This window comes from Magallana gigas, chromosome 4 (genome assembly GCF_963853765.1).
Source record: "Magallana gigas chromosome 4, xbMagGiga1.1, whole genome shotgun sequence".
Lineage (NCBI taxonomy): Eukaryota > Metazoa > Mollusca > Bivalvia > Ostreida > Ostreidae > Magallana > Magallana gigas.
The window spans coordinates 32499060-32752442 of NC_088856.1; the positions used below are offsets into that span (position 1 = coordinate 32499060).

Below are 253383 nucleotides of genomic sequence, written 5' to 3' on the forward strand. Positions count from 1 at the left end.
GTATCATTACATATATCGTTACAAGATATTAAACTTTGTATTTATTGGAACAATTCTTGAGAGAGTTGAATTTTTCTGGTTATTTGCTATAAATACGGTAACATGACCCCCCCCCCCATTAATTTGCATACATTTAACAGTTATAAAATTACTGACTATCCATAGGTTTTATACAGAGAATTATTAAAAAAATTATTATTCTTATATAAACTTTTGTTATTTTTTTTCTACATGAACACTGTAGATTTAACCATTGCAATGTTGTAAAAACCGTATCTGATACATCAAACCGCCGTAACAATCACAACTTTACGGAAGCTGGGGTATCACGGAATTGGAGATACTGAGACTTTGAGATATTCAGGTCGAGATAAACATATTGGGGATACTGATACTTTGAGATATTCAGGTCGAGATATTGGAGATACTAAGACTCTGAGATATTCAGGCTGAGATACATATCAAAGAAACACTACTTGAGACTTGAAATTAACAACTGAAGTCCAAGCGTCCACTGTAGTCAAGACGAAGTCGTAAATCTATTAAGTCTCATGGAAAGATCTATGATGAAGAAAATTTATATAAAACCATTAATTAAGAACTATTTCAATTTACTTTAATATATTTTACGGCCATTAAATTCAAATATTGATTAGTTTGAGATTAATAAGCATGCATTAATTTTGTCGTAAGGTCTTTTGTGAAACGCAACCCTGGAATGGCCTTTACTTACATAAAGATTGTACCATCACAGTATAACATATACTGCGTCACTAAAATGTAAATGAACAATTCTAATAGCACATGTCTTTATTGAAAACTACCTCTAAAATGGCTTCATAACAAACGGAAAAATATTCTATATATATATAATCAAAATATGATATGTCTTAAAATGTGAGGCAATGATTTAAATAACAACATGGTGATATGACACTTAAATATCAAATAGCACATTCTACATTAATTTTACAAAGCAGAATTTTACATAAATAGCTAGTCCCTACAAAACCTACAAGATATTTCATTGCTGCATTCCCTGCAGATATAAAAACACAAAACAAAACTGGATGATTGGAAGAAATTATTTAGTCAGAACATATCTATAGTTAATTTTCAGTCCATGGCTGTTGATGAAACTTTTTTCACAGATTACAAATTTCAATAAGGTTAAAAGTCATCATGAATTTAATTTAAGGTTTGAAAAATTCAATAACTTTTTATTAGAGATAAAGTTACTTAAATAAAATTCATTTTGACATTTGTAGGTATTGTACCAATAAGTAGACACACAATAACAAAATGTATTTGTGATGAATATGCTTTATGCAAATAGACATGCAGTCCATTCTCTAAAGAAATCAATAACATATATAATTGTAGAATACAAAAAAAAATGACTGTAAACTTGAAATGTAAAATTGAATAAAAATTTGTATTGTACAAAATATTGCTAAAAATGAAACCACAAAGTGTCTCTTTCACTTGTTTTCTGTCAGGTTTGATTTATAATGGCTCTATATTTCTGATGACTCCCTGTTTACTGTAATTTTGTCTCGTATTGCATGGTTTTTAACAGGAGCGTCACGCATCACCGAAGTCTTTGGTGTTTCCATCACAGCTGGCGGTTGAATGTTGGAATAAAATGCGGCGTTTGCTCTCTCTGGTGTTTCGGAGGAGTACATGGTGCGTTGTCCCCCAGACATCAGCGGTCGGACTGGTTTGGATGGGGACAAGAAAGGAGGGTCATCATTAGGATGTCGCCGTAACTGTTGAGCTGCATTAAAGGAAATCTCCTGAAGAGCTGGAAAGTTAAAAACATTATTCATTAAACTTTTTTCTTTTAGTCTGTAAAAATGCGTTTGGTAATAGTGAACATTGACAAATTGTTTTTTAATTCATATGAGTTTCTATAGAGAACAGTTTCTTCATTGTCTGGCCTACCTGGATCAGGTGCAGATGGAAGCTGGCCATCTTTGGAGTCCTTGGTGGTCACCCTGACTATGGTTTTACGGGTGATCTGTGGGTTCTGCTCTCCGGGCGGGGGGTCGGTAGGGTCTCTCTTGCTGTCCGTCCAAATAGTCTGGTTGACCTGTGCCCCCGTTTTTTTATCCACTGCAGACCGAACTATGGTGCCCCCTGGTGGTGGCACTTGTGGATCGTCTAGCACTGTCCCTACCGGCACTATGGAGCTGTTGTTGATGTTTGCTCTCCCTAACTGATTTGATGGCATTTGATGATAATTATGCTGAGGGGTGTGGTAAGAATCTTGCCCTGGGGTGGAGGTATAGCCGGGCAGCCCAGGGTAGGACATGTCTGCCACTGGAATGTAGTTACCATGAGGGTCGATTATGTACGTCTGTCCGTTAGTCTGATACTGATGGGGGTTACAGAATATTGCATTACCATATGCATCATAACCCAGTAAAACCATTTCATTTATTTGATTCTGATAGTCCTGTTGAGGGGGGTAGAAATGTTGCATCACTGATTCATCTGTGGCAAACACAGGGGCCAGCGCCTCTGGAGGCAGGGGACCATTCTCTTGCTTAGAGTGACCATGTGGCATAGAATCAAATGAGGTGTTTGGCATGGAGTCGTCTGTTGTGTGTTCCTGGTTGTCCCCCTTGCCTCTACTGGAATCTCTGTGAACTCCAACATATTTCTTCTTTCGCTTCTTCCTTTTGGATCCTGGTGATTCATCGGTTCTGGATCTCAGGGAACTGACCGATGCTCGGATGGCTGGATTGGTCCTGAGCAGTGGATTGGTGATTTTATCTGGCTCTCCCACCTCACTCTGCTGGTCGATACCTGTGTATTTGGCCCTATCTATTGTCCCCGTTTCCTCAGGCATGCCATTTGCTCTCCGTGATGTTCTAGGTGTACTCTCAGAAGCGGGGCCTTCCCCAGGACCCAGAGGTTTTTTGGTGCTCGTTTCTGACTCGGAACTCTTGAGTTCTTTCATACTCTGTCTTCGAGACAGCTCTCGTCTGAGTTCATGCAAGATTCCTCCCCCTGCTGGTTTATCATCCTCAAACACATCATCCACATTTGTCTCTTTTTTGGCATTTGCTCTATTTTCATGCTCCTCTTGGTTGGCATAGCCATTATTGTAATTACCTTTTCCGGAGCCACTAGATGCTAAAGGACGGCGGCCCCTGGGTGGTTCCTCTGTATTTCTGGTCCGTCTTCTGCCACGTTGTGGTGAAGATGACAAGACCTGCACACCTGGCTCCTGTTTGAGTGATGCCTGACTGTCACTCTCCCAGGTCTTTGGGACAGAGGGCAGTGGGGGAGCTACAGGAGGGGTAACAGGTTTGACTTTACGACCCATGGTTGGAGTGTTTGTCAAACTCGCCCACATGTTCTGATTGTCCCAGTTTTTGGACGCAAAGGACTGCTCTGATTCGCCCACAGAATCCACATATCCTGTGGAGCCTCCATTCATACTGTGGAAGATATTTTCTGATTTACCAGACACACTAAATCCGCCTCCTCCTCTGTAGCTTTGCATGGACTTCTTCTCCAGGAACTTCAACTTTCCTTGTTTGTAGAACCAGCACATTATGATGCAGAACACAATCAGTGCAAACAAACCTATCACAATCCCTATGATGGCCCCTGTGGGCAGTTTGGAGGTCCCCTCCGATACCTCTGGAGCAGATGGATCCCCTGTCAATCAAAACATAGTATGTCAATCAACTTGGACAGATTCTGATTTTTTCCATGGTAAATTTTCTTTTGGTTTAGAGAATTAGACACTGGTGAGAATGAATCTTTTGCAGATACATTTACCATAATATAAAATGTTTAATTCTCATTCAACGTTAATGGTTACTGGGTATTCATTCTGTGGTGTACCTCTTTTGTAAAAGTTTTGTCTAGTTTTAGTTTAGTGCTTGTACAACATTATCAAATCACTACAAAAACTTACGGAATGTAGAAATTCTTAGGTTAAACGTGTTGTGGGGCTGGAAAAGATCAGAAGCCTGGGTCAGCTGTACTGTGATATCCGAGTTCCTGACCTCAATAATCCCTGTGTTTTCCTGGTCTCCTAGGCAACGGAAACTTTTCTGCATAATTAGAAATTGCAATCAGTTAAAGCAAAATAATTCAATTAATTGGATGAAAGTAAATACATGTGTCTAATTCACTACATGTTGATGCGCCATGTAGTTAAATACTTTTTTTAATCTTTTAAATGCTTTCATCTTCCTATTCAAATGCCTGCTAAGTTCAACAAAATAAACAAGGACATACAATGGGGGCTCCAGATGGTGTCGATCCCTCATAGATGGTCAAGGAGAAGGCACAGTCCTTGATGGTGGCCGTCCACTCCACTTTGATGTAATAGTAGGAGTCTGTGTATCCAGAGCGTAGGTACGTGGTACAGACCCGGGGAGGATTAGGGGTGGAGATTGGGGAACGGGCGGCCAGGTTTATTATATTGTCATAAATAATGATGGTCTGCCCGCATGTACTAGGACCATCCATGTAGTCTGAAATGAAATGTGACGGTTTTATTGTTAAAGAGCAGACAGAAATCCTACGAGTCTGCATCTAGGATGTTGTGAGCTTCAGGCAGTTTGAATATGGTGAACATCAGCACTAATTTGGTCACAGTTCATGCTATCTTTATGTAAACATATACATGCATTTGGAAAAATATATTGACAGTACTTGAATGCTTTTAGTCTATCAGATATTGTTACATGTCACCATACAAAAGTTATAAAGATTACAAATCTACTGGTAATATAATCAATTTGTTATCAATGATCATGGTAAATTCATATTTCAAATAAGGATAAAATATATAGACAATTTAGTGTATAGTTTTGGTATAATTTGAAAATAAGATATACATACATTCTCTGACAATTCCATCTGCCAAATTCAGGCAGAGTGTCAGGATGATCAGGCAGTATAGCTTCATCATCAGCTCAGTAACCTGAATACAAAGGAAGGCACTTTTATGAAGTTATTGTTAATATAAAAAAAAACACAAAAATTTCATTAATATTTAGTTTGCGTTAATTTCAAAAAGCCGTTTTTAAAGCAGTTTAGGTAGCCATATTTCCGATAACAAAAATATGCGTTTGAGTAGCAATAAACTGATAAACACTAAAACAGTGATAGGTATATATAGACAATCTGGTAACAAGGAGTAATTAGTCAACTTATGTACATCTAAAATTACCTTTACTAATTAAGGATCCTTCATATTCAAAACAATATCTAAGATCTCGCATAAAACGGTAGAACTGTATATAATTACATTCAAACGTTTTGTTTGGACGCCATGTTCTTTGAATGTGTCAACAACGGGTTTTACCTGAGTTGACCTACTTTACGTGAGTAGAGTAAGGTAGATATAGGCGATATATTTTCTGTCACGATATCCTTTCGGCATAATACTTTACATGAAACGACGACGTATCAGTCCTGTGTGAAATAAATCTTATCGACTATTTATATTTCTCACAGGTAAAAATTGTTAAAATGGCGTCCAGGTATACACAGGAAATAAGGTAGTAATATTTTTTCGAACAATATAATATCTATAGTAGTGTTTCATTGTTATCATCAAGTTAACCTTGTATAACTTTCAATTCGTAGTAACAATTTTAAAGTTACAGCTGATCAATTAGCTTTGAAATTGTTCTTGAACTATAAATTACTCTGATTCATAAAAATACCGTGATTTTTTGTATTTCTGTATGGTTTTTTTTTTTGTAGGAACCAAAAGTAAGATTTCAAAATGTTGAGTGGCCTTTTTTTCACTGTTTTAATCTGCCTGAGAATCCATGTATCGCTCCAACAGTCCTCATTTAGTGGCCAAAACCCACAGGCAAAGGTGTTTGAATGTAAGTAATTGCCGTTATTTAGGTACCTATAAAATTTACCAATTTTAGCAGTAAATACAGGTAATTAGACAATGGGAAATCAAGGAGCTATAGATGAACCTAACTACTACAGTTAAATCCAACTATACTGAACACTGTATAAATGAAAATTGTAATACAGTATATACTATTCTTGCAAACTAATTCCAGCTATATATTATATGTGAAAAAAGGTTGTGATAATCCTAGATTTGTAACAAAATTAAACTAATGGATACTATGCTACAGTTCAAAACTTCATCCCAATTTGATTATATATTTTATATAATAATAGAATTTTATTTACCGGTATATTCTAAACAATATTAATTGAGATTTGAAATCCTGTTCAATGAGCCATTGTATAACATTGCACTCTTTGCTGCAGACTACATGGACAGTCATGCCGAGTGTGGAAAGACTTTTGAGCTAGGTCTGACCCCGGCCACTGTGTATGGTAAGGGCGCGGTTCAGACCAGCGACAGTCCCCTCAGCTGTACCATCATCCTCTCTACCGACGGGATCAGGGAGCATCGCCGATTCAGCATCGAACTAGTCACAGGGTTCATCAATTCACAGGGGGTCAGTTTCTACATCTATGATGGGCAGTGGACCCAGGACTCAGGAGCACAGACTCTGGTAAGGCATTTCCTGTCATCAATGTCAAATATTCAAACTAATTATATCTGCTGTATTCTCAAAATCATCCTCACAATGTAAGGAGTCCTAAGTCCAACCTTGGCTGTTGCATTGTCTTATAGCAACAATGGAATTAGGACCCGTGATATCGAGAGGATGTCTCAAAATCAGAGTTAATGGATTTTTGTTGTTGACGGTAATTAATGCCTTTTTTTTCTCCCCATCAGGCCTCCTTTAGTTACTTTAACAACCCCCCTACCAACATGCAGCGACTGATTACGTCTGGAGGGTTCGTTACCTTCTCCCTGACACGAGATAGTCCTAACTTGTTTGGATACGGCTTTGTAATCCAGGTTACACCTATCCCAGGTAACAATTATGAATAATAAGATTGCAAATATGGATTTGTGGTTACTAAATTATTTTAATATTTAGTAAATACTTAATTTAATAATTAATTATTTTATTTTATTAAGTAAATACAGAACACTTGCATATGCAAAGTTACATTAACAAAGTTTTATATCATGTATATAAATGGCATACATTGATTTAAGTTTATTTTTTTTATTGAACATCAGCTGACATTTCGAATCCCAACAACTGTGACCAGGGAGCGGGCTATGGCTGTGAGAGCTATCACTACAACCCCGTCATCACCAAAACCGAGGTCATTTACATCGTGGCGGGCATCTTTGGGGTGGCTTTGGTCATTATTGTACCCGCTGTCATTATCTACTGCTATGTGCGTCAGCGAGGGCTGACCAGGAGATGGCAGGAGCGGCGACTCAAGGATGGCGCCCCAAATACTGCCGCGATGTCCCTCAATGGCAGCATGCGCTCTGTTCCAGTCAGCAGCCGTGCTTGGCAATCCGACATCTCCAAACAGCCATTCGCCTCCATCAAAAAATCTCCCGCGTCTTCTCGTCGATGGTCCAGACCACCCACTGATGATGACGAAAGTGTTTTTGATGGTACGTCTGTTTCTTTGTCCTACACATACATATCTAGTTTAAGTATTTTAAGATTGATAATCATGTCTTGAAACAACTCTTAATTTGTAAAGTAACGAGTTTTACCGGATACAGTTGTTTCATTGATATTATTATTGGACATCAATTTTAGTGGATTTTTTAATAAATTAATTTTGATAATAAAGGATTTTCAAAATTTGTTCAAAATGCCAAACAGATGCAAAATTTTGTCATTTTACTCTCTTGGATTTTGAAATATATTCCTCAACAAAATCCACAAAGACTGCTATGGTTGTCAACAAATCATGTTGAATCCAATTAAAATTAATTTGAGGGATACAAAGAAATAAAGGATTAAATCTATCATCCTTTTTTTTCCCCAAAATTTTATATTCTCAAATTAATTTTTTATCACTTTATGTATGAATATATATTAAGATGAAGAGGTATAAAAGCTCATGGTCTTTTATCTCAGATTATCCAAGAAAACCTCCTCCCCCTCCTCCTCCTTATGAAGAGTATGACCAATACAGAGTGGCCAGGAATGGGAGGGACTACCCATCTAGACGGCGAGATGGCTATGAACGAGATCGCTATGACCGAGATCGAGATGGCTATGATCGAGATCGAGACAGGAGGTACCGAGAGAGGAAGCATAGTGGTAGCAGTTACAACACATCAGGCAACTACAGTGATGAGAAGAATGATTCCTTTGTTCAAGCTGATGATGATCACCCTCAAGAGAATTTTGTGGAGAGGATCATCGAACCAAGGGTTCATCCAAAATCTGCAGGGAAAATCACCAGGAAGAAAGAAGATGACGAGGATAGTTATGATTCAATTGGAAATTTGAAGTCTACTAAAAAAAAACTGAAAAAGACAAACAGTGAGACACAGTGCAACAGGGAATCAGACAGTGAGGCCAGTCCCGAGACTGAAAGCGAAGCTCCGAGTACTGAGGAAGAGGACGTAGTATCCTCTCAATCAGAGGAAGAGGGGCAGGATCCCAGGACCTCACTGTATGCTCAGCCTGATAAAGCTCGCAAAAAAGGCAAGAAAAAGAACAAAACCACAGCAGATAAACCGGTGGCCGTACAACCACCGCCTGCCGCCGCGAGCCTTCCACAACCAGTTCTTGGAGTGCCATTTCAAGCCAGGCCGGGGATGGTCTTGCAAAGACCTCCTCTCCAGGGCTATCCCATGATGCCCCCTAACCAGCCTATAAACCCCGCCCTAAGGTTTATGCCACCAGTGGGTCAGATAGTCAGGCCAGCCTATCCAGTTCCAAACCAGTTGAACCCGGCGGGTCAGATCCATCCTCCCAATCCTGCAGCGAGATTCCCAATGACCGCAATGACAGACCAGCGAACTGCAGTACCAATACAAAATCTACCTGTATCCAAACCCCGATCGGTGGGCCAGCAATTAAACAATTCTGGGGAGGCTCCTAAATATTCCTATCTGGTTAACCGAGGTTACGATACTGGTAGAACGTCTCCGGTCAGTTCCACCACAAGTTACAGTCAGCAGAGCTATGTTCTGGATGACTCCGCTGTAAACATAGACCTTGGCAGTGGTGTTGATTTTATGAAACGAACCACTGATGTTTAATTAACTTTGTGCTTAGACTGCAAAAATAGTATGACTGTAAAGTTAATATGTTCTCTACTGTGCGATGCTTATTATGCAAACCAAATCAAAGTGAATTTAAAGCATTTTTTTCAACTTGTCTTTTTATTTGTGACAATATTTTGATATTTCATTTAAATACGATGAGTGAATATTTTGGGCAAAATGGAATAAGATGAAAGACTAACCATTGCTAGCATGTACTGATTAAATGAGTATAATGCAGGTGTCAGTCCTCTATACAGACAAGAGGGTTTGCTATAGCTACATTTTGTAGTTTCCCTTGATTTAAGTGGCTTTTTGGAAAAAGGTTTTAATATTATCTGTATAAAACTAATTCAAACTATGATTTGAATGAAATTGTTCCGTTGTTATTTATTCAAGTTATATAGATATCAGTTATCAAGTTTTAAAAATTACTTGATAATGCTTGGAAATTCCCCAACACTGTACAGTCAAATTAAAAATATTAAGCATTACAGTTATTTTATTTTGTGAAGCAATATTTATGTTTACAGGTACAAAGTACTTTTGTAGATGACATGCTTAGTTTTATTGTCGTATCATAATTTTATATTTTTATGCTGAGTCTGACACATTTCTACTTTCATTTATTTGTGCATTGTATATATATATCTTAATTTTCACAAAATTATAGATATCAAGTGTACATTTCAAATGAAGAAAGAATTCAGGACATTTATTATACACACCAATCTTTATCATTCCATTTTGTAACTTTTGATTGACTCATATTCAGAATAATTTTTTGAACATATATAATTTTAATCTACCATTATTATGTTTCTCTTGTCATTATGTGTACTTGCTTGACATTGTTCATTTTTTACCAATATGAAATAACGAATAAATATATTTGTAGAAAATTCTCATAATAGATCTATATCCTACAAGTGTTAATTACATTGTTGTGGTATCTACATACCTGTAAAAGTAATTAATTGGGGTGGGGGTTTGAAGGTGGAAAATTCAAACTTATCTAATATAAAGTTTCAATTTCCAATACCAAGGTATGCCAAGATCATATTGCCATACCGGAGACTTTAAGATTGAGTCTTCAAAGCCTAAATTATGTTAAATCAATGTACCTGTGCTATCTACATTACTGGTAGACACAATCTCGTGGGATCTATCATCATCTTTCAAATAGTCCACAGAAATACAAACACTATTCAGTGATACTTTAATCACAAATAGGTCACTATATGTACCACACAGGTCATTCAGACTGGTTCATTTAGGACCAAAGCAAATTGCACTTAAAATGGAGTCTCAAACTATTGGCCCTATCTAATCCATTTGATTCCAGAAGTTGATGCTTGCCAAAATTACTGTACCTACAACCAGTCTTTAATAGTCTGATCTTTTTGTGAGTAATTTTTTCACAATCCTGTTAAAAATACTTCATAGATAAACAACAAAGGGAAATATGGAAAAATAATCATCTTTATGGAAATATTTGTGCAAAATACAGTGTATCAAAATATAAATCACAACAGGGATGCATAATTGGTGTGCAGAAACCTCGTCACTTTTTTTTGTAGTCCACCCACTTGAAGAAGTCACACCTGGCTTCTGGATTCGTACTGTGACCCTCCCCCCGGGCACACACAAAGAACTGCTTCCCTTTATTGGGCCCCGGCTTTTTCACTGTCCTTAACACACAGGGTTCCTGGTGTCCCTTACACAGAGGAGGGGGAGGGGGACCTTGGAGGAGGTTTTTCCAGGCACTTGCTGTGTTACTTTTCACAGTGATGGTACTCTCAACTTTTACACTCATCTCAGAGCTGTGATTCTCTCCCTTTGTTTCAGAGGACACTTCCTCCATTTTAATATCAACAACTTCCTTTTTTGTACTTGTCTTTAGGAAAAATCCTTTTAGACTACCCTGCCTGGAATCACTTGAATCAGATTTCTTTTTCTTTGCTGCATTTCCAATTTTGTCTCCATTACTTGGTCTCTTTAAAGTCACTTTTTCTGTCTTATCATTTTTTGTATTTTTGATATGGTTTTGATCTGCTGTGTCCTGACTGGTTTTTATTTCAATACTACTTTCAATAGTCTTCTCTCGCTTCATAAAAAAGGAAGAAAGTTTAATTTGTTTTCCACAGAACTCTGGCATATGTTTCGTGCACAGAGGAGGACATTTTTCGGCCGGAATAAACTCTGCAATATACTCTGCTTTGACTGGACAGTGGTCTGAGCCCTCTACATCTGCCAATATCTCGCAGTCCTTGAGATCACTTTGAGCCAATTCAACGTTTGTAAAGATATAATCCAGACGTCGCCCATAGTTGGTTTCTCTAGCCGAGGTCAAAGTGCACCAGTTGGTATAGGCCCCCGTCTGGTCTGGATAGAAGTACCTGAATGAGTCCACAAACAGTCCCCCCCTCACAGAGCTTGTGGTGCCAGCAAAATCCTCCTTATTCTCCACAGCAGCAATGCTGGGGTCCCGGTCCGTGTCCCACACAAACTGGTTCACCCACACCCGGCTCGGAGTCGTAACCGTCCCCTACAAAGTACGTATCCCAGTTACTAAGTTATACCCAGTATTAACCACAAAGTGTACAAAATTTTGATGATTGTAAAAGATTTTATTTACAATAAGTTTTAATAAGAATCCAAATTTGTGTTTGTGTTTATTCAGATTAATCTTATTTTCAAAAGTTGTCTAAAACACCATTGACTTACTACTTCATCTTCTTCACTGCGATCAATGCTCTTGTGCTTGACATTCATGTCTCCAAGTACAATAACATTACTGAAAACAGAATACAAAAACATTTCATAAATATACAGTGTATATAAAAACATTAAAGATATAGTAGTACAATGTAAATGCTGAGCATTATGAGGCTTAAGACAGGATAGTTTTTAACGGTTTAGCCAAATGCTGAAATAACTAAATTTATGTTTTATAGAATTTGCGAAACATGATTAAAGAAATGCCCCTTGAAGTCTTCTTGTACCACACATGCTGTGGTAGGCGTTGTCTGTTGTTCTCTTACCAGCCACTCTGTAGAAGAGCCTCGGCCCTGGTCTGGAGTAGAGCGAAAAAGCGCAGCTTGTAGAGCAGCCTGTCCTCTCTATCTGGGTCAACGCGCGGACAGTACACATTGATGATGGCTAACTCAGCTTCCACTCCATCATGTTTCCTAAATAATCAAATAATTAGAAATCCTCCTGCTGATGCCAAATATACTTGTTATGAAATGTTGCATTTAAAATCTTATCCGAAGAACAAATGGCATTTTTAATATGAAAAAAAATATTAATTGTTTACACATATGTTTTATAAATCTGGAAATAACATCAATCAAAAGTACAGGAACTTCAGTACTGTAGCCAAAACTTTCATGTGAACTATGATGACCTTTTTTCACCTGATTTTGTGTTTTGTAATGACTGCCCTCCCCTCTGCATCGAGAGCCTCCAATTCATCACTGGAGAACTCGCTCACATCTCCGTAGTGACCCACTTTTCCTTCAAGTTTTGGGTTAAGTTCTTTATACAGACCCTCTTCTGCCTCTACAGGGGTTGCTGAAGCTTTGCAAAATGTTGCAACGCCTACAACGATAGCAGAGGAACTGAATCATATGTTAAATTGTCTGTACATGTATGAACAAACACATCATAGATGCAATAAAAAATTGGATATTATAGATCATTCTAGCTTTTCAAAAGCAATTTTATTCTATTCCAGAAAATCCTGATTAGCAGTCACATGAAATGAATGAAATAGTAATTAAAATGTTATTATAAAAAAAATTGACTGCAGATTGTGTATGTTTTAATTATTTGACATGACATGAACTCTGTAATATGTGTATAAAGGACTTGAATAAACAAAATTATTTTTTGCACCAGAACTTCTGGGAAAACATAACTTCTTCAAACTCACCAGAGTAGCCACTTCGTTTCTTTGAAAAAGAGAAGTAAGAATTGTAGCCTTCAACTATGGCTGTGGGTTCATCTAACATGTCTCCTGTAATTTTAGAAATAATTTAAGGGCTCATAATTTTAAATTTATGTTATGTTCTTAAACCAAACATAATTTTCATAATAATAACATAATAAACATAATAATGTTTCATAATTAATTTACTCTATCGCCATAAATGTGTATTCATACATGCATTCATTTTAGTAAGGAATACTTTAAAACAAATACCAATGCAATTTGGTGTCAACTTTGATTAAATAATTTACATAATAGTACGTTTAGCCCAGTAATTGAGAAAACCCAGACAATCAAAATCAACCATAATGTAGTTTTTTTATGGAAAAATTATCACTGCGATTTTTATCATGACAACGCAAAATTTTCAATGTACAGTTTATTAATCTTCTTAAGTAAGAATTTTCTGGTTTTCACCTTGATTGGGAGGGAGGTTCAGCTCTGGTGTAGTACCAGAACAACATTAATAAATCTGACTGATCATCAGTTCAACTAACTTGTGACTTTGGTTTCCTGGAGACATATAACGTCAGCATCCAAAGAATCAAATAGTTCACTAAGTTTAATTTTACTGGCACGGATCCCATTTATATTCCAGGTTAGTATCTTCATTTTGATCAGCTGTTGGTATCATAAATGTATTGAGTCCACCAAAGAGTCAGAATGTTGATCCCACACTGGCCACATGGATGCCCACCGATCGGAAGCTAAAAGGTAGAAGCGATGAAAAAAATAATTATTATATGTAAATCTGTTGCATTCAGCCAGATCATATGTGATGACTCCAGCAAACTCAATTTTTAAAAGAATCAACACTTTGTGACTATGTTTACCCTTTTCCTCGGGTTTTCTTCTATAAAATAAATTGTACAATAAATGTTTCACATTCCTCGAAATATTAGCAGAAAAATAGCCAATACCACAAAGGGATAAAATAACATTATGTCATATATAACTCAGTCATGATAAAACCTCAAAATTTGTTAAAATACACCATGATTTAAAAAGTTACGAAAAAAGTTGAATAATCTCATGACAACTTACTAAAACTTTCCCGCCATTTTGGTTCGCAGTTCGAAAACGAAACTTGAATTACTTGTAAATCTACTCAGGATTGAGAGCAATAAAATTGGATTTTTAAGGTAAGGTAAATTTGAAAAAAAATAAAATTCGATAAGTCTGATATTTTGTAGATTATGTATGCTCAAACTCAATTGTGTTTTCATTGTCATTAAGACGAAGACCAGAACGAAATTTAAAAATAAGCTCTGCTTGTCGAAAATTCCGGACATTAGAAAAAAAAATTAAAATCCAAAATCCCCTACTTTCGTTTTGTAAAATAGTATTTCATTGAAAAAAAATATATTTTGTTGTAATAATTCCAAGTTTATAATCGGTATTATTATCTTAATTTTAGCATAACATAGACAAACAGAATGGAGGAGATTCAGAATTTAACAGACAAGGAGCTAGCAGAACAGCTGAGGGGGTATGGAGCAAATCCTGGTCCTATTCTCGGTATGGATGCTATCACACAATGTTGACTTTCAATATCATTCTATATTTTATAATTTGTGTACTCTTTCGTCGGCTGAATCCAAAAGTTAATAAATTTACACTTGTATAATTATTTTGATGAAGTGACAAGTGCTTGCGCTTTAAATCGCATCAATTGGCATGACAGAACGTTTTAATTTTGATTTAATTTATGTTATATTATTATAGTAATTTCATCTTAATATCTTTTCTTGATTAAAGATTGGAATAAATTCAATAACTACAGCATTTATTCGCATAAAAATTGGTTTGGACAGTTTATGAAATGCTCCATTTCGAACAATTTATTGTTATTTATGAAGCTATTTCATCTTAATTTCTTTTCTTGATGATTGGAATAAATTCAATAGTTACAGCATTTGTTCTCTTAAAAACAGGTTTAATGGAGCAATTTATAAACTATCCTACCCAGTTTATACCCGTGTGAAGTCCAGATTGGTTTGAATACCAGCACCTGATAGCTTAGTTGGTACAGCACCTGACAAGAAATTCAGGGTGCCCAGGTTCAAATCCCTGTCTGCTCCGTCATTATTTCTCCCATCCTGTTACACTTGTATATATTCTATAGCTATTGAATTCATTCCAATGATAAATTCTACTTCATTAAAGTTAACAAATGTACATGACCCAGTACTTTTGTTCCTATTACATTGTTTGTGACTGTATGTTAGTGATATTTAAAAGGATGATAATTAGGGGACACTGTATACTTTAGAGTATAGATGAATATTGTCGTTGCTTCTTATTTCTTTAAAGCTTCCACAAGAAGTGTATATGAGAAGAGATTATTGAAACTTAGAGAAGGGGTTGCTGCAGTGGATAAGCTTCATAAACCTCGTACGAAGTACAGTAAGTGATGTTTATACCCCCATTCTGAAGGAGAGGAGGTATACTGTTTTAACCTTGTGTGTCTGTCTGCTTGGTCTGTCGAACTGTAACTTTCTCTTGCATTTTTCTCAGCAACTGTAAATTGCAGATGCTTGAAATTTTAATAGTGTCTTTGTTAAGGTATGCCATATGTTGGGATTTATTTTTTAACTTCCTGTTAAATGTCAACTTTGCTTATTTTGTATGCCGGTATTCACATCAGGTTGGGGTATCACTATTGAGCATTGACTCATAGTTATCTTGTTTCAATAAGTATTTAGTTGTGATCACTCTGTCTCTTTTACTGAAATTTATATTAAATTTGTTACTGTTTCAGCTGAGGTTCCAGATGATGAAGAGAGATCGTAAGTTAATTTCATGAGGTCATTCAGTTAGGTGTTTCACAGTTATCACATTAGTACAAGCCCATAGATAGAGTGCCAATCATTGTTGACTAGTCTTTGTGGTCCAATTTATCAATGAGGATTTAGTCTTTGTGTTCAGAGATATTGAAAATCTGTAATATTTTCCAATGACACATTTACAGCCCACCACCTAAACCTCGGTCTCCAAGAGTTAGGAAACGTGTTGTCAAGAAGGTGGAAGTGGAACCTGAGGAAGTGGATGATGTAGACAACAGGTAAGATACTTGCACCCATATATATTAATGATGGAACTTACTTATTGTGATTATTCAATGAATTGATTGTTTCTCATCAAGTTATATCTGCCCTACCACATTTTAAATGAAAAATGCGCATCTGCTAAATAATAAATTATGTATACCCCAGAACAGAGAAGTAATTTTTTGTAGCAGAGTTATTACTGTTTTTTTCAGTATTCAGCTTTAACTCTTGTAACTGTGTTTTTAAAGAGATGTATTAATCACTTATTGAGCGATGTATTTATTTTAGTGCTGCATCTGATTTAACGGACAACGAGCCTAGCCAGACATCAATGACAGACCCCGAGCCGTCCGCCAAGTCGTCAGGGGGCGTGGCTATGTATGTCAAGGTCGTCATTCTCCTGATTGTCCTGTTCTTTGTATACCTGGTTTACATCAACATGGAGCCATCGTCTGGGAATCGAGTGCCAAAGATCAAAGGGGATTAAAGAACTGAGTTTGAAATCTGTTGATTAATCTTTAATGCTATGAAGATTTGGGCCAAGACATCAAAATCTGTTAATGAATTTTAATAGATTTCACAAATGACAACACAAATATGAAGGCTTATTTTTACATTGTTTGTTTACTAAAATATTTTCTGTAGTGCAATGTATTATTATGGTTTTTGCCAAGTGTGCTCTATTTGTGTTTAGCGTATTGGAATGTTAGTACATGTAATAAGTCACAGCTATAGTCTGTCTCAAGATATATGTTCAGCAATATGGATGATCTATAATAAAAATACACATACCTTAACCTAAGAAAGAAGTGCAATTGAAATTGATGAAAGGGAAAATTTCCAAGATATCTTAGTTGACACATTGTCACTTTTTACTCGGAAAAGTTATCAGGACCGAAAACAGATTTTTTACAGAGATTTATAATTATAATGAAAAATGTTTACATCTTTTCTCCATATGGAAGTCGCTTGGAATACCTCAAACAATTTTGATTTATCATATGGGTACTTCAATATCTGTTACAATGCAGAATTCCCATATACTGTTTATTTTTAGACGTTTCTTGAAACCTGACAATTTTAAGCTAGAAGGGAAATTTCAAAGGAGAAAATGTTTTTATTTTTTCATACTACATGTACTGAATGAACCCTGAGGTATTTATAAATATCTAATAATTTAAAAAATGTGCTGCATAAATATCGTGGGACAGACTATAGTTATGGTAACATCAGTTTACGTGTTTCATTGATAAGTACTAATTAGCTGATAGAAATGTTAGTCTTGATCCTCATTTGCTTATTTGCAATTGAAATTAATTGTTATTAGTTATAACAAACAAACCCTGTAAAATTAAAATATCATTTTATGGTGAGATTAATACTGATAAAATATACCCAGTAAATGTCAGTGTATATTGAATATTGCTTTACTTCTGTCGTGATGAACAAATAACTCATATTATACCAATTATGAAATAAACCAAGGTAACTTTAATAAGAAGGGTTTTTTTTTTTGGCGTACAGTTCTATTCTTTATGAATCTAAATAAATAAGAGGAGATCTTTTTACTTGAACTGTCATACTTCAAGATGTATGTTAATCTATTAAAATTTTGTATTTATTATGAACAGTTGATATATTTGAAGTATTTTTTATAATGATTAAAACAAGTATATTTTGAATAATCTGAAGCAGGCTACTGATATACTGATCCTTACTATGATTTCTGTAACGAAATTCATGTTAAAAGCATTTTGATATCACTAGAATAGAACTTATTGATTATTGTACGTTAATTTGAATATCATACAACTTGATCTACTGGAAAAATTAGATCACCAAAAAAGTGTTTTAAAAAATGATACTTTTTAATATGGTTGGTTATATAGACCATGTATATTTTGCTTGCCATTGACAGAAATCAAACATTATTTTTCTCATCTTGTTAGATTACAAAGCACAATGTATCAATATTTATTCATATGTACATGTACTAGTATTTATGTTATGAGTTTCTGATCATGGCCATATGATGGGTTTTGCTTTGTCAATTCATGAATCTTTGGGATAAGTATAATTTATGTTTTTTCAAATTTTGGAAAAATAATTGTCAAGCATTATGCATAATAAAAAGTAAAGTCATTCTCTTTGTTTAATGATACCCACTTAGAAGAAATAATGTAAAATTTTCCTGCATTGATGACTACCAAGAAAGCCCCGTTGAAGCAACAAAGATAATATTTATTTGTTTGTATTTTATAACGTTAAAGTTTTTAACATCAACCTTGTAATTTTCAACTTTAATCTTGGAATTTCCAACGTTAAAGTTGATTTTTCAAACTCGTAATACGGATACACCGTGATGCAATATTATTTCATAAATTTGCGCTCATAGCTTGCAATGTGTAGATTGGACAAAATGCAAAATATGACGAAAAAAATCTCATCATTTTTAAAAACAAAATTCAAGATAATGAACGTATCCATTGCACCATTCGTTTGGCGTTCACACACAGGACCCCCAAAAATACTGAAGGACATGTGCGTGACTCGGTAAAAAATTGCTCAAGATATTATGGGAGAGATGATTTCCGTGGAAGCATTGTCCCATGATGCGGAATCATTCAAGATCTTCACCAAAAGTGCATTAACTAAGGCGGTATGGGCCACTTTAATGCTAGTATGTCAAATTAATTATCAAATGTAATCACTGATTGAAATCAGAGACATGAGTAACCAGGGACATACATGTATATATTTAGTATATATGTCCCTGGAATAACATGTTATTTACGTCTTTTGAAATTTCAAAATACTGTTATTTGATTTGAGACATAAATAACATGCTTTAAATCATCCACAGAGATCTCTCTAAGTGTCCCTAAAGTAACCACTATTATCACGGGGGATTCGATTTCTATTACTGATTACTTTACGCTGCCGCCAGTGCAAATTCTGGACGGGGGGGGGGGGGCTTTTCCTCTCGATCATCTACACGTAGATCCCGCCGCCTAAATTAGCGCTTGTCATAAATGTGAACCTCTTGAGTTTATCTAGTTTGTGTTATTCCAACGCTGCGCACTACCAAAAGAAAATAATAAGAATAGATACAAGAAAAGACATCTAAACTTGACATGTCAGTTTTATTTGAATCGGGCTCGAGTATCAAAAATTCTACACGCGGGACCATCGTAAAAACTGAGGATCTTGCAGTCGGAGAATAGAACCCTGCTAAATTCTGTCGTAAGTATGGAGTCATTAGAAACAACATTCGTGTCATTAACAATGGCCATTGAATAGGTTATAGTTTGGGATGGTTTTATACTTGATAAAGTGTTTTTTGAGGCAAAAAATGCACAGAACGTGTTCATTCTAAGTGTGTAACACACACACACGTCCTTCAATCCAGCATTTAAATATATTTGTTGAATAAATGCGGAAATAAAGAAGCAACACTGCAATTTGTTTTATTACATATTACAAATATTTATATTTGTTTACTATTTAAATTGATTATCTCCCTTCACAGATATATAAATAGTCATGGTCTAACGTTATGCCTACAAAAGATATTGTTCTACTGCAGTATTTTGTGTACCATGTTTTATAGGCTAGTGCCAGATGGGTTTGAAATGTATATTGCGTAGGGCTGAAATTATTTATATTAATTATTATAAGTTGATTAGGATAAAAATTTGCATCAATCTGGAGTTGATTTCACTTGTACAATAAATTTTTGATTTAACACTGAAATGACACTGAGGTCTTTAATATTAAAAATAGAATTGCAGATATTAAAAATGTCAAAATTGTGAATGAAAGAAATCGACTCGATTTGGGGATAGAAAACTTTCAACTCGTTGAATAAAAATTGTTTTACCATTACAAATTATGAGAGAACGTATGCTCGAGAACGAAGTCAAGCTGTACTTGTAGTTAGATTTTACTCTGATTGCAGTAAATGACATGCCTCCCAGGAAAAGATCAGTGAATGTAGAGGGCAGTCCAAAAGTATATTTTGACATTGATGATGTTTCCTGGAGGATTAAGTCTGAGGTTGTAGATGAGGCTGAACCAACCGGAGTTCCATGTAGTCCTGGAAAATCCCCATACTCTCTCAGGAACTCTCCAAGACTCCCACAGATTGTACCATCGGAAGAAGAGGTAACTGGTTATAAACTTGTAAAACTTGTAAAAAAGCCTTGGATTTTTGTATAAACAAGATTTTAAAAAGAAAATTTAAAGTAGAATTCCTCTAATCTAAAGTCTGTACATCTGACATTGAAAAAGGTCAAAACAGGAGAATCATTAGATAGCATTCTTGGTACCTTACATTGTATCTGTATGTGAGGGAATTATTTTGTTCAGGCATTGGAGAGTTCCGATGGAGACTTCCTGTCATCTTCCGATGAGTACCAGCCAGAATCTGATGGTGACCAGTCGGAAAGTGATCCCGGGGACCAGTGGGGTATTGTTCCCGGGGACCAGTGGCGTATTGTTCCCGGGGACGAGTCGGATATTGATCCTGAAGTTGAGTGGGATGAGACGGATGACAGCGAGTTGGAGTGGACAGATGTCAAAACTGAACCGGGCAGTGGACTGGTAAATATGAAAAACAAAGTTGTCTCAGTAGCCTTAATTTTATATGTAGATTTATAGTCAACACATATATTAAAAAAGTAGTTTTCTTTTAGGGTGTCAGATACTGTGATTTGATTAATAATGGTAATGTTTGGGATTTATGGATTTTAAAAATATTCAAATTTCAAGGATCATAGATTTGAGATAAATCCTTACAAATAAGATTGTTTTTCATGTTTTTTACTTGATGAGCATTTGATTTTGACAACATATTTCCACAGTACTGTACTGGTGTTCAATGAATATATTCATGAAACCACAGAAGAAGAAAATTGACTTTAGTAATAAATTGACTTTAATTAATCTGAAAGGGTCTTTATTCTGTCTAGCAGTATAATTACATACAGTTGATTTGCTGTAAATTATCTAATCATTAGTGAAAATGTAAGTAACCTTTTTAATTATAGGTTCGTTGTGAAAGCGAGGACAGAATAATCTACCCAAGAGTGTCAAGAAAATCCCTTGAATCTCAGAAGGAGAAGGTACGATAACTTCTTTCTTTACTTTTATTTGTCTCGATTAATTGCCACAAAACAGTTGTTTATTTCATTTGGTAAATAAAGATAATAATGTAGTCAGTGTACATGTATATCAATTCAATAATCCCAGTGATTCAAAAACGGTACAAATGGAGTGCAACTGTCGTTGAATAATCATACCAAATGGACCAAATCAGCCTGTTCAGTGCCTGGTTCTTTTGTTACAGGTATCAAGAAATCGTCGAACCAATGAAGTATCATCTCGTCAAATGTCCCTGAGGTCATCAGGCTTGAGAACCAGGTCAAATAAGGTCAGGTCGATCAAAGCAAGTGAAAAAGACTCACAACTAAGATTAACCTTTGTGAAAGCAGAGTTATTTCTCATGGATTAATTAATTTGTTCACTTCATTGTTTACTCCATATTTATCAACCAAATTTAATCCCCATGAAATTGCATGTAGTTAAGAACGCAGTGACAATGAAGTTTAAAAATAGTTCTATCTGAAATTTTCACTTTCATGTTATATCACCTTAATTTTTAAAAAAGTATCTAATTAATATTACAATAAAATTTAATTTTTTTTTGGAGAGGGTACTTCTAGGGAATGAAAACATGTATATATTGATCTTCTGTTGGTTTTTTTGCAATTTATGTATCTCATTTATAGGTATATACAGCAAAGTTGATGCATTCAAGAGAGAAGTCATCCAAAAACAGAAAAGCAAGATTTCAGGTAAATGCTTTTTAAAATTCAGTGGGTTTTTTGCTTTGCAATCATTGGTCTACAATATGATGCACGACCAATATCTTAATGCTATTATATAAAGTCAAACTTCATTCACAAATTGACTGTGACAAGTTAATGGACTCTACGAATTTAAGGTCAGTAAGTCAAAGGTCACTTAGATGGATTATATATCAAACACATTTTTCATGATTTTATTTTGCAAAACTGAGCAAATACTGTCACTCCACACAAAAATAAATGTTTAAAAAGAATGAATTACTAAATATGAATAGAAACTACATGTATTTGGTAACCGAAATTGGATCAAATGCAACTTACAGATTAAACAAATCTATTATTTTATTTTAGTGTTAAAGAATGTTTTAGAGAATATTTGGATCACAAAATTACATTATACATTTTAGGTTGCAGTTCAATCTATTTTACATTAATGGGCATATCACTCATTCTGCAAATACCGGTAAACATTGTGGAATTAGGTTCTTCAATGTGCAGTTTAAAGAGGTTCCTTGATATTTCTTTATTTTTACATTTACAGAGTAAGCATCAGAATCAAAACACAACTATACAACATGAAGAAAATGATCAAAGAAAGAGTAAATGGGATGAGAATGCCACACAAATGTTAGATGAAATGTCAGAGTCCTCTATGGGGGACCATGATGTGGATGAGATGGAGGATAACCCCAGCAAGGAACACCACAGATCTGAGAAGGGTATGGGACCAAACCAAGGTAGAAGGACAGCCGATTCCTCTGATGTTCTGGGCCAGCAGCACAGTGAAGATCCTTGGGAAGAAGATGGAGAACTGGAGGAAAGCGGCCCTGAGCAACCTCAGGAGAACAACATGGAGAAACTACCTAAGAGACGATCAAAGGCATCACCTGCCATAGAATTGTTGTCATACAGTGGAAAGATCTCCATTCTTGTGCGCAAAACATTAACCAGGCATGAAAGAAAGACCTGGTGTCTGTTTTGTGGCAGAAAGGTGTTCCAGCTGACTCTCCATCTACAGTGCAAACACCCTAAGGAGAGAGAGGTTGTAGAGATGAAAAAGTACGGTATAAACACAAAGCTTAGGAAAAAAAGATTACAGGCCATCTTTGACAAGGGTCTGTGTCGACACAATGACAAGATTATTGAGGCAGGCAAGGGGACCCTGATCCCTCTGAGGCGCCCCCTCAACACAGAGGGTCTGACAGTAGACCAGTTCTGTCAAGGGTGCTATGTCTTTGTGGATAAGAATTTTGTGGAGACTCATAAAATGTCCTGTAGAGGGCAGAATGTGGAGACCATGGATAAGCAGGTAGAATGGGTTTTGTTTTTTTTTACAGTAAAAGTGGTTATTTACGCATGGGGGAAATTTACATTAATTACGCAGTAAGCCTAAAATACCTTTACTCGTATGGTAAAAAAAAATTAACTTTAGAGTAGTACTGGTAAAGAACACATCCACGTATTTTATACCCATGTATAGTGTTTGACCATAGAAAACGGGTACTAGACCACCAGTGTAAAAAAACACTTTTACGATATTATGTATAGAGCTCTGTAATGAAATGAAATATCAATATGTAGCAATATCATATGTAGACCATGTAACTTTGTGTTGAAACAAAATATCAATGTGTTACAATATTCAGTACATTGGGGTGTAACTTGTTACAGGGAAATGAGAAATCTGATGTGGAGGAAGAACCACGTCGGAACTTTTTGAGCATCACTGATGACATGATAAACACTTTACGGGAAAAGCTCAAGCAAATCTCGAAGAATGGACAGATAAAGGTCATAGAGGATAAACAGCGCAATGGTGGTATAATCTGTGCCTATTGTCATATCACCCCCTGCCACTTCTCACGACACATAGAGAGGAAACACTCGAGAGAGCCGATGGTAAAGGAAGTTCTCGGTCACCCCATTGGTTCCCAAGAGAGAAAGACAGGGTGGACGAAACTGAGGAACACTTGCCATTTCTTCCACAATAAGTCTGTGCTGGAGGCAGGGTCCGGGGAGCTGGTGATTGGCTACGTACAAGCCAATCAGAGCAAGGACCCCAGTCTGCTGGATGTTTGTGACAGCTGCTATGGACTATTTTGGTGTCTGCAGTCTCATATCAGAAGATGTCAGAAACAACTGCTCGCTCAGGTAAGGATACAATCTTTTTTTCTTCTTCAAAATCATCTTGGTATTGGTGATTCTGTAATCAGCCATTATGTTAAAGAAAGATGTTTCAATATTTTTTAAAACTGATTATGTATGGCTGTTGCTGTTTGGCTCCATTTCTCACTCTGATGTGAATATTTACTGTAGGCCAAGAAAAAAACTTGTGAGTGTATGTTAGTCAGATCTGCAGACACAGAGAATTCTAAAGATGGATCCCCTTCTAACCAAGCAGACGACACAGATGGAACTGATGGACCAACCAAGACGGGCGACTCAGGTGCTGGAATTCAATGGCAGAAGAGATCAGATGGAAAAAAGAAATATCGCAAGATCAACTGTTGTGTGTACTGTCAAACTCCTCAATACAAGATGTCCAAGCACTATGTGGAGAAGCATGGGGCGAAGGAAGAAGTTCAGAAAGCTATGAAGTATCCCAAACGGTCCAGAGGAAGAAGAGACATCTTCTCCATGTTGATATTAAAAGGCAACAATGAACACAACAAGAGAGTCCTACAGCGAGGACAGGGAACATTGATACCTCCCAGGAAACTCCAGGAAGAGCCAGACCAGACTACGGAAGAGAACCTCTTTTCATATTGCTCTCTGTGTTTCGCTCGAGTACATAGTGTTAGTATGTGGGCCCACATGAAAAGACATCGAATGTCAGAGCAAAAAACACCTCAGGTAAACAAGAAACAATAGTCATTTAAGTATTTGCCCTTCGACCTGTGAATTTTAAAGGGAAATTCTTATATTCTGATGACCCAAGACTTTTTCTTGATTCATTTTAGTTCAACATACATTTAATTACAGTATTGATGCTGTTTAGGAATTGCACAAAGTTAATATTTGTTTCACTTCCATATACCTGTATATGCAAATATGTGCTGGCTCTTCGTAGGAAACAAAAACAAATGAAGAGGGTGACAGATTGGGACAACATAGCAGATGGCTAAGCCTTGGGGAGAAGGATGGATGTATTGAGTCTAGAAGAATCAGAGGAATGGACAATGTCACTGAAGGAAGCAGTCAAATCAACCCCCACCCACAGGATATTGACAACCAGGGGATGACAGAGAACTCAACTTCTGAAGCAGATCATCCAAACCTGGAGAGAGAAGAGAGAGTTGAAAACAGACAGGAAGCATGCAATGGAGAGGAAAAAAACAACAAAATGGAACCCAGCAACATGGAGGAAGCAAGCAACACAGAAGGAGCATGCAAGAGTAGCCAAGGTGATCAGTCAGCCGTTGGATGTGAGATGGAGGGGGAAAGATGTTCTGTCTCGCAGCCAGTTGAACAGGATGGAGACAGGCCTGAATTTGAGTGCATTGGAAGGGAAACATCAGATGAAAGGAAGGCAGAAGTGCAGCCTACCATTATAACAGTATGTTGAGTTGGTTACATGCATAAAACCATTATTACACTAACAGCATTAACTCAGTATTATTTTAAAGTGACTTTTAGTGTTGCAGGGATTGACTGCTACATATATGTGCTTTCATTTTACACTGGTCTCCTGGTTTCTTTGGTTTTTGCATGTTGATTATTGGAGATTTTTTCCTGTTAGGTTAAAAGAGGCAGCAAGGAAGTACTATCCTCCATGAAATACAGTGCAGACATTTCCATTTTGTTGTCCACCGTCCAGTCGTTCTGTCCGTACTGTCAGAAGTCCAGCATCAACATGATCAAACATTTACAGCTCCGACACGCCACAGAGAGAGACGTACAGGAGGCCATCAGGATGCCCATAGAGTTTGAGGCAGGGAAAAAGCTGTGGGCCGACCTAATTAAGAGGGGGAACAGGGAACACAATGACAGAGTGATGCAGGCGGGGGCGGGGGATTTGATCCCCCTAAGGCGAATCCATCGGGCAGCCACCCTCAAGGACTACAACTTCTGCTTCAACTGTTATCTGTTCATCAAGAAAATCAACCACATGCACAAGTACTTCTGCAAGAACTCCCGACAGACTTTTGAGGATATTGAGGAGGAGACCCTGGTATGTTACATGTTGCAGTGCAGTTACTGGTAAAAAGTTTCCAATATCTTAATGTGATTATGTATGTTCTATGTATTCAGTAAAGGTACTAAGTATTTGTTTTTAGTCAAATATGGGAATACATGTGTAGATAACTTACTACATTTTGTATATTCAGAGGAAATCTGCAGTTGACAGCAGGCACAACTGCTTCTGTAAAGCAGCAGCAAAGGCTGAAGAAGCGGGAAATTCCACTGATAAAGGACGGAGAAAAAACACTAGTCCTGCAAAGTTCCATATCAAGTCTGATAGTGCAATAAATTTTGATCAATTCAAAAACATGGAGAAGATGAAGGTCAGCAAAAGCCAGTGTTGTCTGTACTGCCAGAAGTTGTTGGTACGAATGGCTGTCCACTTGACATTGGCCCACTCGGATCAGCGGGAGGTACAGGAGGCTCTGCGTCATCCCAAGAAATCTCCGGAGCGGCGTCGGTTGTTCCTTGTCTTGCTAAGGAGGGGTAACTACAAACACAACAAACGAATCTCCCACCTGGGCAGCGGTTTCATGATCCCGGTGTCGCTGCATCGACAGAGATTCGGTGACCATGGGAAGTATACACATTGTGAAGTGTGTCTTGGGCTGTTCTCCACAAGGGGTCTGAAAAAACACATGGAGAGCCATCACAATGAACCGGCCATTACAGAGAGTACTCAGGTAAGTTATAAACGAGATAGTGGAAATGATAGAATAACAGAAATATCCTGAAATTCTATAGCATACCGGATTAACTGAAGTATTCTGGCACTACAGTACCGATACATATAAAAATGACAGCAAGTAGATTTTGTCTACATCTATACAAAAGAGAAATCTAATATTAAAAATAATGGAATAAGTATAATCCTTTTTCACTAAAGTAGGTAAAATTAGTTTTTTATTCGACTATGTGTACATGTATTTGACAATTGACTAAAATATTCAATAATTTTTCCTCAAAATTCCTAAGAATGGGTGTTAACAAAGAAGTTTATTTTCAATTTTCTCATTTTTAACAAAAAACCTTGTTCTAAAATTTGAGTGAAAGTGTTCAATACATATGTACAGTGTTCTGACCTCTATTGTTTCAACCATTTGAAAATACTGAAACGATCTTTACCACACAGGGTCTTTTCAATAAAGAAGGAAGTCAGAAGTCAAAACTACTCCCTCCAAGATCAGCCAGCAGAAAAGTAAGACTTATTATAAACTGCTCTGTTGCATTCATCCACATTTTTCATGTATCATTTGAACTTTGATTAAAATAGTTACTTAATTATAGAATCACTTTCATGTGGCATTCCAATTTTGTTGTTAAAAATTGTTGTTGATAAATATTATAGATGCATTGGTATGTGTGATGGCTTTTAGCAAGCTATGCCATAGTTAACTTGACACTAATTTTTCCTTAGGTTAAAGACTTAATACATAATGAGGCCAGTGGAGAGATGCCAGATGAGATTGCGGAATCCTCAGATGAGGAATGGGACAGGGCAGAGTTCCGACGATTACAGCGAGCCAAACACCGGCGACTCCAGAAACGGAAACTCTCACAAAGAGAAGACCAGTCAGATGATAGAGCAGGGCAAGACAATGCCGCAGAAGATGTGGCTACAAAACAGGACACGGCATCAACCAAACAGGGCCCCACAAAGGGTTAGTCCCATATTTATATCCCCTACCTACACCAAAAAAGTTCCTTTTCTAGTTTTATTCAAGAGTTCTGGTCACAATTTGAGCTGAAAAATTTATCTTTTAAATCTTGACCATGAATTAAGTCTGGACAGTTATTTCAGGCAACTTTGCTATGTAATTTTTTGATAAAAAAAAAAATGTTGGAGATGACTTGTAAATCTTTTGTTTATTTTAGAAAAGAAAAGAAAGGTGGCAAGGAAGGGTGTCAAACTTTGGAGTGATGAGGAGATGGCGGCCATTGACAGCTTCTTCAGTAAACACATCGAGGATCTCAGGGTTCCTGGCAAGGAACAGTGCGAGGCTGCCAAGCAGAAGTTTCCCGAGGCTCTGAAGAGGCGGGACTGGAAAGGCATCAAGTTCTGTGTGTACAACAAAATTCAGACCAAGAAAAAACAAGGTATAACTTATACCGCTTTATTATATGTGAGAACTTAGAAAAGATTTTATACTATTTTGTAAATGATTTAAAAGAAAAGAGAAATCGTGATTCAGCTTGATTCTGACTACTATATTAATACAAACATCTTTGCTAACTTTTGGTGTTATTCTGCCTTCACCATTTTTCAAAACATAGAGAGGAGCAGATCATCAGTTTTGACCTTCCGACAAAATAGAACTCTTCTGTAGAGAAGATAAAAACTATCTCAAGAGATTTTTTACCTATACATGTATTCTTTTTCTTATATGGATGAAATTTTATGTTGTTCAAAAAACTTTTGATACAGAGAGGAGGGAGAAGGGGGATGAGAAGAGCTCAGATAAGTGTCCCTGGACCCAGCCTGAGGTGTGTGCGGTGGAGAAACACATGCAGTCCTTCATCAATGACCTGGTCACGCCAGGCAAGCTGGACTGTTTACAGGTGAAGCGCAGGTGTGGGGCGGTACTCAGGGGCCGCTCCTGGAAACAGATCAAGTTCTACGTGTACAACCGCATCCTGAAGCGACGCAGGATGCAGAGTACTGAATGAGGGTCTGATAGACAACTCATTGTAAAAACTTGCAATTGTAAGAATTTTTGAACAGGAATTTTTCTTTTTTTACATGAGGAACATGTAGTTTTTATTTGTTGTTGTTTATGAAGACAGATGTATTTGTATTTTAATTACCAAAGACTCAGGAAAGTTTTGCCCATTGAAGTGTTCAGTTATTTGCCATTTCCTTTTTTCATTTTACATACATGTATATAAAACGCATTCAATTATTGGTGTCTCACTATGTGTTTAATTTTTTCTCATTTTTAACATATTTTTCTAGACTTGCCATCATTTTAAACATATTTTTCTAGACTTGCCATCATTTTTAACATATTTTGCGAGACTTGCCATAAACGCAATAGGATTTCATCCTGAGATTGTGAAGATTTTATATACAGTATGTATCACATCATGGTGTATTGAATGACAAATTGCATGTGATACAGTATCTTTTGGTTTGATATAATAAATTCAAATATTGTCAGTTCTTCTTGTCCAGCAGTTCCTTGAGCATCTGTTCACACATCATCAAGTATCGGGGGACATGGAAACATCCTGAAAAATATCAAAAATATTTTCAAAACACAACATGTCATGTATGTATTATACTTCATATTATCTCACAAAGGGCGTGCCTTGGGACCTTGGCATGCCATTCCATAAAGAATAAATGTCAGGACTCTGTTGGCGTCCATTACCTTTCCATGGTCCACCCTTGAAATCCATGCTGACAGAACCATCTTTTCTCAGATATCCAAACCACTCACCATTTTCCTCATCAACAAACTGCAAAAAAACATCAAAGGATTGTACAAAAGAAAATGTGATCGATATTAACCCCCCTTTTAAAAAATTATAAACAGAAATTGACTTTTACATGTGAGTAGCTGTAGTCAAATATTTGAGCGAATCTGTCTAGATGCCTCTTGTCCTTAGTTTCCTTGTACGCCATGAGGAAGGCGATCAGAGCCTCGTTATGGGCCCACCAAAGCTTCATGTCCCACTCCAACTGTACGGGGCTCCATCCGTCTGCGTCCAGGAAGTAGTACAGACCGCCATGTTGCTTGTCCCAGCCGTACTCAAACGGTCGCTCCATGAAGCTCTGGATGGCCGTCTGCTTCAGCGCCTGGTCCCCCGACCGTGTGGCGTGACGTAACAGGAACCAGCCAGCCTCGATCGAGTGGCCTGGAGAAATAAAGAACTGCTTTGTTAGTATCTTCAAGACTTCCGGCTAGATAGTACTTTACCAAGCATTTAGCTGGCCTTTCTATTATCACATCTGTACCTGGTAACATCAGCCGCCCTGCGCTCCCACCCATCTCCTTGCCGTCGTTAGTGGTCGTCTCCAGAATCACCGTCCCTTCTCTCTGAAAAAACAATAATATTGAGAGGTAACAAAAATAAATACATCAAAAATAACATTCACTAAAACCCAGCTAACACTGAATGAATAGTTTGCAAGTCCATTATGCATTTCACCTGGACGTGCTTCATGGCGTCTTTGATGGCCCAGTCTGTCAGATCGTCGTAGTTGAGGCTAGGGTCCATGGTCTTCAGCTGTTCGATGACACAGAGGGTCATCATAGGGATGGCCAGCGAGCTGATTGGTCGGTGTCCTGGCAACTTGTCGATACCCAGACCCTCTCCGTGCGACTGTATCCAACCAGTTATTTTCTCCATCATCGTTATGGCCTCTTTCTACCAAGAACAGACAACAACCAGACATTGTATTGTATTGTATTTTTGAATGTCATTTACATTTCCTTTAAATAAGAACAAGTGCTATAAGTGTACCTTATATTTCTCGACTCCCGTCGCTCTTCCTACTTCCGACATTGCCATCAGATAGAAGCACTCGGAGAAAAGACTTCTCTGGATTTTGATTGCCTTCCCATCTCTTGTGACCACCAAGGAACATTTGTACGTGTTGGGATCCCTGACATTCTGCATCAAAAACTCAGCTCCTGCAACGAACAAACGATTATCTCGCCAGTCAGACGACTTCTTATTGTTGACCACCATGGTCAAAATGCTGGTATGTCTTACCTTTGACGGCTTCTTGGAGCAAGTCCTCATCCCTGAATCTTTCGACATCATTGTACAAACGAGCATACATCCAAACCTTTATAAAATACAATAGAAACAATTTCAAATACTGAATAGCGGGTTATATTGGTAATGTTATAATTTTGGTGATTATGAATTAAAACTATGGAAATTGCAAATAATTATATTCAATGGAAATTATACCAAATATCTTAGAATCGTCAAAATTTTTCTGCAATATCGCTTTACGGTATATAAATTTAAAAATGAACAATGACTCCTAATACTCATAGTACAACGAACATTATTTGGTGATAAAAACACTTAAAGATAGGCATTAACTGCGTTTGTGCCCTATTGGTGGTAGCAATCTCGTACCTGTCTTGCTTGCAACCAAACGTGCTTTATTTCATCATACACTTTTCCATCTTTGCTGAGACAGTTGAAAAAACCACTACAATAAACATTCAACAAACAAAATGTTATTTTGAACACTAGAATAAAAAAAAACAAGAATGCTCCCCCTCCCAAAGGCCCTGCCCCGTACCCACATTCCGGGTCCCTGGAGTGCTGCCTCCAGAACTTCACGGTCCTGTCCAGGTCCGCCCTGATTCTGTCGTAGAATTCCTGGAGGCGACTCTCGCTCATTCTGTCACACGGTTGTGGAGCGTTCCCGTACAGCGTCAGGTAATCCAGGTGTAGGAGATCCCGTGCTGCCACAGGTAATCTCGTTGAGATGCCGGTGTAATCTTGTCAATTAATTCTACAAATTTTCAAGTGTTGTTTGTGTTATCTCTGACAACAAACAGAGAGTCGATTGGCTGTCATACTCTGGACAGTGAGATATAAACCTTGTGAACTAGGTGTAGGAGAATCTCCAAAAAGACCACAATTTTTTTTTGGGGGGGGGGGGGGGTAGGGATGGTATTCGGCGCGGGGTTGAGAATGGGGGAGCGTAGAATATATTATTGTTTCAACGATAAAACTTTCACATATTATACCTAAAAGAATGATGATAAATATTTATTTTAATGCGGATGGTCCTACTTTTTTTTACCATTACTCAAATGTAGGATTATTCAAACTTCTATTTGTTTATTATGATATATTCTTTATATAATGCGTGACGTCAATCAAGGGAATGTGATCAAATGTGTACTGGCTCTTCAATCTATGTAACGTATGGATCAAACATGCGATATTTTGCCGTGGATACCCTCATTGTTTATAAAAAAAGATTAGACTCGAAGTCAATGCCGTCCTTATTTTCAATCATGGTATCAATTAGTTATCAAAAATGCTCCACCAGAGGAATTTTCAAAATTTCGATTATTACATGTATATATGGTATTGTCCAATCTTGAATTTTACATTGAAGTCCGCTGAGGCTGTGGGTAGCGTATGCTTAATAATTTATTTAAAAATAAAATGCTTTCTTTGCATGGTGATTAAGGCGGTAAATGAAGGTAAGCATAAGAAATTTATCATACTTAGTGGATGTATATATTTAAACAATGAATTGCTTTCTTTGGTGATTCATGCGGCATTTGAAGGTGGCGACATTGCAGAAAAAATACATAATCCGCGTTAGCTTCCTCTACACGCATGAATCATCAAAGAAAGCGTTTAACTTTTATTGTTTAGATTTACACCTTTCTTTCAAAGAATTAATAAAATGATTGTAAAAAGTGGGTAAAATTAAGTATATTACTGTTAGTGTGCATCAGTACGTTAGCTAAAAGAAACAGCCAAATCGTCTCCTTTGGGAATTTGAAGTCCAACTTCAATAGTTCGTGATTTTTCTTACGTCGCTATAGGTTTCGACAAATCGATAAACGGGGCGTATATATTTTAGTTTTGTCAGTTTCAGTCGCTGTAGGTTTCGACCAATCTATAAACGGGGCGTGTAGATTTCAGAAAATTGGTTTCAGAGCGATGAATTAACGATAAGTTTACGTAAGAAAAAGAGGGAATCACACTTGTTATAGTTATAATAATCAGCCACGCTTTTTATATAGTGTCCCTCACACAAAAAAAAATAGATTATTGAGAATAAAAAAAAAATATACATGAATAAAAAATTGATTCTTTTAAATAACCTTAATATTCGTAAAGAACTCGATGATACTTACAGAAATCTTTTCAAAAATCATATTTTTGTTTGGGTTGCTCATACTTTCATTTATAATACAGGAAAGTCCGTTCTGGGATTCTGTAGATTTACAAACCAAGCGCAAAATAAGTGGAGTTACTCCTGTATTTCCCACAGTTTCTGAAGATGTAGCATTGATTATGTCCCCGGTGTTTCATGCATAAATCATTCAGAATTAGAGTCATCTAACCTTATCGAGAGTGTTGGAAAATTTTGGTGACTTTATTCTTCTGCGGTAGTCGAAAAGCGACAGTAGAAAATCTACGGAAGCGCGGAGCAGTAATAACGACTCTATCTATGGAAATGGCGTGAGTACAGGTATATATCAGGGAAATGTTGTATTTATGTATATTGGTCGAAATGTTGATGAGTCGAACAAATAGATAATAAAAACTGTTTATATTTTAACAGATAATAACAAAATTTTAAAAACCTTTGCAGAGACTAACAGAAACATATTTTACGTAGGTTCCGCACCATGGATGACCAGTGGAAGAATTTGATTATTCATCATCTGGGATCCAAGTTAAAACAGAGAACTAGCGAAATAAAAAACAACATTCAATTTGTTGACTTAGGACTAAAACCATCGTATTTGTTAGATTTTGGAGGGAAGTCTTTGCAGTCCCTAACTAACCTTGTCAAAGACCTAAACAGCAATCAACTTACAGAGAGCAAGCTGAAAGCTGTACAAGTAGGAATGGACTATCTCGTAGTAAACCCTGACTTATTCAGGAGAACGCATTCTGAACATACAGATTTTATAAAATTTGTAGATATTTCATCCAATAGAAAAAAAGCGGAAGTTTTAGACAAAAGTGAAGCTACCGACAAAGTTATTTCTACGTGTTTTTGTATAATGACAGAAGAATCATGGGATATGACATTAGCAGACGATATTAACCTTACGTCTGTATTTGGGTATCTAATCGGATACCCCGTTGTTTATTGGTTTGATTCGGACAGTCTCAAAAGTGCGGGAAACTCGCAGGATGTCCAACACACGGAGGTTGTGGGGGTGAGGGCGGACGGACAGACAGATGTTGTGTACTCATTCAGCTACCCTGACAGTCTTTCTCGTGTGCTAGAAAACCACGTCAATATATGGTTCCGAAATTGGCAAGAAACTGCAAATTGGAGGAAACTGTTCGAATCAGTTTCTTTGAAAAATCAGAAACGAACTCTTACGTCATTGGTTCTATAAGATTTATTTCGTGAAGGTAAGTTAGGGTTTATAACAGAGGTGTACTGTGTGGTTCTTGGCTGTGTGGTTACTTAGTGGTGCGTTACACAGTACAGATAGACCGCGGCGTCGTGGAGCGCCGCCGGCGTGTAGTAGTGCAAGAGACGATCCTTCCACACGGACCAGGCCTGGGCATCGGTCAGTTTCGGGATAGGTCGGTTCAGGAGGGTGATCGGGGTACCGGTCTCGTAGTGATTGGCCACCCACTCTACCGCCGCTTTTATCCCGTTAGCCCTAGTGTCCCTTAGACACACGCATGTCGGAGCCTCAGGGGGACTCGCTAAAACCTCTTGCCAGGAGGTCTCGTAAATCTACGGGAAATCAGACAGCGATCAAGATAGTGAAACAATTAAATGGGGAAAATGTGAAGTAACCCTAGTAAACTTCAGCGACGAAAACCAACCTTCTGCCACAAATCCCACATGTGGAAAACGTGAGCTATTCTCTCCACCGAGGACCAGTGTGGACCGAGTCCGTCTTTGGAGTTCCCCACGGTGGATAGGATTTTGTCGATCATGTTCATGGTGGATGTGGCAAAGTCAGTGGAGGTGTGGAAATGTGGAGCGTAGTTCAGTACCTTCTGGTCCTGGGACAAGTCCTGGTTGACGGTCGGAATCTTGTTCTGCTCGGACGCCATCGGATCAAACAGCCTCAGCCCCTCCACCGACATGGAGTGGACAGCGTGGGCGATCGTCTCGTTATAGTTGGTGGACAATCCAGATTTGTAAAACGCCTCTCTACAAATTTGGCTTGGTTCTGCAGAAACAGCAGCGAAGCCGACCACAAAGGCCAGGAGTAACATGATAGCGTGGTTCTGTGTTCAGATAGGACAATGGATTGCCTAATCTTGGAGCATGTACCATTTTATATGTTCGGAAGACACCAGCTGTCTTTGTTATCTGTTCACCGATTAAAACAGCAAATTCCGCAGGTGCAGACGGACTGTTCTTTCGAATGGTGTCAAGGGAAGACTACTCAATTCAACTCAACGCCGTATATATTCATTACACCTGTTTAGATACACAAGCTGCAATTATTCTTTGTAAATTAAGAACAAAACTTTATGTTTATAGAACAAAAACATCTGCCGGCTCAGATTAAATCAAGTTTGGCAAGTCAATAGAATGAGGATACTTCAACAAATTTTCAAGCTACGGGAAAATCAATCAAGAGGGGACATACAGATATAGCCCCGCCAATACCCTGTACTCTGCAAAATCCGCTTTCGTCTTAATACTGGCAAACATTGTTTTTTATGCCTTACTGATTAAGCCTTCAAAGACGTTTCGAACAAATTGTTATCGAGTTTTTTTTTTGTTCTTTCCGTTTATGGTATTCTAATAATAGGCCTACATTTTAAAAATTGATGTACACATGTACTTACGGGGGTATAATAGTGGAATGTGACCCCTAAAAAGGGAAACTTAATGTAAATTTGACGTTTGAAGACAAAATTTTATGTTACGGCAACCACATTTTATTTTAGCATTATCAATAACACTTCGTTAAATTCTGTGGTGATATGATGATTAAAAATATTTAATTTGTGTCGTCTTATTTGTACAGACATCAATCCACATGGCCAGTTATCTGCATAGTTGTCATTGGCTACCCATTAATGTGTGAGGGCACACCTTTAATAATACTGCAATTTATTTATTTGGTGCTTTTTTTTAAGCAAAAAGATTAATTCTTGGTGCTGATCTGCCATCAGTTGATAAGGGGAAACATATTGTATTAATTGAATTTTAATAATAATACGGCTGCATGCACGTAAATTAAACTGCCAAATTATTAGTAGTAATATCATATCAATTATATATTGTCGTATCAGTGACAATGGCCGGTAATTAGGTGGTCATCCATACAACATCTGCATTATGTTTTGAAAAAAAAAATGGTTGTCGGTACTCGAAGGTTTTCTTCTTATTTATTAACAAAACAGTAAATGGTATATATAACATGCGCAGTCGTTGTGCAGGTTATGTCAGAGACCATCATGCATTTTGTCGGCTCCTCGTACCAAACTGTTACCCGTTGCAGGTATGCAAAAGGCAATAGTTCAGTCCGAGGGCCCGAAAAAAATGCATGTTGCCATCAAACCAAGTATGCAAACTGCTTTACACATATTAACTCACATCTGTTTGCCTGCAGAGTATACTGTTGGTTTCAGTAAAAATTGCGTACAGAATGAATCTATCGAATTACATGTATATAGTTTAGATAAACTGCTTATTATTTCAATACAATGCATAGTTTTCTACATAAATAAATGTATCCGTTTATGATGTTCCAGAACATAATATTCATAATAGGCATTTTGGTTTCGATCACATGCATTCAATAATCTATTTTATCAACTCTTATTCGAGTGATGACTTTCAACATCTCGTCATCATCTCGAGTGAGTTGTTCCAATTCGTTGCGCATGAACCGGAACTGCTTTTCGGATAAATGTCCCCAAAGATTAAGGTCCTCCTCGAAAAAATGTGGCAAGAATTTATCTCTGGTGAATTCCAGCATTTTCAAAAGTATTAAATGCATGCATTCTTCGGGGGTTAACCGCTGCCATCTTGGAGTATGGTCAATTTGGTAGTTTATTTCGTGCATGAGTATGTTTTTCACTTGGTAAGCTGTCACATGATTCAGTTTCCATTCCTTTTGGCACATGAATGTCAAAATTTTGGCCGCGTTAATTCTCTGTTCACGGTCACCATTAGTGACAGCGTTCAGTATGTGTTCCTCGTTTGGGGAGTAATTCAGACGCCATAGCATATCTGAGGACGGATTTTCATCGTGTTCATACGGCTTAGCGACAAGGAACGGTCCTTCTGAAGATAACGTAATGGTTGGGATTAACTCCACCTCGTGACCTCCCGGAAGTGACATCACCAAGCACAGGTCTTGACTATTGAACCGTATGCGCACGTTCGGTATGATTGCTGGTTTGTCTGTCGCCACTGTCCTGGATTTAACCGTCGCCGTGGTGCTCGCGGTAGTCAGTGTGCTTCTGCTTTTGGCAAGAGATTTCTTCAGTTTCATAATGGCGGCATCAAACACGTAAAGAACTGCTTTGTACATTTTCTTTGGACTTAGATGGTTTTTGTCGTCGGACCGTAGGTCCAGTTTGTACACCTTGACGACCTTTTTATCCGTCTTTACTGATAGCGGAAACACTACATAGCCGGGCTCCACATACGTCCCTCGTAGTTTGCCAACCTTCATCTGAATCAGATAGCACGGACAGTTCTTCTTGTATGGGGTCCAGGGGGTCACATCCCCGGCGTATATAGGGGGCTCTGAACAGTCCAAATTGTACTGATTAGTCTTGAGAAACGGAAGTAGATGAGCCATGCACTGGTCAAACAGTTCTTTGGCCTCCAACGAGATAGGAATCTCGGTTTGAAGGACTTTCTTCATCGTTAAGTCGATTTCCCGCCGCAACCGTGTGAGCGGAATTTTTTCTGTCGTCTGTCGGTAGAGCGACGGCAGAAAGTTATGTCGCAAAACTCTCACTTCCATCGTCACTTCCTTCTTGTTTACATCATTTCACATCTGTAAAAAGATTTCATATAAATCATCAGAAAATAAATCAACTCATTCTCAAGTCTTCTTAACGCAGAAGATTTTTTTCTCCTAGATCACATGGCGACGCTTAACACTTTTGTGTATTGTTTTAGTGTTGTCTCATTAATTAACAGTTGTATCTGTTCGTGCGATCTGTCACATCGCCTGTTTATTGTGCGCGGGAACTTTAACACCGTGAGATGTTCGTCGTCCACCGGTGTGTGTTGGGGTTTTGTCAGCACTGTAGATCTTCACGGTGATACAGTATTTTATTTTTAATATCCGTTTTATCAGCCTGTCGCCAGGGACACTGGCAACTATCAGCCTTTGATCATTTGTCAAGGACTAACCCCCAACAAGCATTGGCAGATCTACCCCGCATTCATCACATTCAAAAACAAATTAAAAGGAGGTTTGGAACCGTTTGTGGATGTTTGCTCAAATCTGTGGCTCTTAATTTCAAGTAAATATTTGTTGACAGTGTTCAAACAACAATGGGACGAGAATTTTACAATGTTAACATTACAATCTCATATTCATACTTACATTAAAGTATTAAGGTTACCTGTGCCGGACAATTCAGTTACATAATGTATGTACAAAATCATAAATAAGCATCTTGGCGGAACGTTGGGTCAAATTTAAACTATAGAGATTTTAAAAGCTGTAACAAGTGGTAGTTCTTGACCAATAGATGAGTATACAATAGTATTCCATAAAAATTTGGTAATTAAAAATTTAAAAGGACATAAGTATCAAGATCAAAATTTCATTTAAAATCACTATCTCTTCTGTAACAGATACGGATAAGTTGAAGGAACTCTTTTTCTGAAGATTACGGGAAATAAGTTTGTAATCCTTGCATGGATAAGAATTTAAAATTTTATTGTCATTTGATAGTCGTTCAATAAAAATTATAGAAAACAAAAATACAGTTCGTCTATATCAGACCCCGTACTTTTATCAAATACATTAGTATATTCACAAAAAATGTACGAAAACCTCAATCTCAAAACGTTTATCTTGTACATTTTAGAGCAAATATATTAGTGAACAATTTTCCAAATACCGGTATTTAAAAAAAAGATAGATAGAAAGAATGTTAAGACGACACATTTCGAAGGTTAAGGTGATAAAATTACATCAGATCCTACCTGGATTCTCCGCCTACCCCACACGGTCTATTTCCGGTACCCTGGCGGCGGCATCCCCTCTCCGTGATTTGACTGGGGGAAGATAGCCGTGATAAGGGTGTCTAGTTACCCACACAGATCAGCGCTATTGTAATCCTCCCACCTGTAAATATTGATACTTTCAGGGCTGGTCCGAATACCAGCACCAGCCCAGTGTTAACGCGGCAATCGTCGAGTAATGTTTGTTTACTTACATGTATTGGAATTATGTATTTTAGACCCTGGTACAAATTACATACGATCTTTGATTTTTTTTAAAACTAGTTTCACCTCTGAATTATAAATGTCATAAAGGACTTACATGCTCGATTTCAATTCATAATCGGTTGTAGAAAAAAAAACTTTCTTTAAAAAAAATCATGTTGGCAAAAAACAATGAATTCCAACAAATGAAATCAATACCAGGTTTCTCGTAAATCGATACAAAGCAAATCCTACCTATCAATCGAAAACAACACATTACCTTACCATAAGGCAAGCCGCTGTCTTAACGGAAATTCAAACATTTTCGATCCTTGGTATTATGTAGAATGAAAATCACTTAACCTAAAATCCCAGCAATGCATACCGGGATGTTCGGCAAATATTTAAAGTGTCCGATACACCATTTAGCACCCAATGTGTATGATAAGACACTTCGCCACAATAATAAAAATCAAATTATCGCCCAAACATGTAACCCTGTAGCTGCGATACCCCGCACGCTCAACGTGCAGCTGTTTCAATTTGTTCATTTTGTATAGAAAAACTGTGGTCCGCATTTCACTATTCTCTGTGTGTGTGTTGGGGGAGGATCTCATTGCTGTTGTCGAACCACAATAGAATGCACCTACACAGTAGATGATACAGGGGGTAAAAAAAATCTTTTGAAATGGACTGCAGCAGAGGCTAGGGTGGTTGAATCAATATACATTTATATGCATCACATTTACTTTTGACTTAGATGATAGTTTTAATGGATTCTGAAATTCTTCTATTTTAAAATTTTCATGCTAATTTCGATATTTAACAGATATATAAGCAGTTGTTGACAGGACTGCAATGTGTGATTTGGGGGGGGTCAATATGGTTCCAACAAAACAGGAATCGTAGTATTTAGAATTTTACCGCACTTTCTAGATAGCATCATTCTGCAAAGTCGACTGCGGAACTCGAACCGGTAAAAATCCTAGAACAACAGTGTCGATCCATTTAATTGGCTGTTTTTTCAAAAACGATCCACAAAATGTGAACATATTGTAGCATAGTCTCCATCGAGTTAATATAGATAGCTGAATAACAAAGAAAGAAAGAAAATTAAAGTAAAAAATGAGCAAACTCACATACCCCACGGTCCCCCATTACTTGACAACGATTCACAAAATGAATGGCAAGTGTATGATTTAAATACACAAAATAATTTGATATTAAAAGGGCATAACTCACAAAAAAGACCATCAAATAACACCTTCCTGTTAATATGTACATCTATTCCTTTGCCTTTTACAACTAAAATCCGTAATTTCTAAAAATAAATAAATATATAAATAAAAAATAACAATCAGAATTTCCTGGTAATATGCACAGTGTCCAAAATGCCTACAAAGTCTTACTAAATTCCATGCAGCGGTTTCAGGGGAATCTCGCTTACCACAAAAAAACCAAGACTGACGGACTGGTCAAAAACAATATACTCCTTGCAACTTCGTTGCGTGGGGTATAATAATCAAAGTAATCAAATATTTCACAGAGGAAGACACAGCAAAACTTCAAATTTGAAAGCAGATCTTGTGAATGTATTCTACGAAACGCCATCAACTTGAGAGATCCGTTGGTATGCAAAAAAGGCATTATAATTGGAATAAAAAAACTTATCCAAAAAAGACTATGATAACTTCACGAAATATTTACACAATGTCATAGGTACCCACCTTTTTGCTTTATAAAGGTAAACATTACAAATGTGCTCGCTGTTTCATTGTGTGGAAAGCTATCACCTACCTACACTCCCCCCCCCCAATCCTTGAAAAAAGTAATTCGAGCATATTGCAAAAGACAGACAATATATTTTACGTCTTACTTTTGTTTGAAAATGTATGCTTCAAAAAATGCTGTAAATCAATTTTTATTCACGGCGACTTTATTTCGCGATTAATTGGTTCACGACGACTAATGTTCACGACCAACCTTATACAGACCTGTATTGTTATAAAAACTATAGACAACGGATTGGTTCGTGGCGAGAAATATTTGCGACGACAAGATTCTCACTATTACACCTCGCGAAAATTTCTCGCACGCGAATAAAAGTTGGTTTACAGTATTAAAATGAAGTAAAAAATCCCAACAAGTAATTTTTTCTGATTTTGTAAATTTTATTCTACAACAGCGACTGTTTCTGTCAGTGTGTTGTGGTTGGAGGCTGGTTTCTAATGTGAATAATATAATTATATCTAGAAAAAGGCTATACATGTATATCATATAAAGATAACCATTACAATAAAACATTAAAAAAAGGCATGCAAAAAATGCACACAAACACTGGACATAAACAACTTATCAACTATGTTCCGAGATCACAATCTGTGTCCAGAAAACAATGATCAAATATAAAAGCTGTACACGTAACATCAATCTCATAACTAGATTTTTTAAACACATTAAAACAACTCGTGGCGGGAAAAGGAGTTATAAACAAAAAAATCTGAAAATGCATAAAATAAACTTGGATTATTTTAGATATATAATATTTTTCATTTAATATGTGCAATATACTCTTCTTTTACGTTGTATAAAATACATTTTCTTTAAAAAAAGAAAACTGCTTGCACATCATGTACACCATCATGGATACTATAGTATCATTAAAAAAAAACAAGTATTCATACTACAATGCTACATGTACTGGGTATACAAATTCAAATATACAATATATGAGAGACCATTTTACAAGTAGACTATGTTCATTTGGAAAAGTATTCATATACATGTATAAACAATCATACATCTATGTACATATAACAGACCTGGGTTTAAGTTGTGTCTAAACTATACAAAATCTCCACAACTTCACCTGGGATTAAAATACTAAATGCATGTGGTAATAGTTAATGAACATTGCAATGGTTGAAGACAGCTGTGAATAAGATAAATAAGATAAAAATGAACACAAATAGATTCCATTGGCAAAGTATTTACAGGCGCCAGCCATCTCATAACTGTTTGCTAAGCTCCCAATAATGTCCGAAACTTTAAATCAGTGAAAATAAAAATAAACATTACACCATCAACCAATAAGCATTGAATTGGAGCAGAAGTTTCCATGGAGAATAGCACAGAAATACAGATAAAAGAACATAATGTCCATGGTTGTGACCAGTTATCCCATCTCTTGAGAAAGATGCTTGGTTTTACAGATGACAGCTATCAAGGATTATGATTTTTCTGTCCAAGCCAGTCTGATGTGTTGGCAATCACATCACTAAAGGTAATCAATTTCCAACACCCCTATTCCCCAGTGACACATTCTATTCCCCAATGTTACACATCCCTCATTCCACTCCATAACCCCCCTCCCCAACATTTACACACCTCTCACTCTATCCCCCATTTTACAACCCTCACTGCAAACCGAGGGTCTCCCAATTTTCACTCAACCACTTGTGGTAGTCATTTAACTTGTGGTCTGTTGGGGTCACCTGGAAAACAATTGATTTATGTTACATTACTGATTTACTTTATATACAGTTACACATGTACCTTTAATTATAATACTGGTAAGTGTTTATAACAATTTGCTGTAAAGTGATTTTGATTGAACAGATTGAATTCAATATGTTAACCCAGCGACTCACCTGTCTCCACTCATTGACACAAAATATGCGATAGGAGTCGTTCCCATACTTTCCTATTCCATGCAGCTCAATTGGATATTTCCAATCCTTTGTCAAAAATTCATCTACAATTAAAGAGAATTCCAAGCACTCATCAAAATCTGAGAAACAATAAATTGAATTTATGTTGTTTCACTCGGGTGGGTGAAATAATTTGAATATAAATGCTCAAGCTATTCTATTCACAGAGCATTTATACAAATACCGAATTATTTTTTAGAAAACAACTAACTTTTATGTTTTAATCAAACTGTTTACAGAAAAATCTAAATAGTCTATGAAATATTTCTTAAAAACTGAAGTAATAATGTATTGTATGAAGATCTCCGGTGTAGTGTTGGTCCCAACCTGAAAAGCGGATAATGATTTTGGCCCTTTTTTCGTGAAGCCCCAGTGGGGCCAGGAGTCGTGCCATGGCCTGCCAGTCCCCCTTCCTGGCAGTGTCAGGGTTTGGCCAGCGGTTCAGGAACTTCCACAGGATGGGAATAGCAGCTTTTCCTAATTAGACAAAAAAGGATACATGTAAATTCATCAGAAATATTTCAAGATGAATGTGTGTGTGTGTGAGAGAGAGAGAGAGAGAGAGAGAGTGTTAGTTCTCCATGAACGAGATCTAAACAGAGAGAAATTAATACGTCAATCAATTTGTACTTAATATATAAAAAAAATTTACATAAATTATTACATAACATTTTAACATGATTTAGAATTACTTGTAGATTTATAAATGTTTAGGTCAACACTACCTGTGGTCCTGTTAAGGAATATGGTAGCCACCAGGAGTTTCCATGGGTCGTGGTACAAGCTTTCTTGGATCAGGTGGAATGGGGACTTGGGTGGGGTCCACTTGACATCCCGGTGTAACTCGGGGCGAGGCATGTATCTCCCACCCTGGAAGTACGGACTATGGACTACTTCAGCAGGGGCAGGAACATACTCCTCATCCTCCTCTACAGTAAAACAGGAGGACACATTGCACACAACTTTCTTAAGATGATATCGAAATTGTTTTCCAATATCCACATTTAGATCAGTAAAAACAGTTTTAATTTCAAAGCACAACTCTATCTTTTCTACAGGTACAGTGATGAAATATTTGAAGCTTTCCAGTATATAAATCATGATGTAAGCAAGTAATTCTACTACAGTTGTTGCCGAGATCAAAGAGATGCCGCGGACATTATTCTCCAATATACCACGAACGTCATCAGTAAATTATCAGATCAGAAATACCTATTTGTCTCGCACTGATCATGAAAGTACAACTTCAAACCGCAATTTTTTTTAAAATCATGTCAATTTCACGTGTTAGTTCTAGTCAAAACGATGTGTATTGCTTCAAATGTTTATTTTTAAGAGATCAATGCAGCTGTTCCTAGGACCTCCCTACCACATTTTCACTGCGTGTTTTTACATAAAATATATCACGTGTAGTAGTAATAATCGTATTAAATTGCCCTTAAAATATTAGGAACATGAGTCAAAGATATTTTATAAATAAGTGAAGAGTATTAAAAATCCAAAGAAAAATTCTGTCGTCTGCATGTGATTCTTTGATCGATACACATGTAAACATTACTAACAAAACCGTTGGGGTTACACGGAACAGCCGTCAAAATGACCTAGATCGTCTCTCTATAGGAGAAACGATCTGTAGAAATACTGGGCTGTTAGTAGAATAGAAATAAAGTTCTTGTTATCGTGAATGTTGCAGGATAACCTCCTCGGTCTCGAAATGTTGTTTGAAATATAAAAGCCTCGGCTAACGCCTCGGCTTTTATATTTTAAAACAACATTTCTCGACCTCGGAGGTTATCCTGCAACATTCACGAAAACTCGTACTTTATTTCTTAAATAATTTGTGTCTTTGTCAACTTGTCATATTCACCTTTTTATATGCTGGTAAATGTTAGTCTTTCTGTATATATTTACACACAGTGTCTTTTCATGACATGTACATGTTATGATGTACATTGAAAGTAATTACATGGGAAATTTCTCCATGCATTTTTTGCATCTTGCATAAACACTCAGCAACGATAAATTGTTTTTCATAAACTTCATTCAAGAAAGTTTCAGTAAATTCATGTTTTTTTTAGGAAAATGTTGGTACATATATGTACATGGAAGTGCATGTCAGAGTTATACTACAGATAAATTGATCAGGTCTTTAACTGCTATTGTCCCCCACTTTACCTATGTCTAGTGCATTATCGTCGGCCTCCACCTGAATCTCTCTCTGTTCAGTTGAAGCACTTGTTTCCACCTCTGGACTGGTAGATTGTGAAGACTTTGTGTCGGATTGAGCGGGATGACTGGATGGTTGGTGGGGGGTGGGTGATGGGGAGGGGGGGCATTCCTTTATCACATCCTTTGGGGGACATTTTAATAATTCAACACTCCTGTCTTTTTCAGAATCATCATCAACAGTATTTACATTCTCATGAGTTCTAAATGCAGAATTATTTGTACTTAACACTTTTTGTTCTGACAATTCTGCTGCCTCACTTTTGTAATCGGGAGAATCTAACCCACTCACTCGATCACTTCTATTTGAAGTCTGATTTACTGAAGAGATTTCACTTCCAGATCCCCGCGCTGATGTTCTTCGTTCAAATGAAATGCGCCGATTCTTTCCAGAGAGTAAAGCATAGTCAATATTACTGGAGCTTCTTCTCTTAAGTCTACTTTGACTTTTGGAATCATCCAAAACAGCTGCACTACTGTGACTTAAGTCCGATTCTTTAAACTGGTTCCCATTTTGTGCCCCATTTACAATGCTATCATCTTTGTCCATATTGAGATTTGCTTCCATGCCTATAACCATGTGACCTTCCCTGTCAAACAAATCGAACACATTAGCACCATGACTTTTCACACCATCCTTGTCCTCTTCAACCGCTTCACGGAACCTTGGGTTCTTTTTTGGAGTCATATATCGTTCCTCTCTTTTCTCACCCCCCACAATCTCCTTGCTCAACGTATCACTGTTCTTCTTATTCGCAACACTCACATCCTGTTGTCTGTCCTTATCAGATTTCACTTTTCTCTTCACTGACTTCAAGTTTTTGGATTTTCTCTTTCGAGATTTTGGGTGACTCTCCCCAGTGGTGAAAGCCATTTTAATGACAAGTCTTTGAGTGATGGTTTTGCCTTTTTTGGGCGAGTCATTTTTTTCCTTGGACTGAGACACAATACTTTTTCTGCTGGCCGTTTTTTCTGTGGACTGAGACAGCTGTCTCTTTTTACTGGTTGTTCCAACCTTGAGAGGACTTTTCGATTCTCTGATTTCCTTCGATACTTTACTTGGTCTGCCTCTCTTTCTCTTGATCTCACTCCCAACATCTTCTGTTATCTTCCTTTTGCTTGGCTGAGCCACCGATTGATTCTTCCCTCTCACAGTGAAGTCAAAGTCATCAGCGGTCAATTCAGTTATTCCTTCTTCCTCCAGATACCGCGCTAGGTCTGTCTTTGACCTCAGCTTCCTTCCACTTGGACTGAAAGAGGATTGCATCTCCGTCAAGTAAGCATAAGAAAAATATTACTAATTATTTTTACTTTTGATTTGTAAATATATTCAGTTAAACTTCTATGTCCTGTTGATAACATTTCTATTTATTTCATATTTCTTCATGCCAATATTTAACTACGAACATATTTAATTTAGACTTACAAGATTTCTTGATGCTCTAAAAACAAAACATTTTTTGCAACACTATTGGCAATAATTTTTACATATTAAAATACACTCAGATAAAATGAAAAAAGAAATTTTGTTTTCCAATTGATCTTAAATTTTACCTGTAGATATACACATCGTATTTGCCAGCAGATTTGCCACTAAGTCTTTGGACCACTTTCCTCGTCCATCCTTTAGGGAGTTGTTTGTCCAGTAACATTGGCGATACATCATAAGTGTGATCTACCCTGTAAATAACCATATGTCATGATTTTGTTATGCAACCATGCAACTAAACAATCGCACTTACTGCAAAGCAATCTGACATTGTCCAGGAGAAATGAATACTTGAGCAGACTTTACCTGATGGGCTGAGGTGCTGGCTTAATTTCCATCACATCACTCGTTGTAGAGTCCTTATCTCCAGACATGTTCTTGTGGTCGGAGGCCAGACTTCTCTTAATGAGGTCAACGTCATCCTGTAGGCTGTCATTCAGAGGTAAGCTAAACGTTTCAAGCTGCCTCCTCTTTCTCAGATAACGTACGTTGTCACTGGCCTGGTCAGACGACTGACTGGTGTCTGGGTCTGCACTTGAATTAGACTGCTCTGGGTCCGCCTCCGGGTACATTAGTTTATTGGGTACAATGTTGCTGTTATTGTCAGCGCTGTCACTATTGTCAAGCACCCTCTCTGTGGTCTCCTCTGTAGCACTTTCTTCCTCAAATTCATCGATTATTTCTCTGTCATCATCATCTTCTGCCGTGCCAAACTCATCGCCTGTATCATCATATTCCTCACATCCTTCTTCATCATTGTGAGTATTCTCTTTAGTTTCTTTATATTGGGTTCTACAACAGATGAGTCATGATTAAAATAATAAGATGCTCTTATTAATAAATGCTTTTACACAAAAAAAGCAATTTTAATGTAGACTGTATAAGTAGATTATAACAACTCCACAATATAAAAAACCACCATGTTTATTAAAATCATAAATTCTTGTTTACAAGGACAGACTCTAATTGACCCAGTTGTCTGCCCATTGATTTCAAGTTTGTTAACAACTTTGCTGCTGAACATGGCCAACATAGTTTAACATTTTAAACTTATTAAAGCTGTTGAGAGCAGCTAAAGAGGCCATTATTTATGAAATCTCTAGTTGATTATTGTATGTCATGTTTTGTTGAAGAAGAAAAAATCTAGAAAACATTTATCAACATATTTATTAGTCACTTTTCTCATCTTCAATTCTTGTGATTAATAGCAAGACAGTTTTGTTCCTTTTAAAATTGTGTTTTAAAAAGTTCTGCAACCAAATAAAAAATAATGCCCTCATAGTTCCCATTACCATTAAACCTGATGACATTTCTACTCTTCTAATAAATGAAATGCATAGATTTATAAAATGTATTTAAGATATGCACAATATCTTAGTGGTGCATTTGCAGCTGTAATATGATGCACATTGCAGAAATGCATCGATCTGCATATATCAAAATTATCGGGGAGATGATTGTGTCATGAGTGCTTTTTAAACGAAAGATTGAAACAGTTAAAATAAAATCTTAGATAAGTTAGTCCCTGCCATGAAATACTAACGAGGGTTGCATTGCAACGAATAACTCATCTGTTGCCTCATCGTCCTCCATGATTGATGTTATCAAACATGGAGAAAACGAAAACAACAAATTTCGAGCCCGATCTAATATTGACTTTTTTTCCTGGTCTGTGGTTCAACGGAGACCATAAACCCAAGCTGGTGAAGATGTTGACGAACAAAACATTTTTTAAAATGCAGATTGTTCTCTTTAGCAGAAATAAATCTAAAATTCATTTGAAATTATTAGTAAATTATAGTAATTATCTGTACATTGTAAATACCAGACTTAATTCAGTATTAATGATCACCCTCTTTAGGTAACTTTTAGGTGTGTTTTGATGGTTCGAGTAACATCAATTATTTGAATCAACAATTTTTATATATACATGTACTATTACAACTGAAAAACTATTTTTAAAACTTCAAACACCTCATTGGCATCTAAAACCATCATGGAGAATTTTTAAAATAAACTGATTATCTTTAATTTCCTAAGCAGGCATGTAGCATTGGGGCGCGGGGGGGGGGGGGGGGGGGGGCGGGGCATATTTCTCGCAACAAACATTTTCAATCAATAAATGTTTAAATTTGGAGCTAGTCCCTCAAACTTTTATGGGAGCATGTAAAAAAAATACAGGGATATTAACTCTAAGTATTGACAACTTTTAAGATAAATTCTATGTAAAAGCCAAAATTATATGTACTTGACCAGTAGAGACTCCGGCAACCTTTGTAAATTAACGAATACTGAGATTGAAAAATGGCAAATCTTAGCAACTTTAAAACATTATCGAATGTTACTGCGGTAATGAAATATTGTGCAGTAATGAAATATAAAATATTAAGTTAACAATATTAAAGGCTGGCAGATCAATTTAAAATCTAAAAAATGTTACCATGGAGAGGTAATTATTTCCCTTATTTTTTTTTATTATTTTTTCTACACCACAGAAATGATCATAAAAACAAACTGATGAATTTAAAGAGTCTTTTAAACATACATATTAGAAGAAAATTGACATCTGTTGCATGGTAACAAGTTTAAAGTAAATTTAAATTACAGTAATTCTGAAAAGCATTTAACATTTGTTTTAAACACAATTTAGAGCCATTTTTTGCTATTTGGAAACAGACTAAACTTTTATATCGAATTATTCAAGCATTAGGCCTATTTAGCAACAACAAAAACTGTCGCTGCAAAAAGAACATGTGGACTTATGAAAATCATTCAAAAATTCTTTATACATTGTAATTGTTGAAATAGTCAAAACCTTTCGCTAAAATGCAACAGCATTTTAAAATAAAAGTTAATAACAAGTTTAGTTTCTTCAATCAATTTATTTTTAAGCATCATGCTACAGGCATAAATGAAAGTTCCTAAAAAGAACCTCAATATACAATGTATACAGTTTTTTAGCCAATCGTTACCATTGCAACGAATTTCAATCTTTGTTGCCAAGCCACAAGAATAAATTTAAAAATTTCCGTTAAAATCTACAAGCATTTATGTTTAAATGAACTAAAAAATGTATTTAAAGTACCGTTTTGTTGTTCTGTTAACACTTTTAAACTATTCATTTGCCAAATATTTCTTTGATTTGAAAATTCAAAATATTTCGCAAGTTTGTGTTTATTTTGTTCTGTATGGCCGAAATTGTGACAATAACTTAAAATTTGTCTTAAAATAGCCAAAATGGTTATTTTTCAATCTTTTGCTCCTGTTACCAAGTGGTCTGCAACCGGTCTCCATAGCAACTGCTATAGTTTGTCTAGCAATTTTATTACTATGGTGTTCCTATGGGCCCACTTCGACCATCGCACTTTCGCCTTTAGGTCGAGATGCGAGAGTGCGAAGTTGCGACGGCGAAAGTGCGAAGGTGCGACGGCGAAGGAGCGAAAGTGCGAAGATGCGACGGCGAAGCGCGAAGATGCGAAGGCGAAAGTGCGAAGTTGCGAAGGCGAAGAAGCGATACCATTATCGCACCTTCGCCATCGCAACTTTGCACTCTCGCCTTCGCATCTTCGCACTTTCGCCTTCGCCTTTTTATAATTGTGGAGCTCTCTATCGTTTAAAGACAATTTTAGCTGTACAAAAGGACATCTGAGGCAGACGATGAACTTTTTAGAATTTATTTTCAACAGCCTGCGCAGATCCATAACTTTTTCGGGGGGGGGGGGTGGGGGTCGATGGATAATTAAATTTGCCGGGGTGGGGGATGTGGCATATTTTGGAGAGTTTTAATTATATATAATTGATAAAATTAAATTTTCCGGGGGATGGGATCCGGACCCTCTCTCTCCCTTTACTGCATGTGTGAAGTTATTAATATTGAATTTACCTGGGGGCCCCTCTCCCTCTAGATCCATACATGAGCAAGGAGTGTCGCATACTAGTAATGAAATTGAAATAATATTGTGTTTGATCCACGGTAAACAGACAGCTGGTAAGTGACAGGAGTCTGGAAGTGCATATGTATACATTATGGCGGACATTACATTTTATGTGGAGTGTAATGATTATGCATAACCAGCACTGGTAAACATATATATGTCACATACACATTAAAATATTTATAAATATTCATTGTAAGCACAATGGCCTAGTGCATGCGTACCAATAATATCATGGATTAATCTGAAAACCTTTGCGAGTACGGTGCCTGCATCAAATTCTATGTAATCGACTGAGACTTTCTGAATGCTATAAAAAAAAAGGCGAAGGCGAAAGTGCGAAGTTGCGAAGGCGAGAGTGCGAAGTTGCGAAGGCGAAGGAGCGATAGTAGTATCGCTCCTTCGCCTTCGCACCTTCGCACTTTCGCCATCGCATCTTCGCACTTTCGCTCCTTCGCCGTCGCATTCTCGCACTTTCGCCTTCGCAACTTCGCACTCTCGCATCTTCGACCTAAAGGCGAAAGCGCGAAGGTCGAAGTGGCCCCATCGGAACACCATATATTACTGACCAAAGCGAATTAAAATATCAGTATGAAGAAATTCGGCGACCACGCATGTCCACCGAATTTTATTTTTTTTTGTTTTTGCTTGTCAATATTTAGATTTAACACCCCCTTCCCCCCACACATACACATTAGAAAACGATGTTACATATTTGTCTTACACATACAGTATACATACTGCAGTACAGCTTGATCATTGCTCTGAACAATATTGAATGATTGTCAATGAACCATTGAATGATAAAGTTTAATTGAAATTATTCAACAAAAAATAACCTTTTTAAATTCTTATTTGATTTACTTATGTAAATTTTATAAATAAAACTTTTTTTTTTATAAAATATATATGTAAAATAGAAACACGAGTTCGAATTTTGCTTTTATTCGTTTTATGTGTGTTGTCTGTGAGAATCGTAAATATAGATTTTCCTGTAAACATGCAAAAGAGACGGGTGAGGAAAGGCGGGATAATGTGGATTGATAAATAGATTATGAACCGATACACTCTATTTCGATTTTAGAATTATTGTTCAAAATGAGTGTAGGACAAATTGCTTCAGCTGGTGATGATATAAAGCTGTGGGATGAATCAAACTTTACATTTTTAAAGCAATACAATCCACATGATCAAAACATTGCAGACATCTGTTGGAGCCATGATAGTATCCTTATTCAACGTTTTTAACGTTTCATTTATGGAATTGTTATGATTTATACTATCATTGATAAGGTAAATCAACTCTGCATGAACTTTTGCCAGGTTTGTGTGTGGCCGGGGGGGGGGGGGGGGGATGTGTGTGGATGATGGACCATACAAATTTTGACAGTTCACAAATACACTTCTCTATTATACTTGTTTCCGATCATATCGCGGGTTCTATGGTATCGCGGTATTTCTGTTTACGTATAGTAGCAAGCGCTGAAATTGACATTTGATATTGGGATATTTTTAGACATAGTAAACAGAGACACGCTGAACATCACTGAGGTATATTATAGAGGAAACTCACAATAACATAAGTTTCTGGAAATATTTCTGTATTGATAGATTTTTTGACAAAATGATTTAACTACCACGATATCATAGGACTGGCTCATACTAATTGAAATTGTTGATTGAAATATTTGTTTGGAGTAATGTTTCTTAATTGTTTCAAGATTCATTTCTTGCTAGCGTTGCTTTAAACAGCGAGAAAATAGCAATTTATTCATGCAAGACTTCAGCCTTTCCCATTACAACTCTTGATTGCTCGGTGAGTGACAATGCTAGGTATTTGTATGTACATGTATTCTACCAGATTAATATGTGTGGTTTTATGCATACATTTTTCTTTTTCTGAAATTTCATTTGTAAAGCTAGTGTTATATATACTACATTCATATTGGAAAGAATCACTTGAAAATTCTAGATTCTAAATTTTAGTTGTCAAATAATGTCATAAATTTTGTTTGAAAATGCACAATTTAAGTTGACTAAAAATTTTGTATTTCAAATATTAGAGAAGTTATCAGTCATAATGTATTTATTTATTTTAGCCTGGAAGATTGTGTGTAGACCTTACATCTACATCTAGGTATCTTGTGGTTGGAGGTTCAGATGGTATCATTAATGCTTGGGACCTAAAGTCAAGAACCATTAAAAAGTCCTACAAGGTATGCCATCCTTAATCATTTTCATATTTATAGAGTCACTTCATTTAATTAAACAGTATCAGTATCTGTTAATACATTGCTCATTAATATGATACTTTTTTTCAGGACCACAAAGGTCCAGTCAGTTGTGTACGCTTTAATGCCAACGATTCCCACATTGCTTCCGGATCAGAGGCAGGGGAGATCATTGTGTATAATGTAGTGACAGGACAAGGTTGCCGACCAATGACTGCCCCAAAAGTCCAAGTGTGTACTCTTATACAATTCTTGTTCAGTGAAAGACCTTAAATTATCAATGATTAAAAAAATTAAATTGATGTTAAACTTTAAAAAAAAAAAAAAAAGAAGGAGTGTATTTTTCCAAAGAAATGTGTTTGTTTATATTTGTTTATTATAGGCAATAAGACAGCTGCAGTTTAATGCAGTTAAGAAGTCTTTGCTTGGCTCTGTGTCAGAGGATGGGGCAGTCAACTTGTGGGACATCAACACACGTCGCCTCCTTCATGGCTACAGCGACGCCCACATCGCCTCCGCCACCGGCCTTAAGTTCTCTCCCCTGAATGACATTTTACTGCTCTCTGTAGGACTGGACAAGAGAATCATTTGCTTTGATGTCCAGAGCAAGAAGTAGGATTTTTTCCAAGTTTCTTGTATTATTTATTGTTAGGACTGTTTGTGAGACAACTATATTTTAAACTTTTTGATTTTAACCTTTTTAGCAAACAATTTCATGATTTTGATTTGTAAATATTCCGAAAACTAAAATTTGTAAATGCTGGATGATTGGAACATTAACCAAAACACAGTTGGTTGCATGCTCTAGACTTGTTAAAGAAATATAGTATACAGGATTGTGACGGTAGATATTTTGTTATAGACAGGTGAAGAGTATCACAGTTGAGTCACCCCTGACCTCTATTGATGTCAAGTCTGACGGGGTGACAGTGACGGTGGGCTCCACCAGAGGGAAGGTCTTTGTGTATGACCTGAGGAAGGCTGCCTCCCCGATCAGTGTATTCAGTGCCCACAGGTCCTCAGTGCAACGCCTCAAGTTTGAAAACAAAACTGCAGTAAGTACCATTATACCAAGTTACCAACAATTTTATGAGTTATTTACACAATTCTTTTCTTTAAACTTTAGTATGCTTAATGTTAAAATATTAAAACATGAGCAAATATTTGCCTAATGGTACAATAAACTATGGTAGTACATTTTATAGCAACTAAGCATATATGCTTACCAGTATAATGGATTTACGTTTAGAGCAATATTTGTTTTATTCCCCCTTGTCTTTAAAGATATAAAGTAATCAAATGTAACAAATTGCATTAACTTATGAATTATCTGTTCTTGACACTTTGCTGTGAGCATATTCTACTGAAAAAATGCATACTTTCAAGAAGATATACATGTATATGTATATTGTAATTATAATGAATATAAATGTGTGTTCTTTAAACATGGTCATGATGGATACATGTAACTTTTAATAATTTTCAGACTGAATTTCAAAGCTTAAGTAAGCAGGAAGCCTATGCAATGAAATCCAAGCTTGTCCAGAGTGAGGGGGAGGGGCTATCACCGGGCAGGAGACAGCTGCCCTCAGCCCCAAACAACCAGATCAGAGACCACATATTGAAAGGTGGGTCACAGTACAACGTAATGGTCTACCGTCATAACAATTACTGTATTACATGTTCTTGTCGCCTTAACATTGACAACAGCAACATCTTAGCTTTTGGTATGGGTCATAACAACAATGGTAATTTGTATTTTGTAGTCAAGATTACTGTAAACCAACTTTTATTCGTGTGCGAGAAATTTTCACGAGGTTTGCGAGAGCCTTGTTGTTGCGAATATTTCTCACCGTGAACCAGCTCTTGTCTTTTGATTCTTGTCACAACATGGGTCTGGATAAGGCTTGGTCACGAAAATTAGTTGTCACAATCCAGTTTATCACCAGGAAATCGTGAAATAAAGTCGCAGGGAATAAAAGTTGGTTTACGGTAAGGTGTATACTGGTATGTTTTGATGAGAGTAAAAACAGGTTAGTGGGCTGTCGACTTATTTTGAGATGTGTTTGGTGAACTATGTTAATTTTTCGACATATCCTTACTATATATTTAAAAGTCATTTTTTATATCGAATACAGTAGGTTTATATTAAATTAGCAGTAGAACATGTAGGTATTGTTTATTGAGTACATGTATTATAATTTATCACTTTTTCCTTGATATGAAGATAGCTGTTCTTAATTACTATTGTTCCATTCTTGTCCACTTGCAAAAATAACTGGAATTTTAAAACCTGAATGATTTTATAAGTGCAATTTTATAATTGCCACCCTCCCCCTACATTTTCTTTACATCTTGTTCTGCCTATATTATTCTGTATCTCTTGCAATAACAGTTGCAATAACCTGTGGTTGTTCTTACCCTTTAATATAATGTCATGTGACACAAGTGTCTCTCATTACAGAGGTCGAATCATGGCCCATGTCCACATTTTTAGAATATCTAGAATTTGATAGTTCTGGTGACGGTAGGTTAGAGTGAACATATTAACAGTGAACTTAATTAACTGTGTGCTGTATTAATCAGATGAATGTTTTAACACATATGTTATCTAAAATTTAACTGTTTTACTGGAGCTTCTTTTGCTAAAACAAACGAAATGATTGGTTGACGAGAGAGCTTCCTTTGCTTAAACCAAATAAAATGATTGGTTGACAAGAGAGCTTCCTTTGCTAAAAACAAATAAAATGATTGGTTGACAAGAGAACTTCCTTTGCTAAAAACAAATGAAATGATTAGTTGACAAGAGAACTTCCTTTGCTAAAAACAAATAAAATGATTGGTTGACAAGAGAACTTCCTTTCCTAAAACAAGAAAGTGGTTGTGTTTGTGGACACTACGTGCATTGTTTTGCTGTTCATTACTGTCCTCATTTTATATCTGTATGAATCTGGATTTTTCCAGTTGCATTCATTGATTTAATTTGATATTTGTTGTTAGCTTTCAAATTAAGGGGAAAATATTATTGCAATTGAGCAGGACTAGTTTCAACATTTGTGCCACTACTCACCATTTTCAGATTAAGAAGATTTAAGAGTATACAAGTTACTTAATTTTCAGATGTGAAGATAGAGCATCTGCTCTATAGGTACCAGGTAAATGAAATTAGATTTCACTTTGAAATATTAGTAATTCAAATCTCATCATAACTTGAACAATTCATTATTTCTGTAATTTGAGCAAATCCATTTTTCTGTATTTGAAAATATTTTTTAAATTATTACTTGATGCATATTAAACTAAAGAAATCTTAGTTGAAACTGTTTTGATTCATGCTTTAGACTGGGATAATTTCATAAGAGTATTGCCAAAATACAATCATTGAGTGAGTTTGCTAGATAAATTTTTATTGTACTTTTTCAACAGCAAGATGCTTATAGAAAATTTGTCTATTGAATTGAAAATAAATAATCTGGATATTTTTAAAGAGAATATTATACTCCTTATCAATTGAAATTACGGTATTATAAAGTATTCATTTTGTCGAAGTAATTAAAAAGTTAAACTAATCAAAGAACATTTAATTATAAATATAACCCATCTATTATCTGATTTACAAAATTTTTGCTTGTTGGGAGTTGATTTTTAATCAACTCTCCTATGCAGTCACTCGGACAAACCGAAAGTGAAACAGTGTTTGGACCTCAGCACAAATCATTGCTCCTGACAAGACTTAGTTCTTGAAAATAATTGACGAATTCGATGTAATTTATGCTAAAGAATTATTTTTCAAGGAAACTTATTTACAAATACCTTAAAAATAGTCAGATTTTAAATGGTACCAACAATTTAAGTATTTTTTGTAGTCATATGTATTCCTACGCCAGAGTTCAATATAGTCTCGTTCAACTCGACGCTCGGCTGTCTCCGTAAACCCTTGTCGGAGATTTACGGTGTCAGCCAAACGTTTGGTTGAACGAGACTAGAGTTGAATATTGCTTGGATCATTACAATTTTCGAGAAATATTTCTACCACTGATACATAGTTTGATTGAATTAATTTTGTCTTTAAATATTATTTAACATGATTCATCTGGAGGTTTCTCGACATTCTAGTAGAAAAAGTTCAAAAATTCATATTATAAAAATATGCGTAATTCAAATTACAAACTATACGTATACATGTACTTGTCATGCAAAATAACATATCATTGATTTTAAAATAAGTAACAATCGACAAAATCAACTCTCGTTAGTTCTTCAGTACTTTGATTTATAATTAGATTTGTAGACATCACAAAATTGTTTAGCAGAATGACATCCCTGTTTTAAGTCAAAAAAATGTGTTGTTTGAAAGTGAAGTTTTAAAATGCATTTAGCTGTGTGAGACTGTGTGTAAAAAGATTATTTAGTTCATTTGTTTTGTTTCATAACAAGTTTGATTTGCAAAATGGAACACCTCATTTAATTCTTGGCATGAGAGATCTTTGCTTATAAAGTGTTTTCATGAATTGCATTTAAATGTACATTTTATCATTAATTTGTTCAGTAAGTGCACAACACTACATGTGTATATACTTCATTTAAAAGAGACTGTGAGATAGATAGAGTTCCAGATTACATTGAAGTCCTACATTATCTGGAAAATTCATTATGTATATGTAATTTTTACCTTCATATACCTTTACATATAATTGGTTCTGTTAATATTTGACCTCCCTTGCCCCTCTTTTTCCAAGAAAAGAAAGCACAGGGGAAAAAATCATATACATATATTTATAATACATTTGTATCTTTTATTCCACAGCATTTCTTTAAATATCTTTATCTGGACTGTGTTACACTTTTGTAGAAGTGCTGATAATTTCAATTTTCTGTACCTTTTTGCCATCCCAACTTGGATTAATCATCACTAAAACAGTAACCTATAGACATACAACTTGTGTCATCTCTCAGTGATTATAATAGATTGCTCTTTGCCTTTTGACTTCAGAGACAGAACAGCCTACTTCCAGTCCTACTGCAGCCGAGAGGAAGGATCTTTACTCCTACAGGAATGTTAAGTCACCAAATCACAGTGGTAAGTTGGTCCATCTAGGCTGGACAAGTCAGACCAGTAATGCCAAAAAAGAGAGGTCCTATAAACATTTGGAATGTTTTCAGTGATGCTTTATAATAGTAGTAAATCAGTTCTATTGGAAACCAAAGGAAAAGCCCTTAAGTGATAGTTGAAACTAAGAATGTTGAGTCCCCAGATCATAGTGTATTGTTACGGAATAGGCAAAGAGAGAAAGAAATCTGTTGACATTGGAAGTAGAAAGTCAACAAACCAAAGTGGTACTGGGAAATTCAGTTTTCTTTTACATACTTAAACTTGTGAAATAAATGAAAAGCTGTATGATGATAACATGTTTTGACCATTTTGTAGATGGAGTGTTTTCTCCCATGAGGGAGCACACCGACTCCTATGGGAGTAGTGTAATGTCCCCTTTGGACAGTGTGAGCAGACAGTCTGCAGGAACAATAGGAATTAGTAACATCACTCCCCTCAGATCTGACCTCAGCAGCTTAAAAAATGTGTGTTATTTATCTATACCGACTCTTGCCAAATTGTACCAGAATTTTGCATTATCCAAAATTAGACTAAAAACATCAGCTTAATGTTAAAGTTTCTTTTTGCAGCACAATGGAAGTTTAGGACTGTCACCTGTATCAGGACCATACACTGGGTCAACAGATGATTACATGACAGACCATAACCCAACAAGTCAGACCCCAGACAGTCATTACAGGGAACCTGCTGAGTCCCCAGAGTCTCACACCTCCCCAGTCCTACACAGGGACACAGGTAACAGATAGTTCTCATCACAGCAAGCAAAACTAAAAACCACCTCACCAAAGATCCTGAATCAAACTTATTCAGGATTGTGATTAACAAACCAACCAACTTTCCCCCCCTTTACTACACTTCTCCACTCCACAATCTTACATGTAACAGGATAAAATATGTTGGTACACAAGCCAGCACATGCACTGTTTATTACATTAGTGCACAATTCCTTACCATTTAAGAAGATATTTTGCATTATTTCCTAGATACACAAAGACCATCAGCTTTTATCCGAAGAAGTGGTGATGATCGAAACTTCCCCAGCTCATTCCTGCCGTCAGTGAATGAGTACAGTGCCAGTCCTTATGTAGGAGCCCCCAGTGATTCTGTGAACACATCAAGAACTAGTGGTAACACTCGACAGAGAAACAATTATGACGAATCTCCAAGTGCAAGCTCCGGGGGAAGCAGTGTCCCTCCATTTAAACTGACTACATCCCCAGAGGGCGCTCAAAGCGTCCCCTCAGTAGAGGCAACACTGCCCACACAAATTCCAGGCTCACAGAACGGTCAGAACTTCCAGACGCAAGTCATACGCAATCTCATCAGTGAGGAGTTGGAGGATTTCAAGGACCAGATTCACAGGGACATCTTACAGCTGCAGGTGGAGATGCTGAGGCAGTTTCAAATACAAATGGTAATGGCTCCATGATGGTGATTTTGATAAGTCAATTTTTAGATAGTATGAACTAAAAAGTGCTTGGCAATAACGGTTTTTTAATACACACCTGCATACATGTACATGTATGTACTCCTGAGAAAGATATGAATGAGTTATAGATTCAGCATGTTTAAAAAGTGTCTTCATTTTTTAAGGTGGAAATGACAAATGTTTTCAAGCAGCATTCAGTGAATCAAGAACTTCTCCAGGAGGTAGAGCGATTGAGGGAGGAAAACAAACGATTAAAGAAAAACTTTTGAGATCAGAAACAAAAGGTCAATATTTGGTGCTCATAACAGCAGCAATTGGTGAAACTGTGCTTGTGAAAGAAATTACCCAACGAATTTGAAAAGTACAGATGTTTTTAATATCCTTATTTAATTTATAAACAAAATGACTAACAGGTTTTCATTACTGTTAAATTATTAATATTTTCAGGCATTCTATCATTTACATTTCCCTGATAAAAATAAGATTACTAAAACTGTGCATACCTCTATTGTTCTATAAATTATAGAATTGTTTCATTAATGTTTTTTAACTTCACTATTGAGTTAATACAATGTGAAGTATTTTTGTGATATTTGACTTACAAATACAAATGTATTTAAGATAGGAAATGAAAGAAGGTGCATGTGCAGTAATCATTTGCATGTCTTCAGTTTGCCAGTACATGTACAGTGTACCATATTTTTTCTTACTTCTGTAAATGATATTTACTACATGTATCTACACATCTAATCTGTAGATCTTTATTATGGTTGTTGAATAAAGTACAATTTATTTAGAAGTGTGGTTATTTAACACAAAAGGCATTTGAACTTGATTAATAAGTACCTCACCCCAAAACTTTGAGGGAAACAGCTAGAATAAGTCAATCTAGTGTATAGCTTGAGGCTTTCATGTGAAAAGAAAAAGGACATATATAACAAACTATATAACAAGATTTTACCTGTTACATAGTTGTCATAGTATATAATATTTAATAGATGCAAGAACATGCTTATGTTCTAAATCAATACAGGAGTTCACATGTCAGTTCTAGGGGTTGGTCATGGCCCTAAATGTACAGGGCTGCATTTTACATATTAAGAACTTACGACAAAGTCGTAAATATTTACAGTCTCGTAAAATGATCTTTAGAGAACAAAATTGACATAAAACCATTTGTTTACAAATATTTCAATTTCCATAATTATATTTTCCAGCCATAAGAACAAATCATTGTTCAATTGGTAACAAATTTGGTCGTAAGTCGTAAGTTCTTTTGTAAAACGCAGCCCTGGGTTGGAGAAAAAACATGACCTTGAATAATCTCCTGTACATCCAGACAGGTACTCTAGCACCAGCAGTCTAGCAGAGATCATCCTGTTGTTAATTACTTGATAATCTTGAAGGGTTTAATATTTCAACTTTATTGAAATATTTAACTAAAGCCTTTTTTCCAATACAAGTTGTATAATCATGATACTGTAAAAATTTGCATAACTTCATTTTGCGAATTACTGGATAACATTTATAAACCTGTTTGAAGCGACTTATATTCATGATCCAGATTTAGATGGTCTGACTATCTTAAATAATTAATTTGCAGTGATAACCAACAATTATTGTTTCAATATTAGAATTAAGATTCTTGACGGTGATTTAATGATGAGATGTGCAATTAAATGCGCGGACATATGAAAATGTATTGGATTATTTCAATTTACACTTTCGTCGAGGGAAAATTGGCGAATTTAAACTTATTGGTGGTTTTTAAGAAGCAGAAAGAATACAACTGACTTAAATTAAGATGCCATTTGATATCTGATTAATGGTTTTTGGAGAAAGCAACTGGAAAGTAAGTTAGACGCGAAATAGAAAATTGGGACATCGCGGGACATATGTCCCGGACTACTTTTACACCATCCCCCATCAGATAATTAAAGTACTGTAGATAATGTGCTTTTTTTTTTTTTAAATAAATCGTAATTTTTTATGCTTTCATATAAAATTGTTTTTTTAGAACTGATCGCAGCTTCAACCTGGTTCGATATAATCTCACAAGGTCTATAAATTATATATAAATAGATTTCAGTAAAGCTATTTATTGAGTAATTACCCCAATATACCACCATACATTGTTTAACCAGCCACGTCAGTAATTTTCATTGGTTAAAAACTTTTAGGATTCTCCTTACTATATTTAGAACATGAAAAATATTCATACGCCTTGCAATGATTATTAGATATTGAAGTCGTTCTTAGAAAATTGTAAATAAATTTTGTAAGGCTGCAAATGTTGTATGTATTATTTGAAGCGCATGGTGGTTGAAAGTTAATTGTAATATTAAAACTATTTTACAGCGGAAAGTTTTCCTGTAATTTGTTGACGGTGGTGTCGGGCACTTCCGGTTTAGCAGAAAACGTTATGGAAAACTATGAAACTTGCGTTACTTTCGATAGTGTTAGTAATTTTACATAAATTACAAGCCAGATTATATTATTTTAAAGGTGACATAGATCCATATGATAAAGAATATGGATATTTCTCAGAAAAAGATCGTCTGGAAACACTGGATTCAGTTCGAAAAACTTTCACATTTGGGTATGACAGTTACATGAAATATGCTTATCCCTCAGACGAACTCAATCCGATTTTCTGTGAAGGGAGAGGCCCAGACTATGAGGACCCGTGAGTATATGATTTTTCGAAAGCATTTGATCGTGTTGATAAAATTCATATTTCATGATGTAACATGATATATTTGTTTCGACAATTTTCTTTATCAAACAGTACTGGTTTTATTAAACTTATGCTTCTTGCTGGAATATTTTGCCAAAATTCAGAAACTATGGTTGTTCTCGCTTTTTTACTGGTAAGATAAAAATAAAACAGAGACCAACAGTAGGTTTTACATTGACTGCTTGTTAAAAAACATCATAGACAAGCAAAATCATATGACACGAATAATGTGAATGGATGCAGTGATTTCAGACATACTGGAGTATTAACACTCAAGTTTAGTCCACTCCATTAAGGGAAGAAGAAGAAGAAAATTAGGTTTTCGAATTAAAACCCTAGTAAGCATGTTTTAATTTATTTATTGAAAGGTCCAACATTAATATCAATGATGTTTTGGGAGACTACATGCTGACGTTGGTGGATACTTTAGACACTCTGGCCGTAAGTGAACTCATTCTTGACTGAGTAATATTGTTCTACTCAATCACCTGTAAAATAATATTAGTTAGTAAACAGTGTACTATAATTCTTGATAGATAATGGGAAATGTAACCGAGTTTAAAAGAGCTGTCCAGCTGGTTATAGATAACTTGTCCTTTGACAAGCCATCAACTGTACAGGTGTTTGAAGTCACCATCAGGTAACTGTAATATTAATCTCAGTGCATGTTCCATAAGAGATGTACATGTTTAAAGCGTGTTCTCTATGAGTTTGCCTGTTCTTCAGTACATCGTCTCTTTAGAATCATTGGGTCTCTGCTGTCCACTCACCTCATTATCACGGACCAGGAGCAGCCCTTTGGAGACCTGAAACCTACAGATTACAATAATGAGCTTCTCATGTTGGCCAACGACATTGCATCTCGATTGTTGCCAGCTTTTGAGAACACAGCTACAGGAATACCATTTCCCAGGGTAAAACCATTGAAAAAAAAAATGTCATAGCTGAAAAAAAAATCATTTGCAAATTTTTGTGTCAATGTTCTATGATCCTGCATGTAGCCTTAAATCCCTCCAAATGGTAGTGTAAGAGTAAATTATCACATTGTTAAATCCAAAGTTTGAACTTTGGTTTTTGAAATGTACAGAATTATTTATTTTGTAGGTCAAACTAGATCAGGGTGTACCTGAGGACTGTATCAATGAGACGTGTACATCAGGGGCCGGGTCTCTGGTGATGGAATTTGGTGTCCTCTCCCGCCTTACTGGGGACCCTATTTATGAATCCTATGCAAGAAGAGCTGTTAAGCGACTCTGGGAGTACCGGTCTAACATAACAGGCTTATTAGGTAAAATTGGTCTCAAATCTGTATTTTTTACAGTGGAACTGTCTCTTAGGGCATTACTCAAAAGGACATGAAACATGTATCATAACAATCAATTTTTAGATCAGATAACTGATTTACCAGTACTGCCATGTATTAAAAATCTGTCCTATATAGCTTAGTCTTTATACCACATAAATGGAAAAAGAAAGCTTGAAATTGTTCAGCTCAAATCATAAACCATGCTTCTTTAATAGCATTTTTAAAAATAAGACCATTATTGTCGAAGTGGACCTAGAAGCATTCTAGTATCATTAAGATTTTTATACAAATTTCATGACTATTGTTAGAGGGGTCTAATATACATGTCTATTTGTATGTACCAATAATGAATATCTGCATCTTATTTCAGGGAATGTGATAAATATCCAGACTGGTCAATGGAAAGGCCAGATGAGTGGACTGGGGGCGGGGCTGGACTCTTTTTATGAATATCTGCTCAAGGTAAGATATTCATCTCCATTCAATTGCTGATTGCTTCCCTTTGTTTGAAAGGTGTTTGATTTGAAGCAGGATGAAGGGAAATTGGAAGTCGGCAAGAAATCAAATTTATAGCAATTCTATCAAAATTTATGATGATGAAAAGAGATTCAGTTTGTAAGTTGTAAGGTTTTTTGCCTAAACACTTGAAAAACCACTGATAAATGGATATTCATTTCAACACTAGATTGAGCTGAGTGGTTAAATATTATCAAAGGCACATAGAACTTACAGTGTGAAAAAAAAAATTACACGTTATTGTATTTTAACAGTTGTTAAAAAAATAATTATCACAATGTTTTCTGTCTCTTGATATTCAGAAATTTGATGTATAATATATCCATGCTAAATGAACATATGATTGTATTGTTGTACCTACACCGTATGTTATGATTATTTTTACAGACATACATACTCTTTGGTGAAAATGAAGACTACAAAATGTTTAAAGAGATGTACGACTCTATAAAATTTCATATGAGAAGAGGGTAGGTTTGTGCATTATTATGGTGGTTGTCATTCACAATTTCTAAAATTTCTCAAACAATTATCATTAACAATGTATTTCAATCATTTCTATTGCAGGAGGTTAAAATGTAACAAAGGGGATGGGAACCCTCCTATTTATGTTAATGTTAATATGAAGACTGGTGAAACGGTCAACCATTGGGTCGATTCTCTCCAGGCAGCATGGACAGCTGTTCAGGTAAGGCCGTCCTGACACACATCTCGGGAAATCCTCACCCACATCTTAGCACTGCTATTTTGCTGCTGCTATTTCAGTTACTCAGCAGAAATTCAAGAGTGGCAAATTATTTGCCACACCCTTGGGCTTCTGCTGTGTAATATTCAATGTTTATGCTTAGGTATTGAAAGAAATACTTGCTACATATAAGATAGATACCATTAGATGCAGTCTCTTAGATAAGGCTGATATTTTTATCATAAAATTTTACTAGAAGACATTCATCTATGATGTTATCATCTTTGTTCAGATGTTGCCAGTAATTTATTTGTTTTGTAGTAACCAGTACATGTACTGACTTTCGCAGGTGCTGAATGGTGATATTGACGAGGCAATATGTTCACACGCCCTCTACTATTCCATCTGGAAGAAGTACGGTGTATTACCGGAGAGATACAACTGGTACCTCCGGGTCCCCGAGGTCACTTTCTACCCCCTGAGGCCAGAACTGATTGAGTCCACATACTTCCTCTATCAGGCGACCAAAAACCCATTCTATCTCCACGTAGGGCGGGACATATTGAACAATCTGAACAACTACACTCATGCAGAGTAAGTGTCAGGCTTAATAACAGGACAACTTACAAGTTTCCTTTGGTCCCTAAACAGTTGTCAAGCTGTGTTATTGTCTCTAACCATATCAAAGAGCTAGGATAAATATTTAAACTTGCAAGTATATGTATTTTGAACTAACAATGAATGATACCTTATTTTTTTTAACCGTATTATAAAATCTTTAAATAAAGATCTTTACATTGACCTTGACCTATTTTAAACCCATAATTTCGGTGTATTGTTTATAGATGTGGTTATGCAACAATACATGATGTAAATGATAAAACTAAAGAGGATCGCATGGAGAGCTTCTTTCTGAGTGAGACCTGTAAATACCTGTATTTGGTGAGTTTCAACCTGAGGATTAGAGGCAACATCATTTGTCATTTTTAATGTTTACATTTACACAGTTGGTGTAAAGTCAAGGTCATTAGCAACAGGCTCTGTTTCTTGACCTTCCCTTTACTTATTGTGCAGCAAAGAAAATTAGATGTTTTGTAATTGCAGTAGTGTCTTTGATATCTTTCCAGTTGTTTGACAAGGACAACCATCTAAATAAAGCGGAGTCTAGGTATGTGTTTAACACGGAGGGCCACGTTTTCCCGATCGATGACCGCTTCAGGAGGAAGCCATGGGAAACAGAGGGGGCTGAGTCTGAGGCCCCTAGTACCGTCCTCAGTGTGGTCAATGTCAAAAAGAACTCCACCTTCTCTAATGTAAGTTGGATAACAGAACAAGAGTATCTAGAATGGTGTACCATAGGCATTATTGTAGAATCATTCAAATTTGTTAATTATGTGGGTACATACGATACACATTTTTACATTTGCAACAAATTATGATACATTTTTTATTTAGCCACTTCATGAAATTCCCCACCATTACTGATAAAATATGGTTTCTTCATATTGTAAAGATTGCACTTTTTGTGTTGACTACATAAGGTCAACATGGAACTGACTCATCCACTTTTTCAAATAGAGCAAAAAAATGAATTGAAAGTTTATTTATTGGGAGAGGGCGGTCTAAGTTATGGAACTTGTGCCCAATCCCAATTGTATTTTTGTTCAATAAAAATATGTTCAAATGAAATCGAAAGTTTATTTATAGATTAATCCATCCATTTTCGAAAAGGTTGCCACCTGCCTGTATGCAATCACAATTTGCTGAATTTGGTACATGTGTTATATTTTCATTTCAGTGTGAAACGGTGTCAGACGAGCAGAAGTTCTTTATGCCAATGAAGAGTCCATATTATCAACAGATGAAAAGTGCTGTAGGAATAGGGGACTGATCCAACTCAATGAAGCAGCAATCAAAATATGTGCCTGGATGTATCAACACAGTGCTTTCAGTGATACACGTGTATGAATGCATTATTTTCTGTGATACACACATGTATAAATACACACATGTATAAATATTTGTCTTTCCATCAGTGTGGATATCCGCTCGCACCAAGCCAAAAGAGAAATCCTTCATTTGTCAGACCTCTGAGGTTGTTTACAATGGTTGTAGTCTGGGGGGTTTTACCATATGTTTATATTAATTTGTTATATTTTATCAATATTTCATGTGTATTTGCTGGTTCATCTCACAGACACTTCTTGTTCGATTTTTACAACATTTAGAATCATTAATTGTAAAGTACAATGTATCTTTATTTGCGAGCAAGAAATATTTAACACGTTCACAAGTTAAGTTTAGCTCTAGATTTTTTACAAACCACTACATATGAATAAAAAATCATATAAAATGTGAAATGTTATGAAGGGCAAAAATCTTTTGTTGTAGACCACTTTGTTGATTTGCAAAATAAGCTAGATAGTTAAACAAAAAGAAAAATTGATTCATATTCCTCTTATCAAATCTTGCATCTTAAATGAAAATCACTTCCTTTAATAATTGCATTATATATATTTTGAAAATTTTAAACTGAGAAAGTAAATAGTGTTTTTTCACATTTTGTTATTTTCTTCTGCTTGAATTTTAATACTGAAAGTGGTAACTTTTAATAAGGCCCTTATTATTGAATTTGCTGCAGTTGCCAACATCTTTTTTCATCAGATCTTGATTTTTATTATGTAGCCTTCAGTTACATTTATGCAGTTGAATTCTTTGTGTATGTGTGCTGCAAGCTGTCAATTATATATACATGTATATGCAGATATTGGCCAAAACTACCTTGTCAACAAAGCCAAAATGTTTTATCCATCTTTCTATGAATCTGTTCGTCAGGTTATGGTGTTCAAGTGAATGTTGATTTGTATGATACAAGTAATGAAGATCTTTTCCCCAGCCAATCTAGTCCATATTATTTGGTGTTAACTTGTACATTCCGCTCACCAGTCAGGGCTGTAACATCAGGGCTCTCACCGTCAGGGCTGTGATATCAGAGCTGTCACCGTCAGGGCTGTGACATCAGAGCTGTCACCGTCAGGGCTGTGACATCAGGGCTCTCTTTGACTCTGGTTTGTTATGCCAGGGATTGATGATTTTTTTTATTAAATTGTTTTTTTCCTGTGGCATTTAGAAGAAGAAAATATAGGTGAGCCTGACCTCAGGGAAGCCTACTTAGTTTGTTATGCAAGAAATATTTGTGAATCAAATATTCTAGCATTCTGTTAACATTCAACAAAGGAAAAGAGATGTGCATTACGATGCATGTTACAAAATAATGGGCATTACAGTAAGCATATAGACTGCTGTAAGTGTGTTGAGATGTTTCAAAATTGATATTCTTCTTGGTATTTAAAAACTTCTTTTTTTTGGGGGGGGGGGGGGGGGGAGACTTAAAACAATTTATGGACAGTTCTTGTATTTATAAAACCAATATCCCTTCTCAGTATAGGAGAATTTTTTTTTTATCCCAGATCTACTTTGAAAAGTTGGCAATATATTCTGTGGTTAATGAATTTGATATTGGATAATAAATGATTTTCAAAATGAGCATGAAATTTGCAACCATGGAAAAGAAGTTGTTAAATATACTTTGTATTTGTACAAGGCATATTACTTTTATGAAAAGTTAAATTACACAGTACTTTGTAAAGATGCAATACATTCTTTTATGATTAGCTCTGATCCATCACACTCCATTCTTTGGACATTAACCACATCTCTGTCATTTGATCACTCGGATTTTGACACTTGGTTTCTAAGTCTTCCACAGAATGTAACGCATATCAACAATGGACAATTTTCAATCAAATTGCATGGTACAGCAGTATGTGATGTACTGATATTTTGCATTCTGTATTTTGTGGGGATTTTTAAATGTTCCTTGTTATTCATCAATAAATTAAAATGGAAACAAAAGTTTGTTGGTGATTTCTATATAGTAGTGCTTTTGTTATCCAGTTTACTGGAGTGTATGTCGTCAGTTCACAGTGTTTCTCCTGTTGGTTGACCTTTGAAACCAACAAAAGAAAAAAGAGAGATTATGTAGCTGTGACTGTATATATCCTTTTCAGTCAATCCCTCTTCTCAGCAAAATTGATGAACAACGTCCTCCAAGTGCAAGCTGTTTAATGTGTTGGGGTTTTTTTTTGTTTAAGGTACAAATACCTTTCACTAAAAATAGAACTGTAATGTAACACCATTTTTAAACATTTTTTCCTACAAAATGTTAAAAATCCTGACTGATTCTTATATATACAAAGAATTAATAACGTATTAATTAACACAATGACTACTTTCACTTAAAACGAACCGTCTGTGTATACTAAGCTATAGCTAGGACATTCCCGCGTGGAGAACACTTCTCGCATGAAAAAGGCATAAAGTGTTATCCAGGGTAATTGCTTCTGAAGGCCAAACAGAGAATGTGATTTTCCCCAAAGGAAGGGAGTGGACAAACATGTATGTTTGTAAAAATTTTACATTTTTGAAAGGACAGTGATCAGATCTTATCATTTTTGGATGATAACTGTTTACATGTCACGTTTTCGTGTCCAACCTGCAGATCATTGAATCGGACCCATCAGTACTCATAGGTGAACCATGGGGTTCACGGAATAGTTGGTTCTTAATTCCCGTGAGTATAGGACAACTGCGTATTAAAAAAAAACCGGGCTGCATATACATATAAAAAGTCTGGGTAAATAAATCGACACTGTCTAGCAAATTTACAAATATGAGTTTACCTACATGGAATATTTATATAGCTCCGATATTTCAGAAACAAAAGAAAAAAGGGGGATTTCATAACGTGTAAATGACGTTTTTGTTCAAGCTAGGTCGATTAATTAATCTTTGACTTTGTCTTTAAATAAAATTTCAACGAAATAAAACAGTATTGCAATCAATTTACTACTGTTAACACAATAGGTATAGATACATATTTACTTTTGGGTTATAAAACGGCTGCTTTATTTACCTTTATTTCATATGTTATGTTTAAGTTGGGATGGGGTTATTATATAATCCTTTTTCTGCAATGACGGATACCTTCATGAAACACCAAAAAAACAAAAACGAGTTTGTTGTTCATATTTACAGGTATAGATCTCTGAACCATTCTTCAATCATCCATAAAGAAATGAGCGATAACAAGTAAATTATCGTTATTATTGTCTCCATGGTAAATCGTCTGTATTTACACAGAAGAAACAACAATTTTAAACCGTATACGAGGAGGTTGAAATGTTTACTACAACTTCTTGGAAGTTTGGGTTTAGTAAACTATATAGCTACTTGTGAAGGTTGTTGAAGATAGCTGAAGTTTCGACCCACGAAGTTATCTATGCTTTGTCACAGTAAGAAGTATTAGACAAGGTTGTAAACATTATTCCGTTATTCATCACAGGTCTCTGAAATATAAACGCCAAGAGTAAATAAGCAGAATCAATGTATTTACTTCCAGTGTCTTTCTATTGATAACAATATACGAATAGATTTTCCAATGTTTAGTCCAGTTATTTACTAGTAATCACACGAAAGCTGAAAATCATATGAGTATAAGTGAAAAGGACTAATTCTTTGAATATTATGAGGTGATTAAATACGGTCAGGCATAATCAAATCTATCTTAAAGCCCTTTGGGCTTTATCGGATTTCATCATGATCACCTCATAATACTCAAAGAATGATTCCTTATTCCTTAAATGCATTTTTTCCTCATTAATTTTAAGGTGGTATGAGATACCTTCATTTGATGACGTACTTCCTTTAGAATAAACAATAAAATCAACTATACATTTATAATATTTTTCATTCCCAATATTGGTACCTAACAGTGTAGCACAATGAGTTCATGCTCACGAGTTAACGAATCGTTAGTTCGAATTCTGCTGGAGCTTTGACAGTTTTTACCTTTCCCAAAATTTGGTCATGCCGTACAGTACATTGTAAAAGTTTGAATATTGTAAAATGCTGAAAGTATTTTGATTATAATGCACCTTTATCTACATTTATATCGACATGTGTGACTGTCTCATGAAAAAAAGCATTCCTTGACAGTTTCAAACTGCTGTTAAAATGAATGTACAAAATAACCCCTCAAATAAATGTAGGATCTCTAGCCATACGTCAAGATATATGGATTATGTAAGGAAGATACATGTTTCTCTATTTCCACTGCATACGCGGATCCAGAAAATTTTTCCAGGGGGGGGGGGTCCGAAGGATAATTGTGTTTGCCAGGGGGGTCCGAGGCATTTTTGCGATAATTTTACTATGTAAGTTTAATAAATTTTCATTTTCCAGGGGGGAGGGGGGGGGGGTCCCCCAGACCCCCCTCTTGATCCGCGCATGGACTGTATAAATTATCATTTAGCTGTGATCGATATTCTAATTCAATTAAACTTTTAAGCCAACAGAGACATTTCCTTGCACTTGGGTGATTAAAACAAGCTGGCAACTTGTTTTAATTATATCACGTTAACATCATCATTTTATTCGTAAAGTAATAAATTTGTGTTGTATCATTCAAAGAGAAAAATTCAAAAAAATAATTCAATATATTATGTGGGTTAGGTTACATGTACACGATAAACAGTATACTTGGAAACATTCGTTCACGTTTTCTATTCACCCCTTTTGCCCCCATCGTCAGCGGACGAATTAAAGACTGGGCGAATTCTTTTGTCTCTATTAACTATCTTTATTTTAAACACAACTGTGTCTGGGCAAACTTGTTTACAAGTGTAAAATTAGACAGAGCGAAAATAGCCCTGAATGCAGTAGTCTATAAAGTAGGTGGTGAACATGGACGTAAGAGGAACTTCATTTTTTCTCTTTACGTCCCTATCAAGATATTTCCCCCATATCGACAAGATTATGTGAAACGAAAATAGACGACCATACCCAATGGGTCAACTCCTCTTCAAAGACCCTTCATTAAGGAAAATAACAGCAGGATTCTATTGTAACTCCGTTATAAGCATAAGCGTATATACCGGGTATACATATATTTACATTTTCCAGTGTCTTTGCCTGTGATAACACTACGTATCGATTTTGTACTATATTACCCATAACTTCAAATGACGTATAATTGGAGCGCCAGCAGGGTTTGCTTATTAATAAATCAATATTTAATCGTACAAAGGCTTAAAATCATATAGATATAAGTAACAAGGAATCATTCTTTGAATATTATGAGGTGATAATTTCGGTCGGGGCGTGATCAAATCTATCATAAAGCCCTTCGGGCTTTCTTGGATTTGATCACGCTCCGACCGAAATTATCACCTCATAATACTCAAAGAATGATTCCTTATTCCTTAAGTATACCCGTTATATAGATTCTATGCCTTTAAGTACATCACGCTCCCAATTTTTGCTGTAAACACACAGACTGCTTGTAGTCTCAAGTTCTTTAAAAGATGGATCAGTATGGCAGGTCAGTCTGGTTTTAGAATAAAATTGATGTACATATGTAGTTGAACAAGTATCATCGGGGTAGATTATATAGTACGTAGCGTAGGAGAAGATTTGCCACCGAGAAAGAGATCGTAGGGAGAAAAATAATGGGAGGGGGGGGGGTGGCAGACGGACCGGCATTTCTACAACCTTGCCGAAAGAGAAAGGTCAGACAGATGTAAGAACAAGTCTATTGATGTGATACGCTTTGTTTAAAATCCATAACGTAGACCTTAAATCGATGCTAAAAAATCAGACACATTTAAAAGTAACAGCGTTTTAATACTAAGACCCAATACATTGATCGATTTAAGAAAATGTGTATTCAATGAAAGAGAGAGAGAGAGAGAGAGAGCGTTTTTCCCTTGGTACTGAAAAACTGAACTTTATTTATTTTACAACGATTGATAACAAGTTCTAACAACTTATATTATCATCTCCTTGGCACGGATGTTTCCTCGATACAGAGAATAATTGATGTAGCAAATATTGCACATTTTATGTAACCACGAAATATGTCTTTTTATAAATTTTGAAAACTTTCAAGTATGTTAAACAAACTCATCGCTGATATTGATCTTTCCTGAACTCTGTGTCACATTTACTTCAATATAGCAAATAAATGTATGTTTAATTTGAAATACGTATTTACTTTTGTGAAATGTAGAACAAAAAATGGTCACTTTGCAGATGGCTGACCGGGGCGTCACTGACACCCTTCTTGGACGGGTACCCACCAAACATAATTGGTTTCGTTTCGTCGGCATTTTCGAGAAATTTGCTTTTGGCAAAAGGACAATTACTTTCCATTTTCAGAACAATGATTTTAAATGCGGATTTCCGTATACAAGTGGCATAATAAGTAAATTGGTCACACAAAAGCTCTTTACCCCTCGTCCCGGGGGTGCATCCTACACACAGCTGTAAAAGCTGCGATCTACATTTGATTGGAATGTCTAAGTAGCCTGTTCTCGGCGTGCTTCTACCACCAGAGATGACCTTTCCAAAGCCACAGGGTGGTGGAAATTGATTTCTCTTCCAGGTTTCATAACGAGGTAAGCGGGTACATGTCCAGGATTACGGTTAATCTCAAGGCTAACATGACCTGCTTGTTACTTCCAAGTTTTGATATATGCTCAACCCCCCCCCCCCCCCCCCCAAAAAAAAAAAAAAAAAAAAGAAACCAAAAAAAAACCAGGCACTTTAGACTTTTATAGTATTAGAAAATTATCTTAAAGTTGTCTAGTCAACAATATACAGAATATAAAATCTTATAATGCTATTAATTAATAAAGATATAAAACATGAATTTACACTATAAATGTGTTAAAGAATTTGAAGGACGCTTTGTGTGCCATGCAATAAATCACTCACTAACAATCTATTCATCTTCTTATTATTGCCTTCGATTTATTTCATCAGGAAAATCAATTTGTTCTGTCAATTGCAAAAATAACACCATAGAGCGAAAAGAGCCACCTATGTATATCGTCTGTTTAAAAAGAAAGGAAAAGAAATCCCAACGATCTAGTGTAGATTTTTGAATAAGATGCGCGTTGCTTTGGAATTTTTTTTTCTATCATTCTAGTGCTAGTATACTAGTAATAAAATCTTGTTAGTTTCTAGAAATAGCAAGAAAATTTTACTTTCCATCTGATTCTGTTTTTCATACAATATATCACTTATTTCAAATTTTTTTGATTGAGTTTCTTAGTCCGCTATATTTTGGTCGAAAATCTGAAACTACAAAGGATTTGAAACAATCATATTTCAATATTTAACTTAAGGTAACACAGTTTAAAAACGGGAAATTTAGATCAAAATCTTTCTAAACAGCAAAGACTATTTTGTTTGTACAACAAATAGACCCAATGCGAGCCTTTTCTGAAATACTTCCGATCATATATTGGATTTTCAGATTTCTTTATATTTTAAAACTCTTTTAAAATTTCCATAAGGTGTTGTACCTGGGTGACAATCAATGCGCTATTAGAATATTCCGATATTGACAGATTTAATGTGTTTTCCAAGCGCGTTCAATCTGCCATCGATTCTCAGACCGGGACAATCAATAGAGCGGCCTCTCTCTCTCTCCCTCGCTACCTGTGTATCATTCAGCATCAGCAATGGCGAGAGGTCTACCAAACATCTCCCTCTGTTTTTGTGTCACGTCTTTCTTCATTCTTTTGTCAAAAGGTAAGACTTTTCTCTTTAAAACTTTGTCACTGTTGTCTTCACTTGTTAATATTTTTTTTTTCTGTATGATCCTTCCGCACAATTAGGAAATTAATATTATTATCACGGATCTGAATTTTCATGTGTATTCGTTCTGATTTCTGTGAACCTGACCATGTTGTGTAATTTACCTGTCATTCAAAACAAAGTTTGAACGAAAAGCTCGATTGACCGTCAGAAGAATATGTTAACAAGTCAACAATATTCTCGACGATATTTCACCATCATCATCATCATCATCATCATCATCATCATCATCTTTAATTTTCTCAAGAGGGGGGTGGGGGCTGGTGGTTGAAGAGATAAATGAAAAAAAAATTGAGATGTGCAAATCAAACATACATTTTATATGCAAAGTCAGACTTAATTGAGAACTTCCACTTTTTAGAAATATTTTTAAAAGAAAAAAAATGTGCCAAAGTATTTTGCGTACGTTGCATATTTTTTTATTCATTACTGTTTATTCTTATTCAGTATAAAATTTAAAAAATATAAGATAGTGATAATAAGATTTGTTTATAAAGAAATCGCGATTTTGGGTAAATTTTCTTTGGTCCAAAGTGGGATATATATACTTGTACTTTCAACTGTTCTTATGACACTACCGATGAAATTACCTGTAGTTTATTAAGTGGTAGTAAATGAACATAATTATAGATAACTCGATTAAGCTGGTTCGGACAGTTTGAAAATTACAATGACCCTCGTTAAATTTTACAGTAATTTTCAGGGTACTTTGTCTTAATGAGGGTATGTCTTAATGAGGATTATGTCTTAATGAGGGTATTTCTTAATGAGGGTATGTAAATAGTCAAACTGATCTGGCGTTTGGTGTAAAACAAAAGAAAATTTTTACCAACAGTGAAAGTCATAAATTGTACCTAATTCAAATAATTTGAATATCAGTTCAGTTCCTTATTATTTATTTGATCTATATCAAATTAGACTAAATGAAGATAAATTTTTCGAAAACTAGGATTTGCATGCATTATTCCAACATCAGTAAGATTTAGAATACTAGTTTTCTTCATAATTTGCAATTGTCTCGAGTTAAAATGTACAAACTCATGCACATATTAAGAGGGGTGAGGGACCCCCCCCCCCCCCCCCCGAAAATTAAAATTTGTTAATTTCGGTGTAAAATTATCACATTTATGCCTCGCAGCCCCCCCCCTCGATAAATACACTTATCCCTCGCTCCCCACCCCCCACCCCCGGGACAAATTTTCTGGATCGGCGCATGCGTACATAATGTTGGAAATGAAACATTACGACCAAAAAATAGCCATTGTTTTGATATTATTGAAGTAAGATCACAAAAAAATAAAAAAAATCGCATTCCCCTTTAGAAAAACAGAATAGTGACATTAAAATAGAATCAATTTATATACCAACTCGTTTTTGCTTGAACCACTTTCATAAGTACATGTATGAAGGCCTACCTTTATTTTAACTAAACATTCTACACATGCCTGCACACGTGTAACGGCACAACATTTGAATAGGCTTTTGTTTAAGCTTTCTTAACGGTTTGAGCTGACCCTTCTTGTAATTTTTGAGGGCAACGCCCAGTACTAGTAATTATTTTCCTATTTAAATCGACGATTTATTTTATATAACGTTACATGTATTTTATACAGACAAACGTCTTTGATTTTGAAACCATGGAAAAAATTTTATTCAGTGTCGATTCAATATGAAAAACAGAAAATCAATCAATTTTATGGAAAAAAAACCCATTCAATACTTAATTTTGAAACTATCCCTATACACTACAACAAGGGGTTCATAGTTGTCTTGTACCTTTATGTTGAAGAACTATTTAAGTATTTTTATCTAATAATATTTTCAAAATCCTTTCAAATTAAGCCTAGTTGATTCGACGTAATCCCAAATATGCAGTAAAGTCAGCCGGGAGAAAAATAGATAAAAACAAAAGCATTGAACTGTACTCTTAATGATAGTAACCCTATTAGCTTATGTACTAGCAATATTAACTCGAAATTACAATATTAAATACAACCCATATTTTAAAAAGGCATTAGCGATAGGTGGCAGATCGACTTGTGAGATATTACTAAGGAGAAGAAATGTCCCAAGAAAATTAACCCTAAACCAATATAAATGTCATCCTCTATTAAACCTCGTGAAAACTGAAATCAATTGACAGAACTTGACAGGAATATATCAATTAAGCCGGGTCTACGTGTAAATCATAGGCCAGGAAACAATTTTTGCCACTTATTATTGGAAATTGCGTCCCGAAAGCGTTTCCTAGATGAAATAAAAATTGACATGATTGTTTTGAAGTAGTTTTGGAATGTCTTGTCATTCAGGGTTTTTTGTATTCAATGACTTTTTGTTGATATTTTCTCAGAGCTTCTTTGCGTCGAGCAAAATTTTTTTTAGGATAATACAAGACCTCCTTTAATTTTTTTTTTCATTTTACTTATTTTTTGCAGTTTTTCGAAGATCGATGTCATAATTTTTGAAATTGGTTCTTTTAATGCATTTGCAAAAGTAGCATTATATATAAAACTACTTACATTCTCTGAATGAGATTGTTAGCAATAATGCTTTTGTCATCTCCCAAAACCATTGTTAATTGTCGATTGTTTTCAAAGTACACAGTTCGATTGATTTTCTTTTAAATTAAAACTTTTCTTTAGTATGCGCTATGGACATTCCTCTTTGTGTAAAGTATTTTAGCTGTCAATGTTTGGTTAAAAAAAACCATTCCAAAATGTTTGGTTGAATTGTTGTAATTGTTTTAAAAAGAACGAAAAGTTTGTGTTACTTCATAAAAAATGTTGTTCAAATTCAAATATCAAGTTTAAGGAAGGAAAATGGGGCCAACATACTAAATGTATCTATTGAAGTCTTGCATAGGAAACATTCATGGTCTAAAACTAAACAAAACAGATACCTCCTTGGAAACGTATTGGTTAAACAAACCGAAAAATCTCAGGTTTGAATGTTTATCACAAATGAATAAAATTTTCAATATATTAATGCACGTGTGCTTGTCTCTTTAAGTGATATTGGCATATTTTTCTTAGTACAGTTTTTATATCCTGAATAGATATGTCTTTAACTTTTTTTCTTTTACGATCGGACTTGCTTTAGATGTTGGTTAATATAATAAAATGTAAGGCAATTGGCCCCACTTACTTAATGACTTGAACAAGGGTTGACATAGTTTTACATTTTCCATGGAAAAATGTAAATGGAAAAGTTTATGGGAATTTCTAAGTCTAAGGGTGGCTAGAATCCCTTAAAAGAGATGAAAATGAATTGTCATCAGTTCTAAAAAGCGACATTTGCTCTCATTTAAATAGCTACTTGTCTGTCATTGGTTAATGATTCATTTTAAAAAGTATGAAAAAAAATCTTGAAGGTCATGGCATGATGTCCTATATAAGCATGTTAACCATTCATAGCGACTATTAAGCCAATATTAAGAAACAGATAAAAAGCACGCATGTCTACGATCAATTATACCTTTCCAGAATAAACATAAAAACAAAACCAGAGACATAATGTCTCTGATGAAACTAACAAAATAAAGACAAAACATTACAGCTCCAACCACCATCTCTTGCTTTGAACCTCTAAATTATCCCCCCAGGAAACCAGAACGCACCAAACAACGCACCACAGAAAGCACCACACAGCGCACAACATGACGCACCACAGAAAGCACCACATAGCGCACCATACAACGCACCACCAAAACTAACCTCTACTACCAGCAACTACTTGGTTATGGAATAATATGTCTTCCTCTATATAACAAAACAATCTCTTGTCAAAATGAAAGGACAAAACTTTTGTTTCTATTGAACTTTCAAAAAGACCAGACTCTTCATAGTTACACACTGTCGTTAGCAGCCGACCCTGTTCACGCGGTACACCCAAAACCCAACACTTCCTTCTTAAGGAAGTGTCTTCTAGATGTGTTTACACATGAACGTTTACATATTCATTATTTCGTTTTCGCAAAAAATGTCACTTTTTAAAAAAAAATTGAGATAATTTTTTTTATTGATATTATCCAATTAATATGTTTAGAACATTTAACATGTATACAGTATATCTCAGCTCCAAAACGCGTTCAGACACAGCAGTTTAATTACATGTCTGATTTTTTTTTCTAACTAGTTATATATGCACAAGAGTGGATAAAATAATTGCCTTTTAGTTCATTTCGAATAAAATGCTGAAAATTATGTTAACATAAGTAATAAGGAATAATTCTTTGAATATTATGAGGTGATATTTATATTCGCATTTGATTAACTTTTAGACTTTCCTGTAAAGTAAATCTATATATGTTTCTTTGTTGTTCTTGTATATTTACGAATCAATGTTTGCTTTACATTAAAGTATGAGAAGAAAGAACAAAAGATTCTGCATATTGACTGACGTCACAAAACTTAGCTTTAATAATTGTATTTTAAAATGCTAAAATGCAGTGAACATTCGATATGTTGATGGCTATAAACGAAGTTTATGTTGCTATAAATGATACTTGTAGAATAAATTTAAAACATTCTTATACAGATGTATTTTATTAATTCAAAATTTGGTCAAACATTCAAAAACATTTTTCTAAAATACTTTAAAGTTTTTACGGCGAGAACTTTCAGAAAAGTTTTATGCTTGTGATTCATTTTACGGATTAAAACTATCTTGTGGATAAAAAAAATAAAATATAAGTTTCAAAATTAGGACTTATCAAGAGTTCGTAAATTAAGGTATCTTATTTTTTTCGGAAAGCCAATGCCTAGCAATGTAAGGATTTTAGCTAACCTGAGGGATCAAGTGAGCTTATAGGATCAAAATATTTTCAGTTATAGTTGTTGTTGTTGTTGTGTTGTGGCCGACGTACAGTCAGTTTCTCAATTGTATATCTCTTCTCTGAAAACACTGGAGAAATTTAACAACGACTCAAAAATCTTTGGGTGAAGATATTTTTGTTAATTGGAGGGCCAGACCCCATAACAAGGGAAGGTAATTAGGGAAGTAATAAAATTGAACAGATTGATTTTAAAGTCTTATTTGGATATATTTTTTCTTTTACAAATGCTCCATTATATGGTTTATTTATAGTTATTTGCAAACTTTAATCTTTGTGATCAGAAAAAAGGCCCCTTGGGGAAGTGGTAAAAATCATCTAAGAAATTCATATGGGAAAATTCTTTAAAAGCTCTCTGTTAAATAATAAAAGGTAAGGGGATATCAAATTGTGAAATTGAAGGCAGCAAACCAATACGTCAATTCGTAAAATTTAGATTTAGTTTCTTTGAACTATAACCTTTTGGATTAAATTTAAAGTGTAGTCGCAATGAGGGGTGGGGGGATCAGAAAAAAATCTTATGAAAAAATTGAAGCAATGAATTGTGGAATTGATGTAGAACCTAACCATTTTTTTCTCAATTTAGCCATACACTTAAGATGAAGGTAGAGACATTGCAAAATACATAATCCGCGTTAGCGGTTTAAGTATCTTTTCCTGCAATTATCGCTACCTTCATAACACGCATGAATCACCAAAAGATTCATCTTTCTTTTACGTTAAAGAAAATAAATTATTGGTAATGTTAATTACATTAAAAAGAAGCATGCGGCCAAATCGTCTCCTATGGGGATTTGAGTCTGACATCATGATTCTTCCGTGATTTTTGTTAGGTTGCTGAAGGTTTCGACCGATAAACTGGTTTGAACTGGTTCGTGTATATTTCAGTCCTGTCAGTTTCTATACAGCTGTGAATTACAACCAATTTTCGTAAAGAATAGAGGGAATCATGCGAGAAACATAAATAACAATAATACAATGTAGTAATGAAAGGAAAAAATAACATTAATATTCAGAAAATATATACGCCTGCTATAAAACTGGCCGAAATCTCGGACGACGGATAGCCAACTGCCCCCTGAAACTTCTCTTTTAATATTGTTTTTATGACACAAACTCATAAAAATATGATATTTTGAATGTTATGGAAATAGGATTTAGCTGTTTTTATTTTGATGTATTGGATTTTTATAAAGATATACTGATTTAAACTCGGAACACATTACTATAGGGACCGCGAGATTTCGATCAGTTGACAATCTCTGTTATTTATGTCACTGATCGTACTTAGTGTATGTAAATATAATAAGCGCAATCTGAAAGAATTATAAATGAGACATGAGTGAAAACGAATTTTAAATTTAACACATCAATAAATGAATTAATCTTTGTAAAAATATAGGCTTTCATCCGTGCGACTCAGAGAATGGATGCATGATAACTTGAAAAATTTTCAGGGCTTTTTGAAAAATATTTAAAAATAAAACTCAAAATTGCGACCAAAGACCATACAACTCGATACACAACAAACACATTTAAAATCGATTTGTACTGCATATTATCTTCGAAAGCTTCCTGACACTTCACCGATGCCTACCTAAAATATCAATATGGCCTCACCGTGATCTGGCGGAATCAATTATTTTTTCATCAGGAACTGTACACATCGTGGGATTCGATGCAAATCTTACTGGTTCCATCGACCTGCTCAGTTAATGAATCTGACGTCAGGAGCATATCTTTGTGACATATTAATACTCATCAACATTTTTCTGTTCAAGTAAACAAACTTACTTTATTCGTATGACACGTGACAGGGGTTAAAATCGAAAATTTCTACACGTATCTATAACAATAGATTGTTATAGATAATTTTGGAAATCTTCGATTTTAAACTTTTAATGTAACACTCGCCCTACTCCTTCCCTTTGAGATCTTCTTGCACACTAGTTTTTAGAGAGCTCCTGAGTGGTAGGAGCGATCTGCCATTTATACACATTATGTCATAATTTGTCATCAATTCACTTATCCGAACATTTTTAGATTAGATCAAGATAAAGAATTCGAATAAAAAAAATTGCATGGGCATTTAGTAGCTTGTATGGATGTGTTTGAACAGAAACACATGACTGTGTATACTACATTTCTGGTATGATTTTCAACCAAAATATATATTGCAATATATTTTTTTCATGTTATATATTGGTGACTTTTTTTATTATTTCATGATAAAGTGTTGTTTCCAGCTTTGATTTTCGACATATTTTTCTAATTTTTTCCTTGTATTCACTTCTCATTTTTCATCTCTCATTTTTGCAGTGTATGCAAGAGAGGGGTCATTGATATAAGCCCTATGGCTTGTTTCCCAATTTCACAATTGTAATTACCGCCATGTTAATGTATTTGAATCTATAATGAATAAATATTGTTCAAACTAAAACATTTGGCGATGTAGTTGAATTAGCGAAATTTGAATTCCGCAAAAAAAAAAAATGAAAAAAATAAATCACAGCCAAATCTAATGCGTTTACACATTCAGTTATGTTTATACATGTTTTAAGTGTTGATTTTTGTTTACCATAGGTGCCAACGAATACATTCAGACAGCCAGGAATGATAGGTAAGTCACATAATCAACGTAAAATCAGTAGATCTTTCCCTGAATCATATCAGCCTGTCCTGTGAATTTAAGATAATCGCATCATTAACTCGAAATGTGGCATTGGGGTTCATATTTCCTTTCCAAACCTATATTATATCCCCAAAATAAATGATTTTTAAAGTTTACGTGAAATTCCACTGAAACATTCAAACTTAATTTTAACTCTCTCCCCCCCCCCCCCCCCACAACAAAACACAAAATAAAAACTCATACCCACGTTGGGCAAGGAAGACTTTAATGAAAACAAACAGTTTTCAAAACCACTCGAATGCTGAAACACAAACCAGACAAGCTAAAATCAAGAACACTTTGAAAGACTCTAAAATAGTAATGTTCGGTGGTGAGCGAAGAACAAAATCATATAAATCGAAACTAGACGCTGCGCGAGTCTGAATATTCATTTATGCAAATATGTAAATATTAACGAATCTTATTCAGTTCTTGCGTAAGTGCAAACAAAACGTTTTGAATTTCTTGAGTTTCAAAATTTTTTTGGGTTCTCGTATTCTAGCATAATTAATGGCGTACATTAAACAATATTAAATAATACGCATGACTTATAGTCTTAAACTACACTGTAAATATGATGACTATTCTATTTTGTTTTTGGGTTTTTTTGTGTTGTTGTTTTTTGGGTTTTTTTTGGTTGTTTTTTTTTGTAAATTAAAAAAATAAATAAATTGTACTTTGTCTGATATCATAAAACTTTAACTCTGTAAAAATATATAGATCTACATGTATAGTTTAGTCGTTCAAATCTGGCATCCCATTTAAATTAAAGATAAGTAACCCAATTAAAGTTGACTGTTTATACAGAGTTCTCTTTGTCTATCTCTGTTCTAAATACCCTGCGTTTATTTGTTTCAGAGGCTGTTTACACGGCCAAAGAACGGTGGATGGAAGCTGTGTGTGTTTGCCATGCTGGAGCGGCCATCAATGTGATGTTCCCAGTACGTGGTTTTATTTTCAAAGTAGAAATCTTTAAAGATACTCTTGCTATTCCGTGAAGCTATTCAATAAGACAACTATAAACAAACTTCACAGTATGTAAATGAATCTTGACAATCAAAAGACCACATTCAAAGCAATCTAATTTGAACTATTGGAAAATTTGTTGGTCTTATCATTATGGTTCTATTTTAGGAAATCGACATCCGCCCAAGTTTAGTCAAGATGTGTATTACACTTCCGTCACGGATCTCATTAGCAGGGATAACATTCTTGTTCCCGAGGCTTTCGATGAAGACCTGAAGACAGTGTGCAAAGAGGATGCAACATGTCCCTGTGCCGAAGTCTATTTCTCTATTATGGACGGAAACGAAGATGGTTTGTTCACCATTGATCCCCAATCTGGAGCTCTATCGATCAGCTTTGGAGCCGTGCCACAGAAAGATCGATATGAAATCACACTCAAAGCTTCAAATCAATTTAACAGCATCAATCAGCCTGAATCCACAACCCTTGTCATCGTAGATTTTCCTAAATACCAAAGCGAGGTCGAGAGCCCACATCACATCGAGAAAAGGGTAAAATTCCAAAAAACCAGAAAGCTAACTTAACAACGCAATAACAAAAGACATTTTTGTTTATAATCACAGAAAACGAAATTCCGCAGGGAAATTGAAACATAAATAACTCATCAGATTAACGTTAAAGCCAAGATAAGACCATAATTGATAGTTTATCCACGTAATTATTACATTTTTAAGTACAACATTCAGATTCTTTGAAGTTTTACCAAACGCACTTATAAATCATCCATGTAGGCAATCTATTAGTGTTTGCAATGTTTTGTTTAGGCTCTGTCAAGCGTTGTTGGAAACGTGACGTTTGACCTCAAGAAGAAGTACCCGTATAACGAGACGACAGAGATGAAGGTGGGCAGCCGCGTCCGGTTCCAGCTGACCATCACGTTCCCGATAGAGGACACAGACATGCTGGTGGAACTCTTCACTCCGGACAACGAAACCACCGTCATGATCTTGTGTGACGTCAACGTGACGGCCATCGGAAGCAGCCTCATGTACAACGGAAGTAAAGAACCAGTAATGGACTCCCGGGAACCCGACTCAGTAATGGTAAGATAATCTTCCTATTTCGAAGTTTTCTTTTTTAAAACATCCCGCAGATGATAATGTCGTATAAATTTTTGGAACGTTAAAGATCAAGTTTAAATACGTAAAGATCCTTGTAATTTAAGTACGACAGAGCGATTATCAACTTTGGTGTTGTCCAAAACTCCGGCTGTGTCAATGCGATAGAGTGCAGCATCTATATCGAGTACGAGGCAATCCTTTTGGAGAATCCTTCCACAAATGCCGGAGAGGTTTACTGGGTCAGTGCTGGAGCTGAGTACAATAATGAGAACGAGGTTTGGGTGGGACAAGCATCGTTTGTGGCTTTTCCAAATGACACCGTAAGTGTTGGGGATTTTAGAGTGCGCTTTCATCTCATTATTTCCAAAATGAAAACTTCTTTGAATAATGTACGTATAGAAGTATTTACGATATGGCGCGTTTACCGTCGGAATTTCTCACATTATATGTAAAAACGATTAACGATATTTTTCCAGACTGTTAACGAAAACCCGACAGTTAATTTTACCGGACCTAGCACTTTATCCGTGGGATCAGCCGCCGTTTTCCAGGTTGACTTACTTCTGCCTAATCCTTCCTCGCTCCTGACTTTTGACGCCTTTGCTCCTATCAATACCTCTTCTGTCATGTCCATCTGTAGTGCCAAACTCAAGTACCTCTCAGACAATTTTAGATGTGGTTTTGATGAAAGAGCAGTGACTACACAATATTACCAGGATCAAACTGGCATTGGAAACTCTATGGGTCATCTTAATCTAGGAACTTTGCTAAATAAAGGTATGAATTCAAGAAAGTCAGACACATCGATGGTACCATGCATAGCATACAATTTTCAGGAATGTCTTTATCTTTCCTTGACTGTCTCTGTAGGATCACGAGATGTAACAAACGTTCAAGAGAACAACCTGGTGTCCGTGGAGTTTGTAGCTCACCTGTACAACGACCCCAGTTTTGTCGGCACTAATTACATGGTTGGGGCCGCGTTCGAGATTTCACCGAACCAAATATGGGCAGGACAAATGCAGGTCACTGCTACTTCTGAGGTGGATCCAATAGGCATGGTCAGTTTTTTTATTGTTGTACATTTTTGTATCCTATAATGTCTTTAAAACAACTGATCGACAATTGAGTATGATTATTGTTTCTGTTTGCTAGTAAGATACTATGATCACTATTTGTATTTTAAAACAGTCCACCCCGCTTTTGGAGTTCAACCCTCCCAACGGACAGACAGTTGCTATTGGAGACGCCGTGACGCTCCTGCTTGAAGTGCAAATTCCAGATTCTACTACTACATCATACAGCCTACTAATTAAGGCACCGTTTTCCACAACTGCTATCTTTAAAGTGTGTTCAGTCGAGATCAAATCCATTGGTGAAAACATGCCTTGCGTTCACAAAGAGGACAAAAAGACGGTTTACTCCTCACGTGACACCGTGTCGTCGTCTCCTGAGCCTGACATGGCTACCCTCAACCTAGGTGGGATAACCAATCTCAATCTGAACAATACTGCCACAGAAGCAGACACAATTTCCTTTGAAATTATCGTTGCGCCATTAAATCACACGGAGGTTGTGGATTTGTCCTCGCACACCGTGGAAGCCACGTTGTTTTACGCGGGATCGTTAACCGTAGTCCAGTCATCGTCCATTCAAATATCTGGTACTTCTGTGCAGACCACCAGTGTGTCGGTGAGTCCAAAACCTTAACAACGAACCTTATTCAACAATGTAGCCATGCTTCCTACAAGAGAAAGCATATTTGCTATGTTCGAATTTATTCACTTTCTGCAAGACTCTTGTTTCTTTTATTTAAGACACAACGTTAATTTTTTTCAGAACACAACCTCCCCGTCTTTTAACATGGTTTACGTGTTTGGAAATGAAAATGTAGAGGTCGGTACTGCGACCCGCGCTCAGCTTGAGATCACCACCAACAGAAGTGTGTCCTATCCCATGATGAACATGGAGTTCATCATGCCTCTTGGCAACACCTCCACCAAGCTGTCCATCTGTAGAGCCCGGATGTTGTCCGCCGGGAGAAACTTGCCCTGCGTGGCACCGGACTGGATCAACTCCCAGGTCATATATCAGTCACAGTAAGTATAGATCACGGTACCGACCGGCTACTAAGATTGACCGTAGATTATGACGATATCAGCAGTTTTCCCCCGACTCTTTCATTGTTAGATATTAAGACGAATATCCATGCACTGAGCTGTTCAGGCCGATATCTAATCCATACACAGCTAAAAAGTATATCTTACAATTGATAAATAATACAACCTGGACCGGAAAAGAAATGTGCTTGGTTGTTCATTTGGACCTTAGCGGAATAGGCTAATATATCAACATATTCGAATGAGGTGTATATTTCTTTTCAATATAAACATAATCTATGCTCTTAAGAAAAACGGGTTTTTAAATGATAGATACAACGAAACAGTCAATGACCAGGCCTTGATGTACCTAAGCACCGTCTGTAACTACCAGCGAGTGGACAACGTCACTGATGACATCATTACCATCGTTCTGGATGTGAAGGTGGAGGATAACCCCGAGTTGATAACAGGAGAGAAAGAGTGGATCAGTGCCGGGAATCAGTACTCGGATACAAAGATATGGGTCGGACAGCTAGCTTTGTATGCCCAGAGAACAGGAACAATCATCCCGGTAAGACTGAATACCTGATACATGATATAATCGATGATGCAAGAATTTGGGGGAAGAAACTGTTCTGAATGTATATCGAATTTTGCAAATTACTTCTAAATTTTGCTGGTGTTTTCACGGACGAAAGCACTTCGGTTGTTTCTTAAAGTATATCGACCAAGGTGTAGTGTTTTGAATGAAAGACGAGGCTTGTTTTTTATTTTACCTTTTTTTAAAGGGAACGACCCCGTACATCAATCTCATCAAAAACACCACATTGAGTAGCATACCAATCGGTTACCCCTCCGTGTATACAGCTCTGATAAAGATCGCTCCACAGGAGAGTGCCCAAGTCAAGGTTTCTGTGACGGTTAGCAGCTCTGTGTTGTCTATTTGCGGACTGCGTATAAAGGACATCGGCGACAACTACCCATGTGTCAATAAAAACGTTACCACGTCAATCAGCGGATCTTCTGGCTTCATTGACTTGGGTATCGTCACAAATACGGGTAAGGGAAAGAAGTATACATTTCCTTAAAAGCCCAAACATGTTATATGATCCCACTTAGTCTTTACAGGAAATTTGGAATTTTCAAACGGTCTGTCAACCAGAATTTTTTCCCGTAAGGCTGTAGTTTGAGCGTCTAGCATGCCTTAAATTCATTATCATACCTTATATAATTCCAGGACCCAATGCACTGGTTTCCAATGACTTCTACGACAGTAACACCATTTTAGTAGAGTTGATTCTTCAGCTAGCAGACGACACCACCACCGTAACTGATGGCTCCAGTCACAGCTTTGACGTAGACGTGGAATATGGAAGTGACGGAAGTAAAAAGAGTTTTTCCGCGCAGACGATTGTGGCCACTCATGACAAAACAGTGGCTAACTTTGTATGACTTTTTCTACTGGTTATTTTCAAAATAAGCTGGTATCATTTCTATTCATGTGGCAAGAACTCATTTTCAAATAATTGATTTTTCAGACTTCGGTTGACAATAGAACGGTGAATTCTTTTTTTATCGAAAACATTGGAAGCAATGTCTCTGATGCAAACATAGCAAAGGGAGAGTCTAAACGATTTGTTCTCGAGATGATATATCCAGAAGGAGAGACAAAAGATATCACTGTTAAGTTTATGTCGTCCTCCATTACTTCACAACAAAACAACATGGATCTGTGTGGATCCGGACTGACCTATGTGGGAGAAAACTTCCCTTGTCTGGATAAAACTAAAATTACACCAGAGTACTCGAAGAGGTAAGAATGTGTTTCTTATTATAATTAAAGTACTCAGTAGAACTTGAACATTCTAGCCGACTAAATGGCGTTTCTCTCTGACTCTCTTAGGACCGGGTCCCTTCTGATGGATACGGCGTCATTACAGCTCGGGTTTGTTCGTTCTTCCGGGGTTAAGACTGGTGACAACGAAGCCAACAAAGTAAGAATAATAGATTATAAGTGAAATTTTCTTTGCATTTTGTAGTCACGGCTTAAATTTTAACACTCTTTAACTTCAAAACGAATAAAGCTCGGCTCATCTGACTTTGAACTGTTTTCTTTCAGCTCCGTTTGGAAGCGGTGGCTAGGCTTCTCCCCAGTTCAACACTGTCCGCGGGGACCGTGATTCCATTCCATGTGGCTGTCAATACAAACAACTTAGAGATATACGTGGGTCAGATTGATTTAACTGTGACCGACACGCCCACCACCACTACAGTGGTAAGGACAAATCACCGTGATGGATATTATCGTGGAGATTTTTTCTTTATTCTTTTTTTTCTTCTTGGAAAATAATAAGTATTACATTGCAAACTTTTATTATTTTTCTTACAGACGACAAGCATTGTGAATACATCCTTATTGTACATCAACTCCAGCAGTGACCCTCACCCCGTGAATGTCGGTAACCTGACCACCCTTCCTATCGTCATGTACGTTCCTCCAAACACTATGTCCTCGGTCCTATTCGACATTGAGCTACCCCAGTTAACAGTCACCATAGGGACAATCGAGAACATCCGGGTTTCCTCCAGTGGAAGCAACATTGGTTGTGTCTACGAAAACGAGTCTCTGGCTTTGAAATTTGACAGGAAGTTCAATTCATCTATCAACACATGTCAGGTCCATCATGGGCAGTTGGATCTTGGAACTGTCACTAATACTGGTATGATGAAACAGCTGTTAATCATTTTGGCATTCGATCAGTGGGCTAAGGCAAGAAACATGTAGGATTTGCTGTTGGTAAATTATTTCAAAATCTTTCCGTTTAGGGTTGTCTTATGGAACGGGTACAAACATAGAGGGTGATGACCACATTCTAATAGAAGTGGATCTCAGAATAAATGACAACATACCTGACTCACTTGGTTCGGTATTTCCAATAAGTATCGGGGCAAAAGTTGCAGACTATATTGTTATATACGAGAAAAACATTTCTCTAACAAGAACCGGGTATGAGAGGCCTGACCTAGAAATAATCGCTACTTACAACTCAACATTTTCAACTTCGTAAGTACGATAAAATACTGTGCACTAGTATTCTACTGATCTAATATGAGAGTTTTTTTTCTGACAAATTTGTTGTTGCAATTGCAGATCCTTGATTGTTGTTGATGCCATCTTGAAACACAGTAATATGACGTCTGCGACTGCAATAAACGCGACGGCCTATTTTTATTTACCGCCATATTTGGAATACAAGAGTATTCAAAGTAACGTTACTCACAGTGGTCCAGTTTTTAGAGAGGGAGTCGTGGAAATCCAGGTAAATAAAGAAAAACAACCATTACTGACCTCCAAATGCCTGTGTTAACTAACTGTTGCAAAACTAAGAAAATGATATTTTCTTTCGTATAACAGTTTGACGAAGTTCTCATGTGTGACGTCATCAACATGCAGCTGACACTGGAACCGAATCAGACGACAACTGTGCCCCTCGACATCCTCACGGAAAACACAATGGTTGCATACGAGGTCAGTAGCTTTATGGCACACACTCCAGCCAGCGTCTACCCATCCGACCAGGTCTTTGACACGCCCCTTCAATATCTGAACTTTAGTGTAACAGTCACCAAAGTAGGAGGTAAATATCGTACTCGTTGCAGGAAATATTCGCACATGAATAATTTAAATTAAACGTTTGTTTGCACTTTGAATTATTGGCTTTAAAATGTTTCTGCAGTGAATATTTAATAAATTATAAAAGGTTGAATGCAGCTGAAACTGAATTGATTGTGAATTTTGTACAACAGTGTGTGACCTACCGCTGGGTATGACCAGTGGACATATAGACGACTGTCAGCTAGACGGCTCCATAGAGAACGACCCGGCCCGACCCCCGTCACACGGCCGCTACAACGGCAACTCAGGTCAGTGCAAGGCTGTCCGCACGGTAACGTGTCTAAACACGTGTAGGATTTGTCGAGTTTCTCCTACCTATTAAAATGTATCAAAGTGTATATTTCCCATTTGTTTAAAATCTATAGCATGGAGACCATTCTCAAGAGGACCAACGTTTTCCAAATTCCGGTATTTCCAAGTGTTCTTTGGCAACAAGACGTTGGTGAATAAGATTGTGATGCAGAAAGGCGCGGGGTACACCCACCACCCCTCCCAGCTGTCCCTCAGATACAGCAATGACGGCTACTCCTGGCAAACGGCGGAAACGGTATGACGTGATGGTGTCGCTCTTTGCTCGTCTATAAATTGAAAGAAATATATCATTTTTACAAACATTTTCATTACATACATGTATCTACTTTAAACGCAAGCTGAAGAAAGTATTTTACCGCTTTTACGCCTCTAACTACGAATTACACAAAGGTTTCCTCAATGCTGCATGAACAAACTGATACTTATAATAAACTTTCAGGCAACATTTTTCCGACGATTTCAGTACAAATTCAGTTGTTGATAAATATTTTTGACCAATGCACCTGCATATACTCAATCAAAATTGTCGAATAAGTGTTAAACATTCCCTAAATGACGTGAATCACGGATCGCCTGAGTTCGTCTTTTTGATGTCAAGTTTTACAATGAACTGTTGGTCTTTAAGGTGGCGGTGTCCACGCCGTTTGCGGAGACGACCATCTACCCTCAGAGGCAGACCCAGGCCCGCTTCATGAGGGTCTATATCGACAAGGACGACACTATTAACGGAGAGCCGCCAGACATAGGACTCAAGTTCGAATTCTTTGGCTGCTATCTCAGCGGAGAATACACTACAACTAGTAAGGAACAATGCACTGCGCGATAAATTGGCTTTCTTACCCTTTTGATTGCTTTAGTTGTAATTAAGTCGATGGTGAAGGCGGGACTGCATGTCAGGCATTTAATTAACATCCCAGAGAGAAAATGATGATGATTTGACGAAATGGAACAATAGCATAATTAATTTTTGGTTGGCTTAATAACCAATTCCATTATAATAAAATGTTGATTAAAATTTGTGTATTTGTATTGATCCCATAGCGACCTTTATAGCTTATATGCGGTACTTTATTAACAACTTTATTTGGTTTCTGGACGTTTTTTTTTTCGATGTGGTCATATTTAGGATGAATGGTTTAACAAACAGATCGTGTTAGTTGTTTATAAAAGTATATTTAAACCTTACACGTATTGTTTTCTTTCAGGTGTATGCAATGCAGCGCCGAGTAATATATACCCTAACGGTCAGTAGTTCGAATCTCAAATATTGCATTAAAAAAATTCTTTGAAACGTAAAAAGAAATTTAAGTTAATGTAGTTTAAATATATATTGTATTAACAGACAATTCCTTGGTTTGCAGATTTCTATTTCCGTAGTTTCCATGCTCTGAATGGAAAAGTTCTGATGTGCGATATTAATCCTAAAGACAAGTGAGTAACAGCAGATGTTCGCCGCGTCTCTTCTCGCGGTGTCCAAATTTTTACGCTTCCATATGACTTAGAGTTAAACAAAGAACTCTGTTTTCTTCTATGTACGCACATGTCATCAAGTTATAATAGTGGTATACATGTAATTAGAAGTAACGCGTTAAAGATTTGGTTTTTAATTAAAACTGATAATTTGATGGTCTGTTCTGTTTTTCAAGGGACTTAAAACAACACTGCCATTTCTCTGTAGACGGCGCTACTTGGACAGGTAAATACAAGTTTGTTTTATGGTACAGTTGACTCTGTTCAGTTTTTGAGGACAGTTTTAATAACATCGATTGATCATGTTGAACTTTAACCTTTTAAAGCAATGGATGGTCGCGTTGCCAGTCTTCTTGGACACGAGTCATCAAAAAATATATTCTTTGCTTACGACAACGACCAGAGGTCTACCTTAATGAGTGAGGACGAAGGAATCACGTGGTATAATGTACCACGTGATTTCTACTTGGACACACGATCTAAGTTAACATTTACCCCGTCTAAAAACGTCCCAATGCAAGTGACCAACCTGAATGTAGCGGAGCCCCATGCCAACTATCAATTTGGACCGTGGGGAGGTTTGTCTTTAACTCAATTAACTCACAGAGTTTGAATGAAATAATTTTAATGGTAAAATAGATTACTTGTAATTATATGTGTTTTAATTTGATACCAGTACCATTTTCTACGGCTTATGACTCCTATAAAATTAATAAAGAAATTCATCCTATTTAATGAAGTATATTCTAAGTATGTTAAGCAGTCCAAAATTTGCGCAATTTTTTTTTTGCGCAGCAAAGTTTATTTGGTAGCAATGGACAGTAACTCTATGACAGTTCTGCAGCTCTTTAGTTTACTCAGGTGACTGTTAAGGCCCATATAACTCCTTTTAGTTTATTTTTCCTTTTTTTATACAGTTACGTTTGAGGGTTTATGGAAGAGTTCAGCAGGCATATGGAGTAGAGTGGTTGAATGGGACACGTGTTGCTGATAGCAGAGGGTCGATACATAGAACCACTGGACCCCGCACCCACTCAGTGACGCTACAACCCCTATAAAACCTTTGTTACAAACTTTGTTCGTTGTGACTTGTCAGTTTTTTGGTATTTTAAAGAATTGATTCACATGTGTGTTTCATCTCAATCTGCCCTTTATTTGATTTACATATTGCTGAGTATCAATGATATTCAGCGCCAGATCCCAGTAGACAACAGTCAAGTGATGTCAACAGCGTGCTTAATCAGTGCCGACAGAGATTACATATATATCAGTTTATACTTTGAAAAATAAATTCCGTCCATATCGTTACAGTTGCTGATCTATTTATATTTATTTATATGTATCCCTATATTCATACTAGTGTATAACAAAGGTTGAAAACGCCGCCTGCTTCGTTAACGCTGGAATTGTTAATGTTTCATTTCATGTCATACCGTTATTATTTTTTGTTTATATATGTAAAACATTCAATGTTTTAAATGTGTGTTGTTTTTATTGCTACTGTCAGATTGACGGTTTGTTTCCAATGTATACTGGGAATCTGTTATGAACTTTATCCTCCCGAACAATGTTTAAATGCGAGGCAGTACAAGGGTTAATCAAACAGTTTAAAACCTAATTCAAAAGAAATGAAAAGTTGAAGACAGTTTTTCCACAAATTTTAACATCGCCTACATTGATATCGATGCTCAACCGTAAATGGTATTCTCCAGAAACTACATTGTATTCCTAACATTATTAAGAAAGTTTTCAAAATGGAGACCAAGCAAGAAGTAAACAGGAGAGATCCAGCTACATGTCTTTTGAGAAAGGATTATGTTACCACAATCTGATCAAAGTGAAGCAGCTAACATTGTGTATTTTTACGACATAGTATATTTTAAAAGCAATATCCGACGTGTTTCAAAGCTAGCTGATTTTGAACTTGTTTTTTTCGTTCTCTGAATCTTTTGCTTAAATATTACGCATTCAGTCAAAAAAAAAACAAAAAACGAAGAAAACAATCAAATACAAGCGTCGTACCCTTATCACGTTTTGTTTGAGAGCAAGTTAAAAGCGTCCCGGAAATGTCAACATTTTTCAGATTCTGATGACGTCGGCATTAACTGTTAATACCTATTTTGCAGATACATTGCTTACCCCCAATACCTTAATTAAATTGTCGGGACTGAGCTTTGATTAATCCTTACAGAAAAAAATCTATTTGTTGGACTTTTAGACGTCAGCCTTCCTAAACCTTACAACTTCTGGTCTGCTCTTGACCTAATGTATTCAACAGCGCAATGAATTCCTCATATATACAAAACATAGTAAAGAAGGTTAATGAAACATATTAAACAACAGTAGTTGTATTGAACCATATTAAACCGCAATAGGTATACTTATTGTACCATATTTGACCACAATAGTTATATTGAACATATTAAACTACAATAGTTATACCTATTGCACCAAATTAAACCTCAATAATTATATTGAACCATATTAAACCGCAATAGTAAAAACCACAATAGTTATACCTCTTGTATCATATCAAACCGCAATAGCTAAATTGCACCATATTAATCCGCAGTTATATTGAATCATATTAAACTGCAATAGATATATTGAAACGTGTTAAACCACAATAGTTATACCTATTTACCATGTTTAACCACAATAGTTTTACTTTACTATCACTAACCGCAAATCCTTCTCAGTAACAGTACTATAAATCTTGTAACCATAAACAAAGCCAAAAAACAGTAATACTCTAGTCAGTGACTGCAAAAGCCCAGTCAGTAACGGCAATACTCTAGTCAGTGACTGCAATAACCCAGTTAGTAATTGCAATACTCTAGTCAGTTACTGAAATAACCAAGTCATTGACTGCAATACTCTAGTCAGTGACTGCAATAACCCAGTCAGGAACGGCAATACTCTAGTCAGTTACTGCAATATCCCAGTCAGGAACGGCATTACTGTAGTCAGTGACTGCAATTACCCAGTCAGGAACGGCAATACTCTAGTCAGTTACTGCAATAACCCAGTCAGGAACGGCAATACTCTAGTCAGTTACTGCAATAACCCAGTCAGGAACGGCATTACTGTAGTCAGTGACTGCAATTACCCAGTCAGGAACGGCAATAGTCTAGTCAGTGACTGCAATTACTCGGTCAGCAACGTCATTACTCAGTCAGTAACTGCAAAATCCAAGTCAGTAACGGCAATAGTCTAGTCAGTGACTGCAATAACCCAGTCAGTGACTGCAATACTCTAGTCAGTGACTGCAGTAACTCAGTCAGTGACTGCAATACTCTAGTCAGAGACTGCAATAACCCAGTCAGGAATGTCATTACTCAGTCAGTAACTGCAATAACCCAGTCAGTAACGGCAATACTCTAGTCAGTGACTGCAATAACCCAGTCAGGAACGGCAATACTCTAGTCAGTGACTGCAATAACCCAGTCAGGAACGGCATTACTGTAGTCAGTGACTGCAATTACTCAGTCAGGAACGGCAATAGTCTAGTCAGTGACTGCAATTACTCGGTCAGGAACGTCATTACTCAGTCAGTTACTGCAAAAAACCAGTCAGTAACTGCAATACTCTAGTCAGTGACTGCAATAACTCAGTCAGTAATGGCACTGCTCTAGTCAGTGACTGGAATAACCCAGTCAGGAACGGCATTACTCAGTCAGTAACTGTAAAAACCAAGTCAGTAACTGCAATACTCTAGTCAGTGGCTGCAATAACCCAGTCAGGAACGGCAATACTCCAGTCAGTGACTGCAATAACCCAGTCAGTAACAGCAATACTCTAGTCAGTGACTGCAATCACCCAGTCAGTGACTGCAATACTCTAGTCAGTAACTGCAATAACCCATTCAGTAATGGCAATACACTAGTCAGTGTCTGGAATAACCCAGTCAGGAATGGCAATACTCTAGACAGTAACTGCAATAACCCATTCAGTAACTGCATACTCAGTAACTGCAATAACCAAGTCAGTAACTGCAATACTTAGTCAGTAACTGCAATAACCAGAAACAGCAATTCCATGGCCAATAAACTCTAAGACGCTGGCCACTAACATCATTCCCGGCCAGTTACCACAATACAGTAGTCAGTAACTTCTATAACCTACAGCAAGTTATCACAATGATTAAGTCTGTAATCGCTGATAATTCATATAAAATAAATAATAGATAAGTACAAGTCTAGGGGTAAAAGTATACTTTATTCCATCAAAATATTGGATTGCTATATAAATGGAATGTCTTTCTTCTCTCGCCTATGAAATAAATATACACTGTTTGTTTATAAAATATGTTGTTTGCTGTGATGCTGCAGAATGAAACATTCACTCACTCTTTCAATACAAAAAACATCAGGTTTCCATGCAAATAGTACAAAAAGCATAACATACACTGAATAAATTGTCTTTGGTGCTAGATTAAACAAAAGAAAAAAATCTTCGTAATTGCCATTTGATACATTGAAGCTCAATATTTCCTAAAACAAGAACAAATATACATACTTCCACTGAATTACACTAGAATCACCAGTTCTTTAAATTACATATTATGAAATCTCTTTTTTTTCCATTTCAAAACCATGTCTTGTTTTTTTTCTATAAAAAAAGACATACACCTCTAAAAAAGTAATTTTTTCAAATATATTTAAAATGCCATCAAGATTTTACTTCCTGACATTTATGTGCTGTATAAAAATACTTTGTACTATAAAAATGTGACATTCAATACCACAAATTCAGTGTGAAACATAAACTCTGAATATAATCATGCTCTATTTGTAGAGGAAAATTGCTGTAGTATAAAAACACAAACTTTTCAACAAAATGGAACTCTATTCTAAAAAAATAAAAAGTAGCAATGACTTCTCCAGGTTTCCTGTAAATATGGCATTTTGAATTGATAATATTTCATTGTGGTTGTAAAACAAAACAAGTCCTTAACATTCATGGTTCCAAGCAGTCACTATAAATAATATTCCACTCTTTATCTAGCTTGTACTCAAAATGCCAATGATTTAATGTAAAGTGTAATTATTATTAAACAATGAATTATACATTTATATACTTATGTATAACAACTACCTAAAGGTTCAAATGAAACAGCAACATTTAAGTAACAACTAAACTGTCATGGTTAAAAATCTTTTCAGCACTGCATGTGGGGTTTTATCATCATAACAACATACTCATTGCAAACAAAAGTTGGTCTTGATTCATAGTCCAATCCCTAAATTAAAGCTAACAATGGCACAAGAACAAGAAAGCTAGGATTTTCTCTTCATATAATTATATTTCAACCATTGGACGGCTACACATCATGAAGAGTCATTTAATTGCATAGGGCATCAGCACTTGCAGTAATCTGGTGCTCCAGCCATCTAGCTCACCAAAATGGCAGACAATTTGCTGTAATATCACTGAAATTTTGCATATGCTCATTTAAACTGGTGGCATCGCTGAAAGTACCTCTAGCAAAATTAACCCTAAAGCTGGTGACCTAGTCAAAGTAAGTGTAAACTGGTGACTCAACAAACCATCAATAACTGCACTAAACAAAATTAATATAAAATCAGAAGATGCCTTTTAATGGATTTTTTCTTCATACAAAAAAATACAAGTCGAATACCAAAAAATCATATGGCAAGATATTCTAATCTCTATCAAAATGTCCTTAATTTGACTTTTAAGAATCTCTAATCAACCACAAAAGTGCAACGTAAAATTCCATTAAACGTTTCTTATCACACAACAACTAAGAAATAAAGTTAATATAAAATCCATAAACGCCATTTGTTACTTTGCCAATTCTACCCACCAATTTCTGAATCCAAGTGATTTCAAATACTAGTGTAACAAGTTGTAGAACAATGACAGACTGCACTTGGAGAATCGAATACTTTGTGGGGAGAGAGAGGGAGAGGAGGAGGGGAGGGGAGAGGAGGAGGGTCAAAGATCTGTCTGTAAGGGACTGGCTAGGGGTGCCTTTTCATCGTCGTCCTCTAGGTTACCATAGTGATAATCGGTACATTTGTCGACGTTGACATAAGTACTTTGTATATTGGACCTATGCTGGCCCTGTTTCATCTTGTGCTCCAACACAGACAACATCTCCATGATGGTCTTCACCAGGTCACTGAACTGTGGCCTGTCCGTGGGGTTAAACTCCCAGCAGTTCCTCATCACTGTATACCTGTAGATGTCATATCACATTACAGACCATTACAACTTCTATCATTACATCATATAATCTCAGCATTCTGTGGCCAAAAGGTGTGTTCATTAATATTTGCCCCCCGGGGCTTGTATGACAAAACTGTTACACTGAAAAATTCATTACAGGGTGTGCAATTCATTGGAGTCAGGGGTCAGAAAATAGATATACTTACAGCGGGTCTGGACAGAATGGTGGCTGGGGCATCCGTCTGTTCTTTTTGATGTACCTTAGGACGTCCCAGTTGTCGACCTCTGGGTAAGGATTGACTCCCCGGGTCATCAGTTCCCACAGCACCACCCCAAAGGACCACTGGAAATAGACCTCAGCATCACTACACCGACCACTCAGTCACTCTGAGGTTTGTCCTATATCTTATTGCTAGGCGATATCTAAAATCAGCTACCACTAGAACTAAGTTAAACGAACTCTGTGTTAAATGTTAATGTTTATATACCTGAACCTATTACCGGTATATCAGTTCTGAAGTAAGCATTGTATTCAAGGTTATTGTTTGACTTGTATAAGAAAGGTTTCATCGTCTCGCAAAAAGCTGTTTTCACCTTTCCAATCCTAAATCTGGTTTGGGTAAAATCAAATACTAGATTTTTACCATAACGTCACATTGTCACAAGAAACATACCTCATAGTTTGCTGAATCCGACAACAATACAGTAATGGTGTGGGAGGAGCCCATTATATAGCATTTTTGAGTAAGTTTTCTCGTTATGTCACAAATGAGATAATTTTATTACTATGTCCTGAAAATTGCTGAATCACATCGGAAATAGTTATATTGCCCTCCTGGGAAAAGTTATATTTCACAGGAAATGGTTATATTGCCCTCCCGAAACTGATATATCACCCTCGCGTGCAATCATTCTGCATATTTATTACGTCGGGTTTGAAATTTAGCTTGGCAAATAAACAGTTCCTCGAAAATAAAAATGTCTTGACAGTGTCTGCTATTCACAGAAACTTACTTTAGTTGTTTAATTTGAATAAAAATGTTCTTTTTGAAAGCTCCGATCGACATTTTACAGGAAAATGAATTTGTAAGATATGAAGATGCATTGATAATTAAAATACACATGTTAATGAGATAAATATATTCTTAAACATATTTTTATTTTTAAAAATGTTATATAACATATATTACATGTCATCTCGGGCGACAATACCAGAATATTTGTCCCTTGGTGACAGGAAAGCCCTGGAGTGTTATGTCCCCCTCTGCCTTCGGCATCCGGCAACATAAACTCCAGGGCTTTCCTGTCACCTCGTGGCAAATATTATACATATATTACATGGCTTCGAGGGCGACATACCAGAATATTTGCCCCGAGGTGACAGGAAAGCCCTGGAGTGTTATGTCACCCGATGCCGAAGGCAGAGGGGGACAAAACACTCCAGGGCTTTCCTGTCACCGATGGACAAATATTCTGGTATTGTCGCCTGAGAAGACATGTAATATGTTATATAACATTTTTAAACAAATCAAACTCGGGTTATCAACATATTTATTTAATTCACAAGGCAGAGGCAAATGTTTTTAGAAGGCTCACGCTTGAGTTTATCACTTTCGTCGTATTTGCCAAATTTTTTTCATCAGTTAAACTATCGAGTTTGAACAAACCACAGACATTGGCCTGACATGTTTAAAATTCGCGGATCTGTTTTGCTTAGCAACTGGCTCGTTGAATTTCGAACCCGACGTAATCAATATGCAGAACTCTTGCATGCGATGGTGATATTACAATTTCGGGAGGGCAATATAACTATTTCCTGTGAAATAAAACTGTTGCCAAGGAGGGCAATATAACTGTTTCCGGTGTGATTCAGCAATTTTTAGGGCATAGTAATAAAATTATCTCATTTGTGACATAACAAGAAAACTTGTTCAAAAATGGTATATACTGGTATGTCGCCCTCGAAGCCATGTAATATATGTATAATGTTATCTAGTACACAGTGTTCCTGGCAGACCTTCCATACTCACCACATCTGACTTGGAGCTGTAGGTTCCCTTCTCCAGACTCTCTGGAGCCATCCATTTCACAGGGAGCTTACTCTTCTTGTTGTCACTGCTGTAGTAATCTCGCTCATAAATGTCTCGAGATAGACCAAAATCGGCCACAATGGCTCGGTAGTTCTCATTCAGCCTGAAAAAGACCCCAGAAGATGCATGTACTCATTTCTTGTCAAATGACTTTAAGCTAAGTTTTATAAGTACATTTGAACACTGGATAATATACTTACATGCAGTTTCTGCAGGCTAAGTCTCTGTGAACCACCTTCAGCAGAGATAGGTATTCCATTCCCTTGGCAATGTCGACGGCAAACAAGATGAGGTCCTTAATTGTGGGATTCTAAATATCAAATGCACAGTACTGCATTATCCAAAAGCTATCCAAAAGCTACTTTCACAGTTTCTTTGTAATCATATTGTCAATTAACTAACTGTACATAAAGCAGCAAATCATTTTAAATCCTATTGGATTCTCATTTCTAAATCATATACAATACACAGATCTAAAATTATCTTTCTCTCTTATATATTTCAAAGATACACTAATTATGGTAACATTTAGCACCATCTTTCTCATCAGCTGATTAGTGTTACCATTTAAGGTAAAGGTCCATACCCCACTTGATAAATAAAATGCGTACAGATTTTTTTCATATTTTTCAAACATGTATATGAGCATATGTTCTTATCAAATTTTACTCAGTTGGCTGGTCCATCGGTATCATTAAAGCTATGGCCGTGGCTAAAAATAGAACCATTTGCGGAAAACGGCGCTTGTTTCATACATAATGAATCTAAGCCTAAGCCTGAAATTAAACTTTCACAAGATCATTTTTTGACTTGTATCCAATGTAAAATGAAGGAATTATCATTTTAAAACAAATAATTTTTTGTTCACTTGCTTATTTATTAAAATATAGATAAATCTGCTAACAAATGAGATGAAATGAATCAAATTTTCAAATCGAATTTAAGCTCTTGTAATTTTATTTACGTACAGAATTCTCTGATATATTGATATTATTTACCCCCTAACGTCCTTAATCAATTGGAAATAAAATTACCCAAAGGACCGGCCTTTTCAGGATCACAATGGGCGTATTTTTGGTAAAAAACATTAAAATATATATTTTGAAAAAAGATCCGTAAAAATAAAATTGTGCATAGGTTTATTATTTCATCACTCTAAAAAAATATGTTTAGTTTATTGTTAAATAGAAAACATGATTTAAACAAACTGTTGATTAATCTGTATTATTTAAATCGCAAAAGATGGTTTCTTTTGGAATCTTTAAGTATAATGGATCGAGATCGGTATTTAGAAATTGCAGTCACACGCGTGGATAATGCTAACTACCTGATATGCTTTTAAGACAAACCTCTATTCAACCTTTTTTTAACTGGTTTAAAGACTGTTCTTAAAATGAAATAACTTTTCTTCAGCGTATGGTTTTAATTCTTAAAACATTTTTTGTGTGGAAAATATATATATGCTCGTTGCTAAGCGAAAAGGATAAATATGATATCAGTCAAATTATTTCCCCTTGTGTATTTATCTCCCTTATGCACTGGAATAGATCTCGGTCAGGATTTCATTTTGGGTGTTTATGGACTTTCGGGGATTAATGTTCAAATATTTGGATTAAATTCAACCTTATAATGCATTGATGTTTATGCAGGAAAACAGTAAGAGGTCTATATTTTCAAAACGAGTACGCAATCGACACAACCCAGTCAAGTTTTCATTTCGGTGATTAATAGGCCTAATTGATTGCAGTTGTCAGTATTTTGAATAGCTTTGTTTTGAATCAATTTCTAGGTCAGCTTGATTTCAGAACAAATTAGACCCGGCCTCGTTAAATTACACCTTTTAACGCTAGCTCTCAATTAGATCGGGCACGGACAAGACGTAATAACGCGTGAATTACGTCAGACGTTGTTTTGTGACGTATGGATAATTACCTTAACTGCACATTTAAAGCTAAGCTTCAAAGTGTTATTTCTTTTTAATCAATATCTGTGCATTTTAACCTAGCAGAATCGAATGTGTGTACATGAATTAGCAGACAAGAGGTCTTTCAAAAACATGTTCAAATCAGTAGTGGCATCTTCTTCAAAACATGGGAAACTTTAATGTACTCTGTATCAAAAATGACAGAAAAAGTGAGCAAGTTCACATACCCCATGCTTCCCCATTACTTGATAATGATGTACATAATGAATGGCAAGGTATGCATAAAATAATTTGATAAAGCGTATGACTCGCCAAAAAAATACCTGCAAATATGCAGATCTATTCCTTTGTCTTAAGAAACCTAAATAATTCTATTTTCAAAAGGGTTGAAATTCACAGGGTAAAAAAGGAATCAGAATTTTCTGGTAATATGCATATCTACACATTGTGATCTAAATACCTACAAAGTTTCATGAAATTTCGTGCAGCGGTTTAAGAGGAGTTTTGCTTACAAAAAAAAAAAGAACTGACAGATTGACTGAAGGACTGACTAACTGACTGACAGACCAGTCAAAAATTTTATACCCGTCACAACTTCATTGCGTGGGGAATAATTAGAAATTCACTAAATAATGCGAACTTAAATTGCATTTAGAGTACACATAGAGATGGATTTCACCTAGTAATTGCCCCTGCCCCCCTACACCCCCACCCAAGTTACCGGTAATGACTTACTTCATGCTCATTCCTGATGTAGGTCAGCAGATCTCCATGCTCCATGTAGGGCAGGATGACCAAGGGCATGGCGTCGTAGTTGAAACAGATCCCTATGAGGGTCAGTACATTAGGGTGATGGAAGTCCTTCATCCTCATGGCCTCGTCAATGAACTGAGATATATCTATCTCTCTAGGACTGTTCTCTGTAAGACAATTAACAAGATCGAATCAAGCCATGAAACCACACTTCTACAGATTTAGAATAAATGTTGTAGAAGTTAATTGTGAAATCAAAAATCAACACTTACGATGCAGAGTTTTGACTGCCACCATGAGTTCCGTTTTGGATTCTGGATATGTTATATATCCTTTGTACACACAGCCAAAGTGCCCTGAAAATAGAAAACAATTATGGTAAAAATACTACGTTTACTTCATCATAAAAATGTGGTAATGGTTTTTCTATATAATTAGCTCACAGACAGCAATAAATCCTGGACATATGTCTGACCTCTGCCAAGGATTTCACCCATGGTCAGCCAGTCGTGTTCTATCAGCAGTTTCTTGTCACGTAGCACCAGCAGTGTTGACTCATCCAGTACTACCGTGGGTCCATCTGTCTCCGATAGACCAGCAGCTCCATCCTCACGACTCTCCGATGCATGACGCTCTTGATAGTCTGAAAATCAGAAAAAACTAAATCAAGTGTGCAAATGATCATCTTTGTTTGTCAGGCTTTAACTTTTTCATCTTTAATAAAGTTGCTTTTTTGTCCATGGAGTGCCCGGTATATCACAGTTGAACACTTACAGTTTGCTCTGTTCTCTCTGCTTTCAAAATCAAAGGTCGTTCCATCTGGGTTGAGTCCGCTGAACCTCACCTGGCCCTGACCATTGGCGTATCCAGCAGCGTAACCTTTCTTCCTGAACACACCCAGCTTCCTCTTCTTCATCACGATGATAAGTACGATGATGAGGATGAAGACAATGACAAGGACTACGGAGATAACAATGATAAGAGTCGGTGGACCACTGGAGGGACCCCCCACATACTGTAGTCTCCCAATGGTAAACTGCAAATACTGGCCCACTTTGACCTAAAAAAAATTATATAATCACATTGATAAACTTTCTCTCAAACTGCTTTTATAGAAGACAAGACTTAAATGATGAAGGAGTAACTGAACAACAAATGGGCTTATGATAGACTTGGCGGTGTACTTGCCTGTACTGTATAGTCGATCTTCTCATCAGTCTCTGTTGGCTTGTTCTGAGGTTTACAGTACAACATCTTGCTCTTCAGGAGATACACCTTACACATACTTTTGCCAATGGTGACAATGGCATCTTTAGGGGCTATCCCTTTGTCAATATGTTCACCCTAGAATTTGAATAAAGATAAACATAATGTATGGTATTTTTGGACATCTATTCACAATCTATTCTCATACTTTTGACTCTATTTTGATACACTTTAAATTCCTAATTAAACGTGAGGAATTAATATTCCCCTTAAATTGAGAGATGCACATCTCGCATAATATAAAATCTCGCTTTAATTTTTTAAATGGATTTAAACTATTTTGAATTGTGATAAAAATTTGGCATTTGATATTTTTGTGATTTGATGCAAAACCATTAAATCTTGGAATTAAGTACTTGAATAAAATAAGGAATCTACAATACTTGAATGTGAATGTATTCATGAATAAACCCCATTTGGGACTGTTTATGAAAATAAATGACCAGTATATATTGCTTTTACAATAAATTTTGATCATCTTGTGGGATTATTACACCATCTAAAGACAATGTGTCTTAAATACATCAAAAATGTATGTACATGTAAGTTACCTTGAGAATGAGAACATCCTCCGATATATCAAAGAGCCGAACAGAGTCAAACTTCTCAAAGGTTGGGTCTGGGTAGTAGGTGAATCGACTGAGGGCGTAGTGGAATTTATCAAGCTCTCTGAGTTCTCTGATATCATCCATTTTGAACCAAACAGAGGCTATCTCGGGTAAGTTGGGATCTACCGGTCCAGACAACAGGTTCTTGATACTGGGAGTGGAGCAGGTCATCATGGTGCCATCAGCAGAAGACGTGCAAGTCTGAAATCAACGGAGAACAGGTCTGTAAAATGGATGGGAGAACAAAGAATTCTGAATATTTTTCCAAAAACAAACATTCATTGTAGTTTCCCACTACAAGGGACTAACAGTTTTTGAGTGTCTTGATAGCCACGTACAAACCTGAAATTGAGAGTTTTTCCCCTTTACTGTGGCTGCAATCTGTGGTTGCTGCACGACATTCAGATTGGTTCCTTTAACCAAAATTTCTAGACCCCCACTGAAATTCAAAATGATTGATTATATCTACATTAATGAATAAGATTAATCACAGAAACTAACAGAATGAAAAATCCATCACTTCTTTATACCTGACAATGGAAGTTTTGGGTTGTATGCTGGTGATTGTAGAATCATTGACATAGGCAAACATCTGTGAGCTGGACGTGTTACTGCTGTCGATTTGAACTCTGACATAGGCCGCTGTAACTAGGGATGGATACGTAGCCTTCAAATCAGAGGTTTCATAACGGATCTCTGAGGTAGCCATTTTCCCAGTGAGGCACAAAATAGCTGTACTGTTTTTCCTGAAATCATTTTTACTTCTAGTATTATTACAGTGAGAAAAATACTTGTGTTTAATTGGGTATAAAACAATAGTTCTAATTATATAATCAGAATACTTGATTACTATAGGTACAATCAATCGTAGCCTTGTAAATCTGTGTAAGAGTATAATGCCACCTCTGAACACTGCATTCTGTTGCTCCAACAAACACGGCCAGATTTGAACCAATGTCCAGGTTCTTTCCCTTGATCAATAATTCTGTACCCCCAGACACTGGTCCCAGGGGTGGGAATATTCCTTCCACAGTTGGAACCTGATAACACAATATTGAAAAATAAAATACAAACATACTTTTAAAAAATCTTTAAGAAAAAATGAAAAATGAAAATGTACGTGGATCAACTGTACCTTATAATGAAACTGATGTCCTGCGGATGTCCCATTTATTTTATATTCGGCTGTGTATCGATCCTCTACCTCCAGTAACACTGGCGCTAGGCCAGAGGTTTTAGAGGCGGGAGTCCTACACTGCAACCTGTCAGAAACAAGGGGTCAAGGGTCAGTTTTAATATCAAAGTCTTTCATTTCATATTAAGTTTTTTGGATTGCTTTTAGGAGTGGATTAAAAAAAACTGCATATCTATCCAAGAAAGAAACTAATCAAAGTTTTCATTGGTTTGAAAATAACCAATGAACTAATGTACATAGTCCTCAAAATTATGAACTTTACTTAATCCATGATAATTGCTGCCCACAAATAATGAAACCAGAGCATGTATCAAATTGGCAAGTGTATAGTTGGAAAGAAACACCAAAGCCAGCACTTCACTAAAGGACTAATAAGAAGTACAACCTGACCGACTTACACATTCATATCTCTGCTTTCTATATTGCATTCACTACCATTTATTGAAACTTTGACCGTGGCTTTTGCAGAACCAAAGTTTATTCCTTTGAGAGTCAACTTAGTTTGTCCTTTAGTTGGTCCAACCATGGGAGACATCTATAGTGAAAATATATAAAATGGTGTTACTTGTAATTCTTTGCATATATACTAGTGTATTATGGTGTTGTTTTTTTTATTGATAAACAATTCATTAAATACCAAATGCGATTTGAGACTTTTATATTTTTTTACTGGATATGCGTATACATACCGGTATTAAACTAATATAGCAAGGAATTGATAAACAATAATTAGATACCGAGGTTTGAGACTAATTGTATATAATTTACTGGTGCACAATATTCCAAGCAATCATATTGACAAACTGGTATGTACCGTAACCTAACATCAGGTAACACAACTTACCTGTGAGATGACAGGTGGGCAGGTGTCATTCTGCCACTGCACTGGGGGGTTGAGGCACTCTGTGTGTAGGGAGCAGTGGTCCCCACACCAGCCACACCCCGCGGGGTCCCGACTCATCACACAGGCCTCACAGGTACTATACCCATCACAAGTATACAGGGGGAACCTGTACAGCTGTAATACAATGACAGGCATAGCAATCAAGGTACAGTGTAAAACAGGGACCAGCATAACATGGTACAATGTACATCAAAATCACCATTCTAATATTCAACACTGTAGTTTTGAAGGGAAAAAAACCAAGAGGCCTATGGTACTTATTGCTCACCTTAGTATACTTCAGCCATGTAAAGGATTTATAGATATTAACCCCTTCACGGTAACTGCGGTACTGCTCTTTTGCAGGGCAAAATGACATAATTTGGTGGAATATGACGTAACATCAATTGTTTCAATTACGTCATTTAATCATCTACTTACTAAAATTTCGGTAAAGTATATCAAATTGCCCTGCAAGAGAGCAGTACTGCAGTTACCGTGAAGAGGTCTATTCATTTGATAATTTTAATTCTTTCATACGTATTTTTTTTATAATGATGCATGACTAGTGGGATATAAAAAATTGTACTCTGCATAGCTGAAGAGTAATAGGAAAGTTGTACAATTTGTACAATTTAGCTGACCAAAAATAGTCTTCACAGAATAAAGTCTCTGCACACAAAGATTTTTTTCCTCAAAACAATGCTTAATCGATTTGATAGTAAATGCATGCAAAAATTTTTTGGCATGTGTTGATATTGCTAAAGTGTTTTCATTTTATTTGATATCCTTTATAACTAAATATATATATATAGTATAAGAATACACGCTTTATAATATACCCAAAAAAGAACATGCGCAATGCTACTGTATACTGGGAAATATTCGCTCCCCTTTTAATTTTTCGCAACTTTCGCCCTCGTTGTCAGCGGGTGAATTTTAGACTAGGCAAATTCTGATGTCTTCAATTATTTCTCTTTAAACAGTAAACACAACTGTGTCTGGGGGAATTCAATAAAGGGCAAAACTGCTTGCAAGTGTAAAAAGGCAAAAATTACACAAGTCAAAAATAACCCTGTATACAGTACCTCTCTTGGGTTTTAAATCTACCTCTTTGTCACCACTGATGTATAGTAAAACATGGTAAAATAATTATCACTGTTATCACCATTATTACAGTATACAACTTTAAAATAATGATCACTTTCACACAGTACAGCTGTAAAACAAAGATCTTTTCCACACTGTAGCTGTAAAACTATGATAACTACTGTGGTTTCATCAATATTCGTTGAATACCAATTTTCGTGGATTTCGTTGTTAAGTTGATCCACGAAATTTAATGTTCATTGAAGTGCAATTTCTGTTATCATTTTGTATTGATAGGGTCATTGGCCTCGAATTTACGTATCCTTGAAACTGTGATTTTCACTTTAACCACGAAAATTGATACCCTTGAATATTAATGAAACCACAGTATTCAACATCACAGCTTTTAATTAATTAATGATCACTATTGCACGGTGCAACTATAAAACAAGAATTTGAAAAAGGGGAGATAATTTGAGTTTTGTTACAATCATGCCCTTTCTACCACCCTTTCTCTATGAAAGAATTTAGACTTTACAAAGATCATGGAGGAGAGTTCCACTTCCCTGGGCTCAAGGGTCTTCACCTCCCCCCCCCCCTCAAAAAAAATCCAAAGCTTATGCGAACACTTAAAGAAACTGCTGCGGGCTGTCCTTGCTAATTAGCTTTTAAATCTTTAAAAAATCTTTTATACATTGAAGAACAGCAAATTCATTTAATTGTACAACTTGTACTCTTTTTAAGTTCACAATCTAAGGTAAGCTTAGATCTTGATGTTTACATTTTACAAAGTTCAAATTTGTTCCGCTTCAAATTCTGGATTTTAATTAGGACTTATTTTTGCTGATAACTAATAAATTAATACTAATTACCAAGAAAATAAGTCCCAGTTGGCATAGTTTAATTAACTACAATGTTTATAATATCTCAAACAATTATAGACTATTCTCACCCCATTTTCCTGTATTATATATAGCACAACCAATTGAGTCCATATTTTTAGTAGTATTACTAGTTTAAATGATGGATATGTTTTTTAGGTTAATTAACACTCACAGTTTGGTCAGCTATGAGGAAGACATGCCTATTGTCATGGCTGACTTCTGTCTGGGTAGATAGAGGTTTGTCAGTTACATTCCAGCTTGTCAGATAATGGACCTTTGTCTCCCTTTCAAACCAGATCTGTATATTTTGAAAGACTTATATACCAGTAAATGTTATTTAAAATTTTCATTTTTGATAAAGTAATGAGTATACTATTAATGCTGCAAACAATCATATAATCAAATCAATCATCAAAAAATATGCCTTTATGACATATCCCTTTTTAAGTTATAGGGCCTATTGAGTCTCTAATTTAACCAATATATGATATGATAAGAAATGATGTACATGTATGCCTTTTATAGGCATTTAAATTACTATGTACAAAACAGAAAAATATATAAAGATCATAAAAAAGAGATATAATTGTTAAGGTACTTCACTACACCGAGACTTATACTTTTTAAGACACTACGTCACAAGATGGCGATTTAAATGTTTTGTTAATCTGTTTGTATCAATCGATTCAGATGTATATCGTCATAGCTCAGTGGTTAAAGTATCAGGCTTGTGAACCGCAGGTAATGAGTTCGAATCCACCTGAGGCTTTTGTTCATGTTTACTGAATGACATTTTTGAAAATAGCATTTTTTGTCTAAAATTGTACATTTTTCGCCTCTTTGATATATATAATTCTTATCCATCATTCTTTCTATCATAATCAAGTAAATTTCTGCTGATTTGAGAAACTATTTCAAGGTGTAGTGAGGTACCTTAATGCATATGAATTCCTTTTTATGGACTTTTTCAGATATTGGTTGTTACCTTTGAAACCTGCCCAGTATTAGAGCCCAGAATGGCTACTCTATCTCTGTTTTGATTTGTCAAAGCAACTGATGTCAACAGGGCATCAGACACGGTATGCACAGCAGTTTTACTCAGTTTAAACTGGTCCCCGTTTTGACTTACGGCACTCTCCTGAATCCCAATGTTACTCATCAGTCCACAAAAAGAATGTGGTGTGTAATTTGTCTGCCAAATACATAATACATATTACAATTCAAATTGCTATTTACATAGGATCATTTGAAAAGCATGATTAAGAAAGATCTTTAAAATGTCAATAAATAATATTGCCCAATTTTCCTAATTTTATCTTAAAAACTTCAGAAGGATCTAATGCTGTAAATAATGGAAGTAATCACTGAAAAAACTAAAAGAAAACATATGCCATACTGTGATCATGGTAGAGAGACCTGTGTTTTGATTTATTTAAGTTAAATAGAAGGTTTGAACATATCACTCACAAAAAGGCAGTGGTTGTTGAAATAAGCATATTAAGAATCATACAATGCAGGAAGGGGAGGGGGGTTATGGTGTACAAAGATTCGTTTATGGGAGAATTTCGTCTCACGTGGGGGAACATTGGTTGGATGCCGGAGATTTTAGATTTTAAGACATTTTGTGGGAGTCTTCCATGAGATGCAGGAGGGTTAACAGGTACACATTTGAAATGTTATAACAAGAACTCATATATATGGTACCAGGAGAACACATATACAAAAGAGTTAACTTGTACCTTGGAGAATTGGTACCCACATGGTACAAGTTTTCCTGGTTACATCAAGGAAAGGTATAGTATCAAAACCAAGCAAATAGGTAATCATGGGTATACAGATAATAAGGATACCTACATCTGTCTCACAATTCCGGACTTCTTTCAGAGATTTCCCCACCAGCCATGTGACCTCACTTCCGATACCTTCCAGGAAACACTTATCCTGTACATCTTCAAATTTCTTCACAATATCTATTACATCATAGAAGCACAGAACTGACCCCAGAGAGGGATCAGCTTCTGAGCCCTGCTCCGTTCTTCCGAAGGTCACCGCCAGACCTGTAGATGTATCCCTGGCTCCGACTGAGTGATAATACGCCCCGATGGCAATGTTATACACTACTGAATTGGACATACACTGAATGGGCAGCTCCGTATAGGAAGCATATGTTTGGTCGTCCTGACATATCCGCACTATCTTTGTCATAAATTTGGGAGCAGTTGCTAGAGCATCATCCATTTGCACTGAGATGAAATAGGTGTGATTTTCATACTCAAAACCATGAATGTAGTATGCTTTAAATAAGCCGACAAGATCCGGATGTACATCCACATAAGTTTTATACATTATATTATTGGTCAAATACTGAAATGATTTGTCCTTAATATGAAATTTACGAGTAGAGATGGCAGCTGGGCGGAATGTGGATGGTCTCCCGTCATCACCCATGGCAACATACAGAAGATTGAATCCCTCACTTACAGCTCTACCACCGAAAAATGCAAACACGTGTCTCTTGTTGATGCTGCCTACAAAGTTAATTTTGTCATTTTTCAATTCTATAACCTGACTGATGTCTGTGGTGGATCGGAATTCACATTTGCCCTGATGGACAGAGCCACACACTAGCATAGAACCACTCTTTCGATCATACTCCAGTATACAGACTTGATTATCCGTGGGGACCCTCCCCTCTTTACAGATGGTGGTGGGGTCGGGAGAACACTGGGGGCTGTCAGAGTACGGACCCATCGACACATGTCCCTGAAGACGGAGTTCTGAATTGAGATGAATGAGGCCGTTCTTGGCTCCCAGAAACACGTCCCCATTATCAGGGTGGACCATTATCTCGTACACCAAACCATGGTCTACATGGTAGGAAGAAATCTTTGCTGCAAACACTGAGGAGATCACTGTTTGAAGCAGGAACACTAATCCCCAACACAGTTTTATTACTCCCCTCTTCATATTGAGGCCTAATGATGGGCGATTCCCTCACAGACCGCAAGTCACAGAGGAGCGAGGACAACACCGCATTTCCATGTTGTCAAATAACCAGACAGAGGTTACTAACTGGGTTCAATCATAATCCCAGCTGATTTTGATAATAGCAGCATGTGATCACTTTCTGTCCAGATTTCCTGAAAAATAGGAAAAATAAAACAATCAAATAAACAATGACCATGTCCATTAGTTGACAATATAGATAAATCAGGATAAGATACATAGGATTTAATTATCCTCGGATTCTGTTAAACATATCACCTAGAGGTATATACATATACAAGTGCACTAAAGCACAATCCTGATAGCCACTAGCACTTCATTGCCATTATCTCACCGATTCTTTTTCACTCTCTGACACATACCAATTAGTACATTAAAAGTTTGATCAATCACTAGAATGGACTGCAATATGTGTCCTGCAACATCGTAAATGACAAACAAGCTAGGCCTAGCTAGCTATCACACATACTGTTCATATCTTATCATTTGTTACAAGATCTTTCCCCAACCAAGACACCACTTGAAGTGAAAATTTTTAAGAAATATATCTGTTACTCAGAGTTTGAGGCATATCTGATCCTCAAGATGTTGAAGCAATACTAGAACTACTGTATTTTCATGATGTCAGTGAGCCATATATATCATATATACTTAAAACACTTCAAATAACTCACTTAATTCACACTCCACTTTATCAAATTCCTTTGCAATTCTGGATTCTTTTCTTCAAATTGAGTGAAAGTCTAAATTCTATTTGCTGTATTTGAAATGTACATTTTATTCTTTCTTTTATAAAATATTATAATTATTCAAATAAAGAACAATACAATGTAATGAATAATTAAGAAGTTAAAGATATATACTCCTATATATGGTTAACTCAATTTATACTCACTGAAATAGTCCTGCTAAAATTCCGATTTGGCTGCTGGTCTAGAAAATTGGCCACACACTGCATTTGATGGGGGCTGCATGCATGAAAAAAATGTTAGGGATAATTTCACAATCAAATCACAGAGCCCATCATTATTTCCTAAAAATGTCATCGTGTGTAACTTAATATCCAATTTGCATGTAATGAACATCAATTATAGGTTGTTGCATATTAAATCTTTACTCAATAGCAGCTGAACAATCTACAGTAATTTCTTTTACATATGTACAATTTATACTGAAAAAAATACATGTACAAGCTGATAACATCTTTATAAACAGTTAATTAATTAATACAATTACCTTTGGATATAAATCACAGAAGTATAAATATAAAACGATGTTTATTTTGTCGCACAACCTTTAATTGTGTATGTTATGTGTGTGTGGGTTTTTTTTTCTGTGTTCTGTAACGATCGATTTCCAAACATTTTACCTACTTCTACCTGACCCCGCCCATGTATGTATACATATATATAACTTTATGTCAAGATGGGGACACCTGTATACTGCAAAGACATTTTGACATTTTATTTATTTAAATTGCTCTACTATATAGCCAGTGAAGGTTATTGCTTTGCTCGACAAAACGCAAGCAATAGAAAACAATTCATCACAGATGGCATGAGTAATACCAAACACTCTAAACTACCGGAAGCTCGCTAAATGTCTGTTTCTGTTGCAGAATTCTTATCTGCTGAAGTGTCCGACATCAAATCGGTAAATGTAATTCCTAAATATTTTTGTGTCTGAATACTTACTATCAGTGATTTCCATGTTTCCTCATTATAACTGATAATCTACCTGTGCATATTACTTTCATTTTCACCTGTACAATGCCGGAAGCGTACACAACACAGGTAAATGATTTTGCGTTGGCGGATCTCGGATCTTATCTGTCGCATGGGTAGTTCAGAATGGTTTACTAGTTCTTGAATGCTGAATGGATTACAATCACTGAAATCAAGCGCACAGCTGTCACTTATTTGACTTTCAATCATTAATTCACAAACAACAAGCCAACCAATTAAATAAAAGGTCTCACGGTCACAACCCCCCCCCCCCCCCCCCCGTTGCAAGCCACGGAATATGAAGACAAAGCCTGTGGCTTGCGACGATGCTCCCACTCCAATCTTTAACAAAGGTGTATATAGGGAACTAGCGATATGAATTTTATATGGCATTAGTTCTAACCACTTGTACATTGTATTTCGGATTAAAATCAAAAAGACTTTCAAAGCAATTTTAAAAACGCATTTGCCTCTTCTATTCTAATTTATTACTCATCAATAAAAGAAAAAAAGTCGATCGACCTACATGTAGCTTCTATTCAGAGAATGATGTTGCAAGTTGCAGTTACTACAAAGACATGTTATAGTACTCTTGATGGTCAAAATCAGATCTAACTTAGATTTTCAAACATGATATCTGTGTGTTACATTAAAGTTTTAAAATTCAGAGAGTTTAAAACTATCTATATAACAAAAGAAATATGACCATAAACTATTTTTATACACATATTTTTCTGCATTTTAATTCGGAGTAGATGAATACGTATTTTACAGATTTTCAGACTTGAATCAGATCTCTCATTCTCTCATAGTAGACTCTTTCTAAAAATAAGGTTAATCAGGAGTCATTGTAAACAAATATAATTTATTCACCCTTCTGAATTTGAACAAATTAAAGCCTCGGCTTTAAGCAAAGTTAACCCCCTTTTTATTTGTTTCTGCAACACTCCGTCCAACTATTGTAACCATCTAACCAGTGGTCGATGTAAGACAAACTTGTTTGAAGATATCGAGGTTTTCGCGGTTTTATTTATTATAATACATGTACTAAATCGCACACAAAGGATCCAATCGTTTCCGTTGACGCCTAAATAATGGGCAGTCACTGGAAATCTTACCTGTTCTTGTCCATTCAGGATTTTTTTCGGGGGGGGGGGGGGGGATATATAGCATTTTAAGTAAACGTTTTGTATGAATTTGATTTGAAGTTAAAATGAAGACTATCAAGTATTGCAGTTTCCTTACGCGGATTTCAGAATACGTATCTAAAAGAAAGAAGTTTAAAAACGGTTTTTATATATGCAAATACTATATTTAAACAATAAAATGATTTCTTTGATGATTCATTCGGGATATGAAAGGCGTGTCAATTTCAGTCTTGTCAGTTTCAGTCGCTGTAGTTTTCTACCAATCGATAAACGGGGCGTGTAGATTTCAGTCTGGCTGTTTCTATAGAGCTACAAATTAACTTAAAGTTTCCGTAATAAATAGAGGGAGTAATACTTGGTAGATGTAAATATAATGTAGTAAAATGTGATATGTAGGAGAGGGAGTCTGGAAGAATTATGTTCATGCATCAAACACAGATGATAGGACGATACGCGTGGAATATGGTTCTGAATTTTAAAATAAAACAGATATATTTTGTTCGCAAATGATCGATGTAGAACAAGTACTAATTAACGTTCAGTGATTAGCAGGAACACCATACATGGTCTGTCCTTTTGTCTGAAAATGAGCAATTCGGTCTATGCCCCGAAAAATACAGTAATGCGTTGAATCCAAACACAGAACCTCTCTTCCTCCACTCCCTTTTCAATCACTGCTAATTTAAATGTTTGCTACATGAACTATAATGACATAACACTATGAATTGGGAAAGGAAAAAACAATTTATTAAACTTTTCTTACAGAATAAGACAATAACAATTACAAATTTGTAAAATAAAGTGATGTTGGTGAGATTTAAGTCATCCTCACGACTACCTTTGCATCATTAAATGATTGACCCACCCTATACTGATGTAAAAATCAGTAAAGGTACCCCTTAATAACAGTCATAAACTAAAATTCGTATAATTAAACAGTCAAGGAAACAAGAGGCCCATGGGCCACAATGCTCACCTGAGCAGCACTAGACATAATAAAATCAGCTAAATATAAACCTACATCAAACTTTGAACCTTATATGTGGCACAACAATTATCCAGGACCACAGTCTAAACAACTGAGAATCAACAAATGTCAATATGACTGCATATTAGTAATACTATATACTAAATATTTTTGAGAATGATGAAATTTATTTCCAATGTAAAAATTTGACCCCCCCCCCCAATTTTTAGTTTCATCCTTTTTTATTTGATTTTTTATAAGATTTTTTTCTATATATATAACACTACCTGAGAATGCTTTCACTCAAGTAACAGCTTTTCTGCTCAATTGATTTTCAAAACTAGGGATATTTCTCTTTATATTACATGTATGTAAAAACTTGACCCCCAATTGTGGCCCCACCGTACCCCTGGGGATCATGATTTGAACAAACTTGAATCTACACTATCTGAGGATACTTCCACGCAAGTTACAGCTTTTCTGGCCATTTGGTTCTTGAGAAGAAAATTTTTAAAGATATTTTTCTATATATTCCTATGCAAAAAATTTGACCCCCCAATTGTGGCCCCACCGTACCCCCGGGGATTGTGATTTGAACAAATTTGAATCTACACTACCTGAGGAAGCTAACACGCAAGTTACAGCTTTTCTGGCCAATTGGTTCTAGAGAAGAAGATTATTAAAGATATTTTTCTATATATTCCTATGTAAAAATTTGACCCCCAATTGTGGCCCCATCGTATACCCGGGGATCATGATTTGAACCAACTTGAATCTACACTACCTGAGTATTCTTTCATGCAAGTTACAGCTTTTCTGGCCAATTGGTTCCACAGAAGAAGATTTTTAAAGATATTTTTCTATATATTCCTATGTAAAAATTCGACCCCCAATTGTGGCCCCACCGTACCCCTGGGGATCATGATTTGAACCAACTTGAATCTACACCAACTGAGGATGCTTCCATGCAAGTTACAGCTTTTCTGGCCAAATGGTTCTAGAGAAGAAGATTTTTAAAATACACCATTACTTTTTCACTTATTTCTAACTATCTCCCCTTGAAAGAGGGCGTGGCTCTTCATTTGAACAAACCTGAATCCCCTTCACCTAAGGATACTTTATGGCAAGTTTGGTTGAAATTGGCCCAGTGGTTCTTGAGAAGATGAAAATGTGAAAAGTTTACAACAACAACGACGACAACGACAGACAACGGACAAATTGTGATCAGAAAAGATCACTTGAGCCTTTGGCTCAGGTGATCTACAAAATGGCACATATTTTTCACTGATTGGACTATGTCTACTTTCTGATAAAAAAAAAAAACCAGACACAAAATGTGAATAAAACTTTACAAAAAATAATACTTCTTCTCATGAATACCAAGATAAATATTAATATTGTTGGGTCAACCTAAATAAATTGTTAGTTTGCACCTGCCAACTCAGTGTTTAAGCTATTTTTTTTGGTTGTATAAAAAATTCAATATGAAATTCTCATATAAAAAAAGAGTATAAATCAGTTAAAAATGCATTTAATAAATGATTGATGCTCATGATATTATATTATCAGGATTTTATAAAAAAAACGGTGGGATCGCAGAATTATGTACTAACTAGGCTAAGCGTAAAAAAATAAGCAATATACGGTATCTCAATTTTTATCAGTCAGTCAGGTGAACACAAACAAACAATTTTTAAAGGGTGGCCTTGCTGATGGAGTCTCCTTTGTGTCTACAGCTCCTCCTCCCGGCCCGTCCTGTTGATGTTCTCTTTGTCTAGGATTGCCTTGTAGGTCTTTAGGACATCTTTCCTGTATTTAGGACCAACCTCTAGTCCTAGTTCAGCCAGTCTCTGTAGGGCCCAGGTCAAGTCTTTATTGTATTGGACAGCAGCAATCAGGACAGACACATACCCTGAGAAAATGATGATTTGTTAATAGACATATCATGTCATGTAATAATCTTTACAGTAATCAATTCTTTTTCACTGATTACTGGACCAGGTTAACAGGTCTATTAAATTGGTGTTCCAACTTCATATATACAGGCACTGAAAATTTTAGATGTTAAGACGTCCACCCTTTCAACTGAATCACATAGATCTAAGTTAGACAACAGTCAAACTACAGTAAAAGTACCTGCTCTTGATGAGTCCCTGCAGTGTACTAAGACAGGTCCCTTGCTACTTGCCTCCAGCAGCTGATCTTTGTAGGTCTCGAACCAAGTAGTTGTGGAAGGAATGTTAGGATCTATGGTAGAATAAAAAAAAGAAAGAAATTAACAAAAACAAATATTTTAAATTCATTAGATTTGGAAATGGGTTTCAAGGTAGACCATACAGAAACTCATGACAGTTAATCATTGATAACGTTTTGCAAATTGGATCAACTAAACTTTACCCAGAGGCATATGGTAGTATGGAAATTTCTGTTTTTGGAATGCTTCTTTTTCTAAATTTTGGTTATAGCCAATTTCATCTCCAAATTCTTCTGAATTTTTTGTGGCAAAATTGTATGGAGAGTCAGGAGAAATGTATGTGTTTGGTTTCTTTTTATCTATGATATTTTTCTTCAATGATTGGATGGTTTGGCGAGATGCTGGATCGTGAGATTCAGGCTCCTCTTTTACATTGAGCAATGTGACAGTCTCCTTAGGCATGCGCAGATTCACTACGGATTTGAAGCCAGCTTGTTTAAGTTCTGATATATGACTTTGTAAAATCTGACCAGCTATATACCAGTTCTTATGAATAGGTGCCGCAAGCCAAAAATCATACCACTCCTCAGGTTCATTTTCTAACTCTGGAATATATTCACTTTTGACTTCTTCACCAGTTATATTTGCCAGTGTCTCCTTTGTGCAGTCCATATTAAAGTCCATGCCCAAGACTTTTGTCATGTCAAAAAATACTTTTGCATCAACTTTAGTTGCAAAGTCTGGCTGAAGTTTGGTTTTGTTAACCAGATCCATCAGGACCCCAAAAGATATGGTGTAGCCTCGATCACAGTGGGCCAATACCGGGAGCGGTAACGTAGCTAATATACTGCTTACTTTCTTGACAGACTGTAGGTTGGACCAGTCATCAAAAGGACCGAGAGCTGTAGCGTATTTAAGACCTGCCATTTCTGCTACACGCTCAGCTTCCTTAGTGGTGGGTAGGTGTTCGCCTCCGAAATTATACCCCTCGTCATCGGCATAGGGAAACAGGGACAGAATACTTTTAAATCCGGCTTCTGCGGCATATTTGATTTGTCTCTCCGACAGTCTACCGGCCACATAGACGTCCGGCGTTATTTCCTTGGCCCACCATGCCTTTGTTGGCGACTCTAGCCCGGGAGGATGCCTCTTCAATACGGTGTTTAATTTTATTTCCGAGGTCACACTTTGCAGAACTGTCACTGCAACAAATAAATAAATTGAATATATTTGTTGCAACTTGGAAATGAACTCCATTAGCACCGGCAAAACGGATAGATTCGTAAAACGCAGTTACACGTAATCGTTAGCCGGCTGCAAGCAAGTCGGATATTTATCTATGAACACTAAAAAGAAAAATGATACTATCGACTATGTCGGTGACTGGGAATCCCGGAAAAAAGCAGGTACGATATACCCGGTATTGCAATTTTTAATACCAAAATAAAAAAAAAATAACAGTTGTCATGAAGAAATTGTGAGGAATACTTTAGGCCTAGAATTAGATCCATATTTAATTTCAAAGTTAAAGAGATTTCTTATATAGTACACGGTATATTGGAAACCTCATGGAATTTCGACCCAACATAAGTGCAGCTCCTGTCGGACGACGCAAGAAGGAGTGCCACTTCAAGTTCTTTACATAGCCAGATAAATTTTGAAAGATTTTTTTCAGTAGAAAATGTTTGTTTAAAAAAATCAACTTCTGAAAATATTTCTTAAAAGAAAACTCCAAAGTGTCACAAAATCTACATCCATGAATTAAATAAACTTGTTTCTTTGACCTCCGTTTAGATAGCCAATGTGCTGGTTCATAACCATCCTCTAAATTAGAACCTATTGTATCGAACAACTCATCAACCCACATCACCCCTCTCTCGAAAACACACTGCTCGTACAAGCGTGCACCCACAGAAGGAGGACCAGCCCATGCGTGTCAACAAGATTGTCCATGCGCGGATCCAGAAATTTTTCCAGGGGTGGGTTCGGCGGTGTTATTTGAGTTTGCCGGGAAAGGGGGGTCTGAGGCATATTTTGGTAATTTTATAATGTAAATTAAAAAAAATGAATTTTGCAGGGGAAGGGGGGGGGGCTCTGACCCCCCCCCCTCCCCTCTAGATCCGCACATGAAGCACATGTTGGAACGGTTCTGTCTGTTTCGAATTAGTCGGTGACTGAGTACAAGAGAGGTCGCCGGTCGTAAAGCGATAGAATGCTCATCTCCTTTACAGTTATCACACACAGTTATCTCAGACCGACAGTTTATGACCAGCATCCGCTCACAACTACCCATGACAGAAGCAGAAGTCCCCCATACGGCGAGCCCTATCGGGCTTGTCAGCTCAAGTACTTATAAAATCATTCCAGCGATTGTGTCTTTGGTCCTTCTGTAAATTAACCCTCATAAACAGCCCCGATTTTGCCATCGCAGTGGGCAGCTGACATACAAATAAACAAAGTCATCGACCAGTGCAATCATGTTTAGTGGCTTACCACCTTCAATCTATCACTCTTATTTGGTAATATAACCATATCTGTTGGATATTCCGCTTCATGGGTAGGACACTAGTTGAGTTTTGGGACAAGATTCCGGAGCCAGGATGGGACAACAGGAGAGCCAGTTTTCCGACGAGGAGGAGGGTGAGTACAATTATACGTGGAGTCGGACAGTGTTCGATTTACGTATCACGGGGTCGTGGTATTGGATTAAACTTTAAGGTTAACGATATAACAAATAGATGACAAGAGCATTACGAAGGTCATATTTGCAGGTCCCCTTTGGAGATAACACGGTCATGTTCTGATATTGGTGGTCACAAATGTACATCCATCAATACTTTCAAATATGAGTTTTCACAAATTACTAACTTCCAATAAACGATCCTCCTCCTCCTCCTCCTCCTCCTCTGTATTATATAGATAAACAAATCGCAATAAATTGTTAAACGTTTAGATTAAGTAAAACCTTTTTAACAGTATTGCGAAACGACAGATGCATTTTACTTCCCGATGTAGTATTTTACCTTCTCCCTCCTCCTGACCCGGACTCGAGGTTACCGTCATTGATACCTTTATTAGGATTTTTTCTCAAGAAGATTGTAAAGTATACAGTCCGTCTACCCCGGTTCTGATCTAGATGATTCCCTTTGCACAGAGCCTGGACTGACATGATAATTGATGCTTGGGGCGGTGTGTGTAGCTGGTGTTTGATCCGGGCTCTTGTTCACACGGACGGCCTCGGTACTGCAGGTGCCCGTAGCTTTCCCAGGTACAACACTTACATACCTATAATATGTACAGGTATAGAGCTTTCTCGGGTAGAATACTTGTGAATTTTCGATATATATACAGGTATAGTGGTTTTCTCTTCTCTTCATATGAATAACCAGTTCCATTAAATTAAAAAGAAATTACGGAATTTCAGGCTAAGTAGAATGATATGAAACTCTGAAAGAGGTGAGGGGGGACAAGGGGGGTATATACATGTTGTGAATGTGCCTGACAGTAGATATCTAAAAAAAAAAAGAAAAAAGAGAAGAGAATTATCGTTACAAAACAAAAAAATAGGCACAAATATTTAAAGTTTCATATGATATCATAATGAAAGTACATGTATGCTGATGTCCATCGGTGAGACGGGCCCAGGGTAGCATAAGGTCATGCTTCATTGCTCATATCGAGGTGCGCAACTGAATTTATGTGTTTTCCCAGGATCATACGACGAGGGCGCAGGGAGTAAAGATTGGATCGCGATGACCAATTAAATGTAAAACATTCAGGGTCTAAGATGTTCCTCTCAAGTTTAAGTGACAAATTGCTTTGTCATTGCTCATAAAGTAACCCCTATACACCTTGTTCAGTTTTATTTTTGACACATACATGTACTTGTTATTCATTTGATTTTCAACCAATTTAAATTGTTCAGCATTTTTAACAATTTTGAGTGAATTTGAGTAAATTATTCAATTAGAGTACATATTCCAAGAAAGAAACGCAGGATCAACGAGATATAATACAATACGGTCCGGGAACATATACACGTGGGAAGTGCATGTTTAAGGACATTTAAATGTGCAAAAACAAAAGGCGAATGTTCGTTGAGAATATTTATTATCTAATCAACGATATTTTGACAGACGTACCCCTCTTTAAAGATCTTACGATTGCCGCACAGATATGAATTACTAGTATTGTATTAACTGTATTAGGGATATAACTGCACTACTGGCCAAACCTGACGCACGCAGGTAAGTAAAATACAGTTTTTTGGCTAAAAATAAGACATTTGTTAAGAATGCTTTAATTCAATATAAAATGGAGAACAAGGTACTGCTGATTTATCAGGTAGGCTACTGTTGCACCCTGGGGTGGAGGGGTGGGGGTGGGGTGGGGTGGGGGTTTATCTTATCTTATTGCATTTGAGAACGCCCATTTCTAAAATAAAAATATTAGTATTTTAACATGGGAAACGGACCGCCATCTGTAGGTATAAGAATATGAAAAGGGAACCCTCTCCCTCTTTGAGCCAACCTTCACCGCCATAGTTCAAAAGCTTTTGGCGCTCACTATTTTCTCCTCGATGTGCTGTGTATTGATTTGCTAATACCGGTATCCTACGGATATATAGTATGTAAATGTTGGGCACCCCGGGGAAAAAGGCAATCGACTTCGGTCATTCTTTTTTAGTTTGAATGAAAAAAGGTTGAGATAATCTCATACTTTCAAGGCATCAAACTAAACAATTGGAGCGTGACAGAAACAGTGGGTTCTATTCTTATTCATATCAAACATTTTCATCTCAGTCTGTCCCCTGTCTCTCTCTCTCTCTCTCTCTCTCTCTCTCTCTCTCTCTCTCTCTCTCTCTCTCTCTCTCTCTCTCTGAAAACAGGGAGCGTCTAGTCACCCAAGGTCGAGATATCACCGCATTTTTGAAAGATATGTCAAAATGTATGCATATTTTTTGACAAGGTCGTAAAAGAAATACGAGCGATTGTGCTATAAAAAGTATCCTCCATTTTGAAACATAAGATTTGTAATGGGGTAGAAGAGAGGACAGGTTTCAAATATTGTTGACTTTGCCACCTGAAATAGAAATATATTACCTGCCTTGACAGGACTTCCTCGAGAGAAGTGAAGTTATGTAACGAGGAACTCTTACGTTGATCTGCATTGCTAGAGGTACGATCGTCGTTAGATGTAATGTATACCTTATTTACTTTGTGTTGTATATTTTCATTACCATTATATTTTTATTTTTCTGGGGGTAAAATAACATTTCATTTACAGCGCATTTGGTTGAGTACAATCAGATACCAGCGGGCAAATATCTAGTTATTGTATGCGTACATTGAAAAAGCGCACCAATCTGTTGAAATAATGTTTAAAAAGAATATAATGTACTTTTGTTGGAGATCTTTATCACTAATGAAGTAGCATAATATGCAACAAGTGAATTGTGTCAGACGGCCATACTTATTCTACCCTGAGCAATCATGCATTGTTTACCGAAACAAAACTAATATTGACCCGGTAGTATTTTTGCTAACCTTGAATATGGAAATTAATGAAAAAATCATTGATCAAAAGAGATAAAACCCTATTTTGTCGAACTAACCCGTCATTTCTCTAAAACACAGGGAGAGGAGCGACGAGAGGGCGCCAATATCGAGCCAAGTCTACCTTCTTGCCCCCTGACGCTTCCACAGCCCCGAGAAGGAGAAAGCAAAGGCGGTCTCTGCCCACCCATATCACGGACATAGTCTACTTGGCCGCCAAACCAACCGCCAAACACAGAAAGGAAGTTGGCACCAAGCGGCGGTCGTCTGCTTCCGTTTTGGCGCCGCCATCATGCGGTTCACACACTTATTTATCGTCAATGTCCGAATGTGACGAACACGACATCGGTCTGACTACTAAGACTGCGGTCAATGTCAACAGAGCACGTCTTTTGGAAGACTCTTTTACCAATATTCAGCGCAAGTTTGGTTATTCAAATTTAGCAATGTCGTATGAAGATTTCGACATTGTTGGAGAAAGCTTTGATCACAGGTTTCCGTGGCAAAGAGACATTTCAGTACAATGTTGTCTGGAAGATAAGTTATTGACTAGTTGCTCAACGAAAACCCGGAATAGTGTTACTCCTGCATGGAATTCATACCTACCCAGGGAGCGGAGTGCGTCCCTGACAAGGGGGGAGATGCCGTCACATCCTCACATGGTCAGCCCTAGGTCCACTGGGTGTCTGCCCCCAGTCCATGAATACAGCAAGAAACAGATAACGCCTACCAGATATTCACAGACCAATAACGTAGAGAGGTAAAACATGAAAGGTGTTTACAGAAACACATTTTGTTGCGATACACGTTCTACCATATTCGCCCATGAACCATTTTAACAGGAGCTTGGACTTTGTGTCAAACAGCAATTTGACGTAGGCCTGTCTATTTCATTGCTGGCCTCTCAGCCCTGGCTATTTGAATTCAACAGACTACGCAATCTATGTACATTCAACTTCAAACCAGCGTCATTTTTTACTTGTTTTGACGCAAAGAAAGATACTTACATACTAGCGAAAGTCCAAGGTCTTGTTAAAATGGTTCTAATTCAATAAAGACGCCTAAATAACCAGTAGTCCTACAAGGATTGCACGTGTATCAATGTGACGTAATAAGCAGATTTGAAATTTATTGGTAAAATTTATGCAATCCTCACATTTGATAACTTTCTTTCATTGAAATGCTTGTACCAGTATAGCTTAAGCTATTTGTAAATGGAAAAAGAAGTACTCGTAGACCAGCATTTTACCGTAATGGGATATTATAAGGTCACGTTTGATTCATAAACTATCGATCTTGCATTGTTACAAACAGATCGCTTTGTTAAATTGTAGAAAATATCACAAAAAGGAAGTATTGTCTTTCTAATAATTATTTGCAATCTTTAGAAATAAGGAAAACAGATATATGGTAAATTTTTAAAGTCCAAAACCGTTCAAGGCGTGTTGTAAATTAACTTATAAACTACTAGTTATCCAATACATATCTAGACTAACAAATGCACAATTATAACTGTGGAAAATAACATTAAAAATCAGGGAAGTAATGTTTGTCAGGGTTTGAATGTCTATTTGAAGTTAACAAGGAAGGAAACTAACTCAGGTAGATATCACACCTTTTAGATGCATGGAGTCAGTCAGCAGAGAGGACGAGGGGCGTGTCCCAGCGATAGGGACCCAGGGCAACCTCCGACCCTCCCCCCGGGTCTCCCCAGTCACCGTCACTGACCGCCCAGAGTTTACGTTTGATTCAGATTCCGACCTCCAGCAAGGTAAGAGAGATCTGCAGTCCGTATGAATTTTTGTTTTATTAGAAATTAAGAATACAACATTTTTTTTCTAAATATGATTTTTTGCTCATCGTAGATCCTTTCAACGACAGCGGAATGTCCCCGACAAAGAAGGCAAGTGAAATCTTTTTAATTGTGAGATTTGTGTTGCAGCTTTGTTAAAATTTTACTGAAATATCAGATTTTTTTGCTTCCGAAAACAAATATAATATAAAGACATTCGTATTGTAAAAAAAAAAAAAAACTAGACATAAATATTTGTAAAACCCTAAAAAAACAACTTGTGGATCTATCCCTAGGGCAATATTACTCCTTTTTACAACTTGCAAATATCCAAAAATCCATTCAGGCATTTAACCAGGATACATGTAATAATTTTCACTGTGTACCAAATGTACTCGGGTCCTTCACTGTGTATCTTAAATCTTAGATTAGATTATATTGCTTTATATATATTTGTTCTCTATAGCTTTGTAACCGATTGTGTCCTCTGTATCCTCAGTTTTTGCGAGGTTTTTATTAGGTTGTGTATTTTCAAAATCCAAGTGCAAACATGTCCATGTCATTTACGTGAAAGAAAACAATGTAGTGAATTGTCATGGAAACAGTCCAATATCTAATACACAAAATACAAAGTATTCATAAATACAATATAAATAACATTAAATACATTACATAAAAAATGCAATATTAGTACGTTCTTAGTAGTCGAGGAACGGGGGGGGGGGGGGTAATACACCCTGTCTGTCAAAGATGAAAATAAAACCCAGGAAAGTAATTAGGCATTGCAAATATATACGTCTTTTGTTGAGCAAATACTCTTACAGAAGCGGGGTTTTTTTTTTGGCTTTCACTTCGTCACTTTTTTCTTTCTTCCAAGTACAGTAGTACTTTAGGTCTTCGCTGTTCGGTACTCTACTTTCTTTAAACAGTCAATGATCTGCTGATTTGTAATTCACAATATTTAGAAGACTTTGTCTTTGCTATTCATTTGCAGTCCGACTTGGCAGACGACAGTGGACCCTCCCCGTCCAACGTCAGACGAGGCAGGCGGGCGGCTGTGATTGACACCAAGGTATGAAATCACGCTCATCGCGGGAACTCACCGCGGGAATCAAGACGTGACTTCAAACAGATATAAGTGTAGAATGTTCACTGAAATCGATATGAATTGTCATTTACAGAACATTGGAGATGTGTCGCCGACCAATATGTCGCCTACGTCATCCACGTGCTCATCTGACGACGAAGCAGATGGACCGAGGTTAGTAAACTATGCACTGATAAACACACATTGACAACTGAAATTGATAATATTTTTGTAACCAAAGGAGTAATATCATAAAGTGATCTACGAAAATGAATAGAAGAATTGAAAAAATGAATAAACGAGCCTCTGATTCTGTCCTTCTCCTCTGCAGTGACATCAGTGATCGTCTAGGATCGCGCGGTTCTTTCGATGTGAGCGTTATTCCCGGTGATTTGCTATTGAGTGATCACGGCAATAGACTGGCTAAAAGAAACACTATTGCAGACCTTTCATCCGGACCAAGAGTGAACTTAGAAGGCAGGAAACAACAAAAAATTGTTACAATTATAAAATTAAAAACGCGCTGAGGCTTTAAACTTTTCAATTTTTCTTTACATTTTAGATCACCGACGTGGAAAATCGTCATTCAGCCTGATAAAAAAGGTGGGTCAAAGCGTCTTGAAACAATAATTACCTGTTATTACTAGGTAATTTGATTTCAGTGAACTATTATCCATTGACTGGTGACATTATAGATGAAGGCCCGCAGCAAGGAGTCTCTCCACCAACTGGATGAGCTTTTACGGAACATGAAGCCCTCCGAGTTTAAAGACAACCATTTGTCCATATATAAGGTTAGAAATTAGAGACCCCATTATAGATAAACGATATACTGTTGCGATGACTACAAATCTAATTTATGTACTTGGGAATCTTTTTAGTCACTGCACTGGACAGATCTCATTGCTAGTTCTGACAAATCCCCTACACGCATTGTTCTACCGGAAAATGAACGCAAACGCCGCGAGGCAGTCTGGGAACTTTTCAAAGCAGAATGCGTTTATCTCATCGACCACTTGATGGTGCTTAAACATGTGCGTACACCCTAAGCTTTCTCATTTTCAAATTATAACAAGATTGTGGAAATGCATTAAAAATGTTTTTTTTTAATCTCGTGAAAAGTGTTTCATGGAACCTCTGAAAAAGGTGCAAGTAGAAGGCCTCCTAATGTTCGCGGAACCACAGGACCTGCTGGGCAATCTGGACGAGCTGTGTTACGTGTGTATCTATTCTTTTCTTATCCTTCTACACTTGTCGCTTCATCTTACGTCTCAGTGTAAGGGTCTCATTTAAGTAAAACTATCCAACAGGTGAGCTACACGTTCTGCAAGGACTTCATCGCTTCCCTTCTGAAGGACATCAGCAATACGAAGTTTGGCAATACCGAGGTTCTGCTGCAGTCATTTGAGAGGGTAGGCGACTCTCATCGTTGATGTGCTGTTTTAAATAACCCGCATATCTCTGCATGTCACATAATGCAGTATAATATACATTTAAATGACATACTAGTACCTGGTAGATAACTTTACATGTTGTATAGAGCTATGACCTACTTTACCCCCTTAGTTCACGACCCACTCGCGGGACGGGGGAGTCTTCCACACATATTGTCTGAACTACGCCACGGCGCTGCCTTATTTACACCAACTCAGGAAAAATGACCAGTTTGCCGAGTTTGAAAAGGTAAAGCATCAATATTTATTAAGTACCCCAACTTTACTTGCGATGCATATACACACAATATGTGCTAGCAAGGTTCGTTAATGACTAATAGTTTTTGACATTGTTCTTGACAGTGGTGCAGTCAGGACCCGCGATGTAACCGTCTACAGCTGACCGACCTGTTGGTGGCTCCGCTCCAGCACTGTACAAAGTTCCCCTTACTGCTCGGGAATGTGAGGAAGTACACTGAGGACGAGCAGGAGAAAGAGGCCCTCTCGGACCTCATACACAAAGTCAACATGTCGTTACGTAAGTTACAATGCCTTATCACGCGCCCCTTTTTTTAAAAAACAGCGCGCAATCGCAATCATATAACAACCGGTTTGAATTAAGAGCATAATTTCTAGCAGAACCTTGAATGGTCTGTTGTCTGAGAGGGGATGAAGAAGAATGTGTCTGAACTTTTCTCATCGACTGCTAATGTAGACATTGTCATTACCAGACAAATGGCAGTGTCTATTGCAAATAACAATTGATTTGACCTATTGGGGAGATGGATTTCCCGGGAAAAAAACTCTTTTGAAAATCAAAGTTTTTTGTGTTATTTTCTATCGTACATATTCCTAAATTTTTCGAATTTGCATTTGTAGCCATCATGTTGCTCTTGCAATTTTATTATTTATCTTCAAAGTTGGCTAAAACAGCATTTTCTCCGTAAAATGGTATATTTCTGCAAGGTTTTTGGCCTAGATATCCTTCAGGACCGGCCTACCCCTAAAAAAATCATAGACATTTTGATAGGTTTTGTTCTGAGGAATAAATTAAGATAATTTTTTTAGGGGCACCCTGGCCCTGGGATCGAATTTTGCAATAAACTGTTTCTATCATAGTGATCTATATTTACATCGTAAATTGTAAGTTCTGGAAAGCTCAGTAGGTTAAACCTTTGGCTATGTCACAGATGATGTTTTTTGTGCCCTGATTTGATTCCATCTGTGGGCATAGTATTTCTTTCAAAAAATTAACGGCATTTATAAACACCGTTTTATTTTTTTTATGCAGAATTGAGCATTTTGTATAAACTTCGATTTTTTTCCTTAAATGTACATTGGCTCTTTGAATTAAAGATATCGATGGAAAATGTATATACTTCAGTACATGTAAAAGCAATAACCCTAGTGGAAACACAATTTTTTTTGAGGACAAGAATCATTCACTCTGTGTTACTCAAAACAGGTGCCACGTAAAAAAAATTATGCCGAGCAAAAACTGTTGCGTTTGCCTTTCAAGAGCATCTGTAGGAAATGGTACAATTGTAGCAGAAATACTGCACAGCAGATGCAGTTCGTTCTCTGCAAAGAACGTGTGAATTGGTGACATTTTAAGCCAAAATGCTGGAGGAAAGTTTATAGATTAGAAAAATGGGGTGGGTCACATAGAGTTTTCCGTGCCCTTGCCATTGCCGCATCAAGTACGTCCCCTTATACAAAGGATGCAGCTGTCAATACGGAAAAGAGTTCAGTTGAATGTACAGTGAATGATGATAGTGTTCGAACGCCTGGTAAAAATCCTTCTACATCTACACACATCAGTTTTCCTGTTTTCTCTGTTGGAAAAACTCAGACGACGTGCATTATTTGTCGCAAAAAAGTCAAAGGGATTGTGACATTTGAAATCGCGTCACGCGAGACTTTCGATAATTGCTAATATGTCCTTGGTTGTAAATAAACGCATATAAAGAACATGTTTTATAGAATGTAAACTGAATACAAAATTAAAAAATTAAAAAAAAAAAACGTTCATAACTCATACTGCTCGGACAACGACTGTGAAACTTTTTTTTTTTTTCAATTACTATACATTATGAGATCTATAACCTAAGAGTTTCTTGTGAAAGGCTTAAAATCAAGTAAAGAGAGTAACCAATACCAGCCCTATATGTCAACTTAATTGTTATTTGAAATAGATCCTTACATTTAAATTCTATCTTAATAACTTCAAACAAAATATTGACAATAATACACCAATTAAATATAAAACATTATATATTTCTAAAGTACAACAGTTATACATGAACGTCAAATTTTTTTATAAAATGCCATTTACTTGGTTAATCGTTTAAAAGATTTGTATATGCATAACTGTATTTTCGTTTTACAAAACAGAAAAAATGGAAGATAAAATGAAATGGGCGCAAAATTTTGAGCGATTACAAGAGATACAGAAACAGTTAATATGGCCACCAGTGTCCGAGCTAGCACCACGAGCTTACATACCGGAGGTAAGATTGTAAAAATTAAACAACCATCAGCAACCACTATATCGTTCTTTCTGTGAGAGAATACATGTACCTTTATCAATTATTCTTATTCCCAGTTCTTAAGGTCCAGTTTACAGCACCAGCCGTGTGAACAGTTTCTGGCAACCGAGGATCGACAACTTTTGTTTGAGGGTCTTGTGACACTAAACGGTAAGATATCTATTATATACTAGTATTTTTCTATGGAATAACCCCGTGAAAAATATTCAGTTCAAACCAAAATGCTTTTTTTTGTGGTGAAAATATGTTTTTCTTTTTAAGAAATTACAAAGAGTTTTGACATTTACCTGTTCGTATTTGATGATGTGATATTGCTAACAAAACCAAAGAAAATTCACAGAAAGGTAAAAAAAATGATTTCAAAGAGTCTTATTCATCCTTTATTACTTCTTTTTTAATCAATAAGGCCATTATTATATATATTTTTTTCAATTAGAAACTCTCTCTGGATAGCACAAGTATGATGACGCCGACAATATCATCCAATGAGAAGCAATCGTACACAATGTATCGGCAACCTATTCCGACAGACCGTCTCTGTATGTATGACGTCAGTCCCTCTGAAGCATCAGGTACAAGCATTTTATTTTGTTTAATCTTCCAAAAAATGATATAGTTTCTGGTGTATAAGACGAACGTATCGTAAAAACCATCGAAGCATTCTAGAAAGCTTATTGTCTTATAAAACCACATATATGGTTTAAATGATATTCATTTAGCAAGAATCTGACTTTTTAATTTTTATGGAAATCAGCAGCGCAATCAATAGGTTTATTTTTACGTGAATATAATGAATGGAGACGTTATACTATTTAAGTCATTATAGTAATGATATAAATATATAGTATATAGTCATATAAGTGAGATTATACTCTTCTGATCAACATATCTTCCTCTATCAGTTTATCATGATTGCTTTATCATTTGAATGAATACTAGAAATTAAAATAAACCCTATTCATACTCGGGTGACTGTTATGGCCCATAGGTCTCGTTATAAGGATGATAAAACGAAGATGAGTGAATAAGGCGTGTAAGCTGCCTATATGAGGATAGATAAGATACTAGTAAATCAAAATATGAACAAATCTCATAATTTCTTTCTAAATTGAAAACGATGTAAATTTACCATAAAATCGATTTTAACTGTCAAAACCTCCAAATAGTGTCATTTTTAGAACTTCAATGCCTTTTTTTAAATAGAGTGGGTCTGGGCTTCATATTTTTGTCATAGTCCATTATAACATTATATAAATAGTGCCTGTTTGGGAGGGTAACAGTTGAAATTGACACCCCGTGAAAACCATTGTAAATTCGCGTCGGTTGACAATGTTTTTCGAGAGGTGTCAATTTCAACTTTTATCCTCCCAAACAGGCACTATTTATTTTATTATACTGAATGTCTTAATCTTAGAGAAATTTTACTGATTTTGTATAGAAATGACGTGAATTCTAGGCGAACCGTACGCGCATAATATACGCGCAGGTAACAATTCGTTGTTTTACCCGTCGCCAAGTGTGTTGCTAACGCTGAGGGTAATAGAATGAATTATCAACTGCGTCTAAACCAATCAGATTTCAGTATATAACATGAAAGTATAATAACATCTAGTATATTTATTTGGAAAAAATTAATTTGAAATTGTTTTTTTACGACAAAACCAAATGGGCATTTGCGCTATCTTGTTCCCCCCTCTTCTTTAGTAAGACATTTGCCATGTTTGTTTGATTTCCAAAACAGCAATTCGTTATCCTGGTATTGTGATTTTCTATAGTCTGTTGTCTTGGTTACAGTGTTTTTAGCTACGTCCATACTCAACTCGTTTGCAAAGTCTTATAAAACTCAAAGTATAATAATCAACGCTTGCCAACTTTCATGTTTTTTATGATTTTTTTATGCTGTCATGTCGGAATTGCGATTTCTGTTTTCTGCTATCGAAATTATTGTCGTAGACGAAATTACTATCGTAGATCTAGCGTATTTTCTCGTAATCGTTTATAAATGTGATACTTTTATTCATTTATGTACTTTACCGATTTTCTGTATTGTTGATACAGTGCTTGGATTTAAGCACGTGACAGTGCTAGTACAGTACAATCGGTACCAACAGATAGTGGATGTACTGACTTTACAGTGTGCCTCCGAGTCGATCAAAGTAAGGCCTCCATTCTAGCTTCTTATACTCGCCATGCAAGATCAGAAACTCTGCCCACAATGGTTTATTAGTTTATTTGGTTTAATGTTACATTTTTTAGAGTTCATTGATGGAAAAACTCAACGAAGCCATCGGAAATCAACGAACGTCGTCCGTGTGCACGAGTAGGACGAACTCGGTATCAGACGGACCCACGTGACCAGTGCTTACCATTACGTCATATACATTGATGCCTTCGTCTTTCATTAATTGATTTCTTTTACAAAACAGTTCATATTTTCATTCCATACATATCGGTGTGTATCAGATAATTTTTGACCGGAGGAAATTGTAGTTTATTGTCTTTTTCTGCGGTTAACGTCTTTCGTTATTATTATTTTTTTTATATTTTTTACAAATGAATTGTTATTTCTCTCGCCTGAATAAAGATTATCATAAAGTTTATCAAATACTAGTGTGATTTGTTTTTACTTGCTAAAGACATCTCATCTTTCGTCAACGAGGCGTATCTGTTATGTATGGCGTCCAAACCAAACCAAATATTTCCCGTAAACAAAGCTTACATCAGTCTTTCAATTTTTTTAAAAATATTTGTTGCCCCGAATCATGGTGGAAGAATTCATATATTTTGCTGTGAAAGCTAAAGCGTTTATATCAAAAGGCTCTGGTGGAATGAGGCATAATATTAATGTGGATGGAAGTACATCACAACTAACCTTTAAAAAGACTGTACAATATTTAACCATAAAATACTTATTATTTTTTTAATGTTTCATACCTGCAAAACATGAACCAATATATCGCATACCGCCTTTTACATATTCGACATTTGAGCCCCTTCGACACCAATGGGATACGGGGTTATGGTTGAAACAAACCATATATAAAAGAATTGAGTAAAATGTTTAGCATCACTCGATCCTTTAGTTCAGCTATGCTAGATAGTTTCAATCGTTATTTGTATGACGATTAAAAGGAATGTATTTTATCGTTCCAATTTAACCCCCACCCGTCCCAAAAAAAATTTTAAGCCAAGGTAAAACGGTAACGGGTGGTTTCGCTCCGATCACTTGTTCGCGCTGAGAGGTTTCGCCCCTTTTCAATATATTATATAGGTATTATTAACGATCAAGGATTACCTGTATTTATCGATCTAAGCAAACCCCAAATAATTGCTAACGTTGTGTTTTATGGAATAATTTAAAATTATCTTGATTTTACGTAATCGAGCTGTCTTAATAAATGCCTTTTATAAACATTTGTATATTCAGTTCAGTTATTTATTAACTTTAAGCTATACAGCTCATTAGTACAATAAATATAAACAATATACACGTACAGGTATATAGTGAAGGCATTTTTAGCCAATCTTCCGTGATCCATTATATATCCGTGAATTCACTTAGTAATTAAAATTTTAAAATTACTTACATTGCTTTCTTAATGCCTTTATGAACATTTGTAATGTCATTGTCATGGGATTGAAATCATTTTTTGCAAATTTTCCGTGATTTCACTTATTTATGTATAATATTAATAGGTTTTCTTAATTAATTATGTAGTATACATCTTGTATATATAGATAATTATGCTGTTGTGATCTTTATCATCTATTACTCTTTAACTTAATTATATGGTGAACAGAAGAACAGAAGAAGACATGTAAACTTTTATAGATTAATTGTAATATAAAAGTCATAGAAAATATTGAGAAAACACATCAACATACATCAACACATATTAAAAAAAAGCACTAGTGACTGAGGAGGTAGGTGCACTATCAAAGTCAAATTTAAAGCACTAGTGATAGTCTATTAGTTCACTATGGGTGTCACTCGCACACTTTTAAATTTGCACTGTCGGAAATCACAGAATCAAGTCACTCGCATGGAGCATACATTTAATTTACCACTTATGTATAGATAGAAATAATTTAAATTACATATTTAAAAACCAAAGCAACAAGCAGTGTGTATTGTAGTGTTTATTAAAACAATCCGGGCGAATCCACTCGGGGCGATCATGTATTCGGAGCGAAACCTCTCAGCGCGAACAAGCGATCGGAGCGAAACCACCCGGATGACGGTAAAACTTTTAACGTCAGAGGATCAAGGTCAGAGAATCAACACACATAGCATCTAATATACAAGTTTGGTTTTGAAGCTAGAACTTACTTGAAGTCCCCTTTTTTTTCAGAACACCAGAAAACAATTGATTTTAAAGTCATTTATTAGGAAATGATGTGGTAGGAAAGACACAGATAATAAAACACCCCTATCTCCACTGTGTTAACAAATACAAACATAATAAACCCCCAAGACCTTACATCAAATTCTAATCATAACTGGTGTAAAATAGATTAAATGAAAAAAAAAAAATAATAATTGGAGGGCGTTGGCGGTAGTATTTAACTAATTAAGATATACATACAAGTAACTACCTTTGTACTCATTTGATTACCAAACAATTTCACATATTTAATCACATTACGTATGTGCTGAATTCCAATCAACTTGATGGTACATGTAAGTGGCCTCAGGGGCACCAGTATAGGGCTCTCTGTGAGGTTTTTTCCTGTTTCTTATACAGGTAAATATGAATAATTTCAGTGACAGAATTATCACTTTTCACAATTCTACAGAACACCAGGAAAAAAAAAACCAAAAAACTAAAAATATCAAAATTAAAAACAATGACATGTAATATCGACTGAACATTGTGATCAAGCTACTAAGATAAAATAAAGGCAGTACATAAGTCATGTAAAGATGTCACATGATGTTTGTGGAGTACAGTCTACGATTGCCTATTCAGGCCGACATCTTGTCTCCGTGACATTCTTTGATTGATGATACGTAAGTCCTAACATCTAAATCCTCAAAAGCTTCACTGGAATGGTGGTCATTTAAGTCTGTAATACTAATACAAAATACTATTTGCCTCTATCGAACTTTGAGATAACCTTACCATATATCAGTGTTTGTATGAAAATAAAAACAGAGCCGAGTTTTATGAGATTGAAAGGAAGTGTTCAACACGAAATAGTGGACATTCCATAGACGTTTTATATCATATATTGTTCCATAAAAGAAATGGGTTGTTTCAAACAATTTTATATCAAATGTTACTCTAGTTCGATTTTAATAAAAATCTGATTTTAATAAAAATCTGTTGAAAACTCCCTCCTGAACAAAATTACTACTGGCCATGCCTTTGCTGGAGATGTAAATAGATTCTGCTCCAAGATAATTTACAAATGAAAAACAATTCAGAATTTTACTAATGGACACATATTTGTGCCACACTCTTCCACACATGTATTTGTTACATACCAGAGAGGGTTGTGTCACTAAAGAGTACAAACTGTTAAAGATGTAAAAAAATGATGAAAAATTATTGCCCATTTACTATAATAGTTTTTAACAGAGGACAAACTATGAATGGAACCTCAGTACAGTATGGCAAACAATGAGCAAAGAAGATCGAGAGTAAAGTAACATCTAGGATGCAGCAAGACACCGTGCCCTACACCGAGACACCGTGCCCTACACCGAGACACCGTGACCCATACCGAGACACCTTGCCCTACATTGAGATTCAAAAACATTCACTGAGATTCATCAAAAATATTGCCCAACAAATCTGAATACAATTTGCTGTAAGTTACATGTACAAAAAATGAAATATTATAAAATTGTAACATCAGCATAAAAATTAGAAATAACATTGACAATATATTAATATTTGTTATATACAAATAAATACTAATAAATATGTACATTTTAAAGTTTTAATAATGTAACATATTCTGTAAAAAAAACAACCCTTGGAAATTGTTCCTCTTTCTGTCAACAATTTTTTGTATACAGCTGGTAAATAGTCTTGTTGTAGTTTAAACTTTTGTCAATGAACAAAACTTTCACACAAGTATTTTAATATATCATTTATCATTCGCACTTTTTGACTATTTTCAAATTGATTGCTGCTTTGGTACATCTAAGGAACAAACAGAATATCATCAAATAATGTATATCTTATATCCAGCAACATGGGGGTCTTCTTATCTATTCTAAATTACACCTACAAAGCTGGGAATGTGGAATGAAAAATCACAAACAACTATGTTTAAAGGAACACACAAATGGTTACCCCATAAAATGGACATAAACATAGAAATACATTTATCATGTAAATACATGGACATCACAAGAGAAATTCTAATAAAAAAAAAAACCCACCAAATAATATTGGCCCTACAAGAAGCCAACCACATTAGGTCACTTTAAGTGGACATGATCAACAAACACAGAATAAATAATCTAAAACATTATACACAACTATGATTATCAGAGACAGTATGTTCACACCGAAATTGACCAAGACCACTGTACACTGTAATACAAATGTACATAGAGAGAAAGAGAAAAGTAATCTTAGATTTGGCACAAAATCACACATATTATGCAAAAGTACACAGAACACAGATTTCTTCCTTAACCCAATCTTTGGTTTTGAAACAGAGGTAAATGTAGATGTAAAAATAAAGGTCATTGTGTTATATAGTAAAGAAGATATGGTGATGAACATTGCACAGGTTAATGAAAGGCTCAGGCAGAAATTCAACCATATTCTACAGAAAAAAAAAACTTGTCATGGTAATTGATACAAATTAGTATTTAGATTTACACCATTTTTCATCACAAATTAAATCACTACTTCTTTGTATAATTCAAAATTCCTTTGCTTTTATGATGATAGATCTTTAGAGGCTTGTCTGCATCATTTTTTTCATTTCAATAAAAAAAGAAAAGAAATAACCCTTTTCCTAAAAAACACCACCAAAAAAATCTCATAAAATTCAAAACACCTCTGAACAACAATGATTCAAGCCTTATAGATAATTCTATATGAAACATCTTTAAAAATATTTTGTAAACTATATCAAATTTTGAGATTCTGCCATGTTTTATACACATAAAATCGTATGTCATTCATTTTAAGTGATCATGAAAGATACAATCACTTTTCTCAACAGAACACATCATTCTGTTTTCATCAACAACTATCGTCATACCAAAAGCTATCAAACAACAAGAATCGCCGCCATCATTCACATCGGACGTTCTCTTTCAGGCTTCTCTCACTCCATGGAATCTTTGTAGGGAATCGCTGCTATCTGTCTCCTGCCCCTCAGGACAGTCGTGCGGAGATGACTGTCAGAAGGGTGGCCACCACCACCAGTACCACAGACACAGGGGAGGTCAGAGGCCCGCCACAGACAGGGTTTGTCTCCTGAAACAGAGCACACTAATGCTACAGTATGGTCAATGACAAATGATCCAGTCCTGAAACAGAGCACACTAATGCTAGAGTATGGTCAACGATAAATGATCAAGTCATTGACACCTGAAGGGCTCCTACACTTAATTTTAGTACACTACTTTTAGGACCAAGTTTTCAGCCAATAAGCAACATTTTGGGAAATGTAGAGGAAAATCAAAGTTTTTTAAATTCATCATATTCTGAGTGTCTTATTTTTTGTTGTTGACTTCATTTCTATTTTGCTAATTACTTATGCAAACTAATTCAATTCAGTTTTAATATATCTACACGTTTTTCAATTCTAAGGGATAGGGATTATTGGACAAAGTTATTTTATAAGGAAAAAGGTAAATTTTTAAGTTTTGATCTTTTATTTTCAACAGCCCCCGTTTTGAACAATCAAGTGCCCCATAACTTGGTAATAATCTAAATATACATGTACTCGAATCAATCTGAATAATATCCACCACATACACACTATGGTGAAATACAAGTCCACGGTAAAATATAAATTTGTAAATCTTACCCTAGTATCAAAGTCATAACACTTGGCCGGGTTTCGTCTGTATCTGGCTGTCTGATTGCAAAGGTCGTTGTCTGCAATGAGACCCACAGAAAACCATTACTTGTCTTATTTCATGTACAGAACAAGAAAAAAATGCACTATTCTCATACTCTTAGAATAAAATGTAATCATAATTAAAGGTTGGAATAACATAGATGTGCATGTACACGTGAGGCACTTTGCTCCATTTCAAATATTCCGATACAGTCCTATCTAAACCAAGGATAATTCTCACTCTGAATTACCGCTAGCCATCCTCCTACAATGGGGGCCTTAAAAGTTAAAATAAAATGGGAGCAAACTAACAAGATTTGTGCAAAACTTGACAATTAATAAATAAAAGACTTCCATTACGCATTTGTACTCATTCCTACATCTATGTTACAAGAACTCACCGGCTAGGGCCATTTCCACAGGCTCCTGTACTAGGTTCTTGGAGCTGGCCGGCTCGTAACAGTTGGGACATGCCGGGCTGATGATTACAAACAGCAGGTTAGTGTCTGGTACCCGCCGGGCAAGGTAGTCCCTGAAACACACGAGACACAGGCACTCAGTAGGGGGGACTCCAGGCCAACAACTGATCAGTCCTCAGAAATTCATTGACACAGGAATAAATTATCATCAATGTATAACTTTTTCATCATGGTGATTAAAAGGTACATACTGATTATACAGAAGCATGTTTGATTATACAGAAGCTTATTTAATCAGTATTACAAAATATAGATTTGTTATATACTCTACCAAAACAACCAGATTTGGAAATTTACACAGTGAAAATAATGTAGGAAAATATACTAAACCAAATCATCATCCGCTTCATTGAGTTTACCTTGTACAGTTTTCATTACAAGGGTAGATAATTCCATTGGTTTCTTCCAGGTTGGGATTAAAGTAATACTGAGCTCTTTGTTTAATGCAGATCTTCTCTTCCTGATCATCTGAAATATTATTTTTTAAAAATCCATTAAAGTCAGAAGCATCTTGTCTAAATAAATTTATAGGTACAATAAAACTGACTCTCGTATGCGCATGTACAGGGTAGATGCTATGCATACATGTAGTTTTTAGGAAATAAAATTCAGCAATCATCTTCTTTCAATGTTAATTATGATATACGAGGGTTGTCCCAAGATATATGACTTACCTGAGGAGGCTGCTACAGTTGGTGGAGAACTGAACCAACTAAAACAAAAGAAACATAATCCGGTATTATTCTATACAGTATGTACAAGTGAGTGTTAAAGTACAAAAAGTGACATAAAGGTTTTAAATCAAGATCTGCAGTTTTCATTCAACTACCAATTCATTAAATCAATGTATCTCTACTACCAATACACTTTATCAATGTATACTACATGTATTACAATATCATTAAGTTGTAAATCTCCATACCTGTAAACATTCAAGTTGACAACAGCCCTGTTGAATTTAAAAGAACAAAATGTTTTTTTAATAATCTCCTATATACACGTTATAGATATAAATATATATTGGAATACCAGCTATCAAAAATTAAACAGAGGAAATAGAATCTCCACATACCATGTCCAGACACTGTTCCACCAGTTGACAGTCAACAACTCAAACACTAAATTTATGGAAGGCTGCAAAAAACCACAGAAATGTAAGCAAGTCTCTTATCCTAACCAATACCTAATCTACACTCATAGAGCTTTTAAAAAGTTATGAATGTAACAGTTTTTGAAGTGAAAATAATTAAAAATTCTTTGATAGTACTTACAATTCTGAAACTGAGAGGAGCAGCACTGGTCTCATTTCCATAGTCCACACATGTGGCCTGATAGTCCACTTCCTCTACCCTGCAGTTAAATAAGTTATACTGTGGTTTCATCAATATTCGTTGAATACCAATTTTCGTGGATTTCGTTGTTAAGTTGCTCCACCAAAGTAAATGTTCATTGAAGTGCAATTTCTATTAACATTTTGTATTGATAGGGTCATTGGCCACGAATTTACGTATACTTGAAACTGTGATTTTTACTATATCCACGAAAATTGATACCCTTGAATATTAATGAAACCACAGTACACTGCTAAAGTTCTTTGAAATAAAGCCTTAAAACATGTGTACAGTCTGGTGATGATACGCCATTACCTATGTAAGAAGACTGTATGTTACATGCAAGGATTACACTTACTGTGGAAAAGCTTTATAAATTTTGAAACAAATTTACAGCATCATTTTTCAATGTTACATATATGCCGGTATATGGATAACTTATATGTAAGACCTTCTAACAGGCATATTGTTCGGAGCAGTGAAAAATAAATAGAGGCTTGCATTGAACTTTTTTTGATGCCACTGCATGTCATTAAGTCTTGACTGTTGGATACATAGTTTTCAATTTCTTTGTAGGAAATTAAGATTTAAATAAATGCATGAAAAAAAGTTGACAGAATGGAATAATCGTAAGGTTTGTTTTTATTGACACCATTTGATTTACCCCAATAAAATGAGAGAATAAAATGCAACCCCAAAAAACTGGCTCTCGTGTTCTACTATGGTGCATTTGCCCAAGATATGCATAGACTACATGAGAGGGCTGTTTTATCTTACCTGTGGTATACACTGCCATAAAGTTGCTCCATTAAACCTGCATCCACATGACCAAGAAAACGGCCAATCTATCAATATAAATATGAAGTTAGAGCCCAGCTTAGTTTAATGTAGATGCATTCTGGTACATGGAAAACAAAAACTTGACATCCTCTTCCAATCATATTGGACATGATAGCAATTTCTCTTCTGGATATGCTATCAAACTTAACTACTGGTAACTTTGACTTCTCACAAGAGTATTGTTGGTTTGAGTTAAGTAAAAATTTGAATATTTGAGAGTGTTATAGTAATTTTTGTACATCTATTAATTTTGTAAAACATTATCAAGAGAAAATAAAAGCTCACAGTCGAAACATTTATCTATAAACATGGATATTTTTCCTGGATAAAATTTTGTGATTCCTTGTTATAAAGCATTGGTGTGGGATTTATCACATGCAAACAAAACATTTCTATAGGATAATAAATTATCCCTAAAAACACTTTCCCATCTAAATTACCTGTAGGAGGTAGTCGGGGTGACTGGTGTTACCTGTAGGAGGTAGTCGGGGTGATCGGTGTTACCTGTAGGAGGTGATCGGGGTGATTGGCGTTACGTATAGGAGGTGGTCGGCGTGACTGGCGTTACCTATAGGAGGTGCTCGGGGTGATTGGCGTTACCTGTATGAGGTGGTCGGGATGATTGGTGTTACCTGTAGGAGGTGGGTGGGGTGATTGGCATTACCTGTACGAGGTGGTCGGGATGATTGGTGTTACCTGTAGGTGGTAGTCAGGGTGATTGGCAGCCACCACGAAGGCTCCGTCGTCCAACAGGAAGCAGACGGCATTGTCCACGTCCTTACAGCTGTAGACAGAGTCGCCGGACTTGGACGAAGAGTTCATCATTTGGAGCAAGAAGTCATGGTCCACAATGGCCCCAATCACTGCAACAAAAGCAAAAATATTAACTGTGTGAAAGGTGCCTGATGAAACGTCCAACATGCACCATTACTGTTTCTGTTACCTACCAGCCACGGGCTTCTCCTCTTTCTTGGATCCAAACACTGAATGGGTCACCATGACTGTGGGAGATGTCATGTTCTCCTGGTAGTCTATAAAATTAGCAATGATTGATGTACTGGTATAAGTCTCTGAAACAATCTCAGAGAATATGCTTAATACAGTGACAAACTCAGTATTATTCTGTTCCCTAGCTATTTCTCAGTAATGAAATATACTTAATCTTCTTAATTAAAAGACAACTATACATATGCGTAACAAGTGCTGTTCATTATTATGATGTCTACTGCTTGGATTCACCTGTAGTTTAGATTTACCAGTAGTATTGATTTACCTGTAGTATAGAGTGCATGGAACATAAATGTCTGCTTGTAGTGGAGGGCCCGCCTGAAGTAGGCCGACTTCCATGGATCCTGGTATCTCTCCAGCACAGACGACATACTGAGGAGTCAGACAAGATCACAGATACAGTCTCAACCCACAACAAACACTAGATGGTCTCATTTCATTTATTGGAATTCATGTTATACAAAAATTTCAAACATTTTTATATAATTGTACATGTACTTTTTGTGAGGCGACATGGACAACAGTATTTACCTTTTGGGAGACACAGTTGTTAGTCCTCCATAGGTTGCCATGAAGACGGCTGTTATGCTGAAATTCAGAGCCTTCATTAAGGTTTGATCTTTAGTTAAAGTTTGATCATTTAATTTTCACTACCCTTATTCAGTTACATTAACTTTTTTTTTTTTTTTTTTAAATACATGTGATGGATCTTTCTGAGCATAAAGTTTTGATTATCAATTTACAGATTTATTTGGTTAGTAAATGCTTATCAAGACTTGGAATCAATAATTGTTTAAACTTGATGTGTCAGCATGACATTGACACGGCAGCAGCGACAGGCAGGTATTGCATGTCTCCATGTCTCACAGTAAGTGGGTCAATAAACAAAGATATGTAAGCAATTAATATGCATCCACACAGAACTAAATACTGGAAGCCAAAAAAACAAACTTTTACCCGATATCTACAAGTATAATATAAATCCTCATGCTGTGTTTGTTAGATAAATATATTTATGGCCATGATCAGAGAGAGAGAGAGAGAGACTTGCTGGTGTCTTTCAAAATTTTGAAAGCAAAGCTTTGTCATCTGTTCCACAAAAATACAACAATTACTGTAATTTTCTACTGTGGTTTCATCAATATTCGTTGAATACCAATTTTCGTTGATTTCGTTGTTAAGTTTATCCTTGAAATTAAATATTCATTGAACTGCAATTTCCACTAATATTTTGTATTGATAGGGTTATTGGCCACGAATTTATGTATCCTTGAAACTGTGATTTTCACTTTATCCACGAAAATTGATACCCTTGAATATTAATGAAACCAAAGTATTATATACCTTTTGATGACCAAAATTTTGGTTGTAGACAAAAATTAAAATTTTGAACATCTCAAACATTTTAATTATAGTTTAGTAAGATCATGGTTGAGAAAAAAATGTTAGAGTATAAGCTGAAACACACACCATAGCACCGTCAAAGACAAAAACAGTTAGTCCCATGTAGTATTGGCAAACAATATCTCTTTTACCACAATAGTAAAATTAAAAAGGAAACTAAAAATATCTTTACTTAGCAGTGTCATTATCAGCAGAACTGGAAAACAAAGTAAAACATATCAACTTGCTGCTTTTTTTTTTTAACTGATGCCCCCTGAGGGGCCATTCTTAGATAGTTGGCATGTTGATGATGGTGAAATGACCTTGACCTTTGCCGATAGACTCTGGGTCATGATCATGACACATCCTCAAGCCACCTTTAACTTTTGCCTTTAAAAAGGAGCTTCTGGTGTTTCTTCGTGACAAGACATTAAAATGGGATGTACAGACAGACAAATAGAAATAATGAATCCTATACATGTATACCCCTTACTTTGTTCATGAAAAGTATGATAGGATCTAAGATCCCTCAAAATAATATTCAAAACACAAAAATTAACAAATAGAAAAGGATAAATTAAACACTAGAAATCTGAAACACAATTTGATATCCAGAGAATCTGGAGCTTACTGACCCTGGGCTGGTTAATGTTACACGCATCATGTCCTTCATCATTTTAATGGAGATATTGGACACCCTCAAGTCTAAGTGGAGCTGCTTCATCATCTCTGTGTCAACTGTAAAATAAACAAAAAATTCCAGAATTTGGCGAGAATCCATTCCTTATACCATTGATCAAACATTCAAAAATGCAATGCATTGCAGCCTACCACAACAGAAATGAATGACATTTCAAACTGAACGTGTCTGAAAAATGCCTGATACATCTATCGTACATAACAGGGCCTTCATTGAGAGACTTACAAGTGTCTGGTGACTGGGAGTAATTCTGTAGGGCAGCTACCAGGTCCCTCACCACATCACTGGAGTTGTAGGAGTCGGTCACTTCACTCGACTTGTAATATTTCCTGCAACAAATATACATAGTGCAACAAAATTTTAAGAATGGGTTGTTGATACTTGCTATTCCATAATTACCACGTGAACAATTAAAATGAGTCTGCTTTACATATACCGGTAATTCTTTGTAAAAACTTGATTCTACATAAAAATATAGGTAAGTTTGACTTTGTCAAATCCCCGATTGTCAAAGGCTAAATCATAGTATTCTTTGTCTTTTAGTACTTCCTTATGCTCCTCCAAGTTTTTGTAATATCTCTTACCATGGTGCCAGTAGTTTAGCTCTGTCCTCTTGTTCTTCTAATAATTTAATCAGCTCTGGAAACAAAAGCATCAGGAAATTTTATCATAATCCAACAGAGTTCCAATTGTGTCTACATGTACGTTATGTACACAATAGTTGATTTGTAATATTTTTATTGTACAAAAAATACAATTGGGATTAGGCACAAGTTCCATAACTTAGACCGCCCTTCCCAATACACAATAGTTGCAAACTATAATTACAAAGGAATCGTAATTTGCCAAATAACTTTTTTCTAGAAAATTTCTTTGTAAGAAAGGCGTGCATATTATACAGCCAACAGAATTTTGACACTTTTTTCAACAGGTCAAAGGTTAAACATTGGCTGTCATGATTCAGTACACAGTTAATATACTCTTGCTTCTTCGAAGAGGGGCATCACATCTTATCTTAAAGATTTGTTTCATCCCTATCTTTAAACATCTCTTCGACCCTATCAAAGCAACTGTTATCTCACATGCCCTTGTCACTTAGTTCATGCTGATTATCTTAGACATACCCTTGGGGCAAAAAAATGTAACACCTTGAGTGAATACCCTGTTGTCTGTGATCGGTACCCTTTTGAGCTGTTTAAAGATAACCGTTATGCAGAAAGTCAAGGCTTTTTAAAAAAATCTGTGTCAGAAACATTATATCGTGAATGTAAAATTTTCAGTAAATACTATTTCCTCTCACACTTTTCCCTGAATTACAATGACATTTTAGTCAAAAGTCTTATACACCTAAACTACGCTTTTTGATAAATTTTAGGACTGAAAGTGGGGGTGTGTATTATACACAAAAGCGCATTATATTTGGCAAATTATGATACAATGTAATAGACATGTCTGTAATAAAGAATTCAATGGGGTTATAGGAGACTCTTATTATCTTCATTCTTTTACCTGTAGCGTTGGCCTTAGTGAACGGACCAGAATGTTTTACGATGAACTTTTGATACGATGGAAGGGAAAGTCCCAGACTGAAAAAGATACAGGATTTTCACTACACCAGTACACATGTACATGTAATATACATGTGATATTTCTGTAAATCTGAGAATCATAAATACCGGTATATAGGAATGAGTCAACAAAAACAAGTTAAGAACATTGTACTCATCACATGCATAACTTGAATGCTTTGCTGTACACATTTAAAATCATCAGTGCGAGTTCCCACTGAATGTACTGAGACGTCTGGTTTGTACCTGAAGGTGGTGTTCCCAATAGGAGTGTAGAAGTACCGCCTCCTTTCTTCGTGTACATAGTTCTAGGGGTATAAGAAATCGTGATTTACAGGTATAATGACAGTTGATTAAAAAATAAATCCTCAATCATGTCAGCTCATCTATATTAATCATCTAAGGTAACCATGTAAATACACAGTAAGTTGTAAGTTAAACATGCAAAAAAACACATATTTTAGAATATGCTTCTCTTCGCATGGATCAGCAGAAGCAATTTTCTGGCCTGTAAATACCTCGTCCACTGATAAATCAAAGGAGGAGATTTCCACCACTCCATTCTTTCCATCTATCATGTCTCCTCTTAACTGAAAAATGAAATATAATAATAATCAGACACAGTGTTCAAATACCTATTGTTTGACTGTATTCTTATCAATGAGGTTTTAAAAACCCAGCTTGTACCATGTTTGATATCACTATTAAATGGCACACTCTTTCACAGCACCATCACACGAGCCAACTCAAAACCATGAAACAATTCATTATGCAGTCAATTTATACCTTATCTTTTGCCTCACTCTCAATTTCAATGTCAAGGAAATCAAGATTCGGTGTGTCCTCAATATCATCCTACAGAAAAAAAGAATGCTTTAATCGCTTGCCTAACCATATTATTGCTGTATTTTCAATTATTTTTTTCTTATTTGAAACTGAATGGTAGCATGTTTAAGAATAAAATTGACTTTAAGATGGCAAAATTGTATGCATAAATTGTAATTTCTCTGAAAACAATGACTAAAGCATGGAATTTAGTGTACATGGATTCATTAACCATCAAATAAAAATAACTATAATGGTTAAACAGTTCTGAGCCCATGTATATGTAGTGTACAGTGATCTTACATGGATCTTTAGGCTGGGGTGGAATATGACATATCCATTGGTGTTGATGGCAAAGGTGTAACCACTAGGCCCGAGCTAAAAAAGAGAAATACTGTGTGTACACGGTAAAACTATATTACATATTATCCATTTCCTATTTCTAACTAAAATCTGACTGCGTGTGAAATATTTTTGTAGTAACAGTTAGTAATTATTGAAATCTTTAAAACAAACTTGTACAACCAGAGTGTGACAGAATATTTACATTCAGTGTATATTTGCATTAATTAGAATTGTTCGATCTTAATATAAATATAAGCATTGATCTGTGAGGTGGATGTGTTACCTGCCACACTGGACTGTACCGCTTCATCTGTTCCGTGGTTACGTCTATCCCCATCACTCCAAGGATAGTCTGGTTAGACTGAAACACACAACACAGCTCTCACTAGTACACTACAATCATACAGGTACCATCAGTGGGTTCATCAGATACTGACCGGTGGGTATGTACTTACCCCCGAGGGTGCCCGGTTGTAGACGGGGAGGGTCACAGTCACCACCAGTCCCAGTCCCTACACAAAGTCACCAAACTCAACTCAATGTCTCATTATAACAAGCCAGGGCAAATAATCTTTTGGCTCAAATTGAAACTTCACATATAATATTTAACACTGCAAGTACCATTCATAAAAACAGTTAATTTTCATTACTTTTTTTCATAATTGAATAAATTTAAGATTTACTGGTATATAATTGATTAAATATTCAACAAGAATAGAAAGGTGACAGAATTTGTCACAAGAACAGTTAGTAGATATATATATAACAGAGGTTATCATGCAATCAAAGGCTGGTGGAACCAACAAGCTGATGCAGCATGCAGTCAACAGATGATGAATGATGAGATGAAGCCTGGGGGTCAATCTGCGGGGTCAGATCAGGCAGTCACAATGCTTACTTACACTGCACTGTCATTGTACACAGAGTTAATCAAGGGATCGGATTAATCTTCACAAAATATGTGAGTCACACTGATATCTTCTATAATATAAATGATGTTAATGGTTAATGTGCAATTTAGATTGTAGGTTCTGTTGCAATTATGTACTGAAACAAAGACCCCTACCCTCCCACTCTTCAGTTCATCAATGTAATAGTCATCTTATTATATATTTAGATATCCCTGAAGAAAAACCTCTTCTTGATAAACACAAATCTTCTTATCTATACTTCTACATGATCATAAGAAACATTTGGTCTTCCTTAAGACATCCACAAATCCTAGCTATTTCTAATAGAAAAAATATTCATATACAAACACCTAAAAAATCTACACAAAGACAAGCATTTATATTTTTATGACTTCTATAAAAACAAGAGCTGATCTGTTTCCCATCAACAGGACGTTTCTACCATCATCACTCTACTTGTCCTCGAGGACTGGAGATCTATACAAAGGTCACAACTTTGAGGACACACATTACCACTTGGACACTAAATCTACACGAGTCCTATCCGTCACTTGACAACATGCCACAAACAACACAGAGAGGAAGGGCAGAGAAGCTAGTCTTATACCAAACTATCATTGTAGATATTGCCCCACTTCAACTCCTTTAAATCGCCGAGGGCAGCTGGTCGACTTAACACTGGCAGATATTCCTTTAATGGTACAAAATAGGTAGAAGATAACCAAGTCAGACATCAACTGATGGTACTCTTGTCAACAGTGATTTAGTCAAACTTTATGTTGATGTGAAACTTTCCTGTCCATGATACCAATATTCAGATAAAAAATTTCAATTGGATAATAAACCATATTCTTTACACATCAATTCTAATCCATCTGTCCAACACCTCAGGTCTTCGGTAATAATTCTCACTTTACACCCCCATTTACCCTTGACATTCTCCTAAGATGGACAAGAAAGTTTCACATGACCTGCAACAGTTTGTATCAGTGTTATTCAAACAACCAGGACACACACAGAAACCAGGGACAATTTGTCACCTCTGGCCCGGGCGGCATCACTGGGGCCGACACGCCCCTCCCGTGACAGGTTGCAGGCATACAACGGCTGTAACAGAGCAGGATTAGAGAAAAATAACAAGTTGCATAACAACAAACAACACTCATTTCCTCACACGGTGCCATTTGTCAGGTGAAGGTTTCTTTAACTCTGTTATGTCCAGGGTTTAGACCTGGAAACATCGGTAGATGCATCAACATGCATAAAAAAAAAGAGTGATTTATTTTGGACAAAATTGAATCAGCTTGACATAAATGTTAGTTTGATTCCTATGCAAGATGTAGACTTTGGGACGGCCGCATTCAATGGCGGTCTAAAGTCTGTCAACAGTTTGGTTAATAGGTTGAAAACTGGTTGAGTACCATTGTACAGTGGTGTCTAAACATAAACCATCAGACAATGTCCGTGTTATGTAATAATAAGTAGCATGTCGCAAAAATAAGTTCAATTAGCCGGTTAGAGAATGGGCTGCAGGCCAGTATTAATGACAATATTCCATCCGGTGGATGGATCATTCCTGATGTTTACCCGCGGGTCTTTGAGGAATCGGTACTGGAGATAGTCATCTCCCCCTGTCACCTCCAGTCTGTCAATAGCCAGGTAGGACAGATAGGCCTGGAAAATTAGTTAACATCATTGCATAAACCTATGCAGAACTAGACTGTAATAGGATCCAAACCATGTCAACACTCAAATAGTCTCCCAAAAACCAGCATCCCCTTTGAGAACACATCACCAACTGCTCAGTTTTAACACTGATCTGGTGCAAGGTGACAGAGCATGATAACTCCATGATAAATATATATACAGCTAGCTTATGACGAGTGTGAAAGAGCAGCTGGTAGGAAGCCAGTGAGACAGTGTCCTGTTACACTGAAGTAGAATACTGTAGATTCCACCACTGGAGTATCTCTAGCACAGAGAGTGGGCGGTACATGTATTAAATGTGATTACTGTTTCACCCACACCCTGTTAGTGTATATAGATCTATCTAGGAATATTATCTCTTTCCTTCTTAATGCTTCATCAGGGATCTTTTTGCAAAGTACACTCATATTTTAATACTGGTGACTGTCAAATTCTTTTAATAGACTTTGTTTGCTTCCTAAAATAGCAAGCTTCATTTTCATCACGTAATTTAGAGCGCATTTCCTTTAAAACTTTATCAATATGCTTTTCAGTTGAAGGCTACAACAATCTCTGATTATTTGTGTGGTCCGTAGGAGTGACCAGTACAGGTGTATAAAGTTAATCTGGTAGAGGGCATTTCACCCAGTGAAGGCATTAAGAAGAAGAAGAGTGAGCCCTTCCAGTCCCTCCCCCTCTCCCCCGAGTCCAATCAATACCAGACTGTCCAGGTACACGCTGGTCCACAGGGGCAGCTCGGTGCGGTACGAGCCCGATAAAACAGACACGTAGTGCTGAAATACAGAGTACTCAAACAATGATCATCTAAGTCAGACTTCTGAATCCTGCCTCATATATACTCTCTCTCTCACCACAAAAACCGCAAAAACACAGAGCACACTAGTTTCATACATTATAGTGATGTGTGTTATCCCAACCAATGAACAGTGTTATAGATGGCAAGAGTAAGAAAGACGAGTGCATAATAAACTACCCTTTGAGTATCTATAGGAAAAAGCATTATACATGTGTAACCCTTATATCTACCATACACAAATCAATATTCAAGGATTATACAGGGTGCGACACTAACCTTAGTCCGTTAGTCACAGACTAATAGATTTTCATACGGACTAACAAAATTTCTGTTTAGTCAGTCCGGTCGGACTAATAAAAAGTTTTGCTTAAAAAATTCGTAAATTAACGATGTGTGATTGTCGACATTTTAATGGAAAACTCTGACTATATTTTTATTATCTAGCATATGATACATTGCAGTGATTTAATATAGATTTAACGAGCGAAAACAACAGAGGTATGCAGGATATTATGGGTGACTTGATTATTTCTTTTCCGTAAGGGGATGTCCGAGAAAATAGGTGACAAGTGAACGTGTTCACAACAACAGCTTCGATAGGGACGCTTATGTGTTTTAAAAAAATAAAGGTGAAACGAATCTCCTGTGAGTTATTTAATATAAATGCATTGTTTTACTTTAAATAATTTGTGATAAATTGCTTATTATTTTAAACAGATTTGAAAGAACATAGATAATGAAAAGCATAGCCTGGATCTAATTTGCATAGATCTATTTTTAACATCTGTAATGGCGTCATACACCAAGTACACGGAGATAGTAAATACGCAGCTCATTGTTATGTACTGCATAGCACAATACAACTAAACATGTGCAACACCTGTAAGAAAAACATTATAGTGTATATTATGCACCCCTTTCTTACAAATTCTATTTAAAAACTCCGTACTATATATAAGGCAAGTACGGTTATGCATTTTAATTTATTTTGACGGACACATAAAATTGCATGCGGACTAGTTAAAATAAACAGGCACTAGTCCGGCTGGACTAATGCATAAAAAAGTTAGTGTCGAACCCTGTTATATTTCATAAAATTTCAACTACTTTTTAAGATTGACTGTAATTATGGTTAGCCACTGCTGTGGTATTTTATGACACCCCTTCCCAAAACATAAAAAGTTACAGGGATCGTTTTAGTCTAAGAATGCATACACTCATGTATAGAAGAGACATTTAACATTTATTCTTTGAGGAAAATCACTTTAATATATTAATCAAGAGAATCATTGAATTTCATATTCAAGATCAATATTAGGCAGAAATTCAATTTGAAAGATACATAAGAGAAATAAATTATCATTTTAAAACATGCTCCCACATAGGCTCTAATAAAAATAAATATTATCTTGCAATCCGAAAAAAAAAACAAAAATAAAGATAGAAGAAAGTAAATTATAAACTGATGAATCAAACACGAAGCATCCACAGAGTGCAGAGTACAGGTACAGCAGAAAGAAAGAGATCTAGAAGACCACTTCTTTGGTAAAGAACATTCTTCTGCCTGGCTTCAATGGATATTTGAAAGCAGTGCTGAATAGAACAATTGAATTTGTACAGCCCCTAGGTCTGTGAATAGTAAATATACTAGTCTAATGACATTCTAACATAAGAGAGAGAGAAAAAAAAAATGCTCAAGATCGGCAGCTCGCAGAGTATAAAATATCTGTTTCACACTTTTATTGGAAGAAAAGCTTTGAATGTCTTAGTATTGAGATATTACAGAAGGTTTGAGGTGTTTGGGACATGAAACAAATATTTTGCCTGCGCCTCCCTGATCCAGATGACCCGGATGTGATACCAGAGATGGACCATGGGCTCCGGAGTAGCTACTGGTCCATTTGACATAGTCGGTGTGTTTGAGGGCGAGAGGTCGAGCAACCACCTCCACATACTCCTAGAGGTACCCCGACACAAATAAGACAAACAAGAGGTTAGTTCCTGAAACCATGCTGTGTTAATATGGTTAACTATGGATATTATTTCTGTAAATAAGCAAACAATCAATCTCTCTCTCTCTCTCTTTCTCTCTCTCTCCTTTATCTCATTTTAATTTTATCCTTACTCCCACTTAGACAGATTATTTTTAATATTTGTCTTTCAAGTATGATAAAACCATACAAACCAATTTTCATCATCTGCCACAAACACTGTAATTCAACTTTCACCAAAATAAAATCATTCTTATTCATAAATACAAAACTGCCTATTTTTTAAATATACATGTATCTAATATTTTAGGCATTTAAAAAGTATAAAAATTCAAGTTGATAATACATGTACCAGTATATAGACATTTCCAAATTCTAGTACTTATTCTAAACTGTATGCTTTGATAATAACTTTGAGAACACTGAACAGCCGAGTATGACACTGACTAGTAGAAGACATGTCTCACCTGAACACGGGCTCTGATGGCACCCATTGCTGGAATCTCTGAAAAATAGCCTGCAAGAAAAATTACACATCACAGATAAAAACCCTTAAAAATAGGTAAATGGGGAAACAGACTTCTGTGGTTTGTGGATGGATGGAAGAAATGATATCATGATTTCTGATGAAAAGATTTTGTCTACTTTCGTTAAAGTATATTCCATCTACTGGAAAAATACACATTTGGTTTTCAATGTTAATTTTAATGACAGTAAACAATTGTAGGATGAATGAGCCCCTTACCTCTGTTGGCACAAGCCATCCACTTGAGGTCCTTGACAGGGTTTGGGTTCTGACCAACAGCGTACGTGAAGACTCGCACTCTGTTCTAAAAACAGAAGACGAAGGACTTATCATATCAACATTTGACTGAACTCATGATTCTAGCAGAGATATTGCTTCTTGTGAATCCCAATTCAAATGACATAACATTGGACAAATGTAAGAAAGGCAAGATCAGTTGGGTAAACATAATGAACCAGCCACATGGATTTTTCCATTTTGTGTTATTACCTTTAAGTGAGACTATCTTCACTGACACTTCACGCACTTACCTTGAGCGGTCTGTTAAAGTTGCGTCGTTTGAAGACCTCATCCCCGTTATCAGTGCTGCCATCTGTCAGCAGCATGATCATCTTGTTACAGTGAGCCCCCACCCCCGCCTCCGTGGAGTTCTCAAACTGAAACAGCAAAACAATGTCACTAACAGAGTCTGACAAAACACCATTACTTACAGAGCTATAGGGTTTTTTGTTGATACTTGTCCTTGTTTTTTCAAGTCTCTGATCAATGCCAGCCATCAAAGAAGTTGGATATAGGGGACTTTAGGACAAATGTTATTGAGGCATATAAAAGAATCATATAAATCCCCATATAAGATGTTGTATTTTAAATTTTTAAAATGAGAAAGAAAATATAAGCTATTAAACAGAATTATAATGATTGCCATGTCCGAAAGTGTTTAGGAAGTAGTTTTACCTGGTCAAACTGATCGAAAGCATACTCCAATCCCTTGGAAATGTTGGCCATTTCCTCTGCTTTCATTTCACTTACAACACGAGACAAATACTGCAAAAACAAAACTGCCTTTAGTAAACCAGGTCCCCGTAAATATATTACTGTCAGCAAATCATTTCCTGACATTTCAAATTTCCAACATACAGGTAAATTATTCAACCATTAACAACTTTACTGTTTCTATCAAACAGAAATCTTATTTGGACAATAGTTTCAAGAAAGAAAGAAAGAAAGAAAGAAAGAAAGAAAGAATAGATAGACAATGCAAAATATTTTTTCTCTTGTAACAAGAGAAAATGTGCAAAAGAATACCTAGGAACTGAACACTGAACAGAGTACACATATTGCATACATTCCCAATCTACTAAACCTACCTTCTTGTTTCTGTAATTAGCCTGCACAAATCTTTTCATACATCCAACTGTCACAGCTTCTTTGGCAAACTATATACATTAAATCAATTTAAAAAAAGAATATCTTTATTTCAAAATTAAAACATTTTAGGGGAATGTGAACTTATACAACTAGTACACTGTGTAGAATGATTCCTTGCAGTAATTTATAATGTATTTGTTTAAAATAAAAATTCTTTATTTGATCCTTGGATATCTTCAATAATTTTCTATATCAGTATATGAATCGTTAAAATCCATCAAATCAAAATAAGAGAGAAATGTCCTTACCTGAACAATCTGTACAAAGTCATTTTCCCCGAGTGTATCCAGGATGGACTTGACGGCCACTTTCATCAACTGGAGAGACTGTCCCACAACACTGCCGCTCCTGTAACCATGACAACGAATCAGTCAGAGATTGGGCATGCCCTGACAGTCATTATAATGATGTTTACTTTTAATCACTGAGCTACATTTACACACTGCTGTCTGACTTATTGTTAATCACTGAGCTACATTTACACACTGCTGTCTGACTTATTGTTAATCACTGAGCTACATTTACACACTGCTGTCTGACTTACGTATCTATGAGGATCAGCATGTCTTTGGGGGAGCTGGAGCCCTGAGTGTACCTGGAACAGCAACACATATCCTGGTCAGTGACCCCTACTCACCTGTGTTATCTCATATTCATAATTTGTGTTTTTCTTTTCAATGAATTAGAATTCTATAACATGTCATACAATTCAAATACCATTGGCATTAATTGTGTTGGGATAACTAATCCTCGTCAGCAACATTTAATTTCACCCAAATTTGGGAAGTTTTGTTTTTTTTTACAGAAAAAGCATAGCACTCTTAACGTGTTACTATCATATTATAATTATCAATAAATGGCTCAGTGGAAAAGCAGAGAATATTGATCCTTATTGTCTATTTTCTACAATTTCTCTCTACTTTCCATTGAAACTTAGATGAGAAATGCTATGACTTTGCAAAACACCTCGATATCTGAATCAAACTTTTAAATCATACATAAAGTACTTATATGTAACAGACATATTTAGGAAGAAAAAAACCTTGATTTTGAGACTTAGTGGGCTAATGCTGGACAACCTTGATTGGATTTTAATTACGGGTACAAAAAGATATCTACTTTGAAAATTTGAACCAGTTCAATCATATACATAACAATAGGCGCATGGGCCACTTCGCTCACCTGAGGAACAAAAGGCATGATAAAATCAGCTCATAATACAAAATATCTGGACAATATAGTAGAATACATGTGAATCCTGTAAAAATAAAAATCTATTTCCCCTTGAATATTCTTATGTTTATAATCAAGTCTTTTAACTGAATGATTTTATAGTCATATCACATGTTGAGCATCGTACTTCTCAACAAGATCCTGATCAATTGTAAACAATTGTTTATATATGGGATATAAACCCACATCAAACTCTGAACCCCTTGTGAGACCCAAGAATCATCCAGGTGTGAGAGTCTAAACAATTTTAAAGAATCAGCAATATGTCAAAATGCTTGCATATAAGTTCAACCATATGTGATAACATTTCAGTTTTTGTGATTAATGTGTTCCTTTGTACATTTGGATCCCCAATATGGCCCAACCCGACTTCTCAAGATTTTGACTTTAAAAAACTTGAATCTACACTACCTGGGAATGCTTCCACAAAAGTTTCAGCTTTCTTGGCTGATTGGTTTCTGAGAAGAAGATTTTTAAAGATTTACTCTATATACTCCTATGTTAAATCAAATGCAGGTGGGCCTGAGAGCCAAGGAATTAATTTATGATGGTCTAAATACTGGATTTTTAGCAGTTCATGCCTATGAAATTAAATGATCAACTGCTGAATACAAACCATGGCCTGCGACGGACATCATACAAATCCACCTCTCCTGTCTGCCTCCATTTACTGGCTGCAACAAAAAAAACCGGACAAATCAGTCTAAACATCTCGTGTCCCTTTTTTAGCATACTCCAATAATTCTCTCTGTTTCTGATATCACAGTAACTTTTACATATTAATCCAGCTGAAACAACACACCTGGAAATGAGCGCATAAAACCAGTCTGGCTGCCAAAGTACTGCCACAGTATTTCCTTGTCCTCCTCATAGTTCTCTCGAAAAACTTTATCCAGCTCATGGGACCACTTCAGAGCATTGAGGATCTCTGGATCTGCAAAAGTTGTTGTCATCGTATAGATCTCATTTCTTATGTTTATTTCAATTAGACAACACTGATTTATGCCAAAAAAATCAAAATCTTTGTTCATTCCATTTCATTTTAAAATTCGAGGCAAGAGACACTACATATCGGTGTTAACTGGACATTAAAATAATTTAGTTGGTGATTTTTGCGGGCGATAAAGGAAGAAAGTTTGCAGAAAAAATACGAGTCATCAGGTTATGCTAATGCAGGTTATGTAATTTTTTTCTGTAATGATTGCTTACTTCATAACCTGCATGAATCATCAAAGAAAGCATTTTATTGTTTACATTTTTCTCTTAACAAGTTGATGAATTGATCGTAAAGAGTAAGTAAAATTAACAAATTATTGTTAATGTACATCAGTACATTTGATAAAAGAAAAAGGCAATTCGTCTTCAATGGGAATTAAAGTTTGGCATCATCATGATTATTTCGTGCAGTCTGTGATTTTTCTTAGGTTGCTAAAGGTTTCATTCCATTGATAAACTGGTTGGACTGCAGATTTCTATAGAGCTGTGAATCACAATCAGTTTTCTTAATAGGACTTGGACACAATTTGAGCTCAAAATCAAAATTTATTTTTACATTTTTAATGTCTAGAATGGTCAACATGGATATTTTAAATGCCTTGTCAGAATTTGAAAGTCAAATATCAAGTTACATATATAAGAATTCTTTGTTTTGTAAACAAAGCTCAAGTCTTGCTATTGTGTACAATTCTGTTGCATTAGTAAAAGTTTCAATCTAATGTTACTTTTTGTTGTTAATAGACTTATTTAAAAGCATATAATCAGTTTATCTTATTTGCCACAAGGTATTTTGTCAAAGAAGTGGTAATTTCTTTACTTTTCATGATTTGTAAACAAACATAAGACTTCAGCTTTGTTTACATAACTTCGACTTATTTCCTCGGTATCTTGCTTGTATCCTGACTTCTAACATTCAAATATTGGTCAATCATTCAAAATGCATAGGTAAACCAATTCATACAAAAAAGTTAAAGATAAAATTTTGGTCTAAAACACCTAGATGTGTGTTCTTATACTTTTGACTGTTAAAGCCTGACCTTTATCGTAGATTTCCACTGGAATGTGAACTGATGAGACTGATGCATTTATTCCTTGCCTGAACTTCTCACTATACTCCAGAATTTTGCACACACTGATGCATGCATCATCCTTGGATTTGTAATAGTTCACCAAATTCTAAAAAAGACAATGCGTTTGTTTTACATTATGATTTTGGTTCATCATTTGAAGTATACCCATTGCAACTTCCAAATATTTTGTAGTTTCTCTAAGAAAAATTTCTTAATGAACCATTGTATAAGACTATGACTACATCTGAGGCACGAATTAAGGAGCTCTAGATTCTACAAATAGCAATATGATAGAGAAATGAAGGCAAACTTTTCTGGCAATGAACTTAATTCAATACATTCACACCACAAGAATGGATGTTTTATCCTTGCTCTGATAACGTGTACTTATACTTGGTCAGAGTTTTGTTTGTCTCACATCGTACATGTACTAGAGTTGACTCACCGATTCTTTGATGTTTTCGGAGTAGTTGTGACGGGCAGCTGCCGATTCTGCGACTTTCACAGCCCGCTAAAACCAAGGCATATCTTTATAAATAATGTCTCTATAAGCTCATGACTGTTTTATATGTCTTAAATGCTATATATCACAAGATATGAGAGGACAATTCACAGTATGACTGTCATGTGATGCAAGTTTCTTATCACACTCTATTAAAACTGTCATACTTGTTTTTCTTTTATCATCTACTATTTAAAGCTGGGATGTCTTATGAATGTTAAGAAGTGTGATAAAAACATTTCATCATACAAAATCCATATGCCTTGTCATCACTCAATGATTATTTCATTATTTCATACCAGTATGTATTGTGTACTTTACCAAGATCAACCATCATCACCTCTAACATTATAATATTTGTCACAGAAGACATCTAAAAGTAAACCATGTGTACAGGGTAATTCACTTAATAATCGGTATCTGGTTACCCCTAAACCCCATCCAAACCCATCTACCTCTGTACACTGAACTCCTAACTACAGCAATAAGCTTTGTACATGTATAAACAAGATTTCTCTGTCCTTCCAATAATCTCCTTACAGTACTATTATGGTAAGTAAATACAACATATAAGTGCACCTTGAGGGCTGCTGTTTTGTTCCCCAACATCTGGGCCACCTGATCCGCCATCTCAAGGATCAGGGCCGTCCCATTCACTTCCTCCACCTCTGACTCCTTCGTACTCTCATCAAAGAAGGTTCGCTGTGAATGAAAAGCAAACACCCTAGTGCAGAAAAAACTTACTCCTTCAAACTATTCCATGATTACAAGAAGACATATCTAGTGACCATATTTATCAGAAATACATGCAATATTTTAATTTCTTTCATTTGCTACCATTAGATGTTTTAAGCTGATTTGACATAAAATTAAAATTCTACAGCACTAACATAATTATGCACTACTCATGGTACCTGAAAATTAGTGGTTATAGTTACGACTGGGAGTTGAAGTATATTGGTACATGTACTGTTTGCTTTCTTAGATCTGGCAAACTATTAAACCCAAAGTCTGTCATGTAATCCTATGTTAATTAGCTATAATAAACAATTCATTGTATAAATGCTCCAGATATGTGTACCAGGTAAATTAACTGCCTCAAAAATATTACATTTCTCCAGGCAATATCTAAGAGATCCCAAGAGAGACATGATTTTCGTGGGAGAATAAACTTTCATTATCCTCCTAATTATGGCAACACTTTGGAAACATTAAAAGAGATCCTTATAAATAAAAACTTGTGATATTTTGTGTTTTGTACAAAATGAACTTTTGATTTGCCTTACATAACAACATTATTAAGTTTCATTCTTAAATAACAACAACTCCAGTCAGTATCTGGTATATAACCCATAATGAAAAACTAAAATTGACTGCATTTTTATTGGTTGAAAAAAAAAGTAAAAAGTAAAACCAAACTGAAAAGAATAATAGAGGTTTATTTGTTTTCCATAAGAACCATCAGGTGTGCAGTTGACATTATAAAAAAAAAAATATTTTTAGAGTATGTGCCTCATCTAGAGCCCTGAATATATGCATGCCTACATATGTCAACAGTAACTTGTACTGTTATGGTGAATATTTGTGAGTAATGATAAAGCCTAAAGGCCACTTGCACTATTACATGAGAATTACCATCAGGATGTTTTTCATGCACATGCATCATGCAGGATTTGAACATTTAAGTCAAGTAGCATGACAGGCATGATAATAGTGAAATGCTATAATGTGATTTAATGATACCATGTCACAGCATTCAGAAAAAACAGATTAACCAAAAATAGAACACTTATGTTTCTTAAAATGCACAATCTGAATATCATAGTCAAAAAGGATATAGAATAACTGAAGTGAATAAATAAAATGCATGTATAGTATGAATATATCAGTAGCAAATCTTTGCAAACAAGAGATATTTGTGAAACACTTCCCTCCCTTGAAAACATCCACAAAGAAAATGAACGTAAACTTCAAATAACTGGAATTTTTCTAAGTCCAAGGGTCATAACTCTGTCGAAAATTGCTCTATCATACCCAAAATCAAACTTGACCTAGACATTATCATGATAAACCTGTATACAAAATTTCATTTCAATACGTTCATCCTCTGCGAAGAAAATGAGCGAGAACTGCAAAAAACTAGTATTTTTCTACGTCCAAGGGTCATGACTCTGTCGAAAATTGCTCTATCATACCCAGAATCAAACTTGACCTAGACATTATCATGATAAACCTGTATACAAAATTTCATTTCAATACGTTCATCCTCTGCGAAGAAAATGAGCAAGAACTGCAAAAAACTAGTATTTTTCTACGTCCAAGGGTCATAACTCTGTCGAAAATAGGTCTATCATACTAAATATTGAACTTGACCTAGATATTATCATGATTAACCTGTATACCAAATTTCATTTCAATATGTTCATCCTCTGCGAAGAAAATGAACGGAAATGTTGGTGGACTGACGGACCGACCGACAGGCAAAGCAATATGCCCTCCCTTCTTCGAAGGAGGGCATAACAAACTATTAAACACTTCAAGACTAATTAAATTTGTCTATATAAAAGGCAGATTTATGGTACAGATAAAGAAATTCCGGATAATTTAGACTTATCAAACAATGCTGGTGATTGGAAATCGTTCAATAGGATAATATCTATAATTATCTTTAGATGGGATGAAATCGAAATGTAATAAATCAAGATGAGCAAGGGAGAGACCTAACACAAAACCACAAGGCTAGAGGAGCCAAAACACCAATAACTTTACAGGTGCTGCCTATACACAGCAGTGTACACTACTTTGTGACCCTATGACAGGTGTCCACCAACTTACTATGGTGGTAAATGGCAAACTCCTCTTGTCAAAGCCTGCAATGTTCCTACCCAGCTGCTCCGCCCACGTCCTCACCCTACAAAACAATAACAGAAAGTCAGAATTTGGTTCTCCTCTTAGTACATGTACCGGTACTAAACATTCTCAACACATGTTAACTCAGCAAACTGAGAGCACTGCAAAGTTCCTTCAAAATGTTCACTTGATTGGAAAATAGTCTTAGTATTGCATAAAAACTTCACACACACACACAAAACAGGCCCACTTTACAGTGAGGTCACATTAAATATATCCTCGAGCAGGTATCTTATAAGAACAATTAAAACTTTTAATTTGACAATTAAATAAAAAAAACAAAGGTTTGTAAATACTTATCATTAATAACAATATCATTCTGTATTTTGCTGAAGAATTTGAAATTCAAGATTTTACTTAACTCTCCTTTTTTGAATTTTGATGCCATTAGAAACTATGGCTCTTTCAAATGCTTATCTGAGCATTAGTGTTGTAAAATCTGACCAATTTTACTATCGATCATCAAATTGAATCGGCAGCTCACAATCGATTTTAAAATCGATTATGTAAACTTTCAAATTCCAACAAAGATTAATTTTTTTTCATCCTGTTAGTAATGAAATTTATGAAGCGAATCTGTTTAATTTTGAAGACAACTGTAAACAAATGGTTTTATGATTATTTTAGCAATAATTTGGCAGTATTATTAACTAATTACAAAAGGGGTTAACTGAGCATGTAAAAACGTCTTATGAATTTGATAATTATCATTTTATTGCCTTTGGGTTTAATTAACACGATCGTAAACTCAGCATACAGGACGACTTCAACTTTTCTTTCGGAGGAAATTCCGGTGAGGTTACCGATCACAAAGCAAGTCACCCCTAAGTTGGTCACTGTACAATAATACTTTAGTCGTTTTTTATGAATATTGCTGTGCAATAAAAGGTTATCTGTCAGGTGACTGAATTTTAGCGACTATCAATGATAAAATTTACTATCGATTGTCGCCGGCCTGCTGCTTTCAGCACTGATTTTTTGATAGTCGTCGACTATCGTAACAACACTACTGAGCATACACATTTGAAAACTTTTTTTGTTGGTTAGATTGAGGTGAAAAACATTTATAATCCATATCTAATGCTCTAATTATAACTGTAAACTGCCTTGTGTCATAGATAAGCACCATACAAAGTCAAACAATGCTGGAAAAATGTGTTCCTCTGGAACATCCAGCATTATCAATTTAAGTCTATAAATTTAAGATAATCCAATAAGTTAAATGAAATGCTGGACACGAGAGGTAGAAATACATTTCCATAGATTTTATCATCATTATCTGTAAATATTTCTGGTAGGTACACACACTGTCATGAACATAGTTTAATTTTAAAAATTCAGTATCTATGATTCTATATAGCACCATGGAGTTCTATTAATTTACATAATTATATACATGTATATTTTTTTTTATCATAACAAAAGGATAATAATAAATTCTGCAACTTCATGTGACTGGTCTTGATCATGTTGATATTGTTTAAGACTTATCTATTTCACTGATAGTCTTAGTATCAGATATGAGGCTCTATATTCATGTATAAGGTGTAAAAAAGACAGCCTGAAATACTACTTCATTAGGGTTTAAAATCTAGATCTTTTTTATAACTGGAGGTTTACATGTATATATGCTTAATAATGCCTGTTTGCTATTAAACAAATATACATTTAGTGATATACAGCATTTATAGTTATAATAGTGATCATTATAACCCAAGTCAAGTTACTTTGACCAGTATATCAGCCCCCTCTTTTCTATATATATCACAGAAGCGATTGGCATCCATTTCTCAACATGTGTCAGTCATTACACCCTATGCATCCCAGACTCTCATTAACAAGGTGTCATATAACACAGCTGTAACGTACTAAGAATAGCCATGCTCATACATTTACTTACTCACCCGCTCACTTCAAATATTAATTGTATATAAGACAAGTTTCATTTGGTGTGCAATATGATATTGAAAACATAGTTTTTTCTTCTAAGAATATTCTAGTAAACGGAGAAAATATCCTTAAGGAGCCTCTTACCCTAGTTTGTGAAAGTCAGCTTCAGTACCCAGATGATATATATTTAATCATGTGGCAAACAAAACGATAATCACAATTCAAACAACATAATCTTCAACTTACAGTGTTTCGTTTGGCATATTCATCCCAAAGCTTAATGTGGGCAGCACAAACACAAGAAGAAACGTTTGAAAGGCAGAAGAAGTACATCTTGCCGCCATGACGTCTCGTTTTGGTGTATATATCAACATATAAACTGGTTCTCTAAGCCATTTCATAGATGCTTATCTATATTCATCGATTTATACAAATCGGTATAAATTTTAGATTAGAGATAGCTTTTTGTGTATTTAACAGATAGAAACATAAACTGAGTTGTGTAATGCAATTTTAAATTTAGTATAAATTGAATGTTTTGAAAATACGAATGATTTATGGATTGACTTACCTAATCAAATAAACGAGAACCAGTTTATATATAGACATGCAAAGTAAGTCAATAAATTTTAGATAATGCTATTATATATATACTCACTCATCTATGCCTACTTTTGACAGGGGAAATGGCTCAAATTCATACAATTTATTTTGAGTAACGTTCAACCAAGCGATGACACAGTGATATGAAAGACTTATTCTAATTTGAACAATGAGCATGTAATGAATGTTTTTAAAGTGAAAAACTGAACTTCGATTGATTAAGTATAACTTCTAGTACGCATTGCCATAGAATGTAATATTAACTGTTCTTAACTTGTCCGATATGATAATAAATTAAAGTAGATCCTGGACTACATGCATGAATGATGTATATTGAACTTAAATTTACAGTGTAACTTGTAGAAAGTTAAGCCTCCTGATTAATAATTAGTGAAGCCAAGTAGATGCCAACATTTTAGTTACATGTATTTGATATTGTAATAGAATCTGAGTATGTTTAAAACTAGGCTCGAACACAGGACCCTTTAGTTTAAAAACCAACACTCTACCAACTGAGCTAAAAGGTCAATCTACTAGCTGGTGCTAGTAGGAGCATAGCAGTTGTTATCCTTACATATACATAACACACTATTACATTATTCTCCCTTTTCTTTTAAGATTTTTATCCTTTAGAAATCTCACATGAGACTCTTCAATCTACTCCACATGGATTAATTTGTTAATAGAATCAGGGTATGTTTACAACTAGGTTCAAACACAAGACCCTTTAAATACATTTTTAAAACCAATGCTCTGCTAACTGAGCTAAATTAAGGGTTAATTCATTAAAGCTGGTGCTTGTAGGAGCATGGCACTACTGAGCCTATGCACATGCTGTAACAATACTTTTTAGCACTTTTAGACACATTAACAATTTTTTAGGTGCAGATAAACCTATATTGGAGAGTTTGAACTTGTTCTACCATGAATCTGAAGGATCTGAACGAGAGGGTTCCCCTACACAGTGTTCAGGAGATGTCCTGTGTTTGTTTTGTCAAGAGCAATTCAACGCTACCGTTCAAAAAGAGGACTTGTTGAGGCATTTGGCAGTAAACCATAAGTTCGTGATAGGAGATGTTAATCTTATAACAGACTTAAAAAAGTAAGTCATGTGATTGCATGGTCTTTTTTAAGTTGTTCCCACTTGATTGTCTCCAAATTTAGCAAATTGTTTTCTACTCAAGTCATTTTCTTTCTACACCATGTAATGTTTTTAAATATGAAGAGCCAATGTATTGAACATGTTGAACATTTCTTAAAAATATTAATTTGATGCTGAATTCTACCTGTAGAGAGTTTTCCCTTTTGATTTTGTGAAAAATCAATTCTTTTAAGTAAAACACTATTTGATAATTGTGAGTATATATGTTTAGGTATCTCACCTACTGGAGACAGAGATTTTTGGAGGAGGATCTAACAAATTTTTGTTCAATCATATCTACAAAGACTAGTGATAGAGACAAAGGTATGTTACAATGTGCAATTTAAACAGATGGTTAAATAATTTTAGGACTATTGTACAATTACTGGGTATCCATTTTTCACCACATTTCTTCCTAATGATATCTGAAAGAGTGATATCTCCACATCTTAGAAGAACACATTTCTCAAATATTTTTTATGTATCTGATATGCAACTAGCATTTTCTTACTTTTTCAATTGTTCAACATCAATAACTATTTATTTGGTGAGGGACATTTGAATTGATAAAAAGAAGCAAGATGATGGAAAAAAGTAAAAGTAAGGCATTAATATGTTTACAGATTTACCCAGTTACTCTGTGTCTAAAATTTTTATACCCATCAGAATACTTACAGGTATTAATTATTTCTACACATCTTTTGGACGTTTTTGTATAGATGAGCACAATGTGGCTGATAGGCCTGTTGTTTTTATTGTTCTCAGAATCCAAAGAACAGTACTACCTGCTGTGTGATGTCCTTGCAGAAGACAAAACACTTAGAGAATTTCTGCAGAAAAAGAAATTAGTGAGTTATTTGAATTTGTGAAGAATTTTTTTTTCTTCATTTTTTGGGACCAATATTTATGGGTAATTTAAATATTTTAGTTTAACATGGGGACACGATTTGTGTATTACTTATGATAATCAGAAAGCAAGTCAACCCCTTTAAATGAAAAAAAAAATTATATTTAATACATGAGAATGTAATCGTATTCAGAAAATGTACAATGTGCATCCATTAACAAGATGATTTTGCATTATATAACCTATATCTTTTTTGAAAGCGTATATGCCATGTGCTAAAGAGGAGTATTTAAATTGTAATCACAAATTTCAAGCCGTTTTCTGATTAATTGAAAAAAAATAAGTGTGTCTTTCTAACGTCAGGAGAAAGTTCTGGCTCAGCAGCAGAAAGAGAGAGAAGATGAAACCTTCAGTCGAACCTGTCTCTTCTGTCGGGATCACTTCTCAGGAAACAGGTCAGAAAGGGGAAATTATAAATATTGCAATTAAAGCTGGCATGAATTCATAAATACGCATTATTTCCCTTTTATCTCCGACTACTGCTATATTAGATGTCAATTTGTATTGTTCTGTTCATTGCTACTAACCCCCTATATATGGTAGATAGTACTATTCATGCTTCGTCGCATTCAGGTGTTTCACTGACCCGAACACATTACATTTGAAGAAAGACTTGTAGAAACGCGTTTTGAAGGAAAATAATACAACAACCACTGCACTGGTAAGGAATATTCAATAAACGACGAAACAAGACAGGCACACATATTCCAAAAAGCATTGATCATTGTAGAACATTCCTGTGTATGATATAACATCGCACATGTGCAAACTACACACTGTGGCAGATTGAGCAATTTCAATGACCGCATGGATTTTAGAAACAAAGTTTTTTGTAGAAACTGATGGAAATGATGTAACGTTGTTACTTTCTTGGATTTACTATCATTTATCTACTGTGTTGGATGTAGTTTGGATGCCACTGGGTTTTCAAGAAGATGTGAACGTTATGCACTCTGTATGAACGACACACATGTTCAATGTGCATGCGAAGTAAGGCGGCACTTTGTGCAAATTAATACAAATACCTTGGAAATTCTTTCAAAGAATAAATATATCTTGTGTTTTATTATGCCCTCCTTAGAAGAAGGAAGGGCACATTGCTTTGCTGCTGTCTGACTGTCAGTCTGTTGGTGGGTCGCTCCATCAACAGTTTCTGTTTATTTTCTTCGCAGAGGATGAACATAGTGTATTGAAATCTGATATACAGGTTTATCATGATAATATCTAGATCAAGTTCAACGTTGGGTACGATCGAGCAATTTTCAGCAGAGTTATGCTCCTTGGACGTACAAAAAATTCAAATTATTTGTATTTTCCGTTCATTTTCTTCACAGAGGATGAACATATTGAAATGAAATTTGGTATACAGGGTTATCATGATAATATCTAGGAAAAGTTTGATTGATTAATTTTTGACAGAGTTATGCTGCTTCGACTTGTAAAAATTTATTTTCTTCGCAGATGTTTTAATTATTTGCAGTTTCCATTCATTTTCTTTGCAGATGTTTCCAAGGGAGGGGAGCATATGTGTTTTACAAACACTTACAAACACTTGTTGATTTTAGTTTTCTGTATTTATTTTTCAAACATTTCAAACATTTTACTACACTGTATAGTTAATGCATCCGTGCAACCTAGATGCCTCAATCGGAAAGCAACTGATTGTAACTTTCTCGACCAGTATATATACCCAAGTGGCAGTTGAGGAGTGATTAAAACTAATATGGCGACCAATTGTTTTTATGAATTCGTGTCAGCTTTGATATATACTTGTACATGTGCACATTGACATGAAATTGAGAAGATGCACAGGCATAATTTTTTTTGTATGTTTGTTTCAGAGCAGAGATGTTCGATCACATGACCCATGGCCATGGATTTAGCATTGGACTTCCAGACAATTTAGGTTTGTATTTTTCATATAATTGAATATGAGTTATCTTAGTTACGGTATCTGTTTAGTGTTGTCTACTGTCTTACTCTTGGAGGTTCAATTTTTATGTACCGGGTACCTGTACATGTATTTTGTGGTATCACTCGATCTCCTTCAAACTTGCAGCCTCAGCAAATAACAGGGATATCTGCAGGTTTTAAAGTCAAAATGGTCATTCTCGAGATCAGTGTAAATTTAGCTGATTTGATTTCTTATTTTTCTCTCAGCAGTGACAGTGTATATAAGAGAATAAAATAACAAAGATTAAGGTAAACATACATAGCTTGAGCAAACCATCTAAATATATGAGCTCAACTTCACCTTTCATTGTTGCAGTTTACACAGATGAATTTCTTGATAATTTACAAGGGAAATTAGACAAGTAAGTTTAAAAATTTATAATAATAATTGAATTTTGTCATTATCAATTTGAATTGTGTGTATCTATTTAAATTATGGTGTGTGTTATTTTCCAGTTTACAGTGTTTATACTGTGAACGGATATTTAAAGACAAGACAGTATTAAAGGAACACATGAGGAAAAAACAGCACAAGAAGATCAACCCCAAAAACAGGAAATATGACAAGTTCTACGTCATCAATTATCTAGTGGGTGTTCATTTGTCTCCTTTAAATCTAATTAAAGGCAGGTTTTCCACACTCCTGCATTAAGAATTAATTGTATTGGGTAATCAGGATATGTAAGGGTGAATGATATTATTTTAATTATTAAGATTGAATCTTATATTTAATATTGAGTCACTGAAAGTGTTAGATCATTTTGCATGTAGCTAAACATAATTAAATAAATCTATTTGTGTACATAGAGGAAAAGGTGCCTGTATGGCTATTTGTTTGTAATTGCAGGAAATGGGTAGAAGCTGGGAGATGATTCAGGCAGATCCAGATGATGAGCCAGGCACAGAGACCGAGACCGAGGACGAGGAGTAAGTTATCTTGATGAATTAAGGAGTTTTACTACTCCCACTTGATTTATTTATGTCAATGGATAGTTCTGTAATTTTGCCCGTTGTTGTACTTGGTTTATTCGTGTTTCAGGAGCTGGGAGGACTGGGAGGAGGCGGGGTCCCAGGCCGTGTGTTTGTTCTGTGACTTCTCCTCCTGCATGCCCCACAAACTCACCGCCCACATGCAGGTCAGTGTCCGCATCATGTGACCAGTTCCAGACAGGTCCACTCAGTGTTTGTACAGCAGTACTTATGTACCAGCAAATGTATCGCTAGGCTGTAGTTAATTTCATATACTTTCCGTTACAGGAACTACATGACTTTGATCTGAAGGATGTGAAACTGAGACTCAACCTCAATTTCTACCAGCAGATAAAATTAATTAACTTCATGAGAAGACAGGTACTAGAAAACGTTCATGGTATATATTTTAATGGCTGCGCATATAGTCTATCAGTGTCTGTATGATTGAAGGGTTTTGTCCTTCCTTTCAGATATATCTGGGGAGCTGCTATGGCTGTGGGGAGAAGTTCACAGACAAAAGAGTGTTGGTGGAACACATGCATAGCCAGCAGCATGTGGACAGGTTTCCTGAGCCCTCTGTTTGGGACCAACCACAGTATGTTCTCTGTAAACAAAAATATCCACCTCATTGTGGGGCTTCATCTCATCCAGAACAGCTGGAATCTGATATGATTTTTGCACGAAAATATGGTAGAAGAGATGAATAGACAGTTATCTTAAAGGCTGATGATATCTTTCTTTCTAATAATTTGTTGGATTGATGATTATGAATAATAAAAAAAAATTAGGTTTACATCCATGGCCTTATGGTGAGCGTTTTCGAGACTGGCTGTGGGTTTTCCGACATGGTTATTGTGTAAAATCAAATGACTGTGTCCATCAGATTTTACATTGAAGTTTGAAACATTGTAGGTATTTCTTCCCTACCTATGAGAATGACAACTTACTCTGTCAGCTGGATGATGATGAAGAAGATGAAGTAGCAGGTGGAAGAAATCAGGTCATTGCGGAAGATCTTCCCTCCCTCAATACTATACTGGCACAGGAAAGTGTTAGAAAAGACATTCTATCAGGAGATATTACTTGAAAGTTGATGCAAGGAATATAGATCAATAAATTGATTTTGTTTTTCAATCTATTTTCTTTTTTTATGAACTAATGTTCAATGTTGAGTAAAATCATTCAGATATTGCATTAGCAGCATTATACATATAATACTGTTCATTTAAATAAATGTATACAAGTTGGTGTGAAGGGAATGGAAGCTGCGTTAGGGTCTGGCTGGCTAGGTTGTACATGTACGTGAACCCTGTTATAACACGACAATGACGGAAACATAAATATCTGACTAATATTAAATTTATTGATAAAGATAACAATATATATTCCCATAACAAATCATAAGTGTCTCAACCTGGCAAAACAATCAATGTCAACAACATAAAGACTAAAACCTGCTAACAATGCTTAGAATATGAAAACTGTTAACATGGCTACAATAGAGTAAATATCGCTCAACAATCGTGTATATTATCCATTCAACAATATATGCAATGTTGTTTGGGTTTTTTTTTTCATTTTGTACAGATAATAATATTTATACATATTTGTATAACAGAAAAATATCACTGACAACATGGATGAGGGTCTAAAGTAAAACAGAATTCTACCAGAGCTACATTGTGAACTGATCAACTTACTTGCCATTTAACAAAAGTTAGATACATAAGTAGAGACTGCATATGTTCTCAAGTACGACAAAACAAGAAATTTGCCAACCACATTTGAATGACACATATATATATATATACAAAGTATAATTAATCTATACAGGAGTCACAAAATGCCAGCATTTCAGCACACATTTACATGTGCACAATTTGAAAATAGTTAAAACTTTGTTAATGAGTGATCACATAATCAGCCCCACAGTAATAAACTTGTGCATATAATTTAAATATTCAATATAAGATATAGTACAGTGCCAGAATTTTAGTCAGTTGTTTAAATTATGAACAAAGACTCTAGTGTTAAATATTTTTTAAAGAAAAACAATATTTAATCCATGTCCATTTAATCATTCCTATAACATAATGAAAAACAACTCTGAGGGATTTATAAAAGCTTGGTCTGCAACAAATAAAATGACCTTATATGTATAATACAGCATACTAGTATGGAACCAGCCATATAGGGGACAGGAGTATACATTCTATGTACCAGTAATAAATCTTTGGGACGCAATGCCCTGGAGTATGAAAATAGAAGCTTGAGATTATATAGACAATTAAGGTAAATACAGTCCGACAACTATCACAATGTTGATCAACAAAGGTAAGTTCAACAAAATAGAATAACAAACCATTGCACATAAACAGTTTGAATTGTAAAAATTAAGGAGGCCCTAGTTCTCCTCTCTCGGATTTGCCCGGTTCTGTCAAATCAACCGGTTCATCCTCTGCTTGTGCAGAAGACATGCGGACATCCTCATCATCATTAAAGGAGTTGCTCAGATTTTCCCCGTCCTCGTCTTCTGATCTGGCCAGGTCCTCTGAATTTTCAGACGTGACCTGCCATCCTGACATGCCCACCTTGAAGTGAGATTTCTTGTGTCTCTGTAGATTCCAGCTCCGGGAGAAACGCTTGCCACAGATAGGGCAGACATGCCGCAAAACATGGTTGTAGCGGTGAAATTTCAGTGACCGGTTGTCTTTGAAACTTTTGCCACATGTACTACATGTGAAGAGTTCCCCGGGGGTGCTCCCATATTCACTACCTGTGTGCTCATGTTTCTGCGGAAAAATAGCCTTTCTGTTACGCTTTGGTATATAAGATTGGAGGCCTCTGTCATGAAGTACCATATGGATGCTCAAGGCTTTGCTGCTGTTGAACTTCTGGTGACATATTGAGCAGGCATGGTACAACTTTGAGTTTTCAACCTCGTCAGGAGATTGATGCTCTTGGACACTTGACTGTTCTAGTCCAACTGATTCGGAGGATTTCTGTGAGAAATTGGTCTCTACAGATACGTTAGAGCTCTGGCCATGATGTTCATCAGTTCTGCTTTCATTGATTTCATTGCTGCTTTCCAGTTTGTTCTTTTCTTTGAGTTTTGGAGCAAAGAGATGAAAAGGCTGAGGAGAGGGTCTCGGGAACAGCAGGGGCCTGGGGTATGGAGTTCCTAGGTAGGTTGGAGATAGCTGTGTCATGTCAATGATGTTCAGGCCTGGGTTAGGTAGGTACTGCATCCTCTTGGCTAGGGTGCCAGGTGATACAAGCTCCTCTCTCATATGTTCCTCTCTAGTTACTGAAAATTGTAATGAAGAATTTTTCAGTAAACTTCAAAATTAAATACATACCTGGTATATGGGTATAAAAAATTTACTCCAAATGAATAACTAAAATTCTGTATTAAAGGCCTTTGATATTTTCTCTACTCCTTCACCTGGATCAGGGTGCTCTTGCTTCACTATATCCAGGTCTGGGTTCTCCACAGAGCTGGTCTCTGAAACAGGACGGCCTGATGTGGAGACATTAGGGCTAGTTCCAGGACTGAATCGACCTGAACTTTCGACGAAAAACAACTCGCTAGAGCTCCTTCCCCTTGGAGATGGTGAAGAATTCTTCTCCTGAATATCTGTGCCAATCTGAAAATTTAAAAAGTATCAAACCATGAATACAAAGTCATACTTCAAGAATTTATCAGTTTCATTAAAAATATTTAGAAATTTCTCTGGTCATATACAAAAAATCAATTGTACCTCATGAACAAATGCCTGATGTGCTCTCAGAAACGTCTGGCAGAGTTTCTCCACTTCTTTGATTTGTAAGACTGTAGCAACTGACAGGAGCTTCTCTGCTGACACCGAGTTGACAGTAATCACACCTGAGTAACAGAAATCTAACAGGCATTTTAGGCTGCCTTCATCGAAGCGATGGCAGCTGAACTCCGACAGATAGCTGTTCTGTTGAGAGAAAGCTTGATAGAAGTATGGACTGAAGGCAGCTAGGATCACCCGGTGGGCTCGGAACCGCTTTGTAGTGGCTACTAGGGTGATGTCACAGAACTCCTCATGCTCATAGAACTCCTGGAAGGCCAAATTTAATTTTGGAAGCTGTTTTTCACTTCTGTAGACCATTGAAAGGGGTGCTGACTCCATTTGTTAACTGTCAAATGCTTACAATCCTTGTCTTTGTCTGTCTTTCATTTTGGATGGTTGTACATCACCATGTACTAAATCCTACTGACCAAAAAACCAAAACATTGCTTTAATTATTTTGTTAAAACAATGTTCATTCATTTTCATATCTATTCATTTAAGTATTCATGTAACTAAATACATTTAGTTTTGTCCAGCTATAAATCTCGTTTTGTTTTGTTTTTTGTTTTCTTTTTGCCCTTTCAATCCTGATCAAACGGTGCCATGAAATAGAAGCAACCCAAAATAAGCATATTAACAATGTGGGGATTTTTTTTTAACGTTAAGGTTTTTGCAAATCAATTTTCTGATTTAGAATAATAAAATTATTTTATTTTTATTCGCGTCTGGCTCTCCTTCCTAATTTGGTTAAACTATTGTCCAGATTTTAATTTTCAGCATTTTACATGCAAGTAGAACATTATTAATCTCTTTTATTTAACCTATGATTGGATGCCTCGTATTTCACTAATTACAACACATTATTTAAGGTAACCAAAATCAAGTTTTAAGTATTGATAAAATAATAGCAACAGGCCTAATTATTTTAACGAGCCTTAAACACTGATAAAATTAATCATTTTAGGACACTTACCCGTTTGACAACCGAGACTTGAACCAATCAACCTGATCACAATTTCGACAACGAATCGTCACCGAATTACTTATATTTCATCAAACTGCTCATGAAAAATTGGATGTTGTCACCTGAATACTGAATTTCGAGGCATTCTTTTTCTGTTTTGACAGCAGCTGTCATCCAAAGTATTTACACATTCCCTCCCTTGATGGGCAATCATACTATTCTAAACCTATAATGGTTACCATATAAGTTCCCGATTGAAAATACTCTAGTCGTCTATTTTAAAATAAAAATAGGGATTATGACAATAAGGAACCTCGTGATAATAAGACGTATATGTACAAAATCATTATATATATATTTTTATAGCTTATTGAGATATTGAATTTTCTTAATTCGACTTCATTTACGAACGTCTTATCTATAACAATATACCCGGCACACCAGCAAGTTTCGCATTGTCACCGAGACTCGGGCCTTTTCAGTGTTTAATTTACTAAAGGTAAGCCTATTTTTTATTTCATTCCTTTGTATACATAACATAAAGTTGGGTGGGTTTTTTTTTTTGTTACTAGAACAGCATGTTTCATGACAAAAAAAGAAAGGTACCAAAAATGAATTCTTATAAAGAACCCAAACATTTTAATTAAGTCATTAATTTTACTAACAACTGGTTTAGAAAATTATCTAAGTTAGTTTTTTTTTTATAAACATGATACTGTGTCCTACATGTAAGATTAAAACATTTGTGAAAAACAGTTTTTTACTGTTTACAGTTCGAATTTTCTCGCAGAGATACCATAAACATTGATGGTTGTGCTAAAGTGAAGGGGAAAAAGAAATAAATTGCAGTTCTTAACTCTATACAGTCATGGGAATATTTTGCTTTAATACTTCATTCGTGTGGACACTCTATGTTTTCATATCTACAAAAATCAAATAGAATTTGTTAATTTTAATGGATTGAAAATTATATTCATGCCAAAAAAGTGCAATGACTTGGCTGATTGTCTTTACATGTATGCTTATACTAGACTAACACTGAGTATTTGACAACACATAAGCTGTGAATAAGGTCAGTTTACATATATAAGCTGATATATGTGAACATTTTAAATGTGAAAAATCTGTTATTTAATAGATTATTTATACATTTCATGATTATTTCATATTTTGTTTGTGCAAACATGTCTGCTATAATTGAAAATTACAATACCGATAGACTAAAAGTTACATTGAAGATGATACATGTATTAATAAGCTATTTTAACTTTGCAGATAATATTTCTTATTCATTTTAGATTTAAACAAATATGTTTCTAACAAGATCTGAATATGATCGGGGAGTGAACACTTTTTCACCAGAAGGCCGACTATTTCAAGTGGAGTATGCCATCGAGGCTATAAAGGTATGCAACTCTCTTCAGCAGTTAGAAATATATGCCACTAATGTTTCCCACATCTCAGTTATAAATTATTAGTGTTAAATGTCATAGTAAATATCTTTTGAAGTAAAGACTTAGGTTAACTGTAATGTATATATAACAATATCTTCATTTCAGTATTTATTTAGTGTGGTAATCAAAGAAACTCTCTAGAAGTACCTAGCTAAGTTTCAGATATTGATTTGATCTCTAAAGATTGCCTCAATGTTGACATGCTAAAAAAGGTACATGTATTTTGACCAATGTTTGTAAACTTTGATTTCAGCTTGGGTCCACTGCTATTGGTATACAGACTTCAGAAGGTGTGGTTCTTGCAGTAGAAAAGAGAGTCACCTCTCCGTTAATTGAAGCCTCCAGTATAGAGAAAGTGTTTGAGGTGGATGACCATATAGGTGAGACCAATGAATGTGAAAGAATTTCAAAGAATACTGTGGAATCATTTTTAACCATGGGGGTCAATGTTTGTGGGTAGCCAAAATTGTTCTGGTTCATGGGAACATATTTTCGTTGGTAGTGTGTTCAGGATAATTTTAATAAATCATAATTAAACCAATAATTATGTATAGGTTCGTGGGGATGTAAATTTATAGAAAGGGTTACCCACAAAGCCATGAACATCGGTCCCCCATGAACAATGATGATTCCACGGTACATATTAAACTTTTTACCATGAATATGAATTGGGTTGAAATGTACAAATTCTGTTAGAAAAACTATAAGTTGTTTTATAAAGTAACTGATTGTTGATTTGGTTTCAGCGTGTGCAATGAGTGGATTAATTGCAGACTCGCGGACCCTCATAGACCGAGCCAGAGTTGAGGCACAGGTGAATTCACATTATTCCACCCTCTGTATGATAAATGTTTGTGTAAATTGATAAAAGAAATGTGTGAAGGATGTTCAGGGTGTGACTTATTCTTTCTAGAATCATTGGTTTACGTACAATGCCAAGATGTCAGTGGAGAGTGTGACCCAGGCAGTCAGTAACCTGGCCCTACAGTTTGGTGACGATGACGCAGACCCAGGAGCAATGGTAAAGCATACCTCCACTCATGCATGTCTCAGGTTAAATTAGACTGAACTGGGATAAAATAATCAAAAATTTGGATTTGGAAAAACTGGATTAAAAAGGATTTAGATTTATAAATGTGTCATTGTGCAGATGAGTTTATGTAAATGAAGTCTTGTGACGAGTACAGGTTAATGGTTATCTGTATCTCTGTTACAGAGCCGTCCGTTTGGTGTAGCCTTACTTTTTGCTGGCATTGACAACAAAGGACCTCAGCTGTGAGTTTTTGTCATTATTTATTCATGTGATCAATACTTTTACAAATATGTTATTTAATTGATATAAGTACAAGGGCCAGCATTCACGCATTCCATTTTTACAAGTTTTTTATTTAATTTAATAAAATGTGATAGATTTTTGATAATTTTTTTCTGGACATGTCATGTAATCAAGGTGCAATGAGCACAATTTCTGCAACACCAGGGATGTTATTAAAATGTTCGCGCATATATTTGAAAGAATTTCATCTTGGAATCCAAATCAATAGCATTTATATTATCAACTTCACAAAATTATCTTATATTCAAATTACTGTACTTAGTTGAAATTAAACTTTTTGTTTAAAATCAGGGTCTGATAATTTCGGTTAAAGATTTGGTCATGATTTTTTTTATTCAGCTCTTCCTGAACTCAAATATTTTTGTTAATACCCAAAATATAACATCAAAATTGTAAATCCACAATGACAGAACAAAAAGTAAATACTTGTTTATTAATTTTTTATGAAATTTTACAGAACCAGAGAGAATAAAAGAGACTAATGTCACAATTTATTGAATTTAATTTTTCTTAAATCATTATTTTAACAGTGCTTCGTAAATCCATGTCAGTGAGATCATTTCAGGAATATTTGTCTTAAAAATGACTAAAAATCAAATTACAGTAATTTAAATTACCGTAGATATAAAAAAAAAAAATCGGTACAATTTCATAGCAATCGGTATTTTGCATCTTTAAAAATGGATAATAGCAGTGTCTAGTATGTAATTTTTGAACGGCCCACATAATAGAAGTCAATGGATTTGATTAAATGGAATATTTTATTCAGATACCACATGGATCCCTCTGGAACATTTATACAGTATGATGCAAAGGCAATTGGTTCAGGATCAGAGGGTGCACAGCAAGCCCTACAGGATACCTACCACAAGGTAACCAGTCAGTAGTTACCGTGGATACTTAATTGACCGGGAGGAATTAATATCCACGTAAAATCGAGAGAGGCACATCTCGCTTTTTTAAAATCTCGCTTTTATTTTTCGGACATACATAAACTTACATGAAACATAAAAATTTGGAATTCGCTGTTTTATGTTCTCGCGATTTGATGGGAAAAGGTTGAATCGCTGAATTAAGTACTCGTGTAAAATAAGGAATCTGCAGTACATGACTCAAGACAAGGTGAACATAAAGTAGTTCCGCCAAAAAGTAATTTACAATGTATCAGTAATTTCAAAACAACAATGTAACTGACCATTAATTATACACAACAAGGTAACCAGTCAATAACACACCACAAAACCTCATCTATTAGTAATTACACCCCTCAAGCTGAACGCTTGGTAGTTACACATCTCAAAGTAACCTATAAATTGTAATGCACCACAGTGTTCTGTGCATCTTGACTAAATAGCTATTATACAATGCAAAGTAAATAGTAAACCTTTTAGTTGTTAAGCACAATGCTGAGCCAAAAGTCAGTTAGTTATGCAAGACTGGCTGGTTCTCCAGTGACGCTTGGTATGGGAAACCATATAGTAACCAATAATGGTATATACTACACAGGACAGTAACTATACGGCACGTCTTTTAACCCCAAGGAACCCCAAGGAACCCCAAGGAAACCCCAAGGAACCCCAAGGAAACCCCAATGACAGAAATAAATAACTAGTGATACCCAAGGGGGTCTCATTAGAGTGCAAAGGTCACCCCTTACCCTTGGTACCCCAATTATACCCCAAGGAACCCCAAAGATAACCTAATAATACAGATTTATAACTCCTGATACACCATAGAACCCCAAGGAACCTCAAGGATACCCTAATAATACAAATTTTAAACTCTTGGTACCCCTGGGGACTCACTGGTATTCCAGACACACCTCTAAGAACCACAGGGAACCCCAGGGATATCCCAAGGAACTCGAAGAATACCCTAATAATACAGAATCATAACTCTTGATACTCAATAGAACCCCAAGGATACCCTAATAATACAAATTTAAAACTCTTATTAACCCTGAGGACTCATTGGTATTCCAGATACACCTCTAAGAATCCCAGGGAACCCCAGGGATATCCCAAGGAACTCCAAGAATACCCTAATAATACAGAATTATAAATCTTGATACTCCATAGAACCCCAAGGATACCGTAATACGTTGTAATACAAATTTAAAACTCTTGATAACCCTGGGGACTCATTGGTATTCCAGATACACCTCTAAGAATCCCAGGGAACCCCAGGGATATCCCAAAGAACTCCAAGAATACCCTAAAAATACAGATTCATAACTCTTGATACACCACAGAACCCCAAGGATACCTCAAGGAACTTAAAGGATAACTTAATAATACAAATTTAAATTCTTGATACCCGTAGGGCCTCATTGTTATTTCAGACAAAACCCACGGATACCCCAAGGAACTCTAGGGATACTCTTATACATGTATTGGTTATATAAATTTTATAACTCTTAATATCCTATGGAACTCCAAGGATACACTATATCTCTTGATACTTTTTGGGTCACTTTGATATCCTAGACAAATCACAAGATATCCCAAGGAACCCCATGGGTACCCCAAGAAACCTAAAGGATACCCTAATAGTACTCTAATAGTAATAATACAGATACCCCATTGTTATCCCTGACACACCCTATGGATACCTAAAGGAACTCCAAGGATACCCAGTAATATAACTTTTGATACCCAAATGAACCCCAATGATACCCTAATAACACAATTTTATATCTCTGGATACACCCTCGGGGCTTTTTGATATCCCAGACACCATTAGGTATCCCACGGAACCCCATGGATACCCCAAGAAACTGAAAGGATACCCTTATAATACAGATTCATAAAACTTGATACCCCATAGAACCCAATGGAACCCCAAGGATATAGCCTAATAATTCAAATTAAAAATTCTTGATACCATTGGGGACTCATTGGTATCCCAGACACGCCTCTAAAAACCTCTATAAACCCTAGGGAACCCCACAGAAATCCCAAGGAACTCCAAAAGATACCCTAATCATACAGATTTATAACTCTTGATACACCATACAACCCCAAGGATACCCTAATATGTAATACTTTAAAACACATTTGGTCTAGCCGAAAAATTTTTGTCTATAAATTTGTTTCGGACTTGTGATATTGCATTACATTCTAAAATATAATGAAATTCATCGGCTATACGTTTTTTGTAACAGAGAGGACAAAATCTTTCATTTAATGGGATACCTTCCCATCTTCCCACTTCAACTGGTAGATGGTGATTTGAAGTACGAAAGAACTATATATATGATATGAGTTAAATTTGGCCCCCATTATTCGCAATTTTTTAAAGTGTTTCAGGTACAATAATATGTTATGTTATATTTTAGAAGAGTTGATGTAAAATTTATTTTTCACCTATTTATTTGATTTTTTTGCACTCACTGGCAGAAAATGACGTCAGAAGTGATGCTAATTCAATCAAAATCAGTCAAAAATTTACATTTTTCTTATCTTTTTATGAATGGGAAATATAGAGGGCATGCTTGAACAGGGAAAAAATTTTTGTCACTTTTTAGCCTGGCTAGATACATCTCTGATTAAAATATTTTGTTTGTTCAAGCATGCTCTCTATTTTTTCTGAAAGAAAAACTGCTTGAAAACAAGCTGTTTTATCATGTTTATGCTAAAAATGCAAAAATGGCAGGAAAAGGTTGTCTTTACGATGTCATATTTCTAAATTCTGGGCAGTTAAATCAAAATGAACATTATGTAAAAACATCACATTTATATCTGTACAAAGAAAAATGATGATGTTCATTTTAGGGGGCCATTTTAGGCCCATATCATATATATAGTCCTTTTACAAGAATTTTTCTGAATTTCATGGGTAAAATATTGAAATAGTTCCATCAGTCTGAAAATGTAGTCCTAAATGTACATGTTGTTGAGCATTTAATTCTTTTATATCATAACCACTATAGCCAAATTGTATGATGTACGTGATAATTCCTCTGCATTTCTTATAAAATTAACATTTATAGTTTTTTTCATTATTAAAATCAACAGCCCAAAACTTGAACCATATAATGTTTATTTTTTCAAGGTTCTTGATAAGGGACATAGAAGGGGTAGTAATGTCATAGTTTTCCTTCTCCTCAAAAGAATGAATATTGAGTAATTTTACATGAAATAAAAATTAGCTTGTACGATCAATCATGATAGAACAAACCCTTTTTAATTATCAAAATTTACTTCTATTACAAGTATCTAATTAATTTTTTAAACTTTAATTTAAACATAATCTAAAAAAACTGCCTGTTATTTTTTTTTTATTAAAAATTTGCTTAAGGTCAATAATTGAACAGACTATAATTTACCTGTAATTAATTTCCTTTGTTCTTTGAAACCCTTACCTGAGCACCATTCCCACTTAGCTAAAATCAGTCACCCATAAAAATTTCAGAATTATAGCAAAGTGGGAAGACACCCAAAATTCACAAGGGTTGTTTACCAATAAACAAGGAGATGTAGGTGTAGGTAAATATATTGCAACAGTGATGGTGAAGCCATTGTGTATACATGTAAAGCGTTATGTTGGCCCTTTAATCCCTGTCCAAGAGCTACCACCAATATACAACGGGTGTCTACCTGCAATTAACAGGTATTTTGGTGCCTCTCAGGTGAACATTCTGCACGCATAATGGGTCAATCCATTGTGTTGTACCCACGAAGGGGAGATAGCCCCACTCCACACTTCCATGATCACTTCTCAAAAGTACTCCAATAAGGTTAACACCCCCTATGTCAATAGTAAAACAAGTTTGGGTCTTTGTAACTGAACAATATCTTTCTCCACTTCATTTGAAAATTTCACCAAAGAAACATTGTCATATTAAGTGTTCATATGAATGGTTCACCGGAAGAATTGCAGACTTCCTTGTGGTGACATAAAATTTAGTGCCCTATTTTCATGAATTTGATATAATTTGTTACTGATTCAATATTGGCTGATCATCAGTTGGTAAGAGACAACAAATTCTGCCAATTAACGGTACTCGATTATGATTTTCAACCGATTTGACAACACTAATTGTTAAATTCATCCAAAGTGAACAGATATTGGAGAAACATTATTTTTATCATACCAGTATGTATTGGGGTATCACAAGTGTTCCTTGGGTTGCCCAGATGTTTTTATGATATTCCATTGAGTAATTGGGTATAATTGGGTATTAATTAGTAATATGTTTTACAGTACAACCATTGGGGTGGTTATTAAATTCTATCAATTGGGTACCTTGCAATTGGGGTTCCTACAGGTATCCTTGGGGTACCAATAGTTGACCTTTGGACTCCAATGAGTATCCTGGGGTATCAATAGTTATCAATTTTTATAATTGGGGTATCCTTGGGGTATCATGAGTGACCATTTGATTTTTAATGAGACCGGCCTTGGTCATCAAATTTACTTTCCACCATTGACTTTATTTGAGGTATCTATGGGGTTCTCAAGGGTATCCTTAATGGGTTCTCATTGGTATACTTGGGATTCATTTGGGTTCTTTGGGGTACTTATCACTTTAAATACATATGTATGACAGTAATATATTTACAAATTAATGTATCTGATGATATTTTTTTTTTATTTAATTGTTTTAATGAAAAACCAACAAAATGACAATAATCCCACCCTTTGCAGTAAATGGAAATACCGGTAGCCAAGCAATGCTCTTCTGTTGATAAAATTTTGAATATCTTTCTAATAAGAGTCTTAACAGATGCAGTTAGTTGTTTCAAATTTTCCTCACTTTCTGCTATGGCCTATGGTACAATGGAACTCCATATCAGAAAATTGATCCCATAGGACTTTATATATGATTTTCTTTGACAGGCTTTTTAAATTTAATAAACTCCCAAAACATTACCCTAATTACCATACTATGTAAAAATATGTAAGAAAGAAAATTTAATATTACAAACAATTTTAAAATTGCAGAAACACTACAATCATATCAGTAATTTTAATAAATCTAATTTAAATTAGATTCCCTATAGGGTCACTTCATCAATTTACTTGCATGACTAATAAATTTAAACAACTTCTAAAAATAGTCACTTCTTTATTTTAATAATGATATTATTTATTTCCTTTTAAATTAGCCCCAAAGCCACTGCCCATTTTACAGATTATCAATTTTCCATACACACATGCTCCATCTAAACCATGGCTCAGATAATGGCCCCCTTGGGACAAATGAATTCAGCCAGCTCCTAAGAATTTATCATTGACAAACAAAAATTCTGCATTGTCAGTTGATAGAATACTTATAAAAGATAAATTTAGTTAACGCACAAAGACAAAAAACCTCCATTTGAATGTATTTTATATAAATATATTTTAGGGTGTTTTAATGCTATAAATTAATAAAATCTGTAAGGATTACCTCCCTTACTTTTCAACATCAGTGAACAATATATAGAATGAGGAAAATGAAAACTGTCATAAAATCATTAAATCTTGTCTGATCCTAAAAAAATTACAGGTGCACATCTTCAGATGGTGATCAACATTATAATGTACAAATTTTCAGACTGTTCCATGCAGTAGTAAAAAATTCTATAGGGTGGACAAAGTTGCATCTACAGAGAGACGGACAGACGGACGGACAGGGTGAAACCAATATACCCCCTTAAACTTCATTTGTGGGGGTATAGGGGTATAATGAGACTCCTGGGGTATCACTAGTTACTAATTTTTATTATTGGGGTTACTTGGGGTTCTAATGAGTATACTTGGGGTTCCTTGGGGTATCCTTGGGGTACTACGAGTTGACCCTTGGATTCAAATGAGACCCCTTGGGTATAAATAGTTATTAATTTCTATCACTGGGGTACCTTGGGGTGAGCCTTTGAATCGAATGAGACCCCTGGGGTATCACTGGTTAATAACTTTATCATTTGGGTTCCATGGGGTTCTTACGGGTTTCCTTGGGGTTCCTTGGGGTACTAAGAGGTGACCCTTGAAGTCCAATAAGAACCCTTGGGTATTAAAATTTATTAATTTTTGTCATTGGGGTTCCTTGGGGTATCCTTGAGGTTCCTTGGGGTTCCTTGGGGTTTCCTTGGGGTTCCTTGGGGTTAAAAGACGCACCCGTAACTATATGCTGCAGAGTAACTAGGGCACTTGTTACAACTAGTCAGAAGCAATATGGAATACAGTTTTAAACGTTATTGTTAGTAGGACATTATTTTATAAAACACTTTGTGTGCAGAGGTTAGCATTTCTGTTGCATACATAGATTTTTGTTGCATTTTAGTCTATGACCCTAAAAGAGGCCTGTAAATCAGCTCTAACAATTCTGAAACAAGTTATGGAGGAAAAACTGAACTCTTCCAATGTTGAGGTATGCTATATTCAGTATTTAGAGGGGCATGGTCACGATTTTGGTCAAATTCTATTTTTATGTTTTTATTATTTACAATGCTTTAGAAATGCATTTCTAATGATCAAATAAAATTTGAGAGTCAATGGTAGAGTTATGAGCAAGAAACAGGGCTCACAATTCTTTGTCATGTAAACAAGGCTCGTGCCCTGTTTTTGTTTACATAGGTTCAATATACCAGTAAAAAATCTTTTTCCAGCTTATTTGTCCATCTTTTTATTTATTTGAAGCATAGATAAACAGTTCCTAACATTTAAAACATTCGTTTTAGGATTAAAACTGAAATTTTTACTTCAACGTTCAAAATGTAAACAAATGCTTTGTTTACACAGCGAAGAATTTCAAGCCCTGTAACTCCTTATAACTCAACAATTGACACTCAAATTTCTGTTGCCTATTAAAAATGCCTTTCTGAAGCATTGTAAGTATTAACATCTGAAAAATAAATTTTGTCCAAAATCGTGACCATGCCCCTTTAAGGTAATCATCTAATAAAGTTAAATTTAATAATTTATTAATTGAGCTTTTCTGATCATTTTTTGTCAGGCGTCTTACTGTAAATGTTTTAAATTTTCAACTTCTCCTGAACCACTGGACCAATTTCAATTAAAATTGGCACAAAACATCATTAGGTAAAGGAGATTCAATTTTGTTAAATTATATTAAAACTTTTCTAAAACCATTTGGCCAGAAAAACTCTTACTTGCATGGAAGCATGCTCAGGTAGGGTTGATTCAAATTTGTCCATATCATTACCCCTATGATTAGGGTCAGGCCACAATGGGAAGGGTTTCAAATTTTTACATTAAATATGCAGGAAAAAATCTTTTTGATAACAATCAGTCTGACTCAGAAAAGCTGTTACTTTAATGAAAGCAACCCAATATAGTGTAGATTCAAGTTGTGAAAACTATGATATTTGGGGGTAGGGTAAGGCTACGATTTGGGGGATGGGGTTCAAATTTTTACATAGAAATATATCGAAAAAAAATTCTTTTTTAATAAAGTTTTTATTAGCAGACAGTTTTTTCAATTTACAGCTGATATAAAGTATACAAAGTTTACCGATGAAGCATGAAATAATATTCATTAAGAATGACAGACCTAGTTCATTTCTACAACAGTGTTTTCATGAATGAGTTGCAGTGTAGTGTGCCATTATTTTTCTTCAATTTTTCATGAAAAGTACTGCACAAGTCAAAAAAAAAAGTTTGTTTATCATTTTGAGGTTGATTTATGAAACACAACAATTAAACATTACTTGTCTTAAACATTTTTCATGGTTATTGATGTTGATTAGGTGAGCATTATGGCCCATGAGCCTCTTGTTTTAGTTGAAAAGTTTTTTTGTACTTCTTTTATTACAAATGACACTTAATTATCTAGGTCAATTTTCTTAATAAATGTTGCCTTGTTTTGTAGATGGGAACAGTGACAAAAGAGAAGAAGAAATACCACATGTTCTCTAAACAAGAGCTTGAAGATGTGATTAAAGACATTTAGATCAAAAACACTTCATTGTTCATTGTCCTTATAAGACATTTCTGTTTCATGTACATGTATTAATGATAAAGTGCTGAATAAATAAACATTTGACATGTTATTTTATTTTTTAATAGTGACTTTGGAATCGGAATTGAATGCCGTAAACTTCTTGATTTGACTGCTTCCGCTCAAGTATTCATTATTTATCATTCATGACATATACTTATGTTTCTTAGACTTATATACTAATCTGTCTCCAAGTAAGCAGCTTAAATAGTACTCTGCCCTTACCCAGTGCCTTGGTGGCAAATTGCCTGAGGAGCAAGATTTTTCCAGAAAGTATATTGTTACAGTTGAGCTGCAACTCTCCTATCAATAGCAGTAAAAAAACAAACGGAATCCAGTGTTCTAGTTAATAATCAGTAACAATAGAACTGCATTGTAATCAAGGCACACCGTCACCCCCGCTGATAAAAAGAATATATTTAGTCATCGCGTATGAAGTGAAATACTGTATATTAGGTGTTTTGGGGGGAATTATATATTTTCCATCAATGCAATACCGTAAAAATATATAAAACACGAAGAATTCAAATTATTCATTATGTGCTATAAAATTGCAAAATGATATAAGCAAAATAAAATGTTCGTACTTTTGCTGCAGCTTTGCTAAATTTGAAACAGTGAAATCAACTGATATGATATGTATGGTGTTCCGATGGGGCCACTTCGACCTTCGCACTTTCGCCTTTAGGTCGAGGTGCGAGAGTGCGAAGTTGCGACGGCGAAAGTGCGAAGGTGCGACGGCGAAGGAGCGAAAGTGCGAAGATGCGACGGCGAAAGTGCGAAGTTGCGAAGGCGAAGAAGCGATACTACTATCGTACCTTCGCCATCGCAACTTCGCACTCTCGCCTTCGCATCTTCGCACTTTCGCCTTCGCCTTTTTATATTTGTGGAGCTCTCTATCGTTTAAAGACAATTTTAGCTGTATAAAAGGACATCTAAGGCAGACGATTAACTTTTTAGAATTTATTTTCAACAGCCTGCGCAGATCAATAACTTTTTCTAGGGGGGGGGGGGGGGTGGATATTTATGTTCCGAGACATATTTTGGAGATTTTATTATATATAATTAATAAAATTAAATTTTCCGGGGGAATGAAATCCGGACCCTCTCCCCCTTTACTGCATGTGTGAAGTTATTTATATTGAATTCTCCGGGGGGGGGGGGACCCCTCTCCCCCTTTAGATCCATACATCAGCAAGCAGTGTCGCATAATGAAATTAGAATGTTACTGTGTTTGATCCACGGTAAACAGACAGCTGGTAAGTGACAGGAGTCTGGAAGTGCATATGTATGCATTATGGCGCGGACATTACATTTTTTATTGAGTATATGTATATAATGATTAGGCATAGCCAGCACTGGTAAACATATATATATATATATATATATATATATATATATATATATATATATATATATATATATATATATATATATATATATATATATATATATATATATGTCACATATACACATTAAAATATTTATAAACATTCATAGTAAGCACAATGGCCTAGCGCATGCGTACCAATGATATCATGGATTAATCGGAAAACCTTGGCGAGTACGGTGCCTGCATCAAATTCTATGTAATCGACCGAGACTTTCTGAATGCTATCAAAAAGGCGAAGGCGAAAGTGCGAAGGTGCGAAGGCGAGAGTGCGAAGGTGCGACGGCGAAGGAGCGATAGTAGTATCGCTCCTTCGCCGTCGCACCTTCGCACTTTCGCCGTCGCACCTTCGCGCTTCGCCGTCGCATCTTCGCACTTTCGCTCCTTCGCCGTCGCACTCTCGCACTTTCGCCTTCGCAACTTCGCACTCTCGCATCTTCGACCTAAAGGCGAAAGTGCGAAGGTCGAAGTGGCTCCATCGGAACACCATAGATATGGGATATATTCATTATCGTTATAATGGCAATTTACCTCCTTCAAACTTGAAGGTAGCTAAATGGCATGTTTGTTGCTAAGTGCAACCAATTTCATGGTAACAGAGACAAAAGATAGAAAAATACCATCTTAGCATCTTTAAAGCAATATAGAAAGAAATTGTACCTTATATACATGTAAGTTATGACATATGAAATTGTTAAATCCACCATTAGTGTTAATTTTCAAACTAAAGAAAAAAATTGGTGGGCAAATCTAAAGAATGTTACCTCTGAAACCAATAACTAATATTATAACATAATTTTTTCGAATTTCTTTTTTATACCATAGAAGCTACCGTTTAACCAAACATATGACTTTAAAACTCTTTTGAATTTTTACTTGTTAAATAAAAAATTGACACCTTTTGGAATAGTAACAAGGTTTACAATTTTAAAAAAAAATGAGAAACAACTATTGTAATTCGCAAAAATACTTCAATTAGTCCTAAAAACAATTTAGAACCACTCTTTGTTGCGATTTCTTGATATCATAAAAGTACCGATGCTAAGAAAATATGTGGATTTATGAGAATCATTCAGAAATTCTAAATTTCTAAAAACGTCACAGCAACGTTCATTCATTTTGCAAAAATGCAGATTCAGTTGGTATTACATGAAAGTTAGTCAACTTATTTTAAAGTCACGTCACTTGTATGATTAAAAGTTCTTCAGAACGTACCTCAAAATATCCATATTTGTGAAACTTTTGGTCTTAATACAATTCCTTTAAATTAATAGATTTAATGTTCAAAAGATTCAATTAATCGCGCTTATTTCGTTAATATGTCTAACAAATTATTTGTTCTAATTGACACATTTAAACTTTGTTCTTGGCTTGAGCCAAGTTGTATACCACGTATAGAAGACTTAAATATATAAAGAGAATTATAAACATGTCTCTGAGAAGTCCCCGTGTTCAGGAGTTTTATCATACAGTCTGTAGTTATATTAGAACCATTATAACAGGAGCTTGGACTTTGGGTAGTTTGTCAAATAGCAATGTGACGTATGCCTGTCTATTTCATTGCTTCCCACTCAGTGAAAACTCAGTGAAATCAACACGATTTGTCTGGCTTTTGAGCTAAGACTACGCAATCGGTGCATATTTCACTTGAATCATTTTTAACATGTTTTGACGCAAGAAATAATAGCTACGTCCTACGGAAAGTCCAAGGCCTTGTTAAAATTGTACTAGTTTACAAAGAATTTAGAACAATACAGAAAAAAATATGCCAAAAACTAGAAGTGAAACGTTTTCTATCGTATTGATTCGTTATACTTTTTATATAAAGAATTCGAAAAATAAATATTTAATTTGCATTACCAACAAAATAATACGGGTGCCAATAGAGGGTCTTATCAAAAGCTAATGGCTGTCGAACCTTAATTGTAAAGTTTTAGTCACAGCTCAGGATCAATTCGACCAATTGTTTTCAGAGTGTGTGCAAACTCCTGGAAGTTTGTGTATTACATGTATTTAATCCACGATCTCGCGTCATTGAAGAAATACATGTCATTTCTCCTGTAGTAACACCGAAAGATCAGCAATGTCAGCCAGGTGGATGGCAATGACCCCAACAGTGACCTTCAACCCAGAATTCTCCCGGCGTTAGGGATTGATCAAACTCGTAAAAACAAACAGCATTTATTCATTATAATATTTATACAAAATATCTTGGCACATGTTTTTACAAATTGATTGTTTTGATTGTTTTAAAGTTCAGAGAAATGAAAGCCTAGTACAACACTGTTTCAAGCTTTTAAACTTTAATATATTGTTTACTTTAGGAAACTATAAAAAATGAAGAAGAAAAAACAAAAACAAACGTATCTATTCTATTTTGTTAAAATTCAACTGATAAAAAATTATTGACAATATCAGCAACGAAAATTCAATACAGTGTATGAATTTAAAAGAATTTATAAATAAATTTGTACTCTTTTACTTTTGATTGTGTGGAAAGTGACTTTTTGGACTTTAAAATAGAAAAATTAAAAAGTGTATAAAAAGCTTTTGAAACATACGTCACCACACAGAATTTTATTTTAACCATAAAAACATCAAGGGTGGAGAAACCTTAGTGACGTTTAGCAGCAGCAGATACTAACGTTATAATAATTAATAATCGGTGCTCTATATCTTAAAGAGACTCGGACACGATTTGTGGAAGAAGTACCTACACCTTAAATAACAAAGTTCATGTATATAGAACCACATTTTTATAGATACATTTACCGGTTTGTCCTTTGCCAAAATTTTTCAAAACATTTTGCATTAAATTTCCATGAACAATTTTTTTAAATATAAAAATACCCCTGAAACTTTGAAAAAGACCACACCTATATACAGGGATCGTATAAAGTCAAAATTAAGAATAACTGCCGTCCAAAAATAACTACAAATAGTAGTTGTTGTACGCAACGTTTAAGAAAGACAACCATTTTCATCGTTTATACCAGGAAGGAAGTATCAACTACTTCTATATGATAAAGCTGGTGTTTCACTGAATTATCGGGGTATGGTATCTAATTTTAAAAATCTAGTGAGGCACAGCAAAACAAATTTTTTTTGGAGGGGGGGGGGGTTGCAGTGCTGTACTCGTTAAAAGATAAAAAAAAATCTATCAAATGGATAGAGAATTTTTATCAATTTAATGCACATTTACTCAAAATTGTAAATTATAGAAGTCTGTTAAACAATCGGAGTCTCGCGATCACAGCAAAGACCAGTCAGAGGTTCCCCACCACGCCGCTAAATTCCAGGATCCGCTCGCCAGGGTGCGAACTTTTATCCCATTCATTACTCCTAGAGACAGAAAAACTCAAATATTATAGGGAACACCATTCATTTCAAAAGATGTTTAAGCTCTATTTACTAGTCTATTTATGAAAATATTTTCTCTGCTGTTTGTTCTTTTACCTGTAACATCATAGTGGGGATGACTAAAGCCATAAGTGGAAAACATAGTGTCGTCTGGTGTGCCAATAAAATCATCAAAGGGTTGTGGTGTACTGGTGACGTAATTTGCATCTGACGTTATTTCTGAGACCTCAACACCTAAACAACTGTTCCACGTGACGCCGTCGTCATGACTACACAGTTGTGACATGCCGTCTTGGGAGACTCCCACCAGTGTTGAGGTGTTGGTGACTACGCCCACCACTTCCCCAATTCCGTCAATCTCTGCAAAAAAAATCTTATCAACTTCAGTGGCGTCGGAATAGCAAATTGAAAGTTGGGGGGAGGGGGGCTAGGCTTGTCAAAAATCTTGACAAGCAAATAAAAAAACGGTTATGGTTTAATATGTAAACTTTGCAAAAAAAAAAATCCCCCCATCCTAGTCCCGGTTCCGACGCCTATGAACTTAGAGTACAATATAGAGCTATACTTCACATCCGTAATAAAACCATTGAAAAGGGCATTTTAGTCGGGAAACTGTAGCTAAAACTGCAACATACAAACTGGAACTACAATGTACATACATATAGCATCGCAAGGAGTATAGCCTCCAACGCGTGCGCCATCAATACAAATATTTTATTGATTATACCGGTACTTGCCTTCCCATGAAGTTCCATTGTCATTTGAGCGAGAACACATATTTGCGCCACTGAAAAGAAAACAAATAATCAGTTAAAAAATATTATTTTAAAGTAATCTACTATCGAATTTTAAACAAAATTAGAGTCCCGATATTTAACCCCTGGTCATTATACATTTCCTTCTTGTAAACATAAAATCTCGGCAATTTTAACAATTATCAACTTTGCCTTTTTCAAATGTAAATATAAGTAATAAACAGCAATGTTAAGAAGTTCACCGGGACATAAACTAATAACCTGGTTTGTACAGGATCAAATCTTCTGAGAAGCCCTTCAGGCTTCACGGGATTTGATCACGTGACCAACCAAGTTCATATCCCGGTGAATTTTCTAAATTGCTGTTTATTTCTTATGGGAACAAATTGAAGCTACCATGTATGCAAAAACGAATGTAAAAGTTTTGATTTTTAAGTTCAAAGCCAATGAGAAGATGATTTCTATAGGGTTGGTCCCTGATATGTATGAACTAAAAGGCCCTTTGACCAAGAATTCTCTGTTCCGTTGAAATTGACCAAGTGGTCTCGTAGAAGAAATCAAAAATGTTCAAAGTTGAAATACGGGCGCATAGAAGAATGGCAGAAAAGGGATAAATAAGTTCACACACACTATCAGTTCAGTGAGTTGATTAATACAATGAAAGAGTAACTTACTCCACTCCACTCTTGATGCAAGCGAACATGGCCCCTGCTACGGTGTCTGTAAGAAGAGACCTCTCCTGTACGGTGTAAGTAGGAGTGCTCGTTCCTGTACCTGTAAAACATACTAAGGGTCAGACAAACAACCTACACAATGCCAGGGCTTCAGGTTTTGGAAATTGACGTTTTTAATGGCCACACTTGACAATATGAAAGTTACTCTGGGATTTCATATGTTATTAGATGTGCATGGTTTTATTCAAGGATGTTTCTTACTGTTTACATTATTGGCCCCTATCGTGCACCCTTCAAACTCCACCCGGAGGGCTGGATCGCATGCCCTCGTGTTGCCCGACTTTGGAATGATTCTGACGTAGGCGGTCGTGAACTCCTCAGATTTATGTAACGGAAATCGATACGCGTCGTTTATAGTCTTAGTTCCGTCAAACGCAACTTGGAATGTCTGAAAATATAAAATAAGCCTTACTAGTAACTCAAATAATAACGTTAACCTCCGTAAATAAAACACACAAAAGAGCAGCCATTAAGGTAACTATAATAAGTTTCAATACGTTAAATCACCTTGACATTGGTTGTGTTGTCGGTGAGGTCGGTCCAGAATACCCCGTCATTGCTGTACTGAACCGTGAAATTAGTGACGTAATCAGTGTTATCGTCACCAGCCGACAGAACCGATAAAGCGATTATCTTTATTCTATTTATAAAGTCAATCTGAAAATTATAAAAGAAACAAACAGTAAGAAAATAACTTATATGAAATTGTTGAATCATTAACGATATGGAGATAAAGTACTGGTGCGCCATAAATAGTTTGAACACGAACCTCCACGAACTCGTTCTCACAGAAAGGCTTTCCTCTTTTATTTGGTCTCCATCCTGTGGCAGACGATCTCTTCACATTTGAAGCGATGTTCGCCTCAGAAGAAGCAGAAATCTGAGAGTCAGCAATGGCTGTTGTGTCTGTCCCGATAATTTTATCGCAAACTGAAAACAGACAATCAAATTTCATTTTGTTTCCAGTCTTTAAGTTTTAGAATATTGTTTTTGTTAATTTTTTTTTTCCAAGATATTTAAATATTCACCAGTTGAATCGAACGCAAACTGCACGATGTCCAGGAGCGTGTTGTGCGTACTGATATCGTCTCGGTCCGGCCTTTGTAGGGACATGTAAGTCACCTCAGCAGGTAAAACGCTTTGTATATTCACACTACCAAACTCAAACGCCGAGTTCGGATCCATAGTTACATTCAGGGAAAATGTTGGGAAATCTGTGAATGTTATCAAAGGGTACTGCAACGAAAAGAATACTGATTACTGCAAAAGTTTCGACAACAAATATAAACTAAACACACGGACCGGAATATTAGGTTCTTTTGATACCGAGAGATCCACGCCGCCGGCTGCGGTGACTGTGGCGGTGGGCTGGAGAACCGTCCACTCATTTACCGCCACAAACGTGGTGTAGGTCGGCAACAGATAGTGAACCACTACCGTCGAAGCATGCGCAGTGGATGTGTTAACCAAATTCAACCGTCCGTACAGTTTTAGCTCTTCTCTGAAATCAAAGACACCAACATTATATTTATTCATCTAAAAGAACCATTTTCACGGAGAACTTTGGATGCCATATTTATACCCAGAACGTCTCAGCGAATGATGTAGTGAATCTGTCCATGTGTCGAACTCCAAAAGAGCAGTTTGTGTAGCGTCGACTTGTATGGTTACACTTCCGGTTGTTGAGGCGGATCCTCCATTGTCCCCTGCTACTGAGATGGTAAATGATTGGATAGAGTTGTCTATGTTAGCAGGATGGTCGGTGACTTGGAACGTGAAACTGAACTGCACGACATTGTCGTTGGTATTTTGAGTGTTGAATTCATTCAGCAGAGAAGAACCTTCAAAGCAAAGGTTAAAAATTTGTAGATTTGAATGTTTAGCATATTTAAACACATTGTAAACAAACCCATCAACGATTCATACCAGTGTTAGAAATCACGCCCAGGTCAACCGTCATTTGAGTCATCTGGGATGTTGACAAGGCAGACAACAGGGTAAAAGAAACTGTTGTATTTTGGGAACACCCAATATCATTGCCTGCTCCCACGTAACTGGCGTTAACGAGTGTGAGATGGGCCTCCCCTGCGGAGTAGGGCGTGTCTATAGTCATCACGTAGCGGTCGGTGGTTTGTGGTAGGTGCAGGTTCACACCCCACGTCACGTAGTCACTGATGAAAGCGGTCACCGCTCCAGCGTTTGGCGGGTTATTTGTCACGGCAATATTGGTTAGTACCTTTGAAAAGGAAACCATTACTTTAGCTACGAGTTATCAACAGATTGTTTATTCATTTATCTAAATCCTAAATCAACTTACAGACGTGGGAGTGGATACAACAGACAGGGACGCCGAGTCGGACACCGTCTGTGACACAGTGTGGGTCAAATCCACAGCACAGGTCAGCGTGTTCCCCACACTCACACTGACGTCATTAACTATCGCGAGAGTTACCTCTACGATCAACTAAAACACAACACATCAAGAGATGAGAATCTCGTTAAAACTCGTTATCATTATCATGCAATAAAACAAAACTCCTATTCAAAGAGTCGAGTACACTTATTAACACAAATATTTGCTTGATTATTTACCAAGTTGTCATCGACTTGTACCGTTGAACCGGTGGGTCCCCAGTTGAGTATGTTGCCGAGTTGAATTGATCCCGAGTCGTACGTGCTGTTGTCTGGACTACTGACAAATGTTGTCATCGGTGTATCGTCAATGCAGACATGTTTACCCCTTGACAGTAATTTCACATTGCACACATGAATCTTTCCGAGAGGTGTCGGAGCAAAGTTGATGGTGTAATCGGTCTTGGACATTGGCGATGTGTAAACCTTGGTGTGAATAGGAATGGTCGAGCCTTTGACCACATTTAACCCGAAAGGAGCGTCTAGCTGGAGAACTGGTGCAGCAGCCTACAACAACAAAAATATTAGTGGTTGTACTGTTTATTGACAATAAACCTATTGTTATGGTTGTGACGTTTTACGTACCGTGTACGCATTGCTGGAGTTGACGTAGACTTGCGCAGCTTCTGTTCCAGTGGACCAATCGTCGGTATGGGTTATGTCCAGATTAAAATGCGCATTGCCAAGGTTACCGTAGTCATACCCATCACGTACCAAAACAATGACCCCAAAGGTTATCCTGTTGTTGGCTGGTAATGGGCTTTCTCCTATATCAAAATATATTAAATGCAAATTTGTTAGTACAGAGAAGAGAACGATTGTTATGTACAGTTTAACCGTAAATAAAAATCCTCCAGTCTTGGTAAAGGACATGTTTAGGCTTACCTGAGTTGGTCACAGACGGCAAAGTGAAGCTGATCTCTGAGTTACCCCCACCGCTGGCATATTTCGTTTGGATTTCTGTTACATCGTTCGAGACACATGGTATATTTGCTCCAGCGGACTTAACGTAGACTCTACAAATGGCTATTTCCGAATGGCCGGCTGTAGCTACAATTGTCAGTTGAGTAATGGCACCGACAGGAAGTTCTGCCGTCAGAAGGAATTCTGCTCCTCCTCCGTTGGAGACTCCAATTATTTGTGGTGATGTGAGGGAATATATAACTGTCTGTAAGATACAAATAACTTGGTTTTAGATCAAATAACCAAACAAAGAAACATGTCTGGATTTTTTAAAAGATATGACAAAAGACTTACTGAGGATGGGTAAGTGTTAACGGAGTTGACGGTAGATGTTATGGATCCCTGCCATATGCTTCCGGAGTTGTAGGTGACGGAGGCGTTTGTTATGACAGTCTGTCCGTCTACAACACTTATGTCCACAAGAGCGACCACCACACGGGCCGTCACGACCACGTCCTGACCCCCAGTGTTCTCCAGGGACCCCAGCATAATGTAGCCGCTGTCCTGGACCGTGTTCTGGACGCTGTTTGGTATATACACGGCGGGACTGAATCTGCTGCAGGTCAGGTTCCCAGTGACGGAGACAGACACAGAACAGATGGACGTGGTGGGTGTGACCGTGTACCCCGACAGAAAGGTGATGTTTACGTTCTCATAGTAGGTGTTTGGAGGCAGGGTCAGAGTAAGGTCATACACGGCATGTCCTCTCGGAAGGATTTCTGTGTGTCCGTTTTCGTAATCCAATGTTACAACTGGTGCCTGAAACAAATGAAATGTAAACCGTTTATAAAGAGCTTCTACATGTATCAATACTTTGTGTTAAATACAGTATCTTTTGACTTGTTTACTAGATGGCAATGTGCCTGCTTACCGTTGCAGTGGGTGTCCCTGCTGCAACAGTTAAGGATGTGCTCTGCGGGGCGTCGGTGACTGACCCATGCTGTAGTTCTCCGTCAATGGTGACGGTGTCTCCGAGGTTCAGGGTGCCCGTGCTGACGTAGCAAACCGTGACGGACACACTGACCGTGTTGTTCATGACGTCAGGGTCCAGTGCCACGTTAGTGAGTATGCCCAAGTCAATAATGACTTCATCGTTTAAATTGTTGTTTTCCTAATGTTGATTAAAAATCATTGCCTGATACAATCACAGATTTTGATTTGAAAGCTAACGAAATAAGAAAACTACATCTTTTTACTTACATTGCTAATATAAGTGACGTTGAACTTGTTGACTCCACACATAACATTGGTACCCACAGTTCCGAGTGTGACGTCACATATGTGTACCTGCTCGTTGGTTGGTGTTGGGTTTCTTACTATAACCTTATACGTGTCTGTCTCGTTTACGATTAATGTAGCTGTGACGTCAATTGTTTCTTGGCCACCTTGGTGAATCGTAGAAGAAAATGGCGACAGATTCAGAGTTGGACTTCCGGGCTGTAAAGAAAAAATAATGGAAACCCCGTTATTATACAAAAGATAAACAAGTGTACCACGTTTGTTATCATCGTTCAACTTCGACTCGCGTACAGTTTACATACAGCCTGGGGGACAGCAGCGTCTGATGACGTCACGTCTTGTTGGAATGAGAACGCCGTCCCACTCAGATCGACATCCACCGTGAAGCTGTAGTTCTGTCCCACCGTGGCCGAGGAAGGCATTTCTCCGTACACCAGGAACGAGAAATATTTCTCGCTATGGTCGGATACGTTATAGTCTGGTTTTAAAAACAATCCAAAATTTCAAAAGTTTCATTTTAAGACGATGAAAAAAAAACCACACTTCCACAACATTTTTGTGTGATTCACTATATTATTAGACGAAAATGCTAGATTACTAGTAGTATTTCGAACCTGTGTTGAAGATCTTTCCAAGTGTGAACAAGTATCCGCCGCCCCCAGAAGCGCTGGATGTGGAGGACACCTGTGAGTTGTTGTAGCACATGTACGCATCACCTATAAACAAAAAGATACAAACAAAAATACCAAACGATACTATTCTTTTAAAAATGAAATTGTGCAATAACAGGAGCACTGATACTTTACCATGACCAAGGTAGAAAGCTGAGCAGGGCGTGACAGCTGACGGTGATGTCCCGTATATATCTACTGAGAGATCAGTGTGGGGGTGATGGATGAAGGTTTTAACAGTCCATGTCCCGGTAGCTCCAGGGTTAAGACTCGCCGGACCAACCACCGTAACCAATGGGTCAGTGGGGGTGTTCTAAAGAATTACAGGCAAATTATCTAGCTGTTGGCGTCATTTTACAAATAGGATATTGAAGATATTCTAAACTAGTTCGTACAACTTACAGCGTGATCTCTTATGATGAAATCCTTCTCTACCACCATCCACGTCGCGTTGTCCCAGAGTATGTCAGCAAAGATTCTGATTGGTTGGTCGAACACGGTGTCTGTCGGATCCATGACGTAAGCATTAAACTCCATGACGATATCGTTCTCTTCAGCTGTGTTGAAGTCACTGCCGTCATTGGTGACAACGCCAAGGTCAATTTCAAGGACATCATTTACCTGTAACATTTAATGCCAAGTGTGTGATGGAAATTGGGTTATACAACTTAGTCGTATAAGTAAAAGACATTACTGTGGAATCATTAGAATTCGTGGTTGTTCAATTTTTGTGGATTTCGTTGGTCACAATATCAAACGAATTTATTTCCACAAACAATATTATAGAACGAAATCGAATAAATGAATCTTTGAAAAGGTCCCACTAATTTTTATGATTGCACAGTACCTGCGGTTCATTGGGTGACGTCAGTGTTGTGGTGAACTGGGTGGGGCTCCAACCAAAGAAATTACTCCCGACGAAAGTGACGTCAGGGTCACAGAAATAAAACATGGGACTGTTACCAGTGGTCAGTTCGCTGTAGATTTTGGTTGCTATGAAACTACTGCCTTCCGGAATGGAAATTGTCAGGGAAATAGGAAGATAGTTATAGAAGTAAGTGTCGGGTGAAGGGCTGTCGCCGGCCGTCAATGCTAGCACCGCAGTCACATTATCAGGGATAGAGGATTGCTGGAAGAAACGGATAGGTATATATTCTTCAAAATCAAGTTGAGTAATAAAAAATGTGCTTGTGACAACAACGCACGGACACACTTACCGCTTGTCTTCTGTATCTGAGATGTTCATTTTTCAGTTTTCCTGAGTGCTCTTCAAAGATTTCCTCCCTCCATGCATAAATGTTTGGAACGTTTTCCATACTGAACAAATGTGTTTCCAAATCTGGCATTACTTTGTCTGTGACGTATATATTCACCTTAGCATAACCAATGCGATTCTCTCGACTGTCGGGGTACCCAAACTCATCGTAATTATACCCTGCCAGATACACCTCGATGATGTCTTCGCCCATGACGTCATAAGAGATATCACCAGTGTCATGGTTTATTTTAAAGTCCCCGTGGTTGGAAGATACGCCCACTATTCGGTGGATGACCCTGGAACAGTGACACTGGGTCTGGCCCGCCTCTAGACAACTACTGGCGTCATGGTCCGTAGCTGCCACGCCTCGTAACACCCCGCGGGAGAACGTCTCTACCTTAGCAACAAACACCAGGTGGACATACTCCGGGGCGTACAGGTTGTCTGAAAATAAAGGTCAAGGTCATCAGCATCATGAAGCCGCATGTTAATCTGCTTGTATTTATTAAGAATAAGAATAACGGGGGTCTAACGTTCTCTATCTGGTATACTAGTACTTACTGTATTCACTACAGCTGTCTCCCGTGTAGCAGGGGTCACACTGACAGCCCAGGGGTGTACAGGTGCCATGGTTACATTCTATGCTATCAGTTCTAAACGAGAAGAAGGACAAATTGTTAGTAACCATTAAAGCTTTCTCGGCGTTCTTTATTTTTTATTATTAAAATAAGTTAGGAAATTGGAAGTGTTAAATTTATATTCCTCTTTAATCAAGAACAATAGAGAAAGTTTAACACATTGAAACAACAGATTGCTACACTTAAGTCAGTATTGTACGTATGACGAGACCTTCGTGTGGATATGAAGGGTCTGAAATCCTTCCCACGTGACCACACACAACCTACCTGTCGCACCAAACGTCACAGGTCTGACATATTTTCTTTCCTTTCATCATTTTGCAAACACACTCTTCTTTTCCACATATACTTGAATGGACCACATTGCAGATATCGTAAGCTATAATAAAGACACAAGTGTATAAAATGAATCAAATAGCATCTGTTACTATTGTTGATATCTGCCATTCAAGTCTTTCACCGTTTTATTTCGAATGGCGAAGAATGAGGAATGATTAGAGTCAGTATAGGTATACATACCTTTTTTCTAAGTAGCCTATAAAATGTGATTTGATTCTTTGATGAGTATACCGCTATATGATATAAAGTTAGTCAGTTGTTAATGGGTTTTTTTTGTTATGCCTTTGGTGAACTACAGTTTACACTGCCCATTTTTTTTTTAAAATGTGAATAGAACACAATTCTAGGAAGATGAAAATGCAAATGTTTTGTTGATATTGTAATTACTTGTAATTAAAGGACAAATATTATACAGCTGCAATTTTTTTTGCGAAAAAGAATATGCTATGTCATATTGCCACATAAAACAAGTTCTTGTGACGTTTAGGTATTATAAAAGCCATCAGTTAATCAATGTATATGCACTAATGATAACAATGCAAACTGCACCGAAAGAAAATTGTCTTTTCATATTAAGCACTTAAACACAATAACTGCATGTTGTTATGTCACACCTTTTGTTGCCAGTAGCTAATGAGAATGTCAATGGAATATGCTGTGCAACGTATTTTCTCAGCTATATTTAATTCATTAATAATATAGTTAAATTCAAGACACACACGAAAATATCTCTCTGTATTACTGAGCAATCTTGATATATACATTAAATAAACAATTTCAAATTTGTTCCTCAAATGTCAATTGTTGCGGGAAATTTCATCGATCCAATTCTTATTGTGTATTCTCGACTAATTTTAATTCCTGAATTATTTAAAGAATAGGGACTCATTCTTTGAGTATTAAAAGGTGATCAAATAAGATCGGAGTGATCAAATTCAATAAAGTCCGAAAGGGTTTATCATAGATTGGATTACGCGGCCGAGCGTGCTTGATCACCTCATCACAGAATGCATGATTCCTTATTACATGTACATGTACTTATATTTATATAATTTTTAGCAATATTTTTCGTTAAATATTAAAAATCATATATTGGACTATATATTACAAAATTGAGTCGTAGTTATCATATAGGATAAAATTCTAACCAAGACAATGAAATATTTATCGATATTACAGTACACTCTTTTTATCAATTCATTGTTAATTAAATATATCAATTGTAGCAGAAAAACTCATCTCTTCTCAATAAATGAACAATCCATATACATGTATATTCTTTTAATATTTTATTTAGTCTGTCAGAAATCTAACAAGATAAATCTTCCTTAAAGAACCCATTTTTAAAAGATAGAATAAATGTCATACAAATGATGGATGATATATTACAGCTTAAAAGCATATCGACAGATACTGGAAGAGGGTGAGGAAGATTACGAACGGGTGCAAGTTGGCGTAAAAGACGTTTTATGTTTAATTGATAACCAAATAATTTGACCTAGAACCTTGCTTTGTATAGTGCACTTTCGTGGCGTAGGAATGATAATGGTCAATGGAATGTCAAGCGGTGTCTACAAGGTCCATGGAAGATTAGCTGTGTCTACAAGGCCCTTAGAAGGTTAGCGGTGTCACCGAGGTCAGTGGAATGTTAGCGGTGTCTATAAGGTCAATGGAATATAAGCGGTGTCTACAAGGTCAATGGAATGTTAGCGGTGTCTACAAGGTCAATGGAATGTTAGCGGTGTCTACAAGTTCCATGGAATATAAGCGGTGTCTACAAGGTCAATGGAATGTTAGCGGTGTCTACAAGGTCCATGGAATTTAAGCGGTGTCTACAGGGTCCTGGGAATGTCGAGCGGTGTCTACGGGGTCTTGGGAATGTCGAGCGGTGTCTACAAGGTCAATTGAATGTTATCGGTGTCTACAGGTACATGTACATTAGAATGTTAGCGGTGTCTACAAGGTCAATGGAATATAAGCGGTGTCTATAAGGTCAATGGAATGTTAGCAGTGTCTACAAGGTCCATAGAATGTCGAGCGGTGTCTACAAGGTCCATGGAATGTTGATGGAGTTGAAAGTTACTAGTATAGATTCATCGTACAGTAGCGTATCTACAAAACTGATACTAGTACTTTACTGAGAAACTATATATACAGAGGACTTAATCTATGTTCTAATGACATCCATGGCAAATTAACGACAGTTTTTCAAATTCCTTAGTCAGTAATTTTGAAAAAGAATGCACGTACAGCACATGTTATAAATTCTTAATAAAAACCATTCTGTTTGTTTTAATCGGTCAAGAGCTACAAAAAGTAAACAAGATGTTATTTAAAAACCCATGTCGATAATGATATGTAGGGCAATCAGTATTCAAATAATACAAATGGGTGTCAACAATTAGCAATTAAAAGCAAATAAATTTACCACAAAACCCTAAACAAATTCATTTATCACATCTCTCCTAATAAAAAGATCAACATTGAATTATAATCGAAAACCCCTGGTACAGTATTAAACTGTTGACTTTTAAATTAGTCCTTTGATGAAACAGTATTACCAGTAGATCTGCAATACACTAAAACGAACAGACACACAAACCAGCAATTACTTTTATATGAACTATCGTTAATGCAAAAATTCAGCATTAAATGACGAAATCATATAATTTATATCAAAAATTCTCCATTTCTAAATGATAAAATGACGCCTACCAACAAAAGCCCCTGTTTGTTTAAGAATATGGTTTGATTTGATGTTTACTCAATGCTGACTGTGGTCATTTTTTATTCTACACAACTTTTGTCCAATTAAAATGAAGATACATTCCCTATGCAAAGTACTTTCAAACAACCAAGAAATAACAGGATACTATAATTATGTAACAAATTAACTGAATGATTGTGTATGGATTACATATTGATTAATCTTTTTGGGTTTTCTTTTTAAAGTCACGTAAAGAATGAAATTTAACAGGTGCGCGAGTCGAAAGGTTACAAGGTTATGAAATACTACACATTTACTGAAGGTCAACTCCATTTGCAAAGAATGAAATAATTTGAAATTCTTTCTGAAGGGTCCTCCACACCTTGGGAAAGGTTCTTCATGCAGCCCCAAACTTCTAAATTACTTGGAGTTATGGATTTCTAGCATGTGTTTGACTTGAAAATGACAGGAAAAAAAATCAATTTTGGGGGGAATCAACTTTTAAGATTTTACTGCTATTACATGTAATGAAAACGAAAGTCCTCGCAGTATTCGAACTCAAGACCTGTGGGTCAGTAGAACGAAGCTCTACCCAGGTAGACACCAACATTTGGCAAACTGTTTCATAATGGGTTAAAATCGCCATGTTTAGACGTACTGTCACAGAAAGTAGAAGTCACGTGGTGTCGATGATCCTCAATTTGTTTGGTCAATTTCGCCATTATTGTTAGATACTAGGTGTAAAACAAGTATTGTTGAACACATACATTTAAACATAATTACTGGTTCTATATTGAACAATAAATAATTCAATTATTGGAATTTGAGAATTAGATTTGAATAATAAAATGTTATGTTTGAAAATAACCATTAAGGCTGAGATTTTGATTTCAAAGAAGATACTTATTTAATTTTTTTTTTCATTGTATTAAGAAAAATAATGTTACACAAAATATATTTAGGGGTTGTAATGAAACAAGCAAAAAATAAAACAACAAAAAACTTACGACTTAAAACAAAAATGCCATGTTTTAATTAACAAATGATATTGTACAAATTTTGCGCAATGAGATTTATTCTTTAAGACTGGAAAAGATTTACCATTTGATCGAAAGATCTTTAGAAAAATAAGAACAGATTTTTTTTCATGCTGGCATAGTTTGTATTTCCTATTAGAAAGTGAAGGTTTTTTTCTCGAGGTATGATATATCATAACAATGGACTACAAATTAAACAAAACCAAAAAACTTGATCAACATTTTCGTACCAGATGAAAGGTTAGTTTGTATTATGAAAACTATGTATATGTACGTGTATAAAAACAAGGGTGATCGCGAGCTCATTTCGCCGAAAGACTATTAGTCATGGAGCTCTCCGAGGAACCTTCGTACATACAAGCCTTTAGAATTGTATTCGGCAAAGTTATAACTGATTCATATTAACAAACGGTTTTCTGTAATTTAGCCCACGTTCTTACTGTATATTTTGTATCAAAACATTGTTGAAATGTAAGAAAAAGCTGTTTTGTGATTTTATATTTATTACAAAGAAGCTTTTTACATTGTATGGAGAAATGGTTTTTGATGCAAGCTTTTAGTTTTAGATAACTGTACCAACGGCAATGTTTTTTTGAAATATATTACAGGTGTAATATAAACTTAATCACTCATCAAGATGACAAGCACAGTATCCGACTTTCTCTTTTAACGTTGGAGTTCGCCAGGGAGAGAATTTATCGCCTTTTTTGTTTTCTTTGTACGTCAATTAACTAAAAAAACACCTTGTTGAAAATTTCTACATCAAAGAATTTACCTCATTTATAGAAAATGAATTATGTTTACAAAAAAAAAACTGCCACAGACACCTTACATGTACTTTATACATTTTTTCTCAAAATATAGACTACTCAGTATATACCCTCTACTTATTGTTGACATTTAAACATAAAATCTTTCTTTGATGATTCATTCGGGATATGAAGGTAGCGACATTGCAGAAAAAATACATACATGTAACCCGCGTTGGCGGGTTATGTAAAATTTTGTCTGCAATGATCACTACCTTCATAACCTGCATGAAACATCAGAGAAAGCATTATATTGTTTATATTAACATCTTTCTTTTAACTAATTAATAAATTGATTATAAAAAGTAAGTAAAAATCACTAAATTACTGTTAATTTACGTAAGTACGTTAGCTAAAAGAAACAGCCAAATCGTCTCCTGTGAGACTTTGAGTCTGACATCATCATGATTATTTCGTGTAGTCCGTGATTTTTCCTAGGTCGCTGTAGGTTTCGACCAATCGAAAAACAGGGCGTGTCAATTTCAGTCCTGTCAATTTCTTTTCAGTTTCAGCTGCTGTAGATTTTGACCAATCGATAAACAGGGCGTGTCAATTTCAGTCCTGTCACTTTCAGCCGCTGTAGATTTCGACCAATCCATAAATAGGGCGTGTAGATTTCAGTCTGGCTGTTTCTATAGAGCTCTGAATTAACTATAAGTTTTCGCAAGAAATAGAGGGAAAAAACTTGGTAGATGGAAAAATATTGCATATATCATATATATTTTTATTATGAAAAAATATACCGGTATACAACGTCAGGTACCTGTAGAAACTGCTTATAATTACAATATTACAATGAAATCGGTAGAAATTTGAATCGGCTTTCTGTTATTTTTTTTTATTATTTATTACGTGTAAGTATTCATGTTATTCATGGATGTTAATAAAGTTAAAGGAACTAATGTGTTAAAGTGGGTTTTTTTTTCCACAACAGGGGGTTAGTCAATGTTAAATAACTAAAGTACCTTGGCATCATATTTTTAAGAAAGGCTCTTTTTGTAAAGCAAAGAAACATTATGTGGTCGATCCAAAATAGCAACACCTGAAATACTACATGGTTGTGAAGTTGTGGCTCTAAAAAACTTGATATTGTTGAACGTGTTCACAGTAAATTTTTTATTATAAAAGCATGTTTCATAATTATTTGGTTTATGGAGAATGAGGTCGTTTTCTCTTTATATATATATATATATATATATATATATATATATATATATATATATATATATATATATATATATATATATATATATATATATATATATATATATATATATATATATATATATATATATATATATATATATAAAATTTTCAGTGAATTCACCATTATATTCTGATTATATCGTAATAGACCCCCCCCCCCCAAAAAAAAAAAAATAATAATAGACTATCTATGAAATATATCTGGTACAAAAAAGTAAATGTATGGTACAATGTTGAAGTTTTGGGTATGAAATAGACACGGTACTAAATGATTATGGAACTAAATGACTATAATTCAAACATATACCGTATATCTGGGGGGGGGGGGGGTTCGCGTGATACAAAATTTTTAAAAATGGAGAAACGTGTTACTTTATTTGCGGCAGTCATTTTTGCGATTTAAAAAGTTTCTTTCAGCAAACAATACCGGATATAATTTTTGCGTATTGAATTTTTTGCGATGCAAAATTGATCGCGAAAATATGGAAAATCAGATTATTGAGAAAATTACTGGTACATATTTATAAAAGGTGGAATTTGTAAATATTAATCTTCATAAATTGATGTCTTCATAAAAAGTAACCATCTAAAGCACAGTCTATACCCGTTTGTATTGAAAACTCAAACTAACCCCATGTAATACTGTATTCTCTTTATAGAAATGGACTTATTTCTTTTATAAACGTATCAGAATCTTAACGAACATTGTTTTCTTTATTTACATACATTTTTTTTACTTTTATGTTATTATCATTGATATTATTTTGTTTTTATGAAAGCCTAAAAAATGTATAAATATAGCAGCAATTATTAGTACTATAAGAAGAAGCGATTTTTATAAAGATATAGAGGAAAATGTTTAGATTTTAAAGCTAAAATATTTGAATTTTTTCTTTGCTAAATGTTAGTCTATAGTAAAAAATATCACGTGTCAAAGTAGAAGACAGATCTAATGTTAATTTTTTGACCGATCAGCCTCCTTACAAACCCCAAAACGGAATAAATAATTGTTTTTAATTTCTTTTTGTAAAACTCACTTTTAAAATCTCTTTGAAAATTTTATCGAGGAAGTAAAAAGTAGATAATGAAATTCTGAATGTAAACTTATGTAAATAACTTGAAGTTCAAACCTAATTAATCATACATACAAGTAATAAGATATATCAATGAGTTTGAATACAAGTTCTAACAATTTACAATATTCTTACCCTAATAAAGATGAGATATGATTATTCAAAAACAATTTACGAATATACCGGTATGCCTTTTTGGAACAAAAATAAAAAGGAGAAATATAAAAACCAAGATGATACTACAGAAAACAAAATATAACTATGTTGTAAATCTTTAAGAATTTAAGATAAATTTGAGCACAACAGAAAACAATATTACTATAAATTTTACTTACTTGTTACGTATTTCAGACAAAGAATCAAATAAAATATAACATGTTTGGGGTCCATATTGTGGAAGTGAACTTATCGCTATAAGTCGGAATCCTGGCGCAGTCCACAGAGCGCCAATACCGCTTCCCTTTTTTGGCGCTAAGTCAAATGTCTCAGAAAAAAATTATATTTTACCTACATCGATCGTATAAACATCTTGAGAAAACATTTACTAAACGGACGACTTGAGAGTAGTAACTTGACTTGCCCAAATTAGTTATTTCTTCAGATGATTTCGTTTAACAATGCAAATTAGACCATGCAAATAATGGAATCAATAGGCCTAGTTTTCATGACTGCGTGAGGTATGTTAAGGAATGAATGCTTCCAGCAGACATATGCTATTGATTTAGCTCGCGCTTACCCGTTACATAATTAAATTACATTCAATTTGTAATTTCTTATTATATCACAATGATATTAGCATGTTTATTTAATATTTCATAACGAAATTGCAACACTTTGATCTGAATAACAGTACTCAAGTACTCTGATTGGTGCCATTGAGAGAGAGAGAGAGAGAGAGAGAGAGAGAGAGAGAGAGGCGCATAGTGAATAACTCAAAAGAATTCACCCTCAGCAGATGACAAAAATAATTAAAAAATTACAAGTCTCAGAACCCTCAGTTTAAGAATTCAGGCATGAGTCTCTGGAATAACTATTCTATTCTCTAATATATAATTTTGTTAACAGATATATTTTTCGAAGGATAAACTACACGTTTTTGCATTTATCTCTTCTGAGAAAACCAAAGGATAAAGCATTGATCAAAAGAACAAAGTAGATCAAAAGAACGAAGTGTAATACTCTCTCTCTCTCTCTCTCTCTCTCTCTCTCTCTCTCTCTGTGTACGTTTACAATGTCACATGTACATGAAGTTATGGTCACATTTGTATCCCTCAAATCGAAACAAGGATCAAATTATATAAGTTAACATACTTCATAATATTATAAAAGGACTGGGGCATACAAAAGCTTATGTTCAGATAGGCAAAGTTATATCTACAATATATTACAATGCATTACAATGCAGCCAAGAAAAAAAGTTATTATAGCCTTTTTTAATGAATAAAAAAAATATTTGCTCGCATTTTCTGACTATATGGACTGAAGTTTTGACTCTAAGAAAATTTGATCAAATAAAACAATCGACATAGACAACCCTTAGTAAAACCAAGTCAATCCTTCACTTATTTAGTAAGGACAATGCTTCCCCCCGTTTCCTGAATTGAAATCGATTCTTTAATATTCACAGAATGTAAGACGTTAAAGACCTTTGGTGCTTAATGCCTTTTAAAAAGTAAGAATTCAAAATGAAAACCAAATGTAGCTCTGTTGGCTATAATTGTATACACTTTGTCAAACAATAGCCCATTGGCTAGGTCTTTCATCTAAGCAACAGTGTCAAACCTTGACCTCAGCAATAACTCCGTACAAAATGGCTTGCTACAAAGAATAAAGGTTTCTTTAAATCCACGTTGATTCCACCTCAATCCAAACTCTATTAAATTATTTTGTGTAATACATGTATATATTCCGGGAACCAGGTTTTTAAACGCAGATTGGTCAACAATCACGGTGTTGCCCTTGATGACAAATTTAAAATTTTTTTTTTAAAAGCAATAATTATTATAAAGAAATGCATTAGCCATTTTCCTACGTATTGACTTATTGAAAGACCCTTGTATCATTAACCTATTTTCAGGACTGTACTACTTAAGATCCAATAATCAATAAGAATAAGAACCGATAATCAAATTCAAAAGATAATGAAACGGTAGTATTGGATAGTGAAGGTTCAGTGCAGGTTTTAGTATGGATTCCGAGGAAGCCACTTGCATTTTCACACTTTCTCCTTCAGTGCGAAGATACGATGGCAAAGGGGCGATGATGTGATGGTCACTGAGCAATCCTATATAATGTGGTTCCTTCGCACTTGCTTCTTTTAACATATTTTGTCACATTAAACAAATTGTTATCATATTAAGCAGAATAAATATTTTCTATAGAATCGATGTTCCCTTCCTCATGTTGTCACCCGAAGGAAGTCCGGGGGAACTGATTTAATTGCTCACAACTGAAACTCTTTATATGCAAACATGTACAAGTTTGTATCAAACTGTTAAAATTCAAGAAATGGCGGAGAAAAAAAATGTTAATCTCTTTATATTTTTGTTTACAACCAAGTCTTTTACCACAATAACTTGATTCAATATTGACCAGTAACCACTAACCGTTATATCCATACTTTTTATCCGAAAGTTTATATTCACAGTGACTTTAAATTTTCAATCGAAAGCTTAAACAACAAATAAGAAGAAACATTCGACTTTGGATGCTGCTAAAAACGCAAGTTTTCTTCAAATCTTAGCGATTTAGAAGAGGTTTTGCTTGTTGCTGTTTAGCTCTCTGTGTAGGCGGCACTGGAAGCACCTTGCATCTATAATTTTCTAGTGCTATTAATTCTATAAAAAAATTGGTACATTATAAAATACCATCCTCTTGTGTTATCCTCTTTCCAAAGTGTAACCAAGGGTATGTGATTGTTAATACAAGACCTAGTTTTAACTTGCTTTGTGTCAATTTTCTACAATTTTCCTTAACTAGAAATTTGTTGTGGTCTCATATTCACAGAACTATATTCATATACTGGCTAATGAAATAAATTTCTGTTTATTGTAAATAAGTCATGTAATCATTCATAACAAAAAGAATTTCAGTGACTATGAAAAACAAAATCTAGCATCTTTTCATAAAAAACATATATTCTTCATTAAAACAAAACTAAAAACCATCTATTCATATGAACAAAATGTCATGTATGGTGATGAAATAAAATGATATCACATATAGAAGTTATCACAAAAAATGTACATTCTCACTGGTTCAGACACGACTCACACACAGAAGCTGTGGACCCCTCAACTCACATACATGTAGCATCAGGAACAGCTCAGCTTACTACAGTCTTTGACTCAAAATCTACAGCTCCCCAACTATCATACATTGGCTACACTTGAGTAGTCCTGCCACTTCTGATTCCCACTTTCTCAGCAAACTGGTCCAGAAAGTTAACAATTCCTCCACTGCCCCCTGCTTTCGTGGCAATCTTATTGACGTAAGCATTGTGGAAGATTCGCCGCACTGCATCCAACTTTGAATGTCTTGTAGTTTCAACATATTCTACCGCTTCTTGGCAGCTTTATGAAAGTAGACATTAGAGAATTTAAAATAGCATGCAATGATAGCCTTATGACAGACAGCTTCAAAATAGTTTGTAAAATGTAGCAATCACTTTGTCTCTTACTAGCTCAGTTTTCCTGAACTGTTGCTGGAGTCTACGGAGTGTGGAGAATCATGGGAAGACACCAGACCGCGCAGGCTGCCACAGCTAGACACCACCTGCCAACTACAACAGACAACCACAGACTGGAATATTTGGAACAACCAGAACACAAGGCAATAACTAGGTACATGTTCACTCATTTCATTGATTTACATTACAGTAATTACATGTTTATTACCAATATACCAAATACATGTTACAATATAGTACGTGTATGGTATATTCTTAAAGATGTAACAGTACACAGTGGGAAGAAAAAGATCCAGCAGAAATGTAAAGTGTACCTGCCACAGCCAGGGGAGGCGGAGCGAGTGGCATCCACCTTGCGGAGACTGTTGGGGACTGCCATTGGACTGGAGGAGGAGGGGCTCGAGTGGACGTTGTGGAGGGAGGAGACGTCCGAGGTCAGTCTGCTGGCCGCGGGGGAGTAGCGCGCCGATATACTGACGCTGGGGTTCCTATAACACAGCATTAATTACAGCATGTAACAGAGCAGCAAACAGTTACAGCATGGCTCACTTACAACAATACACTGGAGGTCTACAGATAAACAGAATCCTACAAATGACCGAGGCAGAAGTTGGTGTACAGTCACTTGGTAGTGATAATTGTAAATTATGCTTGATGTCCTCCCTTACCCATTAGAAAAATGTGCATCCTCTTCTGGATTGGTTGTGAAGAAGACAGGGGCATTCTCAAACCCACAGCTACCTAAACTACTAATACTCGTGTTACTGCCACGTATGCTAAATCGTCGATGGTCTGTATCTGTAAAAACAGAAGGGAAGAAAACTGAACACACTGTATTTGAAAACAATCAAACATCAAAGGTCACAGACTTCTGCACTGTGACATGTTAAGGTCCAAGACATCCACTTGTCAGATTTAACTTTATGACAGAAACAAGAAGAAAAGATTAACAGAGCGTACATACCTAACAGTATTCCATCCATATTGCACTCAGAGTCAGTTCTACTCACTTTTCTGACAGAACTAAAAGTGAAAGTACAAAAATAAACATCTTATGTAGCCCTTGTTTTGAACATCACATCAAAAACAAATCGGATCCATGATTCAAATTCATTGAAGTAAACCTTTGAACATTTTAAAGTTAACAAATTTCTAAGAATAAACCATCAAACCAAAAGAATATGTCTTATTGTAGGACTATGTTGAGTTAAGAATGTTTAGGATGAACACATCTTACCTGGAAGTTTTGACAGAAAATTCATCCGAGGTAATGTAGGTCAGGAAATTAAAGCAGAAAAATAGAATCTGTAACCAAAAACATATCAAATTTCATAATACTACAGATTTTTAATGACAAGAACTTTTTTTCTTCTTAGGAAATAAAAATGATACAGATAATGTATAAAACTTTGCACTCATACCTCTTCCCCTTTGTTTACTCTGTCTGGTAGATTATGACTGGAATCAGATACAATAAATTAAGTTTACAACATAACATACCATCTAATTCTTATTCACTCACAGTACATGTAAATCTGAACGAAACACTTACACAGTGAAAGGGAAGTAACCCTAACTTACCCAAAGAGATACCAGTCATAGGCCAGTGTCAGGTATAAGATCTCTGTCGGGGAGAGGGAGGTGTGGGCGGCCCCATCAGCCCACAGGGAGAGGCGAAGGAGAGAGATAAACATGGGGGTCCGGTCCCAGCCTGAGATACAGTGGATCAAGACTCCTGTGTCCCCTACAAATCCCCAAAACACAAACATTGATACATCAACAGTCTCCATAAAACAACAAATATACTGTAGATTCCTAATAAAATGCGAAGAATTAATTTCCGCATAAAATCACGAGAAGCAACCCTTGCGGATTTTTAATATTCGCTTTTATTAAAGCGCTAAGCATAGCTCAGCGCTTTATTGTCGTTAGACTTCTATTTCCGGTGCAAGGAATAACTGCCCTCTATGAGCAGAAATATACATCATTTAAACTGGTAAGAGGTATAGGGAACCAGTTATCTGGGTGACGGAAATGGCCGAGTAGATACGATTGGTTTGCGGGGCTTACGTACATCAGCACGGGATGCTACGCAATGATGAAAAAATATAGTGCATATTCAGAAGCTAAAATATAGAAAAATATAATCGATTCTTTGCAAGAAAATGTCAAAAACTGTGATAAATTACTGTTCAAAAGGTATAATTCGTGATTTTAACATATCTTTTTTCAGGCAAGTATCCATATACAAGTCGTGTTCAGCTTTAATTCACATCATTTTCAGAAAGTAACATATATTTAAAGAAATCTGGCCTTCGATACTTTAAATTGATATTTATTAAACATAAACCAAAATTTCAATAAGGCTCATTTCCGCCTACGCTTGCACACAGTAAATTTTCTTAGAACCAAGCTAGGTTAGCGCTTTTCAGTACTTTCAGTACTTTGATTTTTCAGACAGTTTTGAACTATATGAAATTATAAAAAAAAAATTGGTGATCGCGATTTTATATTCTCGTGATTTGATACAAAACAGGGGAATCGCGGAATTAAGTGCTCGCGTAAAATAAGGAATTTACAGTAGACGGAAAACATACTCCATGTATAATATTATGTACCTTCTCTCAAGATGTGGAGAAACAACTTCATATAGTTCTGTGTTTGTTGAATAAGGTCCCAATTCTAAAGAGGAAAAAGAATATTATGACTATTTCAAAGATGGTCTTCATGTATTTAATCAATTGACGAGTAATATAAAAATATTGTAGGAAAAGAAGGACACTATTTACCGGTAATTTACTTGTTCTTGACTTTTTCTAAGACTTTTTCTAATCATAAAATGAAGACTTACCCTATATTTCTTCCAATCCACACCCAATTTGTTCAGTAAAGAATCCTCTGGAATGTCCAACTTCGCATCAACATAATCCTACAAAACAAAACAAAATTCCTTGGTCATTTAAGATGATAAGGTGATAAATAAATAGGAAAACCATTAAACAAATGAATTGTAGCAAAGTCTTATAAATAAATGAATTGTTTATTCAATGTCAAATACCTGACTCCAATCAAATTTCATTGTCTCTCCAAAATACGAGTTGTCCTTCCACTCCTTGAAGAACTCACACCCTGTAAGAAGTTGATAATTATGGTATGTCATCAAAAAGAATCAAACAGTTTACTACTAATAGTTTAATAAAATGGTATGATAGGAGACTACATCATGTTGTTTATTTAAACAATACAACGCCTTCCTTGGTGATTCATTTGGGATATGAAGGTAGCGACATTGCAGAAAAAATACATAACCCGCATAAATCGCTACCTTGATATCCCAAATGAATCACCAAAGAAAGCATTTTATTGTATATATTAACTTTTCTCTTTTAACAAATCAATAAATTGATTATGAAAAGTAAGTAAAAATCACTAAATTACTGTTAATGTACATAAGTACGTTAGCTAAAAGAAACAGACAAATCGTTTCCTGTGAGACTTTGCGTCTGACATCATCATGATTATTTCGTGCAGTCCGTGATGTTTTGTAGGTCGCAGTAGGTTTTCACCAATCAATAAACAGGGCATGTCAATAAACAGAGCGTGTCAATTTCTTCTCAAGTTTCAGCTGCTGTATATTTTGACCAATTGATAAACAGGGCATGTATATTTCAGTCTGGCTGTTTCTATAGAGCTATGAATTAACTACAAGTTTACGTAAGAAATAGAGGGAATAATACTTGGTAGATGTTAATAAAGTGTAGTGTATGTTTTGATTCAAATAAGATCATTCTGTGTACCTGGATAAGGGATAGACAAAATACAAAAATCAGCATAGCGGTTCTCCTTGTCCACTTTTTCTGAGGAAGTTATGCTATGAAAAAAAAAAAAAATTTCAAAATCATTTCTTTTTAATATAATATCCCCCACACACATAATCTTCCCGAATATCACATTACTTATACATAGTCAAAGAAAGATAAATCTAACTTACTTCATCCCAAACTTGACTTTCTTTTTCTCCACCATTAAATCACAGATATATTTGATAGTGAGCGACTTTAACAGTTTGATGTCATGTCCGCGGAATCGGTCATGCGTGTCTGGGTTCGAGCCCCCTCCACGGTCAGTCACCTCTTCCTGTGGCCTGTCAGGGGCTGCAATAAACAGTCAACTTAATTAAAAACAGACCCAAGCAACCTACCTGAGGGGATGTAACAACCTTATTTCAAATTGACTTCACAGACACCTTATTAATACTATTCAAAACTTTAACAAAAAGAACATGAATACATGTAGCATGTTTAGAGATCAATGATTCATGTAGTAATGACAGACAAAACTAAATTTCTTTATATGTTTAGCTAATGTATAAAAATTCATTTTTTTTTAAAATTATTAAAAAGTGCCTTCCTTAGAGATCTTTGTAAGAATGGCAGAGCATAATGAGGCACTGTGAATTCAACTGTGGCACAGGCAAACTTTACCTGGGTGCAACATGAGTAAGCTGCATACTGACGTAGAAAACTAAAGTATTGAACCCAAAGACCCTCCTAAACTTTTAAAACTTTGAGAAATTGAGATCAATTTTGGAGGGTTCATGTGTAAGACTTAGTATTCTTACACATCTACCAAAGCTGCTTATCTGAATATTTACATGTACAATCCACAAAAATTTATACAGTAGACAATTACGTGAGAAGAGGAAATCTAGGCCAGTGCGTCCCAACATTTCAGCTCCACTGGCTAGGGTAGCTGAGCGGCACACATGCTGAAAAAAACCCCAACAAAAACACTATTAGCATCACATAAAATTAAAATTTTATAAAATCCACAGGTAAATGGCCCAATTCTGTTACCTTGCCTTCGAACAGAATAACTGGAACTGGAAACCGTGATCGGCATCTGGCATACCGAGCCTGCTTAATCAGGTCCCGCATTTTAGGCACATCATACATGCTCTGTACACTGAGGAACAAAACAGAGACTTGTTTAGTTTAGTGTTTAAGGCATACATGTTAACCTCAAGTGGTGAAAAAGAGCTAGATTTAGAACCCAAAACAGGTAGCACTGCCCTTAAAAGGTTTTAAAGTAATAATGGACAAAAAGTTACACTGATTTACCGGGTAAGCAAGAAAAGGGGACTAACTTTTGTACATGTAAAAGTCATCTACAAATGTTGTAACATATTAAAAAATATTTTCTAAGCACTGTATTTGGACATTAGGATCTTTGACACGAGTGTCATTATAGAAAATATTTGAAAGTTCAAACAGAAGAAAAGATTTCTGGTCATGGTTGTGTTGAAATTGTTTAAAGCTTAGGAGACCGAGCTAGATAATTAACAGAGATTCAAAAGACATACAGTACATACACGAAGAATACATCAGTCACACAATACAGTCAATTCCGTCAATATACTGTATATACCTGCCTATAAGTAAGATTTTTGGGAGTAAAAAATCGAGCAAAAAGTGGGGGTCCGAATTATAGGCATGGCTTACAGTCAGGAAATTTTTCTATAACAGAGAAGAAGTGCTTTCATCATTCAGCAACAAGGCCTCTTCAAATTTGATGTTAATTGCACTTAAACACAATTAATATGTACCCTTATATCTGAAGTGGGGAGAATGTTTACCATCTCTCTTTGCATTATATCTATCTACTTGGAATTATTCATTCATTTCCTTTTCGTGTTTGTACATCCTTTTACGTGCGTTAAATATATATGGGCAGTTTACAAAATACATCCAATATTTCCCGGTGTCGACTGGGATGCAGTCTGTAATTGTATCCTTCCTTAATCACATCTGTCAATCTTCACTGATTAGTAGAATGTCTCATTGCCATCATAAAAAATTAATTTGAAAAATTATAGACCACCAATCAACCACTCCCATATTTAATGTTATCTTAAAGTGCACATGTAATTACAATCAGTAGTTTTCCTTTTTGAAATTGGCAATACCATTCTCTCTATGTTAAAAGTCCATAATTAAAGAGTTCTATTCGAGACATTTTATTGCTTTATTAATGATCATAACAGAAAACAAAAGCAAAGACCCATGGGACTTACTGGTCACAATAGTATAGTACAGACTTATTTCATTGACTATGTTTTTCGGATAGAAAGATGTTTAATATGTTGGGTATATCTGAACAATATTTCCAGATACTATAGTAAGTTGGGGGTTGTGAGTGGTATGATAACCCTCTGGGGCACTGTCCAGCACGTTATTAAATTGGTCATTGGTCATTATACATGAATTTGTGTAATTTAAAGTAGAGTATTTTATGTAATATGGAAAAAGAAGTGAGGTAGTGGGGGGATGGTAAATTATAGCCTCACTTTGTAAATAGTTGTCCTATACTTAAAATAAATCAAATCAAAGTTCCTTCAAATAAACCAAGAGCATATGCAGGGAAACATTTTAGGATTATAAATGCATATTCATGTACTGGTACTAAACAATCTAAAGCCCCTCCCACTGCATCAGTCAGTAGTCTATGGACCAGTATATATGCTCATTCTAATCATGCAACCTAATCTTACATTCTAGATACCAAGTGGCAAAGAAACAAAAAAGGAGGAAATAAACCAGTGGGGGTCTGCACTTATCTCAAGAATGACCATGGAAAAATCACATTCCCAGTATCAAAGAGCCTTGATAGTGATTAATACATGACTATATAATGCAATACAAAACAAATCTTTCTGCTAGTAAACATTCATTTGCACAGATAAGACATAGAATGGGATCTAATTTTGACAATAGGTTATATCTGACATTTTTAAGGAAAGGGCATTTCATATGGGAAACAGCTGTATAATTCCCCTTATGAGTGGACATACCAGCATCAAGATACAGACTAAGAAGGAAATTAATTCACTTGACTTTCTTTACATGTGTATATCTCTATATACAGATTGACTGGGAGGGTTTTGTTAAATATCAATGGACAATAACTAATTTTTTTTTGGGGGGGGGGGGGGGGGGTCACTGATTATGCAGTTGGGAGCTACACTGATATATCATTTAGGGGAGGGGGGAGAGGCTCAATTACATGCAAGAGGAAGAGTTTTGTAGGCATTTTACCATGGTCGTAAATTCTAACGGGATATGCAACTATTGCAAGCCTAGCAGAAATCACACGGTACATGATATCGTGGGTCAATTTCAACTTCCTATATCTATTATGTTACTAAATTTATCGAAATAAAACCTATTTTAAAAGTATTCTAGAATTGTTATTTTAACTTTATATCCTTGAAGAGATAATAATTATGATGGAGTTCTTAAAATCCACAGACCCATTTTTACCCCATTTTTGAGATTACGTAAAAATCAATCATTGATTTCTTTATATCTAAATTATTTTCCAATATATAATTAAAAATTCATTCAAAAACAATTTCTATAAACAAGAGGAAATCAAAACCAAAAAAAACAACAAAATAATTTACCATGTTTACTTAGATTGAACGGAGTTCTAAAAACTTGTCAAGGCTAATTGCGTGATATTTTGGGAGGTAGAGTAATTATGGCGAATGTAGAAGTTGTCGATACCTTTAGTGATCATGCCTCTCTAGATCTTCCATCTAACTTATGCTTTTATAAAACAGTTCTAGTAGTACACAAAACAAATGAAGTGGACTAATCAATAGAGTAAGATAAGATGCATGACTGCATGTAAGATCCAAGATCCAGTTCTATACACCTACTCATCATATCTTTTTCGGTTGTTTCTTTCTTCCTCCGACAGCTGGTACTCCAGGAAAACCACTTTACTTGGATAATGTCCACAGAGCTCTCCACTAAAGTTCTTGATCACCTGATGTAAAAAAAAATATTGAGATTTAATATACTGACCACTTAATTATCATGTCCCTATAATCTATTCAATGAAAGCACTGTAGTTAATCCAAATTTTTAATTTTCATTATGAATTAAATTTAACTGTTAAGTAATTCAACATTTTCAATTACTGGTACAAATTGATATCTTGATTTGAATTGATCTATCAACATGTTTTATTTTTTTGAAGTCTCTCAGAACTAAGAAAACCTCATACAATTTTCATCTCATGATCTAGGTTACTTTTGTGTTGTTTACAATGAAAATTTCATTTATAGCGATACACATTCAAGATATTAAACCTGACAAGCTAGTTCAAAGGAGAAATTTTGGGAAATTTCCCTTCTACTGGTGTGCAACCATGCAGTTCTCAACGAATATCATTTCTCGCCACTGCACTATTACGTCACTTTTCATATATAATTTTTTGTGCTGATAAAATGACTAAACAATGCATTGGCAAGAAATGGTACTCAGCGAGAACTGGTTGCAAGCCAGTATAATGGAGTATATAGTAAAAAATTCAGTTTTTACATCAAGGTATTTATGAAAATTGAGGAAGTTAGGAAAATGAGCTGCATAAATATCTTTAATCGGATATTCCTCTGACTTTAACCCCCCCCCCCCCTTTAATATTCTCCCCCGCTGGTGAAAGCGGGGGTTAGAGTCAGAGGAATCTCGGATTACAATATCTTCAGAATATATATTTTGACATGATCATCAAGAGACTTACAATACTATGCAACCGAAGGATATCATTCATGTAGCACAAATAAAGAATATTTATTTTTCTTACCGAATATCTATAATCTTTTGAAAATAATACAAGACATCTCTCCATGATGAATTCACCCTGTAAAGGTAATACAAATTATTTAAATTAATGTGTACTGATGATTAAAAGATGTCCAAGAAAGTAAAAAGGTAAATGCCTAAAACTTTGTCACAAGAGACAAAATGTTCTTTGATAATTTTGATAGCACTTATATCCGTGTAGAAGTTTTACAGTGAGATTAATCGGAAATGTTTTCAGACAGTAAACACAATTATAAACATCAAGTTACCTCGATGTCTCCATCTTTGACTTTATGTGCAGTTTTCACACAATGTTCCAACAAATTGTGTATATCCTCTGGTTTTACTTCATCTGAAGACGTCAGACTCATTATTAAGTGACTTTTAACCACATAAAATATCTAAGTAAGCGTTTCTGATATTGACATCTCCTCCATGTTTCAACGATCACACGATTGTTAACTGGTGGCACACACGTATTGAACCAGTTAACACAGAAGAGTTCCAATGAGAATAAAGTGAAAGTGAAAGTATGGTGAAGTCCTTGGCTGGGCTGAGAAGGGTCGTGTGCGGTGTGTCAGGAGGAGTTGACAGCGCCGTGTCGGCGTATATACTCAAACAGAAAGGTAACAAAATAACAGAAATATACATCTAAACATGTCTGCATCTCTTGATCAATAGGATTTGACTGGGCAGTAAAAAAAATAAGGGGTACACAGAACTGGTACTGTACCAGTTATCGGCTATAAACTAAGAGTTCGGGTTTGTAGCACGGGACTATCCGATATTTTTTAAATTCAGACATTTGTTTCGAATAAAGAAAAGAAGGTTTGCTTGAAAACTTTCCTGAATATGATTTAAACAAGAGCTTAAACGATCATTGTTTACCGCTGGTTTACGTCTTTGCACTTTCAGCAGTGGGGGAAGTGAACTCCTTTTGTTTGTACATGTTATATGTATTCAATAATGATATTATATGTCAATTCAAAGAAGGGATATAATAACATATATCGTATACTTATAGGAAATATATCCTTTTCCGCCCTGTGCGATATAAACAGAAAATTTGCCTACCTGTGTGATATAAACCCCTCTCTTGCAATCTTCGGATTTATATCACATCCCTTTCTGTTAATCATTGGCTATTATGACGTAGAGTTTGGTGTGCGTCGTTCAACTCTGATCTCCGAGTATGATGTCAAAAGGTTGCATCAATGTCAACTTGGTATACAAACAGCTGGTGCAAAAATTTCATGGAAGTTTATCAGAGATGGAATATATAGACACGGAGCGGCTTTTTAACAATAATCATTCATCACATGGTTTTTTAAATATTTTTTATAAGGATATGATGTAAAAATCATGACATGGCAATTTTTATATCGAATCCTATATTAGCCTGAGGTCTCAGCCCAAGAGCCTGACGGTGGCTCTTGGGCTAATATAGGATGTGATATAAAAATTGCCATGTAATAATCTATATATCACAAATAGGTAATATTCTTTAATTCGGAGAGATTCATAGTGCATTTAACGCCTGATTGCACAAATATGTATTGAATAGTCTACGATGTTGTGTATTACGGCATAAAACAAATGGATAATTTTATAAGTTTTGTTTATGTATCATAACCCCTACAACCTTTAGTCTGACCCCAGAAGGGGCATAATTCAAATTTACATTTTGCAGAGAATAAAATCAAAATGTACAGAGATTTTACCATGTTATTATCACAAAGCTGATAACTGTTACAGTAAATCGAGAAACTCTGCAAGTACTGGGCATGCTGAAAAGCACAAAAAAAAGGTGTTTTGGGTTCTAAATAATGATATAATCTAACAAATGTGTAAATATGGAGTTCATCTTTTGAAGTATGTCAAGCTTTATCCAAAAATTATCAAGAAATAAGGAAATACGAAAAGAAGACGTTAAATTTTAGATGATAACCTGTCAATGTCAGTATAAAAGGAGAAAAGGACATAGGCGCTGCACAGATCTTAATCAATGTAAAAGGATCTTTATCCCTAGATCTTTACTATAAAATTAACTGTTGATCTTATAGTAAAGCGATGACATATATTTTATGAATGGATTTAAATGGGGGTACCTATGGAAAATTGAATTAAGCTGCGCTCCTTAAAACATTGGTATAAACCACCCTAATTCTATACATGTTTTCTAAGTTGAAAGAGAGGATGTTGTGTTTTGTTATACATATTAAAATCATCTACCTAACTTAACAACAGAATCTTTAAGGAATACTAGTATCTGTACTTCTGAGAAATAAGCCGCTCTTGCTATAACTTCAATAAATGTTCTATATTTAAGGTTATGAAGTAGTTGGAGTTTTTATGAAGAATTGGGATGAGAAAGATGAGGTTGGCCAGTGTTTGTCGGACCGTGACATGGAGGATGCTAAATTTGTTTGTCAACACATTGGAATTCCATTTCAGGAAGTGAATTTTGTCAAAGATTACTGGAACGAAGTCTTCAGGTATCTTAACTGCAGTTTCATCTATACAAAAAAACTGTATATTTATTAAAAAGTTTTGCACATGCAGTTTAGATATACCGTATGTTCTGTGAAAATTTTAATATAAAAATTTTCCTTAGACATGTCAATTATGTGAGATAAAGATGTTGTCTCCAAATAGCAAGAAAAATCACCAGTAAATTTGCTGGTATAATATGATAATATTTTATATTGTAGTCAGTCCATTCTTAAACAAGTATTAATCATAATGGCAATGTAAATATGTGTAAATACTGTAATGTGTAATATGGTAGTATTTTATATTTTAATCAGTCCATTCCTAAAGGAGTATCAGAATGGCAACGTTCCAAATCCAGACATTGTATGCAACAGACACATCAAGTTTAATGTGTTTCAAAAATACGCCATGAAGCAGTTTTCAGCTGATGCCATGGCAACTGGACACTACGCTCGAACTTCTGTTGGGGAGAACCTATTATTGGGAGATTCTAGCCAGGGTAATCTAAGTAGCTATCAAATCATTATACATCTAGTGATATAGAATTATGACCCACAGTGATAAAGTTAATGCAAGATAAATTAGTTTTGATTTGATATTTTGCAACTTTTGTTTTGAAATATATATTTTGTTGAATAATATATTTGCAAGCTGCATATGCAAATATGAAATAACTATTTGGTTCATAATTTTTTTCAGGTGTAAGGTTATTGAGAGCCAAAGACATTTGGAAAGACCAGACATTTTTCTTGTCGCAGATATCCCAGCAGGCTTTGCGTAAAGTGTTGTTCCCTTTGGGAGAGCTTAAGAAATCTGAGGTCAAACAGATTGCCTCGGAGATAGGACTCCAAAGAATAGCCAAGAAAAAAGAGGTCTCAAAGCAACTGTTATTATTAACAATGAGATGTATATGTATCTGAAAACGATTGAGATTTCATCTACCTGTGATGATTTAGAAGTGTAATCCCCTTTTTAGCTCACCTGAACCGAAGGTTCAAGTGAGCTTTTCTGATCACCCGTTGTCCGTCGTCCGTCCGTCCGTCCGTCCGTCCGTCCGTCCGTCTGTCTGTCTGTCCGTCCGTCTGTAAACTTTTCACATTTTCAACTTCTTCTCAAAAACCACTGGGCCAAATTTAACCAAATTTGGTACAAAGCATCCTTATGGAAAGGGGGTTATAAATTGTAAAAATAAAGGGCACAGCCCTTTTCAAAAGGGAGATAATTGCGAAACAGTAAGTATAGGGTGCATGTCTTTAAAAATCTTCTTCTCAAGAACCACTGCACCAGAAATGCCAATATTTACACAAAAGCTTGTATATATAGTGAAGATTCTAAATTGTAACAATCGTGACCCTCGGACCAAAACTGGGGCCCCAGGCGGGGTTCAAAGTTTAATATAGATATACCTTAGGAAAATGTTTAAAAAATTTTCTTCTCAAGAACCACTGCACCAGAAATGCCAATATTTACACAAAAGCTTGTATGTATAATGAAGATTAGAAATCGTGACTCTCAAATCAAAACTGCAGCCCCAGGCGGGGTTCAAAGTTTAACATAGAACTACATATGAAAAATGTTTAAAAAAATTTCTTCTCAAAAACCACTTCACCAAAAATGCCAATACATACACAAACGGTTGTATATATAGTGAAGATTGTAAAAATCGTGACCCCTGAACAAAAAGTGGGGCCCCAGTAGGGGTTTAGATTTTAACATATATAGGAAAATGTTTTAAAATCTTCTTCTCAAGAACTATAGTGCAACTGTTTGGGATATTACTATGCATACATGTACATCCTTAAATAATGTAGATTCAAAAAATTGTAACTCCCGGACAATTGATGGGCACCAAGAGGGGTTCAAAATTTAAACATTTTAAAAAACATAAAGGAAAAGTTTAAAAATTTTCTTCTCAAGAACTACAATGTTTTAGTTTGTGGAATGTCTATGCCTTCGCTCATGTAGATTCCTTAAATTGGTAAAATCGTGACCCCCGGACCAATACTGGGGCCCCAAGATGGGGTCAAAGTTTATTATAGAAATATAAAGGTAACGTTAAAATATCTTCTCCTCGAGAACTACAATGCCTCAATTTGTGAGATTACTATCATGCATACAACCTTGGATAATGAAGGTTCGACAGTTTTAAAATAGTGACCCCTGGACTAATACTAGGGACCCAAGATGGGTTTAAAGTTAAATGTAGAAGTGCCGGTATATATGGAAAATGTTTAAAAATCTTCTTTTCGAGAACTACAATGCATCAATTTGTCAGATAACTACGTAAGCACCCTCAAATAGTGTAGATTCGAAATTATAAAAGCTGTGACCTCAATCTAATACTGGGGCCCCAAGAGGTGTTTAAAGTTTAGCATAGAAATATAGAGGGAAAATGTTGAAAAATCTTTTTCTAGGGAACTATAATGCTTCAGCTTGTGAGATAACTATGCAAGCATCCTTAAATAATGTAGATTCCAAATATTTAAAACTTTAGCCCTGGACTAATACTGTGGCCCCAAGAGGGGTTCAAAGTTTAACATAGAAAGATATATTGAAAATGTTTTTAAAAAGTTTTTCTCGAGAACTATAATGCTACAGTTTGTGAGATTATTATGCAAAGATCCTCAAATTGTGTAAACTCTAATGTAGTGGAACCAAGAGTTATCTTTCTTGATGTTCTGTACAGACTCTGCTACGTTCAGTTTTTCAGGTTGTGTACGTGCGGTCCTACCGCAGTGCTACACATTTTCATTCCTATGTTACTGTTTATGTTGTTCAAGCCAACCATAAACCTCGGACCATAACTGGGTCCCCAGAAAGGGGTTCAATGTTTAAAATAGAAAAAGCATATGCTACGAAATGTAATGTTACAAGGAACTGCTGTTCAGGTGAGCGATGTGGCCCATGGGCCTCTTGTTTCTGCATCCTTTTTTTTAGAGCATGGGAATCTGCTTCGTTGGTAAACGTGACTTCCCTTCATTCATTGGACAGGTGAGGACAGCTGACTTTGTCTACGGTGAACTGTTTGAATTATACACATGTATTCTATCATGGAGATTTGTCAATTTTCAGTATCTAGAGCCAAAACCAGGCAACATCATCCATGTAGAGACGGGAGAGGTAGTTGGCACCCATCAAGGTAATCAGAACAGATTTATTACAGCAGTATACTGTGCATATGGTTATGGTGGGCACCCATCAAGGTAATCAGAACAGATCTATTACAGCAGTATACTGTGCATATGGTTATGGTGGGCACCCATCAAGGTAATCAGAACTTATCTATTACAGTAATATACTGTACATATAGGGGTGGTGGGCACCCAACAAGGTAATCAGAACAGATCTATTACAGCAGTATATTGTACATATAGGGGTGGTGGGCACCCATCAAGGTAATCAGAACAGATCTATTACAGCAGTATATTGTACATATAGGGGTGGTGGGCACCCAACAAGGTAATCAGAACATATCTATTACAGCAGTATATTGTACATATAGGGGTGGTGGGCACCCATCAAGGTAATCAGAACAGATATATTACAGCAGTATATTGTACATATAGGGGTGGTGGGCACCCAACAAGGTAATCAGAACAGATATATTACAGCAGTATATTGTACATATAGAGGTGGTGGGCACCCATCAAGGTAATCAGAACTTATCTATTACAGTAGTATATTGTACATATAGGGGTGGTGGGCACCCATCAAGGTAATCAGAACAGATTTATTACAGCAGTATATTGTACATATAGAGGTGGTGGGCACCCATCAAGGTAATCAGAACTTATCTATTACAGTAGTATATTGTACATATAGGGGTGGTGGGCACCCATCAAGGTAATCAGAACAGATTTATTACAGCAGTATATTGTACATATAGAGGTGGTGGGCACCCATCAAGGTAATCAGAACTTATCTATTACAGTAGTATATTGTACATATAGATGTGGTGGGCACCCATCAAGGTAATCAGAACTTATCTATTACAGTAGTATACTGTACATATAGAGGTGGTGGGCACCCATCAAGGTAATCAGAACTTATCTATTACAGCAGTATATTGTACATATAGGGGTGGTGGGCACCCATCAAGGTAATCAGAACAGATTTATTACAGCAGTATATTGTACATATAGGGGTGGTGGGCACCCATCAAGGTAATCAGAACAGATCTATTACAGCAGTATATTATTACTTATTAGGTTAGTTACTGACTCACTACGGAAATATATTGGGTTGATTAATCTCATAGATGGCGAGGCGAAGCCGAGCCTTCTATGAGATTGATCAACCCAATATATTTCCGTAGTGAGTCAGTAACTAACCTAATAAGTGTTTTGTTTTCTCGAGGACTATCAAGCGACATATTTATTCACAAATAGCGTTGATCTACGCAAAGCCATGTACAAGATGCCTTACATCTCGTCCAATTTAACTCATTTAAACTCTTCAAAATTTTCATCTCACCTTTCAAATACTCTTTCAAAATCTTTGCTTTACCCATGTTTACTTACAATGTTTTGTTGCTATTTAATTTCAAATGTTTTCTCCCTTTCCTCTGCAGAGATTTGAGCAAATTTCGTCGCTGCCATTTTGTTCTGCTCCAGACAAAACAATGTGACGTCAATATTCTAAGGGCAACTACTCTAATTTTAAAGAATTTCAAAGGGCAACAACTCCAAATACTTTAAGAACTTACAGCATGCAGTTTATGTATAAAATACTATGAAATGTCGAAATGAGTAAGCGAAGCGTCGACCAATGACGGCCATATTGCCTAATATTATTTCTCACAGAACAAATATAGAGATATATGAGGCAATCACATGCTATGTTTAAACCAATGAAAATGTGACATTTCAGTCCAAGGGAAAACAATGTACATATAGGGGTGGTGGGCACCCATCAAGGTACCGTAATCAGAACAGATCTATTACAGCAGTATATTGTACATATAGGGGTGACCATACCTATATAGCATAGATTAGGTCTATAATGCTACATCATGTCTTGATTGCTTCTGTTTTGGGTCTTTAAATTCTGTGACTTCTAGTTGTTGTCACATTTTACAAATGGTTTTCTTTTTGCAGGCATTCATCACTACACCCTGGGACAAAAGCTTATTCATGTAAATCATGGTCGATTTGGAAAATGTTATATAGTGGATAAAAATAACATTACTCAGGACATCATAATAGTAAGTTATAAAATCTGTTAAATAATAGATGGATTATTTTACTGAAGTATTTTTATAAAGATAATCTACAGTAGGTAAACCAACTGGAATCTGTTTTCATCCATCACCATATGTCATCTGTACTGTGTGTCTAACTGAAAAATAAAGTACATGGTTTTAAAAAATCAAGGGGGTCTCTACCAAAATTATGAAATTCTTGACACTAGGGTATGGAACTCTGGTTAACGGGGGCTCTGGTGTTAGGGAGGGGTGCTCTTGATCATTAATGTACATAAAATGAGTGCATTTATTCTAAAAATCAATCTTCTCAACTCCTGACATCTAACATAAAATAGCTGAGTATATGGTAAAACCTCGTTACAATTACCATGAAAGCTAGTACATGTACAACCTAAATTGTGAAATTCTTTGTCCCTGGGTTAAAGGTTCCAAAGTCAGTATAGACTATAGGGCTATTATTTTTTTTTTTTTGATTAATAATCAAAATTCTTCTTTTGTATATCTAGGGCAAATTTTATCGATATTTATTTCATATTTGTTATTTCTCATGGTAAGGATGCATCATACTGAGGATAAAGAAAGAACCAAAAAGACCAAAAGTTTAAAACAACATTATGGAAAAATCCCCCTTTACATGCTTTAAAACAATACTTACTACACAATTTAGTAGCAATAAACAAAAAGCCATCCACAAAGGCACAAGAGTTTGTTTAGGGTACATGAAAGTTCCACATGCTTGAAAACAAGCCTAGCCCCTTTTCACCCCTCTTCTGAAATTTTCATAAGGACTGTAAACTTAAGTATCACTTTTTAATGTTAAGATTTTGGAAAGTGCATTTGTGTAGTCACTGTTGATGATCTTAATTTCTTTTTTTTTGTCTGCCAGGCCCCAGGAACAAACCATCCATCATTATTTAATCAGGAATTTTTTGCAAAAGTCCCGGCATGGATTTACAAGGAGCCGCCTGGATTCAGTGAAGGGAGAGTGTGTCGTCTACAGTGTAGGATACAACGGATAGAAGCATCGATTCCCTGCACTGTTTCTAGGTGTGGTGAGGACCAAGTGAGAGTGACACTAGAGGAACCCCTCCGAGCCATCACCCCGGGTCAGTATGGGGTGTTCTATGATGGAGAGGAGTGTCTGGGGAGTGGGGTCATCACTAGAAGGGGCCCCTCCCTGTATGAATTACAGCAGGAGAAGAGGACAATACAACAATGAGGGGCCCCTCTCCTTATGTAGTCCATCAGGACAAGAGGACAATACAACAGTGAGGACTGTACTGACCAGGCCCATACATAAAATTTGTGAAAGTCTGATTTATAAGCTTTCTGCTGTGATATTAAAACAATATTCCAGTACAATTACATTTTGGATCCTGACTGAGGAATTACCGGTAATAGGTGTGTATCTTAATACACAGATTGAGATGTACATGAATATACTCACTGGTACTTTAAAGAATGGGCACAATGTTGTCAGACGTTGGTAGTGGGGAAGACCTAGCTGTGAAAACTGTTGAATATTGAAAGAGTATACTGGTTTATATATTTTTAAATATCAATAAAATATTGAATAGTGGGTAACATATATTCATTTTGGTTTTTCAAATAATCTTGTTTATGTATAACAATCACTTGGATCAAAGCTTGGTACTGTCTGATATCAGCATGTTAAAATTTTAAAAAGTTTTCCTCACATAAGAAGAATTCTAGTAAAATCTTATGCAAGGAACATAACTCCGATGAACTTGTTCAAAAAGACTTTTTCCCTGCACTCATGTAACTTTTTCTTTAACTGAATTTCTTAACTGAATAAATTCTGTTTTGAGCTTATGCTAAGGAACAATATAATCTATTAGGAATGAAAGAAAATGAAAAAGTGAAATTTGAGTCTCATTTAAATAGTAAACACGATGAATTACCCGTACATGAATATGTTAAAGATGTTATTTTCTACTTCAAAATATTTACTATTATAATTAGAATTTTTCATGTCAAATGTCTAAAATCAGTTTGTCCAATGAAAGTCAACATACAAAGCATCAACACAACATCTACAAATTTTTTTTCTTGGTACAGGGCTCCCAAACAAGAACAGTCAACTAATTACCTTCAGCAATGCTTAGAATTAATCGTAAAATATATTACATATTTAAATAGATGACGTTTGTTGAAAGTTTCTAGAACAGTTTATGGGAGAAAAAAAATCCCTAATTTGTAAATAAGTAAATGGCGTTTGACATTTTCTAGAACAGGTTATGGAATTTTCCCCCCATTTGTAAATCAGTAAATGACGTTTGTTGTTAAACAAGAGCTTGGACTTTGGGTAGTTGTGTCAAACTGCAATGTGACCATGGTGACGTAGGCCTGTAGACTACGCAATCGTTGCATATTTCGCTTGAATCCAGCGTCATTTTTAACTTTATTTAACGCAAGGAATAGATAGGTACGTCCTACTGAAAGTCCAAGGTCTTGTTAAATTGGTTCTATTTAAAACAATACAAAACGCGAAATAGGGAATATTGTAGTAAATGCCATAGACAGTATAATGTACATGTATATGATAATAGGAAAGGTTAATATACAATGTAGTTCCACTAATGTAAAATAAAATTAATATGCTTTTAAATTGCATATAAAGTGATTTCTTGGAGGATCGAGTCGATGTCATATAATGTATAAGGTTTTTTTTTAATAATAATTGATCAATCAACATGTGGCATATTGTAGCATCTTTGTATCGATAATGTCTAAGTAAAATAATTACGAAAATATATGAATAAAAGTTCAAAGAAAAAAAACCAATGATTATGAAGTTTAAGGCGAGCTCGGCAAATTGTATATATGGCAAATACATTGCATGTAATTAATTAAATGGTATTAATAACAAGAAAGGGAAGGTGGGACCCTCAAACCGTACCGTGTATCCACTGCTAACGAAGCTATCAGTGTTCAGGTCAAGGTATGGATCAACTTTTGAATAAATACTAGTACGCGATGTCACCAATATAAAACAAATACAGATGTAGCTGATACAGGTGATAACAAACTGGTCTGCATTGTTTAAAACTATATTTACTCACATTACAGGTATAATTATACTTAAAAGGTCTATTTTTTTGTATTGGGGACGGGAGTTGCATGCATGTCGTTCACGTGACAAGACCTTTTCAAAAAGGTTAAAAAATCCTTTTGCAAAGGCTCTGGACACTCTTAAATATTATAACTATACAGAGTGAATGACGGATTTATTTTGATATTGAGACTAGTATATGTTATGATATTTCAGCTGTATATACTTATAAAACATGCACTTATACATGGTTAAATAATTCAAAGACATTGGTTTTAGACCTGTTCGTGAACACAAACGTTTGTAAATAGGCCATTCTAAATAAAGAATCCTATAGACGTGATCGGGATTTGAAGATAACATATTGTTTGTTTTTATTCTTTAAAAAATGTATCACTTTCGGAATAAATGCCACAGTCGCCTTGACTCGTTTTCTCTTGGGAACAAGGCGAATTTCTAAAGCTAAAGAGGAAATGTTTTCCTTCAGGGCATCTTATGTGCACAAATCATGAGGCATGATGTCATGAACGTATATATATACAGATCATTAGAATGTTATTTTTATTATTAAAAAAAAAATAAACAAAGCTAGGTTATCTAGACCCCCGGAAATCTTGGTATTGAGATGACCTGCTCTATATCTAAAGTCACGCATTCAATGTGTGGTTGGGTTCATCGGTCGACCCCCGTATAAAAGCCCTCAGATTCCCGCTGGATCTGAATCCCACCGCCTAGCCCCTGGATATGTTGTCTGTACGTGTTTTAGGAGGTATGTAAACCCTTTAAGAATGCACCCTATTCTCTAGATTAACCGAGAGCGGGCCCCTTGGTTCCAATTCCAGACCGGCTATATATATAGATATATACATTAAGACATCGTTGTGTACTAGGCATAATCTATCTATATATATAATACATCTTATATGCAGTCCGTGTGCATAGGTTCTATCTAATTACGCACATGTGAACAAAATTGTTTATTTCAATAACTCACGACGCAGATTTTCTAATGACAAACGGTCATTAAAAGCTAAAATATATGAAAAAGACCTTGCACGTGACAGCCGAACCTCAACCCGCACTGGCAGCGGCGCAATAATCTTTTAATACCTTGAAAAATAATAATTCATCATAAAATGTATGATTATAATATTGTTATTATTTCAGCGGCATACAATGAATTAACCAAAATTGTTTATTTATTCATATTTATGTAAATATTATTTTTATTTGATAAAGAATCATTCAATGGGTATTTTGAGGCGATCAAATACGGTCGGGGTGATCAAATCCAATAAAACCCGAAGGGATTTATGATAGATTTGATTACGCCTGACCGTATTTTATCACCTCATAATTTCAAAAGAATGATTCCTTATTACTTTTATTTATACAATTTTCAGCTATTATACGATTAAATAGTAAAATAGTCATTGATGAAATGCATTGAATTATTCGTTACAAAATTGATTCATTTTTTTTTATCAAAGACAAAGACACTGGAAAATGTAAGTATTAAATAGTACATGGATCTATTTTCATTCACCCTCTCGCCTTTGAAATATACACAGGGTCATTAAACTTGAAAGGTCCAACCGTAAATGCATGATGTACTTAAAAAAAAATTTTCTTTCATAATCATACATCGAAAACACAATTGTTTGTTGATATATCAATTGCAGACATTTTTACAATGAAAAAACATATTTTATTTTGATATCTATATCTGGTCATTAAGAGTTAGTTTTCGGACAAGTGCTAACATATTGACCTGTGAAATGGGACACATAGCACTTATTCATGAAATGGATTTGTGGCCTTGAATTGCGTAGATAAGAATTTCTCGGGACAGTATGAATTTTAAGGCCAAATAGATTATACATGTAGTTAGTTGACCCCCACCCCCGTAAGCAGGTCCAGTACAATTTCTTGATTTAGCTATATAGCTTTAAAAAAGCTATATAGCTTTATAAAGCTATTCAAAATAGCTTAATAAAGCTAGTTATGTGCAGTTTTTGAAGAAAATATTTATTGTAAGAAATGGACAAAAAATCGCAATTAACTTGCTACTCATATTTGCACAATTGTCACGATTTTGGTCAAAAATTATTTTTCCGATTTTAATATCTACGATGCTTCAAAAAGGCATTTTTAACAGGCAACCGAAATTTGAGTGTCATTTGTTGAGTTATAAGCGAGTTACAGAGCATGAAATTCTTCGCTATGTAAACAAAGCGTTTGTTTACATTTTGAACGTTGAAGTAAAATTTCAGTTTTAAACCTAAAACGGATGTGTTAAACGTTAGAAACTGTTTATCTATGCTTAAAATAAATAAAAAGATAGACAAATAAGCTGGAAAAAGATTTTTTACTGGTATATTGAACCTATGTAAACAAAAACATGGCACGAGCCTTGTTTACATGACAAAGAATTGTGAGCCCTGTATCTTGCTTATAACTCTACAAATGACTCTCAAATTTTATTTGATCATTCGAAATGCATTTCTAAAGCATTGTAAATAATAAAAACATAAAAACAGAATTTGATCAAAATCGTGACCATGCCCCTTTAAGGAGATGCAAATTGATGAGTAATCTTTACATGCATTGTTCACAGAACAGTTTAAAGTTGAAAACTATCACTGGACTAAAGTGCGATTTTTATACATACTGATAATATTACAAATTTAAAAAAATGTATGACAAAATAGCTAAATGAAGCTACTCTAAAATTCAGAGCTAAATAGCTTTATTAAGCTATTCAGAGTCTGAATAGCTTAGTAAAGCTATTTAGCTTATTTAACCTATATAGCTAAATCTGGAGATTGTACTGGACCTGGTAAGTACAATGTATATACATGTATATGATACCGATGTCTACGTGTCAGGTGACAAGCTCGAAGTCATTAATTGTCCTAATTACACCTCATGATCGTGATTCACCCACCCAAGACAAGAAACAGGGCAATCACCAGTAGCAAGCATCATTACGTGATGTCATAATGCACGTGAAAGCTTTGGAAAACCAGTTGTTTTAAACTTTCTATTACGAGGATAATTAGTAAAAGATTGCGATTTCCTCTATCTTGAAAATTAATGTTATCATGATATTTAATAATTAATATGCATTCCTGCAATCCTTGTTTGCTGTGATGTCTGGAGTGACAAAGTGCAGGCGACTGTAAATACAGTCATAATGGTGACAAGGGGACGTCTGCGTCTACCCCGCGTTATCACCACGCAGACGACAACTGTCGTACCCATATGTCGAGGAGTGACCTTGCTGCACACACTCTAATCTGTCGTCAATACAGCAAAATATTATCAAGCCTGTTGTCGTTTTTATCTTATTTAGTTTGTTATGGAATTTCGACTCAACCTTAACTTTGGTGATGAAATCAGGAAACTGGATGCCTTGAGTTTTGTTTAATGAACTTTGTCTAATTCATTTTGTGTAATTAACTTTGGTGATCCTTTTAGTCCTCGGGGTGCATGATATTGATAAACAAAAGTACTAGAACTGGAGCGATACCTATGTAAAGGCGAGAAATACACATCAAATTGTTACAGATATTGGACAGAAGCGGATTACAGTCTCGGCTATCCAAAATTGCATCGCAACAAGCAGAAAATCTTAATCTTTACCACTGGCGAAGTCTTAGAAGAACTGTCCCAAAGGCGAGGGCATAAGTCCAGACCAAACCCAGTCATGGTCAAATAAACCTCATTGTGGTTACACTATCTTTGATATGTGTTCAAATATTAATCCTTTTATTACATAAAAAAACAAACTGACAAACTTTTACCTTTACGCACTGTCAGCAAGTGTTTCGGACGACGAAATAAACCCGCGATATGTACTTATTCGACGATAAAAGGGAAAATAGAGAGCCATATTATATTATGTTTTCATTTCATATCTTGATTCGCCAAACGTGCAATACTATAGCATACAAACATGCTATATCATTTAATTATATAGCATTATTTTTTTCCTTCTGCCTAAAACTTACAAAAAACATATTTCTCAAACTGCATGCTTATTTATTCTGTAATTTACACAAGAAATATATGTAGTCAATCATTTAATATTAATCAGACACTTAAATTCACTTTTTTTAAACCCTTGTAAACAAACGGGAAATTTATTGTGATATATTATACCACACACTTACATGTACATAAGAGATTATGTTTTTGTTTACATCTACACTTGTTTTTCATGACGACTTTGGTTGAATTACTTAAGTAAGAACCCGTTTTGGCGACAATAATAAACTATTTTAATTTCTTTTTGTTGTGAGCAAGAAAATAAAGATCTAATTTTATTCAGCTAAAGAATGCGTTAAAAAGTCAGAACTAAACAAATAAAGAGAAAAAATGAGAGAGAGAGAGAGAGAAAGAGAAAGAGAGAGAGATATGTAATCAAATTCCATAACATATAAATATTCATGAAATAAATGGACAGCTTGTTAGAACTAAACTCATAAATTACATATATTAGCCGAATCTAGATATTGCCGGAATCTACTGAATCGAGAAATTTCCTTACGAAATTCAAAAGTAAACAACATTATTTTAATGCAGATAAGAGAGCAGCAAAAAAACGACCACAAAGTGCAACTGACGTCATAAACCACGTGGATTTGTTTACATCCTCTTTTCACGTGCTCATGTTGTGTTCCCGATTTCGACCAGAGGGGAATTCCAAGGTTCTAAAGGAGTTCCATGCTGGATCGGCGTGATTACTGATAAATCAGACACAGAGAGCCTGACCTGCTCTCTCTCGAGACTTCACATGTCGCTCAACGTGCACCCTACATAAACCACTGCCTTGGTTTACTGATCTAAATTCGTCTCACTTAGTGAATAAATTGTTATGTGGGATTTTTTAGAGGATCGATTACGTACTGAGGCTCGACGATCGCGCATATAACTATTCAAAGTTCCCCTGATTGTGAACTGGTGTTTTCATTAAAATTTACAATTTATAATGATTGCATCTATTGCATATATAATGAGTGTATGCGCGCTCTTAAAGATCTTTAAAAATGATACATGTCCTTAATTTTTCATAATTCAAATTACTGACATAGTGTCTGAATGCTTACAATTTTCTTCGCATAATCATTTCATTTCCTTTTTATGAAACCCACAATTAATTTTGGTCTTATTAATAAACACATGAAGTGATATATTAATTGTCCTTTTTTACTGTATAAATCTATTTATATCTGTGAACTTTAATTTACACGTCAACAATCAAATTACACAAACACAACACAACATCTGTTGTGAGCACTGAATTAATCATAGATAAATGAATAAAAAAAATCACAAACAACAAAATAATAAACAGCAAAAAATGCGGTCAGACATGTAACGCAGTTCGTGGCAAATAAACATGATAATTCTACAAACAATTTTTTGTCGGCACCGTGACCGGAGTTTGATAGTTGACCTATTTTAGTGAGAGAGTTTTGACCCTGAGTTATGAACGACCCGAGCGCTGGGTTGTTTCACCCAATGAAATGATTTGCACTTACTACGCCGATTCAAATCTCTATAAAAACCAGAACTCGACACTGGCCAGCAGTAGTAAATAAGACAGAAGCATTAATACAACAACATGTTAATCTCCAGAATTCGTCACGAGTCGGGATATTCTACAGGTGATTCAGTTGTTTGGAAAAAAAATATTTAATACAGATCGCTGGATGCTTCAGGGGACATACCCGGTATACACCAGGGAAGCATAGAACTTGATGCTTTCTTCATCTTGATTTATTTTGCTTTTTCTTGTAGACGGCTCCGAGAGCAGCGGGACCGATTTCTACCTGAATGACAACTTGGAGGAGACCTTGAAATCATCACAGGTAATTCGATCAATTTTGCTGTGTATATATGATAAAATATCTTGAATTCAAAATGATTCTAGTAACTTATGAAAACTTTGTTGTTTTCATATTTGAATTACTTTACCAATAGTAAATTAACTAATTTATTTGCCGCTGTTGTTTCATAACATTTCACCGTTTGTGAAAAAAAAAATCCGCATGGCAATGTTTGTAAACAAAGTTCAGTCACGTGGTTTTGTTTTCTTTCCGGTTAAAGCGAAATTTAGGCCAGTAGAGTAACATTCGCCTGCCGATGGGTATTCTAACGAAAAGATCCCTAAAAATGGGATATTGCATAAGTTATTTTTTGAAGCTAAGTAGACAATTGTCTCAGGTCAATATTAAATACACAGTAGGTGCATCAGTATTTGCATTACTGGCGTCAATAGACGTTATAATGTGACAGTTATACAGAATTATCACGATACACTGTATCGGTTGTTTATCACGGGTTTATCCATTCTCCTCCACAGCCAGATTTCGGTATACTGTTTGACGTGGACGGGGTGTTAGCCCGGGGGACGAACCCCCTGGAGCCCGCCGTGAAGGCCCTCAAGCTGCTGCAGGATGAAGAGGGGAACCTGAAAGTCCCCGTGGCCTTCGTCACTAACGCCTGCAACAGGAGCGAGGACAAAGCCAGGCAGATCAGCAAGTGGTTCAACGTACAGGTCAGTGTTATAGGCCACTGTCAACCTCTATTGATAAACTTGTGGCTAGATCTATTTATACCTCTTAAAATTTGTTTTTTCTCCTGAAAAATATTACATCTTTTCCCTTTTATATAACAGTGTGATTGTATAGTTACATTTATAAGTACATTGTTAAACGTTGTATGTGCATTGTAAAGGTCCTATCTGGCACTATGTAACTCATTAAAATCATCCCCTTAATCATACTCACAATTTGATAGGTTTTACCGGATATGGTTATCCACGCGCCAACTCCTGCCAAATTATTGACTGAGTTCCACGACAAGCACGTGCTGGTCATCGGTCAAGAGCATCGCCGAGACATTGCCCTTGAGTATCCTTTCTATTTCAAGTTTAAAACAAATCAATCTTGACTTACATGTACATAAGGTATAAATATGTGGTAAATTGTACAGCATGATTTGACAGTGCACTACGTTTATTCCTTAATGACGTCAGTATCGGTTTTACAAAAGTCTGTACGATTGAAGACATTCAGAAAGCTTACCCATTCCTGGACATGGTGGACCACGATAACAGAAAACGCGTGGTGAGAACGATTTTACATGAAATTCTAATAGTTATCAAATACATAACGGTCATGTTTAATTGTTTAGGAATGTAGATATTCATTCTGTATGTATGTTCATTGTGTAGGCTGCCGGGACGTACCACGACGACCCATCCTTCCCCAGGGTAGAGGCGATCCTGATGATCGGGGAGCCCAAACTATGGGAGACCAACCTCCAGCTGCTGATCGACCTCCTACTGACTGAAGGCAAGCCCACCCGGGCGCCCTCCTCTATCATGGGCGTCAAACCGCTGCCGATAATCGCCTGCAATATGGATTTGGTATTCATGGACCGTGCCTGTATGCCGCGATTCGGCCATGGCTCGTTCCTGCTATGTCTGGAAAGCTTATACAAGGTACGGACGCCATTCTTCGTGGATAACTCTAGATACATTTAAGAAATGAACTCAATGTCTACCCAAGTTATACTCGTATAACCTGGGTTGGGGCAATTTACGCTTTATAATCCGCGAAGCGGATTATAAAAAAGCGTAAATTGCTCCAACCCAGGTTATACGAGTATAACTTGGGTAGATATTGAGTTCATTCCTTATAATTTAATTTTCTGGAATTTGCTGTACAAATTGAGTCCGTTTTACTTTTAAAAATGATATAAATCTGTTCAAAATTCAAACGTAACGTCAAGTGAATTAGTACGTTGGTGCATTGTGACGTGTCTTGTGACGTGCAAACCAGGTTATACAAATTTAACTAAATTTTTCTATCCAATCAAATGCCGCGTTACAACCAGAATTAAATTATTAGATTTTCAAATAAGTCAATTTTATAGCAATGGATTTATATATAACAAATTTGTATCCTCTTTTAGAAAATTACGGGTCGTGAGTTGGACTACACAGCGCTGATCGGGAAGCCTTGTGAAATAACCTACAGGTACGCTGAGCACTGCATTGCAGACGTTGCCCAGAAACTGGGAATCCAAAACCCAATAAAGAAGCTGTACTTTATCGGGTAAGAAACAATTTCTATTCTTTTGTTTTTGCGAGTTTTTATTCTGAAATTCTCTACCGGGAATAATGGAATCCATGTATGCTATTTCAGTGATAACCCATCTGTGGATATAGTGGGGGCCAACCTGTACCACCGGTTCCTGCGAAGACAGTCGGAGTGTATCGACAATGAAGAAGTGAACTACCTCCCTCGCTCCAGATCCATTCCAAACAACTCTCACCTCTACCAACAGACGGTGCTAGCCATGGAGAGCCTTCTTGTGGGCACCGGGGTCTACAAACCGGAAGAGGAAGAGTCGTCTGATGATGACGTCGATATCTATCATGGACACCGTGACATTGAAAACGAACCGGAACTCGCCAAACCCTCCAAATTTGTGATTGACGTGTACCACGGCATTCGACATATTCTTGATAAAGAGAACTTTTCTGTAAAGACTTAGTCGCTCGGTCATCGACAAAGGGAAACCGTGATCTGAATGAATGCTTGTGCAAATGTACCTCTGAATGCGAAATCGAAAAATAGGGCATACATGTATTATGTAGTAGTTTATTTATTTACTTTGTGATGTTGACTTATTGAGACAGACCAGTCTATAAATCAGTGTTGTGACACGTTAATGGTGACAGCCTCGTCTCTGTACCAGACATTGCATGTGTGACTGTGAATTGAAAACGGTAGTAATGGGAAAGACACGTTTATACATGTGTAGGACTTGACAAAACGTGACATAATGGTATAAGTATACATGTATATGACATAGGAGGGATAAAACATGTGGTATAATGGTACAATTATACATAATAATGACTTGGAAGGGATAAGACGTGATAAATTAGTACAATATACGTACATGTATATGATTATATATATTGTTTGTTCTCTATTTTATTTATAATATGAGTTTTTTTACGTGATTTTTTTTACTCTCATTATGTACTTTGAAATATGAATAAAATAATTTTTTTAATCATTGGGTTTTTTTGTTATTATTTTGCTTACTGTCTGAAGTTCAGTGTGAAATAATTATAGAGAAATGATCGACCAAAGATACAAAGTAACTATAAGTCGGAGAATGAGTTAGCCAAGGACTGACTACAGTTTAGGCACGGCATCTTATTATTAATTGCAATTTACTATATTCAACCATTGGAGTGAAATGTGTTGGCAGTTATTGTCTTGATTTATTAAGCGTAAACAATTTAAAACATTTCTAAATGGAAATAAACCATGCTTTAGTTCGAAAAAATTCTCTTGTCTATTACTTATATAGATTGAATCAAAAGCAATAGTACTTTAATCCATAATGTGGAGCAGATGAACAAGATACAGTATATAGTAACACGAACCGAAGTTACATACCGACTTTTTTAAAGAAAAAACCCACAAAAAACAAAATGCCCACATAGATAGGTGCCTGTACTACATGTAGTAGTATTGTAATGAGATCCGCCACCTTAAATTCTTTTCATGATATTCAGACACTACCGAGTACCGTTAATTTAGAAAATGTATTTTGAATTTAAAATAATGCATAAAAAGTATATCAAATATATGTAAATGTAGGTATAGTGGTAGTCAGTTTTTCACACTGTAAAATTTTCATTTTACACACTCAGTTACATGTATTTGTAATTCATAGAAAAATGACATTGCCTAATAAAATTTCAAAAAGTCAACTCACAGTCAATCAATCGGTGAACTCTCCCATGTAGAAATAGACAACAGTTATTTTGACAATATCAAATTAAATGTCGCTTATAACAATCTCATATAAATCAATCAGCGGACATCAACTATATATTTAAATAATCTTCTCAACTGTATGAATACAACAGATCAGCGAACACTAATCACTCGGCTCTACCCTACTTCCCGAGGCCTTCCGACTGTGCAAATACAGGTACGCTTGATCGGTGAATACTTCTTACTAGGCTGGGGGACACCGTTATCGGTGAACACTACTCACTGCGCAAGGGACGGCAGATCTAGCTAAGTTCCAGAGGCCTTCCGATTGTACAAGCACATCGGAAGGCCTCATACCCAGGGTACGCTTGTTCGGTGAACACTACTCACTGGGCTAGGGATAGCCTGATCGGTGAACACTACTCACCTCGCATGGGACACTTGATATAGCCTGGCTCCCGATGCCTCCCGATTGTGCAGGACATTGGAAGGCCTCGGAACCCAGGGTACGCTTGTTCAGTGAACACTACTCACTGGGCTAGGGACATCCTGATCGGTGAACACTACTCACCTCGCATGGGACACTTGATCTAGCCTGGCTCCCGATGCCTCCCGATTGTGCAGGACATCGGAAGGCCTCGGAACCCAGGGTAAGCTTGTTCAGTGAACACTACTCACTGGGCTAGGGATAGCCTGATCGGTGAACACTACTCACCTTGCATGGGACAATCGATCTAGCCTGACTCCCGATGCCTCCCGATTGTGCAGGACATCGGAAGGCCTCGGAACCCAGGGTACACCTGTTCAGTGAATACTACTCACTGGGCTAGGGACAGCCTGATCGGTGAACACTACTCACCTCGCATGGGACACTCGATCTAGCCTGGCTCCCGATTGTGCAGGACATCGGAAGGCTTCGGAACCCAGGGTACACTTGTTCAGTGAACACTACTCACTGGGCTAGGGACAGCCTGATCGGCGAACACTACTCACCTCGCATGGGACACTCGATCTAGCCTGGCTCCCGATGCCTCCCGATTGTGCAGGACATCGGAAGGCCTCGGAACCCAGGGTAAGCTTGTTCAGTGAACACTACTCACTGGGCTAGGGACAGCCTGATCGGTGAACACTACTCACCTCGCATGGGACACTCGATCTAGCCTGGCTCCCGATGCCTCCCGATTGTGCTAGGACATCGGAAGGCCTCGGAACCCAGGGTACGCTTGTTCAGTGAACACTACTCACTGGGCTAGGGACAGCCTGATCGGTGAACCATATTCACTAGGTTGGGGACATCCCTATCAGCCAATTATGGCCTTACTCAATCGATATGTGATATAACTGTTACACTATCCATATAGGTAAATACATCACATGACATACACACTCGAACGGATACATATTATCACCTGAGTGGTACTGTGAGTGAACATTGCCTATCTGGTTTTCTGTACACGTGCACTACTGATGCTGTTGTATGTGTTTAAAAACACAGTCTATAATTCTGTAATTAGAAGGTGTTAAAAAGTCAGATTCTGGATTGGTAATCTGATTCCTTGTGAAGAACACAAGCATGAAATTAAATATACAGATAGTTTCTATCTTGATTTTTATTCCTGAGAATGATTCAAACATCCTCTTATTCTATAAATTAAAACTTCTTATTTCAAGTTATATATGTAAACAAAGAACAACAAAATGGCCATGGAAGAGTATCAACGTCTGTGTTTACTACTGTATGAAACTATTGACTCGCCATTTCATGCTTTAATACCGATCAATCGTTATATACGTAATTGTTAAATATTAAAAACGTTGAACTTGACTTATTTTTTTTCAATGGGAACTTATCTTTTTAAATTCGATCAGCATAAATCAATCAATAACTTTGTAATCATCAAGACGAGTCTTACTTCTCTGTCATTTTCTTGTGACCATTACCGAAGAACTTGAGAGTTCAGACAGCTTAATGATCACTTTAGGACATGGGCTTTATTTTCACATTTATTTTAGTCGATGGAGTGGATCCATAAAATTCTTTACGGTTTTAATGAAGTGTGTAAGATTTACAAATGATTTTGAAATGCAGAATACATAGACACCGATGATACAGCTAGAAGACAGCGCACTGACGGTGTATCTGATTTAAAATGCACGCACAAGCTTTGGGTTACTGGCAAAGGACGGTTGAGAGTTGATAAAATATACATGTACATTCAAAACACGGAATCAATCTCTGCATTCTGTGCATTGTGTGATTTCTACTCGAATCAACAAAACAATTATTTTCCGCCAATCTCCGTACCGCAGAAAATATTGATTATTCATGATTTAAAAAAAAACAACAGCAACAACAAACCTTTGTTTTCAACATAACTGCAAGCATACAACTATATGTAACAATATGATAAGATATTGCTAACAAAGTGCTGTATTTTACGTTTATTTCTGAAACACGACGTCGTGATTTTCTTGTTGAAATGGTATCACTGTAAATGGGCAAAAGCTCTACTTAGAACTAGCGTATAGCCATAAAATTTTAGATTTGACAACATTGAGATGTGTTTAAATCAATTATGTAAAAATCTAAAATGTGAAAAAAAATGCCATAAGCACCCTTTTTTCATTGGCACAATCATATTATCACATTAGTGATACTGTTGGTGAACTTTATCTATCTGGTTTCTTGTAGACGTACACTACTGATTGTTAAAAGAGCACAAATCACTGCTCTATATTGTACATTTATTACTGATGTACCCATTTCTAAGTCTATAGCCCACTACACTAGAACTGAAGATATTTAAAATTCGGTCCAGCAAAAAAATGGTCAAAATACATTTTATACAGTAGGTCCAGAACATTCTCTTAATTTACAAAGTTTTATTAATTTCAACTACTTTTGCTTAACCTTTGAGCTTGTAAAAAAGCTATCTAAATAAATGTCGAGTTCTGGGAAAAGTTATTTGGAAAAAAAGTATCAGAACGATATTTAAGCTTCATGCAAATCAATTTGAGTACCAGTGACTGTACATTACCCTGTGTGCATTGAGGCATGAATAAGAATGATCTCTTCACAATGTGCTGAATTATTACACCTCAATTATTTTATTTACCAGAATTGACCATTGATAATTTCTGTGTTGTCAAAGGTCAGAGGTCAACAAGCCGTTAAACCGTTCAACTTAAAATCCTGTCACATGTGAACCTGATTGGCACAACAGTAAAAGTTTGCATTTTTTTCACGTTAAACTTCCATAGAGATCTAGTGTTGTCTTTAATGCGACTTTTCCCAATGCATTTGTGTAATTTAACACTTTAAAGACATGTTTAAGGTACTCAACCCCCTGTGACTTCTATTTTTTTTATAACAGTACCTCACGTGATGGCGATTTAACATTTGTGCGACTGTTAATGGGTAGTATTCTGTAATAATCGCAATGCTAATATTTAGACGTTATTGACGTTATTGATGGGAAAACAATCATTTTTCTGCTGTTGTATTTTAGAATTGTCCTTAGAAATTACCTTACTCTTAATGAATGATTTGATGATTCTGTCACTTGTTTAAAGCAATATCCTATATACATTTATGAATTCTATGTATTCTGCGAAAAAAAAACCCCACATTTTTACAATGAATGCCACTTATCAGTTATTCGGTCAAAACATTGAACTACATGTATAGGTACATACTAATAAAATGATTTATTACGAAATAACGATTAAAGAATACAACACTACAAAGAAAATTCATTTGTGTTACAATCTATCTTATTAATTCTGTACAAAAACAAATATACTACAATATAAAATCAAAGTACTGAAAGTACTGATAGGCGGAAGCATGATTGCAAGTTGTCAATGTCATAGTGTTATTATAACTATTTTCTTTTAAAGAATTAGTTTGATAAGATAAAACACTATTCTAATATGTCAATTAAGGTACATGTATATACATGTAGTAAATGTGGAAATATTCTGTTACTGCACCAGATTAGTCTGGATCATGCCTTAAATAAAGATTCAATGAGAAGAGCAATTTAAACATCAAAACATTTGTTTTATGAAGTACATAAAAAGTCACATTCGTATAACAGTTGATACTTATATGCAAGCTGAAATTACAGGAATACATTTTCATTTATTATGCCGATTTATTAAAAATGTCCATTTTGATATCAAAATGATGAAAGATTATTATAGAATTAGAATTTAGTAAACTGAACTTCTGAAACTGTAGTATTTTATTCTTTACAATAATGTTTCACAAAAATGCAGAAGTTACATTTGTACATCACTTGATTACAGTATTTTACAGAAACAAGTAGTATGTGTGTCACTTTGCTTACCTGAGAAGCAATAGCCATTGAGAAATTAGCTTCATAGAATAATTCACAAAATATCTGGACAATGTGTTGTAAAAAAGGTATTCAATAAAGATATTTTGATGTTTTCTTAATATATTCTCCAGTTTAACAGTAACAGGATGATTTCAAAGTCATTTCATATGTGGAGAATTGCAGACCTCTAATTGATCCTCAGATTGCAGTTCATATATTTTGTTGACAAATGTTTAAAACTTAGAAAGAATGTATTTACTTACTATAACATATTTTACAAAGATCAAACATATATGCAAATGTTGAGAGTTACAATACAATGTAAAAGCCCAGTAAGTTATGGATAACTATATATTGATATTCAATAATGTACAAATTATGTGTCCTTTACAATTGCTCCATGTTGTACTGTCAAATCACAGGTCTCTAGTATTGAAGACATTTGAACTTTTTAGTTTTTATTTTAATACTAATCTTCAAGAGAACTTCCACCATTACAGAACATAGACTTTCAAAGAATCCCTTTATGCCTGCATGCCGTAAAGGTGTTTTTGGAAAGCGTGTTATCCTGGAGTGTGCCATTTGTGGTAACAACAATTTCAATTCACTAGTGTTGTCTTGCATCCATTATACCAATGAAAACTGTCTTTTTCAGCAGGATATTCTAAAATGTGTTGATGAAAAATGAATAATGGATATGTTATCAAGCAATATTTCATTACAATATACTTGACCCCCAATAAAGAAAACATGGATTTTAAAAAAAAATTAATCTATAAAATATTTTGAATTTATATGTGTTTTACCTTAAATAATTTATTTTCAAAAGTATACATGTATTTTGCAAATAAAGAATGAGATATATAAGAAGATCACACAATATGAATTATCAATAATTGTAAGGTTATTTTGGTATATTAAATACAAGTAATGGAAAATATAGTGATTGAACTGTAAATGAAAGTTTAATTTTTTTTTCTCCAAAATTCTTCAGTTTTTAATTGCATTTAGTATAAGAATATTTACTATATTATTAAAGATATGACAACAAGATATATGTGAGTTAATGCTCACTAGTGATACCCCTGCTCTGATGTGTATACAAAAAAGCATAGTTAACATTACATGTAATGGGAAGTTGACATCAAATATTTTGAAAAATCAATCCTACCGAATGGCATACCTTAACAAAGACTGAGTTAAAATTTCAAGCATCTGCGATTGTTGCTGAGATATCTTTGACAAAATTTGTGTTATAGACAAACAGACACACAAGGGTAAAACAATATACCCCCTCTCCTTCCGAGCATGGGTATAATTAGTTCATTCTTAAACAAGAAAACCACAGGGAATATCGTATTTAAATTTAGTTGTATTTACTAACCTTGAAAATGGCATTAAGGCCATTAAGATGAGGATTCCAGCATATTTCAGATGCCCTGCTTCCATTTAGAAGTTGCAAACGTGCAATGTTTGTCCCTCTTTAAAAGTGCTGAACTGAGAAGCCAACACCGCATTTTTATAGCAACCGTCTTTTTCTTTGTTTTGCTTGAATTTAGCTGTGCACCCAAATTTAGCAACTCTCCCCTTCACCAGAGATGAAGAATGATGTTGAGCTCTCATTGTCTCCTCTTGTCAGTTAATGTTAATCAGTTTCTTGACATTCATCTGAAAGAACATATACATATAGAACAAATAGATATATGTTAGGTTATTATCTATAATCATTGTCAGGTATATAATTGAGTCTTTTTGGAATTGCAATTAATCATGAACGTGGTAGATCAAAGATATACTGGTATATAGTCCAAGTTCTCATGAATTGGAAATTTTAAAATTTAAAAACAAAAAATGCAGTCATCAAAATTATCATATAATAATGATGTAGAGAAATTTCCATAGGAAATTTTAGTCACTTTCATTATAGAGTAATGATAAGGTAATTCTGAGATATAAGTAAATACAGTGGGTAAAAGGATAAATCATATTAATTATTTTTAAATGTTCAATGAAATATCTTTGCAATTAATAGCCTATCTGGAATATTCATTATATCAACCAATGAATTGTATCTTGTATGATACTTAAAAGCTATATTTGAGATATTTTTAGAGAAAATTCATTTGCATTATTCATGAGTCATTTCTAAACCAAGCTGAATATTGTAATTTTTTGTAATCAAAATGAATAAACCCAATATCATACAGTGCTGTTCGTAACAAATTATAAAATCACCATATGAACATATAGATCTGCAAAGATGTCACAAAATATTAAAGGTTTAAAAAAGGAAATGTTATCTTCCTATATATGCGATTCCATTGTGCTAAATTTTAATCTTTAAAGATATCCTGTAGGCCTCGCCTTGTATAGTATTCATAACAAAAGACCGACATTTCAGAATTATCGATGAATGCCTAACACAAACAATATAAATTCTTTCATAAAATGTATTTACTTATCCGAGATTTCTCTGATTCTAACCCCCGCTTTTATATTGTGACATGTCTCCTCCGCACGTCACAATATACAAGCGGGGATTAGAGTCAGGGGAATTTCGGATTAAGAATGTACCAGCTCCTCGATCAAGATTATTGTAACATGAAAAACTAAAATGATGAGGCAGACGTTTATACAATGAGAAATAACACATTAATTACCTAACTTACCTTACGTATGTCGAAGATGGACAGTCACCAGTTTTTCTCAACGTTGGTTTGGTGACAATAATTTTACACTGCATAACGTAATGTAGTATTGTCTGAGATTACTACGCGAAACGTTGGTATGTTTACAAATAATTTATAGGCATTGTATCATTCTAATAATCTTTTTAAATAGATTTATACACACCCTTGTTTTTTTTGAAAAAGCATTCATTACCTGTTTCCCTATCAATTTTTCCTTCTGTACTCATAAACACGCAATTTCAAATTGAACTATTTTTTTCCATCGGAATTTCATCTACAGGCATCAGACTCCGTGCTTATCCTTTGTTTATGTCGCATACATCGCAAGAGTTATCGTTCGTTCCTGTACTATCAAAAACGTATATCTACCACTTGCTATCTTTGCTATAGGCATTTTCAATGGATAATTAAAAACGACGAAGTAAAAATTTAGATCTATTAACAGAAACGATGTTTAAACAGGGGTCGAACAGTATGGGGGGGGGGGGGGGTATAGAGTTGTGTGCCCTTAGTTTAAATAACATCCGATAGTTTACCATGAAAAGGGGCAGGAATTTGACCTATGACGTAGAAGGTCATGAAAGCAATTGCAATAGGCGCTTCCGCCTAAAAATCACTTTTTGTTTTGATTGATGTTATTTATTGTAAAAGAAAATTAAACAATGGGTATAATAGAAAATTAATTGAAGTTCAAATTTTAATTCTCTATTCCGTCAGTAAAGGGATTTGGACCATGATCCCATATTTGATATTTTAATCTATTACGGAATAAAGTCAAAAATGCAATATTATGACAATTTTCAATTGCGTTTCGAACTATGCAGTTTATTCCAAAAAAGGACTTAGGACGATAGTTATATTTTCATATCTTGATTATTGACGGAATTAAGGGAAATATAAGACTTTCTAATTATGCAAGCACATCAGAAGACCTCGGAGACCAGGGTATGCATGATCAGTGAACACTACTCATTGGGCTGAGGATGTCTGAAATAGCTTATAGTTCCGAGGCCTTCCGATTGTGCATACATGGTACGCTTGATCGGTGAAAACTACTCACTGTACTGGATCACACCCTGATTGGTGAACGCTAATAACTGAGCAAGGGACGGCGGGTATAGCTTAGTTCCTGAGACCTTCCGATTGTACAAGCACATCGGAAGGCTTCGGGGACCAGGGTTCGCTTGAGTGGTGAACACTACTCACTGGGCTAGAAGCACCCCGATCGGTGAACACTACTCACTAGGAAAGGGACATCACGAACAGTGTACCCTACTCACTGGGCTATAGACATCTTGTCAGCCTACAGTTCCGAGGCCTTCCGATTGTGGAAACATGCTACGCTTGATCAGTGAATACTACTCACCTCTCATTGGACACTCAATCTAGCCTGGCTCCGGATGCCTCCCGATTGTGCAAGGACATCGGAAGGCCTCGGGAACCATGGTATGCTTGGTCGGAGAAATCTACCTGTTTAGCAAGGGACACCCCGATCGTTAAACACTACTCACTAAGTTGGGGACATCCCGATCAGTGAACACTATTACTAATGGCCATACTCAATTGCTTAGTGATATTTTAACTGTTACACTATCCATATATGTAAAACACTTCACATGACAAATACACCCGAACTGATATATATTATCACCTGAGTGGTACTTTGAGTGAACATTACCTATCCGGTTTCCTGTACACGTGCACTACTTATAAAAGGGCACAAATCAATGCAATATATGAATATATTGTACGTCCATTACTGATGTACCCATTTCAAAGACTTTAGCACATTAGCATTGAAACAATATAGCATTTAGTCGAGCCAGAACAATCTCTTTATTTTGCTCGAGTTTAGGTACGTAATTTTATTAATTGTTAAGTTACTCATGCTTAAGTTATGAACTTGTAAAAAAGCTATCCAAATAAAACTGTAGCTTTGGAACACCAAAGGCAAAACAATTTGAGTACCTGTGACTGTACATTACCCTGTGTGCATTGAGGCATGAATAAGAATGATTTCTTCACTATGTGCTGAATTATCACAAATCAATTATTTTATTTACCAGAATTGACCATTGATAACTTCATTCAAGAAGTAACTGTGTTGTCAAAGGTCAGAGGTCAACAAGCCGTTATTTCGTTCACGTTCAGCTTAAGCTCAGGTGTAACGAAGAATATTGACCCGGGTTGAAAATTGACCCGGGGTTCATTTTTCAACGTTGAATATTGACCCGGGGGGTCATTTTTCAACGTTGAAAATTGAGACCAAAATCGTGAAATTTATACCCGGGGTCATTTTTCAACGGTATGAGAAAGATTTTTCTAAACTCTGAAGACATCGACACGTTGAAAATTGATCCTGTTGAGAATTGACCCCAACCTCAGAGTTTTGATCTGAACTGGAACTTACTCTACACGGTTTAAATGTTCAATCATGCACATATTTGAAAGTTTTAGTTTTAAAATGTTCATACCGTCCGATACATATGCGGACGGGCTAATTTCTTTTAGGTTGATAGGTCCAATTAATCATTCAATTTTGAGACTGAACATATGATATCAATTTATTATTACTATACTATGTAAATAAAGCTAAGAAAATGACCGTTTGCTTCGGAATGGAACAGGCGAGTAGGGCTAGAATACTTTTTGACATAGATGACATGGTTTTCATTCCCTCATGAGACAGAATTTTAAGTTTCAACTTGTCATAATCTCTGATAAATATATCTAACAAATGTATTGCCCGTTATTGTCATTTTTAAGGCAATTCAACAGAGCTCTATTCGAAAAGCACCTGGCATTGTATTTTCTAATATTTGAAAATATAACCTCTATACTGTTTTATTGGGTAAAGGGTATATATATTTATATCAAGACAAAAGGATATAATGTCAGATACCTATGCTTAATTTGAAGAAGTCAGCATCCCTGACAAAAAATAATTAAAATAAACTTGTCGGATTAACTTTATTGAAGCACCATCCAATTTTCTGCATATGCAGAGTCATAGTTCTTTTTAAAAAATGCAATTTATTTAAAACTATCATTTTGAGTTTTCAATTCCATTAATTACCAGTAAATTAGAAACACAGGCAACTGACGTAATATATTTCCTCAAAATTAAAAACATATAGGATACAGCAAAAATGTTATCAATGTTTTAAAAAAGTAGGTTTGCATCTAAATATACAGTCGGAGGATGATTGATCAAATTATATTTATACATATATCAAGAGCAAATCAAAGTATGTTGAACAATTTATTAAACCTACACATGAAAATACTTTACAATTATTAAACACCAACAAAAGCACAACAAATAAATCTACTGACAAAGCATAGATTAAAAATCACACAAAATACAACATATTTGGCCTTCTCGGGGGCTACTCACATATAAAACTGAAAAACTCCTGGGTTGACACCATCAGGAAATTATTAGCTGTAACTTAAGAAACCCGGGTTGACACCGTCGGGTAAATAATGGTTCCCGGGTTGACACCATCGGGATTTAAAGAGTATTTCCCGGGTTGACACGGAATGGTTCCCGGGTTGACACCATCGGGATTTAAGGGATGGAACCTGGGTTGACACCATCAGGTTTAAATGCAGGGACCCGGGTTGACACCAGCGGGTAGATATAACTAATTACATAATGCATAGAAATTTATCTGAATTGGGGGTAACCAGGCCCAGGCCAGTTTAAAAAAAAAGAAAAGAAAAAAATTTAAAATTTTTTACAATTAATTGTGAGAGCCCCAACGACTGCATTGAGAACAAATTAAAATACAAATGTCTTATCTAAAGCATACAAAAGGTGAAGCATGGGGATGGTGGGTGGGATAATTAAAAACACAATGCGTCTGCTTAGCTAGAGTCCGGACAAAGGAATGATGCTACAAGTAGTTACTGAAACTTAATACTGCTAAGATAAGAGAATCAGGACAAAGGAATGATGCTACAAGTAGTTACTGAAACTTAATACTGCTAAGATAAGAGAATCATGTGGTGGCTGACCACCAGAGATGTAGCTGCCCATTATGCAATGCATTACCTAATTTGGACATGGAATTTAGGTATCTGCAATAATTAGGGACCCACTGCCTGGTCTAAAAATAACTACTACAGAGTGACCAAGCTTGTTTGCATATAAAGTATAAAACAAATCCTACATTGTTGACTATAAAATAATATCCAGCAAATGACTGTTTAAACCTAAATACATGTAGACCACACATTACATGAAGAATGAAAATATACACATGAAAATTATTGTTTTATATGTATAAACCAAATTTTTTATACATAAAAAATAACATTTTATACATATATCAAGAGCAAATCAAAGTATGTTGAACAATTTATTAAACCTAAACATGAAAATACTTTACAATTATTAAACACCAACAAAAGCACAACAAATAAATCTACTGACAAAGCATAGATTAAAAATCACACAAAATACAACATATTTGGCCTTCTCGGGGGCTACTCACATATAAAACTGAAAAACTCCTGGGTTGACACCATCAGGAAATTATTAGCTGTAACTTAAGAAACCCGGGTTGACACCGTCGGGTAAATAATGGTTCCCGGGTTGACACCATCGGGATTTAAAGAGTATTTCCCGGGTTGACACCATCGGGATTTAAGGAATGGTTCCCGGGTTGACACCATCGGGATTTAAGGGATGGAACCTGGGTTGACACCATCAGGTTTAAATGCAGGGACCCGGGTTGACACCAGCGGGTAGATATAACTAATTACATAATGCATAGAAATTTATCTGAATTGGGGGTAACCAGGCCAAAACGAATAAACATCATATTGTAGTGGATACCAATAATTGATGTGAGTGAGTGCCCCAAAGAAGATAAAATTTACAGTAATTTACAGTGAGCACATTTTTGTTTGTGCAGACTTGATGGTATTTTGATTGATTCTAATGTACCTTGTATAACAGTCTGAATTCCAGCGACCTAATGACTGAATTAAGTGATCTTGAATACCAACTGCAGCAGCAGAAGTGGCTGCACCAATTCTGAAGGAATGCCCAGAATATCTTGTCTCATCAAAACCTAATCTACAGAGGATTTGTTTCACATGAAATAAGAAAAATTGCCTTGACATTGGGTAACCTTTGTCATCAATAAATAAAGCAGCATGATCTTGAGTGTGACAAAGGTTCAAGCGTCTATCGAGATACCTTTTCATAGTTTTTACTGGATTTAAGTAAGAATTCTCAAAAATTTTAATGTCAATGCCATGTCGAAAGGGATCTGTTTTTGATGAATTTAACCTCAAGATATAAAAAGACTCGTCCTCTGAAAATGTGACATCTTGTATAGTTAAAAAATCTTTCTGCTTGTGAAAATTTGTTGTAAATTCTCCACATCTTAGGAAACCAAAAAAGGCCATTTTACAGATACAGTCAAACATAAGATCTAACATTGGTGAAAAAATACCTTTGTTCAGACAATCACACATTTGAGACAAAATTGAAAAGGTGATCGGTAATCTCTTTGATCTAAGGTTGCATTGTTGCTTTTTGACACCATGCAAGACACAATGAAGCCTCTCAAAATCTTTAAACATAAGACATTGGCCATCTTTCAGGTAGAAAAAACGTACACCAGCAAGATAAGTTTTGATTGTTTCATACCTCAATTTTAACATAAGTTGACAATGGGATACGAAATACACAAGGATATCTTCATTTATGACAGGTAATTTATCAAAGGCTGAGCACATTCGAGACATCAATATAAACCTTAAAAAACAGTCTAGTCCTGCTCTGTATGTAGCTGCAGTGCTGGACTCAATGGAGGCATCGATTAAATGTTCGGCATGGTTCTTCAGATCGCGATGAGGCTCGAATATGCTGGGCATGGCTTCGGTACAGGGTCGGCTTGTGGGGCCAGATGTCGGAAGCGGTCCATCTGAAATCGAGACAAGGCATCAGCAATACAGTTCTTGACACCACTTATATGTTGAGCAAGGATAATAAAATTGTTTTTTGCTGAACATAGAGTTAGTTTCCGCATAAACTTCATAATTAAAGGTATTTTCGAACGCCCTTTGTTAATGATGTGAACTGTCGCTTCATTGTCACAGTTGAATACAATTCTTAAACCAGACCACTGTGCCCCCCAGAGCACCGATGCGACGACGATTGGATAGAGTTCGAATAAAGCCATTGACAGGGATTGGTCTTCTGAGGTCAGTTCTTTCGGAAAATAACCTTGAAACCACTGATTTTTAAAAAATCCTCCAAAAGCCGTATCTGTGGCGTCTGTGAACAGATGTAGATCGGTGGCATCTGTGGTAGCATTGTCCAAGAAAAACGATCTTCCGTTCCATCCTTCCAGGAATTTGGACCACATGTGCAGGTCAAGTCTACACTCCGAATTCAAGGCAACGTAATGGTGTAATTCCTGAGCTTTGGTGGAAAGCGAAATAAGATAGGACACAAATGATCTGCCAGGAAGGACCACACGACTGGCAAAATTAAGATGGCCGAGAAGACTGAGTAATTCACGTTTCGTGCAGGATTTCCTTGTAGAAAACTGCTGTACCAGTTGAGATATTCTAACCAATTTTTCTTCTGGTAACCTCGCCTCCATCCTGTTGGTATCCAAGATAATTCCCAGGTATTCTAGTTCTGTAGATGGTCCCATTGTTTTCTTATCTGATAATGGGATACCAAGTTTAGCAAAAACATGATGAACCAAGGCCATAGTTCGCGTTGCTTCAAAGTCTGGTGAATCAATTGTTAAGAAATCATCCAGTAAATGAAGAATGTTTGAAATTCCATAATTTTCCCGCAAAATCCAACACAACACAGATGATAGGTAGTCAAATATTTTTGGGCTTGAACGGCTACCGAAGACTAGTCTAGTGAAAAAATAATATTTGTTGTTGTTTTTAATCCCATGATATGGCCACAATGAAGGGTGAATTGGAATAAGTTTAAAAGCGTCCATGATATCAGCTTTACATAGCCAGCTTCCTTTACCCAAAGATTGGATTATTCGCACTGCATGATCTATAGTCACATATTGTAATGAAAAATCCTCTTTGTTAATGAGTTCGTTTAGGCTTGGATGATCCTGGTTATTGTGTGGAGCTGACATATCCACTATCAAACGCTTCTTTTTAGAGTATTTACTTTGTGCTAGTCCTAAGGGGTTGATGCGGTAAATTTCAAAAGGTATCTCCTCAAACGGTCCAATGAGATAACCCTTATTAAGTTCATCGTCTATTAACTGAGTAATTGTGTCTGGATCTTGCCTTGCCGATAAAAGATTTTTACATTCTAAAGGTATGGTGGGTAGGGGGTTAATTCCTGTGTGGAATCCTTCTGTCAAACTTTTGATTAGAAAATTCACAAATGATTGGACGGGATAATGTTTCAGTTCCTCTTGCAGCACAGATACTTTTAAAGATGATGACACACTTGACTGAAAATTAACCCCGCTTAATGTTTGGAGCGGGGTGTCTGGCCGTTTTTTGAGTCGTTGCATTTTTTGACTGAATGATCTCCTTGGCACCGCAAACAAACATGGGCATTTCCACATCTAGCATTTTCACAACCTTTAAATGAGTTGAAGTTATTGCAAATTTCCCTGTCTTGGTATGCTACACGAGGACGTCCTTGACTGTCTGATTCTTGACCTTTCCTTTGAGTCCGTATAGTGGAGTTGTTCTTAGATGTTGTCATAGGGCAAAATCCAGCAGTATGGCTGATGCTATTACATATGTAGCATGCAGAAGGACGCAAGTTTGCAAATATGTTGCAGAAAAGAGTGTTATCCCTAACAGACCAGTCTACAGGTATGTTTGAGTACTTCAAATGTGCTGCTGCTCGTGCTGAAAAGGTTTTATGGTATTCATAAAAGCCCTTACCGCCATAGCGATTAGACATGTCTACAATGTCTCTCTCATACAAGTCCAGCTCTTCTCTTCTCTGCGGGTAAGTTTGGCACATGATATTTTTGTAAATGCCAAACGCATAGATGAATTCTGAGATTGACAGGCTTCTATAAAGTCTTGGATCTTTTTCCGGTTTCTCTTCTCCGTATTTCGTTTCTTTGTCCCTGAGAGAAATGGCGTTGGTCGTTGGTATCAGGAGCTGTGCTAGGTTTACGTCTTTACCTTCAATAATGGCCTTACGAATCGAAGGGGACACAGTTTCCACAAAGGGCAATGATTCTATAGCATAACCAAACTTCGTTTTTTGAAGAAAGCTTGACCTACCCTCGACACTTTGGCTTGGATTCCGTAGAGCGGATTGTAGAGTGAAGCCATCGTGATGATCGTCCCCGGGCCTCTGCTGTTCCTGTGCGATCAACCGTCCCGTATCCACTGCATCAGAACTCGTTGCTTGATCGCTGTGCACTTTATTGAAACGAT

At 35.8% G+C, this 253383-nt stretch overlaps 25 protein-coding genes and 2 long non-coding RNA genes across 50 annotated transcripts; 14 read left to right on the plus strand and 13 right to left on the minus strand.

The window, feature by feature from the left end:
* Positions 1–1091: 1091 nt before the first annotated feature.
* On the minus strand, positions 1092–5340 carry LOC105342544 (uncharacterized). Its single transcript, XM_034449362.2, has 6 exons — positions 5201–5340; positions 4870–4951; positions 4261–4499; positions 3935–4073; positions 1945–3672; positions 1092–1804 (listed from the first exon to the last, which is right to left on the minus strand). Exons 2-6 carry the CDS (start codon positions 4937–4939, stop codon positions 1518–1520), a joined length of 2463 nt encoding a protein of 820 aa, XP_034305253.2. The 5' UTR covers positions 4940–4951; positions 5201–5340; the 3' UTR covers positions 1092–1517.
* Positions 5341–5396: 56 nt separating this feature from the next.
* LOC105342545 (uncharacterized) lies at positions 5397–9422 on the plus strand. The gene is made up of 6 exons (XM_011449530.4): positions 5397–5531; positions 5740–5867; positions 6274–6524; positions 6752–6893; positions 7106–7498; positions 7974–9422. The coding sequence occupies exons 2-6, from the start codon at positions 5762–5764 to the stop codon at positions 9107–9109; spliced, it is 2028 nt and encodes a 675-aa protein (XP_011447832.3). The 5' UTR covers positions 5397–5531; positions 5740–5761; the 3' UTR covers positions 9110–9422.
* A 1154-nt stretch (positions 9423–10576) lies between these two features.
* Positions 10577–13925, minus strand: LOC105342546 (DNA-(apurinic or apyrimidinic site) endonuclease 2). Its single transcript, XM_011449532.4, has 6 exons — positions 13604–13925; positions 13050–13133; positions 12532–12715; positions 12157–12303; positions 11840–11909; positions 10577–11660 (listed from the first exon to the last, which is right to left on the minus strand). The coding sequence occupies exons 1-6, from the start codon at positions 13716–13718 to the stop codon at positions 10677–10679; spliced, it is 1584 nt and encodes a 527-aa protein (XP_011447834.3). The 5' UTR covers positions 13719–13925; the 3' UTR covers positions 10577–10676.
* A 233-nt stretch (positions 13926–14158) lies between these two features.
* LOC105342547 (emerin homolog 1) lies at positions 14159–16950 on the plus strand. The gene is made up of 6 exons (XM_066082128.1): positions 14159–14244; positions 14523–14624; positions 15420–15512; positions 15868–15895; positions 16078–16170; positions 16445–16950. Exons 2-6 carry the CDS (start codon positions 14543–14545, stop codon positions 16641–16643), a joined length of 495 nt encoding a protein of 164 aa, XP_065938200.1. The 5' UTR covers positions 14159–14244; positions 14523–14542; the 3' UTR covers positions 16644–16950.
* A 2297-nt stretch (positions 16951–19247) lies between these two features.
* LOC105342549 (uncharacterized) lies at positions 19248–29362 on the plus strand. The gene is made up of 16 exons (XM_011449536.4): positions 19248–19399; positions 20115–20320; positions 20525–20758; positions 21205–21279; positions 21504–21587; positions 21946–22011; positions 22565–23332; positions 23695–24174; positions 24340–24876; positions 25094–25579; positions 25763–26194; positions 26352–26888; positions 27338–27403; positions 27623–27866; positions 28081–28302; positions 28631–29362. The coding sequence occupies exons 2-16, from the start codon at positions 20123–20125 to the stop codon at positions 28870–28872; spliced, it is 4671 nt and encodes a 1556-aa protein (XP_011447838.3). The 5' UTR covers positions 19248–19399; positions 20115–20122; the 3' UTR covers positions 28873–29362.
* On the minus strand, positions 29251–31712 carry LOC105342548 (N-acylglucosamine 2-epimerase-like). Its single transcript, XM_066082129.1, has 9 exons — positions 31472–31712; positions 31303–31378; positions 30925–31000; positions 30673–30842; positions 30358–30576; positions 30164–30245; positions 29756–30063; positions 29577–29664; positions 29251–29433 (listed from the first exon to the last, which is right to left on the minus strand). Exons 1-9 carry the CDS (start codon positions 31570–31572, stop codon positions 29360–29362), a joined length of 1194 nt encoding a protein of 397 aa, XP_065938201.1. The 5' UTR covers positions 31573–31712; the 3' UTR covers positions 29251–29359.
* Positions 31713–33106: 1394 nt separating this feature from the next.
* LOC105342551 (UPF0739 protein C1orf74 homolog) lies at positions 33107–34612 on the plus strand. Its single transcript, XM_011449538.3, has 2 exons — positions 33107–33384; positions 33545–34612. Exons 1-2 carry the CDS (start codon positions 33374–33376, stop codon positions 34278–34280), a joined length of 747 nt encoding a protein of 248 aa, XP_011447840.3. The 5' UTR covers positions 33107–33373; the 3' UTR covers positions 34281–34612.
* On the minus strand, positions 34266–35181 carry LOC105342550 (uncharacterized). Its single transcript, XM_011449537.4, has 2 exons — positions 34723–35181; positions 34266–34630 (listed from the first exon to the last, which is right to left on the minus strand). Exons 1-2 carry the CDS (start codon positions 35119–35121, stop codon positions 34352–34354), a joined length of 678 nt encoding a protein of 225 aa, XP_011447839.3. The 5' UTR covers positions 35122–35181; the 3' UTR covers positions 34266–34351.
* A 1049-nt stretch (positions 35182–36230) lies between these two features.
* Positions 36231–39799, minus strand: LOC105342552 (cyclic GMP-AMP synthase). Of its 3 annotated transcripts, none has more exons than XM_066082131.1 (3): positions 39543–39799; positions 39029–39182; positions 36231–37874 (listed from the first exon to the last, which is right to left on the minus strand). In XM_066082131.1, exon 3 carries the CDS (start codon positions 37839–37841, stop codon positions 36660–36662), a length of 1182 nt encoding a protein of 393 aa, XP_065938203.1. In that variant the 5' UTR covers positions 37842–37874; positions 39029–39182; positions 39543–39799; the 3' UTR covers positions 36231–36659. The 3 variants fall into 3 exon arrangements, with proteins under 3 accessions (XP_065938203.1, XP_011447844.3, XP_011447843.3); XM_011449542.4 differs by having other exon boundaries at positions 39041–39182; positions 39548–39786; XM_011449541.4 differs by having other exon boundaries at positions 39041–39182; positions 39543–39786.
* Positions 39800–41954: 2155 nt separating this feature from the next.
* LOC105342553 (methyl-CpG-binding domain protein 4) lies at positions 41955–48336 on the minus strand. The gene is made up of 8 exons (XM_011449543.4): positions 48231–48336; positions 46994–47479; positions 46753–46878; positions 45148–46448; positions 43698–43901; positions 43300–43449; positions 42913–43016; positions 41955–42756 (listed from the first exon to the last, which is right to left on the minus strand). The coding sequence occupies exons 1-8, from the start codon at positions 48278–48280 to the stop codon at positions 42679–42681; spliced, it is 2499 nt and encodes an 832-aa protein (XP_011447845.3). The 5' UTR covers positions 48281–48336; the 3' UTR covers positions 41955–42678.
* A 3264-nt stretch (positions 48337–51600) lies between these two features.
* Positions 51601–60190, plus strand: LOC105342554 (protein NEDD1). 2 transcript variants are annotated; one of them, XM_011449545.4, is made up of 13 exons: positions 51601–51847; positions 52344–52438; positions 52722–52838; positions 52944–53084; positions 53236–53465; positions 53716–53908; positions 54340–54481; positions 55318–55380; positions 57847–57933; positions 58282–58430; positions 58536–58701; positions 58950–59380; positions 59560–60190. In XM_011449545.4, the coding sequence occupies exons 1-13, from the start codon at positions 51721–51723 to the stop codon at positions 59662–59664; spliced, it is 2046 nt and encodes a 681-aa protein (XP_011447847.3). In that variant the 5' UTR covers positions 51601–51720; the 3' UTR covers positions 59665–60190. The 2 variants fall into 2 exon arrangements, with proteins under 2 accessions (XP_011447847.3, XP_034305252.2); XM_034449361.2 differs by lacking the exon at positions 55318–55380.
* A 1584-nt stretch (positions 60191–61774) lies between these two features.
* Positions 61775–68554, plus strand: LOC105342555 (ER degradation-enhancing alpha-mannosidase-like protein 1). 2 transcript variants are annotated; one of them, XR_010713109.1, is made up of 13 exons: positions 61775–62081; positions 62501–62573; positions 62669–62772; positions 62875–63046; positions 63237–63420; positions 63809–63900; positions 64342–64424; positions 64522–64642; positions 64989–65233; positions 65485–65581; positions 65767–65952; positions 66438–67619; positions 67677–68554. XR_010713109.1 is itself a non-coding variant. In XM_011449547.4 (12 exons), the coding sequence occupies exons 1-12, from the start codon at positions 61828–61830 to the stop codon at positions 66528–66530; spliced, it is 1704 nt and encodes a 567-aa protein (XP_011447849.1). In that variant the 5' UTR covers positions 61775–61827; the 3' UTR covers positions 66531–68554. The 2 variants fall into 2 exon arrangements, 1 of the variants encoding a protein (XP_011447849.1); XM_011449547.4 differs by having other exon boundaries at positions 66438–68554.
* A 5595-nt stretch (positions 68555–74149) lies between these two features.
* LOC105342556 (uncharacterized) lies at positions 74150–92990 on the plus strand. The gene is made up of 28 exons (XM_011449549.4): positions 74150–74296; positions 81777–81813; positions 82723–82805; positions 82999–83381; positions 83655–83933; positions 84056–84271; positions 84428–84728; positions 84822–85012; positions 85143–85643; positions 85791–86050; positions 86384–86624; positions 86842–87112; positions 87291–87499; positions 87592–87866; positions 87957–88047; positions 88173–88328; positions 88443–88773; positions 88880–89117; positions 89205–89373; positions 89469–89691; positions 89861–89977; positions 90095–90276; positions 90667–90841; positions 91247–91285; positions 91403–91472; positions 91688–91737; positions 91838–92089; positions 92429–92990. Exons 1-28 carry the CDS (start codon positions 74227–74229, stop codon positions 92500–92502), a joined length of 5484 nt encoding a protein of 1827 aa, XP_011447851.3. The 5' UTR covers positions 74150–74226; the 3' UTR covers positions 92503–92990.
* Positions 92991–93306: 316 nt separating this feature from the next.
* Positions 93307–95516, plus strand: LOC136275053 (uncharacterized protein DDB_G0283357-like). Its single transcript, XM_066083325.1, has 4 exons — positions 93307–93367; positions 94394–94727; positions 94834–95061; positions 95168–95516. The coding sequence occupies exons 1-4, from the start codon at positions 93307–93309 to the stop codon at positions 95514–95516; spliced, it is 972 nt and encodes a 323-aa protein (XP_065939397.1).
* A 192-nt stretch (positions 95517–95708) lies between these two features.
* LOC105342559 (hepatocyte growth factor receptor) lies at positions 95709–113238 on the minus strand. 2 transcript variants are annotated; one of them, XM_011449554.4, is made up of 21 exons: positions 113099–113238; positions 112300–112372; positions 110253–111538; positions 109384–109590; positions 108571–108696; positions 106387–106560; positions 105941–106077; positions 105483–105609; positions 105251–105387; positions 104878–105093; positions 104690–104786; positions 104291–104548; positions 103662–103817; positions 103248–103533; positions 102949–103116; positions 102746–102829; positions 102456–102640; positions 99997–100106; positions 99737–99899; positions 97913–98049; positions 95709–97716 (listed from the first exon to the last, which is right to left on the minus strand). In XM_011449554.4, exons 3-21 carry the CDS (start codon positions 111363–111365, stop codon positions 97473–97475), a joined length of 4125 nt encoding a protein of 1374 aa, XP_011447856.3. In that variant the 5' UTR covers positions 111366–111538; positions 112300–112372; positions 113099–113238; the 3' UTR covers positions 95709–97472. The 2 variants fall into 2 exon arrangements, with proteins under 2 accessions (XP_011447856.3, XP_065938215.1); XM_066082143.1 differs by lacking the exons at positions 112300–112372; positions 113099–113238 and adding an exon at positions 111767–111781.
* LOC105342557 (pleckstrin homology domain-containing family G member 7) lies at positions 97960–132458 on the plus strand. Of its 7 annotated transcripts, XM_034449359.2 has the most exons (21): positions 121446–121684; positions 122552–122615; positions 123074–123752; positions 124615–124763; positions 124858–124895; positions 125779–125856; positions 125966–126045; positions 126203–126348; positions 126434–126474; positions 126567–126665; positions 126753–126905; positions 126994–127089; positions 127182–127283; positions 127438–127554; positions 127668–127842; positions 129699–129814; positions 129910–130003; positions 130115–130197; positions 130290–130425; positions 131912–132009; positions 132110–132458. In XM_034449359.2, the coding sequence occupies exons 3-21, from the start codon at positions 123313–123315 to the stop codon at positions 132206–132208; spliced, it is 2340 nt and encodes a 779-aa protein (XP_034305250.2). In that variant the 5' UTR covers positions 121446–121684; positions 122552–122615; positions 123074–123312; the 3' UTR covers positions 132209–132458. The 7 variants fall into 7 exon arrangements, with proteins under 7 accessions (XP_065938216.1, XP_011447852.3, XP_065938219.1 ...); XM_066082144.1 differs by lacking the exons at positions 121446–121684; positions 122552–122615 and adding an exon at positions 97960–98098; XM_011449550.4 differs by lacking the exons at positions 121446–121684; positions 122552–122615 and adding an exon at positions 119865–120077.
* LOC105342558 (uncharacterized) lies at positions 115002–118785 on the minus strand. Its single transcript, XM_011449553.4, has 3 exons — positions 117641–118785; positions 117380–117490; positions 115002–117155 (listed from the first exon to the last, which is right to left on the minus strand). The coding sequence occupies exons 1-3, from the start codon at positions 118692–118694 to the stop codon at positions 116974–116976; spliced, it is 1347 nt and encodes a 448-aa protein (XP_011447855.3). The 5' UTR covers positions 118695–118785; the 3' UTR covers positions 115002–116973.
* Positions 132459–134220: 1762 nt separating the features above from the next.
* LOC105342560 (voltage-dependent calcium channel subunit alpha-2/delta-2) lies at positions 134221–162728 on the minus strand. 6 transcript variants are annotated; one of them, XM_066082134.1, is made up of 40 exons: positions 162576–162728; positions 160365–160440; positions 158109–158231; positions 157473–157538; positions 156995–157133; positions 155764–155895; positions 155578–155635; positions 154273–154323; positions 153977–154076; positions 153668–153736; positions 153255–153344; positions 152831–152956; positions 152520–152604; positions 152242–152291; positions 151645–151740; positions 147888–147971; positions 146825–146881; positions 146653–146730; positions 146328–146402; positions 145986–146054; positions 145718–145789; positions 145446–145507; positions 145141–145217; positions 144216–144270; positions 143857–143960; positions 143567–143669; positions 143125–143148; positions 142080–142136; positions 141814–141920; positions 141488–141571; positions 141237–141403; positions 140478–140545; positions 139641–139719; positions 139442–139503; positions 139292–139318; positions 139044–139081; positions 138729–138837; positions 138292–138422; positions 137858–137928; positions 134221–137301 (listed from the first exon to the last, which is right to left on the minus strand). In XM_066082134.1, the coding sequence occupies exons 1-40, from the start codon at positions 162701–162703 to the stop codon at positions 137200–137202; spliced, it is 3351 nt and encodes a 1116-aa protein (XP_065938206.1). In that variant the 5' UTR covers positions 162704–162728; the 3' UTR covers positions 134221–137199. The 6 variants fall into 6 exon arrangements, with proteins under 6 accessions (XP_065938206.1, XP_034305238.2, XP_034305237.2 ...); XM_034449347.2 differs by lacking the exon at positions 151645–151740; XM_034449346.2 differs by lacking the exons at positions 147888–147971; positions 151645–151740 and adding an exon at positions 148868–148954.
* Positions 162729–162936: 208 nt separating this feature from the next.
* Positions 162937–169039, plus strand: LOC105342562 (zinc finger protein 277). Its single transcript, XM_066083326.1, has 13 exons — positions 162937–162943; positions 163755–164034; positions 164306–164397; positions 164839–164921; positions 165284–165375; positions 166822–166886; positions 167250–167295; positions 167390–167522; positions 167781–167860; positions 167973–168069; positions 168191–168283; positions 168376–168500; positions 168818–169039. Exons 1-13 carry the CDS (start codon positions 162937–162939, stop codon positions 168990–168992), a joined length of 1368 nt encoding a protein of 455 aa, XP_065939398.1. The 3' UTR covers positions 168993–169039.
* Positions 169040–169246: 207 nt separating this feature from the next.
* LOC105342572 (zinc finger and BTB domain-containing protein 42) lies at positions 169247–172914 on the minus strand. 3 transcript variants are annotated; one of them, XM_034449351.2, is made up of 4 exons: positions 172700–172914; positions 171667–172146; positions 171351–171552; positions 169247–171212 (listed from the first exon to the last, which is right to left on the minus strand). In XM_034449351.2, the coding sequence occupies exons 2-4, from the start codon at positions 172063–172065 to the stop codon at positions 170299–170301; spliced, it is 1515 nt and encodes a 504-aa protein (XP_034305242.2). In that variant the 5' UTR covers positions 172066–172146; positions 172700–172914; the 3' UTR covers positions 169247–170298. The 3 variants fall into 3 exon arrangements, with proteins under 3 accessions (XP_034305242.2, XP_034305243.2, XP_065938209.1); XM_034449352.2 differs by having other exon boundaries at positions 171667–172149; XM_066082137.1 differs by having other exon boundaries at positions 172813–172902.
* Positions 172915–173032: 118 nt separating this feature from the next.
* LOC105342563 (proteasome subunit alpha type-5) lies at positions 173033–184473 on the plus strand. Its single transcript, XM_011449560.4, has 9 exons — positions 173033–173189; positions 173989–174096; positions 174398–174524; positions 174891–174958; positions 175058–175165; positions 175361–175419; positions 176250–176352; positions 182748–182834; positions 184296–184473. Exons 2-9 carry the CDS (start codon positions 174001–174003, stop codon positions 184374–184376), a joined length of 729 nt encoding a protein of 242 aa, XP_011447862.2. The 5' UTR covers positions 173033–173189; positions 173989–174000; the 3' UTR covers positions 184377–184473.
* Positions 184474–188051: 3578 nt separating this feature from the next.
* Positions 188052–205704, minus strand: LOC105342564 (uncharacterized). Its single transcript, XM_034449344.2, has 27 exons — positions 205351–205704; positions 198112–198223; positions 197768–197859; positions 197166–197650; positions 196796–197077; positions 196351–196569; positions 196084–196261; positions 195892–195993; positions 195580–195755; positions 195239–195475; positions 194910–195149; positions 194333–194797; positions 193961–194243; positions 193661–193842; positions 193256–193582; positions 192981–193127; positions 192590–192899; positions 192246–192504; positions 191990–192164; positions 191692–191899; positions 191433–191593; positions 191171–191320; positions 190865–191051; positions 190604–190703; positions 189912–189961; positions 189271–189534; positions 188052–189156 (listed from the first exon to the last, which is right to left on the minus strand). The coding sequence occupies exons 1-27, from the start codon at positions 205403–205405 to the stop codon at positions 189065–189067; spliced, it is 5538 nt and encodes a 1845-aa protein (XP_034305235.2). The 5' UTR covers positions 205406–205704; the 3' UTR covers positions 188052–189064.
* Positions 205705–208032: 2328 nt separating this feature from the next.
* LOC105345000 (myotubularin-related protein 14) lies at positions 208033–217761 on the minus strand. The gene is made up of 18 exons (XM_011452962.4): positions 217621–217761; positions 217353–217409; positions 216424–216533; positions 213560–213668; positions 213396–213471; positions 212695–212857; positions 212501–212574; positions 211762–211832; positions 211555–211632; positions 211322–211385; positions 210285–210447; positions 210125–210161; positions 209941–210008; positions 209668–209726; positions 209372–209501; positions 209018–209191; positions 208695–208796; positions 208033–208587 (listed from the first exon to the last, which is right to left on the minus strand). Exons 1-18 carry the CDS (start codon positions 217720–217722, stop codon positions 208398–208400), a joined length of 1827 nt encoding a protein of 608 aa, XP_011451264.2. The 5' UTR covers positions 217723–217761; the 3' UTR covers positions 208033–208397.
* Positions 208718–209189, plus strand: LOC136274692 (uncharacterized). The gene is made up of 2 exons (XR_010713111.1): positions 208718–208857; positions 208965–209189. It is a non-coding gene; the product is annotated as an uncharacterized lncRNA (long non-coding RNA).
* Positions 217762–217852: 91 nt separating the features above from the next.
* LOC105345001 (mitochondrial tRNA-specific 2-thiouridylase 1) lies at positions 217853–226626 on the plus strand. 3 transcript variants are annotated; one of them, XM_066082141.1, is made up of 9 exons: positions 217853–217977; positions 219681–219846; positions 220159–220343; positions 220544–220716; positions 222782–222835; positions 222917–222964; positions 223733–223751; positions 224941–225047; positions 225934–226626. In XM_066082141.1, the coding sequence occupies exons 1-9, from the start codon at positions 217884–217886 to the stop codon at positions 226264–226266; spliced, it is 1179 nt and encodes a 392-aa protein (XP_065938213.1). In that variant the 5' UTR covers positions 217853–217883; the 3' UTR covers positions 226267–226626. The 3 variants fall into 3 exon arrangements, with proteins under 3 accessions (XP_065938213.1, XP_065938212.1, XP_065938211.1); XM_066082140.1 differs by lacking the exon at positions 223733–223751 and adding an exon at positions 223861–223879; XM_066082139.1 differs by lacking the exon at positions 223733–223751 and having other exon boundaries at positions 222917–222983.
* Positions 226627–228823: 2197 nt separating this feature from the next.
* LOC105345002 (haloacid dehalogenase-like hydrolase domain-containing 5) lies at positions 228824–237222 on the plus strand. Of its 2 annotated transcripts, none has more exons than XM_020074026.3 (8): positions 228824–228889; positions 233926–233996; positions 234491–234685; positions 234928–235040; positions 235166–235256; positions 235364–235633; positions 236107–236249; positions 236340–237222. In XM_020074026.3, exons 1-8 carry the CDS (start codon positions 228865–228867, stop codon positions 236689–236691), a joined length of 1260 nt encoding a protein of 419 aa, XP_019929585.1. In that variant the 5' UTR covers positions 228824–228864; the 3' UTR covers positions 236692–237222. The 2 variants fall into 2 exon arrangements, with proteins under 2 accessions (XP_019929585.1, XP_011451266.1); XM_011452964.4 differs by lacking the exon at positions 228824–228889 and adding an exon at positions 233631–233792.
* Positions 237223–241889: 4667 nt separating this feature from the next.
* LOC117682491 (uncharacterized) lies at positions 241890–245412 on the minus strand. 3 transcript variants are annotated; one of them, XR_010713112.1, is made up of 3 exons: positions 245162–245412; positions 243663–243946; positions 241890–242942 (listed from the first exon to the last, which is right to left on the minus strand). It is a non-coding gene; the product is annotated as an uncharacterized lncRNA (long non-coding RNA). The 3 variants fall into 3 exon arrangements; XR_010713113.1 differs by lacking the exon at positions 245162–245412 and adding an exon at positions 244939–244964; XR_004596842.2 differs by lacking the exon at positions 245162–245412 and adding an exon at positions 244948–245044 and having other exon boundaries at positions 241891–242942.
* Between the last annotated feature and the right edge of the window lie 7971 nt (positions 245413–253383).

What these genes read in the sequence shown, in the direction of transcription:
- LOC105342544 (XM_034449362.2), bottom strand. Translation starts at nt 4,939, where the DNA reads ATGATGAAGCTATACTGCCTGATCATCCTGACACTCTGCCTGAATTTG. An exon ending in CCTAAGAATTTCTACATTCC is followed by an intron (nt 3,673 to 3,934) that starts GTAAGTTTTTGT and finishes TTTGATTGACAG; the next exon opens with GGGATCCATCTGCTCCAGAG. An exon ending in TCCATCTGCACCTGATCCAG is followed by an intron (nt 1,805 to 1,944) that starts GTAGGCCAGACA and finishes TTAACTTTCCAG; the next exon opens with CTCTTCAGGAGATTTCCTTT.
- LOC105342545 (XM_011449530.4), top strand. Translation starts at nt 5,762, where the DNA reads ATGTTGAGTGGCCTTTTTTTCACTGTTTTAATCTGCCTGAGAATCCAT. An exon ending in ACTCAGGAGCACAGACTCTG is followed by an intron (nt 6,525 to 6,751) that starts GTAAGGCATTTC and finishes TCTCCCCATCAG; the next exon opens with GCCTCCTTTAGTTACTTTAA. An exon ending in CCAGGTTACACCTATCCCAG is followed by an intron (nt 6,894 to 7,105) that starts GTAACAATTATG and finishes ATTGAACATCAG; the next exon opens with CTGACATTTCGAATCCCAAC.
- LOC105342546 (XM_011449532.4), bottom strand. Translation starts at nt 13,718, where the DNA reads ATGAAGATACTAACCTGGAATATAAATGGGATCCGTGCCAGTAAAATT. An exon ending in CCAGGAAACCAAAGTCACAA is followed by an intron (nt 13,134 to 13,603) that starts GTTAGTTGAACT and finishes CTAAAATTACAG; the next exon opens with GAGACATGTTAGATGAACCC. An exon ending in ATTACAAAACACAAAATCAG is followed by an intron (nt 12,304 to 12,531) that starts GTGAAAAAAGGT and finishes TTGATTATTTAG; the next exon opens with GAAACATGATGGAGTGGAAG.
- LOC105342547 (XM_066082128.1), top strand. Translation starts at nt 14,543, where the DNA reads ATGGAGGAGATTCAGAATTTAACAGACAAGGAGCTAGCAGAACAGCTG. An exon ending in TAAACCTCGTACGAAGTACA is followed by an intron (nt 15,513 to 15,867) that starts GTAAGTGATGTT and finishes TTACTGTTTCAG; the next exon opens with CTGAGGTTCCAGATGATGAA. An exon ending in GTGGATGATGTAGACAACAG is followed by an intron (nt 16,171 to 16,444) that starts GTAAGATACTTG and finishes TATTTATTTTAG; the next exon opens with TGCTGCATCTGATTTAACGG.
- LOC105342549 (XM_011449536.4), top strand. Translation starts at nt 20,123, where the DNA reads ATGCCTCCCAGGAAAAGATCAGTGAATGTAGAGGGCAGTCCAAAAGTA. An exon ending in CAGAGCAAAAAACACCTCAG is followed by an intron (nt 24,877 to 25,093) that starts GTAAACAAGAAA and finishes GGCTCTTCGTAG; the next exon opens with GAAACAAAAACAAATGAAGA. An exon ending in CAAACAGGGCCCCACAAAGG is followed by an intron (nt 27,867 to 28,080) that starts GTTAGTCCCATA and finishes TGTTTATTTTAG; the next exon opens with AAAAGAAAAGAAAGGTGGCA.
- LOC105342548 (XM_066082129.1), bottom strand. Translation starts at nt 31,572, where the DNA reads ATGAGCGAGAGTCGCCTCCAGGAATTCTACGACAGAATCAGGGCGGAC. An exon ending in TCCAGGGACCCGGAATGTGG is followed by an intron (nt 31,379 to 31,471) that starts GTACGGGGCAGG and finishes TGTTTATTGTAG; the next exon opens with TGGTTTTTTCAACTGTCTCA. An exon ending in CGGGAGTCGAGAAATATAAG is followed by an intron (nt 30,577 to 30,672) that starts GTACACTTATAG and finishes TGTTCTTGGTAG; the next exon opens with AAAGAGGCCATAACGATGAT.
- LOC105342550 (XM_011449537.4), bottom strand. Translation starts at nt 35,121, where the DNA reads ATGTTACTCCTGGCCTTTGTGGTCGGCTTCGCTGCTGTTTCTGCAGAA. An exon ending in TGTGGGATTTGTGGCAGAAG is followed by an intron (nt 34,631 to 34,722) that starts GTTGGTTTTCGT and finishes GATTTCCCGTAG; the next exon opens with ATTTACGAGACCTCCTGGCA.
- LOC105342552 (XM_066082131.1), bottom strand. Translation starts at nt 37,841, where the DNA reads ATGGAAGTGAGAGTTTTGCGACATAACTTTCTGCCGTCGCTCTACCGA.
- LOC105342553 (XM_011449543.4), bottom strand. Translation starts at nt 48,280, where the DNA reads ATGGAGGACGATGAGGCAACAGATGAGTTATTCGTTGCAATGCAACCC. An exon ending in TTCGTTGCAATGCAACCCTC is followed by an intron (nt 47,480 to 48,230) that starts GTTAGTATTTCA and finishes CATCTGTTGTAG; the next exon opens with AACCCAATATAAAGAAACTA. An exon ending in GTGTCAATGAGTGGAGACAG is followed by an intron (nt 42,757 to 42,912) that starts GTGAGTCGCTGG and finishes ATTGTTTTCCAG; the next exon opens with GTGACCCCAACAGACCACAA.
- LOC105342554 (XM_011449545.4), top strand. Translation starts at nt 51,721, where the DNA reads ATGAGTGTAGGACAAATTGCTTCAGCTGGTGATGATATAAAGCTGTGG. An exon ending in CAGAGACCACATATTGAAAG is followed by an intron (nt 54,482 to 55,317) that starts GTGGGTCACAGT and finishes CTCTCATTACAG; the next exon opens with AGGTCGAATCATGGCCCATG. An exon ending in GGCAGTTTCAAATACAAATG is followed by an intron (nt 59,381 to 59,559) that starts GTAATGGCTCCA and finishes TCATTTTTTAAG; the next exon opens with GTGGAAATGACAAATGTTTT.
- LOC105342555 (XM_011449547.4), top strand. Translation starts at nt 61,828, where the DNA reads ATGAAACTTGCGTTACTTTCGATAGTGTTAGTAATTTTACATAAATTA. An exon ending in GTGTTTGAAGTCACCATCAG is followed by an intron (nt 62,773 to 62,874) that starts GTAACTGTAATA and finishes TCGTCTCTTTAG; the next exon opens with AATCATTGGGTCTCTGCTGT. An exon ending in CAGCATGGACAGCTGTTCAG is followed by an intron (nt 64,643 to 64,988) that starts GTAAGGCCGTCC and finishes TGACTTTCGCAG; the next exon opens with GTGCTGAATGGTGATATTGA.
- LOC105342556 (XM_011449549.4), top strand. Translation starts at nt 74,227, where the DNA reads ATGGCGAGAGGTCTACCAAACATCTCCCTCTGTTTTTGTGTCACGTCT. An exon ending in CCATCAATGTGATGTTCCCA is followed by an intron (nt 82,806 to 82,998) that starts GTACGTGGTTTT and finishes GTTCTATTTTAG; the next exon opens with GAAATCGACATCCGCCCAAG. An exon ending in ACAAAACAGTGGCTAACTTT is followed by an intron (nt 87,500 to 87,591) that starts GTATGACTTTTT and finishes TTGATTTTTCAG; the next exon opens with ACTTCGGTTGACAATAGAAC.
- LOC136275053 (XM_066083325.1), top strand. Translation starts at nt 93,307, where the DNA reads ATGTCTTTTGAGAAAGGATTATGTTACCACAATCTGATCAAAGTGAAG. An exon ending in AGTGAAGCAGCTAACATTGT is followed by an intron (nt 93,368 to 94,393) that starts GTATTTTTACGA and finishes GCAATACTCTAG; the next exon opens with TCAGTGACTGCAATAACCCA. An exon ending in GTCAGGAACGTCATTACTCA is followed by an intron (nt 95,062 to 95,167) that starts GTCAGTTACTGC and finishes GGAATAACCCAG; the next exon opens with TCAGGAACGGCATTACTCAG.
- LOC105342559 (XM_011449554.4), bottom strand. Translation starts at nt 111,365, where the DNA reads ATGAAGAGGGGAGTAATAAAACTGTGTTGGGGATTAGTGTTCCTGCTT. An exon ending in AGGATGTTCTCATTCTCAAG is followed by an intron (nt 103,818 to 104,290) that starts GTAACTTACATG and finishes TTCAAATTCTAG; the next exon opens with GGTGAACATATTGACAAAGG. An exon ending in ACATCAGGAATGAGCATGAA is followed by an intron (nt 100,107 to 102,455) that starts GTAAGTCATTAC and finishes TTTGATATTTAG; the next exon opens with AATCCCACAATTAAGGACCT.
- LOC105342558 (XM_011449553.4), bottom strand. Translation starts at nt 118,694, where the DNA reads ATGGAGTTCATTTCCAAGTTGCAACAAATATATTCAATTTATTTATTT. An exon ending in ATACTACCATATGCCTCTGG is followed by an intron (nt 117,491 to 117,640) that starts GTAAAGTTTAGT and finishes ATTCTACCATAG; the next exon opens with ATCCTAACATTCCTTCCACA. An exon ending in CAGGGACTCATCAAGAGCAG is followed by an intron (nt 117,156 to 117,379) that starts GTACTTTTACTG and finishes TCATTTTCTCAG; the next exon opens with GGTATGTGTCTGTCCTGATT.
- LOC105342557 (XM_011449550.4), top strand. Translation starts at nt 120,038, where the DNA reads ATGGGACAACAGGAGAGCCAGTTTTCCGACGAGGAGGAGG. An exon ending in GTTTTCCGACGAGGAGGAGG is followed by an intron (nt 120,078 to 123,073) that starts GTGAGTACAATT and finishes TCTAAAACACAG; the next exon opens with GGAGAGGAGCGACGAGAGGG. An exon ending in ACTTGATGGTGCTTAAACAT is followed by an intron (nt 126,906 to 126,993) that starts GTGCGTACACCC and finishes TCTCGTGAAAAG; the next exon opens with TGTTTCATGGAACCTCTGAA.
- LOC105342560 (XM_066082134.1), bottom strand. Translation starts at nt 162,703, where the DNA reads ATGTTGATATATACACCAAAACGAGACGTCATGGCGGCAAGATGTACT. An exon ending in AATATGCCAAACGAAACACT is followed by an intron (nt 160,441 to 162,575) that starts GTAAGTTGAAGA and finishes ATTGTTTTGTAG; the next exon opens with GGTGAGGACGTGGGCGGAGC. An exon ending in TTGATTTATCAGTGGACGAG is followed by an intron (nt 145,508 to 145,717) that starts GTATTTACAGGC and finishes TTATACCCCTAG; the next exon opens with AACTATGTACACGAAGAAAG.
- LOC105342562 (XM_066083326.1), top strand. An exon ending in GACTAGTGATAGAGACAAAG is followed by an intron (nt 164,398 to 164,838) that starts GTATGTTACAAT and finishes TATTGTTCTCAG; the next exon opens with AATCCAAAGAACAGTACTAC. An exon ending in TTAACTTCATGAGAAGACAG is followed by an intron (nt 168,284 to 168,375) that starts GTACTAGAAAAC and finishes CCTTCCTTTCAG; the next exon opens with ATATATCTGGGGAGCTGCTA.
- LOC105342572 (XM_034449351.2), bottom strand. Translation starts at nt 172,065, where the DNA reads ATGGAGTCAGCACCCCTTTCAATGGTCTACAGAAGTGAAAAACAGCTT. An exon ending in ATCAGGCATTTGTTCATGAG is followed by an intron (nt 171,553 to 171,666) that starts GTACAATTGATT and finishes TTAAATTTTCAG; the next exon opens with ATTGGCACAGATATTCAGGA. An exon ending in GCAAGAGCACCCTGATCCAG is followed by an intron (nt 171,213 to 171,350) that starts GTGAAGGAGTAG and finishes TACAATTTTCAG; the next exon opens with TAACTAGAGAGGAACATATG.
- LOC105342563 (XM_011449560.4), top strand. Translation starts at nt 174,001, where the DNA reads ATGTTTCTAACAAGATCTGAATATGATCGGGGAGTGAACACTTTTTCA. An exon ending in TGAGGTGGATGACCATATAG is followed by an intron (nt 174,525 to 174,890) that starts GTGAGACCAATG and finishes ATTTGGTTTCAG; the next exon opens with CGTGTGCAATGAGTGGATTA. An exon ending in TACAGGATACCTACCACAAG is followed by an intron (nt 176,353 to 182,747) that starts GTAACCAGTCAG and finishes GTTGCATTTTAG; the next exon opens with TCTATGACCCTAAAAGAGGC.
- LOC105342564 (XM_034449344.2), bottom strand. Translation starts at nt 205,405, where the DNA reads ATGGACCCCAAACATGTTATATTTTATTTGATTCTTTGTCTGAAATAC. An exon ending in CAATGGAACTTCATGGGAAG is followed by an intron (nt 189,535 to 189,911) that starts GCAAGTACCGGT and finishes TTTTTTTTGCAG; the next exon opens with AGATTGACGGAATTGGGGAA. An exon ending in TCCCCACTATGATGTTACAG is followed by an intron (nt 189,157 to 189,270) that starts GTAAAAGAACAA and finishes TTCTGTCTCTAG; the next exon opens with GAGTAATGAATGGGATAAAA.
- LOC105345000 (XM_011452962.4), bottom strand. Translation starts at nt 217,722, where the DNA reads ATGAGTCTGACGTCTTCAGATGAAGTAAAACCAGAGGATATACACAAT. An exon ending in TGGATTGGAAGAAATATAGG is followed by an intron (nt 211,386 to 211,554) that starts GTAAGTCTTCAT and finishes TTTCCTCTTTAG; the next exon opens with AATTGGGACCTTATTCAACA. An exon ending in TATGGATGGAATACTGTTAG is followed by an intron (nt 209,502 to 209,667) that starts GTATGTACGCTC and finishes CTGTTTTTACAG; the next exon opens with ATACAGACCATCGACGATTT.
- LOC105345001 (XM_066082139.1), top strand. Translation starts at nt 217,884, where the DNA reads ATGGTGAAGTCCTTGGCTGGGCTGAGAAGGGTCGTGTGCGGTGTGTCA. An exon ending in ATTGGGAGATTCTAGCCAGG is followed by an intron (nt 220,344 to 220,543) that starts GTAATCTAAGTA and finishes AATTTTTTTCAG; the next exon opens with GTGTAAGGTTATTGAGAGCC. An exon ending in GAATAGCCAAGAAAAAAGAG is followed by an intron (nt 220,717 to 222,781) that starts GTCTCAAAGCAA and finishes CCTTTTTTTTAG; the next exon opens with AGCATGGGAATCTGCTTCGT.
- LOC105345002 (XM_011452964.4), top strand. Translation starts at nt 233,750, where the DNA reads ATGTTAATCTCCAGAATTCGTCACGAGTCGGGATATTCTACAG. An exon ending in AGACCTTGAAATCATCACAG is followed by an intron (nt 233,997 to 234,490) that starts GTAATTCGATCA and finishes TCTCCTCCACAG; the next exon opens with CCAGATTTCGGTATACTGTT. An exon ending in AAGAAGCTGTACTTTATCGG is followed by an intron (nt 236,250 to 236,339) that starts GTAAGAAACAAT and finishes ATGCTATTTCAG; the next exon opens with TGATAACCCATCTGTGGATA.